General features: G+C 47.1%; 6 protein-coding genes, 9 long non-coding RNA genes and 1 pseudogene across 43 annotated transcripts in view; 6 read left to right on the forward strand and 10 right to left on the reverse strand.

Moving 5' to 3' along the window:
* Positions 1-3,323: 3,323 nt before the first annotated feature.
* On the reverse strand, positions 3,324-22,395 carry LOC147574407 (Golgi SNAP receptor complex member 2-like). 2 transcript variants are annotated; one of them, XM_086685523.1, is made up of 6 exons: positions 21,882-22,395; positions 15,510-15,574; positions 13,629-13,737; positions 12,675-12,807; positions 10,135-10,275; positions 3,324-6,695 (listed from the first exon to the last, which is right to left on the reverse strand). In XM_086685523.1, exons 1-6 carry the CDS (start codon positions 22,181-22,183, stop codon positions 6,534-6,536), a joined length of 912 nt encoding a protein of 303 aa, XP_086541649.1. In that variant the 5' UTR covers positions 22,184-22,395; the 3' UTR covers positions 3,324-6,533. The 2 variants fall into 2 exon arrangements, with proteins under 2 accessions (XP_086541649.1, XP_086541650.1); XM_086685524.1 differs by lacking the exon at positions 10,135-10,275.
* On the reverse strand, positions 22,233-56,288 carry LOC147574408 (pleckstrin homology domain-containing family M member 1-like). Its single transcript, XM_086685467.1, has 10 exons — positions 55,888-56,288; positions 55,399-55,487; positions 51,924-52,171; positions 49,562-50,188; positions 42,686-43,097; positions 33,101-33,371; positions 29,447-30,367; positions 27,000-27,145; positions 24,083-24,276; positions 22,233-22,515 (listed from the first exon to the last, which is right to left on the reverse strand). The coding sequence occupies exons 2-10, from the start codon at positions 55,444-55,446 to the stop codon at positions 22,233-22,235; spliced, it is 3,150 nt and encodes a 1,049-aa protein (XP_086541593.1). The 5' UTR covers positions 55,447-55,487; positions 55,888-56,288.
* A 3,687-nt stretch (positions 56,289-59,975) lies between these two features.
* On the forward strand, positions 59,976-70,867 carry LOC147574409 (uncharacterized). 10 transcript variants are annotated; one of them, XR_015243621.1, is made up of 7 exons: positions 61,213-61,466; positions 64,559-64,602; positions 64,939-65,071; positions 66,025-66,166; positions 66,264-66,617; positions 68,543-68,970; positions 69,082-69,556. It is a non-coding gene; the product is annotated as an uncharacterized LOC147574409 (long non-coding RNA). The 10 variants fall into 10 exon arrangements; XR_015243620.1 differs by lacking the exon at positions 61,213-61,466 and adding an exon at positions 59,976-60,317 and having other exon boundaries at positions 66,025-66,617; XR_015243625.1 differs by lacking the exon at positions 69,082-69,556 and adding an exon at positions 69,991-70,867 and having other exon boundaries at positions 61,211-61,466; positions 66,025-66,617.
* LOC147574410 (uncharacterized) lies at positions 62,640-66,028 on the reverse strand. The gene is made up of 2 exons (XR_015243658.1): positions 65,865-66,028; positions 62,640-63,020 (listed from the first exon to the last, which is right to left on the reverse strand). It is a non-coding gene; the product is annotated as an uncharacterized LOC147574410 (long non-coding RNA).
* A 3,957-nt stretch (positions 70,868-74,824) lies between the features above and the next one.
* Positions 74,825-146,267, reverse strand: LOC147574411 (pleckstrin homology domain-containing family M member 1-like; annotated as a pseudogene).
* On the reverse strand, positions 95,160-97,797 carry LOC147574412 (uncharacterized). Its single transcript, XR_015243666.1, has 2 exons — positions 96,045-97,797; positions 95,160-95,423 (listed from the first exon to the last, which is right to left on the reverse strand). It is a non-coding gene; the product is annotated as an uncharacterized LOC147574412 (long non-coding RNA).
* Positions 98,099-103,188, forward strand: LOC147574413 (uncharacterized). The gene is made up of 3 exons (XR_015243654.1): positions 98,099-98,270; positions 98,558-102,357; positions 103,053-103,188. It is a non-coding gene; the product is annotated as an uncharacterized LOC147574413 (long non-coding RNA).
* Positions 146,268-149,950: 3,683 nt separating the features above from the next.
* On the forward strand, positions 149,951-160,839 carry LOC147574414 (uncharacterized). Of its 11 annotated transcripts, none has more exons than XR_015243635.1 (7): positions 151,186-151,441; positions 154,531-154,574; positions 154,911-155,043; positions 155,997-156,589; positions 156,819-156,895; positions 158,515-158,942; positions 159,054-159,528. It is a non-coding gene; the product is annotated as an uncharacterized LOC147574414 (long non-coding RNA). The 11 variants fall into 11 exon arrangements; XR_015243631.1 differs by lacking the exon at positions 156,819-156,895 and having other exon boundaries at positions 151,188-151,441; positions 155,997-156,138; positions 156,236-156,589; XR_015243630.1 differs by lacking the exons at positions 151,186-151,441; positions 156,819-156,895 and adding an exon at positions 149,951-150,292.
* LOC147574415 (uncharacterized) lies at positions 152,615-156,000 on the reverse strand. Its single transcript, XR_015243657.1, has 2 exons — positions 155,837-156,000; positions 152,615-152,995 (listed from the first exon to the last, which is right to left on the reverse strand). It is a non-coding gene; the product is annotated as an uncharacterized LOC147574415 (long non-coding RNA).
* A 3,957-nt stretch (positions 160,840-164,796) lies between the features above and the next one.
* On the reverse strand, positions 164,797-184,687 carry LOC147574416 (leucine-rich repeat-containing protein 37A2-like). The gene is given in 9 exon segments (XM_086685468.1): positions 164,797-164,980; positions 165,082-165,224; positions 165,304-165,358; positions 166,897-166,946; positions 171,126-171,227; positions 171,610-171,914; positions 171,917-172,505; positions 172,508-172,920; positions 184,675-184,687. Coding segments are annotated over 8 exon segments (1,644 nt in total). The 3' UTR covers positions 164,797-164,980; positions 165,082-165,107.
* Positions 184,688-185,134: 447 nt separating this feature from the next.
* On the reverse strand, positions 185,135-187,772 carry LOC147574417 (uncharacterized). The gene is made up of 2 exons (XR_015243667.1): positions 186,020-187,772; positions 185,135-185,398 (listed from the first exon to the last, which is right to left on the reverse strand). It is a non-coding gene; the product is annotated as an uncharacterized LOC147574417 (long non-coding RNA).
* Positions 187,773-188,073: 301 nt separating this feature from the next.
* Positions 188,074-193,163, forward strand: LOC147574418 (uncharacterized). Its single transcript, XR_015243653.1, has 3 exons — positions 188,074-188,245; positions 188,533-192,332; positions 193,028-193,163. It is a non-coding gene; the product is annotated as an uncharacterized LOC147574418 (long non-coding RNA).
* Positions 193,164-201,468: 8,305 nt separating this feature from the next.
* LOC147574419 (pleckstrin homology domain-containing family M member 1-like) lies at positions 201,469-231,113 on the reverse strand. Its single transcript, XM_086685469.1, has 7 exons — positions 231,101-231,113; positions 229,991-230,411; positions 222,638-223,049; positions 211,822-212,092; positions 208,166-209,089; positions 205,899-206,044; positions 201,469-203,165 (listed from the first exon to the last, which is right to left on the reverse strand). Exons 1-7 carry the CDS (start codon positions 231,111-231,113, stop codon positions 203,097-203,099), a joined length of 2,256 nt encoding a protein of 751 aa, XP_086541595.1. The 3' UTR covers positions 201,469-203,096.
* Positions 231,114-231,274: 161 nt separating this feature from the next.
* LOC147574420 (uncharacterized) lies at positions 231,275-283,704 on the forward strand. 9 transcript variants are annotated; one of them, XM_086687585.1, is made up of 14 exons: positions 231,275-236,161; positions 238,662-238,733; positions 240,800-240,871; positions 255,727-255,798; positions 256,361-256,435; positions 264,498-264,616; positions 266,885-268,869; positions 269,251-269,355; positions 273,524-273,573; positions 275,104-275,158; positions 275,241-275,380; positions 275,482-275,563; positions 280,617-280,803; positions 281,669-283,704. In XM_086687585.1, exons 1-13 carry the CDS (start codon positions 231,336-231,338, stop codon positions 280,662-280,664), a joined length of 7,701 nt encoding a protein of 2,566 aa, XP_086543711.1. In that variant the 5' UTR covers positions 231,275-231,335; the 3' UTR covers positions 280,665-280,803; positions 281,669-283,704. The 9 variants fall into 9 exon arrangements, with proteins under 9 accessions (XP_086543711.1, XP_086543708.1, XP_086543710.1 ...); XM_086687582.1 differs by lacking the exons at positions 273,524-273,573; positions 275,104-275,158; positions 275,241-275,380; ... (1 more) ...; positions 280,617-280,803; positions 281,669-283,704 and adding exons at positions 244,732-244,803; positions 245,552-245,632; positions 270,776-271,451 and having other exon boundaries at positions 231,278-235,308; positions 235,678-236,161; XM_086687584.1 differs by lacking the exons at positions 273,524-273,573; positions 275,104-275,158; positions 275,241-275,380; ... (1 more) ...; positions 280,617-280,803; positions 281,669-283,704 and adding exons at positions 244,732-244,803; positions 245,552-245,632; positions 270,776-271,449 and having other exon boundaries at positions 231,279-234,425; positions 235,086-236,161.
* Positions 245,599-250,705, reverse strand: LOC147574421 (uncharacterized). Its single transcript, XR_015244213.1, has 3 exons — positions 250,407-250,705; positions 246,321-250,119; positions 245,599-245,630 (listed from the first exon to the last, which is right to left on the reverse strand). It is a non-coding gene; the product is annotated as an uncharacterized LOC147574421 (long non-coding RNA).
* Positions 283,705-285,010: 1,306 nt separating the features above from the next.
* LOC147574422 (integrin beta-3-like) overlaps positions 285,011-285,309 on the forward strand; it is a 4,316-nt gene continuing 4,017 nt past the window's right edge. The window contains exon 1 of the mRNA XM_086687586.1: positions 285,011-285,309. This exon is cut by the window's right edge and continues 493 nt beyond it. The gene's annotated coding sequence lies outside the window, so the exon portion shown is untranslated.

A 285,309-nucleotide genomic window follows, 5' to 3' on the forward strand; every position in this document is an offset into this window, starting at 1 on the left:
TCAGGGTTTTGCCTTTTGGTATTCACACGGATATGGAGAGGTCTGAGGGGCGGTGGTGATTCTTCTTCCCTCCTACAGAGGCCCAGCCCCCGGATACCCCTTCTCCGTCCCCGCACCACGCCCTGGGCACAAGACACTCTTAGTGGGGCATGCATGCCAAGAACAGGGTCAGAGGGTGGGTGGGCCCTGCCCCCGCGGTCCTGGGGGCAAAGAACGAGGAATCCACAGTCCTGGCTGGACAGGGAAGGGAGGGAGCGGGTGGCCTCCCGTCTGCACAGTGCACACCGTTCGTGTCTGATGACTTACTACCCACCAGCCATTCAGCCCCACCTCAGGCTTCCTGGGTCTGTGAGCAGCACTTTTGCTGGGAGCTGTGAGTCAAGCACACAAAGGCACGTCAGCCCCGTCAGCCCTCTCGGCACCTGAATGCTGGTCAGACTTCATTACCAGTGCCCTGCGTGGCCTCTCCAGCTCCTGAGGCCCCCACCTCACTCTCCCTGAAAGCAGCTCCTAGTTAGCCCACTGTGACAGGCTCTCTAGACTCTTGTCCCTTAACCTGGATTCTGCAGGTCACTTTGTCCTCTGGTTGCTTCCTGTGAATTCCCATCTTTCCGGTTAGATGGGAACAGCAACTAACCACACCTGGGAGGTGCTGGGAGCAGTGGTCTCAACCCTGGCAACACAGGAGACTCGCATGGAAAATTCACACAGACACTGAGACCCAGGCCACGCCCCAGGTCAAGCAGCTCAGAAGCTCTGGGGGCAAGATCCCCCAGACTGAGGAGCTGGGAGGGCCAGGTCAGCTCTCCAGGAGGCATCCCAGGAGACGGGGAGGGGGGCGGAGGAGCCCCCACTTGTGGAGTCTCTAGGTCAGAGGCCAGCCTCCAAGGTCCCAGTGCCCTATTCCTGGGTACTCTGCATTTGTCAGGACTGTCTTAGCCGCTGAGGGCACCCTTCGCTAGGATGGCCAACCATCCTCATTGACTCCAGCCTGAAGAGGAGTCAGAACTTCCAGCTTGTTTTAATTGCACGTGCGCGCGCGAGACAGAGCACGACTGTGCCAGCAGCGGAGGGGCAGAGAGAGGGAGAAAGAGAGAATCCCGAGCAGTCTCGCACTGCCAGCGCGAAGCCCAACACAAGGGTTTGATCCCATGAGCTGTGAGATCATGACCTGAGCCGAAATCAAGAGTTGGAAGCTCTACTGACTGAGCCACCCAGGGGCCCCAGGACTTCCAGTTTTAAGGCCAGGATGAACTAGTCACCCTACTAATCTCTCCCTAAACGGTCCTCGTTGGTGCATTTCTCCTCACGAAGTCCCATGTCTCTTCTCCTGTTACTTCAGCCATAGCACACGGCTAGTGGCATCAGTGGCCTTGAACCTTCTGGCTTCCTCCTAGCCTGGCCACAAAAGCTTTGCTGAACAATTGTACCCATTTCTCAGAAGTCTGTTACCTGCATGGGCTGGGCTCATCAAGTGCCCTCCTGCAGGCCATCGACCCCAATAGCTACCGAACGCCTGTCACGTGCACAGGATGCACGAAGTCCCTGTGTAGCGGAGACACACGTAAGCGACCATTGTTCCCCAGGGAATGCAACGCCAGAGGTATGGTGGGGGGGGGGGGGGAGGCAGGCTTCCTGGAGGTGACCTGGGTTATGGGGGTGTCTGTGGCACACCCCGGAGGAAACATCTTGTGCACAGGTGCAGATGTGTGCAAGAGTATGGGATGTTCTCAGGCCAGCAGTCCAAGGAGGATGAAGTGGGGAGGGGGGCGGGGGGAGGGCTGAGCGGTGCACCAGAGGTGGCGATGAGGCTGGCCTGTCACACTACAGTGCTTTATTCAGCAGACACAGAGGCATCAGTCAGTGGGGGTGTGTGTCTGCGCGTGTAGACTGGCCAGGAAGGATGTGGCCCCTCCCCCACCCACACGGGAGAATTAAGCTTCCACCCTCCCCAAGCCCATCCCAGCTGGTCAGGGCAGTGGTTCCCCTGGTGTGGCAGGGGACTTCAGGAAAGTTCGTGGGGAACAGCCTCACCTTGTGTAGAACGTTCGAGTGTTAGAATAGTCTTTCTCACCCTTGTCTACACATGACAATCGCTGGGACAACCCTTAAAACTCCTCATGCTCAGGGTGTGCCCCAGGCCAATGAAATCAGAATAGATCAGGGTAAAACCCACACGTGGGTATTTCTAAAAGCTCCGGAAGGAGTTCCAATGTAAAGCCAAGGTTGGAGGACCTGTTCAGAGGGGTCCTCCAGCAGGAAACTTACCAATTGCACTAGAGCCCCCCCCACCCCGCCCTGTCCACCTCCCTCCTCCTCCCCACTGTGCCATGTGAAATGAAAGGACACAAAAAGGGGAGTAGGAATGAACACACACTTTGAGAAACGTTTTCCATGCTTGTGTGTGATATGCCCACATGCAGAGGGAAAGACGAGGCAGAAGGGGAGTCTGAAAATCAGAACTAACAGGTTTCAGGTCAGGTTCAGTCTTTTCCTGAGAGCCTCAAGGAACAGCCCAGAGCCTGATTCACAGGCAATTCTGCATCTAAAAGGAACCCACCCAAGCCTGCAGTGGATTCCTCCACTTCCAAATCCGCCGGGCCTCAGGCACCGAGCGGTTTTCCTGCCCACCAGCCACAGATGGGGTTATGTCGCCCCCTAGTGGCAACGCTTGAGTCCAGCTCCCATCCTCCACCTCCAGAAGCTTCCCCCACAAATCTCTCTGTCTTTCAATTAGGAAAATAGTTGAGGACAGAGAACCTGCTGGGTGAGGCACAAGTGCCCTACAGCCTATACTCAATCCAGGCATACCGCCCTCCATCTCCTGCCCCTCATCCTGGGCACGGGAGGCACCTCAGTGCTATGGTTATGAGCTTGGGCTATGAAGCTAGACAGCAGGCTCCTCCAGGACTCCCAATGGGGCCTAGGGAAAGTCACTACAACTCGGCCACTTGTACCATGGGGATAACACAGAACCTGATTCAGAGGGTTTGTGAAGGGCAGAGGGACGGCCCAGGAGACTAATCATACCTGACTTCCATGAAGGGCCACAGACAAGCAAGAGGTATTAAGGGTTTTCCTCTGAGGAAAGGACACCCCCAATCCCCCAGTTAGACAGTAACAGACCATGTTTTTCTTTGCTTCAGCTGCTGGGGCTCAAAACTAAGCCCAGAACAGTTTTGAAAGGGTTTCATGACTTGCATTTGGGTTACTTTTTCTTGGTAATGACATTCTGCTCTGATTTGTTCTTGGTCCTTATTTCTCCCTATTTCACTGTTTTAGTTACTTCCTATAAGCCTCTTCAAATCTTTTCTGGAATCAGATAGGATATAAACAAATAAGACTTTATTTTGGACTTGATAAGTTTTGCTCTTACACATATATGCCCAGCTAGTTAAGCGTAGATTTTCAAATGATATCATCTTTAAGACAAAAGCCTTCTGTCGAAAAGACAAGAAAATACACACATCAGAATTACCTTAGAGACTCAAAAAAACACTAATTTAAAAGGTTTGGGGACACCTGGGTGGCTCAGTCAGTTAAGCGCCTGACTTTGGCTCAGGTCATGATCTCACCGTTTGTGAGTTCGAGCCCCGTGTCGGGCTCTGTGTTGACAGCTTGGAGCCTGCTTTAGATTCTGGGTCTCCCCTCTCTCTCTCTGCCCCCTGCCCCCTGCACTCATGCTCTCAAAAATGAATAAACGTTAAAAAAAAATAAAAAATAAAAAATTAGGTTTGGGATAGGCCCAGGAATCTAATTTTAAAAAAGTTTCCCAGCTGCTTCTAAGGCAGCCAGCCTAGCCCCTGGCCATGGAGCAGTGTTTGAGAATCTCTGGCCTGGACACAAAAAAACATTTGTTTTAGTTACAAAATAGAATTTCCTAAATAAAATAACTCTCAACTTTATTTAACTGATGTGTTTCCAAAACAATGGGTGTAAGTCCAAATCTGCAATTCACACCCACTTAAATTCATTAGGGCAAAAGACTGGTAAAAACCCAGCAGTGAAGCCTCCTATAAAATCAAGACTCCCCAACTTACTGGGGTCTTTTGAGTTTGGTCTTTCTTAAGGTGGTCATACCTGGAGGAAACTTCCATGGAATGAAGATATTCCCAAGTTCCTTGACAACCCACCTGTCTTCATCTGCAACAGGTGCACCCAAATCCTGCACAAGGTCACAGACGCTGTGCACCGGAGATTCTTGCACCAGCATGACCTAAGACTTCACCCCAGGTCCACTAGATGGTGCTCTTTCCTTGGCCTGGAACCCTTCCCTACACTCTGGGGGGGAGGGGGGAGGGAGGGCGTTGGTGCTGTAGAAACAGTAGAACCCTCGTTAGGCCGAGGTATGTTTCTCACAGGACACTGAAAGCCAGCTCAGGCCATCTCCAGACACACTGGCTGCTGTTCCCTAGCCCCAAGTGGTAAAGACCCACGAACTGCCTGCATAACTTTCATTACAAAGCAGGGAGAATGGCTCTGAGGGTACGGCAGGATGGAAAGCCTTCTCCTGGTTCATCAAGACCAGCAATCGCTATAAAGACAAGTGTGGAAATACACTGGTATATGCTACAAATAGATAGATCACATCAGCCAATGGAGGGTGGGGTGCTAGTTTCTGCCCCCTAGAGTTCAGGTCCACATGGCTTAGTTGCTCCATATATACCTTCCTCTGAAATACGATCTCTGGCAGGATCCTCAGATGCCCAGGGATAGGACAACGGGTCTGCGCAATTTAAAAATCCATGTTTTGGAACCCTTTTTATGGACTGCAGAGATCCCTGCGCTGACAGGGGTGCTGGGGGTGATGGAAATTTCACCTCCCCAAAGCCAGACCTAGGTCGGAAGACACCTTGACCCCTCTGTATACCCTTCAGTCCACCGTTCTCACTCTGGCAAGGCCCTCAATCCTTTCATGATGGAGTCATAGATTCCCCCTTCCTTGGAAAGCCACGGCCCCTGTTCAGCCCAGAGGGGAAGCAGCGACGGAAAGCCCACCAAGTGTGAAATCAGCACCCAAGAAACTCCCATTAAAAGATCTGCGACCATTAAGAAACGTTCACCAGAAGGTATGCCAGAAAAGACCAATATTGCTCCAGCAACAGGTGGGAAGTAACTAAGGGAGGTGGGATGGGACACACAGAAAAGGGAAAGAAGACCGAAGACAGTCCAAGTGACAAAAAATAAACACACGAAGTAGGCGGAGCACGACAATCACAGGTGGAGTTAATACTGACCAGGTTTCCAGTTCTTCTGGGAAATTCTGAGATTGTTTTGTCTTGCCATAAGGCCACTGAGCCTACGGCTGTAGGGCCTGTGACAGATGAAAACACATGCTAACCAAGTCTTTCTAGGATTCGCAGCGCTCGATCGCAACAGAGAGGCTGGCTTTACGATAAATTCCACAACGCACCAGGTCCTGGTACAGCCTTAATCTGGGGTTGGTCAGAGAAGGGAAAAGTGCCTGGTCCCTGAGATCAGAGACTCTCAGGACACCCGGGACGTCTCCAGGGTGGTGTCAGCCCACACCGGCTGGGTGGAATGGGGGCTTGGCTGGCAGCTGCTAATGGATTTCAGGGGAGGAAAGAGAGCAAAGAATCAGACACCAAAAGTAGAGGAGATGCCGTAATGGACACATCACGGCAACGTTCTCCGGGCCAAAGGCCCACCAGAGCCCGGGCAGGATGCCAGGCCAGTTCTAGAACCACAAAAGCCAATCATTCTGTTCACCACTGGGAAAAAAAATCAGTGATGGGGGTCTTCAGCCTCAAGACTGAACACTCTCAGGGAATAACACTGGCCTTGCTTTAGAAGGAGAAACACCCAACAGCCCTAATGTGGAAAATCTTACTCGCTGTCTGCAGTGGCATCGGTGCCTCTGCTTCCTCTAGGTAGTGGCTTCCAGGGAAGGGTGACAAGTACCAGCAATTAGTCATCTGCATGTCACTGGGGGGAGGGGGCACAAGAGCATGGAAATCCATCTGTTATAATGACGCAGGAAAGCAGGCCTCTCTCCCCTCCTTTTGGCTTCTGCGCTGGGTTATCCGCGAGGAGCCAGAGAGGCCAAATGATGCCAAAGTGCAATGATGTCCTATGTGCAAGGCTCGCTATTGAAAGCCTTCCCGGGGCGAGCATCAGCTACGTGGACAAGAACAGCAAAACCATTCTTTCCCTCCCTCTTCTTTCTTCACCCCTTACCCTTACATCACTTCCACCCCTAGTGAGGGCGAGAGAGGGCGAGAGAGGGCGAGACAGAGCGAGAGCGAGAGCGAGAGAGAGAGGAGATACTCTCATTTCCTTAGGACCATGCATCTTGGTAGCATTCGCTTCCCCTCCAAGGTGTTACAGGAAACAGAGCAGGTCTGAAGCTCCCGCTACGTTACAGATCACGATGACTCCCAGTGGTCTTCACAGTTAAGAAGGGCATACATTTAAGAAGGCAGCCTCTGGGCCCCCCTCTCTCTTTCACGCACACACACTCACACAGACTCTCGCACGGTGGGAACGACGCTCAGCCGCGGGGCAGGGCTGGCTCATGTCAGGTACTGCACCACGAGGAACATGACCACACAGGTGAGAAGCATGCCACCGATCATGAAGTACTTATCCTGGAAAGCCCGCTTCTCAGTGAGCCGCGTCACGGTGTTGGACAAGCCCAGCATGTTGGCAATGTCAAGGATCTTCTTCTGAGTCCCCTGGAGCGGACGAGAAAAGAAGGAAACACAAAGGTCAGCTCCGTTTGCCAAGGAATGGGACTTCTCCTAGAGACAGTCTCTTGGTCATACCTAAAAGCATAAGCAGCATCAATCCACTCTGTGGTCAAATGACTTTTGATCAAGGTACCGGAGCAAAGCAAGGAGGAAAGAAAAGCCTTTTCCACAAATGTGCAGGAATGATGGACCCTAGTACATATATATATCGTGGACATATATACATACATGTCTCATATGTACCATACACATGTCTGTAAGAAGATCCTCAGTTCCTATCATACACAAAAATTAATTTGAGATGGATCACAGAATTAAACATAAAGCTTCGAAAGGAAAACACAGCAGAATGAAACAACCCAGGTGTACATCCACCAGAGAATGGATAGACCACTTATAGTGTATCTGTACAATGGGATATACTACTTGGCAATAAAAAGGACCTAATTACCAACTTGCAACAGTATGAATGAGCCTGGAAAACATTCCTGAGAGGAAGAAGCCGCTCTTGGTAATACATTTATATGAAGTCCACTAACAGGCAAAGCTACTCTACAGTGAGATAAATCAGAACGGTGGTTGCCTGGAAGGAAGGCAGGCAGGCTGGCTGGGAAAGCATGAGGGATTGTCCGGGGGCAATGAAGATGGTCTACGTCTTGACAGCAGTGTGAGTCACAAAGGTATATGCATCTGTCAAAATTCAATGACCCCCATGAATTAGATCCGTACGCCTACTGTATGTACGTTACACCTCAAGAGAAAATTTTAAAATGAGAATGTTTTTCATATTTTTAAAAAAGGAAACCTCAGAAAACTTTTCCTCTGCTCCCTGACACCCAACTCCTGGCTATCGGCCCGTTCACTGTGTGGAACACAGTGGGATTCTGCTGCGTCTAACGTGTGGGTCAATGTCCATGTTCGCGAGAGGGTCTGAAGCGGGTGACGTGGAACGACCGTCACCAACACAATGACCCCTTGTATACGTGCCATCAAGACCAAAAGAGTATTTTACTCCTAAATCAACAGCCCACAGCACTCAGCCTGCCCTTCCTCTCTGCTTTCCAATTTTTGTTCTTAAGAACACTTGACTGCTCACGAAGTGGCAAGTATAAACAGATGCTGGGCAGACCCCAACTCGCTTCCACACACGTGGCCCATCAGGATGGACGGCATCTAACCTCATGCCCCACGTTCAGTTTTTAAATGAACAACACATTAACGAGCAAGACAGAAGAGGCAGAAGTGAAAACAGCATGAGGCATCACGGACAGGCACTCGAACCCTGGGTTCAGCCCAGTGACGAACAAGCCTCCCCGGAAGAGATCTTTCGGGTCAAACTTTACCGCTGCCAGCGGAGGCCAGAGACATGTTTTTGCAACGACAGTGATGGTGAAATTTAGGCTCTTGCTAAAGATTCTGGTTAGCTCTGGGGCGCCTGGGTGGCTCAATCAGTTAAGCGTCCGCCTCGTGATCTCGGCTCAGGTCACGATCTCACGGTTTGTGAGATCGAGCCCCACACCGGGCTCTGCGCTGACACCTCGGGGCCTGCTTGGGAGTCTGTCTCTCTCTGCTCCTCCCCCACTTGCACGCACACCCTAAGTAAATTATAAGTAAACTCTAAAAAAAAAAAAAAAAAAAGATTCTGCTTAGCTCTGAAGGCAGATTATTTCATCCCTGCATGTAATACAAGTACCCAGCTTCTAAAATCACCTGAAAATTAACATAAATTTCAAAAAATGTATTCCTTTCCAGCCACAAATTTCCACCAGCCACGGCCCAGCAACTTCGCTCCTTTTAATGGTTTAGGCAGGAGTGGGGTGGGAGGAGGATGGAGAGAATCAAGACCAAAAGGCGGGTAGGTAGCAGCGGGTGTACAGAGGAAACTGAATTAGAAACCTCACGTTCCGACCCCAACCGCCTCACTGGGCTGCCCTGCGCGTCCTTCTGGGGACAGCACAGGGGCAGATGCCGCTGAGACTCCGCAGTGATATCAGACTTTGATAGGAAGCGAACATTCGCTTTCGCAATAAGCTCTAACCCCCCACTGGGTCGACGTCAGTGCGACACGAGGAGGCTTGTCCTAAAAGGGTTTTACTGTTTTCCCGAGATATGGGCAATTTTCTAAAGAAAGGGCAGATTAATCATCACGTATCAGTTCAGATTACAGCAGGTGGCCGTTCAGAAAGAGGGGCACCCACGAAGCTGTTGGAGACACACTTCCAGACCACCAGAAGCACCACGGCCGGCAGCAGGGCGTGAGGGTCACTTGCGGGCTGCCTGATCTTCTCCCTGGTGACGGCGGCAGGGGCTGTGCGGCAATGTACTGAAGTCCCGCGGGGCTGACGGGCTCAACGCGGTCCAACAAAAACTAAGATAAATCTCACGCTTCCGAGTGACTGTTTCTCACAGCTCAGTGGCTGGGAGTGCTGCGTTCACAGGGGACCACACCCTGATAATAGGCACAGCCCACACCCCATTATCCATTAGAGCTGATACAGGAAAAGGGCTGAGGCTGAAACATCATGACTGACATCAGAATCTGTGTAATGTTTCTGTAAACCACTCCCAGGGGGTTTGAGCCTCGGCCAGTGGGGCGGGGCTTCTAGGAATACCTGGGACTACAGAGAGGGCAGCTGCTACGGGCCAGCCCAGATGCTCTAGAAGCCCTTCTGTGCCTGCGGCTAGTCAACCCAGGCAGCCCTCCGGCCCCGCCCACAGGGGCTCAGTTACAAGAGCACAAAAGGTCTCCGGGCGCCTGGGTGGCGCAGTCGGTTAAGCGTCCGACTTCAGCCAGGTCACGATCTCGCGGTCTGTGAGTTCGAGCCCCGCGTCAGGCTCTGGGCTGATGGCTCAGAGCCTGGAGCCTGTTTCCGATTCTGTGTCTCCCTCTCTCTCTGCCCCTCCCCCGTTCATGCTCTGTCTCTCTCTGTCCCAAAAATAAATAAACGTTGAAAAAAAAAATTTTTTTAAAGAGCACAAAAGGTCTCGGCTATCAGGTGGTCGGCCGGAGGGGCTCTCCGGGAAACCACGTGAGGGCGAGGGGCCACGTGTGGCCACGTGTGCCTTCTCAGAATCGTGCATTCTGTAATTTCGGCAGTTGTGGGATTTCTTGGTCTCAGTGGTGCCTATCGTAGCAGCCACTTTCATGGTAAGTTCAGTAAACGGAAAAAGACCCAGATACCAAGTGATGCCAAATTATGGTTCGTCGCAAGCACAAGTAGCAGCTGCGGGCGAAGGGAAGGTGGTCACTTGTGGACTCCTCATACTTCAGCTCCAAAAGAAAGGACCCCAGACTCAGGGCTCTGTCTCACCACCAAAGTAACAAAACGCGAGGATACGTAACCAAGACGTCAACGCGGGTACCCAACTGGTGGATGAGGCCAGAACGAAGGGCCTCCTCCCTGTCCCCCAGAAAAGCCCCCACCTTCAAGGTCAGTCTCTGGGCCCTCAGTCCGTCCAGCATACTGTGCCCGCCTCCGGTGAGGTCGTCCATGCCATGGTGAATTTTCTGGAGGGAGGAGTTGAAATGCAGCGAGCTATCCATTGGGATGGTCGTGTCGGAGTCCTGTGAAAGAGACGCAGGCACAGGATTAGCTCTGCCGCCTGGTCAGCTCCTGGGGTCCCAGCGGGTCTGACTGCTCCGCCTGTCGGCCAAGGCCAAGCCAGAGAGACAGCCAGATGCACACGGCCTGTGAATTCCTGCCTCTCCACCATGACCACCACTTAAGAAGGAACATCAGTCCTGCAAGGTCTTGCTGGGCTTCTCCTGAAGGCTTTCTCTGACTACTCCCCTATTAACTTAGCTTGTTCCAAATGTTCCTTTCCTTGGCTTTCCCTTAACACAGTATTACAGGTTTGCTTTTGTTCTGCAGCTGTTTTATCTACAGCTGTCGCTGCACTTAGACGGAGTCTGACTAAGGACAAAGGAGACGAAGGCCTAATGGGTAGTCGGGATGGGACAATTCTCCTCAGCGGTCCAGAAAGGGCTGTAAAGAAATGAAGGAAGAAAAAAACTGACACCGATCAAGTACTTTCCACCCTGATGCCCATTACCCTAAGCTCACTTAATCCTTATCCTAACGTTATAACACAGTTACTGTACTATCCCCATTTTAGAGGTGAAGAAACTGAAGCTCAGAGAGGTCTAAGATCACACAGAGCTGTTCAGTCCAGCGGGGCCTGTATCTCACTACTGAGTGCAGAGCCGGCCCTCTTAACCATCCTGTGGGAAGAAACACTGAGACTGGCCTCAGGGCTCTAAGTTTACACCAGAAGCGGACTGGATACAGAAGGCAGTCAGGACTGGCCATAGTTCCCTTCTTTCCCGCCTCCCGACAATCGCACATTCTTCTGCCATGCACGGTCATTCTCCCCTCTTTCAATCACCACGAAGAGGTTCAACCACCTCTTCCTTGCTGCATACGTTCAGAATCACTTTTCATGCACCTGCTCTCAGTGCCCCCTGCTAACACGGGAGCGTTTCGAGAAGCAGGCGGGGACCACAGCTTTTCACTTTTTCACAAGCTTTACTTTCACAAGCATCTTCAACAATGTTCTGCATACAGCTAATGCTCAGTGGGTCACAAGACTCCAGTGTTTGAACGAATCAAAGAGAGGCTTCTCTTCATTCGACAAGCGTTTATTGAGTGCCTTCTGTATACAAATCGTTCTTACCCTTCCGCCTGAAAGGGTAGACCTAATTGGGCATTATCACTCAGAAAAACATACCATAGTTCCAGCTCACAGAGTGACCGGCAAGAAGTTCATTTGGCAAAGTCAACTTTGATTAAGGGGCACTGCGTGCAGAGCACCGCACCGAGCTGATATGCAAACAAAAGAATTCTGAGCGACCATCCCTGACCTAAAAGAGGTCTGAGTACCCAATGCCATAGTGATCAAAAGCCCACACACCTTTTGGCATGTTGTAGAGTTCATTACACTTTTGAAAGGCAGCTATGAAAACTTGAAACTACCGAAAGGAAGGAAGGAAGGAAGGAAGGAAGGAAGGAAGGAAGACAGACAGCTGTGCCTACCACTATGCCTCCAACACGTCCTCATCACACTTCTGAACTGTTAATCAGTGTTACTTGACTGCTTACTCTAGAGAAGCAGAAACTACACAGGCACATTCTGAAACACTCGGGGAAATTTGCCGCAAGTGTGGACACAGCAGAGAGACTTAAGCATCTGTGAAACGTGGGCTGATTTGAATTCTGAGGGCAGGCTTAGAGAGCTAAGACCTCTTTAGAAAATGAACCTCTCTGTTAAAACAAAACAACCCAAAACCCACCTCACTTGGTGGAAATACATTATAAGGGACCTGAAAAAGGCCAGTGTGTCCTCTAGCCATCAACAGCTATGTGCAGGAATGGATCCTATTAAGACCGAGGGGCAGGGGCAAGGGTCTCCCAAAAACCAAACATGCACACCAACCAGGCCACTTTCGAACAGGCTCAAGTCAAGCAATCCATCCAAAACAAAAGACCTGTTAACAAATTCCTCCAAATTGCTGCTCAGATTTGGGGCAAAAACATTTTAAGGCATCTGACACGGGAACCACACACATACACAGCACGGTGGCAAGTGCCTGCAGGCAGCTTTGAAATGCTGCCCCTCGTGACAAATGGTTTCCGTTCTCATCATCTGTCTCTACCTGATCAGAAACCGTTTCCACCATGGGAACTTCCACCTCTCAGTCAAACCCAGGTCATTTTCACCCCTGCCCACTCCTTCACTTTAACTGCTTCCACTTCGGGTTTTCGTGTTAGAGAAGGAGGTTCCCTGTCTAGGTCTAGTGTCTGTGGCAAGGCACAAAGCCCACTGTTACTTCCAGTCGATCGGCTGCGGACACCCCCTACAAAGATGAAGCTCCAGGACCCGAGTTTCAGTGGCGACGAGCTGCCGAGTGCCTGTGGACACTGCCCCCCCACCCCCTCCCGCCCCCCAACCAGGAGCCTGGCTTACGTTAGTGGTGAAGGTTCGAGACAGAAGTTCCTCTCGCTGTCTCTCCTGCTGCTCCCTGGCGTATCGCCGATGCTGGAAGTTTCTGAGAGCAGTCTGCAGGTGCTGGACATCACACTTTAACTGGTCAACACGACTGGAATTGATGGAGACAGAGATTACATTCCAGAAACCCAGGGCCGCACATTCTGAGCGGCCAGCCTTCGTATTCAAGAAAGATGCTTCCTTACTTCTCCCTACACCACTGCATGCTGTCCCCACCAAAATGATCTGATTTTGATCACTGATGTTGAAAACAAAGAAGCGGCCTGTGGTTAAAGTACGGTTGTAGCACAAGAGATCCCAACAGCTTTACTTAAGCATCTGCTGGTCTCTGATTCTGGATGCATGACAGGGAACAGGTGACAGGAAGCAGGCTCAACGACCTCTCCCTGACCTGCCACGGATTATATCGCTTTTCAAGAAGGAGCCCAAGGGCACCTTTCGAGTAAAGCAACAACAAAGTTTCATAAGAACTTTTGGGAGCAGGGGCTGGGCTGGAGGTGGTGAGGGTTTTCATTTGAATTTCATGGCGGAGTATCAAATGTTAGATCAGTTATTTCATTATAAATCGGCTGACTGAAGTGATTAAGGGCAAGATTTCATCTCAATCCAAGAATGCAGCAGGAACCAGAGGGCAGTGCACACCTCCCTGGCTGCTGGAGGCTTCAAGTAAGGCCACGGGTCTGGCCAGAAAAACGGTATTGGAGGCAAAATTTCAAAATGACCCAATGTAAGGAGACACAGGCTTCTGAGCCCCTAACCTCACAGGCTTTTTATTTTCAGGAAATATCATTGAAACGAAACCGTGCCCTTTAGAGGGACTCCATCTTCACAGAGTCTCAGTTTTTCAATGTGTAAATGGATTTTCAGAATATCTGACAGCCTCCCCTGGACAAGAGGCGTCACAACACTCACAGTTTGGCATTCTGTCTTTTGTTCGGGGGCTCCTTGCTGGACAGAATCTCCAGACGTTCTAGATGGCTGAATATCTGGTCAATGCTTGCTTGGATTTCGTTTTCTACTACTGCACAAAAGAGAAAAAAAGAGTAATTGCTGGAAAAGAGACAGCTTAAATTAGAATGATACAATAAACATGTCTTTTTCCATATCCAATAAATTCAAAGAAACCCATTCGAAAAGGAGAAAAACGCATATCGTACTGAATAATGGAAAAAAATTCAAGTGATACGGATTCTGTAAATGTCGCTCTAAACACACACACGCATATATACATGTAGCTGTTAATGTCATAGCAATGCCAATTGTTTAAAAAGCTACAGATAAGTCTGTAGAAATACATTTCCTGCCTTTAGAAAATACAATGAATATTTGGGTTGTCCAAATAAAATATTTTAAGCAAAATGCAGTATCTTCTGAAACAGAATGAGGTCTCTTTTCCTTTGAGATTATTCTCAGATACGAGTTAGAAATATCTAGTAAGAAGGCTGCCAATTGAATTCCCTACAGTAATGAGGTTAAAAGAAAAAAAAGCACAAAGGGGAAGATTAGTGTGTGAAACACAGGGAAGAGCTCCCTTGAGGCTTTCCATAAGGACGGGCAGGCTGATGCTGGAATCCCCAAAATAGACTGAATATCACTAGGAAAGGCCCAGGAAAGAATCCACAGAGGTAAAGATATGATAAATACAGTCATTTTCCTTATCCCTCTTGATAAACAGTCAACATGGCCTCTTTTCCATTTCTAATCATGTGACAGTGAGACTGCTGGGAAGGCAAACAAAGCAGATGGATAGGAACTAAACCGCGTACAAAAAGGGCACCCAGGGGGGCGTCTGGGTGGCTCAGTCGGTTAAGCATCCGACTGTGCCCGACTGCTGATTGCAGCACAGGTTGCGGTCTCACGGTTCGTGGGATCGAGCCCCACACCAGGGTCTCTGACAGCTCAGAGCCTGTTTGGGATTCTCTCTCTCTCTCTCCCTCTCTCTCTGCCCCTCCCCTGCTTGTGTGCTCTCTCTCTCTCTCAAATAAATAAATAAATAAACAAACAAACAAACAAACAAACAAACAAACATTAACCAAAAAAAAAGGTACCCAGATTGCTTCTTGCCCAATAAAGACACGACAGTAAAGAAGCAATGTGACCCTCCTAGGCCAACCTGCAGCAGCTAACATATGCACTCTAGATTAGAACAGGGTGGGGCACAGAACCCAGAAAAGAGATGCTTTCGATGCTCCGAAAAGGAGGCATGAGCAAACAGAAAAGGGCATGAGGACAGCCAGGTGGGGAGGTGAACGGGTGGCTTCAGCAACGTGTGGGCAACCAGTGGCATCTGTTGTGGCCAGCTCAGAGAAAGGACCTTTTCTGGCCAACAGAAAACTGTAAAACAGAAAGCAGCACTCTTCTCAAACGAAACCACAGTGTGGGAACTACACTAATTAATGTTGCTATTCGTTTCTGAATAATCCTCCTAAAAAGCCACCGTTCTCAGCTCAGAAGAAATGACCAATTCCAGTTAAACATCTCTGAGTTTGTACGGAGTACATTCCTCCCAGGGCTCGGTAATTAGATTAAGACAGAGGAGAGGAGGTCCATTCCCACAGGGCCCTGTCAGGGTGAGTTGAGGGGTAATGGGGGATAAGGCCTGTGGGATTCCACGGGGCGCAATGAGAGAAGTCAGAGGCTTTGCCAGAGGGTTTTTCTGTCCACCCCTAACAACAGAACTCCTTCGGCATGGAATCATTAAGCCCCTGAGGCAGCAAGGCGGTCAGGAAACCCAGCCCATTAGCATCGTGTCATCGGGAGAAAGGACTCTGCTCTCCATAGTTAATTACTCACAGTGCAGAGACTGCGTGTCCGCGGTCTCCAGGCGTCCCACGTGAGACTGGATCTCGTGGACCTGCCTATCCAAGGAAGAGAGAGGAAATGAGTGAGACAGGAGTCATCGACAGTGCTTCGGTCAGGAAAGACAAACTTTCTGATGCCAACGTGTAACTGATTTAAATCGACAGCATCACTGAACTGTAAACTTTGTTAAGTGGCACTTGAGGCCACATGTTTTGGCCCGGTTTCTAATATTTTACCATGAATATTAATAAGAACACTAACTTACTTCGTAACACTAACAGGCGGCGCTTACTAAGTGCCTGCCACATCGGAGACATTCTGCAAAGTCAATAACCCTATGCGGAAAGGACCATTATCATCTCCGTTTTATAAATAAGACAACCGAAGCCCAGAAAGGTTATGTAACTTGTTCAAGGTCACACAGCAAGTGATAAACCTCAATCCGGACCCAGCCAATCCCACTCTCTGTTCTTTGACCCGATGTGCTGAGCGCTGGTCTGTACTAGGGAGAGTCAAAGGGCAAGAAAGATATAATCCTTGTCCTTGAGAAACAATGTAATTAGGAACGACAGGCCAGAGAGACATGACAAGTCCCAAGAAGATTTAGGGGAACATCACTACATGTAAGTGTAAACAAAAAGGAAGCCGAGGGGCTCCGCGCAGTGGCGTGGTGCCAAGGAAACGTAAGAAAATAAGAGTAAAAGCTGGCGGAACCCGGTGGCGTCAAGTGAGTTCTAAAGAGCACTCTGAAGACGGAAGCTTGACCTGATGAGGGAAGAGATGAAGAAAAGGATCGGCAAAAAGGCACGTGGATTACAAGCAGGTGGGCCTGCCCGGAAGTGAGTAGGGGTCGGAGGGGAGAAGGGATGAGGCGATCAGTGCGAGAAAACTATCAGAGGAAGGTCCTGAAAGACGGGGATGTCCCGTCCGGTAAAGGCCTTTCCCTGGCAATCCCAGGCGAGTGCCACCTCATTGGGAAATGCGACACCGTACCCTGGCTCGCCAGCGTGGTCTCAGGTGGCGGGCCCTAGCGTGCTCTCCGGAGGCTCCTCGGGGCTTGACCAAGGTCACCCCCAGAGCCCTTCCTAGCAGTCATCTGAGATCAGTTCTGGAATACTGCCTATGCTACCCCAACAACGGGCTCCTGGTGCTTCCGGTCTCTCACATCAGAGCCACAGGAAAGCAGTCTGCTGAGCAACTATATCACCTCCAACCCTTGAGGGAAAGGTCAGTAACCAGCCTCCACCATGAGCACCACAATCTGTGAACCCAAATTTACCAATGCAAGCCAGAAGCCCAAACTGGGTTTCAACTCTGTCTTGTCTTTTCCAGGGCTTTCCTGCGGACTCTAAACATGACCCACGGCACCAGAAGCAAGGCCAGCGCTCTACTGAGTCTGAGCGCACCTGGGTAAGACCCACGGCCCTGAAAGGAAACTAGAAATCACCACTAGAGATGGAGGGACCAGACTGCTCCTCCGGTAAGATAGGTCGTGATAGTGTAGAATGAGGGCACGTGGAGGTACGGAGGTAGATGGAGGAACACAGCTTGAGTTAACCAACATCTGGGTCAGGGTAACCACAGAGACAGCAAGAGGACTGCACGGCGACGCCAATGGGAAGACAATTCGGATTTTACCGAAGGCCTGCACGTAGGCCATGAGGTAAGTTGTCAATGGCAGCTTCATAGAGCAAATGTGAAAATTAGCAGTATTGACAGGAACGGGAACAGAAGAAAAAAGGGAGGGGGGCAGGGGGCAAAGAGTATCCAAGACAACTCTGAATCAAGTATGAGAGGGATGGCCTGGTCCACCTGCTATGAGGACTTATGACAAAGCCATAATAACAACACAAAACCAAACAAAACAACATCATTGCAGTGCGGAGACAGACAAACCCTAACCCTGACCCAGGAGCAAAGAATAGAGTCCAGACACAAAAAGAAACGCAAGATGGTTTAAAGCCCAAATGTAAAAGGCAAGGCTTCAAAATTTTCTGGAGAAAATACAGGAATGCATACTATGACTTCAGGTTGAAGAAGAATTTCCTAAACAAGGCAAAAAACAATACTGTCCCCCAAACCACACACACCACAAGACTCGTCAATTTGACTACATTAAAACAAAACACCTGTCTACACCAAAGACGCTCTAAAAAAATAAAAAGACAGGCAGAGACTGGAAGATACCCGCGGCAGATAAGAAAGGACTAATGTCTAGAGTATATTAAAAAATGCTGCAAATCAACAGGAAAAGTCAAAGCACTTTTGTAAAATGGGCAAAGAGCAAATGACAGAAAAGAAAACCCAAACATATCTGTATCTATATCTATATCCATATCTACATCTATATCTATATCTATTATTCCACTTGACTAGTAATCAGAAGAATGCAAAGTCAAAATAATGAGATAGTACATTTCTCCCATGGATTGACAAATACTTTAAACTTTAAGGACGAGGGCTTCATGGCAGGCTAAATAATGGTACCCAAGGGATGCTAGCAAAGATTTCCAGCATTCTACCACAGGACTGCCTTCAGCTCTACGTTTTGTTCAAGATTTTTTAACAAACCAACTTACGTTGATGACATTTGCACATCACTCTGTGCTAATGAGCCTAGGTTAGGATGTTGTACCACAAAACAAATAGTAATATTTTCATTTAGGCTAAAATAGTAAGATGAAATTTGTCAGGGATGAAAAGCATTCCCACTTAAGACTTTTTTAAAAAGTCCCCAATGTACAATATCAAGTGGCATTCCATCCTGGGAGCTGTCTGTTAAAGGCCCCTATTAAAGACTTCCCCTGATGGAAGATGGATGAAGAGGATGACCGGGAAAGAGTCTAGAAGTCAAGTCATGAAGAGGAATGGTCAAAAGAGCTAGTGATAATAAGCCTGTGAGAAGAAAAGAAAAGAAAAGAAAAGAAAAGAAAAGAAAAGAAAAGAGAAAAAAGAAAAAAGAAAAAAAAATTCCATTAAAATGGGGCAGCTGGTGCTTTTCAATTACGTAGAGCTGACATACAGGCAGAGGAATGGGCTCATTCTCCACTGCGGCTCCTGAAGGGAGAGCCAGAACCAAGAGCCCCATTCAAGAGGGTAGCTTTCAGCTCAACCTGCCCCTCCCCACAAAAACCCCAGAATAATTATGAACTCTCTCTCTTCAAGCAAAGGAAGAAGGGGGGCGCCTGGGTGGCTCAGTCAGTTGAGCGTCGACTCTTGGTAGGCTCAGGTCATGATCTCATGGTTCATGGGTTCGAGCCCCGTGTCGGGCGGGCTCTGCGCTGACAGCTGGGAGCCTGCTTGGGGTTCTCCCTCTCTCTGCGCGCCCCCCCAACTCGTGTTCATTCTCTCTCTAAACTTAAAAAAAAAGAAAAAAAGAAAAAAAGGAAGAAGAAAAAGAGCTCCTGCATGTTTACACACAGGGTACATGAACTGCTTCGGGTTTTATAAAGGGTCTTCCTGACTAAAGGGAGTTGGAATGGAAGATTTTGCCAGTCCCCTCCAATTTTTAAAGTCTATGAGGGCAGGGTGAGAGATGATGGCAACACTCACCCTATAAACACCCTTCTGGTGGCTTATACCGTTTTCTAAGCCAAAATGGACAAACTTTAAAGTTGCAGGGAAACAATACTGACTTCTCCCACCTAAGCTCCGAATGCTCTGAATGAACTAGAAGAGATACGGCCAAGAAAATGATTCCAATCTCTACATTTCATGCCTGGGAGGAAATCAAATGCAAAACAACAAAGCAAGCAGGCATGGCATAGGGGGGACTACTATGTGGCAAGTCTGTTTTAAACCGAACTGGGAATTCAAACAACACACTTGAAGCCAGTAAGGAACAGGTGATGCACAGGCAGGACTTGGGGCGGGCGGGGGAGGGGGGGGGCAGGTGGACACTAGAAACCAGAAGTCTTAGCCCTGTCCAACATGGGGTCCGTGGTGGGCTTAGGTAATGACATCACCAAGCAGAGAGACCTAATAGTAAGAAAACAAGGTCACTGTTGCTGACTAAAAACAAACAAACAAACAAACAAATCCAGTCTGTAGAAATGAAATTGCTTTTTTAAAGTCCATGGAACTACTCTCATCCTTTCATATACACCTATTTTGTATCCATGCTGCCTCTGACCCCTACGAGCAGGGAACAGTTTTAGAGTTAAAAGATACTGGTTGCAAGTTCTGGTCCCACTATGGACTGGCTGAGGAACCAGGAACAAGCCATTTAACTCCTTGGTGCCTCAGTCTCCGATAAAACAGGGTACACACATGAATCAATAATCACAACTATTTAAAGGCTCATAGATCCAAATGCAATATGAAATTGCTGTGTAACCTTTACGGCATCATACAAACATTTGTGGTTGTTTTTGCTTTACTTAAAAGTAGTGGGAACCATCTGGTCATTTTCACCTCACCCACCTTGCCACTTCTACATTTAGCCTCTCACCAGAAGGCAAAATCAAAAAAAGGAAAAACTGGTCTTCAGATAAGGTAACAGTTTTCACACCCAGCTGCTCACCAAAATCACTTGGAGAGCTTGTTAAAAATAGAGCTTCTTGTGCTCCAGACCTACTGAATCGGAAGCTCTAGGGATAGAGGGACCTAGGTGGCTTAGTCGGCTAAGTGTCCGGCTTCAGCTCAGGTCATGATCCCACGATTCGTGGGTTCGAGCCCCGCTTTGGGCTCTGTGCTGACAGCCTGGAGCCTAGAGCCTGCTTCGGACTCTGTAGCTCCCTCTCTCTCTCTCTCCCCCTCCCCCACTCACACTCTAATTCTCAAAAATAAATATTTTTTAAAAAATTAAAACCGCAAAGAATCTCTAGAGATAATAAGGTCCAGGGCACTGAGTGATCCTAGACTATACAGGGGACAAATATAGACACCTCTACAACCACTTGAATATCAAAAATAGAAGCCTGGCCACTTATTCATCTATAAAGTTCATCCTAATGCAGTATTACTTAAGCATAAAATGTTTATTCTGATTTTCACCTCCCCTCCCTCCCCCACTCATTGCTCAGGCAGTTAAGAAGGAGTTTTCAAGATACAGAACTTTCAAGTACTGATTTCATTCCAACGTACTGTCAGGGACATGGCCAGAGATAACCACAAAGTGGGTTCAAAGTTCCAGTAAAATTAAGATGCTCAGTTACTGTTGTGTCAATTCAGCCTCAATCATTAATTTCTGCAACTGCAAAAGTTAATTGCTGACGCTCGCAGGATTGTGTGTTTCCTTTTAAGACACTCAATCACCAGTATCATGAAGCTGAAAGGAGCCTCAAAGTTTATGAGCTCCAAACTAACATTTTATAGATCAGAAAAAGAAGTCTAGAACCAGAACTCCCAGGACTGGTTCAATACTTCAGGGGAAAGACACACTAAAAGATCTGTCCTTTCTTAGTAACACAAAAATAATTCTATTTCATTCCTTTTCCAATGGACTCACAGGTCTGATTATTTAAGTTCCATCATATATATAGATATAAATTTTTTTTTTCTAAAGTCGTCTCCACGCCCAGCTTGAAGCTTAACGCAGGGCTTGAACTCCCCACCCAGAGATCAAGCCGTGAGCTGAGATCAAGAGTCAGATGTCCAACCGACTGAGCCACACAGGCGACCCGTCCCTTCTTATACTTTTTATATGAGAATAGGGCTCCCTATTTTAAAGGGCTCCGTTTTAAAACTGTTACAAAGTAGGTTTTATATTTGCACTCAAACCAAACACTTCATCATTATGGTCTCTGGTATAAACCAAATCAAAAGAAAAGGGAAAAAAGTGTAGCAGCAACAACAGATTAGTGTCAATCAAGAGTTGGGGCCGACGTCATTTAGGAGCTGTGAGTTACAATGAAACTTATTCTGACGACCTTAGCTCAATGATGGCTCTTTCTAAACTAAAGAAGATTCCGTTTGTATTGTTCCTTTACACTCCATCCAATCCTGCCACACCTTAGATTTTTTTCGGACGTCCCTGGGCTCTCCAAGTGAATAGTAAACTAGGTGTAGGGGCCCTGACTCCCACCATCTCTACCAACCCAGAGCAGTGAGTTGGCAGGTGCTGGACAAACAATTTATCATCTGTAAGTGTGACTTTCCCTTCACCTAGTCTACTTAGCAGGTAGTCGCGGCCTCGAAGATCCCATGAGCCGTCCGGCCCAACGTCCCCACGCATCAGGCCGGACCCTCCATCCGCCGCCGACTTGGGCATCCCGCCAGAGACAGAACTTCCGAGCCGCCCCCGGCAGCGCCCCGGCGGAAGGACTCGGCCTCCACACTGGCGGGCGCCCGAGGCCCCAGCCAGGGGAGCCGGCCTCGCCCAGCCTGGCTGCGCCCCCGCCCGTGCCCCGACGCGGCCCTCACTTGTGCGTTTGCTGGTACAGCGGCTCCACGTCGCCGGCCCCGCCGGGTCCGGCCCTGGCTTCCCTGGAACACGTCCTCACGGCCCCCCCGTCCGGCTTCCGGCTACCGGCTCCCGGTCGCAGGACCCGCCCCCTCCTGCCGGCCAGGGCTGCCCCGGCGCGCGCCCTGCCGGTGGTGATGGAGACAGAAGAGGAGGGCGACGGAGAAGAGGCCCGGACAAAAAGGCTAAGGGTAGTCAGAGGCACTGCCGCAGATCGGGGACGAGGAAGCATAGTTGTGGGTAGGGGGGCGGGCTTCGGCATCGAGTCAGGCGTTGACAAGGGCAGTCGGAGAAGTAGGGACGTGAGGTCCTCAGAGCAAAGCTGCAGGAGAGCTGGTGGACACCTGCCATTCCCCAGCCGAGGCAGGCTGGGGGGCTGTTCTCGCTCTGCTTCCCAGTAAACTGCTCAGTTGTGGGTCTGGAGCTTGCGCTCCGCTGGGCTCTTGTGCGCAAGCATCTCCTATGTCAAATATGTGCGGTCCAACCCCCCTCCCCCCATTTATCCTTCCAATAAACTCCCAATGAATGAGTGGTAACCTTGTATCGTGTGCTGTGGGGAAACCGGTTCCTCTTGCCCTCAAGAGAGGTCGCGGTCTAGGAAAGGAAGTGAGATAAGGGTACAAATAAACAGCTGCTTTTTTTTTTTTTTTCAACGTTTTTTATTTATTTTGGGACAGAGAGAGACAGAGCATGAACGGGGGAGGGGCAGAGAGAGAGGGAGACACAGAATCGGAAACAGGCTCCAGGCTCCGAGCCATCAGCCCAAGGGGAGGCTGAGAAACGGAGCTCCTTGCGTCCCCGCCTCGAACCAGAAGGCTGTCACCCTCTCCGCGGGGACTAAAAGTTCCACACCCAGAAAACGGCGAGGGGTCACTGTCTCTCTGTGCAACCTCAGCGCACTAGCTGGCTCTCCCTACCAGTCCTGCATTCACTGGTGCTCTTATCCAGCAGGGCCCAGTGGGTGTGAATAACTCAGCTCTCAAGGCAAGAACGACGCCTCAGTGCATATTTGAAAAGCCAAATCAAGTACACCGGGCTCCGGGGCAGGCGTCGGACTTGGCCTCCCTCGGGCCCAGAAAGCCTTCCTTTCTCCAAACAGCCCCTGCCACCTGGCCTTCCCCGCCCCGCCCCCCGCCCCCACCTCTAGCCCAGCAAAGCCACAGGCTGACACTGCCTCCCAGCGCCCTGCTGGCCCAGCCTGGCTGGCTCTAGGCCACTCATCCGAGGAATTGAGACAGCGAGGTGGTCCCCCCTCAAAAAACCCTCAGTCCTTCCTCCTTTGGTCTCCCTTATTCCCCCCGCATCCTTTCCTACTCTGCCCTCCTGCTCCAACGTGGTTGGGGACCCTCAGTTCCAGTCCCCCCCGCAACCTCTGTTTGCTGGGTGTCGAGGGAGGGAAGGGCTGCCGGGCCCAGTGGAGAGGAGTGCGCGCGCGCGGGCACCGACTTCGGGGTGCGCGCCGCGTGCGCCTGCCTGGGGGGCCTCCACGTGGCCGAGCAGCGCGGGGTCCTGGCAGCCCCCCTCTTCCCTCCTTGCACGCCCCGGAGCTCTCTCTGTTCTTCCCTCGTATGGGGCCTTCATTCAGGGCCTGAGAGCACCGTTCCTTCCATCTGTAACACTCTTTCCTGAGTCTTCCCCTTTCTAACTCTGACTCATTCTCCAAGGCTCATCTTATATGTACATTCCTCCAGGAAGTCTTCCAGGCTCTGCCCTCCTCCACTCCGGATTAGAGGGCTCACCTCTGTACTTCCAGGCATCCTGCCTCCCTTCTAGCTCCCTCTAGGCTGTTGTAGCAGCTCTACAGGCTGTTGTAGCAGCTCTACAGGCTGTTGTAGCTCTAGGCTTACTCATCTGCCTTCCCTGTGAGAGGGTAGGACCGGGTCTACCTTGCTCAGTGTGGAGCTCACAAAGCTGGCTCAGTGCTGAGCACTTGGTATGTTCTCAGTAAATTACTGTTAGATGAACGAGTAAATGAATGAATACATGAACAAATAAAAACCACTCCCAAAGCTTGCGGTAATTTCCCCAACCTAGTGGGAAGGTGATTTCTGCTCGGCTCTGGCATTTTTCCTAAGGGGGCGTCTTGGGCGGGCACTAGCTGCATGCGTGTGTGTGTGTGTGTGTGTGTGTGTGTGTGTGTGTGTGTGTCTGGGACGCTCACCTCTTGCTCAGCTCCTTCAGGGCCCCACTTCGGCACAGGCCCAGGTAATCCCCCAGAAGCTTCAGCTGCTCCCGTCTCCTCCGGACGAGGCGCATCTGCTCCACATGCTCGTACAGCGAGGCATTCACCAGCTGCAGGTTGATGAGGGGCTGGGCCCGGATCTGCGTCAGGAACTTCAGAGCCTGCCGGCAGATCTGGGACACCACCAGACGGCAGACGGTGGCGGTTGGGGGGGGGGGGGGCGGGATAGAATGGCCGTTCGGTGAGCATCTCTGCGACAGGCACAGTATTACCCACCCACTCACCCGCCCTGCCACCACCGTCCAAGGGAAGCGGTGCCATCTTCATTATACAGATGAGGAAACGGAGGACCAGAGATGAAGTGACCGGGCCTAGGTCCACAGCTCATAAAAGTCAAGATCTGAACCCAGTTGCCCTAACTCCCAAACCTACTCTCCCTCCCAGGCACTAGCTGCGGTCCCTCCCCGGCCACGTTGGGTCAATGCCCCTCTCCCCCCGGGCCTACAGATCCTTCCCACTATTTCCTGTCTTCCCAGCCCCCGTTTTCCTGCCTAACAGAAACAGGCACTGCCCCAGCGCCGACCCAGGAACCAGGTGACTGAGTCAGGCTCCAGCCACAGGAAACTACAGATCAGACACAGCTTAACAAGGTTTCCCGAGCGCCCCCGCCCCAAGCTCTGGCCAGCAGCACCAACCAGGGCTCCCCCAAGTCCCCGTGTGGAGGGGAGCGATCAATCCCAGCCTCTCCCACTGACAGGGTGTTACAGGTTCTACCCTCGGCCCTGACCCTAATGCCAAAGCCGGTTACTGAGCGCCTACTATTTGCCCGACGGCGGGCTGCGGATCTCAACCATATCCTTTCTTCGGGCTGATGACAATTCAATGGGGGAGGTGTCACCACCCCCATTTTACAGATGAGTAAATGGAGGCTCAGAGAAGCTAAAGTGGCTTATCCAATCTACCTGCAGAAAGCAGAGCCCGGGTCTAAACTGAGGTGTTGTCTCTGCACACTTGGCTGCCTCATTAACTACCAAGAAGCTTCTCTCCCCTTCAGTCTCCTCCTTGGTGTAATAAGAAGGCCGGAGGATCTGAGATGGTCTCCACCATCAACTACCATGCAGTGGTTAGGAGTCAGGCTTTCAAGTCAGAATTGAATTCGAATCCTGGCTCTACCACTGCCTACCAGTAGGACCTTGTGACACTTATTTAACCTCTGTGACTCAGTTTCCTTGTCTATAAAGTGGGGAAAAGAAAAGCATCTCTTACGGAATTATTTTGAGTTTAGGTTAAAATAATAATAATAATAATAATAATAATAATAATAATAATAATGCAGGGGCGCCTGGGTGGCTCAGTCGGTGAAGCGTCCGACTTCGGCTCAGGTCATGATCTTACGGTTCACGGGTTTGAGCCCCATGTCGGGCTCTGTGCTGACAGCTCAGAGCCTAGAGCCTGCTTTGGATTCTGAGTCTTCCCCTCTCTCTGCTTCTCCCCCACTCGTGCTCTCTCTCTCTCTCTCTCTTTCTCTCAAAAATAAATAAATGCAAAAAATAAAAAATAAAAAAAAAAGTTGTCCGGATGTTGTAAATAGCGAGTGTGTTTTATAGCCAAAGAATTATTTGCATCTGTGGCGGTTCTGAGGTATAATATTCTATATGCAGTTAGTTAAATACTTACCACTGAGGGCAGGAGTGAGGACAAGGTAACCAACAAAAAGCCAAAGTGAAGCTAATGTCCTTGGGGTTCCGGTCCCCAGCAAGGTGGAGGCTGGGGTGGCACGGAATCTAAGAGTCACGTTCCCTGTGCTCTGACGACACATCCACACGTCAAGACTGCATGGCCAATAGGCCTGGGTCTTGAGAAACAAATAGCTTCTTCTTTGTGCTTCTGTGTCTGTCTTAAGCAGAAATCTGTGCCTTTGGGAGAAAGCCAAGTTTGTGCTCCTCCAGGCAGGCCCTGACCAAGTGAATGAGGGGCTGAAGGTGTGGCAGGCCTCAGGAGAAAGAAAGGGCACTGATGTAAGGCTCTAAGAGACTGGCGGGTGCCATCTCCTGTAATGTCCTCTGAGGCAGATACTTATTAATCCTTCTTTATAGATGAGGAAACTGAAGTTAAATAATTTGCTAATGGTAACATAGCTAGGTAGGTGGGTAAGCTCAGGTGGAGAAGAAGAAAAGAGAGATCTTAGAATACACCTTATTCAAAAGCATTTGGTGAACATAAAAAAGTACTCAAGACTAAATCACACTAAATGGTACCAAGTGGACAGAGCCTGTTATAAATCAGTACGAGTCCAGAATGATCCCAACTTTACAAATGTATGTAAACAAATATACAGAAAAGGCTGACTGCTCCAAGGGGAAGTACAGCCAGTTGGCCAGCCCACCCATCCATCCACCCGTCCATCGGTCCACATCCATCTACCCATCCCTCCATCCACATCCATTCACCCAACCATCTGTCTACATCCACCCGCCAACCCAGCCACCCATCTATCTATTCACAACTATCTACCCACCCATCCCCCATCCATCTAGAAATATAATCTATCCTAACTATCTTTCCTTATCTATTCTTCCTCTCCCTCTCTTTCTCTCTCTCTAGTTGCTGGTGCCTTAAACAGTTTTGTCCGTGGCCATGGGAGCTGCAGAGAACCACCCTCAGACCTCCACCTGAGGAACGAGGCAGGCACTGACAGAGTTCTGCCCAGGGGCTACAGACCAGCAGCACAGTTTTTTCTTGGTTGGCCCTCCCACCATCATGGGGCCTGAACCAGTGACCCTAAATTCCCTAGAGCCAAACTCCTCCACACAAAGAGCAGCAACAAAGGGGAGCGACCATTCCTTTGTCACTCCTCAGCCCTGTGTGGCCACGACTGGTTGGGCCCAAGGCTTACCGGGCGCTTGGTGAGGTCCCAGTTGTGGATGATCCTGGCCGGAATCACCGAGGCATCGTCCTGGTGGCAGATGTCGCAGTAATAGAGGCCAGAGAAGGCACAAAGCTTGGGTCGTACAAACGAGAAGCCAATCTGCCGGGAGCAGCCTGGGGAGAGGGACAGCAGGAGAGTGAGCAGTGGCGGGGCCAGAGTCTGGGGACAACGCAGAAGCTCCTAGGCAGAAGGACCTGCTATTTAAGGAAGGGGCAGACATAAAAGGAGGACACAAAGATCAAACAACCGTCACTCACATGCCCACCGCTGAGAAACAACCCCATTACTTAGTCTTTACGACAAAACACCATTAACAATTATTGCTGCCATTTTGCAGCCGAAGCAGTCGGTGCACAGAGAGGTCAGGAGACCTGCCCAGTCACAGGACGATTAAGTGGCAGAGCCGGTAATCGGATTTGGGTTGGGTTGGTGTTAGAGCCCACATCCTCTTCTACCTAGCTGCCTGTGTTCAATGTTCCCACTGCTTGCTCACCAATGCCAACCTCCCGTAGGCCCACCCCTCCACTGGGGCCCAGAAACGGAAGCAACCGAGTCAGCGCCTCAGCAAGCAGGGTAGGAGCTGGGGACATGGGGCCGGCCGACAGGGAGGGAGTAGGTGGGGAGGCCAACCGGAGGCAGGACCGTCTGGACACTGCCTGGTGCCAGCTTGGAGTCAGACAGGCCGGACATCTCAGGACAGTGGTGCAGGGTCCGGCTTCAGCTCCTCTGCTGGAGGTCCCTCCACAGCGGCGGGCGGTGAGAGTCAGAGTGGGGCTCAGATCCTGAGCACATGCCTGCCTCCCACAGGGCCAGGGGAAAGAGGCCCTCTGGCCTTGGGACGAGAAGGGCTGGCTCTTCTGCCTAATAGCTGCCTCATCCTAACCTTCGTCGAGGTTTTACAAGGTTCCATTTCAGTATCTATAAAACTCAGCTGCTCCTTGCTCTCCTGTGGGGGTGATGACCAAGTTTAAATGAGATGAGGCTTTGAAAGTGCCCTGTGAACCATGAAATACAGCCAGATGCCGGCGGTGGGCATCCACCCGGCCACAAAGCCATGCCTGCAGCAGGAAGGAAGCCCAAGCCCGCAGATTCAGTCTCGGCCTGAGGGCTGGCGGGTGAGAGGCACAGTGAGAGCCGCCCCCTGCCAGCATTCACACCCACTGGGGGACCCTCCTCACCAGCCCTGGGGGGCCTGGCCTCCTCCCCGAGCCCAACACCCACAGGCGGAAAGTTCAGAGCGTGAGTGTTAGGGGTTGGCGGGTGTGAGGAGGGAGTGAGCAGGGACTTGAAAATGTCTTCTGCAGGAAGAAAACCGCAGACCACTTCCTTCCGGATGCCCGAAGCAGACTTTCCCTCCGGTCCCACAGGCTCCAGCCAACAGGATGGTCCTCAAACCACCTGCAGCCGCGTCTCCTGCTAGGGCACCCTGCGGCAGGGCAAAATCCTCACAGTCCCCCTGGAGAACTGAAGGTGATGGAAACAGGGGTCTGGGTCGGGAAGAAGAGCTAAAAATGGAACGTGAGCCATGGAATATCTCACAGCCTTGAAAAGCAATGGGGTGGAGAGGCCCTACGGGGACACGGCCAGAGCGAGGCTCTAGGACCCTCAAGGTCCTCATCTGGCTTCACCACAGGACAGGTTATTGTTAGGACTAAATTAAATAATTCAAATAAAGCAGCTGGCCCAGTGGTCCCACACAGAAGAATCAGACTTGAGGACAGTAATGATACGGCAGATGTACTGACGTAGAATAATATCCATAATACATTCCTCAGTAGAACAAAACCAAGTTGCAGAACAATATATACAGCTGTGCTGGCCTGTACGGTGGCCACAAGCCACAGGCACCCATTTCAATTTAAATACCTTTAAGTTAAACTGAAAATTTGGTTCCTTAGTGACACTAGCCACATTTGAAGTCCTCAGGGGCCACAGATGGCTTGTAGTTACCATATTAGACAGCAGAGATCTAGGATATTTTCACCATCGGAGAATGTTCTATTGCACAGCATTCAGTAGGATGAGCCCATTTTTGTTAAGCGAAAAAGACTGTGTGCACTTGCAAAAGCATGCACAAGTATCTGGAAGGGTGCCGTGCCCCTGCTCCAAAAGAATCCAATGATAGGGTGATATAATAATGAAGGGGGCGGAGAGCACAGCTCCCTGGATGGAGCTCCCTGAGCAGAGACAGCAGCACCCGGCAGAGCTGTGCACCTACAGGTCCCAACCCTCGGCAGGGCTGCTGGCCTCGGTGGCAGCTGGGGAGGAGCAGAGGCTACGTCTGCTGCAACATCCCAGGGGTGGCATGGGGGCGCTCGTGGAGAGCCAGGAAAGGGCAGAGAGCTAAATCGGGAGCCCCACCCGAGGCAGAGTGAGGCGGGCAGGCTGGGGGTGGCGGGACAGCAAGGGGGCACCTGCACAGAAGCAGCCCTGGGAGTCGAGGCCTTTCTCCGTGGGGATGGCCACGAGGTACCGCAGCAGGAAGCCGTTCTCCCGCGTGGCGAACTTCAGCACCTCCTGACAGTTTTCGTCCAGACTCCCGCCCAGTGTCACCGCCTCCTCGGCCCTCTCCAAGTAGGACGCCAGGACCTTGCGCACCAGCTCCCTCCACAGGGCGGCCTCCTCAGCATTCCCGGCCTGCAGCTTCAGGACGGCCTTGGCCGTGATGATTTTGAAGAAGGATGGGCCCCCGAGGCTCGTGTCTGGCAGGATGTCTCGGATGGTCTCAACTCCGTGGCTGTCACTTAACATTTTCTCGTTGTTTCTCACTCGGAAGCACTTCAGAGACTCCAAGGATAGGGAAAAAATATAGGGCATCCAGGTCCTGTCCGTGTACAGGTACAGAAGGGATTCTTTAATAGCGTCTGGCTCGGGAACTTGGGCAGAGGACCAACAGAACTGTGTGCCCTGGAGAGTCTCGGGCTCAGTGGGTGGGTCCGGGTGGGAGGGGAGGCCACCCTGGGGGGCGTCTGGGGGGTCCTCGGGCTGCTCCGGGTACTGGATGTTCACCCACTCATCCTCCTGCTGGGGCCGGCACTTCTGTAGGGCCTCCCGCACCCGGTCCAGCCAGTCCTCGGCTTCGTCCTGGGAGGAGGCCCGCAGGGCCAGCTTCCTGCCAGAGAAGACCAGCTCGAAGCGGCCGTCGCCGTGGGCTGGCCCCACGGCCTCGCAGCGCAGCAGGGAGCAGTTCTCCACGCAAGTGCGTTCCTCGGTGTTCAGGTAGAGGCGGAACTCCAGAGGGGAGAGCTCGCAGAAGAGTTCCTTCCAGATGCCCATCGCCCCCCGCCGCTCCACGGTGCCCAGCTTCATGAGACCCCGGAATGGGTTGGACAGCCCTGGGGGCAGAAAGAGGCACTTTAGACGGCGGGCCAAGCCTCTACCTCCCGAGGCCCTGCAGCGGGTGGGGACAGGGGCTGCCGCGAGAACGCTTTAGGAGTGCCTTCGTCCCATCCGCACCCTCAGCTGTTGACCTTCTTCCTGAATTTTACTGAGAAAAAAAAAAAAAGGACTAAAAAATTACCTCCACAGAGCCCTCACTATGGCATCTGTACCCACAGTCAGACTTCCCCCTTGTCACCGGGGATGAACTTCCGGCTCAGTCTGAGGCCAACTCCTCCTTCTGCACAGGGGACCCCTCCCCACCGCCCACTCAAGGACAGGGACGTCTCTCCAGCAGCCCCCCCCCCCGCCCCCCACCGTGTCACTGCTTTCTCCCTTCCCTCCTGGCTCGTTCCCACCAGCACACAAACACGCTGTTATTTCTGCCATCTTTAAAAATAGCTTTCTTGATGGCACTCACATTTCTAATTACCACCCTGTTCCTCTGTCCCCTTTACAGAAAACCTCGAGGAGGTGTCACAACTGTCTCTGGTTCCCCTGCTCCCGTTCCATCTTGAATCTGCTCCAGTCAGGTTTTTGTCCCCTCCTTCCACTGAAACGGCACTTGGGAAGCCCCATGCCCTCCTTGTCACCAAATCCCAAGGCTAATCCTTGGTGCCAATCTGGCCTGACCCATCAGTATCTCAGGACACAGCTGAGACCCTCCTGCCCTCATGAGACACTTCCCTCACACGGCTGCTGAGGGGCCACTCTGGGTACTCCTCCGCCACGACGGGCCACTCTTCTGTCCCCCGGGCTCACTCCTCCGCCTCTCCCTGACATGTCAACATTGGAGCACCCCAGAGCTCAGTCCTGGGTCCCCTTCTCCATTGACACCCACCTCCTACCTGATCGTGCCTACGCTCAGGGCTTTATGCCAACAGCTCCCCAGCGTTTATCTCCAGCCTGAACCTCGCCCTTGAACTTCAGGTTCAGATCTCCACCTGTGCCATGTACGGCTGATATCTAATAGGCATCTCAAAATTGACATGCCCGAAAATCAATTCCTGCCCCTCCCACTGCAAACCAGCTTTTCTCCCAACATCCCTCATCTCATAAATGGCAAACTGCATCCTTCGAGCTGCTTGGGCTAAAAACCTTTCCTTTCTGTCACACACATACACACGCAGCCCATCAGCGAATCCTGCTGGCACATCCGGAACCCTCTGCTTCTCACCACCTCGACCGCTACCACACGGGCTCCGACGGCTGTCACCCCTGGCCTGGCTTGTGGCGAGAGCCTCCTGACTGTTCTCTCTCCCCTGAGGTCCTTCAACATACGAGCCAGGATGACTCCCCATTTAAAGGAAGTCAGATCACGTCCCTTTGCCCCAAACCCTGCAATGACTGCCATCTCCCTCAGAGGGAAAGCTAACGTCCCTTCTGTGGCCCGCGAGGCCCTCCGTCACTCCGCCCTCATCTCTAACCACCCCCTTCCCATCTCCTTGGTTTCCTGGGCACGTGCCCATGGCAGGATCTTTGCATCTGTTCCCCTGCTGGAGCCACACAGGTCGGCCCGTGCCTTCCTGCCTCTCTCCCTGCACATCTCCTCAAATGTCACCTTCTCTGTGAGGGCTTCCTTGGCCACCCATATGAAATAGTAAGCTCCCCCCCACCCGGCACTCCCCAAGTTCTCCACAGCAATTATTATCACCAGTCCATACTATACATTTACTTGTTAATTCCCTTCTTCCCTGCCTCTTGCACTAGGATATAAGAAGTCTGTGAAGACAGGGACGTTGCTTTGCTTCCTGCTGTGTCCCCAGCACCCAGAACAGCCTGGCACAGCACAGATACTTAATAAATACCCGCTGAATGAGCGTGTGCCTGGACACCACACACCCCTCTATGCTCCCTGGTTCCTAGGGCTCTGCCAGCAACTGGGGGGTCCAAAGGACGCACAATTCTCTCTTCCGCAGCAGCCTGAACTAGCCTTGGAGATTTCAGATAATTGTATAGGGTCTTCCTACCCTTCAGGGAACCTGACGGCCTAGGCATGAGGCACACTTTCTCTGGCATGGTTACACGGACTACAAGAAAAACCTAAAAGAAGCCAGTGTGGAGACCAGGGCTCTCCTGAGCTAGGAACCTGGCCGGAATCGTCTGCTGGGTCACGGCAAACAGAAAATGAAGTGAGAAAGAGACCGGCTCCAGGGCAGACTTTTCTGTTTGTGGGGGTTGTGGAGAAATTCGCTTATGGTTACTGAATGCTGTTTAGAATTGCACAGGGTGCGGAACTCGAGCTGGCCTCATTGTAAACAGCGCACAGAGGACGGCTAACAGATGGCAGAGCTGATACACCCCCACCAGAGCTGTTAAACAGACCATCGAAGACAGAGGTCTCGGGAAGGGGCACTGAAACGCCTTCCGGAGGCAGGGTTTGCTCTGAGCTACAGGCAGAACCCAGAGTCGTGCATAGTCACACGACCTCGGGGGGAAAGTTTCAGTATTTCAATATATGAAACAGGTTTGGGGGCATGATACTGTGGAGCTCTCACGACAAAATATAGCACTTTTCCTGAAATGCTTCCCTGAATTACTCAGCAAGGGTGTTCCTGATTACATTTTGGCAAGAGGTTTTGCTCGTGAGAATACACTACCCAACCGGTAATGGAAAAGAGGGCTCTGGCACTGCTCTCCGAAAGGCACTGTCCCCGCGGCAAGGTCACTGGAACCCTGCGGTCACCTACCCATCTGCCTGCGGTGCACCACCCTGAAGTTCTGGTGCTCCTGGGCCGCCGCTGCCCTGCTTGGCCGGCCTCCTGGGGAAGGCACGCAGGCTTGGTCTAAGGCCCCCGTGGAGTGGCTTTTCCTTGGCCCTTGAGAAAAGTGCCGGAGGAGCCCAGGCCTGGACTCCGGAGTCCCTCCGGAAGAAGCCACGGAGTGTTCTGAAGGGCTCTCTGCGGGCGGCTCCTGGGGAGGCCGGTAGAAGTCATCCTCTGAAATCCAGCTCCTGCTCTTCTAGTGGGAAGGGAGGGAAGACACAGGTGGTGGTTGAAGGTTTTTGTGTGTTTGTTTTGTTTTACAGACATCTTGATGGAGACACAATTCACCGATCATCAAAGGAACCCATTTAGAGCGCACGACTGAATAGTTTCAGTGTATTCACGGAGTTGTGCAACCAGCACCACGAACTTCAGAACATTTTCGTTCCTCCAGAAAGAAACCCCGTGCTTGGGAGCGGTCAGTTCCCATTTCCCCTCAACCGCTCCAGTTCTAGGCCACCACTAATCTACTTTCTGTTTCTAGAGATCTGTCCATTCTGTTTACATAAACAGAATCTTCATTTATGGTTTGTCTTTTTATTCATTTGTATGTATATTTATTTTGGGGTGTGTATGGGGGAGACAGCATGAGCAGGGGAGGGGGACAGACAGGCAGAGAAAGAGAGAGACAGAATCCTAAGCAGGCTCTACACTCAGTGTGGAGCCTGATGTGGGGCTCAGTCTCACGAACCTGGGATCACGACCGGAGCCAAAATCAAGAGTTGAACGCTCAACTGAGCCACCAAGGTGCCCCAATATAAAAGGAATCTTATAAATGTGGTCTTTATGTCTACCTTCTCTCTGAACATCAGGTTTTCTAGGTCCATCCATGTTGTAGCAGGCATCAGTATTTCTTTATTACTAACTAGTATTCCAAGGTATGGATGTAGCACATTTGGTCTGTCCGTTCATCAGCTGATGGGCATCTGGGTTGTCTCTGCTTTGGGGCAATTAAGAATAATGCTGCCACGAACATTCACGTAACCATTTCTGTATGGACGTATGTTTTCCGTTCCGTTGGGTACATGTCTATGAGTGCAACTGATGGGCCATTCGGTAACTATGTCTAACTTTCTGGGGAATTTCCAAACTCTTTCCCTAAGTGACTACACCATTTTACATTCCCACCACATATGGGGATTCCAATTTCTCCACATCCTTTCCAACGTTTTTATTATCTGTTTGATTATAGCCATCCTCACGTGTGTGAAATACCGTCTTGTGGTTTGGGTTTGCAATTTCCCCAGTGTCTAAGGACAATGACACCGAGCATCTTTTCACGTGCTCAGTGGACACCAGTAGATCTTCTTTGGAGAAATGTCTATTCGAATTCTTTGCCTATTAAAAAATTTTTTTAAATGTTTATTTATTTTTGAGAGAGACAGCGAGAGAGTGGGGGGGGGGGGGCAGAGAGAGAGAGGGAGACACAGAATCGGAAGCAGGCTCCGGGCTCTGAGCTGTCAGCACAGAGCCCGACGTGGGGCTCAAATTCACAAACCATGATCTGAACCGAAGTCGGAGGCTTCACCGACTGAGCCACCCCACCCAGGCTCCCCTAAGTCTCCAACTGATTTTGAGTTAATTCTTGTGTATGGTGTGAGGAAGGGGTCTACCTTTATTTTGTCGCAGGTGGACATCCCATCATCCCAGCACCAGTTATTGAAGGACTACAGTTTGTCAGCCCTGCTTATAGGGTTTGAGATGAGGGAGGCATGGGTGAGCAGGACCCAGGACCCCTTCTGTTGCTGAGACTGAAGCTGCTCACCAGTGGGAGAAGTGGGGTGGGTCTGGGGTCACAGAATTGTGGGAAGGGATTTTAGCTTCCCCCCTCCCCCATTTCAAGCACTCCCTGCCTTTCTGTGCCTAAGCATGGATGAGCAGAGTCAAGAAGAAAGCTGGCTGGACTGCCCTAAGTGGCTGTCTACACAGAGGAAGTGACTCACACGAGAGGTGGGTCCAGCCCAGCTATTTTGTTAAGTGTCACCAACCTCACCTTGAAGTTGCTATTTCCACCCCCTAAATGAGACTGCCCTCTCTGCTCCCGTAGACGCGGAAGGGGAGTAAGGCTTGGGCTGCCCTAGAGGGATTGGTTTGCACAGTTTAATCCATTCAGATGCTTTCTGGCACCTTAAGCCAAGAGTGGAGAACTCTGAGTCGGGAGTATCGGGGCCTCAGGGCTGGGCTCCAGGGCTCCCTCTGAAAACCCTCGGAATTAGCAGGTGCTTCCTTCAGTCAGTGACAGGACAATGTGTCAATCAGGGTGGCTACTTGGGAAACATTTGCAACACAAGATTCTGAACAAAGCCTGCCTGGGCCATAGAGACCCAGGGGAGCTCCCCGAGGAAAATGGGCAGGAGCCCCACAGAGCCTGGCACACACACCTGGGAAGTCCTGCGGCCTCCCAGCTCACTATTCCTTAAGACTCAGCTCAGGGGCCGTCCATCACCTCCTCTGGGAAGCTTTCCTGACTATTTCCCAGCCTACACTCCTCCCGCTGCCTAGCTGGGTCAGGGACTCCTCGGGGCTCCCACGGCATTCTTTGCCCACCCCACCCAGCACCTACCAAGCTGTATGCAATGGCCACTCTTCTTTCTGCCTGGCACAGAGTTATCACAGGTGAGGGAATAATTCTTGAGTATCAAACGTCTTTGGCATAAAATAACAAGGCTGGGGCAAGGGGACTGGAAGGAAGGAGACAAATGTGAATTGTGAGGTGATAGAAGTTCACTGGTGAGGGCTCCTCTCTCCAAGGAGGTGAGGGAGACGATCGGGAAGTGTTCAGACTCGGTCCAGCGGCCACAGGTCAGCCCCCAGGAAATGATACTCCAGGAAACATCTTTTGTTCTCTTAGACAACAGACAAAACCAGTGGGAACACTGGATCCTTGGAGCTACTGCACACAGGCCTGGACGGAGCTCTGTAGCTGTGCCCCAGCCAGGGCCCCCGGTCACCAAGCGGAGTGTGGGGGGAGCACCCCACTGTTCCCCCTCCCCCTTCCTACCACCTACCTTCCTACCTTCTGCTCATTCAAGCCCCCACATCTGGCCAGTTCCCTGCCGCTCTAACGGTGGAGGAAACCGCCACAGACCACGGGTCAAAGCCATGGCAGCACCTGCCACGAGGGGCCCGAGACAGAGGAATGCCACTTTCACTGGGTGAAGTCTTAGAATCCAGACTGTCCTCTGGAGTGCAACTGAGAAATCCGTTCACAGCCCCCCGGAGTCCACAAATAGAAGTCCCCTTAGCTCCCCCACTCCCGGCCCCTTTCCTTCCTGGCACTTGTCACCAGTGTAATTATGATGTGGGTAATGACTTGCCTGATCCAGTGTCTGTCCCCAAGGAGCAGGGCCCTTGTCCGTCCTGTTCCATCACCGTACCAAGTATGGTGCTTGGCCCAGAGCAGGGCCTCTGTGGTGAATGAATTTAAAATAATGGTTTTTGTTTCTTTTTTAAAGAAAGACTGAATGGCTCTCATGGTTATACGACTTGACAGTCAGAACCCTCTACTCACCCCCCCACCCCCACCCCACGCCACCAAAGTGTCAAATAAATGGCAGTGACTAAGTGACAGAAGCACAGGAAAATGAGACTCACAGGGGTGACACGCGGGGTGGAGCCGGGGGTCCACCAGGTGGGCTGCACGGGAGTGCCCAGCGACTATCTACTTAGGGGAGGGATGAGTGGGTCCTGTGGGCTCTCAGCCACCTGAGTCCCCTGAGGCCTGCGGGGAGGCGGAGCCCGCCCTGGTCAGACCCACCAGCCCAGCCCATGCACTTGGCGGCCTACTTCTCAGCGTAAACTCCCAAGCTGGCATCTCGAGAGTCTCTGAGAGTTCGAGAGCCGTTAATTACGCCTGCACTCACCCAGGTACGGTGTGCAGAGCTGACCTTACAGAAGGGAACAGACATGCTCTTCCGTATCACGGAGCCGATATTCGAGTCCAGAGGCAGGAAATCAAGTGAAGCAGGCAAATGGGAAAGGGAGTCACTGGGGACGGTGCTTTTGGGACAGGGTGCTGGGGGAAGGCGGAGACAAGGGTGAGGAAAAGGGGCGAGCTGGGAAAGGGTCCGGGCAGATGGAATGGCAAATGGAAACGCCTGGGGCTGAAAGGAGCCTGCGGTGGCAGAAGCTGCCGGAGGCCAGAGGAGCAACGCCCGGTGAGCCGAGGAGCTTGGGTGACAAGTTAAGCTGCCCTGTCCCATCAGCTCTGGGACCCTGGCAAGACAGGATGTCGGAGCTGAGACACAACACGAGTCAGGTCTTGGACGGGAGTGAACTCAGCTTGGTCAACGCCACTCTGTGGCATCCTACTAGGGCGCGCAGCCCCAGACCCTAGGGGTAGCCCCCTGCTTCCAGCTCAAGCCAGGGGCTGTGGAGTCGTTCTTCTTTACCCTTCAGGGTGTTGACAGTTGTCGGCTCAAAACCTTCAGAGTCCTCTGACATTCTGGGCCCTGAAGACTCTTCAGGATAGTAAAAAATGGAGACTGTGACCTCACTTATACAGCTACATGGCTTATACAGTCACATTCAGTCAGTGGTGCTAGTCGGTCCGATATCTGTATGGACAAAACGTGACTTTTGACTCTTACCTCACACCATACACAAAACTCAGTCCCAAGTGGATCATAAATCTAATTGCAAAAGGTAAAACAACAAAGCTTCTAGATGAAAATACAGGGGTCTTCACAGCTTTGGGTAGAGATCTTAAAAATAGACACAAAATACGTAAACCACAAACAGAGAGGCCAATAAATTGAAGAGCATTAAAACCAAGAATTTCTGCTCCACGAAAAATACCATTAAGAGATTTAAAACACAAGCCATAGGGGCACCTGGGTGGCTCAATCAGTTAAGCATCCAACTCTTGATTTCGGCTCAGGTCATGATCTCACAGTTTGTGAGTTCAAGCCCCAAGTCAGGCTTTGCACTGACAGTGTGGAGACTGCTTGGGATTCTCTCTCTTTCCCTCTCTTTTTCTTTTGTTTTTTTAATGTTTATTTATTTTTGAGAGAGAGACAGAGACAGAGTGCAAGTGGGCAAGGGGCAGAGAGAGAGAGATGGAGACACAGAATCCAAAGCAGGCTCCAGGCTCCAAGCTGTCAGCACAGAGCCCGGCGCACGGCTTGAACTCGTGAACCGCGAGATCATGACCTGAGCTTAGCCGACTGAGCCACCCAGGCATTCCTCTCTCCCTCTTTTTCTGCACGCGCATGAGCGTACACACTCTCTCTCAAAATAAATAAATAAACGTTAAAAAAACAGGCAAGCCATAGACTTGAAGAAACGTTTGCTATATGTATATGCGACATATTTTTTTCTCTAATAAAAGACATATCCATAATATGTAAAGAGCCTCTACCAATGAATCAGGAAATACACACAACTCAATTTAAGAATGAAGCAATGACTTAGAGACTTCCAACAGCCAATAAGCAAACGAAAAGGTATCAAGATCGTTAGTCATCAGGGAAATGCAAATTAAAACCACAGTGAGGTCCCACTGCACACCTATTAGAGTGGCCGAAATGAAAAAGACTGATGACCCACTGGCTAGGATAAAGAGCAATGAAAATGCTCACATATTGCCAATGTGAGTACAAGTCAATGCAAGCACTGTTAGAAAACTGCTTGGCAGTATGCACTAAAGGTAAACATACGCCTTCCCAATGACTGGGCGATTCCGCTCCTAGATATAAACCCCCAGAAAAGAGTGCAGAGGGGTTCACAGAAATACAAATGTAAGAACGTTCACATCAGCTTTCATCATAATAGCCCAAACCTGGAAACAACCCAAATGTCTGTTAGCAGGAGAATGGATAGATGCACTGTGATATACTCTTACAATGGAATGCTACAGAACAATGGAAAAGAACAAACTATAGCCTCATGCTATATGCACAGGTGAACCACACAGACATAATGCTCAGTGAAAGAAGCAAAAGAGTATGCATTGTACAGTTCCTTCCATACGAATGAAGTCGAACAATAGGAGAAATTAATCTACGGTGCTAGAAGTCAGAATAGAGGCTTCCTTTAGAGGGGAACAATGGGACAAGGCATGAGAGAGCCTTCTGGTGGGCTGGAAGTGTTCTATGTTTCCATCTGGAGGGTGGCCATAGAGGGTACATCGTATATAAGTACTCACTGAGATGTGTACTAAAGATCACTTTACAGCATTCCTCGAAAACGTTCTAAAGGGGGAAATAATAGTCTTTTTTTCTGGTAAATTTTTAAAAATCTTTATTTTTGAGAGAGAGAGAGAGAGCGCGCGCGCAGGGGAGGGGCAGACAGAAAGGGAGACACAAGAATCGGAAGCAGGCTCCAGGCTCTGAGCCGTCAGCACAGAGCCCGACGCGGGGCTCGAACTCACGAACCACAGATCACGACCTGAGCTGAAGTCGGACGCTTAACCGACTGAGCCACCCAGGCGCCCGGAAATAATAGTCTTTTGAACAAATGGTGCTGGTACCACTGTACATCAATATGCAAAAGAATCGAGCTGGGCCTCGTCCTTATACCACATACAAAAGTCAACTCAAAATGGATCATAGATCTCAATGTAAGAGCTAAAACTATAAAATTTTTAGAAGAACGCATCAATCTTTGTGACCTTGGGCTAGGAAACGGGTATACACGGGACACCAAAAGCACAAATGGCGAAAGAAAAAAATAGGTAGACTGGACTCTATCAACATTGAAAACGTTTATGCTGTAAATGTTACCACCAAGAAAGTGAAACGACAACTCACAGGATGGGAGGAAACAGTTGCTAATTATGTATTTAATAAGGGTATACAACCCAGAATATATAAAGAACTATTATAATTCAATAATAAAAAGACAAATAATCCCATTTTAAAATGGGCCAAGGGGTACCTGGGTAGCTCAGTGGGTTCAGCATCTGACTCTTGGTTTTGGCTCAGGTTGTGACCTCACGTTTCGTGAGTTCAAGCCCTGCATCGGGCTCTGTGCTAGCGGCAAGGAGCCTGCTTGGGACTCTCTCTCCTTCTCTCTCTGCCCCTCCCCTACTCATGCCCGCACTCCCACAAAATAAATAAGTGAAAAATAAACAAAATAAAATAAAAATGGGCCAAGGTTCTGAATAGACATTCCTCCAACGTAGATCTACAAATGGCCAAAAGTCACACAAACAAGATGATGCTTGACATCATTAGTCATTAAAGAAACGCAAATCAAAACCGTAAGTAGATACTGCTCCTGCCGCCTGCTAGCTATAATGACAATTTTTAAAAAGACAGTAAGAACTGTTGGTGAGGATGGAATACATTGCTGGTGGGAATATAAAATGGGGCCGCTGCTTAGGAAAACAGTTTGGTAGTTCCTCAGAAGGTTAAATATAGAGTTACCATGTGACCCAGAGATTTTGCTGCTGGGTATACATCCAAGACAATCAAAAATATACCCACACAAAAACTTGTACATGAATGTTCATGGCTGTGTTATTTATATTAGCCAAAAAAATGGGGGGAAAAAAACAAAAGTCTATCCACTGATGAAGGACAAAATAAAATGTGACGGGTTCATACAAAGGAATCTACAATGAATTATTACTCCCTGAAGCACAGATCAGGCTCCAACAACGATGAATCCTGAAAACAGTATGTTAATTGGAAGAAGCCAGTCACCAAAGGCTGCATATTACAGGATTCCATTTCTGTGAAATGTCCAGAATAGCAAATCTATAGACAAAGGAAATAAGTAGTTGCCAGGGGATGAGGGGAGTGAGGCGGGAGGAGGAGGATGGGACGTCACTGCTAATGGTAAGGGATTTCTTTTCTTTTCTTTCTAAATGTTTTTGTTTATTTTTTGAGAGAGAGATAGAGACAGAGCATCAGCAGGGGAGGAGCAGAGAGAGAGGGAGTCTGAAGCATGCTCCAGGCTCTGAGCTGTCAGCACAGAGCCCGACATGGGGCTCGAACTTGTGAACCACAGATCATGACCTGAGCTGAAGTCAGACCCTCAAACGACTGAGCCACCCAGGCATCCCAAGGGATTTCTTTTATGGGGGATGAAAATATTTTCAAATTCGATTGTAGTGATGGCTGCACAACCTTGTGAATATACGAAAAAAAATGGAATTATACACTTTAATTAGGTGAATTGTATGGTATATGAGTTATATCTCAATAAAGCTATTTAAAAGTGTGTGTGTGTGTGTGTGTGTGTGTGTGTGTGTGTGCGCGCGCGCGCGCGAGCGCGTGTCCTAATCTATTTCACGGCCTTGGCCCCATCCTGAGTTACAGGATCTGGAAGCTACCGGATGAGAGATATGCACGGATGGAGCTGAAAAAGCAAGACTATATCCTAACGTGACCCCAGACAACAGCTGGGATAAACCTGGGGTTCTGTATGTCTGCATGCACACGTGCATACAACTTCCTACCCTGGCTATTCATCCTAAAGGACAAATGTGAAATGGCAAAGAGCTCAGGTCCACAGCTTTGACAACCGCTTCACTGGGCCGATGGTTCTCAAGCCTCTGACCCATGGCTCTGTGCAGGAGATTCCCAGGGCTGGCTTCCCTCGGGGTTATCAACAAAGGAGACCGGCCCATTCTAGAGCTGCACTGCCCAACAGAAACAGAATTCCAGCCACATGTATCATTTTAAATGTTTTACTAGCCACGTTTTTAAAATGTAAAAAGAGGGGCGCCTGGGTGGCGCAGTCAGTTAGGTGTCCGACTTCAGCCAGGTCACGATCTCGCGGTCCGGGAGTTCGAGCCCCGCGTCGGGCTCTGGGCTGATGGCTCAGAGCCTGGAGCCTGTTTCCGATTCTGTGTCTCCCTCTCTCTCTGCCCCTCCCCCGTTCATGCTCTGTCTCTCTCTGTCCCAAAAATAAGTAAGTGTTGAAAAAAAATTAAAAAAAAAATGTAAAAAGAAACACGTGTAATTAACTTTTATATTTAACCCAACATCAAACATATTTTCATTGTAACACATAATCGATAAATGATTGAGTATTTCACCTTCTTTTTTTTTCAGACGAAGCCTTCAAGATCCAGTGTTTATTTCACAGAGCTTATCTCAGTTTGAGCTAACCACATTTTACACGCTCATTCAACAGCCACGTGTGGCTAGTGGTTACCATAGGGGATGGTGCAGTTCTAACCTGGCTCATATTGCAAGATGAGTATTCTCAAAGTCTGGTATTTTAGCAAATCTGAATTTAATAATAACAAGAGCTGAGGAGGAAACCAAGGCTCAGTGAGGCAAAGGGCCTCGCCCGAGGCCTTGAGCTGATAAGTGGCAGTGGTTATGCGCAGGGTCTATGATCAGATGAGAATTATCTTCTCTACGGGGTCAATGTGAGAGGACAAGAGAGACCCATGGGAAGGGACTGGCACCGTGCCTGGCTCACGTCCGCCGTGACAGATATGAGGGGCTAATGGAGACAAGGCAGAGACCACTCGGGGTGGCTAGCTGGGGAGACCCTGCACCAGCTCTGAGACATTTCCCCAAGACCTCTCCCCGAAAAGCTTGTATCACTCACCGGGCTGGTGGGTGAGGACACCCCAAGGCTCCGTGCAGCTCCGTCATCCTCCACAGACTTCTGCTGGCCGCTCCCCGGGCTGAATGCTCTGGCCGCCGCCTCTCCCACGGGACTGGAAGGCCTCTGGTCTAAAATGCTCACCGAGGGGACAGCTTTGGCAGTGCCCAACTGCAGCAAGCCCAGGGTGCCAGGTGCCTGGGGAGGCGGCTCCTGCTTGCGGTCCCCATCTTGAGTCCCAGAGGATGCTTGGGGCGGGAGGGGCTCTGCGGGCACATCAAAAGGGATGCTGGCCTCCAGGCCGGGGAGGGGGAGTGAGGCCCGCCCCGTGGGAATCTCCATTTCTCCACTCAGTCCGCTCAGTCCATTGGTTGGCACAGAGTTTACCTGGGCTTTGCTGAATTCCGACAATACCCTGGAAGTTTTTAAACAGAGAAACCTGTGTGACAAGCTGTCAGCTAGAATGCCCAAGGCTATTGGGACGGCGGTAAGAAGGCAAAACTGCTGTCTGGGGATTTCCAAAACAAAACATCCTCGTCATCCACCCACCGTGCTCCTCTGCTTACACACAAGCCTTCCTCTGACACGCCTCACAAAGTTTCTCCCCAGCTGGGACTGAGGTAGAGTGGGCGGCCAAGGGAACTGCGGGGCCCGGGATCTCCGGTGCAAGCGCTGGTCCACCAGAGCTGGGCCGTATGTGGGGTCCCAGATGCCTCCTGTTCCCAGGACCTGCTGCCGGAGATCAGTGTACACGGGGTGCAGGAGTGTGCACGCAAGTATACATGGGGTGTGCACCTGCTCACTCTTCCAATGGTACTGCCTCTTCCTGCCCTTCAGTGGTGCTTCAGGGACTACAGGGAGCCAGTGTTACTGTCTTTACATACACACACACACACACGCACGCACATGAAAACTACTCTGGGCCTTCTAAAATGTGCACTGGCTAGTGGCTGCTCCCCTTCTCCTGAGGCTTCTGAGAATCCACATTCTGTTTCTGAACTAGAACTATTTGCTGTCTCCTCCTTTGTTTATGAACCAATAGAGTATGTCACGGGTGAATACAGATTCCTACAACAACAAAGCTACCCGGGGCCCAAGAGATTGCCCATATCTGCCCTAATGGTTTACACTGGGTCAGAAGACGTGCCAAACTCCCCTTAATGTGGGCTCATTTCCATAAGGATTTTAGAACTCAAGTTTCTACCTTAATGTCTTCTGGCTGAGCTGTGTGCTCTTATCTACATCATAACCCCAAACAACATTTCAAGACATGCTAGTCAAACATTGGTGAACAACCCATACATTTATGGGCAACTGATCTGCAGCCCAAGACATTTCAGTGGGGAAAGAATAGTCTTTTCAACAAATGGTGCTGGGATAAGCGAACAGTCCCATGCAAAAGAAGAAAGTTGGACCCCTACCTCATACCATATAAACAATGAACTCAAAATGGATCAAAGACCTAAAAGTAAGAGCTAAAACTATAAAACTCTTAGAAGGAAACAGGTATACATCTTTGGATCAGGCAATGGTTTCTTATATGACAGCCAACAAATAAGTAAACAATAAAAAATAGGTACGCTGGACTTTATCAACACTAAAAGCTTTTGGGCTTCAAAAGGATACTATCAAGAAAGTAAAAAGATAACCCATAGAACAGGAAAAAAATCTGCATATCTTATATCCAAGGATTATCACATATCTGATAAGGGTCTAGTATCCAGAATATAGAGAGCTCTTACAATTCAATAATATTAGAACAAATAATCTGACTGAAAAATGGGCAAAGGTTTACAGAGACACTTCTCTAAAGGTATACAAATGGAAAGTACATGAAAAGATGCTCGATATCATTAGACGGGAGTGAAATACAAATCAAAACCGTAATAAGATACTACTTTATGCCTACCAAGATGCCTATAATAAAAAAGAGAGAGGGGCACCTGGGTGGTTCAATCAGTTAAGCATCCGACTTCGGCTCAGGTCATGATCTCACGGTTCGTGGGTTCGAGCCCTGTGTCGGGCTCTGTGCCGACAGCTTGGAGCCTGGAGACTGCTTCAGATTCTGTGTCTCCCTCTCTTTCTGCCTCTCCCCAACTCATGCTCTGTCTCTCTCTCTCTCTCTGTCTCTCTCTAAAATAAGAAACATTAAAAATTTTTTAAAAATTAAAAAGACAGAGAATAACAAGTGTTGGCAAAGGTGTAGAGAAAATGGAACTCCTACACGCTGCTGGCGGAAATGTGAAGTGGTGCAGCCTCTGTGGAGAACAGTTTGGTAGTTCCTTAAAAGTTAAACATAGAGTTACCATATGAGTCAGCAATTCAACTCATGGGTATATACCCAAGAGAATGAAAAGACAATGTCTGCACAAAAACCTGTACACGAGTGTTCACAGCAATATTATTCACAGTAGCCAAAAAGTAGGAATAGAACAAATGTCCACTAACTGAAAAGATAAAACAAATTGTGGTGTATTCACACAATGGAATATGATTCAGCCATGACCCATGCTACAACACGGATGAACCCTGAAAACCTACTAAGTGAAGGAAGGAGGTCACAAAAAGCCACATAGTGTATGATTCCGTTGGTATTAAATGTCCAGAATAGGTAAATCCATAGCTAGTGGGTAAGGGGTTTCCTTAAAGGGTGATGTTGGTTGGCTTTGGTTGGCACACTGCTGTGGCCCCACAATAGGTTCCTAAAGTTCACGGACTTCATTCCTTTACCCGTAAAACCGGCACGGTAACAGCACCCACCTATGACTGTGTTCAAGGCTGAATGAGATCATATAGGTAAAATGCTTATAGAGTGTCTGGCACAAAGTAAGTACTCAATAAACATTAACCTCAATTTGTCATTGGTTGTTCTTATCGCCACTGGCAAGACTGCTTAGCCTCTACACACATGGCTATAAAAATGTAAGGAAAGAGAATTACGGAAAGATTCACCAGCATTACCGAAATGGTTATCAATTATAAATGACCCCTCGTCTGTAAGACACATTTTAATGATGGAGTGGACTGGGTGTGGGAATAAAGAAACACCACCCGACAGCAAGAAGCTTGTGTGATAAATTAGAGTTTCCACCAAATCAACACCACGGTCAGGATGAAATCAAGTTCACAGGAGTCTCACCAGGATCAGAGCTGGTCGGCAGGACCCAGAGAGAATAAGAGACATGCACATCAAGTGGGAAAAAGTGCTAGAGATGAGGTTTTGAAGGAAAAGTGAAAGAAAGAGAATTTTCAAAACTTTTGAAGAAAATGCAACCAACATAGGGCTGAAACGGTGACACCGCTCCGGTCCTTCCACTTCTGTCCAGCTCAGGGCAGCGTTTTTCAAAAACTGCCTGTTGAAAAATTCTAGAAGTTTGTGCTTTCATTTAGAAGACAGTCTGGAAACATATACGTATTATACACATACGTATATTGCGCGTACACAGAGGCGTAGGTGTGGAATAAAAGCATGGGCTGGAGAATCGGCATGACCACCCCATAAAGTGCCCCCGCCAAGCGATTCTGAGCCTGCGCTTTTCCTGAGCGCGTGGACTAGCGCGTTGGGGTCCACGGCACCACCTGGCGGTCAGGGGTGCTCATGAAAGTACAGGAGGGGGCCGCATGTGCGAAGAATCATTTCCCCCAAGAGAAGGCCTCATGATAACGACCTCTGACAAATATCACCAAGCACAGATCTGCAGCCGTGTATACACAGACAAGTAGCGCGAGAACTGACATCACGGGGACCCCCAGTAGTAAAATGATGATGACACCGCCTATGGAGCACTCACCCTGTGATTGGCACTGCTCTAAGCGCTTTGCATACCTTAACTCACTTCCTAGCATTCTTATCCCCGTCTTGCAGATGAGGACATCAAGGTCAGAAAGGTTGAGTATCTTGCCCGGGGTCGCAAAGCTGGTTAATGGAAGACTCCAGCAGTCTGGCTCCTGAGTCCACACTCCTAACCACCGGCCCCTAGCTGTGCTTCTCAGCGATCACTGTAATTCAGACCCAACCAACACAAAAGAAGCTATTCAGGCCATCAATCCTCTATTCACAAAGCAAACTGCAGTTTGGTTTCCAGAAAACATTAAGTTAATACATTTCCTTGGAATGTTACATCTTTTGTACTTTATGTTTAACTTGTAGATGATTTTAAAAAACTTTTTTTAACATTTATTTTGATAGAACGCCTGTTCTCTCTCTCTCTCAAAATAAATCAACTTTAAAAAATCCACGTAAACAAATATTTAAGTAATATGACAAAAATAAGCGAACTCTTAACTGCTGATGTGACTCTTCACCCTCAGACACACCCTCTAAGAGCTGGTGTGTGTGGACGTGCGAAGATAACTTCAAGCCCAGCACTCAGAGTGACGGTGCTGGATGTGTGTTTGTGCATCTGTGTGCTCTGTGTTTGCTGGTTCCGCACGCCACTGCCCCGCGCTGGTCTGTACATCCTGACCCTCTTCCCTTGACTTCTCCCACAATGCCCAGGATGACGCTTCCCACACAGGGTGGACGGTCACTGATTCAACGGCCTTAAGCTGGAATTTTCCAATCACAAGACTCACGAAAGATAAAAGCAGGGCACATGACAGACAGAGGGCCGGCGGGCTGGCCTGTGGGAGGAGGAGACACAAGGAAGGGTTCAGACAGGTGAGTGAACTTAAGTCACGCCATGGGCCCAGCCGATAGAGCGGGGATTGCTCCCTTCCAGGATGTTCTACCTAAATTCTTGTTTGATGTTTGAAAGTTCTAGCTAATGTGCTCTGTTGCTCAGAAGCTGCTTCAGCCGTAATTCGCCCCCAGGCATCTGATCTGATTCTCAGCCAGAGAATCCCTATGAGGGAGCCTCCACTTTACAGATGAAGAAACAACCTCACAGAGCCAACGCTTGGCCTGCCGTTACTGGACTTGTGACTGGTAGAACAGGGCTTGAGGCCGGATCCTGCTACAAGCCAGTCCGTACCGGCACCCAATCTGGTGTTCTTCCCACAGCAGCTGGGAAACCTGTAAAGACTTGAATGAATCAAGAAGGTAGGGGCACACAGGAGTAGAAAAGAAGATCCTAGACACTGGCTGAGGGAACATGGGTCTGGCTGAAGGAAGCGCTTAATAAAAATTTACCATTTTCGGGGCGCCTGGGTGGCTCAGTCAGTTAAGCGTCCGACTCTTGATTTTGGCTCGGGTCATGATCTCACAGTTCCTGGGATCAAGCTCTGCATCACGCTCTGCACTGACAGCGAGGGGCCTGCTTGGGATTCTCTCTCTCCCCCTCTCTCTCCCTGCCCTTCCCCAACTCATGCTCGCTTGCTCTCTCTCTCTCTCTCTCTCTCAAAACAAATAAATAAACTTGAAAAAAAAGTTTATCATGTTCTACCTATTAGATGAGCAAATATCCAAAAGTTTGATAATACCTTCTGCCTACAAGGCCGAGAGGGCACAGGTACATTCCTGACAGAGTGTAAACAGGCGGTTATCTATGAAAATTGTAGATTCATTTATCCTTTGCCTCAGCAATTCTGTTTCTGGGACTTTACTGAACAGAGATAGTTGCATAGACTTAAAAGATCACATACACACGGTTATTTATAGAAAGAGTGAACTCCAGTGTCCAGTAAATACAGGGCTGGCCAAATAAACTAAGGTAGATTCATACAATGGAAACACATGTCACAGGGGAAAAAAAAAAAAAAACTGAAGAAACTGATATGAAGCTCCAAAACAAAAATTCTGATCTCTTCTGAGACAAGGTATCAAACAGTATATTTATAATAGCTTTGTGGGGATGGGGCAGAGATAAGAAATATAAAAGACATTTAAAAAGTCTTTTCATATCTGTTAGATGCATTTAGAAACATCAGAAAAAGACATGTAAAGGGGGTGCCTGGGTGGCTCGGTCAGTTAAATGTCTGACTTCAGCCTAGCTCATGATCTCACAGTTTGTGAGTTCGAGCCCCACGTTGGGCTCTCTGCTGTCAGCACAGAATCTGCTTCAGATCCTCCGTCCCCCTTTCTCACTGCCCCTCCCCTGCTCATTCTCTCAAAAATAAATAAACTTTAAAAAAAAGAAAAAGAAAGATGTAAGGAATTAATAATTATGGTTACAAAGGTGGAAAAGACGTTTCACTGTAGGTAGACTTTTTTTTCTTACCATAAAAATAAATCTATTAAAAAACGAATGTTTCAAAAGGGCCTGAACGAAGAAGGCTCTGCTGTGGTGAGCATGGTTAACATAGAGAGATGGTGACTCACTACGTTGTACACCTGAGACTAATATAACACCGTGCGTCAACAATACTCAAATAGAAAAAAGTTCTTTTAAAGAGATAGCTCTGCCCAGGGTCCCTTCTCTAGTCAAGTTCATTGCTCCCTGTGCTCTTCCTCCACTCACTTGCTTGGCCCCTTTTGTGCACCACCTCCTCCAGGCCTCATTCAGGGTCTGTGTCCTTCAGAGGCCTTCTGGGAGGTCGCAGCGGAGCACCCTGACGCGCTGGGCTTCACTGCGTCTTTTGGAAGTCGTACATCTAACTCCGAACCGTTAGTTTCCGCCCTAGAGGCAATAATATTTTACACGAAGCCTCAGACAAATTAGGTAACTTGTCGAAGATCAGCCAGGGGCAGAGCCGGAGCCTGATTCAGCTCTGAGCCCTCCCTGAATCCATTCTCCTCGCTGCCCCATGTTGCCTCCAGTTATAAGTCCCGGCAACTCCAGTCCCTGAGGAAGAGCCACGGTCCTCTTTTCCTTTATGCCCTTAGAGAGCTCAATGCTCAGTGACAGGCAATCACATGCCATAGGAAGGGAGAGAAAGAGGAAGAGGAGAAGGAAGGAAGGAAGGCAGGGGGAGGAGAAGGAGTGGGGGGAGGACACTCACTCTTGCAGAGACGGGTCTGAGTCATCGGCATTTGCTGTCCCCAGATCGGAGTCGTAGGACATGGGCTCCTCGGAACGATCTGGACTCTTGGAGCCATTCACTTGGAGTAGGCAGCTATCAGAGTTTAGGCTGCAAGACAGCTGGGATGAACTGGCGGTGTCCAGGCTGAGGGAGGAGGCCGTGAGCTTCCGGTTCCGTCGGATCTTATGGCCTGAGTGCTGGACTTCGATGTCCTCCGAGCCTGAGGAATGGGAAATTGAATCCAGAGACTCTTTCCGCTGTAGTTGTGTCCCAGAGGTGGTGAGGGGGTCGAGCTCAGAGAGCGGGCAAAGCCCAGAGAGAGCCAGTGGGGTAAGCGTCCACTCGTTTAAGATGGCGGACTTGTAGGAGAGCTCGAAGGATAAGGACGTCAGTCCCTGCAGGAAGCTGAGGAGGAACTGGCCCTCCTCGGCGTCTCGAAGCAGGGCTGCGGGCTGATAGTACTCGCACAGGCGGGCGGGCTCCTGGAGGAGCAGCTTCAGGTAGCACTCCATCAGGCCGTCATTGAGGGCCAGCCTCAGCCAGGCCCGGCAGCGGCCCACGTCCGTGCTGACAAAGATCAGGTGCTCCAATTCCGAGACGATGTGTCTGCGGGTGGAGAGGACAGGCTTGTTTCAAGAAATGATTTCAGATCACGGAGGATTGTTTTATCCACTGGTGAGCAGGAGCCAGTAATAATGACTGCAAGTATATACAGGCTTGGGAAAAAAATCTCAGATAGCAGTGTTCTACAAGGAATTGAGAAATATTTAGCTACAACACCCCACTTTTTCGAGGTTACTGTCATGCAGGATAATTGCCATTTTTGTTACAACTCCCCAGGCGCCCTTGACATCACCTGCTCATCCGGCATACATCTGATGAGCCCCTAAGTGCCAGGTCTTTGGAGCCGTGAAGATACAGGATACAGACATGGTCCTGCCCTCAGTCCAGGTTACTACCTTTCAAGGGCACACGGAGGTGAACCCTGTTGTCAGTAGAGCTGGGGTGGGGGGAAGGCAATCACTTCCAGGTTGCAGTAAGAACAATGCCTTAGGCAAGGCATTGAGGGATTAGGCATAGGGATTAGGGATAGGCAAGGCATTGAGCTGGGCCTTGAGGGATTTCAAGCGGCAAAGATGGAAGGGGAACCTTAGGCACCAAGGACTGACAGCAAAAAGGCACCAAGGGTAGGGAAGCAGCAGCTGTGTAACAGGAGTGGTGAGCACTCCCGTTACAGCACGGGGAGGAGGAGGAGCGGCTGATTGGGTTGCAAAGTCAGGTGATGCAGGGTCTCGAGCATCCAACCGGTGAGGCAAAGTGGGGCAAGGGTCCCCACACCTGGCTGTGCGTCAGAATCACCTGGGAACCTGGTCAGGATACAGATTCTGGGGCCCCAACGAAGTGAATGGGACTCCAGGCTAGCACTGGGGAGCCTGAGAGTTTTTACACCGGGAAATGACTCGACCGCAGTCACGCAGACTTCTGGGTGGGCTGCTCGGGATAAGATCAGGTACCAAACTCAGTTCCCGAACCCTTGGTCTGATGTAAATGCCCTTCCTCTGACCATCACAGTGCCCTGAGCACGTCTCGCCCATAGGAGTGCGTGCTCCACAGGGCTCAGGGAATGAGCTCGGGTTAGCTTAAGCTCAATAAATGTGGACCAGCTGCCTGACCTAAGGACAGACAGAATGAGATAAGGGGGACAATTAGAAAGCCACTGCCACCTGGGAATGAGGTAAGAACCTGAGATAGGGCGGTGGCAGTCAGCAGGAAAAGGAAGATACAGACCGACAAGGCACCTTCAGGCTGCAGGTGGCATTTAATAGCCCTTAGAGGCAACGTGCCAGCAGCTGCTTGCTCCAAAGCCCAGGCAGTTAGGGCCAGGGCCGCAGAGGCAAACGTCCCAGGGTGGATATTCAGATGATCTGGATTCCACTGCTTTAAAAAATGCCACAGCCTCTTAGGATATAATACTTAGCATAGAGATGTTCAAACATTCCAAGGCAGGGTCAGCAAACCTCTTCTGTCAAGGGCCACTTAGTAAAGATTTTAGGCTTTGCAGGCCACACATTCTCTGTTCCAACTACCTAACTTTGCCACGGTGTGGCAAAAAAGCGGCTCCTGCTAAAGGCGACCAGCCAGGGGCCTGAGCAGCCCCAGGCCATTGCCTGTGCGCTGAGGGGCTCTTGAGGCTTGGTCTAACAATAACCCCTATCTCACCCATCTCCATTCTAGAACACAGAGCATCTCTGCTGCCTTCCCATAGAGCTGTAGAGGGAGAGCCCAGGGTCACCCACACTGAAGCTCCTCCCCAAAGCAAAGCCTCCCCTGCTGATCTCACTTGTGGGTGACAGCTTTCAGGAGGGGCCAGAAGACAGGCTGAGGCAGAGGCTTCTGGTGGGCGCTCTTCTTCCTTTTCCCTCCGGCCTCGGCTCGGATGTGCTTGGCATGCAGTCCGTGGATAAATACAGCCTCCAGGGCACTGCACATGGTGCTGGCATCTCCGTCTTCGCTAGTGACCACTGTGTCCGAGGACACGTACTGCTTCTGCAACGCCTTCACAGATCCCACTAGCTTCTTCTTGATGACCTAGTCAGTGTCAGACATAACACAGGCCTTTAGAAGATCCTGCGGTGACCCCTGGAAGGGAAGTGCTTATCACCAAATACACGCACACCCACACACGCCTCACGTCTACCTGTGGGTGTGTATACAGCAAAACTAGCACAAGCTAATCATAGAAAACAAAGATGGGTGCCTGGGTGGCTCAGTCGGTTGAGCGTCCGACTTCGGCTCAGGTCCTGATCTCACGGTTCATGGGTTCGAGCCCCACGTCGGGCTCTGTGCTGCCAGCTCAGAGCCTGGAGCCTGCTTTGGATTCTGTGTCTCCCTCTCTCTCTGCCCCTCCCCCACTTGCACACGCACACACGCGCTCTCTCTCTTTCTCTCAAAAATAGATAAACGTTGGAAAAAAATTTTAAAAAAAGAAAGAAAGAAAACAGAGACAAAGCATAGAGGAGAAAAGGAAAATTATGTACTTATACCCCCCAGAGATAGTTATTTTTTTGCAAAGATAGTTGTATGTTTTTCTTTTGTTTTGCTTTTTAAACCGAACTTCAGTGATTTGATAGCCATAGAAATCTTGTGTTTAAATACCGGCTCCATCATAGTTACAGGTGTGGGAGCCTGGGTGATCCATCTAGGGCAGGGGTGAAGCTTTCCACCTTGTTTAGGGGTCTACGATTCCATGAAGAGGCTACAAGTGCCACTTTAGAACCATAAAAACACCAAGAAAACAGGAGCATGGTCCACATTACGAAAGATCCTAGGGGCACCTGGGTGGCTCAGTCAGTTAAGCATCTGACTCTTGATTTCAGCTCAGGTCGTGATCTCACGGTTTCTGAGTTTGAGCTCCGTATCTGGCTCTGTGCTGACAGTGTGGAGCCTGCTTGAGATTCTCTCTCTCTCTCTCTCTCTCTCTCTCTCTCTCTCTCTCTCTCTCTCTCTCTCTGCCCCTCCTCTGCCCCTCCTCTGCTCATGCTCACTCTCCCTTTCAAAATAAATAAAATAAACGTTATTTATTTAAAAATATCTTTTTAATGTTTATTTTTGAGAGAGAGAGACAGAGAGAGAGACAGACAAAGTATGAGGGGGGGAGGGGCAGAGAGAGAGGAAGACACAGAATCCGAAGCAGGCTCCAGGCTCTGAGCTGTCAGCACAGAGCCTGATGCAGGGCTCGAACCCACGAGCCGTGAGATCATGACCTGAGCCGAAACAGGACGCTTAACTGACTGAGCCACCCAGGCGCCCCTAAAATAAATAAATAAACTTTAAAAAGAAAGAAAGAAAAAAGGAAAGATCCTTGACCTGGCAGTCAGAGGCAGATGTTAGTCTCAGCTCTGTTGGTCAACAGCTGGGTCACTGCAGACATTTCACTTAACCTCACTGAGCTTAATTTCCTCATCTGTTAAACGGAACGAATACTTCCTGACCTACAGCACAGGAGTTGGGGGGTGGGGGGGGGATTACTCTGAGGGCAGGACTTGCTTTTTTTTTTCATTCTTGCATCCTCAACACTTGGCCTGGTTCCTGACACATGTAAGTATTCCGTTAAGGTCTGTTACATAAATCAATTATAAAATACATATATGTAAAATCCTTTGGAAAGATAAAGACAGTTCTGTCATAATATAAGCATGTCAAAATACCTATGTTTTGGAAAAGGATTGGGAGGGAATACAGAAAACCTGGTTTGAACTGTTAGCTGATAGGATTATGGATAAATATTTTACTGTTTTATTTTTATCTTAGCCCAAACAGTTCATGTTAATGTTCTTAGAAAACTTGAATGTTCTTTTTTTCTTTAAAAAAAAAATTTTTTTTAATGTTTATGTATTTTTGAGACAGAGAGAGACAGAGCATGAACGGGGGAGGGTCAGAGAGAGAGGGAGACACAGAACCCGAAGCAGGCTCCAGGCTCTGAGCTGTCAGCACAGAGCCCGACGCGGGGCTCGAACTCATGGACCGTGAGATCATGACCTGAGCCGAAGTCGGACGCTCAACCGACTGCGCCACCCAGGCGCCCCTGTTCCTTTTTTCTTTATAACAGCTTTAATGAGACACAATTTACATTGCATAAAATTCACTCATTTAAACTATTCAGTTCAGTGATTTTTGGTATATTCACAGAATAGTGAAACTACAGCCACTACCTAATTTTAGGACATTTTCATTCTCTCAAAAAGGAACACTGTGCCCATGAGCAGTCACTCCTCTCTAGTCCCCTCTCCCTCGACCCCTAGCAACTACTAATCTACTTTCTGTCTTTATGGATTTGCCAATTCTGGACATTTTGTGTAAATGAAGTCATACAGTATGCAGTCTTTTGATGTTAGACATCTTTTCATATGACTTATGGGTCATATACTTCTTTCATTGTTTGCTTATTTGACTTGAGAGAGAGAGAGAGAGAGAGAGAGGCAAAGAGAGAGGGGGACAGAGGATTCAAAGTGGGCTAGGTGGTGACAGCAAACTCCCAAATCGTGAGATCATGACCTGAGCCAAATGGACGCTCAACCGTCTGAGCCACCCAGGCCACCCTAATGCCTTCTTTTCTTTTCTTTTTTTTTAATGTTTATTTATTTTTGAGAGACAGAGAGAGACAGCATGAGAGGGAGAGGGCAGAGAGAGAGAGAGGGAGACCCAGAATATGAAGCAACCTCCAGGCACTGAGCTGGCAGCACAGAGCCCGATGCGGGGCTCCAACCCATGAGCCGTGAGATCATGACCTGAGCCGAAGTCGGATGCTCAACCGACTGAGCCACCCAGCTGCCCCTTCTTTTAATGTTTACTTATTTTTGAGAGAGAGAGAGAGAGAATGTGCATACGTGTATGTGCCTGTGGGGGAGGGGGCAGAGACAGAGCGGACCGAGGATCCAAAGCAGGCTCTGCTCTGACAGCAGAGCGCCCAATGCAGGGCTTGACCTCACAAACTGTAAGACCATGAGCCGCTTACGATCATGACGCTTAACCGTGTGAGCCACCCAGGCGCCCCATATGTATGACTTCCTTTGAGAAATCCTTGGTCTTTAGGCAGCCCGTATTAAAATCCGTCGTTTTTTATCAATTCCCATTCCATCACCAAGAAGATGTTCTAGAAAGGGCAGGATCTCCTCAGAGCCTGCTTCTGCTATAACTCTTTCTCAACCCGAGGCCTCGCTTTCCAGACAGTACTCATTCATTTCAAAGTGAGGAAAACCAACGACATGGCTGTCCCGTGCCCCCTTCCCCACCCTTGAGCCTCTCCGACTGCCTACCGGGATGGCAGCCCGGGGGTCCAGTCCATTCTCCACCACCGAGAGCATTTCCGCTCACACTGCAGCTCCCTCGGAGAATCACATGACACCTGCAGAGACAGACGGCGGCGGCCAGATGAGCAGGTTCCAGCTCCCCACCCGCAGCCAATTCTCCCCCTCCCCCAGCAGGCAGCGGGTCAGCCCATCTTCCTCAAACTGCAATGCAAAGGCCTCTGAATTCAAAAGTAAAAGCCAAGAGTGGATTTTAAGGAAGGAAACAAGGGAAGAGAAGAAATCTGAGGGCTCGGATCTCAGGAGGTGGGGAATCCTATGTGCCATGGGTGGGTCCACCCTAATCAGGGCATGGAAAGGCCTCTGTATGCCACACCACACGCTGGCACAAAAAAGCAGGGAATGAAGGGCTGATTTGGATACAGAACTAAGGGTGCGAGGGGGATGCTGCCGCTGGAGGTGCCAAGAGCCCACATGGACCAGGAAGCAGGGGCTCACAATTCACATTCGGAGCCTCTGACTCCTGTGCCAGCCCCATGTCTGCCAGCTCGGCGGGGACAAGCACAACCGAAGGAAGTTTCCAAAGGGAGGGCCTCTTGCTACATAGCTGCTTCCCCTCCAGGCACGAGGGTCCAGCTGGAGCAGCACAGGGACACGCCTAAGGGAAACAACACGGGTTCGAATCTCGATTTGCCACTAACCACTTAGGCATGCTAGGTGGGGCACCACGGCAGACGTCTCAAATGGAGGTTATGAATGTGGAAAATGCCCAGCACAGGGCCTGACGGTACTAAGGATAAATGGTGTCTATTACCCCGGTTGGATGTGGCCAAGCCTTACAGGCAAAGGCCACTGTCTGAATGAGTCCGCTCAACTACCTGAAGTCAGTACACAGGTAAATCCCTCAGGGCACTGGCTCCCCCCCACCCCCCGGGGGTGGCTTAGGTCGGGGGTGGGGGGGGCCTCAACCTGAGCCTCGGGGGGGGGGGCTGTTGGCTCGCCTGGACCGCCCCAGCCACTTGGACGGACCAGGATTGGGTAGGCACATTCCCATCTAAACAGATCTCTAGTGACCACACTGCCGAGCATGGAGGGACACCAAAAAACAGGTCATCGCTGTCTCTGTTCTCAAAAACCGATGGCCCAAAGAAGTTATCAAATGGAGGCATGCTGAATGGATTTTGTACTGTTTACACACATTGCTTCATTCATTCCTTGGAACCACCCTAGGCGAGCTCTTTTATTATCCAGATCTAACAGATACGAAATCAAAGCTGACCCAGGTCAAGGAACTTCCCAAGATCCCAGGGCTGATCAGTGGCGGGCTCTACCACCTTCGGCCAGGATGACATCCACCCTTCTGGAAGAGGCAGGTGTGAGCTAGGGCTAAGGGGTGGCTGGGGAGGGGGCAGGGGAGTCTTGGGAGGAGGGCTCTTCGGCCGGGGGCCCAGGTGGCGGGATGCAAGGGAGCATCGGGTTGAGTCTGGCAGGAAAGGTTTACAGGCGAACAGCGAGGCATGGAGAACGGCAGGGTGGCCCTAAATGATGAAAGACGCTCTGATTCACCCCTGGCCTCTGGATCCGGCAGAGGGTGAACAGGACCCAGCGCCGACCTTCCTAAGTAAGGACATGCAAAGGGAGACAGGTGTGTGGAGGACGGGCCCCACGAAACCAGCTCTGGTCAGCGCACAACAGACTGACAGGAGGAACACTAGCCCCTGGCCACAGCCCATCACACTGTCTCTCCCTCCACCACTTTCCCAGCTCCTACCCACCGGGAATCCTCAGGACCCTTTGCTGGAGACCAGCTCCATGCTCTGGCCACCAGGGCACCGGGAGAAGGGGACGTACTACAGAGTCGGTCCTGAAACCGTGCCTGATCCTAGAGGCTGGGTTTCTTCAAGGCTACCCTACGCAGCCCTGCAGGCCAAGTTCAGGCTCTCTGGCTTTGAGACCCTGGCATCCAATCCCCTTTGGTAATTCCGGGGGCCTGCCCTTCTAGACAGAGCCTCAAGCCCTAAAACTGCCCTTCCCTCAGCCGGCCTCAAGGCTTGGGCCTCAGCAATCTGAAGAGGAGGACCATTGAGGCCTCATCAACTAATTAACTGAAAATAATATTCACTGGAGGGAGGGAGGCTTATCATTAAGTGGGTGTCCTGGCCAAGTCAGGATCTGCTGAAAAAACAAAGTAAACTGACACTGAGGTCAGAGCAGGGCCAGACAAGAGACAACTGGGACCTAAAACAGTGTCAGGAACGTCACAAAAGGACAACCGTGCAGAGAAACCTAGAAGAATGGCCACTTGACAATTCACAAAACAGAACTGAGACGTGGGGGTCAGGCCAAAGTTCCGGGCACATCTTTCTTTGCAGGAAACCAAAGCTCCCTACATAGGCCTGTCGGTGCTAGAACGCCTCAGGAAGGCAGGCAATGGCTCAGAGGCAGGACCACGACCATCTACGATGTGAGATCTCTGGGCTCTGGGTCTCCTGACTGCTAGGTCAGCACTCCAGCAGGCTCCTTGGGTGGGCCAGACCCCCATCTACCATGCTATGGGACTGGTTTCACTTTCTATCCTCAGAACTGTCTTCACTGACACCAAGAAGCAAACAAAAGAGGGGTGGGTCTTCAGGAGACCCAGAATAAAGAGAGCAAGTAGAGAGTTCAAACATCCCTGATACAGTTGAGCAGAAAAGGTGAGTGCCGTGTGCCTTTAGGAAACTCCTAAGCCACCCTTCGTCTACCTCTGCCCCTCGGTATCGGTTCACTCTGGCACAGGATCTCATTCTCTATCCTCATTTAATTCTTAAAACAATCCTGTGAGAGAAGGATGATTATCCCTCATTCACAGAAGAGAAAACTGAGGCTCAGTAGAAACACGCCTCAGGTGAGGGACAGAATTTTCTCATTCCAAGCTCTGTGCCTTTCGCCAGTTCATACTGTCCCAGGTCCTTGGTTCAAAGAGTTTCAGGCAAACTTATTATTCACAGACTCTTCAGAAGCTCCACCTTATCAAAGAAGGCCTAACACTGACAAGAAACAATCTTGCCCATCAGATCTGTGGCCCCACCTAGCTGACCACAGGTCCTTTCCATGGCAGCCAGGTTTCCGAGCTGTCCCTCCTCAAACGTTCCAACACACAGGAAGGAATCGTTGTGGTTGATTCTCTTCGTGATACTGCCTGGCCTTCTATAAACATCCAATTTCACTTCCTCAGGAGACTAAGGAAGAACGAAAAGAGGAGAAGGACTCAGATGAGACTTACATTAAAAGAAGAAATGGATAACCTGGCTTCACCACTTTCGAAACACTCCGTTCATCAGTAAACAGCAACCTCCTCTTCTGAGAGACTTCCCCGCCATCCGCGACAGCCTCGTCTCTACGGCCTGACTCCGATCCTGCACCTGGCTATGCACGACAACAGGCCGGTGTTTAAGCCCTCCAGCTGCTCTACCAGGTGATGAGTCAGGGTTTTCAGTTGGAAACAAATGACAAAGTTATCTTCTGATTCAGAAAGACAGCGGATACTTCAGACATGTGAGTGCTGAGTAAACAGCACCTCCTTCTACCTGAAGAAAGTCGGATTTCTAGACAAGAGCCCTGTGGGGGGTGGGATGGGTGTGTGTGTGGGGGGGGGGGGGTAGGGCAGCAAAGCAACTGAATATCAGCTGGAGGGCAAGCAACTTCTAGCTCGTGATTCCCAGTCCAAAGGCTAGTGGGGGAGGCCAGAAATGTGAAGTCTAGGAACACTGGGTATCTTTCTTTCCTCCCTCCCTCCTTCCATCCAACAACACCCATCTCTCCCATATTCTTGTCCCAGGTCCCTTAAGATTCTGGCAAGGACCAAACTCTGAGTGAATGAAAGCAGGACCTTTGCCTGACTCATTCACCATTGTATTTCTAATGCTTCAAACAGTGCACGGCACAGGGTGGTGCTCAAGAAATACTTGCTGAATGAACAGATGAGTAAAATAAAAAGGCTCAGACCGTTGCAGACCGTAAGAGGTTGAGGTATACAACTTTTCAGTGGTGGGGTCACTGTGGAACTCCTTCCATTACACCAAGCTGCCAACAGGCTGAAACCCTTCAGAGATCACACCTTCACGGAAGGGGACATTGAAGGTCAAAGGCCATCCGATTCTCGAAGGCGTGAGACTACAAATGCAAGCAAAGACAATGGGTCTTCTTTGGGGTCCTTTACAATGGCTGTCAAATGGCCAATCCTTCGGAGTTTGGTCACCAGAACTTAGAGGGGAGGTGCACCCCCAAATCCCAGGAGATTATAAATGTTAACAATGGAGCCTGGGTGCCTCAAGAATGTCTAGCTACTCTGAGATAACTTGACTCTCTGTGTTCATGGGTAATCAAAATGGTCAAAACTCAATGCTCCAGCACCTGCCAAAAGAGGAAGCAATTCAACAGCCTCCACGGAGGCCTCGGCGTCCCCAGGATCCACTCATCTCTACTCTTCACAACATGTAACGTCACCTCTGGCACATTCGGTAGCGGGACTAATCTACAACCAGTTCTGGCCAGGAGGGGCACTGGGTGAGGGTCCTTTCTAAGCGGCAGGGCAATACACATGGACATGATTCTGTGACCACAGCCAACCCCACACAGTGGAACCCCTGGAGTTTCTCCAGATCATCACCCAAAAGGAAGTGATAAGCTCCCACTGCCCCAGCTGAATGAGTAGCTGTCCCTCACCTTCCAGGTATTTGGATGATACCTACCATTCCAGCAGCCAACGCGAGTGATGTAATATGGATGCCAGGAACACAATCCTTAAGGACAGCTACAGGGGACCTGACATCCAGGAAAAGCACTTGACCCACGGGAGAAGGATCTCTACTCCTCCACACTTACTTACCATCTGAGGCCCTGCATCAATTGAGGTGTTCGGCAAGTGCCTGGCTCTGAGAAAGCAGGTGGGGTCGGCAGGGGACTGCACTAGGTTCTCAGATCAAATGGGGACCACATCAAGGGAAGAATGGGCGCAGAGTTGGGATGAAGAGTTGAAACGGGGATAGGAAGACGTCAGTCTAACAAGATTGGGTAGGGGTGGTGGGAACTAGGGCAGCAAGAGTTGGGGGGTGGTTTAGCAAAGACTCAGGAATGAAGTGTCCTCAGGCTGGCTGGGGATGGAAAGAAAGTACGGGGTGGGCTTGGAAGTTAGGGGTTGAGTGGGCGAGGACAAGAAGATACATACAAGACTTGAGATAGGGCTGAGATCAGAGTTATCAAGAAGAGGGGGGTAAGCGCAATAGGGCATCTACTGTGGTGGTAGGTATTAAATGAGTGGGGGGAGGTGGGTGTTTTGGCTGAGCAGACCTTGGGGGGCTGAGCAGGGGGGCTGGGATAAGAAAGCTGAGCCTGAAAAGGGGTAAGCCAGAAAGACGGGGAGGGGGGAGGGGGGGTTCGAGGAGGTCTGCGTGGAGCACTGGGATCGCCAAAGGGGTTGAGGGGTGAGAATGAGATGCGTCAGAGGGAGGCGGAGGGAAGTGGCTGTCCTAGGGGTTGGAAGTGGGCTGCCGTGGGGTCGAGTGTGGCTGCACTTACGCAAGACCAGTGGTGAAGGGGTGAGGGTAAGGGCTGGGCTCGGGTCACGGGTGAAGAAGAGGAAGGGGACGGGTCAGCACTGGCTGTTTGGGCTGAAGGCTCGGGTCCGAGTGGGGTAGGGTGCGGGGCTCAGGCGGGGAAGGGAAAAGGCTCTGAAGCAGGACAGTTTCAAAGCAACCAAGGGTTTGCGATCACGGACAGGGCTGGTGACCCATCGCCCGTTCTCGTCTCGGCCCCGCCGTCCCTTCTCACCCTCCTCGCCCTCTGACCCCTAACTCACCAGAGGGAGCGGGGACGGGGCGCGGGGCACTCCTGGCCACGGCAGCCCCTAAGCCTCCGACCAGGCGCTGCGGCCTCCCGGCCAGCGACAACAGGAAACGGCGCTCGCGGCGCCGGACGCCATCACGTTGGTTCGGCGTCCGGCCCCGCCCCCGGACCGCGGAGCCAATCGCAGGGCCGGCGGAGCCTCGGGGCGGGGCCACCGCTCGGGAAAGCCCAAGTCACCAGCCCCGGAGCAGGTGAGTGATCTGGGAGGCTGGGGACTCTGCGACCCGAGATGCGCACGAAGAGGCGAGGCCACCGGGGTAGCCCACCAGTGTCGGGCGGAACGTGTCCTACTGCCCGCCCCCAGAAGTGTCTGCGTCTCACTAGATCCCGGCCGCCTTCTGGGTTCATGACCTTGCCTGGGCACAGCACTATCTACCATTGAGGCTGTCTGTTGGCCTCCTGCCCGGAAGGTTCCCACTTGTAAAATCGGACCAATAACGTCTACCCTAGTTTTGCCTCCCTGAGGGCATCAGTGCAGTAGGTGCTTCCCGCCTGGTGGTTCTCAGGAAAAGCATACAGGTTTTGATCACCGCTGTCACCAAGGGAGCACCTTTAGGTACCCGTCAGCCCCCAGGCATGAAGCTTAAGGTTCTGGTTATTCTCATCTAGCCAGCAAGTTGTTTGTTTCCTTTACTTGGTAGAGTTGATATTTCTCTTTCACATGGACTCGGAACAGAAGGTCAAGAGTGTGTGTTGGTGGGGGTGGGGAGAGATGTCTTGTGCTTTGGACACTTCATACCTGCAGGCTTAGGTCAAATGGGATCTTAGGGCCTGAGTGTGGGGTGAGTAGTGGGGTGGAGAGGTACTGCTATCTGCAGGTTCAGGGGGACTTTGGGGGTGTCTACAGGGCTGGTCTGGGAACGGGACAGTTCTTGGAAGAAAGCTCCACTGATCTGGGCCAGGCTCTCCATCAGCCTTTCTGGGAAGGGGAGAAGAAGGGGTCCCAGTGCCTGTTTCCATTTATAAAACCAGCTGTTGAAGATGTGGCACCTGAGTGTGTGCGGGTTGCCCCTTCAATAATTCTCTCTCTAGGAGCGAGAACCACCTCTCCTCGATTTTAGACTAGATGAATCTGAGTACATTTAGTATGGTTAACAGTTGAACAGAAAGTTAGAAATAAGGACACGGAGGGATGCCGGGGTGGCTCGGTCGGTTAAGTGTCTGACTTCGGCTCAGGTCACAATCTCACAGTTGTGAGTTCCAGCCCTGCATTGGGCTCTGCGCTGACCGTGCAGAGCCTGCTTGGGATTCTCTCTCTCTCTCTCTCTCTCTCTCTCTCTCTCTGCCCCTCCCTCGCATGTGCTCTCCCTCTCAAAAGTAAATAAACATTAAAAATAAATAAATAAGGACACAGAAGCAAAGCATTATCTTAGCATTAAACAACTTGGAAAGTAAGGAATTTACTAGGAAATCCAGCTTCCTGGGCAAAAGGATAGTGTTTCTGGTTATAATTATAGCACATCAAGAGCATCAGTGTCTTGATACAAGCATGCCCTCCCCCAGATGGAGCCAGCAACATTCCTCAGTTCTTCCAATGAATTTGTACGCAGCCGCTGTCTGCAAAAGCTGTGGGAACCCCGCATGGTAATCTCTTGTCTATCTTTTCAGGAGCCCCCGTCTCCTGGTCTTCTCTTACTTCTCAGGCCTCTCGGCCCCTCTGCAAAGTCGACGGGCTTGTCTTCCTCTCTCCATCTTACTCTGGCGCACGTTTCCACCATTCATGGGCCACGAGTCCACCAGGTAGTCTGAGGCCGGAAAAAAAAAAAAATCTCCCATTACCCTGTTATTTGAGCAATAATAAAGGTACATGCAAAGTGCCATGGTGCCAGAGAAGAGGCCTGGAAGGTTATCCTGGCGGAAGCACCTTTTATCTGAGCCTTCCGGGTGGACACAGGAAAGGGCGATGCCGATGCCGGCGAAGAGACTGGTAGAGAAACGGCTGGTGGGTAGGAATGCAGACTGAGCTCAGGGGAGGGTGCACGGAGAGGTGGAGAGGAAGCTAGGAAGTAAGGCCAGAGTAAGAGGAGGGGGATCAGAATGGAAGGGGGAGATAAAGACAGATTGGGCAATGGGGAAAGGGAGGAGGCACAGACAGAGCTGGAGGCCAGCGCAGGAAGGGCTCAGACGCTCACAAAGGCACTGGTCTGTCAGAGTCAAGCACTAGGCATAGTCATTCAAAGCCAGGCAGGAGAACTGCAGGCATCTGAACTTCTCGGGGGTCTAAGGTGTCGATTCCTGAACCCCGCCCCTGCCCTGGAGAGTCACTCTGGGATGAGGCCCAAGCATTTAGCCTTGGCCCAGACCTTTTCTGTCTCTTGCCCTCCCACCCGTGGATCTGAAGGGTGAGAAAATGTGAGGATCTCTCTTTAACCTAGGAGCTGAAGGGCAAGGGATTTAACAGGTGTGGAAAACAGAGGCTCCTAGTTGCCAGATAGGAATTTTGATTTATCCTTAGCAACCACCCTGAAGGTAAGCACCATTGTTATGCCCATGGCATAGATGATAAAACAGGCTTAAGAGAGGTTAAGGAACTTGGGGGCCCAAGGCCATACAACTCATAATTACTACGGGTGGGATCCTCACCCAGCTCTGATTCTAGCTGGAGAACTAGCATAATTCAGTGGCCGAGCAAGTGGGCTTTGGAGCCAGGAATGCTTAGGTTTGAATACCGGCTCTACCCCATACCGTTTTCTAGGCCTTCCCTAAGACAGCGCGGGGCCCAGCACAACCCAGCAAGTGTGGGCCTGAGACCACTGCCACAGTCAGTGGTTTTCATAGGCCCCTCGAGATGGCACCAGAGATAGAAACTTCTAAGTTTGATTGGTGGTTAGAAAAGAGAAGTAAATCACAACACTCTGAGGCCCCTTCGCCTCAGGCAGAGGGGCCAGAGTGTGTGACTTCCGGGAAGTTCCCCAAACTATCTGAGCCTCAGTTCCTCATCTGTAAATTGGGGAAAATATCAGTTGCCGTGAGGATTAAAGAAGATAATATCCTCAGGACGGTTTCTGGTCTGAAGTAAGCACTTGAGGATAACTAGCTATATTATTATTATTATTATTATTATTATTATTATTATTATTACAGTTTTGGCTAATTTGTACCTACCCAGTCCAGTCAGATCTCCGTTTTCTAACTGGTCTTTGAGCACTGGAGTGAGAGCCTCTCTTGTTGGAACCCCAGATGTATCCTTACTTGGTCTCTGACCGAAATCATCTAAGTAGGACTAATGCCACCATTTCTTTTGAAACCGGAATAGGTAATGTTCTCATGGCTTCTGTTGCAGGAAGCTGGTTCCTCCCACTCTACTTGAAGAAATGGATTTAAAGGGTTCGTAAAAATGATTTGTCAATTCTATCTCAATGAAGTTGGACACAAATACAGCTTTGAGGTGCAGTTGACAAAAGAATGGACTCTGTAAGCCTCCCAAATGTTATCACACGTAGTTTACAGTTCAAATAGTACGAAATGAAATGGTGAGGAAACAGAATGACCCGCAGCAGCCTCTTGCCTCGACCATCCCCACCCTCCTGGGCCAGCTCACCAGTCCTCGGTCCTCCTTACCTCTCGCTGGGTCTTCGGGTGCTTATCTCCACCTGTCTTGTGTTTCTAGCTCTTAATTCTTCCATTTAAAAGATTTAAAAAAAAAATTTTTTTTTTTGAAAGAGAGAGAAGGAGAGAGAGAATCCCAAGCAGGCTCTGCACCGTCAACACAAAGCCCGATGCGGGGCTCGAACCCAAGAACCGTGAAATCGTGACCTGAGCTGACGTCAGACGCTCAACCGACTGAGCCACCCAGGTGCTCTGATTCATGCATTTTAGACACTGTCTGTGGACGTCCTGGCAACACAGGCAAGGAGTTAGGTCTTTAACACCCCCCACCCATTCCATTCTTGGGGTTTACTTTTGTCACTCTTGCCCCACGAGTGACAGTGGTTGCAGAATTGTGACTAGGCAAGTATTGTTCACCGCAGAGCTTACTCATGTAGTCCGATGGCACTCGTTTCTGTCCCCCGACCCCCCGGGGTTTAATTTCTTCTCCTTCTCTTTCTGTGCTGCCCGCCACGATCACTCCTCCACTCCGCTCCAGTGCTCTGGCATGACAGTTAGTGCCATTCCCCTCGGCTACCTCCTTGACCTGTCCTACGCTGCTGTCCTGGAACCTTCCTTCGCTGCTTCCTGGGCTGGGCTTTTCCTGGCTCCCTTCTCTTCTTGCTTTCTTCACTCTCTCTCTTAATCTGCAGTTAAGAATCCCTTTCTAATATTAAAAAATAGAATGGTCTTTGGACCTGCTCGTGATCGTAGGTATCCTTTCGATATCTATTAATTGGGACAAAAAATACAGAAAGACCAAAAGTTACTATGAAGGCACTCCTGCTCTTAAGTGAATTTGTGTTTTACTCGCAATAGCATCTATGAACGTGTGAAAGCCTGTTCAAAGTTTAGGCTTAGGGTTAGTTCAATCTAGCCTCAATGTCTGGTCTTCCATTTGTCACCTCACCCCCTCAACTTGCCGTGAGACAACCCCTCTCTTGACTTTCTATTCAGTTCCTGTGCCCTAGCAGAGACTTAAGTACTGGTTTAAGGCCCACCTTGCAGGTGCACGTGGCCATGGCTGGCCAATCAGGGTCTCCTCCTACCAGATACAGGGTCCAAGCAGACCAATCAGAGGCTTTTTGAAGACTGGCTTTCCTTTATGAGGCTTGCTCAACCTCAGTGGAGAGTTGGAGTTACTAACGACTATCTTTGCAGTCTTGGGGCATGCATCCTGAAGCCTGAAGCCATCATGGAGGAAAGCACAACTGAGGGACAGCTGCGGAGAGAATGACGTTTGAGCGCTAGATGCGGCCAGCTTTAAGATCTTAGGCTTCCCGGTTATGTGAGCCGATACACTGTATGACATTTTTGGTTTAAGCATATTTTAGTTGGATTTCTTTCACTTGGAGCATAAAGAGCGGCGACTGATACATTGTCTTTGCGAACTTGGGCAGGTTATACAAGCGGTGTGTACAGACTTGGACCGTGACAACGCAGCTCCCATTAGGTCCCCTGTGGCTGCCCTGTTATCAGCCTGAGCCTGAGACAGCTTGACGTGGAATAGTCCGTTTTAGGGTCTGGAGGAAACGACTTACCATGAGTCACTGCCCTAAAATATACTTTCTACCCACATGCCCGGTGCCTGGAATTCTGTGGTGATGGTGGCATTCCTTAGCGTCAACCATGGCTCTCTTCAAGCGGTTCTCCTTTGGAGTGTGGAGTCTGCGATATTAAACTTGTAGAAGTCCTTTCTTCTGGAGGTCCCTCTGGGAGGCAGTGGATCCAGGATGCGGTGTAGACAGACCTAGGTACACATCTCAGTTCCCAATGGCACGGTCCCTTTGCAGCTTTGGGGGCAAACACATAGCACTGTGTGCTGACCTTTAGGAGGTCAGTCTGTATTACATAAGGAATCCTATGCAGAGAGTGAAGAAATGGTCTCAGATTCACCCAGTAATATCCCCGAGTCAGCCCTGAGGGCAGGGTCTGGCACTAGGCGTTGGGAAGAGGAAGGAGATGTGATTCTTGTCTTGTCAGGGCTCCTGACCTAACAGAGAACTGCGGTTGAGTCTTCACATGGACGGACGCTATCTTTCACTCCGCGCCATTCGTAGGTGACGCCTAGAAGAGCAGGGCCACCGTGTCGTAGCCTCTAACCCACGACTCTGTCACATTCTGGGAGAGAGAATTATGGGCCCTCCCCGCAACCCCGCTCCTGCTGTGTCTCCTCGTGGCCACAGTGTACTTTCCCATCCCTGGCTTGGGGCTTGGGGCTGGTTCCGTGCTTAGGCTCGAAGAGGCTCCGTGCTTAGGCTCGAAGAGAGCAAGAGTGCTTGCTCTCTTCCGCTTCTCTTGGGTAGCCGCTGCCTCTTCAGCCTGGGTCCCGGCAGCAACGCAGGGAGACAGGACCAGCAGCGAGAAGCCGCGCCGATCCAGCCAGCAGGGCATTAAAGTACAGCGGTAACGGCCAACCTGTGAGAATCGGTTTCCCAGCCTCCTGAGTTTTGAGGATGGTTTATTAGTTAGCACTGTTGTGGCAAAAGATAACAGATACATGGACTCCCTCCGTTATCAGGTTACGTACAGGTTCAGCTGCTGCAGTAGAGACCCGACACAACAGTGGGTTAAGTGAATTTTTTTTAATTCTTTTTTTTTTAATCCTTTTTTTCGGGGGGGGGGAGTGCAGGCGGGGGAGGGGCAGAGAGAGTGGGGCAGAGGATCCAAAGCGGGCTCTGCGCTGACAGGCTGACAGCACAGAACCCGACGTGGGACTCAAACTCACGAACCGCGAGATCATGACCTGAGCTGAAGTTGGATGCTTAACCGACTGAGCCACCCAGGCGCCCTTTAATTCTTTTTGGTTTTAAGTGTTTATTTCTTTTTGAGATAGAGACAGAGATTGAGTGGGGGAAGGGCAGAGAGAGAGGGAGACACAGAGTCCGAAGCGGGCTCCAGGCTCTGAGCTGTCAGCACAGAGCCCGATGTGGGGCTTGAACCCACAAACGGTGAGATCCTGACCTGAGCTGAAGTCGGACACCTAACCGACTGAGCCATCCAGGCGCCCCAACAGTGGGTTAAATTAAAAAACAGCTTGGGGCGCCTGGGTGGCGCAGTCGGTTAAGCGTCCGACTTCAGCCAGGTCACGATCTCGCGGTCCGTGAGTTCGAGCCCCGCGTCGGGCTCTGGGCTGATGGCTCAGAGCCTGGAGCCTGGAGCCTGTTTCCGATTCTGTGTCTCCCTCTCTCTCTGCCCCTCCCCCGTTCATGCTCTGTCTCTCTCTGTCCCAAAAATAAATAAACGTTGAAAAAAAAAAAAACAAAAAAAAAACAGCTTCTTGGGGGCACCCGGGTGGCTCAGTCGGTCAGGTGTCTGACTTCGGCTCAGGTCATGATCTTGCCGTTCATGGGTTCGAGCCCTGGGTCGGGCTGTGTGCGGACGGCTCGGAGCCTGGAGCCTGCTTCACATTCTGTGTCTCCCTCTCTCTCTGCCCCTCCCCCGCTCATGCTCTGTCTCTGTCTCTCAAAAATGAGTCAACATTGAAAAGAAATTTTTTTAAGAAGCAGCTTCTTGATCTCTCATATGATAATCCGGTTAAGTACTGGATCTGGGGCTGGTTCGGTGGCTCTTATGTCAGGGAGCCAGGCTCCTTCTGTTTTCCTGCTCTACCACCCTGGGGTGTAGCCCTCATCCAGATGAGGCCTTTGTACTGTTGAAATCTTCATTTCCTCCACAGGGTGGCGCCAGACCGCTCTCTGCCACTGCCCTGGAACACAGGCAGCCTAAGCACCATTCCTGCCTCTGCTTCGGGCCTCGGGACTTTTCTTCTTCTTGAATGAGTGTGCTCCCGCCCCCCAGCTGGTGCTCCACGCCATCCCCCAGGTCTCAACAACATACCCCCACCAGGACCACAGGAGCCAGAGCTGGTCGTGCCTGGTGCTCCTCAGGACTGAGAGGCCCTGACCTCCGTGGGGGCAGGAGCCCGCCAGCATGACCAGTCGGGACTCCCAGGTTAAGAATCCAGTGGAGCCTCCTGGTCATCCTCAATCTGCTCTGCCCTTCGTCTCCCGCTCGCAGATCCCTGCTGACCTCCAGCCCTGAAGAAGCCGGAGAACCTCTGCTTCCCCCACCTCCCCGTCCGCCTTGTCCTACTTCAGTAGTTTGGTGAGCATAAAAAGGCCTGTCGAAGTGGTCCCTCTGTTTGGGGGATGGGCTCAGGAGGGGTGGGCATGTGGGTTCGGAGGGTGACAGATTCTTTCTCCAAATGCTCGCCAGGCTCCTCCGAGCCCTCTTCTTGATTCAACCTTGCTTGGCCTGTGAAGACTTGAACAACCACGGGCATGGTTGCTGGCAGCTCGTGGCCGCATCCCTAGTAGGACTCTAGCCTCCCTTAAAGTGCCTGCCTGCAAAACTCCCGGCTGTCTAAAGGATTGGCTGCTTAGTCCAGCCGACGCCTGAAGATCGGGCCCCTGTCTCCCAGCTTCTGTGAGAGGGCAGGAGCTTAACTCTGAGAAGTGTCAGCAAAGCCAGATGGGTCTCCTATGGGCCAGCGTCCCTTCCTGCTTTTTGTCATCTTTCACTTCTGATTATAGAGCCCCCACTCATTCCCTTCCCTAGTCCCTCATTCTCCCTGTGAAATACCCCATCACCTCTGTAATACTCCCAGTTGGGTGCCTGCTCACGATGAACCCTTTCCCCTACGGCACTGCAATACTATGTTACTGACTGAACTCTGTCTGGATTACTTTAAGTAGTGTCTGCTTTTGTTTATCTTCATCAGGGGAGGTGTGCGGGATCAGCCTTTTAATTTTTTTTTTTTAATATTTTGTTTTGAGAGAGAGGCAGGGTGCAAGCAGGGGGGTGGGGGAGGGCCAGAGAGCGAGGAAGACACAGACTCCAAAGCGGGCTCCAGGCTCCGAGCTGTCAGCACAGAGCCCGACGTGGGGCTCAAACCCAAGAACCGTGAGATCATGACCTGAGCCGAAGTCGGTCGCTCAACTGACTGAACCAGCCAGGTGCCCCAACAGCCTTTGAAATTAAATTATTTTCAGGATCAGCTTTTTAAGTAAGCATCCCAGGGATGTTTGCGTATAGAGGTCCAAAGGCTATATTTTGAGAAATCATGTTTCCCTGTGGAGATCTTTTCTCTGGCAGCCCTTTTGAATGGGGGCTATGTTTTCTCAGATACCGCATTGCCAATAGTCCATCCAGCTTTAATTCCAGTGAGAACGTTCCAGAGATGAAACTAAGAATCAACTCCAGGCGCTTCTCCAGTCACCTCTGGGAATGAGTGTATGTCGTCAGCATCCAGCACCTCACCTGCTGCCCAGCTAGAATGACACCTTTCAGGGTTTCTGACTTAGAAACACGACCACCAGGTTACTCCATGTGGACACCACCCCCCTTTTACAAAGCCTTTGAACACCCACCCATCAGGAGGGGTTTGCTGGATAATGTTGGTTGGCTCTTGACACCCATTTCTAGCCCCTTCTTTGCAGGTCCTGGAAACCCACGAACCATAGTTCACAGATTCCCTCGGCAACAGAATTCTGCCAATAAAGCGTACCTGTGTGAGATTTAGAAGGCGGGAAGGAGGCGGAAGCCATGCTTTTCTCCTCTGCAGCAGCAGACATGCAGGCTGAATGTTGGAGTCCATACTCCCCACCAGTCAGGCTTGGGGCCATGGGGCTGTAGTGACCCCAGCAGTGGCTTCCCGAAGTTTCCTGACTGAGTGGCAGCAGCAACTTTGAATCTATGGAAAGCAACTGTGGTAAAGTAACCTGAGAGCTAGTGGTGCGATTCCCCCCTGGCCCTGACCTTCACCACCGCGAGCCCCACCAGTGGTGAGCACCAATTGCTTGTATAACCTTTGCGTGTGTGTGTGTTTGAAATATCTAGAATGGTTTGTTTTCCTGGCTATGGTAGTTTTAAAATATGTTCACAAAACTGAGGGTTGACGGGGGGTGGGAGGGAGGGGAGGGTGGGTGATGGGTATCGAGGAGGGCACCTTTTGGGATGAGCACTGGGTGTTGTATGGAAACCAATTTGACAATAAATTTCATATATTGAAAAAATATAAAGATCTACTGAATGAGTGCTGGAAAAAAATAAAAAATAAAATATGTTCACAAATTCTTTGACTCTTCTCTTTATTTTAATTTTTTTTTAACGTTTATTTATTTTTGAGACAGAGACAGAGCATGAACGGGGGAGGGGCAGAGAGAGAGGGAGACACAGAATCCGAAGCAGGCTCCAGGCTCTGAGCCATCAGCCCAGAGCCTGACGCGGGGCTCGAACTCATGGACCGCGAGATCGTGACCTGAGTTGAAGCCAGACGCTTAACCAACTGAGCCACCCAGGCACCCCGACTCTTCTCTCTTTAAAAGGTGGGGTCTAAATTCCCACCCCTTGAATGGGAACTGGATTTAGTGACTAAGTCACTGCTAAATGCTGCTCTGTGCCGTCTGAGGTGAGGTCATAGGAAGGCTACCTTCTGTCATTTCTGTCTCTCTTTCTCAGCTCACTCACTCTGGAGGTACCCAGCCATCATGCTGTGAGGACATTCAGTCAAACAGCATGTGGGCAGGCTCATATGGCAAGGATCTGAGGCCTCCCTCCAACCCCCTTGACAGCCATGTTAAGTGAGTGAACCACCTTGGAAGTGGACCCTTCCGACTCAGTCAAGCCTTCAGGTGACTGCAGCCCTGTGGTATCTTGAGAATCTCACCAAAGACCCAGGGGCAGAAGTGCCCAAGCTATTCCCAAAAATTTGACTCAAAACTTTTGAGGAATGGGGAGCCTGGGTGGCTCAGTTGGTTGAGCGTCTGTCTGACTTTGGCTCAGGTCATGGTCTCACCATTCATGGCTTCGGGCCCCGCATTGGGCTCTGTGCTGACAGCTCAGAGCCTGGAGCCTGCTTCAGATCCTATGTCTCCCTCTCTGCCCCTCCCCTGCTTGTACTCTCTCTCTTGTTCTCTCTTCAAAATAAACATTAAAAAAGATGTTTTTTGAGGAATAAATGCTTATTGTTGTTTTAAAAAAATTTTTTTAAATGTTTATTTTGGAGAGAGCAAGAGACAGAGACATAGAGTGCGAGTGGAGGAGTGGCAGAGAGGGTCATAATCTCGTGGTTCATGGGTTCGAGCCCCGCATCGGGCTCTGTGCTGACAGCTCAGAGCCTGGAGCCTGCTTCACATTCTGTGTCTCCCTCTCTCTCTGCCCGCACGCTCTCTCTCTCTTTCTCTCAAAAATAAACATTAAAAAAATTAAAAGAGGGGCGCCTGGGTGGCGCAGTCGGTTGGGCGTCCGACTTCAGCCAGGTCACGATCTCGTGGTCCGTGAGTTCGAGCCCTGCGTCGGGCTCTGGGCTGATGGCTCAGAGCCTGGAGTCTGTTTCCGATTCTGTGTCTCCCTCTCTCTGCCCCTCCCCCGTTCATGCTCTGTCTCTCTCTGTCCCAAAAATAAATAAACGTTGAAAAAAAAAATTAAAAAAAAAATTAAAAGAAATATGGCAGGGTGGCATTTGAGACTAATAAGTATTGTGCAAATTTGAGGTAGTGTTATAGAAACAACATTTTCTAAGCTTCACTCTATGAACCACATTTGCGCTAATGGAAATATTCCAAAATAGGAGAATGGAGTTGCCTGGAATCCCGGCCCACACTTTGGGAAGCCCAACTATGCACAGATGGGTCTTCTTGGTTTCTCGTCAGCTCTGTCTCTGTGTCCACCTCTCTTATTCAAAAAGTCACCACCAGCCCCCGCTCCACCCAGCTCATTAAGGAGTTTGGGCTGGCATGAGGAATTTCTGCCCTTGTGACCTAAGAGTGACTACAGGGCCTGGTACTGCGCCTGGCTCAAAGCAGGTGCTCAACAAACAGTAGCTGCCACCATCCTCATCGTTCTAATTATTGATTCTTTGATGGTAACCATGGCTTAGACGTCTCTGTACCCCTGCACCCTGCAGCAGGGCAGTATAACCGTCAGCAGGCTTTGGAGTTAACAGGCCTGGATTAAACCCCTACCTGGCAGTTTTGGATTTGCGGCTTTGGGCACCTGAACAGGTTACCTACATCCTTTAAGCCCTGTCCCCTTATCTGCCAGATGGGGATAATAAAGTATGTTTTCACGGACTGTTGGGCGAAATTAAGACTGCAACACGCCCAACCCAGGCCTTGACACCAAGTAAGCAAATAGTGAACTAGCTGCTGCCGCTGCTTCCGATTACTGTTACTCTCTAGTCTTGTGCTTTCAACACAGTTATTTGTTGGCTCACTGAAGTCACCACACCGAGACAGACACTTGGGGGCCATTCTCACTAAAACGCTGGGGGAACGGGAGCAGGCACCCGGAGAACAGGTGTCCTTGCCCAGCAGCAGCAAACTAATAGAGCCGAAGAGGCACTGATGGGCCAATCACTCCGCTTGGAACCGTTCCTACCAACCCTGCCAAATCTGCTGGGCTGTGCCCCAGTCCTACTGTCCCCTCGGGGGACTCTGTTGGTGGCCAGCGGTTGGTGCCATATTCCATCACCTATCGCTAAGCCACCAGCATTTATTTGGGGGCATGTAAAGAGATTGTCAGGGGCGCCTGGGTGGCTCAGTCGGTTAAGCATCCGACTCTTGATTTCAGCTCAGGCTGTGATCTCACGGTCGTAAGATCGAGTCCCTCGCATCGGGTTCCACACTGAGCACGGAGCCCGCTTGGGGCTCTTTCTCTCCCTCTCTCTCTGCCCCTCCCCCCTTGCTCTCTTTCAAAATAAACAGACATTAAGAAAAGAGATGATCAAACCTTGTTCGTTCAGGATTTCTTTTATTCACTACTGTATTTTGACTCTGACGTCCTTTTTCTAAAATCTGTCATTCATTTACTCAGAAAGTATAGATGACTTCATTATTTTTAATGTTTATCTATTTTTGAGAGACAGTGTGTGAGCTGGGGGGAGGGACAGAGAGAAAGGGAGACGGAGGATCTGAAGTGGGCTCTGTGCTGACAGCAGAGAGCCCAATGCAGGGCTCAAACTCCCACACCATGAGGTCATGACCTGAGCCAAAGTCGGATGCTCAACGGACGGAGCCACCCAGGCACCCCGACTCCTCCCAACATCCCAAATGTGACTGGTTAACGCCCTCCTCTGCAGAAGTGGAGGGATGTTTGCGTCTTCTGCACGTTGTGCTGCATTATCTCTTGGAATCGTGCAGCCCTGATCCGAGCTGGGTAGGAAAGCAGTGGTAGGTGCGGTGCTGGGCTGAACTGGAGAGAGCCCAGCCGCACGCATCCGACCCTCAGTGGGGTCAGCAGAGGCTAGTGTGGTACAGGTGAACAGGAAGTGCCCCCACCAATAAGTTTTCTGAAATAAAGGCCTGAGCAGGGCAGTCCTGGGTGATTACTGCTCTCACACATTCTTTACTCTAACCCTCCAGCATCTCCCTGCTAGCTCTCTGAGGGTGGGGACTTTTTTTTTTTTTAAAGAAAACAAACACAAAAACCCAATGGGAATTGTCTACTAGCTTGTAAGGTTGAGGAACACCCTACTTCCCGCTACACATTTTGTGTCTGAGTTTGAGCTCTTGGGAAGACAGACAGGCCTCAGCCCGACAGTGGAGGTAGGCTCAGCGATCCAAATACTCTGGCAACCCCAAAGACCTCACGGAGGGGCCAGAAAGAGATGATCCTCTACGGGCAGGGGGTCAAGCGCGTTGTGAGTAACTGGTATTTGGTGAGCCAGGGGAGAGAGCACCAGAATAAGCTGTGAATGAACTTAATAGTCTAAGCCCCTTGAAGATACGTTGTCCGGTTTCCAGAGACTGACTGTATCAGGGAAATGAGGGAAAGACGCCCCATTCACCCTACTTTGCCCATTTGTGTCTTGCGGAAATCCTGGCTACCACGAGGGACTCTGGCTTCAGTCCTGCTTCTCTCGCCCATGGCCCCTGTTGTCTGTAGATAAATTCTGAACTGTTTACGTTTTAGTTCCTTACCACGTGGCTAGAATTGGTTATGGATTTATACATTTCAATATGAGAAGAAAAAGTATTTTATAAGCAATGCTGAGAAGCGAGTATCGGAAAGTAAACTTTGTAGGTGGCCTGAGGCAGGACGGCGTTCACTCTGTGACAACCTCACATAGTGTCTCACTCTCGTCACCCAGCTCTTCAGTAGTGGAATCTGTGGCCTTCTCTGCTGTGGCTTTGCCAGGCTCCCTGGGAAAAGGAGAAGAATGCCAAGGCTTTGACTCTCGAAAGGAACAATTCAACTCTTCATAATTGCCTCATTTTAGAGAAAATCTTCCCCAATCACGTACCCTAGTTCCATGTGGAAAATCTCATCTTAATGAGAAGAATCCTTGTCGTGTAGCTTCTGTGCCATGTTTTTCTTGCGTGTGGCATTGAGAGGTCTGTACATGTCCCTAAGCCAAAGTGGCCGCCTTCTCCAGAAAAAGCCCTCCTAGAAAACAGAAAGGACAATGTTAGGTCCGTTTCCCCTGCCTTCTCCAGCCACGGTACTTTATCCTCCTCAGATTTACCTGACTGTCACTTTCCTTTGAGCATCTCTTACGCAGCAGAGATCCAAAGAAGCCCCTTGAAGGAAACACACACACAGACAATTAGTGATTCGTACCATTTTCCATGCCTCTCACAATGTATTTCTCCAGTCTTATTAGCAAGCAAAATCAACACAGACCTGGGATCTCAGAAATAATTCCATACATGCTGGGCTTTCAGAATTGTCCTGTGTCTGTCCATAATGGCCCCACAGTGTCCCTGGGAGACCTTTGCATGTAACTTGACATGAAGTATAGGCAGGATTTTCACCCTGCTCCCCTTCTGGCCCTTGGCCAAGTGCCCTTGTGCAGTCAACAAACTGGGTGACCACACGGCAGAAGCACCTAACTCTCTCCAGAAGCATTTTACATCCGTCCCCGCCAGGCTTAGCCTCCCAGGCATCATTTGCTGGCGGGTGGGGAGGTGTTTCCATTTTCCTAGCTGCTTTACCTTACGAGATGAATCGCACCGAGTGAATGCCTGAGTCCAACCAGCAGTTATCTAGCTCACTGACTGTCACACTGCAGGCAGATGAGGGAGTGGGTCGTGAAATCACCTTAAAACACACGGCTAGCGCTAAAACACAAAATACTCTTTTTGCATACAAACGGAATAGGGGGTACCTGGGTGGCTCAGTCAGGTGAGCAGCCCAAGTCTTGATTTTGCCTCAAGTGATGATCTCACAGATTGTGACATTGAGCCCTGTGTCTGGCTCTGTGCTGATAGTGTAGAACCTGCTTGGGATTCTCTCTCCCTCTCTCTCTCTCTCTCTCCCTCTCTCTGCTCCCCCCCCCCCAAATAAATAATAAACTCAAACAGAACAGAAAGAATCAGAGTGTATGGTAAGTTTGTTTTAGAAGGGACTTATGTCTATACGGTATGTGTGCACTGAGTTGTGACATAAAATGCAGTTCACAGCCCAAGAACAGTGTAGTCAGAGACATGCCCAACTGGAAAGGAACCATCTTCTTTCTGGTTCTAGTGGTACTAGTGATACAACCGTCCGGCAAGACATCTTCCTTTTCTCCTTCTCCATCTCATTATTATAAAAGGAAGAGATAAATGATTATCTAAGGTCTCTCCCAGTTCAAATTCTATTGGGTCTGGATAAAGGGAATGGAGAGCGGGGCCTCGAAAACCAGAAGGAGGAAGAAGGAAGTCTCCCCCCCACTCTATAGGACGGACTCATGTATTCCACCTTCCATCATGCTTGAAGACTAGCCCCTTCACCCCACGACTTTTGGCCCTCCCTATCCCTTCTCCAGAGCCTCTGAGAAGGTCTGTGGCCAGGCCCGATGCCCACCGCCAGCAGCAACGGGTCTGAACATTTCCACCCCCGTCCCCCCACGATCTTTCTTTAAAGGTCTAGTGAGCAGGTGCTCTGTGCCAGTCCCATTCTAACTCGGGTTTGGCTGGGCAGCTAACTTTGCTGGATCCAGGCAAAGCATTAGGCCAAATATGTATTCTTTCTGCCTTTGGTGATTTCCTGGCTGTAAAACAAGGGGATTGAAATAGATGAGTTTGAAAATCTAGTTCTAAAATTCTACTTTAACGATTGCCAGACTAATATTTACCTTGAGCTTCCTTCTTTACCTTCCTTGGCTGCTGCTCTATGAGAATGAATCTGTTTTGGAAGAGAACATGATCACAGTTACCCATCACAATAACCACTCCCTCCAAATCTTTATTCATTCCTTTGCATTTTAGGTCTTCTCTACCCAGTGAGAGGATAACTTTTCCTAGGACAGGAATTTGTTTAATAGTCCTTTGACTCTTCAATAACACCTAACTTGTGTGCAGCTGGTAATACGTTTTACTGACTGTCTCAGATAACATTCGACAGATAATTCCTAATAAAAATTCTTGGGAGGAGGAAAAGAAAAGTGTCTACCAGAAACCTAAACAGCAGCACTGTTTTAAAGTCAAGGACAAGAGTAGGATGTGTGTTATCACTGCTTCTATTCATTGGTGTTGAGGAGGTCCTAACTGATGCACTGGGAAAAAATGGAGTCGTGGAAAGGAAGAACTAAGACGTATTTGCATACGAAATTACAGACAAACTAAAAGGCCCAAGAGAATCAACTAAAATTTTATTGGAAGAAATATGAGAATTCAGTAAGATGGCTAGATATAAAATCAAGAGATCAACATGTAAACCTCAATGACTTTCCTATGTTCCATAAATAATTAATCAAAAAACGGAAGAATTATCCCATTTACAATGATCAATAAAAAGGCATAAAGTACCTAGGAATAAACTTAGCAAAGAATGGGTAAGACCTATGAGATGAAAACACTAAAGCTCTTCTGAAGGACATTAAGAAGAAACGAATACATGATGTGAGACACTATTTTCCCAGAATAGTGTAAAGATGTCAGTTCCCTTCAAATTAACCTACAAAGTCAAGGCAATCCCATTCAAATCCCAAGACAGTTTTTTAAACAAAAACTGGCCAGCTGACATTTGGTAGAGAAAATGTGCAAGCATAGCTACAAACTGTATGAAAAAGAAGATCACAGAGCAGACATTAAAATACATTCTTACGGAGCAACTGCAGTTAAGTATGTAGCGTGATACTGATACAGGAAAAGAAAACCAGATTGATAGAATAGAGTCCAGATAAAAATAGTATTTTAGATCCATGAAGAAAGAATGAACCATTCAATAAAAGATTTTAAAGTAACTGGATCTTTACGTAAGGGAAAAAAGTTAGATCCCCTACCTCGACCGTACCAAAACACCACACAGATTCCATACAGATTAAAAATAAATAAATCACAACAAATATTATAAGAGTACAGAAGAAAATATCAGAGACTGTTTTTATACCATGAGGCGAAAAGGCCTTGTTAACAAGACCCATGTCCCATAAGCCATGAGGCAGATATGGTGACGGACTGTCCACACCCTCCTGTTCATCGTAGTCCTTGCCCCCTTGATCCCCTGGATTGTTTGTCCTCTTCCTGTTGATTTATAAAACTCTCTTCATATGAGATATATTCATCCTTTCAAGGGCTTTCACTGAATTTCAATGTTTCAAATATTTGTCAGTGTTTTTATCGTGAAGGAGACGGAACCGTGGGATAGGAGACAGGCTGACTGCAGGCACAGCTGGGTTCTGCTTTGGGTTTTGCCACAGGGGCCTTAAGCTGATCCCCTTCTATGTATGAAAGAAGGATGGTGATATCATCCTCACAGGACTGTGGGGATTAAATCAGATGTCTGGTTTATTCCAAGCATAAATCAGACAAGACGATCAAATCTATCAAATGTTTCTGCATGTGGTATCAGGTCACAAAGCTTTTTCTCACCACAAGATCATAAAAGTATTGATTCTATTTTCTTCTAATACTTGGGCGGGTTCTTGTTTCTCTTTTTTTACATTGACTGAAATATGTTTTTTTAAGGTGAGAAATAGGGATCTGTTGTTATTTTCCTCCCAAATAATTAAGCAGTTGTTCTACTACCATTTATTTATTTTCGTCCACTGATTTGAATACTAAAAGGTAACATTTCAATGTTTATTTATTTTTGAGAGTGACAGAGAGAGAGAGTAAGAGTGAGAGAGGGGCAAAGAGAGAGAGAGACACACACAGAATCCAGAGCAGGCTCCAGGTTCTGAGCTGTCAGCACAGAGCCCAACACAGGGCTCGAACTCCTGAACCATGAAATTATGACCTGAGCCAAAGTAGGACGCTTAACCAACTGAGCCACCCAGGCGCCTCTAAAAGGTAACATTTCAAAAGTCCTAGTCACCCACGGATCTGTCTATTGCTGGACTCTGTAGGCTACTTCACATAAATATTAGGTTGCATTATTCCTCCTTGTGAAATTGACACAATGCCTCATCTCTTCCTTTGAACATCATTATTGTCCACTACAGGAAAAAAACTGCATGGTCTCTGACCTCAAAAAGTGTATCATCTAAGTAGGGAGAGGAAATAATGAAACCACATAAAAAAATATACACACAAGGTTAAACCACATAGGAATTTAAAACAGCAATAGGAGTTTATAGAACTTCCCCAAAAGCAAAAGGCTGCAGGCCACCTCAAGATGCAGAGTACTGACTGGACAATGGCCAATGATTTCTCTTCCCAGAGGTCATGGTAAGCTGACCCCACGCTAGTTCCTAGGCTCTTAGGCTGAGAAATCAGACCCTGATCTCATCAAGAGAGAACGCACTTCTTTCTACATGGAGGCAATATCACCTCACCAATGTCACAGGATTGATCAAAATCAGAATGTCAGGTCAAGACTTGACAATAAGGAAAACATCCGTTCCATAGATAGGGCATCTGTGTCTACATGATTGGGCATTACCTCCTGTGGAGACAGGCCTCTGTGGCACGCTGAAGTATAATCAGAAGGCTATTTGGTGAGAAGAGAAGTGGAAGAAAAGTAATTAGCTGAATCCAGTGTTTAATGGAAAGGACTGAGGTAGCTAGATCCATCCATCTGCCCCGCGGGCACAGCCCAGCTGGTGGGCCTGACTCTCATCTGCTGCCTGAGGTGCCATCTCTACTCTTAGGCAAGGCTAGGTGGGCACTGCCCATGTTGGTCTCTTCCTCACCATTTCTATGCCTTTACTACTGACCAACCCTCCAGAAGACAGACATGTTTCTCCTTAGCAGTTAATACATCCAGTCAGGCTTTACTCGAGTCTGAGAGACCAGGAAGCCTTACATATCTCTGCTCTGATCCATGACCTTGATATTTCTCTCTTGAGGAGCTGCCTTTTAACAAACTGTTTAGCATATTTTTGTTATCAGGGGAGGGGAATGCGTCACTGTAGACCCTAAGAAATGGTGACAATCTCACAGAAGGACTAGGTCCAGGAGTATTACAGTATTCGGGGAAGGCTTTGTGAAGAAAGATGAACTCGAGTTGGCTTTTGAAGGCTCATGGGACTTCCACCAGCAGAGTGAAATAAAGGAATTTCAAGTGGGCAAAGTCACCAACAAAAGTAGGAATGGGCATGGTCTGACTAGGGGATGGTGGGGGGCTGCTTTGGCTGAAATGGAGGGTTGCCATGACAGATGGCAATATATATATATGTATATATATATATATATATATATACATATATATATATACATATACATATATATATATAATAAGCATATGTATATTTGAATAAATATATTGAATATATATTCAATTCATACATAATTGAATAAAAGGTAAACAGGCAAGCTCCAGGAATAGGCAACTGTAATTATGACAAGCTTTGAGTAGCCTGATGCAGGATTTTAGCTGCAGGGTTTTAACTGAACCTGTCTACACAATGCCTTGCGAAGTGGAGGAGAGAGCTGTAGGTACATCTAATTAATCAACAAGATGACACTTTTATCTCTAAGCCATGCCCTTTCTTCCGAGATGACTGATAGCTCCATGAAGGTGAAGACTATTTCTCTCTCATCATTTTAGCCAACGAGGAAAGAAATCAGTGGTAGGAGGAGGATGACTGGTGAGTGCATCGAATCGACATAATTTTTTTGAGTTGAAGAAATTTTACTATCGTGTCAACTGTGGCCTTCTTAGACCTAATGTCTCAGAACAAGCTAATGGCTTGTTATCTTGGTTACAATCCACAGATGTCTCCCGGCAGTGGGGTTCCTTTTAAAATCCCTGGAATATACTTTGCAATGAAAGGACAAAGCCTATCTCCTTCCTCCAGACTGAAGAGGGATATCAGGTCGTGATAGGTGGGAAAGTGGCTTTGATTTTCAGTTTGTGGGTTCTGAATCTATTATAAAGAAGGAATATAGTCTGGGAATCTGAATTAATTGTTGTCCTTACCTCAATGAGACAGAAAACTATGATCAAAATCATCACTACTACAGTCACAGATATTGCCAAGATGAGTTTGTTGTTATAGCCATAGCCTGGAACTTTTGTGAGCTAAAAAAAAGGGAAAGAACAATGTTTTTAGAAAACAGAGATAGGATGAAAGTTAACTATTCTTTAACGACTCTAAAACCCCATTCTTTCCGATGAATCGCTTATAGGTTCTTAAGGAATATACCAAATCTAATGTGATATGTAATCTTAATCATTAGCATTTTCTTCAAGAATTTATGTATCTTGTATGTTAGGTCCTCTTTTTGTCTACTCTGGGAACAGCGGCACTGTTTCCTGAATGAGCAAAGTGGCAGATCATTGCCTTAGGCAAAATTATGTGGCCAAGACAAGACCCGGACTAGGAGCCCCTGGTCCTTGTGCTTGGGTCCATGTCCTAAACCACCTAAATGTCGAGACCCCACATTTTGGGATTTATCCTCACCTCCCTTGACTCCTGCCCTCTCTGTTCACTCTGGACTTCTGTGCTCTCACTGATATAGTTCTCATTTTCCCATTGGTCCGTATCCCACTCTGCCTTGGACACCTTTACTTCTTGCTGCTCGCTGAGAAGCTTCATCAGGAGGCCTGTTCTGGAGATGAGCTTGGCACAGGCCAGCTGCATGTGGGTCTCGGAGCAGTCCATTTTCAAAGTCCGGATAACATGAGAAATGAGGCTTCTCACGTCATTGTTGGGGATGAGGGACTGTAGCTGCTGGTTTAACGGAATTTCAAACAGATCACCTTTGACACAGTGAAGCCTGTGGCTTTTGGGGGCAAGCCAGTGCCCGCATTGTGGTATTCCCATTGTGTATCATTGGTTTGTTTAACGGTCGGCATAGAGTTGTCTGCAGTAACAGTAGAATTAGCAGTGGAAAGATTCTTACGGTTTGTGAATTCAGGGAGGGTTTGTGCTGGCACAGTAGTGTTTCCTGTAGAAATATTTTCGTCAGAAACATTTTGGGCAGTAGCGTTCTCTGCAGTAGTGTTTTCTCTGTAAGTTCCTGAAGGAGCAAATAATTCTGGAAAAGGATTTTTCTGAGGACTCAGTTCTCCCGGAGATGAAAAATCCTCTCGTGAAGGGGAATTTATGAGGCTCCTGACTGCAGAGGATGGAGGCCTCTTTGCAAGCAGCTGTCTATTACTGAGTGAACTTTCCTTTCTGGACTTTCGATTCAGTTTGGCCTAGGGTGTTCTGTGGACCACATGGGAGCGACTTTTATGAAAGCGGTGTGTTTTTCTGGGGTGTGAGGCTGGCCCGAAAGCCTTCATATTTCTAACTCTAGCATTTGCATCTTCTAAAACAAAAACGCTGTACATGAAGTCTTTTGATTTTTTTTTTTCACGTCAGGTGGGGATTTTGGAGCGGGGGTGGCAGAAGGCCTGCCCAAAGAGTATTGCTTCAGGAAAGAAGAGACCGCTGCCTTGTGCTCCTCTACGAACGAAGGCTCTGTATTGAAGGAGCTTCCCATTAATTTGCTGGGCCTGTGCGCCACGTGAAGCTCCCCTGGGGATGGTCTCCTGAGCCTTCTTTCCTTGGCCATGTTCTCCACAGACGGCTGGGCGTTCTGTTTCCTCTGGATGTTCTGACGTCTCAGTTCTTTTAAGTGCCTTTTCCGTATGCCCTTTGGGCCCTTGATGACCTTGTTCACTCTCAGGAACTTTTTCCCCACACTCTCAACCTCGTCTAGGCTCTTCTCCTGCGGTTGGGCAGTTTCCAATTTCTTTGGAAAGATTTGACATTTAAACTTGGGACCTAATCACTTAGATTCCACCTACACCTGCCTAAATAACCCAGAAAGCCGCCAGAGGATTAGCAGAACGGAGTCTCCGGAGCCAAGCGCAGATGAGAGGCCCACAGAAGAGGGGCCCCTCCTGAAGTGGATCACCTAAGGAGAAGCGAGCTAAGCCTGCCCCTCCTGCCCACCCCAGCTAATACGCCTACCCACCCCAGCTAATACGCCAGATCCCCAGCATCACAAGCCTGGCAGTGTGCAAGTAGCCCAGATGGGCCACGCCACCCTACAGTGAATCCCGCCCCTAGGAGAGGAGAAGAGAAGGCACACACCAGTCTGACTGTGGCCCCAGCGGTGGGCTGGGGGCAGACATCAGGTCGGACTGCGGCCCCGCCCACCAACTCCAGTTATACACCACAGCACAGGGGAAGCGCCCTGCAGGTCCTCACCACTCCAGGGACTACCCAAAATGACCAAGCGGAAGAATTCCCCTCAGAAGCATCTCCAGGAAATAACAACAGCTAATGAACTGATCAAAAAGGATTTAAATAATATAACAGAAAGTGAATTTAGAATAATAGTCATAAAATTAATCGCTGGGCTTGCAAACAGTATGGAGGACAGCAGAGAATCTCTTGCTACAGAGATCAAGGGACTAAGGAACAGTCACGAGGAGCTGAAAAGCGCTTTAAACGAAATGCAAAACAAAATGGAAACGACGACAGCTCGGATTGAAGAGGCAGAGGAGAGAATAGGTGAACTAGAGGATAAAGTTATGGAAAAAGAGGAAGCTGAGAGAAAGAGAGATAAAAAAATCCAGGAGTATGAGGGGAAAATTAGAGAACTGAGCGATACACTAAAAAGAAATAATATACGCATAATTGGTATCCCAGAGGAGGAAGAGAGAGGGAAAGGTGCTGAAGGGGTACTTGAAGAAATTATAACTGAGAACTTCCCTGAACTGGGGAAGGAAAAAGGCATTGAAATCCAAGAGGCACAGAGAACTCCCTTCAGACGTAACTTGAATCGATCTTCTGCACGACATATCATAGTGAAACTGGCAAAATACAAGGATAAAGAGAAAATTCTGAAAGCAGCAAGGGATAAACGTGCCCTCACATATAAAGGGAGACCTATAAGACTCGTGACTGATCTCTCTTTTGAAACTTGGCAGGCCAGAAAGAATTGGCACGAGATCTTCAGTGTGCTAAACAGAAAAAGTATGCAGCCGAGAATCCTTTATCCAGCAAGTCTGTCATTTAGAATAGAAGGAGAGATAAAGGTCTTCCCAAACAAACAAAAACTGAAGGAATTTGTCACCACTAAACCAGCCCTACAAGAGATCCTAAGGGGGACCCTGTGAGACAAAGTACCAGAGACATCGCTACAAGCATAAAACATACAGACATCACAATGACTCTAAACCCGTATCTTTCTATAATAACACTGAATGTAAATGGATTAAATGCGCCAACCAAAAGACATAGGGTATCAGAATGGATAAAAAAACAAGACCCATCTATTTGCTGTCTACAAGAGACTCATTTTAGACCTGAGGACACCTTTAGATTGAGAGTGAGGGGATGGAGAACTATTTATCATGCTACTGGAAGCCAAAAGAAAGCTGGAGTAGCCATACTTGTATCAGACAAACTAGACTTTAAATTAAAGGCTGTAACAAGAGATGAAGAAGGGCATTATATAATAATTACAGGGTCTATCCATCAGGAAGAGCTAACAATTATAAATGTCTATGCGCCGAATACCGGAGCCCCCAAATATATAAAACAATTACTCATAAACATAAGCAACCTTATTGATAAGAATGTGGTAATTGCAGGGAACTTTAACACTCCACTTACAGAAATGGATAGATCATCTAGACACATGGTCAATAAAGAAACAAGGGCCCTGAATGAGACATTGGATCAGATGGACTTGACAGATATATTTAGAACTCTGCATCCCAAAGCAACAGAATATACTTTCTTCTCGAGTGCACATGCAACATTCTCCAAGATAGATCATATACTGGGTCACAAAACAGCCCTTCATAAGTTTACAAGAATTGAAATTATACCATGCATACTTTCAGACCACAATGCTATGAAGCTTGAAATCAACCACAGGAAAAAGTCTGGAAAACCTCCAAAAGCATGGAGGTTAAAGAACACCCTACTAAAGAATGTGTGGGTCAGCCAGGCAATTAGAGAAGAAAGTAAAAAATATATGGAAACAAGCGAAAATGAAAATACAACAATCCAAACGCTTTGGGACGCAGCGAAGGCAGTCCTGAGAGGAAAATACATTGCAATCCAGGCCGATCTCAAGAAACAAGAAAAATCCCAAATACATAATCTAACAGCACACCTAAAGGAAATAGAAGCAGAACAGCGAAGGCAGCCTAAACCCAGCAGAAGAAGAGAAATAATAAAGATCAGAGCAGAAATAAACAATAGAGAGTCTAAAAAAACTGTAGAGCAGATCAACGAAACCAAGAGTTGGTTTTTTGAAAAAATAAACAAAATTGACAAACCTCTAGCCAGGCTTCTCAAAAAGAAAAGGGAGATGACCCAAATAGATAAAATCATGAATGAAAATGGAATTATTACAACCAATCCCTCAGAGATACAAACAATTATCAGGGAATACTATGAAAAATTATATGCCAACAAATTGGGCAACCTGGAAGAAATGGACAAATTCCTAAACACCCACACTCTTCCAAAACTCAATCAGGAGGAAATAGAAAGCTTGAACAGACCCATAACCAGCAAAGAAATTGAATCGGTTATCAAAAATCTCCCAACAAATAAGAGTCCAGGACCAGATGGCTTCCCAGGGGAGTTCTACCAGACGTTTAAAGCAGAGATAATACCTATCCTTCTCAAGCTATTCCAAAAAATAGAAGGGGAAGGAAAACTTCCAGACTCATTCTATGAAGCCAGTATTACTTTGATTCCTAAACCAGACAGAGACCCAGTAAAAAAAGAGAACTACAGGCCAATATCCCTGATGAATATGGATGCAAAAATTCTCAATAAGATACTGGCAAATCGAATTCAACGGCATATAAAAAGAATTATTCACCATGACCAAGTGGGATTCATTCCTGGGGTGCAGGGCTGGTTCAACACTCGCAAATCAATCAACGTGATACATCACATTAACAAAAAAAAAAAAAGAGAAGAACCATATGATCCTGTCAATCGATGCAGAAAAGGCCTTTGACAAAATCCAGCACCCTTTTTTAATAAAAACCCTTGAGACAGTCGGGATGGAAGGAACATACTTAAAGATCATAAAAGCCATTTATGAAAAGCCCACAGCTAACATCATCCTCAACGGGGAAAAACTAGAGCTTTTTCCCTGAGATCAGGAACACGACAGGGATGCCCACTCTCACCGCTGTTGTTTAACATAGTGCTGGAAGTTCTAGCATCAGCAATCAGACAACAAAAGGAAATCAAAGGCATCAAAATTGGCAAAGATGAAGTCAAGCTTTCGCTTTTTGCAGATGACATGATATTATACATGGAAAATCCGATAGACTCCACCAAAGTCTGCTAGAACTGATACATGAATTCAGCAAAGTTGCAGGATACAAAATCAATGTACAGAAATCAGTTGCATTCTTATACACTAACAATGAAGCAACAGAGAGACAAATAAAGAAACTGATCCCATTCACAATTGCAGCAAGAAGCATAAAATACCTAGGAATAAATCTAACCAAAGATGTAAAAGATCTGCATGCTGAAAACTATAGGAAACTTATGAAGGTAATTGAAGATTTAAAGAAATGGAAAGACATTCCCTGCTCATGGATTGGAAGAATAAATATTGTCAAAATGTCCATACTACCCAAAGCTATCTACACATTCAATGCAATCCCAATCAAAATTGCACCAGCATTCTTCTCGAAACTAGAACAAGCAATCCTAAAATTCATATGGAACCACAAAAGGCCCCGAATAGCCAAAGTAATTTTGAAGAAGAAGACCAAAGCAGGAGGCACCACAATCCCAGACTTTAGCCTCTACTACAAAGCTGTCATCATCAAGACAGCATGGTATTGGCACAAAAACAGACACATAGACCAATGGAATAGAATAGAAACCCCAGAACTAGACCCACAAACGTATGGCCAACTCATCTTTGACAAAGCAGGAAAGAACATCCAATGGAAAAAAGACAGTCTCTTTAACAAATGGTGCTGGGAGAACTGGACAGCAACATGCAGAAGAATGAAACTAGACCACTTTCTCACACCATTCACAAAAATAAACTTAAAATGGATAAAGGACCTGAATGGGAGACAGGAAACCATCAAAACCTTAGAGGAGAAAGCAGGAAAAGACCTCTCTGACCTCAGCCGTAGCAATCTCTTACTCGACACATCCCCAAAGGCAAGGGAATTAAAAGCAAAAGTGAATTACTGGGACCTTATGAAGATAAAACGCTTCTGCACAGCAAAGGAAACAACCAACAAAACTAAAAGGCAACCAACGGAATGGGAAAAGATATTTGCAAATGACATATCGGACAAAGGGCTAGTATCCAAAATCTATAAAGAGCTCACCAAACTCCACACCCGAAAAGCAAATAACCCAGTGAAGAAATGGGCAGAAAACATGAATAGACACTTCTCTAAAGAAGACATCCGGATGGCCAACAGGCACATGAAAAGATGTTCAACGTCGCTCCTTATCAGGGAAATACAAATCAAAACCACACTCAGATATCACCTCACGCCAGTCAGAGTGGCCAAAATGAACAAATCGGGAGACTGTAGATGCTGGAGAGGATGTGGAGAAACGGGAACCCTCTTGCACTGTTGGTGGGAATGCAAATTGGTGCAGCCGCTCTGGAAAGCAGTGTGGAGGTTCCTCAGAAAATTAAAAATAGACCTACCCTATGACCCAGCAATAGCACTGCTAGGAATTTATCCAAGGGACACAGGAGTACTGATGCATAGGGGCACTTGTACCCCAATGTTTATAGCAGCACTCTCAACAATAGCCAAATGATGGAAAGAGCCTAAATGTCCATCAACTGATGAATGGATAAAGAAATTGTGGTTTATATACACAATGGAATACTACGTGGCAATGAGAAAAAATGAAATATGGCCTTTTGTAGCAACGTGGATGGAACTGGAGAGTGTGATGCTAAGTGAAATAAGCCATACAGAGAAAGACAGATACCATATGATTTCACTCTTATGTGGATCCTGAGAAACTTAACAGAAACCCATGGGGGAGGGGAAGGAAAAAAAAAAAAAAAGAGGTTAGAGTGGGAGAGAGCCAAAGCATAAGAGACTGTTAAAAACTGAGAACAAACTGAGGGTTGATGGGGGGTGGGAGGGAGGGGAGGGTGGGTGATGGGTATTGAGGAGGGCACCTTTTGGGATGAGCACTGGGTGTTGTATGGAAACCAATTTGACAATAAATTTCATATATTAAAAAAATAAATAAATAAAAAATAAAATATAAAACAAGGTAAAAAATAAACAAAAAATAAACAAAAAACCAAATGAATGAATAAACAACAACAAAAAAGAGAAAACACTTGTAAATATGGAGAACAAACTAGGGATATGGACAAAATGAGTGAAAAGGGTTAAGAGGTACAAACTTGCAGTTATAAAATAAATAAGTCACCAGATGAAAAGTACAGCATAGGGAATATCGTCAATAATACTGTAATATACTTATTGTGGTGAGCATTTCATAATGTATATAAAAGATCACTGTGTTGTACACCTGAAACTAATTTAATATTACATGATCTATATATACTTCAATAAAAGAGATAATTGAGGGGCACCCAGGTGGCTCAGTCAGTTAAGCATCTGACTTCAGCTCAGGTCATGATCTCATAGTCTGTGATTTCAGGCCCCACATCAGGCTCTGTGTCTACAGCTCAGAGCCTGGAGCCTGCTTCAGATTCTGTGTCTCCCTCTCTCTCTGCCCCTCCCCCACTTGCACTCTGTCTCTCTCAAAAATAAAAAATAAAAAAAGATAATTGACTATTTAAACAAAAAAAATAATATGGTGTGCTAAAAGTAAAACGTATGAAAACAATAGCACAAAGGTCAGGAGGGGAACAATGGAAGTACACTATTTATTGTAAGGTTCTTATACTATTCATGAAATCATATCATATCATTTGAAGATAGACTGTGATAAGTTAAACATGAACACTACAAACCATTAAACAGCTACTAAAATAACAAAACCTGAGTTGTAACTATTTATCCCCCCACCAAAAAATAATAAAACGTACTAAATCAACCCAAGAGCAGGAAGAAAAAGAAAAAGAAAAGAAACAAAGAACAGATGGGATACATAGAAAGAGTAGACAGTAGCTTTAAATGTAATCCTATAAATAATTACATTAACTATAAATGGTGCAATCACCTAATTAAAAGATAGAGTTGTCATACTGGATAAAAAAGCAAAAGCCAACTATATGCTGTCTATAAGATTCATCTTCAATACAAAGATATAAGTAGGTTAAAAATATGGAAGAAATTATGCTTTGCTAACACTAATCAAACGAAACCTTGAGTGGCTATATTTACTATAGGACAAAGTCAATTTCAAAGCGAAGATATTACCAGGGATAAATGAGGTTATTCCATTGTGATAGAAATGTCAACTAATAGAAAAGACATAACTTAAAAATTTATGTATCTGATAATAGAACTTCCAAATATATTAAGGAGAATAGGAAAGAGAGACACAAAAGTACACAATTATAGTTGGAGATTTCAATATCCCTCTCTCAATAATTGACAGAAAAAATATATAGAAAATGAGTAATGATACATCAGACTTGAAAAATACTACCAACCTACTTGACCTAGTTGACATTTATAGAATACTCCACACCAAATCAGCAGACTACATATTTTTTTTCAAGTGGGCACATAATATTTATCAAAATAGACCATATTCTCATCTATTACCAGAATTCATTGGCTATAAAACAAGCCTCAATAAATTTAAAAGGATTTCAGTCATCCAACATATTGTTCTGTGACCACAATGGAATTAAATAACAAATTAACAGATCTGTAAAATCTCCAAATATTTAGAAACTAACCAACACACTCCTAAGGAACCCTATTGGTCAAATAAGTCAAAATGGATATTAAAAACGATTTTGTACCGACTGAAACTGAAAACACATGTCAACATGTGGGATGTTGCTCATATAGTATTCATCTTCCCCAGTGTCCACTTTTTTTTTTTAAGTTTTTTTTTTTTTTTTAACGTTTATTTATTATTTTTGGGACAGAGAGAGACAGAGCATGAACGGGGGAGGGGCAGAGAGAGAGGGAGACACAGAATCGGAAACAGGCTCCAGGCTCCGAGCCATCAGCGCAGAGCCCGACGCGGGGCTCAAACTCACGGACCGCGAGATCGTGACCTGGCTGAAGTCGGACGCTTAACCGACTGCGCCACCCAGGCGCCCCCCCCCCCCCCCAAGTGTCCACTTTGAAGAAACTAGAAAAAGAAAAGGAAATTCATCACTGACTAAGGAGAGAAAATGGAATGATGAAGATCAAAGCAGAAATTTTTAAAAAGGAAAACAAAAATAGAGAAGTCAGTGTAATGAAAAGGCACTTTTTAGAGAAGATAAGTAAAACTGATAAACTTCTGGCCAGATTTATCAAGAAAAGACAAGAGAAGACACAAATTATCAATATCAAAAATGAGAGGAATGACATCACTACAATTCTACAGATACTAAAAGGATAATAAGGGAACATTATAAAATACTTTATGTCAATAACTTCAAGATGAAATAGATTCCCTGAAAGACATGAACTACTCCAAAAAATAAGTATGTAATTTAAGTAGCACTATTACAAAAATAAAATCTGTAGTTTAACACTTTCTCACAAAGAAAGCTTCAAGCCCACATGGCTTCACTGGTGAATTCTAGCAAACATTTAAGGAAAACATAATGCCAATTCTGCACAAACTGTACTAGAGAATTGAAGAGAGGGGACTACTTCCCAACTCAATTTTAAGGCCAACATTCACCTTATGAAAAATAGATCAAGACATTAGAAGAAAGGATAGATAGAAGATCTCATATACTGCAGGCTGGAATGCAAAATGGTACATCCACTTTAGAAAACAGGTAAGCAGTTTCTTAAACAGTTAAATATACACTTAGCATATGATGTAGCAATCCTGCCATTAGGTATTTTACCCCCTCCCCCCCTCCCCCAATGAAAACATATGCTCATACGAAGACCTGCATGTAAGTGTTTTAAGCAACTTTATTCATAAAGGCCAAAAAGCTAGAAACAACTCAAATGCCCATTAACTGATGAACGCATAAACAAACTGGTATATCCTCACAACTGCAATACTACTCGGCAATAAAAAGGAAATGAACTACTGACATGTGCAAACACATGGATGAGTCTCTGGGGTGCCTGGGTGGCTCAGTCAGATAAGTGACCGACTTTGGCTCAGGCCATGATCTCATGTTCCGCAGGTTCATGCCCTGTATTGGGCTCTGCGCTGACAGAGCCTGGAGCCTGCTTCGGGTTCTGTGTGTGTCTGTCTCTCTCTCTCTCTCTCTCTCTCTCTCTCTCTCTCTCTCTCCCCCTCTCCTGCTTATGCTCTCTGTTTCTCAAAAATAAATAAACGTTAAAAAAGTTAAAAAAACACATGGATGAATCTCAAAAGGATTATGCTGAAAGGAACCAATCACAGAAGACTGCATACTGTATGATTTCATTTATTTATTTTTTTTAATGTTCATTTATTTTTGAGAGAGAGAGAGAGAGATGGAGGGCAAATGGGGAAGGGGTAGAGAGACAGGGAGACACAGAATCCGAAGCAGGCTCCAGGCTCTGAGCTGTCAGGACAGAGTCCGATGCAGGGCTTGAACTCACGAACCGCGAGATCATGACCTGAGCTGAAGTCGGACGCTTAACTGCCCGAGCCACCCAGGTGCCCCTTGTATGATTTCATTTATAAGACACTGTGGAGAAGGCAAAACTATAGGGACAAAAATTAGGTTGGTGGTTGCCAGGGCTGGTGGTGACAAAAGGGGATTGGCTGCAAAGGCACATAGGGGCCTTTTGGGGTGACAGAATGGTCTACGTCTCAAATGTGGTGGTGCTTACATAAGTACACGTTTGTCAAAACTCATCAAACTGTACGCTTAAAAAGAGTAAATTTTATACCTCAATAAATCTGACTTAGGAAGACAATAAAACAAATCTAAATCAACAACTAAGTGAAAATACACATAAGAAAAATCAACTTACAGTGTTTCCAAATTCAAGGGTCATCATGAGGATGCTCTCAACTGTTGTAAGTGACACCTGTGTTGATCCCATGTCTCTGAAGGAGAAAGCCCAAACATGCGTGATTTGAACCCAAGGATAAAAATTCTGTACCTAAAAAGATACTTAACAACATGTGGTTACTTCAATTCTGGCTTCTTTGTCAAGTCAGCTCAAGAGTTTTCTTGCTATGGACAATAATTTCAGAAAACTCCCAATGAAGACATTTTATGTGCATCATCAAATTAATCACCTTGGTGCTCAACAGTACAATCCTTTTTACTCTTATCCTCATTTTCATTCTCAATTGCATCCACCTCTCTTGATTAGTCTTTTTTTCTTTTAATATACACCTTACTCCACTTTCCACTTTGAGATAAATGGTATTTCTACCTACATCTGCAAGTCCCATGTCTCTTATGTGTTCTTCACTACTACGCCTTCCTCTGCAGGCTATCTTGCCCATATACGTTTTTTCTTTGCTAATAATGCTTATTTCAATAACCCAGTTAAAACTTAAATTAGGACTTTTTAACCAAAACGCAAAATACTTAATCTTTTGATGACAACAAAAAAGATCAGAAATCATCTCATGAGCCATGAGATTGTTGCAATACTTACAAATATTTTAATGCTGGCAACTTAAAAAGATAGGAATCTTCAACAGCTGACAGAGGGTTACGGCTGATAATTCTGAAAAATGCAATGGAATTAAAATGATCTGCATTTCCAGTAATGACTACCATGAAAGTTTATGTTCATTTTGGGGGTATGGAACTGGAAGGTTAAAACTAATCATTTTCTGCCTTTGCCTATAAATCACCCTTAGAATCTGTAAAGCACTCTTCCTTTGGGAACTACCCAGCTCTCTGGACGATAAAGTGGAGAACAGAAAGAGAAAAAAAATTTTTTTTTTTTTTTTTTTTTTTTTTACGTGGACAGCAAAGCAAAGATATGCCAAAGAACTTTTTGGGCTGAAAACCCTAGAAGTGACTATGCTGGTAGGAAGCCCAGGCTCTGTAGGAAATACTGTTTCTAGTGTCCTCTATAATTCTAGGTGCTTTTCCTTTATCTCTAGAAATGTAAAAAATTCCACAGTTTAAAACACCCGGTTAAAGACAAAAATAGGACCAATTCCTCAGTTTGGGGGCTAAAGACAAAGGGATTAATCTAAGAGGAAATGGTGAAAGCTATACCCCCACCATTTGTATTCATTCTCCTATGACAGCCTTTGTTAGGTGGCATATGATCCCGTTTCCTTATCCATCTGCTGGACTGCCAGCTCCCTGAGGGCAGGGACCATACTCTATTGTCATTTTTGTCCCTGTGCCTGACAGAGTGCTTGTTATTTACTAGTTACTTAGTGAAGGCTTGTTGAATAAATAACATTTTGTCACTGCTTGACACAAGTTTTTATTCCAAAATGCTGAGTAGATTTTCTTCTCAGTTCTTTACAGCAAAAATAAAGTGAAGGAAACAGGAAGAAAGAAAAGAAAATCTGCCTTTAGGTTGACTCTGCTCAAGAATCATCACTGTACTTTTGCAAAATTATAAGGATAATCATCACAACCGATACTATTGAGCTATGGGGCATCTGTGATCAGCATTTCACATTTAAACCTCACAATAACCTTATGTGATAGACACATCATTACCCCATTTTACAAGTGAGGAAACTGAAGTACAGAGAGGTTGTATAATTTGTCCCAGTTTGTCAAGCCAGTCAAGAAGCAGAGATGGAATCTGAACTCAGTTCTGACTCCAAAGCCTGTATTTAAATTGTATGAAAAAAAGGGGGTTTAAAATAGCCGTTACCTTAAACTTAACTTTGAGAGCATTAAATATAGAAACACTTTGCTGAACTTCATCTCTCCATCTGGGAGAGCTTCTCTAAGAATTACATTTTCTACTTTTATTCCTTTCCTCTAATCATCTCCCATGATTAAGTATTTAATTAGCCTGTGATCATTGAGACTTTAGAGATTTCATTTCTTATTTTTTTATTCTATTTTTTGAGAGAGAGAGTACAAGAGTATGAGTGCAGGAGAGGCAGAGGAAGAGAGAGAGAGAGAATCCCAAGCAGGCTCCATGCCCAGTGCAGAGCCTGACATGGGGCTTGATCCCATGACCGCAAGATCATGACCTGAGCCGAAATCAAGAGTCAGGCAGTTAACTGAGCCACCCAGGTGCCCTGAGACTTTAGAGATTTTAAAGCCCTGTTACAGGTGAATCAGTGAAAATGAGAAAGGAAGGACGTCTGAAAATTCATCCTTCCGTAAAAGCAACAACAACAACAACAACAACAACTAGCAAAAATGGTCAAAATCAACTTTCTCAGAACTTTGGAAATTTTAACCAATGGGCTTGCAGCAACCCGGAGAGCATGTATTAAAGAAAAAATTACTAATTTCTATAAGAACAGTGAGCTCTGTTGTTTTAACTTGTCCTCAACCTCTGCTCTCCATCCTGATGATAGCCTTAAAAATTGCCCGCATCCCAGGGGAACAAAATGGAGCTGAAGTTCCTTAAAGCCTCATTCCCAAAGAACAAACTGTCATTGTTTTACCTGTCTAGTGGGGTCCCTAAAAAACTTCACTTGAAAGCCTTGCCCTTGACCTCACTGAGAACTGCACAGTGCTAAAATAGCCTCTTCCCAAGGGGCATTTTTTTGAAAACAATTATAGATAAATGTTTTAATCTGGCAGCTATGTGAGGCAATTGATCACAAGACAAAAAATAGCCTAAACAAAAAGCCTAAAAGGGAAAAGCTGAGAAATGAGATGTCCATAGGGACTTTGAAATGCTCCAACATCTTCCTGGGTAACTAGAAGACCACAAGACATATTCCTGGGAATGTAGAAAAAAAACCTTAGCACTAATAAATGAGTTCAGCAAGGTTACAGGACACAAGATCGATATGTAAAAATTAGCTTTATTTCTATACATCAGCAATGACTATTCCAAAAATGAAATTAAGAAAACAATTCCATGTATAACAGTACTCAAAAGAATAAAATACTTAGGAAAACATTTAACCAAAGAAGTGCAAGAATCACACTAAAAACCACAAAACGTTGTTGAAAGAAATTAAAGAAGATTGAAATAAATGTAAAGATATGCCATGTTCACGGATCAGAGGAAAATATTGTTAAAATGGCACTATACCCCAGATTGAACTGTGGTTTCAGTATAATCCCTATCAAAACCCCAACTGACTTCTTTCCAAATATTGGCAAGCTAATTCTAAAATCTGTATGTCAATTCAAGGGACCGAGAATAGCCCAAAATGATCTTTAAAAAAAAAAAAAGTTTATCTATTCATTTTGAGAGACAGCGAGCATACACACCCGTGCAGAAGAGCAAACATGAGCGAGTGTGAGTGGGGAAAAGTGTGAGCAGGGGAGGGGCAGAGGGAGAAAGAGAGGGAGCATCCCAAGCAGGCTCCATGCTGTCAGTGCAGATGGCAACACGGGGTTCCATCTCACAAACCGTGAGGTCATGACCTGAGCTGAAATCAAGAGCCGGCCACTTAACCAACTGAGCTACCCAGGGGCTCCAAAACGATTTTGACAAAGAACAACCAAATGGGGAGACTCACACGCCCTGGTTTCAAAACCTACTTCAAAACTACAGTAATCACGGTGTGGTACTGGCATAAGAACAGACATGTAAGCTGATGGAACAGAACTGACAGTCCAGGAATAAATCCTCACATTTATGGCCCACTGATTTTCAACAAGGGTGCCAACACCATTCAATGTGGGAAGACTAGTGTTTTCAAATGATGCTGGGACAACCGTATATCCCCATACAAAATAATGGAGTTGGATTCCTACACTTCACACCATATATAAATATTAACTCAAAATGAGTCAAAGACCTAAATGGAAGAGCTCAAGCTATAAAACTCTCAGGAGAGAAATCTTTATGACCTTGGATTTAGGCAACAGTTTCTTAGACATGACACAAAAAGCACAACAAACCAAAGGAAAAATAGGTAAGCTGGACTTTATTTAAAAATAAAAAAACAACCCAAAACTATCATATGTCTGATACAAGTCTAGTATCCAGAATATCCAGAATATATAAAGAACTCTTAAAACTCAGGAAAAAGACAAATAATCTAATGTTTAAATGGGTAAAGGATTTGAAGAGACATTTCGCCAAAGAAAATACATGAATGGCCAATAAGCACATGAAAAGATGCTCAATGTCTTAGGTCATTAGGGAAATAGAAATCAAAGCTACAATGAGATACTACTCTACACTCACTAAGATGGCTATGATCGAACAGAGAGACAATGATAAGTGGTAGCAAGATTTGGGGAAACCAGAATCTTCATACATTGGTGGGAATGTAAGATGGTGCAGTCACTGTGGAAAACAGTTTGGCAGTTCCTCAAAAGGGTTAAATATAGAGTTACTACATGACCCAGCAATTCCACTCTTAGGTACGTACCCAAGAGAATTAAAAACATATGACCACACAAAAACTTGCACATGAATACTCATAGCAGCATTATTCATAAGAGCCAAAAAGTCAAAATAATCCAAATGTCCAATAACTCATGAATGGATGAACAAAATGTGATTGGAGCACCTGGGTGGCTCAGTCGGTTAAGCATCTGACTTTGGCTCAGGTCGTCATCTCACAGTTCATGAGTTCGAGCTCTACATCAGGCTCTGTGGTTTTGGATCCTCTGTCCCCCTCTCCCTCTGCCCCTTCCCCGCTTGTGTGGGCGCTCTCTTTCAAAAATAAATAAACATTAAAAAAAAGAATGAAGTACTGAAACATGCTACAACCGGATAAATCTTGAAGCCAACAAGCTATGTGAAAGAAACTAGACACACATTTCGATGAAATGTCCAGAATAGGCAAATCCATAGGGGCAGAAGGTAAATTAGTTGTTGCCAGGGGCCTGGGGGGAGGGGAGAATGGGGAGTAAAGGCTGATGGGTATGGTATTTCTTTTGAGGGGGGTGATGACAATGTTCTGGAATTAGCAGTGATTACTGTCTATCAAAGTATACCATTGCACTATATACTTTATAACGTTGCATATTCTATTATGCATATTCTATATCTCAATTTGAAAAAAAAAAAAAAAAAAAGAACCACGTTGTGATAAATAGAGAACCAGTTGCCAGAAGATAAACATGTTAGTAGGTGGAGAAAAGGGGAGCGAAGATTCAAACTCTTCCACAACGGAGGTCAGAGGGAGTTAGCGGTGCGGCTGGGAGCCATGCGTTTTTGTTCCTGCCTTGGAAACTCCCCTATTCTTCCTATTCCAGCCCATTCTTCTACGTTTTTTCAGGCCCATTAACATGTCGGGTTTGTGTAACACTAGTTAATATCCAGTCAGACAATGTTATGAAGAGAAAGAACGTGAGTGTCACATGTCTGGTTAAACACAGTTCCTCAACCTTGAGGCTCTGAATGTCCTTTGGCTTTGAAACAATAACAATGGCATTCATACCTACAAGCTTACTGGTGGGCTCTGTGCAAGTAAGCTCTTCCACGTGTGTGTCTTCCCCTGCCCACTGCTCCCCTCCCCCCTCCACCCCGCGCCCACCCCCGGCTCCCTATTAAGAAAGACTATGAAGAGTTATGCAGCCAAAACAATTTAGTAGTTCGTTATCCTTCCCCCCAACTATCTCAGTGCTCTACCCCCACTGTCCCCCCCTCTTTCCTGGTAGCTCACCCATGGCCTTATACCCATCGGCTCAGTGCTTCCTCTTACCCAGGCAGCCCTCCTGCTGAGATGAATGCCCCGTGTTTATCTGTAGTGAAAACAAAATACAGGCCACTCCAAATTATCCTATTTCCTCCTGTCTTTAGTGCTGCCTTTTCTTCATGGAGCTATTGTGCCTGAGCCAAGGGGAGAATGAGAACTGACCCGACAGGTTACCTCTGCTGGACCGACAGCAATTGTTTTTCCACAGACTGCGATACGAACGAACGGTGGACATTGCACTAGAGATCATCTCCATTTCCGTTCAATTCCCTCATCTTACAGATAAAAGGTGTGCTGACTCAGTCTATTGGCTTTTGGATATTCGTGGGCTTATCTTTATGGGAGTCAAACATAACAACAGTTATCCTCAAAGACTGTCTCATAATCAAAGTTGAAGAAATACTGTTCTAGATATTCTTTTGTTTTTTAAAAAACTGTATCTTATTTGAAGAGGAAAACTCAAGTATTTTTGCAAAAGCTTTCTGTTGCAGAGCAACGGGACAGACTAAAGGTAGCTCACAAAATAAGGGAACATTTCTTACGTGTTATTTTTTTTTTCTCCAAATTCTTCTACAGAGGTCCAGACAGATGGGCTACGTTTCCTTTCTATTAACTGAGGAGACAGAGAAGACTTGAGGACTGAAGCTTGTCACCACTGTCCTGAATGTACTGAAATCCTAACAGCTTTAGCTGAAAAAATGTCCAAAGCAGGCAGTGAAAATAAATTTCAAATAGGACAAACTCCAAACTCTCTACGCTGGAATCCCAAGGCATGGAGGGAAAACTGGCTCGTTGGAGGAAAGCAGTTGAAGAGATAAGTGGAGTGATCTAGACCCTATTCCAGTCTGTTTGAAGTACCTGGGGATAGAATAACCCCTTTCCTTTATTCATCTACATAGGTCCATGAGCCATGAGAACGTGACTCCCCATGGGAAGCTCCTCAATGCAAGACATCTAAGGGCATCACGTAAATCCTTTCTCAGGGGTTGGGCGGGGGGAGGGGCGAAGCCTAAAGAATCTGAAATGGTGAGCCTATGTTTTAATTAAAGTTCTGAGAATAGCCTTGAAGAGGAGTTTCTGGCAGTGAGGACCAGCCCAAGAAGCAAGGGCCCTGGAATCAGGCAGACCTAGGTCTGAATTCTGGCTGTCACTTCCTGGTGAAGGGACTTAAGTAACGAACGTCTCCGAGTCCTTTTAGCAGCATTTACCTCATAAGGCAACTTGAGGATTAAAGGAAAGAGCATGTGCAAAGCACCTAGCATAAGGCTGGGCACAGAGTGGGTGCCTAGCAGTGACGATGTGATAGTTGCACCAGGCGGTGAGCAGGAAGCCTGGGGATGCCCATAGGTGGCATGGCCAGGAACTCCAGAAGCATAGGGAAAAGGAGCTCCCTGCTCGAAAGGTCCTATTCCAGTGAGAAGCTGACTCCAAGGGACGACGCCCAAAAGGCCAGTTGTCATTCAGGTCCTACCTAGTGCCAGGGAATGCGGAATTGTATTACTCGCGAAGCTTCTGAAGTGGTTCTGTCACTTATTGACAGTGTGAACCTAGGCAAGTCACCCGATGTCTCTGAGTTTCAAGTTCCTCATCCCCAAAATGAGGATAATACTACCTGTGTCACAAGAGTTGCTGGAAAGACGAAAATGAAGTGCCGTGTGAGGGGCCACGTCCGGAGCACTTCCCACGTGCCAGGCTCTATTCTAAGAGTTTAAGACACATTGTCTTACTTGCAGCACAAGCGAAAGGTCTTAGCATAGTGCCGGAGCGCAGTAAATACCTAATAGAGGTCGGTATTAAAGAAATGATATGGGGCGGAGGAGCAACTACCATGCTTCCCAGAGAAAGAAGATGCCTTGGTATATACGTGGGAAGACTCAGATGCAGCTGGGAGAAGAAAAGTAATAGTTGGGTATGACTATGGCAAAGCTTTTGAACTACCACACACGGAAAATAATAAAAGTTACCCTAAATCACCCCAAAAGGACAGCCCTGAGTTGTTATCTTCATCCTTAACGTTTATGCCTTTCTGAATCTGAGAAGAAGCTGCCAGGATTTCCAGTACATACCAAAAAGCGATGACAATATCCTGAAGTGTGTCAACTTTTGTGGGCACACAGCTGTCTAAAAGGAAGCAGATGCCGGTTGACTGGGGGAGCGTTAGGGCGTGTCTGTGACTGGGGCTCGAGTTTGCCTTCAGAGGGTGGCCACACCTACCTCAATGATATTCTCAACAATAATTCAACAGGGGCAAGGCTTAGATTTTCCTTATTCTCCCTTAGAGCTTATGTTCTTGGCACAATACGGATGCGCCACAGACGAGCCAGCATGTGAATGTGCTCTATCCCGATAAGGTACAGCCTTTCTACATCGTAGAGTCCTTCAGCTTCTAAAATCATGGAGCTCGTACTGTTAGAACCAATGAAGTGAATTTTTTAAAATAAGCCACCAGTCTGGACCTGTGTAGGTGAATGAAGGAGAAGCACTTTAAAGTCAGGAAAAAAAAAAAAAACTATACTTAACATTTAGGATTATCAACCACTGTTGGTTTTCCATAATATATTTCATTCCTGATTTCATCTGAAAGAAACAGGATTATTACTACCATTCAAAAAGTGGTACCTTATTAATAAACTCTTGGCATGGCTTTGAGGTGGATTTCAGATTCAAAATAGACTTTACCACACCGCTAACGTGTTCACTCAGTGTTTATCAATAACTTAAGAGGCTTCATTCAAAAAACTTACTGAGATATAATTACCTGAAACCCAGGGGTGAATCAAGGCCTTGTAGGGTCTGAACCTCATCTACTTTGGGAAATCCTGCCTCATCAAAACATGCAAAATTATGCGTACAGGAATTGCGAGGGTCCCTCCCAAGACTTTGGAAGGGGCCTATGTAAGTGAGGAGACCTGAAGTTTAAGCTCCAGTCAGTTCAAGATAAATCCACCTCAGCTGGGGCCCAAAAGGTTTACAAACTTATTTAATGCTGGAGAAAATACTGTTTCAACTTATAAACACCCCAGTAATAAGTCACATAGGTAATAACGTGACTGAATTCACGGGATGGCATCTCCCCTGCGCACGCTCTCTTTCTCTCAGAATAAATAAATAAACGTTAAAAAGAAAAAAGAAAAGAAAAGTTTGGCCCCAAACAAGGAGCCCAACCTCCAATACACACTTACTGTACTGTGATAATGTTTTGGAAGTTAACTGTGAATTCGTTTTAGTAGTACAGCTCTATTCAAACCACATTGAAAGGGCGGGCCTACACCGGCCGACTCCATCTTGTTCTGTGTCCTTCACCTTGACCACACCTCCTCCCCTTGAGTAACCCCCCCCCCAACTGCCTAACAGGACTCTTCCCCAGGACCCTTCCCCAGCCAATCAGCTGAGGCCGCAGCCATTACCTCACCAACTGCCACTAGGCACCAGTAAAACCTTTGTCCTTTTGAAACTGGCTCTCTCTCCCGGGTATCTCACAGCTTCGACAGTGCAGGTAGGGGATTGAGCTCGAGCTAGCTCCAATAAAGGCTCTTTTGCTTTTACACCGGACTCGGCTCCCTGGCGGTATTTGGGGATCACGAATTCTGGGCATAACACACATGGCATGAGTATTAATTTATTCTCAATACCAGCTAGCTCTGGTTCTTTAATTACCTTTCTCTGTCATGTAAGATTGATGAGGGAGCATGGGGCAAGTTGAGGGCAAAATACAAATTAGCACATGCCCCCGCCCCAGGTGGGATATGTGTCATTCTGGCTGCTGGAGGACAAAGGAAAGGAAAGAAAACAAATGGTTAACTGATAGAGATCTCAGTCGGGCAAGACAGGGGTTTCCATCAGTTTACAAATATCTTAGTAAATTACAAGAAAAAGGCCATCTTTTTCTCCTTTTTCCAGTATGAAAGATTCTTGGGGACAGTCCCTGTATATTCTTTGTACCCCCGGTACTTAGTACATTGTCGACATAGAGTGCGCGTGGCACGGATTGTTTTTCAATGAATTCATTCATTGTTATCAACGGATTCCACCCTATTTTGTCCTGTATTGCCTACATAACTATGAAATTCAGATTCTTAGAAGAGACTCTTGGTGTTATAAGATGCTTAGTAGAGGTGGTGACTTTTAAGACATTATATTGACACCACTAAAACCTCTTGGTGGAGAAACTCAATGAGCCCGTTCTCTGGCATGCTGGCAAAACAAAAAACTGACCCTCAGTATTCTTTCCCCAAGTTAGGCATCAGCAAATTAATGAGAGAGGAGGCCCCTGCTCTTGGGCACCCGCAGGAACTTACTCCAGCTCCAGACACACCGTAAACACTTTCATCTAACGGAAGATAAGCTGTGAAATCGGATTTCTGAACCACAAGACAGTGAGCCAGTCTTTTCCAGCGTCTGCTTTAGTGGAGGGTCTTCAACCTTGAGTCTCAACATCCCCCTCAGGCCACTGAACATGCCCAGTATGATTTGCTTTTTGACAGAGAAATCACAGAATGTCCCTGCTGAAAGGGAGTCACACACTTCTTAACTGAAGAGTGGTCAGGAAAGAAAGCACATGGAGAGCAGTGCCCTGTGGCAGGTGTTCAGGAGTTCTTGCTGCTTTCCTGATGGCTGAGGAAGCACCCACACCTTTTGCTGCCTGGAGAACTCTGTGCTAAACTTAGTTCTTCGCAGTTCTCTTTTGCACAGGAAACTTGCACGTGAGCCAGAATCAAAGTTAAATTCAGAAGTGGATTTCAAGGACCACGCACACCTTGGGGAAGCATCACTGTCACGAATTCCCATGATAATACTGACTTGGGTGTTACTTGCTTGGGGCCTTCACTGCCCACACAAAGCTGGGTACGAGGGAGGGCAGAGAGTGCCATTTAGGAGTTAAGACAAGTCTCTTGGCCTCTTTGTACCTTAGTTTCCTCATTTGAAAAAAAAAATGGATTTTAAGACCTACTTTCCAGAATTCATACTGGGTTTATTAACACACACCTAACCAATCACTGTATGATATTTTTACATGTAGTTTTTTTTGGTTTTTTTTTTTACATGTATTCATTTTCTGTTTCACTTACAGCTTGTGTAAAAACTGCATTCCATGCCAGGCCTGAAATGTTCCAAAGTTCAGTTTGGTGAGTAAATTGCAACCAAGATTTCTACACACACCAAAAAAAAAAAAAAAAAAAAAAAAAAAAAACCAAAACAAAACAAAACAACAACAAAAAAAAACAAGACACAAACGAAGAAGAAAAACAAGATATTTTCAGAATATTTATCCTTTGGCAGTGATTCTAATTTATAGATAACGAAACATAACCACAATACAATCTCCATACACTAAAGAAATCTCACTATGAAAGATGCTTGCCTTTTAAAAAAAATATTTGCATGAAAGATTTATACTTTCATGTTTATACATGTGGTGCATTAGATACAAATCAGTAAATGCTCAATAAATACTTGTGTTAAGTAAGTATTTTTTTCTAGAGAAGTAAGTTTATTTCTCTAGAAAAATGTTTCACAACTTTAGCACTGTTGAGATTTATGGTTGGATAATCTTTGTTATGGGGGGGGGGTGCTGCCCTGTGAACTGTAGGGTGTGACAGCAGCCCTGGCCTCCACCCACTAGATGCCAGCAGCACATCTACAGTCTGACAATCAAAAATGTCTCTAGACACTACCAAGTGTCACCTGGACGCAAAAGCACCCTGGCAGAGAACTGCTGCTCTAGAACGATTCACTCTGATCTCTATAATAACTCTCACACCAAACTTTGCCACAGACAAAAAAGATTTGCTACATAATTTTAGTAGCTTTCGACTAATAAAGTTTCATTCATTCAAAATGAATAACAAAGAGGTTTACAATTAAGTTTAATAAAAATTCCAAATACAATGAAATTATATTTGTAACTTACATAAACTGCAAAAAAGGTAGGGATTCAAATATACGTCTTTCAATAGATTGTATTTTATTGCAGGATAAATCTCTAGGAAAAGGAAAAGGAAAATATTGCCTCAATTAGCTCTAAGCTATCTAATTAGTAGGATGATAGTATTGAATAAGTAGCTTTTGGCTAAACTCTGAGTATTAGGAATTGTTATTTGAACCTTCCAGAGCCCCTAACCCTGCCCTCACCTTTCTTAAGAGTCTCACCTTTGTGATCTTCATACATAAAACATACAACTATAGATCTTGATAGATCTTGGAAGTAATCTTTCCTGAGAGCAGAAGAATTGATTAAATGACTTTCTGTGGCCTCATCAATTTCTAAATTATGAGCTCAAAGTTGTGATCTCCACATATAATTTCTAATATTAAAAGGGATATTCTCACATTAGCACACCTTCCTGGTTTAGTTGTATTTCTCGACACCAAGTCAATACCAGAAGAGATAAAAGATACCTTTTCATTTAACTTGAAAAGAAGTTACTCCTCTAATCAATACCTAACTTTGAACGAACTCAGAATTATATTATCATATTAATAGAAATTTATTTTTGGTTGTACATTGCCTAAACGCTCTATGAATTTATCAACTGCTTCAGTTGCAAGTGGGGCCAACAAAAAAACAACATGGTACTGGATTTTTATTTGGAAACACCCATTCTTGATTATAGTTGACCCTCTTATTTCCATTGATTTCAGCCGAGTCCCTCACTTTCCACCTACATGGGTACCACCATCTTCTGACTGGCATTGTCATCTCTGGTCTCTCCCATTCTAATCTATACTGCACACAGTCACCAGATTAATTCTCCAGGAGTGGTTCTCAAATATCAGAGTCACTTGGGAACTTACTCAAGATGCAAATTCTCAGCTCTACTCCGGACTGAGTGAATCAGGAACTGTGGAGGTGGAACCTGTGTCCTGACAAGGCCTCCAAGTGACCCTGGTGCAGTCTAAAGTTTGTCCTAGAGCACTGCTGTGATAACACGGTAGCTTGGCATATTATCCAAGGCCTTCAAAATCCTAAATCTGGCTCTAGTTTCCTACTCTACAGATACCAAAGAAATTTCTCCTGCATTTTGCCTTTCACTCACTCTATTTTGCAAGCATATTCTTCCCAAGATGTCTATCCGATGACACGTCATAGCCATTCAAGGTTCTGTTCAAACAGCATTTCTCTAGTAACTTCCCTGATCCAACTTGAAGTCTTCCCCCCTCTTCTATGTTCCAAAAACAACTTATACTTCTCATTGCCCAAATCCATTTCTTCCCCTCCCCCTCTCCTCCTCCTCCTTCTTCTCCTTCTTTGAATTTTTTAAAGTAGACTCCACGCCCAACCTGGGGCTTGAACTCACGACCCTGAGATCAAGAGTCGCATGCTCTACTGACTCAGCCGGTCAGGTGCCCCAATTTCTTCTTAATATAGTTATTCTGGCATTCCATTTCCTCTGGGCATAAACTCCATGAAAGTATGGACTAGTCTTGCTCATCTGCGTTGTCTACTGTGTTTAAAACTGATGCATGGACAAAGAACAAACTCAAATATTTATAAAATAAATTAACAGCTGGGTAGTGAGTAGAAGGAGCAAAATGACTGAAAAGAAATGTGGTTTTATGACTTTGTGGCTCCCGCTTCTGCACTCTGTCAGTGCTTCATCATCCATTTAGTGCTTATGCGTTATGGTTTAAGCTTCTGTTTATTTTCCCTGTGAAATCATGAGTTCCTACAAGGGTGGGAAGCCTGTCTTAACCATCTGCGTGCCTATGGTACTGGGCATAGGGCCTGTCACATTCTTTTTTAGGTTTTGATTCACATTTTTTTTTGAATGAATGAATGAGAACACTTCACCTAACATGAAATAATTGGCTTACAAAGTACCTCATAGTAGAAATAATGAAAGGCCCAATCCATTGCGCAGTTTGTCTCTTTTGTTTTTCTCCAAACTGTGTTTGTAACGTTTGGAGCCCAGATGGCAGAGGTAGCCAAGAAGACCAATACAAAGTGGTTGTCCCCTAAGACTTGGAAGGTTTGATAATTTGAAGGACTATTTTTAGTGTCATATGAGATTCCTTTTACTCACTACCCTTAAGCCTTCTACATTTGCAAGAAGAATCTATTTTCTAAAGCACATCATTAATAAGGATTAATGAGGGGCGCCTGGATGGCTTAGTCGATTGAGCATCTGACTTCGTTCGGTTCAGGTCATGATCTCACTGTTCATGAATTCGAGCCCCGCATCGGGTTCTGGGCCAACAGCTCAGAGACTGAAGCCCGCTTCGGATTCTGTGTCTCCCTCTCTCTCTGAGCCTACCCTGCTCATACTCTGTCTCTCTCATACTCTGTCTCTCTCTCTCTCTCTCTCTCTCAAAAATAAATAAACATTAAAAAATTTTTAAAAAAAGGATTAATGAAATACACAGCTTTGGATGGCATGGGCAAAGAATAAACACTGAACCTCCATAGCAAAGAACATTAGTATCTCTGTATGTCTAATGTACAGAGATATATGCAAACATTTCTTCCTTGACAATGAGGCTGGAGAGATGTTTATTCTGTAATTAGCAAAGTTAGAGGCATTTCTGATGTTTGTTTAGTGTAAACATTTCTAACTATACCACTTAACCATCATTATATTTTTAAAGATTTCATTTTTTTTAAGTAATCTCTATACCTAACATGGGGCTCTAACCTACAACCTCGAGATCAAGAGTTGCAGACTCTAATGACTGAGACAGCCACGTGCCCTTTAGCCATCTTTTTTTTAATGTTTATTTATTTTTGAGAGAGACAGAGACAGAGCATGAGTGGGGGAGGGGCAGAGAGAGAGGGAGACAGAATCTGAAACAGGCTCCGGGCTCTGAGCTGTCAGCACAGAGCCCGACACGGGGCTCGAACCCACAAACTGTGAGATCACGACCTGAGTCAAAGTCAGACACCCAACCAACTGAGCCACCCAGGAGCCCCAACCCCTTAACCATCATTTTAAACATCTATTTTTATGGTGGCATAAGCATTTCCACACCGATCACAGGAATCTGCTCCTGAAGCCAAGAGCACACTGTATGTTAGCTAACTTAACAATAAATTACATAAAAAATAATAATAAAAAAATAAACTAATAAAATTTCCCACACTGAAATCCCTAATCTGTTCTCTTGATAATTTAATATGTACTTGGTAATACTGCTTACATAATTCACCTGCTTAAATATTTCATATTTAAATATTTCATTTAGATTAAATTATTTAAAAATTCTGGGTTAATGGCATTCAAATTAATGTAAGTGTTCTATATTTTCTTGTCTTGTAGGTGACAATTTGAGGTTAACTTCAATTCCTCTCATTTTACTAAGCCAACTTTTTCAAACCTTTTCTGTAAAGGCCACACAGTAAATATTTTAGGCTTTGCAGGCCATATACGGTCTCTGTCACATATTCTCTGTTTCTCTCTCTTCTTTTCTCTTTTACAGCCCTTTAAGAACATGAAAATCATTCTGAACTCATAGGTTGTATCAAGACAGACCATACACAGGATTTGATCCATGGGCCATAAATAATAAATATAAATAAAGGCAGATGGTATATGAACACTTACATAACAAGGTTCATATGGGTGTCCATAATTGCTCAGACCTCATTACCCCTTTTCCTCTACAACTGAAGGGCTTTTTCCTAGATCTTGTCTATAAAATTAAAAAGTTGAAAACGCATAGGAGGTATTTAATGCTAGAGATGGGCTGGGTCCCCACAGACTTACAGAGTTATACAATTTAATAGAGAGAGTTACAGAATTCTACTGTTAGAAGAAATTGTTGCAATTATCTAATTTGAACCCTGTATTTTTTAATAAATAATATAACTAAAAACTCATAATAAATGATGAACTGATTAACTTACAAATACTGGAGGGATAGCAGGCCTTCAAATGTGTCTTTACGTAATTCGGTCAGATAATTTTCACTGAGAATTCTGCAAAATGAAAAGGTCATTTCTGGGTCAAAATGCAAAATAACTACAACTATTTGCTACACAGGACCGCTAGATGTGAGAGAAACCTGGGTAATGGTGCCACCAAATACACTAATTCTTATTTAATGTAGGGATGGCGACCTCTGCTGTTTGATTCAAATATTTTCTTCTCACATACTCCTTTGTCTCTCTCTCTCTCTCTCTCTCTCTCTCTCTCTCACACACACACACACACACACACACACACACACACCCCTATCCACTCTTCACACCAAAATGTACATTTAATGCCTACTCTCTGGATCACAAAATCTCTGTTAGAATCCAGCCCTGAGTGGCAAAAACATGGACAGAACTGCCACTTCCTCCTCTCTTTTCCCAAATTTTATTGTGGAAGCCCTATTTATAACCATATCAGTGCTACGAGTAAAGCCATCTAATTTTTTTCCCCAACCAAAAAGTATCTGTGAGAACTAAAAATGTGCATAAAATGCACATAACATAAATGCTCAGTTTAATATGTATAGAGTAAATACCCGTGTAACGCTATTTGTTCTTTCTACTGTTGGTGGATACTAGATTTTTCTAATTTTTAGTTATTATAAACAGTGCTGCTTTGAACATTTTTCTGTTTATATCCTAGTACACATTTGCCTAAGTTTCTCCAGGATTTAACAGGGGTACAAAATTGCCTTCCTAAGAGGTTGTGCTATTTCAAGCTGGCAGATTGAAACATGCCAGGTCTCTACCAAACTCCAAACTCCACCAAAGTCCCTAAGAATGATTAGAAAAGATACAATTAGAAAATCCACAACCTTAGCTCAAAGCCAAGGGAGTAGCTCTACAAACACTCCCCACCAGAAATGCCTTGGAGCCACCTACAGGGTGATTAGCTGGGATACTGCAGTAGGACCAAGGACAGCACATCAACCCCACATCCTTCCTCCTGGGATCTGGCAGCAAAGGGTGTTTTCTTCCAGGCAGGAGCCATTGGTGTTAGAAGGGGGCAGGGTCCCAGAACCCTGGAGGAAGGGTCTACACTCTGACTAGCCATTAGAAGTCACCTCCCACCTCTTCTTTAACTCTCAGGGGGACCTGTCACCAATAACAAGCCCCGTGGTTCATTTCACCTCTTCCTTAGGACCAGAAAACAGAAGCAAGTCAAATCTCAACTACAAAGATAAATTGCACTCAGGAATGACCATGTGGAGTGAGAAAGCCAATTCCATTCAGGACAGAAAATAAAAAACAAATATAACAGCTTATAGTCAATGACACAGTTAACAGAGAAAACACAAAAGGATTTGAGAATACCAACATTAATGGGGCACCTGCGTGGCTCAGTCGGTTAAGCATCCGACTTCGGCTCAGGTTGCAGTCCATGGGTTCAAGCCCTGCACTGGGCTCTGTGCTGAAGCTCAGAGCCTGGAGCCTGCTTCAGATTCTGTATCTCCCTCTCTCTCTGCCCCTCCCCAACTTGCACTCTGTCTCTCACTCTCTCTCTCTCTCTCTCTCAAAAATAAACACTATAAAAAATTTAGAATAGCATCATTAATATATCCTCAGATAGAGGTAAACAGTACATCTAATAAAAAGAACCAACTCAAGATTATATGAATGAAAAGTATTATCATTAGTAAAAAACTCAGTCTATGAGCAGCAGAAATGGTCGTTGAATAAATTAGAAAACTTGAGGGGCGCCTGGGTGGCTCAGTCGGTTAAGCGGCCGACTTCAGCTCAGGTCATGATCTCGCGGTCCGTGAGTTCGAGCCCTGCGTCGGGCTCTGTGCCGACAGCTCAGAGCCTGGAGCCTGTTTCAGATTCTGTGTCTCCCTCTCTCTGACCCTCCCCCGTTCATGCTCTGTCTCTCTCTGTTTCAAAAATAAATAAACGTTAAAAAAAAATTAACACAGAATTGCAATCGGTAGAGGTTGAGTTGGGATATGGAAGGGGAAACACCTTTCCTCAGAGCTACTGACTTCAAAGTTCTGGACCAAGAAGGACCTTAGAATGCATATAGATATAAAATTTTTTTTTCTAAAGTCGTCTCCACGCCCAGCTTGAAGCTTAACGCAGGGCTTGAACTCCCCACCCAGAGATCAAGCCGTGAGCTGAGATCAAGAGTCAGATGTCCAACCGACTGAGCCACACAGGCGACCCGTCCCTTCTTATACTTTTTATATGAGAATAGGGCTCCCTATTTTAAAGGGCTCCGTTTTAAAACTGTTACAAAGTAGGTTTTATATTTGCACTCAAACCAAACACTTCATCATTATGGTCTCTGGTATAAACCAAATCAAAAGAAAAGGGAAAAAAGTGTAGCAGCAACAACAGATTAGTGTCAATCAAGAGTTGGGGCCGACGTCATTTAGGAGCTGTGAGTTACAATGAAACTTATTCTGACGACCTTAGCTCAATGATGGCTCTTTCTAAACTAAAGAAGACTCCGTTTGTATTGTTCCTTTACACTCCATCCAATCCTGCCACACCTTAGATTTTTTTCGGACGTCCCTGGGCTCTCCAAGTGAATAGTAAACTAGGTGTAGGGGCCCTGACTCCCACCATCTCTACCAACCCAGAGCAGTGAGTTGGCAGGTGCTGGACAAACAATTTATCATCTGTAAGTGTGACTTTCCCTTCACCTAGTCTACTTAGCAGGTAGTCGCGGCCTCGAAGATCCCATGAGCCGTCCGGCCCAACGTCCCCACGCATCAGGCCGGACCCTCCATCCGCCGCCGACTTGGGCATCCCGCCAGAGACAGAACTTCCGAGCCGCCCCCGGCAGCGCCCCGGCGGAAGGACTCGGCCTCCACACTGGCGGGCGCCCGAGGCCCCAGCCAGGGGAGCCGGCCTCGCCCAGCCTGGCTGCGCCCCCGCCCGTGCCCCGACGCGGCCCTCACTTGTGCGTTTGCTGGTACAGCGGCTCCACGTCGCCGGCCCCGCCGGGTCCGGCCCTGGCTTCCCTGGAACACGTCCTCACGGCCCCCCCCCCCCCCCCCCGTCCGGCTTCCGGCTTCCGGCTCCCGGTCGCAGGACCCGCCCCCTCCTGCCGGCCAGGGCTGCCCCGGCGCGCGCCCTGCCGGTGGTGATGGAGACAGAAGAGGAGGGCGACGGAGAAGAGGCCCGGACAAAAAGGCTAAGAGTAGTCAGAGGCACTGCCGCAGATCGGGGACGAGGAAGCATAGTTGTGGGTAGGGGGGCGGGCTTCGGCATCGAGTCAGGCGTTGACAAGGGCAGTCGGAGAAGTAGGGACGTGAGGTCCTCAGAGCAAAGCTGCAGGAGAGCTGGTGTACACCTGCCATTCCCCAGCGGAGGCAGGCTTGGGGGGGCTGTTCTCGCTCTGCTTCCCAGTAAGCTGCTCAGTTGTGGGTCTGGAGCTTGCGCTCCGCTGGGCTCTTGTGCGCAAGCATCTCCTATGTCAAATATGTCCGGTTACTACTCCCCCCCCCCCCCCCCATTTATCCTTCCAATAAACTCCCAATGAATGAGTGGTAACCGTGTCTTGTGTGCTGTGGGGAAACCGGTTCCTCTTGCCCTCAAGAGAGGTCGCGGTCTAGGAAAGGAAGTGAGATAAGGGTACAAATAAACAGCTGCTTTTTTTTTTTAATTGTTTTTTCAACGTTTTTTATTTATTTTGGGACAGAGAGAGACAGAGCATGAACGGGGGAGGGGCAGAGAGAGAGGGAGACACAGAATCGGAAACAGGCTCCAGGCTCCGAGCCATCAGCCCAAGGGGAGGCTGAGAAACGGAGCTCCTTGCGTCCCCGCCTGGAACCAGAAGGCTGTCACCCTCTCCTGCGCGGGGACTAAAAGTTCCACACCCAGAAAACGGCGAGGGGTCACTGTCTCTCTGTGCAACCTCAGCGCACTAGCTGGCTCTCCCTACCAGTCCTGCATTCACTGGTGCTCTTATCCAGCAGGGCCCAGTGGGTGTGAATAACTCAGCTCTCAAGGCAAGAACGACGCCTCAGTGCATATTTGAAAAGCCAAATCAAGTACACCGGGCTCCGGGGCAGGCGTCGGACTTGGCCTCCCTTGGGCCCAGAAAGCCTTCCTTTCTCCAAACAGCCCCTGCCACCTGGCCTTCCCCGCCCCGCCCCCGCCCCCACCTCTAGCCCAGCAAAGCCACAGGCTGACACTGCCTCCCAGCGCCCTGCTGGCCCAGCCTGGCTGGCTCTAGGCCACTCATCCGAGGAATTGAGACAGCGAGGTGGTCCCCCCTCAAAAAACCCTCAGTCCTTCCTCCTTTGGTCTCCCTTATTCCCCCCGCATCCTTTCCTACTCTGCCCTCCTGCTCCAACGTGGTTGGGGACCCTCAGTTCCAGTCCCCCCCGCAACCTCTGTTTGCTGGGTGTCGAGGGAGGGAAGGGCTGCCGGGCCCAGTGGAGAGGAGTGCGCGCGCGCGGGCACCGACTTCGGGGTGCGCGCCGCGTGCGCCTGCCTGGGGGGCCTCCACGTGGCCGAGCAGCGCGGGGTCCTGGCAGCGCCCCTCTTCCTTCCTTGCACGCCCAGGAGCTCTCTCTGTTCTTCCCTCGTATGGGGCCTTCATTCAGGGCCTGAGCGCACCGTTCCTTCCATCTGTAACACTCTTTCCTGAGTCTTCCCCTTTCTAACTCTGACTCATTCTCCAAGGCTCATCTTATATGTACATTCCTCCAGGAAGTCTTCCGGGCTCTGCCCTCCTCCACTCCGGATTAGAGGGCTCACCTCTGTACTTCCAGGCATCCTGCCTCCCTTCTAGCTCCCTCTAGGCTGTTGTAGCAGCTCTACAGGCTGTTGTAGCTCTAGGCTTACTCATCTGCCTTCCCTGTGAGAGGGTAGGACCGGGTCTACCTTGCTCAGTGTGGAGCTCACAAAGCTGGCTCAGTGCTGAGCACTTGGTATGTTCTCAGTAAATAACTGTTAGATGAACGAGTAAATGAATGAATACATGAACAAATAAAAACCACTCCCAAAGCTTGCGGTAATTTCCCCAACCTAGTGGGAAGGTGATTTCTGCTCGGCTCTGGCATTTTTCCTAAGGGGGCGTCTTGGGCGGGCACTAGCTGCATGCGTGTGTGTGTGTGTGTGTGTGTGTGTGTGTGTGTGTCCGGGACGCTCACCTCTTGCTCAGCTCCTTCAGGGCCCCACTTCGGCACAGGCCCAGGTAATCCCCCAGAAGCTTCAGCTGCTCCCGTCTCCTCCGGACGAGGCGCATCTGCTCCACATGCTCGTACAGCGAGGCATTCACCAGCTGCAGGTTGATGAGGGGTGGGCCCGGATCTGCGTCAGGAACTTCAGAGCCTGCCGGCAGATCTGGGACACCACCAGACGGCAGACGGTGGCGGTTGGGGGGGGGGGGCGGGACAGAATGGCCGTTCGGTGAGCATCTCTGCGACAGGCACAGTATTACCCACCCACTCACCCGCCCTGCCACCACCGTCCAAGGGAAGCGGTGCCATCTTCATTATACAGATGAGGAAATGGAGGACCAGAGATGATGTGACCGGGCCTAGGTCCACAGCTCATAAAAGTCAAGATCTGAACCCAGTTGCCCTAACTCCCAAACCTACTCTCCCTCCCAGGCACTAGCTGCGGTCCCTCCCCGGCCACGTTGGGTCAATGCCCCTCTCCCCCCGGGCCTACAGATCCTTCCCACTATTTCCTGTCTTCCCAGCCCCCATTTTCCTGCCTAACAGAAACAGGCACTGCCCCAGCGCCGACCCGGGAACCAGGTGACTGTCTGAGTCAGGCTCCAGCCACAGGAAACTACAGATCAGACACAGCTTAACAAGGTTTCCCGAGCGCCCCCACCCCAAGCTCTGGCCAGCAGCACCAACCAGGGCTCCCCCAAGTCCCCGTGTGGAGGGGAGCGATCAATCCCAGCCTCTCCCACTGACAGGGTGTTACAGGTTCTACCCTCGGCCCTGACCCTAATGCCAAAGCCGGTTACTGAGCGCCTACTATTTGCCCGACGGTGGGCTGCGGATCTCAACCATATCCTTTCTTCGGGCTGATGACAATTCAATGGGGGAGGTGTCACCACCCCCATTTTACAGATGAGTAAATGGAGGCTCAGAGAAGCTAAAGTGGCTTATCCAATCTACCTGCAGAAAGCAGAGCCCGGGTCTAAACTGAGGTGTTGTCTCTGCACACTTGGCTGCCTCATTAACTACCAAGAAGCTTCTCTCCCCTTCAGTCTCCTCCTTGGTGTAATAAGAAGGCCGGAGGATCTGAGATGGTCTCCACCATCAACTACCATGCAGTGGTTAGGAGTCAGGCTTTCAAGTCAGAATTGAATTCGAATCCTGGCTCTACCACTGCCTACCAGTAGGACCTTGTGACACTTATTTAACCTCTGTGACTCAGTTTCCTTGTCTATAAAGTGGGGAAAAGAAAAGCATCTCTTACGGAATTATTTTGAGTTTAGGTTAAAATAATGATAATAATAATAATAATAATAATAATAATAATAATGCAGGGGCGCCTGGGTGGCTCAGTCGGTTAAGCGTCCGACTTCGGCTCAGTTCATGATCTTACGGTTCACGGGTTTGAGCCCCATGTCGGGCTCTGTGCTGACAGCTCAGATCAGAGCCTAGAGCCTGCTTTGGATTCTGAGTCTTCCCCTCTCTCTGCTTCTCCCCCACTCGTGCTCTCTCTCTCTCTCTCTCTTTCTCTCAAAAATAAATAAATGCAAAAAATAAAAAATAAAAAAAAAAAAAGTTGTCCGGATGTTGTAAATAGCGAGTGTGTTTTATGGCCAAAGAATTATTTGCATCTGTGGCGGTTCTGAGGTTTAATATTCTATATGCAGTTAGTTAAATACTTACCACTGAGGGCAGGAGTGAGGACAAGGTAACCAACAAAAAGCCAAAGTGAAGCTAATGTCCTTGGGGTTCCGGTCCCCAGCAAGGTGGAGGCTGGGGTGGCACGGAATCTAAGAGTCACGTTCCCTGTGCTCTGACGACACATCCACACGTCAAGACTGCATGGCCAATAGGCCTGGGTCTTGAGAAACAAATAGCTTCTTCTTTGTGCTTCTGTGTCTGTCTTAAGCAGAAATCTGTGCCTTTGGGAGAAAGCCAAGTTTGTGCTCCTCCAGGCAGGCTCTGACTAAGTGAATGAGGGGCTGAAGGTGTGGCAGGCCTCAGGAGAAAGAAAGGGCACTGATGTAAGGCTCTAAGAGACTGGCGGGTGCCATCTCCTGTAATGTCCTCTGAGGCAGATACTTATTAATCCTTCTTTATAGATGAGGAAACTGAAGTTAAATAATTTGCTAATGGTAACATAGCTAGGTAGGTGGGTAAGCTCAGGTGGAGAAGAAGAAAAGAGAGATCTTAGAATACATCTTATTCAAAAGCATTTGGTGAACATAAAAAAGTACTCAAGACTAAATCACACTAAATGGTACCAAGTGGACAGAGCCTGTTATAAATCAGTATGAGTCCAGAACGATCCCAACTTTACAAATGTATGTAAACAAATATACAGAAAAGGCTGACTGCTCCAAGGGGAAGTACAGCCAGTTGGCCAGCCCACCCATCCATCCACCCGTCCATCAGTCCACATCCATCTACCCATCCCTCCATCCACATCCATTCACCCAACCATCTGTCTACATCCACCCGCCAACCCATCCACCCATCTATCTATTCACAACTATCTACCCACCCATCCCCCATCCATCTAGAAATATAATCTATCCTAACTATCTTTCCTTATCTATTCTTCCTCTCCCTCTCTTTCTCTCTCTCTAGTTGCTGGTGCCTTAAACAGTTTTCTCCATGGCCATGGGAGCTGCAGAGAACCACCCTCAGACCTCCACCTGAGGAACGAGGCAGGCACTGACAGAGTTCTGCCCAGGGGCTACAGACCAGCAGCACAGTTTTCTCTTGGTTGGCCCTCCCACCATCATGGGGCCTGAACCAGTGACCCTAAATTCCCTAGAGCCAAACTCCTCCACACAAAGAGCAGCAACAAAGGGGAGCGACCATTCCTTTGTCACTCCTCAGCCCTGTGTGGCCACGACTGGTTGGGCCCAAGGCTTACCGGGCGCTTGGTGAGGTCCCAGTTGTGGATGATCCTGGCCGGAATCACCGAGGCATCGTCCTGGTGGCAGATGTCGCAGTAATAGAGGCCAGAGAAGGCACAAAGCTTGGGTCGTACAAACGAGAAGCCAATCTGCCGGGAGCAGCCTGGGGAGAGGGACGGCAGGAGAGTGAGCAGTGGCGGGGCCAGAGTCTGGGGACAACGCAGAAGCTCCTAGGCAGAAGGACCTGCTATTTAAGGAAGGGGCAGACATACAAGGAGGACACAAAGATCAAACAACCGTCACTCACATGCCCACCGCTGAGAAACAACCCCATTACTTAGTCTTTACGACAAAACACCATTAACAATTATTGCTGCCATTTTGCAGCCGAAGCAGTCGGTGCACAGAGAGGTCAGGAGACCTGCCCAGTCACAGGACGATTAAGTGGCAGAGCCGGTAATCGGATTTGGGTTGGGTTGGTGTTAGAGCCCACATCCTCTTCTACCTAGCTGCCTGTGTTCAGTGTTCCCACTGCTTGCTCACCAATGCCAACCTCCCGTAGGCCCACCCCTCCACTGGGGCCCAGAAACGGAAGCAACCGAGTCAGCGCCTCAGCAAGCAGGGTAGGAGCTGGGGACATGGGGCCGGCCGACAGGCAGGGAGTAGGTGGGGAGGCCAACCGGAGGCAGGACCGTCTGGACACTGCCTGGTGCCAGCTTGGAGTCAGACAGGCCGGACATCTCTGGACAGTGGTGCAGGGTCCGGCTTCAGCTCCTCTGCTGGAGGTCCCTCCACAGCGGCGGGCGGTGGGAGTCAGAGTGGGGCTCAGATCCTGAGCACATGCCTGCCTCCCACAGGGCCAGGGGAAAGAGGCCCTCTGGCCTTGGGACGAGAAGGGCTGGCTCTTCTGCCTAATAGCTGCCTCATCCTAACCTTCGTCGAGGTTTTACGAGGTTCCATTTCAGTATCTATAAAACTCAGCTGCTCCTTGCTCTCCTGTGGGGGTGATGACCAAGTTTAAATGAGATGAGGCTTTGAAAGTGCCCTGTGAACCATGAAATACAGCCAGATGCCGGCGGTGGGCATCCACCCGGCCACAAAGCCATGCCTGCAGCAGGAAGGAAGCCCAAGCCCCCAGATTCAGTCTCGGCCTGAGGGCTGGCGGGTGAGAGGCACAGTGAGAGCCGCCCCCTGCCAGCATTCACACCCACTGGGGGACCCTCCTCACCAGCCCTGGGGGGCCTGGCCTCCTCCACGAGCCCAACACCCACAGGCGGAAAGTTCAGAGCGTGAGTGTTAGGGGTTGGCGGGTGTGAGGAGGGAGTGAGCAGGGACTTGAAAATGTCTTCTGCAGGAAGAAAACCGCAGACCACTTCCTTCCAGATGCCCGAAGCAGACTTTCCCTCCGGTCCCACAGGCTCCAGCCAACAGGATGGTCCTCAAACCACCTGCAGCTGCGTCTCCTGCTAGGGCACCCTGCGGCAGGGCAAAGTCCTCACAGTCCCCCTGGAGAACCGAAGGTGATGGAAACAGGGGTCTGGGTCGGGGAGAAGAGCTAAAAATGGAACGTGAGCCATGGAATATCTCACAGCCTTGAAAAGCAATGGGGTGGAGAGGCCCTGCGGGGACACGGCCAGAGCGAGCCTCTAGGACCGTCAAGGTCCTCATCTGGCTTCACCACAGGACAGGTTATTGTTAGGACTAAGTTAAATAATCCAAATAAAGCAGCTGGCCCGGTGGTCCCACACAGAAGGATCAGACTTGAGGACAGTAATGATACGGCAGATGTACTGACGTAGAATAATATCCATGATACATTCCTCAGTAGAACAAAACCAAGTTGCAGAACAATATATACAGCTGTGCTGGCCCGTACGGTGGCCACAAGCCACAGGCGCCCATTTCAATTTAAATACCTTTAAGTTAAACTGAAAATTTGGTTCCTTAGTCACACTAGCCACATTTGAAGTCCTCAGGGGCCACAGATGGCTTGTAGTTACCATATTAGACAGCACAGATCTAGGATATTTTCACCATCGGAGAATGTTCTATTGCACAGCACTCAGTAGGATGAGCTGTGCACCCACAGGTCCCAACCCTCGGCAGGGCTGCTGGCCTCGGTGGGTGCTGGGGAGGAGCAGAGGCTACGTCTGCTGCAACATCCCAGGGGTGGCATGGGGACGCTCGTGGAGAGCCAGGACAGGGCAGAGAGCCTAAATCGGGAGCCCCACCCGAGGCAGAGTGAGGCGGGCAGGCTGGGGGTGGCGGGACAGCAAGGGGGCACCTGCACAGAAGCAGCCCTGGGAGTCGAGGCCTTTCTCCGTGGGGATGGCCACGAGGTACCGCAGCAGGAAGCCGTTCTCCCGCGTGGCGAACTTCAGCACCTCCTGACAGTTTTCGTCCAGACTCCCGCCCAGTGTCACCGCCTCCTCGGCCCTCTCCAAGTAGGACGCCAGGACCTTGCGCACCAGCTCCCTCCACAGGGCGGCCTCCTCAGCATTCCCGGCCTGCAGCTTCAGGACGGCCTTGGCCGTGATGATTTTGAAGAAGGATGGGCCCCCGAGGCTCGTGTCTGGCAGGATGTCTCGGATGGTCTCAACTCCGTGGCTGTCACTTAACATTTTCTCGTTGTTTCTCACTCGGAAGCACTTCAGAGACTCCAAGGATAGGGAAAAAATATAGGGCATCCAGGTCCTGTCCGTGTACAGGTACAGAAGGGATTCTTTAATAGCGTCTGGCTCGGGAACTTGGGCAGAGGACCAACAGAACTGTGTGCCCTGGAGAGTCTCGGGCTCAGTGGGTGGGTCCGGGTGGGAGGGGAGGCCACCCTGGGGGGCGTCTGGGGGGTCCTCGGGCTGCTCCGGGTACTGGATGTTCACCCACTCATCCTCCTGCTGGGGCCGGCACTTCTGTAGGGCCTCCCGCACCCGGTCCAGCCAGTCCTCGGCTTCGTCCTGGGAGGAGGCCCGCAGGGCCAGCAGCTTCCTGCCAGAGAAGACCAGCTCGAAGCGGCCGTCGCCGTGGGCTGGCCCCACGGCCTCGCATCGCAGCAGGGAGCAGTTCTCCACGCAGGTGCGTTCCTCGGTGTTCAGGTAGAGGCGGAACTCCAGAGGGGAGAGCTCGCAGAAGAGTTCCTTCCAGATGCCCATCGCCCCCCGCCGCTCCACGGTGCCCAGCTTCATGAGACCCCGGAATGGGTTGGACAGCCCTGGGGGCAGAAAGAGGCACTTTAGACGGCGGGCCAAGCCTCTACCTCCCGAGGCCCTGCAGCGGGTGGGGACAGGGGCTGCCGCGAGAACGCTTTAGGAGTGCCTTCGTCCCATCCGCACCCTCAGCTGTTGACCTTGTTCCTGAATTTTACTGAGAAAAAAAAAAAAAAAAAAGGACTAAAAAAATTACCTCCACAGAGCCCTCACTATGGCATCTGTACCCACACTCAGACTTCCCCCTTGTCACCGGGGATGAACTTCCGGCTCAGTCTGAGGCCTACTCCTCCGTCTGCACAGGGGACCCCTCCCCACTGCCCACTCAAGGACAGGGACGTCTCTCCAGCAGCCCCCCCCCCCGCCCCCCACCGTGTCACTGCTTTGTCCCTTCCCTCCTGGCTCGTTCCCATCAGCACACAAACACGCTGTTATTTCTGCCATCTTTAAAAATAGCTTTCTTGATGGCACTCACATTTCTAATTACCACCCTGTTCCTCTGTCCCCTTTACAGAAAACCTCGAGGAGGTGTCACAACTGTCTCTGGTTCCCCTGCTCCCGTTCCATCTTGAATCTGCTCCAGTCAGGTTTTTGTCCCCTCCTTCCACTGAAACGGCACTTGGGAAGCCCCATGCCCTCCTTGTCACCAAATCCCAAGGCTAATCCTTGGTGCCAATCTGGCCTGACCCATCAGTATCTCAGGACACAGCTGAGACCCTCCTGCCCTCATGAGACACTTCCCTCACACGGCTGCTGAGGGGCCACTCTGGGTACTCCTCCGCCACGACGGGCCACTCTTCTGTCCCCCGGGCTCACTCCTCCGCCTCTCCCTGACATGTCAACATTGGAGCACCCCAGAGCTCAGTCCTGGGTCCCCTTCTCCATTGACACCCGCCTCCTACCTGATCGTGCCTACGCTCAGGGCTTTATGCCAACAGCTCCCCAGCGTTTATGTCCAGCCTGAACCTTGCCCTTGAACTTCAGGTTCAGATCTCCACCTGTGCCATGTATGGCTGATATCTAATAGGCATCTCAAAATTGACATGCCCGAAAATCAATTCCTGCCCCTCCCACTGCAAACTAGCTTTTCTCCCAACATCCCTCATCTCATAAATGGCAAACTGCATCCTTCGAGCTGCTTGGGCTAAAAACCTTTCCTTTCTGTCACACACATACACACGCAGCCCGTCAGCGAATTCTGCTGGCACATCCGGAACCCTCTGCTTCTCACCACCTCGACCGCTACCACACGGGCTCCGACGGCTGTCACCCCTGGCCTGGCTTGTGGCGAGAGCCTCCTGACTGGTCTCTCTCCCCTGAGGTCCTTCAACATACGAGCCAGGATGACTCCCCATTTAAAGGAAGTCAGATCACGTCCCTTTGCCCCAAACCCTGCAATGACTGCCATCTCCCTCGGAGGGAAAGCTAACGTCCCTTCTGTGGCCCGCGAGGCCCTCCGTCACTCCGCCCTCATCTCTAACTACCCCCTTCCCATCTCCTTGGTTTCCTGGGCACGTGCCCATGGCAGGATCTTTGCATCTGTTCCCCTGCTGGAGCCACACAGGTCGGCCCGTGCCTTCCTGCCTCTCTCCCTGCACATCTCCTCAAATGTCACCTTCTCTGTGAGGGCTTCCTTGGCCACCCATATGAAATAGTACGCTCCCCCCCGGCACTCCCCAAGTTCTCCACAGCAATTATTATCACCAGTCCATACTATACATTTACTTGTTAATTCCCTTCTTCCCTGCCTCTTGCACTAGGATATAAGAAGTCTGTGAAGACAGGGACGTTGCTTTGCTTCCTGCTGTGTCCCCAGCACCCAGAACAGCCTGGCACAGCACAGATACTTAATAAATACCCGCTGAATGAGCGTGTGCCTGGACACCACACACCCCTCTATGCTCCCTGGTTCCTAGGGCTCTGCCAGCAACTGGGGGGTCCAAAGGATGCACAGTTCTCTCTTCCGCAGCCTGAACTAGCCTTGGAGATTTCAGATAATTGTATAGGGTCTTCCTACCCTTCAGGGAACCTGACGGCCTAGGCATGAGGCACACTTTCTCTGGCATGGTTACACGGACTACAAGAAAAACCTAAAAGAAGCCAGTGTGGAGACCAGGGCTCTCCTGAGCTAGGAACCTGGCCGGAATCGTCTGCTGGGTCACGGCAAACAGAAAATGAAGTGAGAAAGAGACCGGCTCCAGGGCAGACTTTTCTGTTTGTGGGGGTTGTGGAGAAATTCGCTTATGGTTACTGAACGCTTTTTAGAATTGCACAGGGTGCGGAACTCGAGCTGGCCTCGTTGTAAACAGCGCACAGAGGACGGCTAACAGATGGCAGAGCTGATACACCCCCACCAGAGCTGTTAAACAAACCATCGAAGACAGAGGTCTCGGGAAGGGGCACTGAAACGCCTTCCGGAGGCAGGGTTTGCTCTGAGCTACAGGCAGAACCCAGAGTCGTGCATAGTCACACGACCTCGGGGGGCGGGGGGGGGGAAGTTTCAGTATTTCAATATATGAAACAGGTTTGGGGGCATGATACTGTGGAGCTCTCATGAGAAAATATAGCACTTTTCCTGAAATGCTTCCCTGAATTACTCAGCAAGGGTGTTCCTGATTACATTTTGGGAAGAGGTTTTGCTCGTGAGAATACACTACCCAACCAGTAATGGAAAAGAGGGCTCTGGCACTGCTCTCCGAAAGGCACTGTCCCCGCGGCAAGGTCACTGGAACCCTGCGGTCACCTACCCATCTGCCTGCGGTGCACCACCCTGAAGTTCTGGTGCTCCTGGGCCGCCGCTGCCCTGCTTGGCCGGCCTCCTGGGGAAGGCACGCAGGCTTGGTCTAAGGCCCCCGTGGAGTGGCTTTTCCTTGGCCCTTGAGAAAAGTGCCGGAGGAGCCCAGGCCTGGACTCCGGAGTCCCTCCGGAAGAAGCCACGGAGTGTTCTGAAGGGCTCTCTGTGGGCGGCTCCTGGGGAGGCCGGTAGAAGTCATCCTCTGAAATCCAGCTCCTGCTCTTCTAGTGGGAAGGGAGGGAAGACACAGGTGGTGGTTGAAGGTTTTTGTGTGTTTGTTTTGTTTTACAGACATCTTGATGGAGACACAATTCACCGATCATCAAAGGAACCATTTAGAGTGCACGACTGAATACTTTCAGTGTATTCACAGAGTTGTGCAACCAGCACCACGAAGTTCAGAACATTTTCATTCCTCCAGAAAGAAACCCCGTGCTCGGGAGCGGTCAGTTCCCATTTCCCCTCAACCGCTCCAGTTCTAGGCCACCACTAATCTACTTTCTGTTTCTAGAGATCTGTCCATTCTGTTTACATAAACAGAATCTTCATTTATGGTTTGTCTTTTTATTCATTTGTATGTATATTTATTTTGGGGTGTATGGGGGGGAGACAGCATGAGCAGGGGAGGGGGACAGACAGGCAGAGAAAGAGAGAGACAGAATCCTAAGCAGGCTCTACACTCAGTGTGGAGCCTGACGTGGGGCTCAGTCTCACGAACCTGGGATCACGACCGGAGCCAAAATCAAGAGTTGAACGCTCAACTGAGCCACCAAGGTGCCCCAATATAAAAGGAATCTTATAAATGTGGTCTTTGTGTCTGCCTTCTCTCTGAACATCAGGTTTTCTAGGTCCATCCATGTTGTGGCAGGCATCGGTATTTCTTTATTACTAACTAGTATTCCAAGGTATGGATGTAGCACATTTGGTCTGTCCGTTCATCAGCTGATGGGCATCTGGGTTGTCTCTGCTTTGGGGCAATTATGAATAATGCTGCCACGAACATTCACGTAACCATTTCTTTTTTTTTCTTTCTTTTTTTTTTTTTTTTGTTGGGCAGACTGGAGGGCCTTTTATTCGCGAGGATCGGGGGTGGGGTCCCAGGTGTGGAGAGACAATAAATACTGAGGAATGTCGGGGTCTCAGTGCATCCAAAACGTGGATTAGGGTGCTGGGGTCCTGGAACTTGGCGGGTCGGAGGACAGGTCAATAAATACCCAAACTGCCGAGGCGGGCGGAGCCTGCTGTGGCCCCCAGAGCTACATACGTGAGGAGGGCGCGCGAGTCCCCGAAAAAGCGGGGCTGGCGAAAGCAAAATGTTCTCGAGAAGGCGGGCGGGGCTCGCACTAGACGTTCGCCGCGGGAAGAGAACATTCCCGGGATAGTAGGGCCTCATGCACAGGGATTTGTGGTCTGCGAGCCGATAGGCGGGGGGCGCGTGGAGGGTGAAAAACTGATGGCCGAGCCCTGGCCCTGCTGTCTCCTCTAGATCGCAGTTTGCCCATCCACGGCGGGGCCTCAGCCAGGCCGGAGTTAGTAGGTGGTTGGTCTGCCATTCTCCCCAGCAGCAACTGCAGCATTCCTGGTTGCAAGCCTCCATGGAGCCCCCTGCTCCTCCCTCCCCGGCCGCCAGGGGGCGGGCCCGGATCGCAGGGCTGGAGCTCAGCCGGAGACCCACGCTGGGAGGCGGTGTGAACGGGGAGGCGGTAGGAATGGCTTCTGCGCCGTGCTCAGGTCACCCAACCCTCCAGCTTGGGGTCCTAGGGTTCAGGGGGCGAAGGCGGCTCCCGGGTGGCGCCAGACCGGGGCGAGATGGTGGGCGCAGGCCACCAACCCTGTGCAGCCCAAGGCGGCGGCAGCAGCCAGAGCAACGGCGAACAGGAGCAGGGAACGCGCCTCCGATAGGTCAGGCTGGCAGGGAGCAGCAGGTGGCGGCGGTGCATGGGGCCTGGCCCCACCAGCGGGCCTTGGCCCAGAGCCACGGCCGGGGGGCCATATGGGAAGGTGCATCCGTGGCCCGGGGACTGGGGACCCCCGTGACAGCTGCGTCTCCCCCGGCCTGCAGCAGCTCCATCCGCTCCTGCAGCTGCCGCACGCACGCCTCCACGTCTCGGTTCCGGGCCTCGGCCTCACGGAGCTGACCAACTTGACCATGGCCCTCCCCTCTTCTCCAGTCCCTGGGCGTCCTCAGGAGAAGGCCTGCCTCACCAAAAGGCCCTGTTTGGTTTGTCTCTGTCTCCACGTAACCATTTCTGTGTGGACCTATGTTTTCCGTTCCGTTGGGTACATGTCTATGAGTGCAACTGATGGGCCATTCGGTAACTATGTCTAACTTTCTGAGGAATTTCCAAACTCTTTCCCTAAGTGACTACACCATTTTACATTCCCACCACATATGGGGATTCCAATTTCTCCACATCCTTTCCAACGTTTTTATTATCTGTTTGATTATAGCCATCCTCACGTGTGTGAAGTACCGTCTTGTGGTTTGGGTTTGCAATTTCCCCAGTGTCTAAGGACAATGACACCGAGCATCTTTTCACGTGCTCAGTGGACACCAGTAGATCTTCTTTGGAGAAATGTCTATTCGAATTCTTTGCCTATTAAAAAAAATTTTTTAATGTTTATTTATTTTTGAGAGAGACAGCGGGGGGGGGGGCAGAGAGAGAGAGGGAGACACAGAATCGGAAGCAGGCTCCGGGCTCTAAGCCGTCAGCACAGAGCCCGACGTGGGGCTCGAATTCACGAACCATGATCTGAACCGAAGTCGGAGGCTTCACCGACTGAGCCACCCCACCCAGGCTCCCCTAAGTCTCCAACTGATTTTGAGTTAATTCTTGTGTATGGTGTGAGGAAGGGGTCTACCTTTATTTTGTCGCAGGTGGACATCCCATCATCCCAGCACCAGTCACTAGTGCCCAGCGACTACAGTTTGTCAGCCCTGCTTATAGGGTTTGAGATGAGGGAGGCATGGGTGAGCAGGACCCAGGACCCCTTCTGTTGCTGAGACTGAAGCTGCTCACCAGTGGGAGAAGTGGGGTGGGTCTGGGGTCACAGAATTGTGGGAAGGGATTTTAGCTTCCCCCCTCCCCCATTTCAAGCACTCCCTGCCTTTCTGTGCCTAAGCATGGATGAGCAGAGTCAAGAAGAAAGCTGGCTGGACTGCCCTAAGTGGCTGTCTACACAGAGGAAGTGACTCACACGAGAGGTGGGTCCAGCCCAGCTATTTTGTTAAGTGTCACCAGCCTCACCCTGAAGTTGCTATTTCCACCCCCTAAATGAGACTGCCCTCTCTGCTCCCGTAGACGCGGAAGGGGAGTAAGGCTTGGGCTGCCCTAGAGGGATTGGTTTGCACAGTTTAATCCATTCAGATGCTTTCTGGCACCTTAAGCCAAGAGTGGAGAACTCTGAGTCGGGAGTATCGGGGCCTCAGGGCTGGGCTCCAGGGCTCCCTCTGAAAACCCTCGGAATTAGCAGGTGCTTCCTTCAGTCAGTGACAGGACAATGTGTCAATCAGGGTGGCTACTTGGGAAGCATTTGCAACACAAGATTCTGAACAAAGCCTGCCTGGGCCATAGAGACCCAGGGGAGCTCCCCGAGGAAAATGGGCAGGAGCCCCACAGAGCCTGGCACACACACCTGGGAAGTCCTGCGGCCTCCCAGCTCACTATTCCTTAAGACTCAGCTCAGGGGCCGTCCATCACCTCCTCTGGGAAGCTTTCCTGACTATTTCCCAGCCTACACTCCTCCCGCTGCCTAGCTGGGTCAGGGACTCCTCGGGGCTCCCACGGCATTCTTTGCCCACCCCACCCAGCACCTACCAAGCTGTATGCAATGGCCACTCTTCTTTCTGCCTGGCACAGAGTTATCACAGGTGAGGGAATAATTCTTGAGTATCAAACGTCTTTGGCATAAAATAACAAGGCTGGGGCAAGGGGACTGGAAGGAAGGAGACAAATGTGAATTGTGAGGTGATAGAAGTTCACTGGTGAGGGCTCCTCTCTCCAAGGAGGTGAGGGAGACGATCGGGAAGTGTTCAGACTCGGTCCAGCGGCCACAGGTCAGCCCCCAGGAAATGATACTCCAGGAAACATCTTTTGTTCTCTTAGACAACAGACAAAACCAGTGGGAACACTGGGTCCTTGGAGCTACTGCACACAGGCCTGGACGGAGCTCTGTAGCTGTGCCCCAGCCAGGGCCCCCGGTCACCAAGCGGAGTGTGGGGGGAGCACCCCACTGTTCCCCCTCCCCCTTCCTACCACCTACCTTCCTACCTTCTGCTCATTCAAGCCCCCACATCTGGCCAGTTCCCTGCCGCTCTAACGGTGGAGGAAACCGCCACAGACCACGGGTCAAAGCCATGGCAGCACCTGCCACGAGGGGCCCGAGACAGAGGAATGCCACTTTCACTGGGTGAAGTCTTAGAATCCAGACTGTCCTCTGGAGTGCAACTGAGAAATCCGTTCACAGCCCCCCGGAGTCCACAAATAGAAGTCCCCTTAGCTCCCCCACTCCCGGCCCCTTTCCTCCCTGGCACTTGTCACCAGTGTAATTATGATGTGGGTAATGACTTGCCTGATCCAGTGTCTGTCCCCAAGGAGCAGGGCCCTTGTCCGTCCTGTTCCATCACCGTACCAAGTATGGTGCTTGGCCCAGAGCAGGGCCTCTGTGGTGAATGAATTTAAAATAATGGTTTTTGTTTCTTTTTTAAAGAAAGACTGAATGGCTCTCATGGTTATACGACTTGACAGTCAGAACCCTCTACTCACCCCCCCCACCCCCACCCCACGCCACCAAAGTGTCAAATAAATGGCAGTGACTAAGTGACAGAAGCACAGGAAAATGAGACTCACAGGGGTGACACGCGGGGTGGAGCCGGGGGTCCACCAGGTGGGCTGCACGGGAGTGCCCAGCGACTATCTACTTAGGGGAGGGATGAGTGGGTCCTGTGGGCTCTCAGCCACCTGAGTCCCCTGAGGCCTGCGGGGAGGCGGAGCCCGCCCTGGTCAGACCCACCAGCCCAGCCCATGCACTTGGCGGCCTACTTCTCAGCGTAAACTCCCAAGCTGGCATCTCGAGAGTCTCTGAGAGTTCGAGAGCCGTTAATTACGCCTGCACTCACCCAGGTACGGTGTGCAGAGCTGACCTTACAGAAGGGAACAGACATGCTCTTCCGTATCACGGAGCCGATATTCGAGTCCAGAGGCAGGAAATCAAGTGAAGCAGGCAAATGGGAAAGGGAGTCACTGGGGACGGTGCTTTTGGGACAGGGTGCTGGGGGAAGGCGGAGACAAGGGTGAGGAAAAGGGGCGAGCTGGGAAAGGGTCCGGGCAGATGGAATGGCAAATGGAAACGCCTGGGGCTGAAAGGAGCCTGCGGTGGCAGAAGCTGCCGGAGGCCAGAGGAGCAACGCCCGGTGAGCCGAGGAGCTTGGGTGACAAGTTAAGCTGCCCTGTCCCATCAGCTCTGGGACCCTGGCAAGACAGGATGTCGGAGCTGAGACACAACACGAGTCAGGTCTTGGACGGGAGTGAACTCAGCTTGGTCAACGCCACTCTGTGGCATCCTACTAGGGCGCGCAGCCCCAGACCCTAGGGGTAGCCCCCTGCTTCCAGCTCAAGCCAGGGGCTGTGGAGTCGTTCTTCTTTACCCTTCAGGGTGTTGACAGTTGTCGGCTCAAAACCTTCAGAGTCCTCTGACATTCTGGGCCCTGAAGACTCTTCAGGATAGTAAAAAATGGAGACTGTGACCTCACTTATACAGCTACATGGCTTATACAGTCACATTCAGTCAGTGGTGCTAGTCGGTCCGATATCTGTATGGACAAAACGTGACTTTTGACTCTTACCTCACACCATACACAAAACTCAGTCCCAAGTGGATCATAAATCTAATTGCAAAAGGTAAAACAACAAAGCTTCTAGATGAAAATACAGGGGTCTTCACAGCTTTGGGTAGAGATCTTAAAAATAGACACAAAATACGTAAACCACAAACAGAGAGGCCAATAAATTGAAGAGCATTAAAACCAAGAATTTCTGCTCCACGAAAAATACCATTAAGAGATTTAAAACACAAGCCATAGGGGCACCTGGGTGGCTCAATCAGTTAAGCATCCAACTCTTGATTTCGGCTCAGGTCATGATCTCACAGTTTGTGAGTTCAAGCCCCAAGTCAGGCTTTGCACTGACAGTGTGGAGACTGCTTGGGATTCTCTCTCTTTCCCTCTCTTTTTCTTTTGTTTTTTTAATGTTTATTTATTTTTGAGAGAGAGACAGAGACAGAGTGCAAGTGGGCAAGGGGCAGAGAGAGAGAGATGGAGACACAGAATCCAAAGCAGGCTCCAGGCTCCAAGCTGTCAGCACAGAGCCCGGCGCACGGCTTGAACTCGTGAACCGCGAGATCATGACCTGAGCTTAGCCGACTGAGCCACCCAGGCATTCCTCTCTCCCTCTTTTTCTGCACGCGCATGAGCGTACACACTCTCTCTCAAAATAAATAAATAAACGTTAAAAAAACAGGCAAGCCATAGACTTGAAGAAACGTTTGCTATATGTATATGCGACATATTTTTTTCTCTAATAAAAGACATATCCATAATATGTAAAGAGCCTCTACCAATGAATCAGGAAATACACACAACTCAATTTAAGAATGAAGCAATGACTTAGAGACTTCCAACAGCCAATAAGCAAACGAAAAGGTATCAAGATCGTTAGTCATCAGGGAAATGCAAATTAAAACCACAGTGAGGTCCCACTGCACACCTATTAGAGTGGCCGAAATGAAAAAGACTGATGACCCACTGGCTAGGATAAAGAGCAATGAAAATGCTCACATATTGCCAATGTGAGTACAAGTCAATGCAAGCACTGTTAGAAAACTGCTTGGCAGTATGCACTAAAGGTAAACATACGCCTTCCCAATGACTGGGCGATTCCGCTCCTAGATATAAACCCCCAGAAAAGAGTGCAGAGGGGTTCACAGAAATACAAATGTAAGAACGTTCACATCAGCTTTCATCATAATAGCCCAAACCTGGAAACAACCCAAATGTCTGTTAGCAGGAGAATGGATAGATGCACTGTGATATACTCTTACAATGGAATGCTACAGAACAATGGAAAAGAACAAACTATAGCCTCATGCTATATGCACAGGTGAACCACACAGACATAATGCTCAGTGAAAGAAGCAAAAGAGTATGCATTGTACAGTTCCTTCCATACGAATGAAGTCGAACAATAGGAGAAATTAATCTACGGTGCTAGAAGTCAGAATAGAGGCTTCCTTTAGAGGGGAACAATGGGACAAGGCATGAGAGAGCCTTCTGGTGGGCTGGAAGTGTTCTATGTTTCCATCTGGAGGGTGGCCATAGAGGGTACATCGTATATAAGTACTCACTGAGATGTGTACTAAAGATCACTTTACAGCATTCCTCGAAAACGTTCTAAAGGGGGAAATAATAGTCTTTTTTTCTGGTAAATTTTTAAAAATCTTTATTTTTGAGAGAGAGAGAGAGAGCGCGCGCGCAGGGGAGGGGCAGACAGAAAGGGAGACACAAGAATCGGAAGCAGGCTCCAGGCTCTGAGCCGTCAGCACAGAGCCCGACGCGGGGCTCGAACTCACGAACCACAGATCACGACCTGAGCTGAAGTCGGACGCTTAACCGACTGAGCCACCCAGGCGCCCGGAAATAATAGTCTTTTGAACAAATGGTGCTGGTACCACTGTACATCAATATGCAAAAGAATCGAGCTGGGCCTCGTCCTTATACCACATACAAAAGTCAACTCAAAATGGATCATAGATCTCAATGTAAGAGCTAAAACTATAAAATTTTTAGAAGAACGCATCAATCTTTGTGACCTTGGGCTAGGAAACGGGTATACACGGGACACCAAAAGCACAAATGGCGAAAGAAAAAAATAGGTAGACTGGACTCTATCAACATTGAAAACGTTTATGCTGTAAATGTTACCACCAAGAAAGTGAAACGACAACTCACAGGATGGGAGGAAACAGTTGCTAATTATGTATTTAATAAGGGTATACAACCCAGAATATATAAAGAACTATTATAATTCAATAATAAAAAGACAAATAATCCCATTTTAAAATGGGCCAAGGGGTACCTGGGTAGCTCAGTGGGTTCAGCATCTGACTCTTGGTTTTGGCTCAGGTTGTGACCTCACGTTTCGTGAGTTCAAGCCCTGCATCGGGCTCTGTGCTAGCGGCAAGGAGCCTGCTTGGGACTCTCTCTCCTTCTCTCTCTGCCCCTCCCCTACTCATGCCCGCACTCCCACAAAATAAATAAGTGAAAAATAAACAAAATAAAATAAAAATGGGCCAAGGTTCTGAATAGACATTCCTCCAACGTAGATCTACAAATGGCCAAAAGTCACACAAACAAGATGATGCTTGACATCATTAGTCATTAAAGAAACGCAAATCAAAACCGTAAGTAGATACTGCTCCTGCCGCCTGCTAGCTATAATGACAATTTTTAAAAAGACAGTAAGAACTGTTGGTGAGGATGGAATACATTGCTGGTGGGAATATAAAATGGGGCCGCTGCTTAGGAAAACAGTTTGGTAGTTCCTCAGAAGGTTAAATATAGAGTTACCATGTGACCCAGAGATTTTGCTGCTGGGTATACATCCAAGACAATCAAAAATATACCCACACAAAAACTTGTACATGAATGTTCATGGCTGTGTTATTTATATTAGCCAAAAAAATGGGGGGAAAAAAACAAAAGTCTATCCACTGATGAAGGACAAAATAAAATGTGACGGGTTCATACAAAGGAATCTACAATGAATTATTACTCCCTGAAGCACAGATCAGGCTCCAACAACGATGAATCCTGAAAACAGTATGTTAATTGGAAGAAGCCAGTCACCAAAGGCTGCATATTACAGGATTCCATTTCTGTGAAATGTCCAGAATAGCAAATCTATAGACAAAGGAAATAAGTAGTTGCCAGGGGATGAGGGGAGTGAGGCGGGAGGAGGAGGATGGGACGTCACTGCTAATGGTAAGGGATTTCTTTTCTTTTCTTTCTAAATGTTTTTGTTTATTTTTTGAGAGAGAGATAGAGACAGAGCATCAGCAGGGGAGGAGCAGAGAGAGAGGGAGTCTGAAGCATGCTCCAGGCTCTGAGCTGTCAGCACAGAGCCCGACATGGGGCTCGAACTTGTGAACCACAGATCATGACCTGAGCTGAAGTCAGACCCTCAAACGACTGAGCCACCCAGGCATCCCAAGGGATTTCTTTTATGGGGGATGAAAATATTTTCAAATTCGATTGTAGTGATGGCTGCACAACCTTGTGAATATACGAAAAAAAATGGAATTATACACTTTAATTAGGTGAATTGTATGGTATATGAGTTATATCTCAATAAAGCTATTTAAAAGTGTGTGTGTGTGTGTGTGTGTGTGTGCGCGCGCGCGCGAGCGCGTGTCCTAATCTATTTCACGGCCTTGGCCCCATCCTGAGTTACAGGATCTGGAAGCTACCGGATGAGAGATATGCACGGATGGAGCTGAAAAAGCAAGACTATATCCTAACGTGACCCCAGACAACAGCTGGGATAAACCTGGGGTTCTGTATGTCTGCATGCACACGTGCATACAACTTCCTACCCTGGCTATTCATCCTAAAGGACAAATGTGAAATGGCAAAGAGCTCAGGTCCACAGCTTTGACAACCGCTTCACTGGGCCGATGGTTCTCAAGCCTCTGACCCATGGCTCTGTGCAGGAGATTCCCAGGGCTGGCTTCCCTCGGGGTTATCAACAAAGGAGACCGGCCCATTCTAGAGCTGCACTGCCCAACAGAAACAGAATTCCAGCCACATGTATCATTTTAAATGTTTTACTAGCCACGTTTTTAAAATGTAAAAAGAGGGGCGCCTGGGTGGCGCAGTCAGTTAGGTGTCCGACTTCAGCCAGGTCACGATCTCGCGGTCCGGGAGTTCGAGCCCCGCGTCGGGCTCTGGGCTGATGGCTCAGAGCCTGGAGCCTGTTTCCGATTCTGTGTCTCCCTCTCTCTCTGCCCCTCCCCCGTTCATGCTCTGTCTCTCTCTGTCCCAAAAATAAGTAAGTGTTGAAAAAAAATTAAAAAAAAAATGTAAAAAGAAACACGTGTAATTAACTTTTATATTTAACCCAACATCAAACATATTTTCATTGTAACACATAATCGATAAATGATTGAGTATTTCACCTTCTTTTTTTTTCAGACGAAGCCTTCAAGATCCAGTGTTTATTTCACAGAGCTTATCTCAGTTTGAGCTAACCACATTTTACACGCTCATTCAACAGCCACGTGTGGCTAGTGGTTACCATAGGGGATGGTGCAGTTCTAACCTGGCTCATATTGCAAGATGAGTATTCTCAAAGTCTGGTATTTTAGCAAATCTGAATTTAATAATAACAAGAGCTGAGGAGGAAACCAAGGCTCAGTGAGGCAAAGGGCCTCGCCCGAGGCCTTGAGCTGATAAGTGGCAGTGGTTATGCGCAGGGTCTATGATCAGATGAGAATTATCTTCTCTACGGGGTCAATGTGAGAGGACAAGAGAGACCCATGGGAAGGGACTGGCACCGTGCCTGGCTCACGTCCGCCGTGACAGATATGAGGGGCTAATGGAGACAAGGCAGAGACCACTCGGGGTGGCTAGCTGGGGAGACCCTGCACCAGCTCTGAGACATTTCCCCAAGACCTCTCCCCGAAAAGCTTGTATCACTCACCGGGCTGGTGGGTGAGGACACCCCAAGGCTCCGTGCAGCTCCGTCATCCTCCACAGACTTCTGCTGGCCGCTCCCCGGGCTGAATGCTCTGGCCGCCGCCTCTCCCACGGGACTGGAAGGCCTCTGGTCTAAAATGCTCACCGAGGGGACAGCTTTGGCAGTGCCCAACTGCAGCAAGCCCAGGGTGCCAGGTGCCTGGGGAGGCGGCTCCTGCTTGCGGTCCCCATCTTGAGTCCCAGAGGATGCTTGGGGCGGGAGGGGCTCTGCGGGCACATCAAAAGGGATGCTGGCCTCCAGGCCGGGGAGGGGGAGTGAGGCCCGCCCCGTGGGAATCTCCATTTCTCCACTCAGTCCGCTCAGTCCATTGGTTGGCACAGAGTTTACCTGGGCTTTGCTGAATTCCGACAATACCCTGGAAGTTTTTAAACAGAGAAACCTGTGTGACAAGCTGTCAGCTAGAATGCCCAAGGCTATTGGGACGGCGGTAAGAAGGCAAAACTGCTGTCTGGGGATTTCCAAAACAAAACATCCTCGTCATCCACCCACCGTGCTCCTCTGCTTACACACAAGCCTTCCTCTGACACGCCTCACAAAGTTTCTCCCCAGCTGGGACTGAGGTAGAGTGGGCGGCCAAGGGAACTGCGGGGCCCGGGATCTCCGGTGCAAGCGCTGGTCCACCAGAGCTGGGCCGTATGTGGGGTCCCAGATGCCTCCTGTTCCCAGGACCTGCTGCCGGAGATCAGTGTACACGGGGTGCAGGAGTGTGCACGCAAGTATACATGGGGTGTGCACCTGCTCACTCTTCCAATGGTACTGCCTCTTCCTGCCCTTCAGTGGTGCTTCAGGGACTACAGGGAGCCAGTGTTACTGTCTTTACATACACACACACACACACGCACGCACATGAAAACTACTCTGGGCCTTCTAAAATGTGCACTGGCTAGTGGCTGCTCCCCTTCTCCTGAGGCTTCTGAGAATCCACATTCTGTTTCTGAACTAGAACTATTTGCTGTCTCCTCCTTTGTTTATGAACCAATAGAGTATGTCACGGGTGAATACAGATTCCTACAACAACAAAGCTACCCGGGGCCCAAGAGATTGCCCATATCTGCCCTAATGGTTTACACTGGGTCAGAAGACGTGCCAAACTCCCCTTAATGTGGGCTCATTTCCATAAGGATTTTAGAACTCAAGTTTCTACCTTAATGTCTTCTGGCTGAGCTGTGTGCTCTTATCTACATCATAACCCCAAACAACATTTCAAGACATGCTAGTCAAACATTGGTGAACAACCCATACATTTATGGGCAACTGATCTGCAGCCCAAGACATTTCAGTGGGGAAAGAATAGTCTTTTCAACAAATGGTGCTGGGATAAGCGAACAGTCCCATGCAAAAGAAGAAAGTTGGACCCCTACCTCATACCATATAAACAATGAACTCAAAATGGATCAAAGACCTAAAAGTAAGAGCTAAAACTATAAAACTCTTAGAAGGAAACAGGTATACATCTTTGGATCAGGCAATGGTTTCTTATATGACAGCCAACAAATAAGTAAACAATAAAAAATAGGTACGCTGGACTTTATCAACACTAAAAGCTTTTGGGCTTCAAAAGGATACTATCAAGAAAGTAAAAAGATAACCCATAGAACAGGAAAAAAATCTGCATATCTTATATCCAAGGATTATCACATATCTGATAAGGGTCTAGTATCCAGAATATAGAGAGCTCTTACAATTCAATAATATTAGAACAAATAATCTGACTGAAAAATGGGCAAAGGTTTACAGAGACACTTCTCTAAAGGTATACAAATGGAAAGTACATGAAAAGATGCTCGATATCATTAGACGGGAGTGAAATACAAATCAAAACCGTAATAAGATACTACTTTATGCCTACCAAGATGCCTATAATAAAAAAGAGAGAGGGGCACCTGGGTGGTTCAATCAGTTAAGCATCCGACTTCGGCTCAGGTCATGATCTCACGGTTCGTGGGTTCGAGCCCTGTGTCGGGCTCTGTGCCGACAGCTTGGAGCCTGGAGACTGCTTCAGATTCTGTGTCTCCCTCTCTTTCTGCCTCTCCCCAACTCATGCTCTGTCTCTCTCTCTCTCTCTGTCTCTCTCTAAAATAAGAAACATTAAAAATTTTTTAAAAATTAAAAAGACAGAGAATAACAAGTGTTGGCAAAGGTGTAGAGAAAATGGAACTCCTACACGCTGCTGGCGGAAATGTGAAGTGGTGCAGCCTCTGTGGAGAACAGTTTGGTAGTTCCTTAAAAGTTAAACATAGAGTTACCATATGAGTCAGCAATTCAACTCATGGGTATATACCCAAGAGAATGAAAAGACAATGTCTGCACAAAAACCTGTACACGAGTGTTCACAGCAATATTATTCACAGTAGCCAAAAAGTAGGAATAGAACAAATGTCCACTAACTGAAAAGATAAAACAAATTGTGGTGTATTCACACAATGGAATATGATTCAGCCATGACCCATGCTACAACACGGATGAACCCTGAAAACCTACTAAGTGAAGGAAGGAGGTCACAAAAAGCCACATAGTGTATGATTCCGTTGGTATTAAATGTCCAGAATAGGTAAATCCATAGCTAGTGGGTAAGGGGTTTCCTTAAAGGGTGATGTTGGTTGGCTTTGGTTGGCACACTGCTGTGGCCCCACAATAGGTTCCTAAAGTTCACGGACTTCATTCCTTTACCCGTAAAACCGGCACGGTAACAGCACCCACCTATGACTGTGTTCAAGGCTGAATGAGATCATATAGGTAAAATGCTTATAGAGTGTCTGGCACAAAGTAAGTACTCAATAAACATTAACCTCAATTTGTCATTGGTTGTTCTTATCGCCACTGGCAAGACTGCTTAGCCTCTACACACATGGCTATAAAAATGTAAGGAAAGAGAATTACGGAAAGATTCACCAGCATTACCGAAATGGTTATCAATTATAAATGACCCCTCGTCTGTAAGACACATTTTAATGATGGAGTGGACTGGGTGTGGGAATAAAGAAACACCACCCGACAGCAAGAAGCTTGTGTGATAAATTAGAGTTTCCACCAAATCAACACCACGGTCAGGATGAAATCAAGTTCACAGGAGTCTCACCAGGATCAGAGCTGGTCGGCAGGACCCAGAGAGAATAAGAGACATGCACATCAAGTGGGAAAAAGTGCTAGAGATGAGGTTTTGAAGGAAAAGTGAAAGAAAGAGAATTTTCAAAACTTTTGAAGAAAATGCAACCAACATAGGGCTGAAACGGTGACACCGCTCCGGTCCTTCCACTTCTGTCCAGCTCAGGGCAGCGTTTTTCAAAAACTGCCTGTTGAAAAATTCTAGAAGTTTGTGCTTTCATTTAGAAGACAGTCTGGAAACATATACGTATTATACACATACGTATATTGCGCGTACACAGAGGCGTAGGTGTGGAATAAAAGCATGGGCTGGAGAATCGGCATGACCACCCCATAAAGTGCCCCCGCCAAGCGATTCTGAGCCTGCGCTTTTCCTGAGCGCGTGGACTAGCGCGTTGGGGTCCACGGCACCACCTGGCGGTCAGGGGTGCTCATGAAAGTACAGGAGGGGGCCGCATGTGCGAAGAATCATTTCCCCCAAGAGAAGGCCTCATGATAACGACCTCTGACAAATATCACCAAGCACAGATCTGCAGCCGTGTATACACAGACAAGTAGCGCGAGAACTGACATCACGGGGACCCCCAGTAGTAAAATGATGATGACACCGCCTATGGAGCACTCACCCTGTGATTGGCACTGCTCTAAGCGCTTTGCATACCTTAACTCACTTCCTAGCATTCTTATCCCCGTCTTGCAGATGAGGACATCAAGGTCAGAAAGGTTGAGTATCTTGCCCGGGGTCGCAAAGCTGGTTAATGGAAGACTCCAGCAGTCTGGCTCCTGAGTCCACACTCCTAACCACCGGCCCCTAGCTGTGCTTCTCAGCGATCACTGTAATTCAGACCCAACCAACACAAAAGAAGCTATTCAGGCCATCAATCCTCTATTCACAAAGCAAACTGCAGTTTGGTTTCCAGAAAACATTAAGTTAATACATTTCCTTGGAATGTTACATCTTTTGTACTTTATGTTTAACTTGTAGATGATTTTAAAAAACTTTTTTTAACATTTATTTTGATAGAACGCCTGTTCTCTCTCTCTCTCAAAATAAATCAACTTTAAAAAATCCACGTAAACAAATATTTAAGTAATATGACAAAAATAAGCGAACTCTTAACTGCTGATGTGACTCTTCACCCTCAGACACACCCTCTAAGAGCTGGTGTGTGTGGACGTGCGAAGATAACTTCAAGCCCAGCACTCAGAGTGACGGTGCTGGATGTGTGTTTGTGCATCTGTGTGCTCTGTGTTTGCTGGTTCCGCACGCCACTGCCCCGCGCTGGTCTGTACATCCTGACCCTCTTCCCTTGACTTCTCCCACAATGCCCAGGATGACGCTTCCCACACAGGGTGGATGGTCACTGATTCAACGGCCTTAAGCTGGAATTTTCCAATCACAAGACTCACGAAAGATAAAAGCAGGGCACATGACAGACAGAGGGCCGGCGGGCTGGCCTGTGGGAGGAGGAGACACAAGGAAGGGTTCAGACAGGTGAGTGAACTTAAGTCACGCCATGGGCCCAGCCGATAGAGCGGGGATTGCTCCCTTCCAGGATGTTCTACCTAAATTCTTGTTTGATGTTTGAAAGTTCTAGCTAATGTGCTCTGTTGCTCAGAAGCTGCTTCAGCCGTAATTCGCCCCCAGGCATCTGATCTGATTCTCAGCCAGAGAATCCCTATGAGGGAGCCTCCACTTTACAGATGAAGAAACAACCTCACAGAGCCAACGCTTGGCCTGCCGTTACTGGACTTGTGACTGGTAGAACAGGGCTTGAGGCCGGATCCTGCTACAAGCCAGTCCGTACCGGCACCCAATCTGGTGTTCTTCCCACAGCAGCTGGGAAACCTGTAAAGACTTGAATGAACCAAGAAGGTAGGGGCACACAGGAGTAGAAAAGAAGATCCTAGACACTGGCTGAGGGAACATGGGTCTGGCTGAAGGAAGCGCTTAATAAAAATTTACCATTTTCGGGGCGCCTGGGTGGCTCAGTCAGTTAAGCGTCCGACTCTTGATTTTGGCTCGGGTCATGATCTCACAGTTCCTGGGATCAAGCTCTGCATCACGCTCTGCACTGACAGCGAGGGGCCTGCTTGGGATTCTCTCTCTCCCCCTCTCTCTCCCTGCCCTTCCCCAACTCATGCTCGCTTGCTCTCTCTCTCTCTCTCTCTCTCAAAACAAATAAATAAACTTGAAAAAAAAGTTTATCATGTTCTACCTATTAGATGAGCAAATATCCAAAAGTTTGATAATACCTTCTGCCTACAAGGCCGAGAGGGCACAGGTACATTCCTGACAGAGTGTAAACAGGCGGTTATCTATGAAAATTGTAGATTCATTTATCCTTTGCCTCAGCAATTCTGTTTCTGGGACTTTACTGAACAGAGATAGTTGCATAGACTTAAAAGATCACATACACACGGTTATTTATAGAAAGAGTGAACTCCAGTGTCCAGTAAATACAGGGCTGGCCAAATAAACTAAGGTAGATTCATACAATGGAAACACATGTCACAGGGGAAAAAAAAAAAAAAACTGAAGAAACTGATATGAAGCTCCAAAACAAAAATTCTGATCTCTTCTGAGACAAGGTATCAAACAGTATATTTATAATAGCTTTGTGGGGATGGGGCAGAGATAAGAAATATAAAAGACATTTAAAAAGTCTTTTCATATCTGTTAGATGCATTTAGAAACATCAGAAAAAGACATGTAAAGGGGGTGCCTGGGTGGCTCGGTCAGTTAAATGTCTGACTTCAGCCTAGCTCATGATCTCACAGTTTGTGAGTTCGAGCCCCACGTTGGGCTCTCTGCTGTCAGCACAGAATCTGCTTCAGATCCTCCGTCCCCCTTTCTCACTGCCCCTCCCCTGCTCATTCTCTCAAAAATAAATAAACTTTAAAAAAAAGAAAAAGAAAGATGTAAGGAATTAATAATTATGGTTACAAAGGTGGAAAAGACGTTTCACTGTAGGTAGACTTTTTTTTCTTACCATAAAAATAAATCTATTAAAAAACGAATGTTTCAAAAGGGCCTGAACGAAGAAGGCTCTGCTGTGGTGAGCATGGTTAACATAGAGAGATGGTGACTCACTACGTTGTACACCTGAGACTAATATAACACCGTGCGTCAACAATACTCAAATAGAAAAAAGTTCTTTTAAAGAGATAGCTCTGCCCAGGGTCCCTTCTCTAGTCAAGTTCATTGCTCCCTGTGCTCTTCCTCCACTCACTTGCTTGGCCCCTTTTGTGCACCACCTCCTCCAGGCCTCATTCAGGGTCTGTGTCCTTCAGAGGCCTTCTGGGAGGTCGCAGCGGAGCACCCTGACGCGCTGGGCTTCACTGCGTCTTTTGGAAGTCGTACATCTAACTCCGAACCGTTAGTTTCCGCCCTAGAGGCAATAATATTTTACACGAAGCCTCAGACAAATTAGGTAACTTGTCGAAGATCAGCCAGGGGCAGAGCCGGAGCCTGATTCAGCTCTGAGCCCTCCCTGAATCCATTCTCCTCGCTGCCCCATGTTGCCTCCAGTTATAAGTCCCGGCAACTCCAGTCCCTGAGGAAGAGCCACGGTCCTCTTTTCCTTTATGCCCTTAGAGAGCTCAATGCTCAGTGACAGGCAATCACATGCCATAGGAAGGGAGAGAAAGAGGAAGAGGAGAAGGAAGGAAGGAAGGCAGGGGGAGGAGAAGGAGTGGGGGGAGGACACTCACTCTTGCAGAGACGGGTCTGAGTCATCGGCATTTGCTGTCCCCAGATCGGAGTCGTAGGACATGGGCTCCTCGGAACGATCTGGACTCTTGGAGCCATTCACTTGGAGTGGGCAGCTATCAGAGTTTAGGCTGCAAGACAGCTGGGATGAACTGGCGGTGTCCAGGCTGAGGGAGGAGGCCGTGAGCTTCCGGTTCCGTCGGATCTTATGGCCTGAGTGCTGGACTTCGATGTCCTCCGAGCCTGAGGAATGGGAAATTGAATCCAGAGACTCTTTCCGCTGTAGTTGTGTCCCAGAGGTGGTGAGGGGGTCGAGCTCAGAGAGCGGGCAAAGCCCAGAGAGAGCCAGTGGGGTAAGCGTCCACTCGTTTAAGATGGCGGACTTGTAGGAGAGCTCGAAGGATAAGGACGTCAGTCCCTGCAGGAAGCTGAGGAGGAACTGGCCCTCCTCGGCGTCTCGAAGCAGGGCTGCGGGCTGATAGTACTCGCACAGGCGGGCGGGCTCCTGGAGGAGCAGCTTCAGGTAGCACTCCATCAGGCCGTCATTGAGGGCCAGCCTCAGCCAGGCCCGGCAGCGGCCCACGTCCGTGCTGACAAAGATCAGGTGCTCCAATTCCGAGACGATGTGTCTGCGGGTGGAGAGGACAGGCTTGTTTCAAGAAATGATTTCAGATCACGGAGGATTGTTTTATCCACTGGTGAGCAGGAGCCAGTAATAATGACTGCAAGTATATACAGGCTTGGGAAAAAAATCTCAGATAGCAGTGTTCTACAAGGAATTGAGAAATATTTAGCTACAACACCCCACTTTTTCGAGGTTACTGTCATGCAGGATAATTGCCATTTTTGTTACAACTCCCCAGGCGCCCTTGACATCACCTGCTCATCCGGCATACATCTGATGAGCCCCTAAGTGCCAGGTCTTTGGAGCCGTGAAGATACAGGATACAGACATGGTCCTGCCCTCAGTCCAGGTTACTACCTTTCAAGGGCACACGGAGGTGAACCCTGTTGTCAGTAGAGCTGGGGTGGGGGGAAGGCAATCACTTCCAGGTTGCAGTAAGAACAATGCCTTAGGCAAGGCATTGAGGGATTAGGCATAGGGATTAGGGATAGGCAAGGCATTGAGCTGGGCCTTGAGGGATTTCAAGCGGCAAAGATGGAAGGGGAACCTTAGGCACCAAGGACTGACAGCAAAAAGGCACCAAGGGTAGGGAAGCAGCAGCTGTGTAACAGGAGTGGTGAGCACTCCCGTTACAGCACGGGGAGGAGGAGGAGCGGCTGATTGGGTTGCAAAGTCAGGTGATGCAGGGTCTCGAGCATCCAACCGGTGAGGCAAAGTGGGGCAAGGGTCCCCACACCTGGCTGTGCGTCAGAATCACCTGGGAACCTGGTCAGGATACAGATTCTGGGGCCCCAACGAAGTGAATGGGACTCCAGGCTAGCACTGGGGAGCCTGAGAGTTTTTACACCGGGAAATGACTCGACCGCAGTCACGCAGACTTCTGGGTGGGCTGCTCGGGATAAGATCAGGTACCAAACTCAGTTCCCGAACCCTTGGTCTGATGTAAATGCCCTTCCTCTGACCATCACAGTGCCCTGAGCACGTCTCGCCCATAGGAGTGCGTGCTCCACAGGGCTCAGGGAATGAGCTCGGGTTAGCTTAAGCTCAATAAATGTGGACCAGCTGCCTGACCTAAGGACAGACAGAATGAGATAAGGGGGACAATTAGAAAGCCACTGCCACCTGGGAATGAGGTAAGAACCTGAGATAGGGCGGTGGCAGTCAGCAGGAAAAGGAAGATACAGACCGACAAGGCACCTTCAGGCTGCAGGTGGCATTTAATAGCCCTTAGAGGCAACGTGCCAGCAGCTGCTTGCTCCAAAGCCCAGGCAGTTAGGGCCAGGGCCGCAGAGGCAAACGTCCCAGGGTGGATATTCAGATGATCTGGATTCCACTGCTTTAAAAAATGCCACAGCCTCTTAGGATATAATACTTAGCATAGAGATGTTCAAACATTCCAAGGCAGGGTCAGCAAACCTCTTCTGTCAAGGGCCACTTAGTAAAGATTTTAGGCTTTGCAGGCCACACATTCTCTGTTCCAACTACCTAACTTTGCCACGGTGTGGCAAAAAAGCGGCTCCTGCTAAAGGCGACCAGCCAGGGGCCTGAGCAGCCCCAGGCCATTGCCTGTGCGCTGAGGGGCTCTTGAGGCTTGGTCTAACAATAACCCCTATCTCACCCATCTCCATTCTAGAACACAGAGCATCTCTGCTGCCTTCCCATAGAGCTGTAGAGGGAGAGCCCAGGGTCACCCACACTGAAGCTCCTCCCCAAAGCAAAGCCTCCCCTGCTGATCTCACTTGTGGGTGACAGCTTTCAGGAGGGGCCAGAAGACAGGCTGAGGCAGAGGCTTCTGGTGGGCGCTCTTCTTCCTTTTCCCTCCGGCCTCGGCTCGGATGTGCTTGGCATGCAGTCCGTGGATAAATACAGCCTCCAGGGCACTGCACATGGTGCTGGCATCTCCGTCTTCGCTAGTGACCACTGTGTCCGAGGACACGTACTGCTTCTGCAACGCCTTCACAGATCCCACTAGCTTCTTCTTGATGACCTAGTCAGTGTCAGACATAACACAGGCCTTTAGAAGATCCTGCGGTGACCCCTGGAAGGGAAGTGCTTATCACCAAATACACGCACACCCACACACGCCTCACGTCTACCTGTGGGTGTGTATACAGCAAAACTAGCACAAGCTAATCATAGAAAACAAAGATGGGTGCCTGGGTGGCTCAGTCGGTTGAGCGTCCGACTTCGGCTCAGGTCCTGATCTCACGGTTCATGGGTTCGAGCCCCACGTCGGGCTCTGTGCTGCCAGCTCAGAGCCTGGAGCCTGCTTTGGATTCTGTGTCTCCCTCTCTCTCTGCCCCTCCCCCACTTGCACACGCACACACGCGCTCTCTCTCTTTCTCTCAAAAATAGATAAACGTTGGAAAAAAATTTTAAAAAAAGAAAGAAAGAAAACAGAGACAAAGCATAGAGGAGAAAAGGAAAATTATGTACTTATACCCCCCAGAGATAGTTATTTTTTTGCAAAGATAGTTGTATGTTTTTCTTTTGTTTTGCTTTTTAAACCGAACTTCAGTGATTTGATAGCCATAGAAATCTTGTGTTTAAATACCGGCTCCATCATAGTTACAGGTGTGGGAGCCTGGGTGATCCATCTAGGGCAGGGGTGAAGCTTTCCACCTTGTTTAGGGGTCTACGATTCCATGAAGAGGCTACAAGTGCCACTTTAGAACCATAAAAACACCAAGAAAACAGGAGCATGGTCCACATTACGAAAGATCCTAGGGGCACCTGGGTGGCTCAGTCAGTTAAGCATCTGACTCTTGATTTCAGCTCAGGTCGTGATCTCACGGTTTCTGAGTTTGAGCTCCGTATCTGGCTCTGTGCTGACAGTGTGGAGCCTGCTTGAGATTCTCTCTCTCTCTCTCTCTCTCTCTCTCTCTCTCTCTCTCTCTCTCTCTCCCCCTCTCTGCCCCTCCTCTGCCCCTCCTCTGCTCATGCTCACTCTCCCTTTCAAAATAAATAAAATAAACGTTATTTATTTAAAAATATCTTTTTAATGTTTATTTTTGAGAGAGAGAGACAGAGAGAGAGACAGACAAAGTATGAGGGGGGGAGGGGCAGAGAGAGAGGAAGACACAGAATCCGAAGCAGGCTCCAGGCTCTGAGCTGTCAGCACAGAGCCTGATGCAGGGCTCGAACCCACGAGCCGTGAGATCATGACCTGAGCCGAAACAGGACGCTTAACTGACTGAGCCACCCAGGCGCCCCTAAAATAAATAAATAAACTTTAAAAAGAAAGAAAGAAAAAAGGAAAGATCCTTGACCTGGCAGTCAGAGGCAGATGTTAGTCTCAGCTCTGTTGGTCAACAGCTGGGTCACTGCAGACATTTCACTTAACCTCACTGAGCTTAATTTCCTCATCTGTTAAACGGAACGAATACTTCCTGACCTACAGCACAGGAGTTGGGGGGTGGGGGGGGGATTACTCTGAGGGCAGGACTTGCTTTTTTTTTTCATTCTTGCATCCTCAACACTTGGCCTGGTTCCTGACACATGTAAGTATTCCGTTAAGGTCTGTTACATAAATCAATTATAAAATACATATATGTAAAATCCTTTGGAAAGATAAAGACAGTTCTGTCATAATATAAGCATGTCAAAATACCTATGTTTTGGAAAAGGATTGGGAGGGAATACAGAAAACCTGGTTTGAACTGTTAGCTGATAGGATTATGGATAAATATTTTACTGTTTTATTTTTATCTTAGCCCAAACAGTTCATGTTAATGTTCTTAGAAAACTTGAATGTTCTTTTTTTCTTTAAAAAAAAAATTTTTTTTAATGTTTATGTATTTTTGAGACAGAGAGAGACAGAGCATGAACGGGGGAGGGTCAGAGAGAGAGGGAGACACAGAACCCGAAGCAGGCTCCAGGCTCTGAGCTGTCAGCACAGAGCCCGACGCGGGGCTCGAACTCATGGACCGTGAGATCATGACCTGAGCCGAAGTCGGACGCTCAACCGACTGCGCCACCCAGGCGCCCCTGTTCCTTTTTTCTTTATAACAGCTTTAATGAGACACAATTTACATTGCATAAAATTCACTCATTTAAACTATTCAGTTCAGTGATTTTTGGTATATTCACAGAATAGTGAAACTACAGCCACTACCTAATTTTAGGACATTTTCATTCTCTCAAAAAGGAACACTGTGCCCATGAGCAGTCACTCCTCTCTAGTCCCCTCTCCCTCGACCCCTAGCAACTACTAATCTACTTTCTGTCTTTATGGATTTGCCAATTCTGGACATTTTGTGTAAATGAAGTCATACAGTATGCAGTCTTTTGATGTTAGACATCTTTTCATATGACTTATGGGTCATATACTTCTTTCATTGTTTGCTTATTTGACTTGAGAGAGAGAGAGAGAGAGAGAGAGGCAAAGAGAGAGGGGGACAGAGGATTCAAAGTGGGCTAGGTGGTGACAGCAAACTCCCAAATCGTGAGATCATGACCTGAGCCAAATGGACGCTCAACCGTCTGAGCCACCCAGGCCACCCTAATGCCTTCTTTTCTTTTCTTTTTTTTTAATGTTTATTTATTTTTGAGAGACAGAGAGAGACAGCATGAGAGGGAGAGGGCAGAGAGAGAGAGAGGGAGACCCAGAATATGAAGCAACCTCCAGGCACTGAGCTGGCAGCACAGAGCCCGATGCGGGGCTCCAACCCATGAGCCGTGAGATCATGACCTGAGCCGAAGTCGGATGCTCAACCGACTGAGCCACCCAGCTGCCCCTTCTTTTAATGTTTACTTATTTTTGAGAGAGAGAGAGAGAGAATGTGCATACGTGTATGTGCCTGTGGGGGAGGGGGCAGAGACAGAGCGGACCGAGGATCCAAAGCAGGCTCTGCTCTGACAGCAGAGCGCCCAATGCAGGGCTTGACCTCACAAACTGTAAGACCATGAGCCGCTTACGATCATGACGCTTAACCGTGTGAGCCACCCAGGCGCCCCATATGTATGACTTCCTTTGAGAAATCCTTGGTCTTTAGGCAGCCCGTATTAAAATCCGTCGTTTTTTATCAATTCCCATTCCATCACCAAGAAGATGTTCTAGAAAGGGCAGGATCTCCTCAGAGCCTGCTTCTGCTATAACTCTTTCTCAACCCGAGGCCTCGCTTTCCAGACAGTACTCATTCATTTCAAAGTGAGGAAAACCAACGACATGGCTGTCCCGTGCCCCCTTCCCCACCCTTGAGCCTCTCCGACTGCCTACCGGGATGGCAGCCCGGGGGTCCAGTCCATTCTCCACCACCGAGAGCATTTCCGCTCACACTGCAGCTCCCTCGGAGAATCACATGACACCTGCAGAGACAGACGGCGGCGGCCAGATGAGCAGGTTCCAGCTCCCCACCCGCAGCCAATTCTCCCCCTCCCCCAGCAGGCAGCGGGTCAGCCCATCTTCCTCAAACTGCAATGCAAAGGCCTCTGAATTCAAAAGTAAAAGCCAAGAGTGGATTTTAAGGAAGGAAACAAGGGAAGAGAAGAAATCTGAGGGCTCGGATCTCAGGAGGTGGGGAATCCTATGTGCCATGGGTGGGTCCACCCTAATCAGGGCATGGAAAGGCCTCTGTATGCCACACCACACGCTGGCACAAAAAAGCAGGGAATGAAGGGCTGATTTGGATACAGAACTAAGGGTGCGAGGGGGATGCTGCCGCTGGAGGTGCCAAGAGCCCACATGGACCAGGAAGCAGGGGCTCACAATTCACATTCGGAGCCTCTGACTCCTGTGCCAGCCCCATGTCTGCCAGCTCGGCGGGGACAAGCACAACCGAAGGAAGTTTCCAAAGGGAGGGCCTCTTGCTACATAGCTGCTTCCCCTCCAGGCACGAGGGTCCAGCTGGAGCAGCACAGGGACACGCCTAAGGGAAACAACACGGGTTCGAATCTCGATTTGCCACTAACCACTTAGGCATGCTAGGTGGGGCACCACGGCAGACGTCTCAAATGGAGGTTATGAATGTGGAAAATGCCCAGCACAGGGCCTGACGGTACTAAGGATAAATGGTGTCTATTACCCCGGTTGGATGTGGCCAAGCCTTACAGGCAAAGGCCACTGTCTGAATGAGTCCGCTCAACTACCTGAAGTCAGTACACAGGTAAATCCCTCAGGGCACTGGCTCCCCCCCACCCCCCGGGGGTGGCTTAGGTCGGGGGTGGGGGGGGCCTCAACCTGAGCCTCGGGGGGGGGGGCTGTTGGCTCGCCTGGACCGCCCCAGCCACTTGGACGGACCAGGATTGGGTAGGCACATTCCCATCTAAACAGATCTCTAGTGACCACACTGCCGAGCATGGAGGGACACCAAAAAACAGGTCATCGCTGTCTCTGTTCTCAAAAACCGATGGCCCAAAGAAGTTATCAAATGGAGGCATGCTGAATGGATTTTGTACTGTTTACACACATTGCTTCATTCATTCCTTGGAACCACCCTAGGCGAGCTCTTTTATTATCCAGATCTAACAGATACGAAATCAAAGCTGACCCAGGTCAAGGAACTTCCCAAGATCCCAGGGCTGATCAGTGGCGGGCTCTACCACCTTCGGCCAGGATGACATCCACCCTTCTGGAAGAGGCAGGTGTGAGCTAGGGCTAAGGGGTGGCTGGGGAGGGGGCAGGGGAGTCTTGGGAGGAGGGCTCTTCGGCCGGGGGCCCAGGTGGCGGGATGCAAGGGAGCATCGGGTTGAGTCTGGCAGGAAAGGTTTACAGGCGAACAGCGAGGCATGGAGAACGGCAGGGTGGCCCTAAATGATGAAAGACGCTCTGATTCACCCCTGGCCTCTGGATCCGGCAGAGGGTGAACAGGACCCAGCGCCGACCTTCCTAAGTAAGGACATGCAAAGGGAGACAGGTGTGTGGAGGACGGGCCCCACGAAACCAGCTCTGGTCAGCGCACAACAGACTGACAGGAGGAACACTAGCCCCTGGCCACAGCCCATCACACTGTCTCTCCCTCCACCACTTTCCCAGCTCCTACCCACCGGGAATCCTCAGGACCCTTTGCTGGAGACCAGCTCCATGCTCTGGCCACCAGGGCACCGGGAGAAGGGGACGTACTACAGAGTCGGTCCTGAAACCGTGCCTGATCCTAGAGGCTGGGTTTCTTCAAGGCTACCCTACGCAGCCCTGCAGGCCAAGTTCAGGCTCTCTGGCTTTGAGACCCTGGCATCCAATCCCCTTTGGTAATTCCGGGGGCCTGCCCTTCTAGACAGAGCCTCAAGCCCTAAAACTGCCCTTCCCTCAGCCGGCCTCAAGGCTTGGGCCTCAGCAATCTGAAGAGGAGGACCATTGAGGCCTCATCAACTAATTAACTGAAAATAATATTCACTGGAGGGAGGGAGGCTTATCATTAAGTGGGTGTCCTGGCCAAGTCAGGATCTGCTGAAAAAACAAAGTAAACTGACACTGAGGTCAGAGCAGGGCCAGACAAGAGACAACTGGGACCTAAAACAGTGTCAGGAACGTCACAAAAGGACAACCGTGCAGAGAAACCTAGAAGAATGGCCACTTGACAATTCACAAAACAGAACTGAGACGTGGGGGTCAGGCCAAAGTTCCGGGCACATCTTTCTTTGCAGGAAACCAAAGCTCCCTACATAGGCCTGTCGGTGCTAGAACGCCTCAGGAAGGCAGGCAATGGCTCAGAGGCAGGACCACGACCATCTACGATGTGAGATCTCTGGGCTCTGGGTCTCCTGACTGCTAGGTCAGCACTCCAGCAGGCTCCTTGGGTGGGCCAGACCCCCATCTACCATGCTATGGGACTGGTTTCACTTTCTATCCTCAGAACTGTCTTCACTGACACCAAGAAGCAAACAAAAGAGGGGTGGGTCTTCAGGAGACCCAGAATAAAGAGAGCAAGTAGAGAGTTCAAACATCCCTGATACAGTTGAGCAGAAAAGGTGAGTGCCGTGTGCCTTTAGGAAACTCCTAAGCCACCCTTCGTCTACCTCTGCCCCTCGGTATCGGTTCACTCTGGCACAGGATCTCATTCTCTATCCTCATTTAATTCTTAAAACAATCCTGTGAGAGAAGGATGATTATCCCTCATTCACAGAAGAGAAAACTGAGGCTCAGTAGAAACACGCCTCAGGTGAGGGACAGAATTTTCTCATTCCAAGCTCTGTGCCTTTCGCCAGTTCATACTGTCCCAGGTCCTTGGTTCAAAGAGTTTCAGGCAAACTTATTATTCACAGACTCTTCAGAAGCTCCACCTTATCAAAGAAGGCCTAACACTGACAAGAAACAATCTTGCCCATCAGATCTGTGGCCCCACCTAGCTGACCACAGGTCCTTTCCATGGCAGCCAGGTTTCCGAGCTGTCCCTCCTCAAACGTTCCAACACACAGGAAGGAATCGTTGTGGTTGATTCTCTTCGTGATACTGCCTGGCCTTCTATAAACATCCAATTTCACTTCCTCAGGAGACTAAGGAAGAACGAAAAGAGGAGAAGGACTCAGATGAGACTTACATTAAAAGAAGAAATGGATAACCTGGCTTCACCACTTTCGAAACACTCCGTTCATCAGTAAACAGCAACCTCCTCTTCTGAGAGACTTCCCCGCCATCCGCGACAGCCTCGTCTCTACGGCCTGACTCCGATCCTGCACCTGGCTATGCACGACAACAGGCCGGTGTTTAAGCCCTCCAGCTGCTCTACCAGGTGATGAGTCAGGGTTTTCAGTTGGAAACAAATGACAAAGTTATCTTCTGATTCAGAAAGACAGCGGATACTTCAGACATGTGAGTGCTGAGTAAACAGCACCTCCTTCTACCTGAAGAAAGTCGGATTTCTAGACAAGAGCCCTGTGGGGGGTGGGATGGGTGTGTGTGTGGGGGGGGGGGGGTAGGGCAGCAAAGCAACTGAATATCAGCTGGAGGGCAAGCAACTTCTAGCTCGTGATTCCCAGTCCAAAGGCTAGTGGGGGAGGCCAGAAATGTGAAGTCTAGGAACACTGGGTATCTTTCTTTCCTCCCTCCCTCCTTCCATCCAACAACACCCATCTCTCCCATATTCTTGTCCCAGGTCCCTTAAGATTCTGGCAAGGACCAAACTCTGAGTGAATGAAAGCAGGACCTTTGCCTGACTCATTCACCATTGTATTTCTAATGCTTCAAACAGTGCACGGCACAGGGTGGTGCTCAAGAAATACTTGCTGAATGAACAGATGAGTAAAATAAAAAGGCTCAGACCGTTGCAGACCGTAAGAGGTTGAGGTATACAACTTTTCAGTGGTGGGGTCACTGTGGAACTCCTTCCATTACACCAAGCTGCCAACAGGCTGAAACCCTTCAGAGATCACACCTTCACGGAAGGGGACATTGAAGGTCAAAGGCCATCCGATTCTCGAAGGCGTGAGACTACAAATGCAAGCAAAGACAATGGGTCTTCTTTGGGGTCCTTTACAATGGCTGTCAAATGGCCAATCCTTCGGAGTTTGGTCACCAGAACTTAGAGGGGAGGTGCACCCCCAAATCCCAGGAGATTATAAATGTTAACAATGGAGCCTGGGTGCCTCAAGAATGTCTAGCTACTCTGAGATAACTTGACTCTCTGTGTTCATGGGTAATCAAAATGGTCAAAACTCAATGCTCCAGCACCTGCCAAAAGAGGAAGCAATTCAACAGCCTCCACGGAGGCCTCGGCGTCCCCAGGATCCACTCATCTCTACTCTTCACAACATGTAACGTCACCTCTGGCACATTCGGTAGCGGGACTAATCTACAACCAGTTCTGGCCAGGAGGGGCACTGGGTGAGGGTCCTTTCTAAGCGGCAGGGCAATACACATGGACATGATTCTGTGACCACAGCCAACCCCACACAGTGGAACCCCTGGAGTTTCTCCAGATCATCACCCAAAAGGAAGTGATAAGCTCCCACTGCCCCAGCTGAATGAGTAGCTGTCCCTCACCTTCCAGGTATTTGGATGATACCTACCATTCCAGCAGCCAACGCGAGTGATGTAATATGGATGCCAGGAACACAATCCTTAAGGACAGCTACAGGGGACCTGACATCCAGGAAAAGCACTTGACCCACGGGAGAAGGATCTCTACTCCTCCACACTTACTTACCATCTGAGGCCCTGCATCAATTGAGGTGTTCGGCAAGTGCCTGGCTCTGAGAAAGCAGGTGGGGTCGGCAGGGGACTGCACTAGGTTCTCAGATCAAATGGGGACCACATCAAGGGAAGAATGGGCGCAGAGTTGGGATGAAGAGTTGAAACGGGGATAGGAAGACGTCAGTCTAACAAGATTGGGTAGGGGTGGTGGGAACTAGGGCAGCAAGAGTTGGGGGGTGGTTTAGCAAAGACTCAGGAATGAAGTGTCCTCAGGCTGGCTGGGGATGGAAAGAAAGTACGGGGTGGGCTTGGAAGTTAGGGGTTGAGTGGGCGAGGACAAGAAGATACATACAAGACTTGAGATAGGGCTGAGATCAGAGTTATCAAGAAGAGGGGGGTAAGCGCAATAGGGCATCTACTGTGGTGGTAGGTATTAAATGAGTGGGGGGAGGTGGGTGTTTTGGCTGAGCAGACCTTGGGGGGCTGAGCAGGGGGGCTGGGATAAGAAAGCTGAGCCTGAAAAGGGGTAAGCCAGAAAGACGGGGAGGGGGGAGGGGGGGTTCGAGGAGGTCTGCGTGGAGCACTGGGATCGCCAAAGGGGTTGAGGGGTGAGAATGAGATGCGTCAGAGGGAGGCGGAGGGAAGTGGCTGTCCTAGGGGTTGGAAGTGGGCTGCCGTGGGGTCGAGTGTGGCTGCACTTACGCAAGACCAGTGGTGAAGGGGTGAGGGTAAGGGCTGGGCTCGGGTCACGGGTGAAGAAGAGGAAGGGGACGGGTCAGCACTGGCTGTTTGGGCTGAAGGCTCGGGTCCGAGTGGGGTAGGGTGCGGGGCTCAGGCGGGGAAGGGAAAAGGCTCTGAAGCAGGACAGTTTCAAAGCAACCAAGGGTTTGCGATCACGGACAGGGCTGGTGACCCATCGCCCGTTCTCGTCTCGGCCCCGCCGTCCCTTCTCACCCTCCTCGCCCTCTGACCCCTAACTCACCAGAGGGAGCGGGGACGGGGCGCGGGGCACTCCTGGCCACGGCAGCCCCTAAGCCTCCGACCAGGCGCTGCGGCCTCCCGGCCAGCGACAACAGGAAACGGCGCTCGCGGCGCCGGACGCCATCACGTTGGTTCGGCGTCCGGCCCCGCCCCCGGACCGCGGAGCCAATCGCAGGGCCGGCGGAGCCTCGGGGCGGGGCCACCGCTCGGGAAAGCCCAAGTCACCAGCCCCGGAGCAGGTGAGTGATCTGGGAGGCTGGGGACTCTGCGACCCGAGATGCGCACGAAGAGGCGAGGCCACCGGGGTAGCCCACCAGTGTCGGGCGGAACGTGTCCTACTGCCCGCCCCCAGAAGTGTCTGCGTCTCACTAGATCCCGGCCGCCTTCTGGGTTCATGACCTTGCCTGGGCACAGCACTATCTACCATTGAGGCTGTCTGTTGGCCTCCTGCCCGGAAGGTTCCCACTTGTAAAATCGGACCAATAACGTCTACCCTAGTTTTGCCTCCCTGAGGGCATCAGTGCAGTAGGTGCTTCCCGCCTGGTGGTTCTCAGGAAAAGCATACAGGTTTTGATCACCGCTGTCACCAAGGGAGCACCTTTAGGTACCCGTCAGCCCCCAGGCATGAAGCTTAAGGTTCTGGTTATTCTCATCTAGCCAGCAAGTTGTTTGTTTCCTTTACTTGGTAGAGTTGATATTTCTCTTTCACATGGACTCGGAACAGAAGGTCAAGAGTGTGTGTTGGTGGGGGTGGGGAGAGATGTCTTGTGCTTTGGACACTTCATACCTGCAGGCTTAGGTCAAATGGGATCTTAGGGCCTGAGTGTGGGGTGAGTAGTGGGGTGGAGAGGTACTGCTATCTGCAGGTTCAGGGGGACTTTGGGGGTGTCTACAGGGCTGGTCTGGGAACGGGACAGTTCTTGGAAGAAAGCTCCACTGATCTGGGCCAGGCTCTCCATCAGCCTTTCTGGGAAGGGGAGAAGAAGGGGTCCCAGTGCCTGTTTCCATTTATAAAACCAGCTGTTGAAGATGTGGCACCTGAGTGTGTGCGGGTTGCCCCTTCAATAATTCTCTCTCTAGGAGCGAGAACCACCTCTCCTCGATTTTAGACTAGATGAATCTGAGTACATTTAGTATGGTTAACAGTTGAACAGAAAGTTAGAAATAAGGACACGGAGGGATGCCGGGGTGGCTCGGTCGGTTAAGTGTCTGACTTCGGCTCAGGTCACAATCTCACAGTTGTGAGTTCCAGCCCTGCATTGGGCTCTGCGCTGACCGTGCAGAGCCTGCTTGGGATTCTCTCTCTCTCTCTCTCTCTCTCTCTCTCTCTCTGCCCCTCCCTCGCATGTGCTCTCCCTCTCAAAAGTAAATAAACATTAAAAATAAATAAATAAGGACACAGAAGCAAAGCATTATCTTAGCATTAAACAACTTGGAAAGTAAGGAATTTACTAGGAAATCCAGCTTCCTGGGCAAAAGGATAGTGTTTCTGGTTATAATTATAGCACATCAAGAGCATCAGTGTCTTGATACAAGCATGCCCTCCCCCAGATGGAGCCAGCAACATTCCTCAGTTCTTCCAATGAATTTGTACGCAGCCGCTGTCTGCAAAAGCTGTGGGAACCCCGCATGGTAATCTCTTGTCTATCTTTTCAGGAGCCCCCGTCTCCTGGTCTTCTCTTACTTCTCAGGCCTCTCGGCCCCTCTGCAAAGTCGACGGGCTTGTCTTCCTCTCTCCATCTTACTCTGGCGCACGTTTCCACCATTCATGGGCCACGAGTCCACCAGGTAGTCTGAGGCCGGAAAAAAAAAAAAATCTCCCATTACCCTGTTATTTGAGCAATAATAAAGGTACATGCAAAGTGCCATGGTGCCAGAGAAGAGGCCTGGAAGGTTATCCTGGCGGAAGCACCTTTTATCTGAGCCTTCCGGGTGGACACAGGAAAGGGCGATGCCGATGCCGGCGAAGAGACTGGTAGAGAAACGGCTGGTGGGTAGGAATGCAGACTGAGCTCAGGGGAGGGTGCACGGAGAGGTGGAGAGGAAGCTAGGAAGTAAGGCCAGAGTAAGAGGAGGGGGATCAGAATGGAAGGGGGAGATAAAGACAGATTGGGCAATGGGGAAAGGGAGGAGGCACAGACAGAGCTGGAGGCCAGCGCAGGAAGGGCTCAGACGCTCACAAAGGCACTGGTCTGTCAGAGTCAAGCACTAGGCATAGTCATTCAAAGCCAGGCAGGAGAACTGCAGGCATCTGAACTTCTCGGGGGTCTAAGGTGTCGATTCCTGAACCCCGCCCCTGCCCTGGAGAGTCACTCTGGGATGAGGCCCAAGCATTTAGCCTTGGCCCAGACCTTTTCTGTCTCTTGCCCTCCCACCCGTGGATCTGAAGGGTGAGAAAATGTGAGGATCTCTCTTTAACCTAGGAGCTGAAGGGCAAGGGATTTAACAGGTGTGGAAAACAGAGGCTCCTAGTTGCCAGATAGGAATTTTGATTTATCCTTAGCAACCACCCTGAAGGTAAGCACCATTGTTATGCCCATGGCATAGATGATAAAACAGGCTTAAGAGAGGTTAAGGAACTTGGGGGCCCAAGGCCATACAACTCATAATTACTACGGGTGGGATCCTCACCCAGCTCTGATTCTAGCTGGAGAACTAGCATAATTCAGTGGCCGAGCAAGTGGGCTTTGGAGCCAGGAATGCTTAGGTTTGAATACCGGCTCTACCCCATACCGTTTTCTAGGCCTTCCCTAAGACAGCGCGGGGCCCAGCACAACCCAGCAAGTGTGGGCCTGAGACCACTGCCACAGTCAGTGGTTTTCATAGGCCCCTCGAGATGGCACCAGAGATAGAAACTTCTAAGTTTGATTGGTGGTTAGAAAAGAGAAGTAAATCACAACACTCTGAGGCCCCTTCGCCTCAGGCAGAGGGGCCAGAGTGTGTGACTTCCGGGAAGTTCCCCAAACTATCTGAGCCTCAGTTCCTCATCTGTAAATTGGGGAAAATATCAGTTGCCGTGAGGATTAAAGAAGATAATATCCTCAGGACGGTTTCTGGTCTGAAGTAAGCACTTGAGGATAACTAGCTATATTATTATTATTATTATTATTATTATTATTATTATTACAGTTTTGGCTAATTTGTACCTACCCAGTCCAGTCAGATCTCCGTTTTCTAACTGGTCTTTGAGCACTGGAGTGAGAGCCTCTCTTGTTGGAACCCCAGATGTATCCTTACTTGGTCTCTGACCGAAATCATCTAAGTAGGACTAATGCCACCATTTCTTTTGAAACCGGAATAGGTAATGTTCTCATGGCTTCTGTTGCAGGAAGCTGGTTCCTCCCACTCTACTTGAAGAAATGGATTTAAAGGGTTCGTAAAAATGATTTGTCAATTCTATCTCAATGAAGTTGGACACAAATACAGCTTTGAGGTGCAGTTGACAAAAGAATGGACTCTGTAAGCCTCCCAAATGTTATCACACGTAGTTTACAGTTCAAATAGTACGAAATGAAATGGTGAGGAAACAGAATGACCCGCAGCAGCCTCTTGCCTCGACCATCCCCACCCTCCTGGGCCAGCTCACCAGTCCTCGGTCCTCCTTACCTCTCGCTGGGTCTTCGGGTGCTTATCTCCACCTGTCTTGTGTTTCTAGCTCTTAATTCTTCCATTTAAAAGATTTAAAAAAAAAATTTTTTTTTTTGAAAGAGAGAGAAGGAGAGAGAGAATCCCAAGCAGGCTCTGCACCGTCAACACAAAGCCCGATGCGGGGCTCGAACCCAAGAACCGTGAAATCGTGACCTGAGCTGACGTCAGACGCTCAACCGACTGAGCCACCCAGGTGCTCTGATTCATGCATTTTAGACACTGTCTGTGGACGTCCTGGCAACACAGGCAAGGAGTTAGGTCTTTAACACCCCCCACCCATTCCATTCTTGGGGTTTACTTTTGTCACTCTTGCCCCACGAGTGACAGTGGTTGCAGAATTGTGACTAGGCAAGTATTGTTCACCGCAGAGCTTACTCATGTAGTCCGATGGCACTCGTTTCTGTCCCCCGACCCCCCGGGGTTTAATTTCTTCTCCTTCTCTTTCTGTGCTGCCCGCCACGATCACTCCTCCACTCCGCTCCAGTGCTCTGGCATGACAGTTAGTGCCATTCCCCTCGGCTACCTCCTTGACCTGTCCTACGCTGCTGTCCTGGAACCTTCCTTCGCTGCTTCCTGGGCTGGGCTTTTCCTGGCTCCCTTCTCTTCTTGCTTTCTTCACTCTCTCTCTTAATCTGCAGTTAAGAATCCCTTTCTAATATTAAAAAATAGAATGGTCTTTGGACCTGCTCGTGATCGTAGGTATCCTTTCGATATCTATTAATTGGGACAAAAAATACAGAAAGACCAAAAGTTACTATGAAGGCACTCCTGCTCTTAAGTGAATTTGTGTTTTACTCGCAATAGCATCTATGAACGTGTGAAAGCCTGTTCAAAGTTTAGGCTTAGGGTTAGTTCAATCTAGCCTCAATGTCTGGTCTTCCATTTGTCACCTCACCCCCTCAACTTGCCGTGAGACAACCCCTCTCTTGACTTTCTATTCAGTTCCTGTGCCCTAGCAGAGACTTAAGTACTGGTTTAAGGCCCACCTTGCAGGTGCACGTGGCCATGGCTGGCCAATCAGGGTCTCCTCCTACCAGATACAGGGTCCAAGCAGACCAATCAGAGGCTTTTTGAAGACTGGCTTTCCTTTATGAGGCTTGCTCAACCTCAGTGGAGAGTTGGAGTTACTAACGACTATCTTTGCAGTCTTGGGGCATGCATCCTGAAGCCTGAAGCCATCATGGAGGAAAGCACAACTGAGGGACAGCTGCGGAGAGAATGACGTTTGAGCGCTAGATGCGGCCAGCTTTAAGATCTTAGGCTTCCCGGTTATGTGAGCCGATACACTGTATGACATTTTTGGTTTAAGCATATTTTAGTTGGATTTCTTTCACTTGGAGCATAAAGAGCGGCGACTGATACATTGTCTTTGCGAACTTGGGCAGGTTATACAAGCGGTGTGTACAGACTTGGACCGTGACAACGCAGCTCCCATTAGGTCCCCTGTGGCTGCCCTGTTATCAGCCTGAGCCTGAGACAGCTTGACGTGGAATAGTCCGTTTTAGGGTCTGGAGGAAACGACTTACCATGAGTCACTGCCCTAAAATATACTTTCTACCCACATGCCCGGTGCCTGGAATTCTGTGGTGATGGTGGCATTCCTTAGCGTCAACCATGGCTCTCTTCAAGCGGTTCTCCTTTGGAGTGTGGAGTCTGCGATATTAAACTTGTAGAAGTCCTTTCTTCTGGAGGTCCCTCTGGGAGGCAGTGGATCCAGGATGCGGTGTAGACAGACCTAGGTACACATCTCAGTTCCCAATGGCACGGTCCCTTTGCAGCTTTGGGGGCAAACACATAGCACTGTGTGCTGACCTTTAGGAGGTCAGTCTGTATTACATAAGGAATCCTATGCAGAGAGTGAAGAAATGGTCTCAGATTCACCCAGTAATATCCCCGAGTCAGCCCTGAGGGCAGGGTCTGGCACTAGGCGTTGGGAAGAGGAAGGAGATGTGATTCTTGTCTTGTCAGGGCTCCTGACCTAACAGAGAACTGCGGTTGAGTCTTCACATGGACGGACGCTATCTTTCACTCCGCGCCATTCGTAGGTGACGCCTAGAAGAGCAGGGCCACCGTGTCGTAGCCTCTAACCCACGACTCTGTCACATTCTGGGAGAGAGAATTATGGGCCCTCCCCGCAACCCCGCTCCTGCTGTGTCTCCTCGTGGCCACAGTGTACTTTCCCATCCCTGGCTTGGGGCTTGGGGCTGGTTCCGTGCTTAGGCTCGAAGAGGCTCCGTGCTTAGGCTCGAAGAGAGCAAGAGTGCTTGCTCTCTTCCGCTTCTCTTGGGTAGCCGCTGCCTCTTCAGCCTGGGTCCCGGCAGCAACGCAGGGAGACAGGACCAGCAGCGAGAAGCCGCGCCGATCCAGCCAGCAGGGCATTAAAGTACAGCGGTAACGGCCAACCTGTGAGAATCGGTTTCCCAGCCTCCTGAGTTTTGAGGATGGTTTATTAGTTAGCACTGTTGTGGCAAAAGATAACAGATACATGGACTCCCTCCGTTATCAGGTTACGTACAGGTTCAGCTGCTGCAGTTGAGACCCGACACAACAGTGGGTTAAGTGAATTTTTTTTAATTCTTTTTTTTTTAATCCTTTTTTTCGGGGGGGGGGAGTGCAGGCGGGGGAGGGGCAGAGAGAGTGGGGCAGAGGATCCAAAGCGGGCTCTGCGCTGACAGGCTGACAGCACAGAACCCGACGTGGGACTCAAACTCACGAACCGCGAGATCATGACCTGAGCTGAAGTTGGATGCTTAACCGACTGAGCCACCCAGGCGCCCTTTAATTCTTTTTGGTTTTAAGTGTTTATTTCTTTTTGAGATAGAGACAGAGATTGAGTGGGGGAAGGGCAGAGAGAGAGGGAGACACAGAGTCCGAAGCGGGCTCCAGGCTCTGAGCTGTCAGCACAGAGCCCGATGTGGGGCTTGAACCCACAAACGGTGAGATCCTGACCTGAGCTGAAGTCGGACACCTAACCGACTGAGCCATCCAGGCGCCCCAACAGTGGGTTAAATTAAAAAACAGCTTGGGGCGCCTGGGTGGCGCAGTCGGTTAAGCGTCCGACTTCAGCCAGGTCACGATCTCGCGGTCCGTGAGTTCGAGCCCCGCGTCGGGCTCTGGGCTGATGGCTCAGAGCCTGGAGCCTGGAGCCTGTTTCCGATTCTGTGTCTCCCTCTCTCTCTGCCCCTCCCCCGTTCATGCTCTGTCTCTCTCTGTCCCAAAAATAAATAAACGTTGAAAAAAAAAAAAACAAAAAAAAAACAGCTTCTTGGGGGCACCCGGGTGGCTCAGTCGGTCAGGTGTCTGACTTCGGCTCAGGTCATGATCTTGCCGTTCATGGGTTCGAGCCCTGGGTCGGGCTGTGTGCGGACGGCTCGGAGCCTGGAGCCTGCTTCACATTCTGTGTCTCCCTCTCTCTCTGCCCCTCCCCCGCTCATGCTCTGTCTCTGTCTCTCAAAAATGAGTCAACATTGAAAAGAAATTTTTTTAAGAAGCAGCTTCTTGATCTCTCATATGATAATCCGGTTAAGTACTGGATCTGGGGCTGGTTCGGTGGCTCTTATGTCAGGGAGCCAGGCTCCTTCTGTTTTCCTGCTCTACCACCCTGGGGTGTAGCCCTCATCCAGATGAGGCCTTTGTACTGTTGAAATCTTCATTTCCTCCACAGGGTGGCGCCAGACCGCTCTCTGCCACTGCCCTGGAACACAGGCAGCCTAAGCACCATTCCTGCCTCTGCTTCGGGCCTCGGGACTTTTCTTCTTCTTGAATGAGTGTGCTCCCGCCCCCCAGCTGGTGCTCCACGCCATCCCCCAGGTCTCAACAACATACCCCCACCAGGACCACAGGAGCCAGAGCTGGTCGTGCCTGGTGCTCCTCAGGACTGAGAGGCCCTGACCTCCGTGGGGGCAGGAGCCCGCCAGCATGACCAGTCGGGACTCCCAGGTTAAGAATCCAGTGGAGCCTCCTGGTCATCCTCAATCTGCTCTGCCCTTCGTCTCCCGCTCGCAGATCCCTGCTGACCTCCAGCCCTGAAGAAGCCGGAGAACCTCTGCTTCCCCCACCTCCCCGTCCGCCTTGTCCTACTTCAGTAGTTTGGTGAGCATAAAAAGGCCTGTCGAAGTGGTCCCTCTGTTTGGGGGATGGGCTCAGGAGGGGTGGGCATGTGGGTTCGGAGGGTGACAGATTCTTTCTCCAAATGCTCGCCAGGCTCCTCCGAGCCCTCTTCTTGATTCAACCTTGCTTGGCCTGTGAAGACTTGAACAACCACGGGCATGGTTGCTGGCAGCTCGTGGCCGCATCCCTAGTAGGACTCTAGCCTCCCTTAAAGTGCCTGCCTGCAAAACTCCCGGCTGTCTAAAGGATTGGCTGCTTAGTCCAGCCGACGCCTGAAGATCGGGCCCCTGTCTCCCAGCTTCTGTGAGAGGGCAGGAGCTTAACTCTGAGAAGTGTCAGCAAAGCCAGATGGGTCTCCTATGGGCCAGCGTCCCTTCCTGCTTTTTGTCATCTTTCACTTCTGATTATAGAGCCCCCACTCATTCCCTTCCCTAGTCCCTCATTCTCCCTGTGAAATACCCCATCACCTCTGTAATACTCCCAGTTGGGTGCCTGCTCACGATGAACCCTTTCCCCTACGGCACTGCAATACTATGTTACTGACTGAACTCTGTCTGGATTACTTTAAGTAGTGTCTGCTTTTGTTTATCTTCATCAGGGGAGGTGTGCGGGATCAGCCTTTTAATTTTTTTTTTTTAATATTTTGTTTTGAGAGAGAGGCAGGGTGCAAGCAGGGGGGTGGGGGAGGGCCAGAGAGCGAGGAAGACACAGACTCCAAAGCGGGCTCCAGGCTCCGAGCTGTCAGCACAGAGCCCGACGTGGGGCTCAAACCCAAGAACCGTGAGATCATGACCTGAGCCGAAGTCGGTCGCTCAACTGACTGAACCAGCCAGGTGCCCCAACAGCCTTTGAAATTAAATTATTTTCAGGATCAGCTTTTTAAGTAAGCATCCCAGGGATGTTTGCGTATAGAGGTCCAAAGGCTATATTTTGAGAAATCATGTTTCCCTGTGGAGATCTTTTCTCTGGCAGCCCTTTTGAATGGGGGCTATGTTTTCTCAGATACCGCATTGCCAATAGTCCATCCAGCTTTAATTCCAGTGAGAACGTTCCAGAGATGAAACTAAGAATCAACTCCAGGCGCTTCTCCAGTCACCTCTGGGAATGAGTGTATGTCGTCAGCATCCAGCACCTCACCTGCTGCCCAGCTAGAATGACACCTTTCAGGGTTTCTGACTTAGAAACACGACCACCAGGTTACTCCATGTGGACACCACCCCCCTTTTACAAAGCCTTTGAACACCCACCCATCAGGAGGGGTTTGCTGGATAATGTTGGTTGGCTCTTGACACCCATTTCTAGCCCCTTCTTTGCAGGTCCTGGAAACCCACGAACCATAGTTCACAGATTCCCTCGGCAACAGAATTCTGCCAATAAAGCGTACCTGTGTGAGATTTAGAAGGCGGGAAGGAGGCGGAAGCCATGCTTTTCTCCTCTGCAGCAGCAGACATGCAGGCTGAATGTTGGAGTCCATACTCCCCACCAGTCAGGCTTGGGGCCATGGGGCTGTAGTGACCCCAGCAGTGGCTTCCCGAAGTTTCCTGACTGAGTGGCAGCAGCAACTTTGAATCTATGGAAAGCAACTGTGGTAAAGTAACCTGAGAGCTAGTGGTGCGATTCCCCCCTGGCCCTGACCTTCACCACCGCGAGCCCCACCAGTGGTGAGCACCAATTGCTTGTATAACCTTTGCGTGTGTGTGTGTTTGAAATATCTAGAATGGTTTGTTTTCCTGGCTATGGTAGTTTTAAAATATGTTCACAAAACTGAGGGTTGACGGGGGGTGGGAGGGAGGGGAGGGTGGGTGATGGGTATCGAGGAGGGCACCTTTTGGGATGAGCACTGGGTGTTGTATGGAAACCAATTTGACAATAAATTTCATATATTGAAAAAATATAAAGATCTACTGAATGAGTGCTGGAAAAAAATAAAAAATAAAATATGTTCACAAATTCTTTGACTCTTCTCTTTATTTTAATTTTTTTTTAACGTTTATTTATTTTTGAGACAGAGACAGAGCATGAACGGGGGAGGGGCAGAGAGAGAGGGAGACACAGAATCCGAAGCAGGCTCCAGGCTCTGAGCCATCAGCCCAGAGCCTGACGCGGGGCTCGAACTCATGGACCGCGAGATCGTGACCTGAGTTGAAGCCAGACGCTTAACCAACTGAGCCACCCAGGCACCCCGACTCTTCTCTCTTTAAAAGGTGGGGTCTAAATTCCCACCCCTTGAATGGGAACTGGATTTAGTGACTAAGTCACTGCTAAATGCTGCTCTGTGCCGTCTGAGGTGAGGTCATAGGAAGGCTACCTTCTGTCATTTCTGTCTCTCTTTCTCAGCTCACTCACTCTGGAGGTACCCAGCCATCATGCTGTGAGGACATTCAGTCAAACAGCATGTGGGCAGGCTCATATGGCAAGGATCTGAGGCCTCCCTCCAACCCCCTTGACAGCCATGTTAAGTGAGTGAACCACCTTGGAAGTGGACCCTTCCGACTCAGTCAAGCCTTCAGGTGACTGCAGCCCTGTGGTATCTTGAGAATCTCACCAAAGACCCAGGGGCAGAAGTGCCCAAGCTATTCCCAAAAATTTGACTCAAAACTTTTGAGGAATGGGGAGCCTGGGTGGCTCAGTTGGTTGAGCGTCTGTCTGACTTTGGCTCAGGTCATGGTCTCACCATTCATGGCTTCGGGCCCCGCATTGGGCTCTGTGCTGACAGCTCAGAGCCTGGAGCCTGCTTCAGATCCTATGTCTCCCTCTCTGCCCCTCCCCTGCTTGTACTCTCTCTCTTGTTCTCTCTTCAAAATAAACATTAAAAAAGATGTTTTTTGAGGAATAAATGCTTATTGTTGTTTTAAAAAAATTTTTTTAAATGTTTATTTTGGAGAGAGCAAGAGACAGAGACATAGAGTGCGAGTGGAGGAGTGGCAGAGAGGGTCATAATCTCGTGGTTCATGGGTTCGAGCCCCGCATCGGGCTCTGTGCTGACAGCTCAGAGCCTGGAGCCTGCTTCACATTCTGTGTCTCCCTCTCTCTCTGCCCGCACGCTCTCTCTCTCTTTCTCTCAAAAATAAACATTAAAAAAATTAAAAGAGGGGCGCCTGGGTGGCGCAGTCGGTTGGGCGTCCGACTTCAGCCAGGTCACGATCTCGTGGTCCGTGAGTTCGAGCCCTGCGTCGGGCTCTGGGCTGATGGCTCAGAGCCTGGAGTCTGTTTCCGATTCTGTGTCTCCCTCTCTCTGCCCCTCCCCCGTTCATGCTCTGTCTCTCTCTGTCCCAAAAATAAATAAACGTTGAAAAAAAAAATTAAAAAAAAAATTAAAAGAAATATGGCAGGGTGGCATTTGAGACTAATAAGTATTGTGCAAATTTGAGGTAGTGTTATAGAAACAACATTTTCTAAGCTTCACTCTATGAACCACATTTGCGCTAATGGAAATATTCCAAAATAGGAGAATGGAGTTGCCTGGAATCCCGGCCCACACTTTGGGAAGCCCAACTATGCACAGATGGGTCTTCTTGGTTTCTCGTCAGCTCTGTCTCTGTGTCCACCTCTCTTATTCAAAAAGTCACCACCAGCCCCCGCTCCACCCAGCTCATTAAGGAGTTTGGGCTGGCATGAGGAATTTCTGCCCTTGTGACCTAAGAGTGACTACAGGGCCTGGTACTGCGCCTGGCTCAAAGCAGGTGCTCAACAAACAGTAGCTGCCACCATCCTCATCGTTCTAATTATTGATTCTTTGATGGTAACCATGGCTTAGACGTCTCTGTACCCCTGCACCCTGCAGCAGGGCAGTATAACCGTCAGCAGGCTTTGGAGTTAACAGGCCTGGATTAAACCCCTACCTGGCAGTTTTGGATTTGCGGCTTTGGGCACCTGAACAGGTTACCTACATCCTTTAAGCCCTGTCCCCTTATCTGCCAGATGGGGATAATAAAGTATGTTTTCACGGACTGTTGGGCGAAATTAAGACTGCAACACGCCCAACCCAGGCCTTGACACCAAGTAAGCAAATAGTGAACTAGCTGCTGCCGCTGCTTCCGATTACTGTTACTCTCTAGTCTTGTGCTTTCAACACAGTTATTTGTTGGCTCACTGAAGTCACCACACCGAGACAGACACTTGGGGGCCATTCTCACTAAAACGCTGGGGGAACGGGAGCAGGCACCCGGAGAACAGGTGTCCTTGCCCAGCAGCAGCAAACTAATAGAGCCGAAGAGGCACTGATGGGCCAATCACTCCGCTTGGAACCGTTCCTACCAACCCTGCCAAATCTGCTGGGCTGTGCCCCAGTCCTACTGTCCCCTCGGGGGACTCTGTTGGTGGCCAGCGGTTGGTGCCATATTCCATCACCTATCGCTAAGCCACCAGCATTTATTTGGGGGCATGTAAAGAGATTGTCAGGGGCGCCTGGGTGGCTCAGTCGGTTAAGCATCCGACTCTTGATTTCAGCTCAGGCTGTGATCTCACGGTCGTAAGATCGAGTCCCTCGCATCGGGTTCCACACTGAGCACGGAGCCCGCTTGGGGCTCTTTCTCTCCCTCTCTCTCTGCCCCTCCCCCCTTGCTCTCTTTCAAAATAAACAGACATTAAGAAAAGAGATGATCAAACCTTGTTCGTTCAGGATTTCTTTTATTCACTACTGTATTTTGACTCTGACGTCCTTTTTCTAAAATCTGTCATTCATTTACTCAGAAAGTATAGATGACTTCATTATTTTTAATGTTTATCTATTTTTGAGAGACAGTGTGTGAGCTGGGGGGAGGGACAGAGAGAAAGGGAGACGGAGGATCTGAAGTGGGCTCTGTGCTGACAGCAGAGAGCCCAATGCAGGGCTCAAACTCCCACACCATGAGGTCATGACCTGAGCCAAAGTCGGATGCTCAACGGACGGAGCCACCCAGGCACCCCGACTCCTCCCAACATCCCAAATGTGACTGGTTAACGCCCTCCTCTGCAGAAGTGGAGGGATGTTTGCGTCTTCTGCACGTTGTGCTGCATTATCTCTTGGAATCGTGCAGCCCTGATCCGAGCTGGGTAGGAAAGCAGTGGTAGGTGCGGTGCTGGGCTGAACTGGAGAGAGCCCAGCCGCACGCATCCGACCCTCAGTGGGGTCAGCAGAGGCTAGTGTGGTACAGGTGAACAGGAAGTGCCCCCACCAATAAGTTTTCTGAAATAAAGGCCTGAGCAGGGCAGTCCTGGGTGATTACTGCTCTCACACATTCTTTACTCTAACCCTCCAGCATCTCCCTGCTAGCTCTCTGAGGGTGGGGACTTTTTTTTTTTTTAAAGAAAACAAACACAAAAACCCAATGGGAATTGTCTACTAGCTTGTAAGGTTGAGGAACACCCTACTTCCCGCTACACATTTTGTGTCTGAGTTTGAGCTCTTGGGAAGACAGACAGGCCTCAGCCCGACAGTGGAGGTAGGCTCAGCGATCCAAATACTCTGGCAACCCCAAAGACCTCACGGAGGGGCCAGAAAGAGATGATCCTCTACGGGCAGGGGGTCAAGCGCGTTGTGAGTAACTGGTATTTGGTGAGCCAGGGGAGAGAGCACCAGAATAAGCTGTGAATGAACTTAATAGTCTAAGCCCCTTGAAGATACGTTGTCCGGTTTCCAGAGACTGACTGTATCAGGGAAATGAGGGAAAGACGCCCCATTCACCCTACTTTGCCCATTTGTGTCTTGCGGAAATCCTGGCTACCACGAGGGACTCTGGCTTCAGTCCTGCTTCTCTCGCCCGTGGCCCCTGTTGTCTGTAGATAAATTCTGAACTGTTTACGTTTTAGTTCCTTACCACGTGGCTAGAATTGGTTATGGATTTATACATTTCAATATGAGAAGAAAAAGTATTTTATAAGCAATGCTGAGAAGCGAGTATCGGAAAGTAAACTTTGTAGGTGGCCTGAGGCAGGACGGCGTTCACTCTGTGACAACCTCACATAGTGTCTCACTCTCGTCACCCAGCTCTTCAGTAGTGGAATCTGTGGCCTTCTCTGCTGTGGCTTTGCCAGGCTCCCTGGGAAAAGGAGAAGAATGCCAAGGCTTTGACTCTCGAAAGGAACAATTCAACTCTTCATAATTGCCTCATTTTAGAGAAAATCTTCCCCAATCACGTACCCTAGTTCCATGTGGAAAATCTCATCTTAATGAGAAGAATCCTTGTCGTGTAGCTTCTGTGCCATGTTTTTCTTGCGTGTGGCATTGAGAGGTCTGTACATGTCCCTAAGCCAAAGTGGCCGCCTTCTCCAGAAAAAGCCCTCCTAGAAAACAGAAAGGACAATGTTAGGTCCGTTTCCCCTGCCTTCTCCAGCCACGGTACTTTATCCTCCTCAGATTTACCTGACTGTCACTTTCCTTTGAGCATCTCTTACGCAGCAGAGATCCAAAGAAGCCCCTTGAAGGAAACACACACACAGACAATTAGTGATTCGTACCATTTTCCATGCCTCTCACAATGTATTTCTCCAGTCTTATTAGCAAGCAAAATCAACACAGACCTGGGATCTCAGAAATAATTCCATACATGCTGGGCTTTCAGAATTGTCCTGTGTCTGTCCATAATGGCCCCACAGTGTCCCTGGGAGACCTTTGCATGTAACTTGACATGAAGTATAGGCAGGATTTTCACCCTGCTCCCCTTCTGGCCCTTGGCCAAGTGCCCTTGTGCAGTCAACAAACTGGGTGACCACACGGCAGAAGCACCTAACTCTCTCCAGAAGCATTTTACATCCGTCCCCGCCAGGCTTAGCCTCCCAGGCATCATTTGCTGGCGGGTGGGGAGGTGTTTCCATTTTCCTAGCTGCTTTACCTTACGAGATGAATCGCACCGAGTGAATGCCTGAGTCCAACCAGCAGTTATCTAGCTCACTGACTGTCACACTGCAGGCAGATGAGGGAGTGGGTCGTGAAATCACCTTAAAACACACGGCTAGCGCTAAAACACAAAATACTCTTTTTGCATACAAACGGAATAGGGGGTACCTGGGTGGCTCAGTCAGGTGAGCAGCCCAAGTCTTGATTTTGCCTCAAGTGATGATCTCACAGATTGTGACATTGAGCCCTGTGTCTGGCTCTGTGCTGATAGTGTAGAACCTGCTTGGGATTCTCTCTCCCTCTCTCTCTCTCTCTCTCCCTCTCTCTGCTCCCCCCCCCCCAAATAAATAATAAACTCAAACAGAACAGAAAGAATCAGAGTGTATGGTAAGTTTGTTTTAGAAGGGACTTATGTCTATACGGTATGTGTGCACTGAGTTGTGACATAAAATGCAGTTCACAGCCCAAGAACAGTGTAGTCAGAGACATGCCCAACTGGAAAGGAACCATCTTCTTTCTGGTTCTAGTGGTACTAGTGATACAACCGTCCGGCAAGACATCTTCCTTTTCTCCTTCTCCATCTCATTATTATAAAAGGAAGAGATAAATGATTATCTAAGGTCTCTCCCAGTTCAAATTCTATTGGGTCTGGATAAAGGGAATGGAGAGCGGGGCCTCGAAAACCAGAAGGAGGAAGAAGGAAGTCTCCCCCCCACTCTATAGGACGGACTCATGTATTCCACCTTCCATCATGCTTGAAGACTAGCCCCTTCACCCCACGACTTTTGGCCCTCCCTATCCCTTCTCCAGAGCCTCTGAGAAGGTCTGTGGCCAGGCCCGATGCCCACCGCCAGCAGCAACGGGTCTGAACATTTCCACCCCCGTCCCCCCACGATCTTTCTTTAAAGGTCTAGTGAGCAGGTGCTCTGTGCCAGTCCCATTCTAACTCGGGTTTGGCTGGGCAGCTAACTTTGCTGGATCCAGGCAAAGCATTAGGCCAAATATGTATTCTTTCTGCCTTTGGTGATTTCCTGGCTGTAAAACAAGGGGATTGAAATAGATGAGTTTGAAAATCTAGTTCTAAAATTCTACTTTAACGATTGCCAGACTAATATTTACCTTGAGCTTCCTTCTTTACCTTCCTTGGCTGCTGCTCTATGAGAATGAATCTGTTTTGGAAGAGAACATGATCACAGTTACCCATCACAATAACCACTCCCTCCAAATCTTTATTCATTCCTTTGCATTTTAGGTCTTCTCTACCCAGTGAGAGGATAACTTTTCCTAGGACAGGAATTTGTTTAATAGTCCTTTGACTCTTCAATAACACCTAACTTGTGTGCAGCTGGTAATACGTTTTACTGACTGTCTCAGATAACATTCGACAGATAATTCCTAATAAAAATTCTTGGGAGGAGGAAAAGAAAAGTGTCTACCAGAAACCTAAACAGCAGCACTGTTTTAAAGTCAAGGACAAGAGTAGGATGTGTGTTATCACTGCTTCTATTCATTGGTGTTGAGGAGGTCCTAACTGATGCACTGGGAAAAAATGGAGTCGTGGAAAGGAAGAACTAAGACGTATTTGCATACGAAATTACAGACAAACTAAAAGGCCCAAGAGAATCAACTAAAATTTTATTGGAAGAAATATGAGAATTCAGTAAGATGGCTAGATATAAAATCAAGAGATCAACATGTAAACCTCAATGACTTTCCTATGTTCCATAAATAATTAATCAAAAAACGGAAGAATTATCCCATTTACAATGATCAATAAAAAGGCATAAAGTACCTAGGAATAAACTTAGCAAAGAATGGGTAAGACCTATGAGATGAAAACACTAAAGCTCTTCTGAAGGACATTAAGAAGAAACGAATACATGATGTGAGACACTATTTTCCCAGAATAGTGTAAAGATGTCAGTTCCCTTCAAATTAACCTACAAAGTCAAGGCAATCCCATTCAAATCCCAAGACAGTTTTTTAAACAAAAACTGGCCAGCTGACATTTGGTAGAGAAAATGTGCAAGCATAGCTACAAACTGTATGAAAAAGAAGATCACAGAGCAGACATTAAAATACATTCTTACGGAGCAACTGCAGTTAAGTATGTAGCGTGATACTGATACAGGAAAAGAAAACCAGATTGATAGAATAGAGTCCAGATAAAAATAGTATTTTAGATCCATGAAGAAAGAATGAACCATTCAATAAAAGATTTTAAAGTAACTGGATCTTTACGTAAGGGAAAAAAGTTAGATCCCCTACCTCGACCGTACCAAAACACCACACAGATTCCATACAGATTAAAAATAAATAAATCACAACAAATATTATAAGAGTACAGAAGAAAATATCAGAGACTGTTTTTATACCATGAGGCGAAAAGGCCTTGTTAACAAGACCCATGTCCCATAAGCCATGAGGCAGATATGGTGACGGACTGTCCACACCCTCCTGTTCATCGTAGTCCTTGCCCCCTTGATCCCCTGGATTGTTTGTCCTCTTCCTGTTGATTTATAAAACTCTCTTCATATGAGATATATTCATCCTTTCAAGGGCTTTCACTGAATTTCAATGTTTCAAATATTTGTCAGTGTTTTTATCGTGAAGGAGACGGAACCGTGGGATAGGAGACAGGCTGACTGCAGGCACAGCTGGGTTCTGCTTTGGGTTTTGCCACAGGGGCCTTAAGCTGATCCCCTTCTATGTATGAAAGAAGGATGGTGATATCATCCTCACAGGACTGTGGGGATTAAATCAGATGTCTGGTTTATTCCAAGCATAAATCAGACAAGACGATCAAATCTATCAAATGTTTCTGCATGTGGTATCAGGTCACAAAGCTTTTTCTCACCACAAGATCATAAAAGTATTGATTCTATTTTCTTCTAATACTTGGGCGGGTTCTTGTTTCTCTTTTTTTACATTGACTGAAATATGTTTTTTTAAGGTGAGAAATAGGGATCTGTTGTTATTTTCCTCCCAAATAATTAAGCAGTTGTTCTACTACCATTTATTTATTTTCGTCCACTGATTTGAATACTAAAAGGTAACATTTCAATGTTTATTTATTTTTGAGAGTGACAGAGAGAGAGAGTAAGAGTGAGAGAGGGGCAAAGAGAGAGAGAGACACACACAGAATCCAGAGCAGGCTCCAGGTTCTGAGCTGTCAGCACAGAGCCCAACACAGGGCTCGAACTCCTGAACCATGAAATTATGACCTGAGCCAAAGTAGGACGCTTAACCAACTGAGCCACCCAGGCGCCTCTAAAAGGTAACATTTCAAAAGTCCTAGTCACCCACGGATCTGTCTATTGCTGGACTCTGTAGGCTACTTCACATAAATATTAGGTTGCATTATTCCTCCTTGTGAAATTGACACAATGCCTCATTCATCTCTTCCTTTGAACATCATTATTGTCCACTACAGGAAAAAAACTGCATGGTCTCTGACCTCAAAAAGTGTATCATCTAAGTAGGGAGAGGAAATAATGAAACCACATAAAAAAATATACACACAAGGTTAAACCACATAGGAATTTAAAACAGCAATAGGAGTTTATAGAACTTCCCCAAAAGCAAAAGGCTGCAGGCCACCTCAAGATGCAGAGTACTGACTGGACAATGGCCAATGATTTCTCTTCCCAGAGGTCATGGTAAGCTGACCCCACGCTAGTTCCTAGGCTCTTAGGCTGAGAAATCAGACCCTGATCTCATCAAGAGAGAACGCACTTCTTTCTACATGGAGGCAATATCACCTCACCAATGTCACAGGATTGATCAAAATCAGAATGTCAGGTCAAGACTTGACAATAAGGAAAACATCCGTTCCATAGATAGGGCATCTGTGTCTACATGATTGGGCATTACCTCCTGTGGAGACAGGCCTCTGTGGCACGCTGAAGTATAATCAGAAGGCTATTTGGTGAGAAGAGAAGTGGAAGAAAAGTAATTAGCTGAATCCAGTGTTTAATGGAAAGGACTGAGGTAGCTAGATCCATCCATCTGCCCCGCGGGCACAGCCCAGCTGGTGGGCCTGACTCTCATCTGCTGCCTGAGGTGCCATCTCTACTCTTAGGCAAGGCTAGGTGGGCACTGCCCATGTTGGTCTCTTCCTCACCATTTCTATGCCTTTACTACTGACCAACCCTCCAGAAGACAGACATGTTTCTCCTTAGCAGTTAATACATCCAGTCAGGCTTTACTCGAGTCTGAGAGACCAGGAAGCCTTACATATCTCTGCTCTGATCCATGACCTTGATATTTCTCTCTTGAGGAGCTGCCTTTTAACAAACTGTTTAGCATATTTTTGTTATCAGGGGAGGGGAATGCGTCACTGTAGACCCTAAGAAATGGTGACAATCTCACAGAAGGACTAGGTCCAGGAGTATTACAGTATTCGGGGAAGGCTTTGTGAAGAAAGATGAACTCGAGTTGGCTTTTGAAGGCTCATGGGACTTCCACCAGCAGAGTGAAATAAAGGAATTTCAAGTGGGCAAAGTCACCAACAAAAGTAGGAATGGGCATGGTCTGACTAGGGGATGGTGGGGGGCTGCTTTGGCTGAAATGGAGGGTTGCCATGACAGATGGCAATATATATATATGTATATATATATATATATATACATATATATATATACATATACATATATATATATAATAAGCATATGTATATTTGAATAAATATATTGAATATATATTCAATTCATACATAATTGAATAAAAGGTAAACAGGCAAGCTCCAGGAATAGGCAACTGTAATTATGACAAGCTTTGAGTAGCCTGATGCAGGATTTTAGCTGCAGGGTTTTAACTGAACCTGTCTACACAATGCCTTGCGAAGTGGAGGAGAGAGCTGTAGGTACATCTAATTAATCAACAAGATGACACTTTTATCTCTAAGCCATGCCCTTTCTTCCGAGATGACTGATAGCTCCATGAAGGTGAAGACTATTTCTCTCTCATCATTTTAGCCAACGAGGAAAGAAATCAGTGGTAGGAGGAGGATGACTGGTGAGTGCATCGAATCGACATAATTTTTTTGAGTTGAAGAAATTTTACTATCGTGTCAACTGTGGCCTTCTTAGACCTAATGTCTCAGAACAAGCTAATGGCTTGTTATCTTGGTTACAATCCACAGATGTCTCCCGGCAGTGGGGTTCCTTTTAAAATCCCTGGAATATACTTTGCAATGAAAGGACAAAGCCTATCTCCTTCCTCCAGACTGAAGAGGGATATCAGGTCGTGATAGGTGGGAAAGTGGCTTTGATTTTCAGTTTGTGGGTTCTGAATCTATTATAAAGAAGGAATATAGTCTGGGAATCTGAATTAATTGTTGTCCTTACCTCAATGAGACAGAAAACTATGATCAAAATCATCACTACTACAGTCACAGATATTGCCAAGATGAGTTTGTTGTTATAGCCATAGCCTGGAACTTTTGTGAGCTAAAAAAAAGGGAAAGAACAATGTTTTTAGAAAACAGAGATAGGATGAAAGTTAACTATTCTTTAACGACTCTAAAACCCCATTCTTTCCGATGAATCGCTTATAGGTTCTTAAGGAATATACCAAATCTAATGTGATATGTAATCTTAATCATTAGCATTTTCTTCAAGAATTTATGTATCTTGTATGTTAGGTCCTCTTTTTGTCTACTCTGGGAACAGCGGCACTGTTTCCTGAATGAGCAAAGTGGCAGATCATTGCCTTAGGCAAAATTATGTGGCCAAGACAAGACCCGGACTAGGAGCCCCTGGTCCTTGTGCTTGGGTCCATGTCCTAAACCACCTAAATGTCGAGACCCCACATTTTGGGATTTATCCTCACCTCCCTTGACTCCTGCCCTCTCTGTTCACTCTGGACTTCTGTGCTCTCACTGATATAGTTCTCATTTTCCCATTGGTCCGTATCCCACTCTGCCTTGGACACCTTTACTTCTTGCTGCTCGCTGAGAAGCTTCATCAGGAGGCCTGTTCTGGAGATGAGCTTGGCACAGGCCAGCTGCATGTGGGTCTCGGAGCAGTCCATTTTCAAAGTCCGGATAACATGAGAAATGAGGCTTCTCACGTCATTGTTGGGGATGAGGGACTGTAGCTGCTGGTTTAACGGAATTTCAAACAGATCACCTTTGACACAGTGAAGCCTGTGGCTTTTGGGGGCAAGCCAGTGCCCGCATTGTGGTATTCCCATTGTGTATCATTGGTTTGTTTAACGGTCGGCATAGAGTTGTCTGCAGTAACAGTAGAATTAGCAGTGGAAAGATTCTTACGGTTTGTGAATTCAGGGAGGGTTTGTGCTGGCACAGTAGTGTTTCCTGTAGAAATATTTTCGTCAGAAACATTTTGGGCAGTAGCGTTCTCTGCAGTAGTGTTTTCTCTGTAAGTTCCTGAAGGAGCAAATAATTCTGGAAAAGGATTTTTCTGAGGACTCAGTTCTCCCGGAGATGAAAAATCCTCTCGTGAAGGGGAATTTATGAGGCTCCTGACTGCAGAGGATGGAGGCCTCTTTGCAAGCAGCTGTCTATTACTGAGTGAACTTTCCTTTCTGGACTTTCGATTCAGTTTGGCCTAGGGTGTTCTGTGGACCACATGGGAGCGACTTTTATGAAAGCGGTGTGTTTTTCTGGGGTGTGAGGCTGGCCCGAAAGCCTTCATATTTCTAACTCTAGCATTTGCATCTTCTAAAACAAAAACGCTGTACATGAAGTCTTTTGATTTTTTTTTTTCACGTCAGGTGGGGATTTTAGAGCGGGGGTGGCAGAAGGCCTGCCCAAAGAGTATTGCTTCAGGAAAGAAGAGACCGCTGCCTTGTGCTCCTCTACGAACGAAGGCTCTGTATTGAAGGAGCTTCCCATTAATTTGCTGGGCCTGTGCGCCACGTGAAGCTCCCCTGGGGATGGTCTCCTGAGCCTTCTTTCCTTGGCCATGTTCTCCACAGACGGCTGGGCGTTCTGTTTCCTCTGGATGTTCTGACGTCTCAGTTCTTTTAAGTGCCTTTTCCGTATGCCCTTTGGGCCCTTGATGACCTTGTTCACTCTCAGGAACTTTTTCCCCACACTCTCAACCTCGTCTAGGCTCTTCTCCTGCGGTTGGGCAGTTTCCAATTTCTTTGGAAAGATTTGACATTTAAACTTGGGACCTAATCACTTAGATTCCACCTACACCTGCCTAAATAACCCAGAAAGCCGCCAGAGGATTAGCAGAACGGAGTCTCCGGAGCCAAGCGCAGATGAGAGGCCCACAGAAGAGGGGCCCCTCCTGAAGTGGATCACCTAAGGAGAAGCGAGCTAAGCCTGCCCCTCCTGCCCACCCCAGCTAATACGCCTACCCACCCCAGCTAATACGCCAGATCCCCAGCATCACAAGCCTGGCAGTGTGCAAGTAGCCCAGATGGGCCACGCCACCCTACAGTGAATCCCGCCCCTAGGAGAGGAGAAGAGAAGGCACACACCAGTCTGACTGTGGCCCCAGCGGTGGGCTGGGGGCAGACATCAGGTCGGACTGCGGCCCCGCCCACCAACTCCAGTTATACACCACAGCACAGGGGAAGCGCCCTGCAGGTCCTCACCACTCCAGGGACTACCCAAAATGACCAAGCGGAAGAATTCCCCTCAGAAGCATCTCCAGGAAATAACAACAGCTAATGAACTGATCAAAAAGGATTTAAATAATATAACAGAAAGTGAATTTAGAATAATAGTCATAAAATTAATCGCTGGGCTTGCAAACAGTATGGAGGACAGCAGAGAATCTCTTGCTACAGAGATCAAGGGACTAAGGAACAGTCACGAGGAGCTGAAAAGCGCTTTAAACGAAATGCAAAACAAAATGGAAACGACGACAGCTCGGATTGAAGAGGCAGAGGAGAGAATAGGTGAACTAGAGGATAAAGTTATGGAAAAAGAGGAAGCTGAGAGAAAGAGAGATAAAAAAATCCAGGAGTATGAGGGGAAAATTAGAGAACTGAGCGATACACTAAAAAGAAATAATATACGCATAATTGGTATCCCAGAGGAGGAAGAGAGAGGGAAAGGTGCTGAAGGGGTACTTGAAGAAATTATAACTGAGAACTTCCCTGAACTGGGGAAGGAAAAAGGCATTGAAATCCAAGAGGCACAGAGAACTCCCTTCAGACGTAACTTGAATCGATCTTCTGCACGACATATCATAGTGAAACTGGCAAAATACAAGGATAAAGAGAAAATTCTGAAAGCAGCAAGGGATAAACGTGCCCTCACATATAAAGGGAGACCTATAAGACTCGTGACTGATCTCTCTTTTGAAACTTGGCAGGCCAGAAAGAATTGGCACGAGATCTTCAGTGTGCTAAACAGAAAAAGTATGCAGCCGAGAATCCTTTATCCAGCAAGTCTGTCATTTAGAATAGAAGGAGAGATAAAGGTCTTCCCAAACAAACAAAAACTGAAGGAATTTGTCACCACTAAACCAGCCCTACAAGAGATCCTAAGGGGGACCCTGTGAGACAAAGTACCAGAGACATCGCTACAAGCATAAAACATACAGACATCACAATGACTCTAAACCCGTATCTTTCTATAATAACACTGAATGTAAATGGATTAAATGCGCCAACCAAAAGACATAGGGTATCAGAATGGATAAAAAAACAAGACCCATCTATTTGCTGTCTACAAGAGACTCATTTTAGACCTGAGGACACCTTTAGATTGAGAGTGAGGGGATGGAGAACTATTTATCATGCTACTGGAAGCCAAAAGAAAGCTGGAGTAGCCATACTTGTATCAGACAAACTAGACTTTAAATTAAAGGCTGTAACAAGAGATGAAGAAGGGCATTATATAATAATTACAGGGTCTATCCATCAGGAAGAGCTAACAATTATAAATGTCTATGCGCCGAATACCGGAGCCCCCAAATATATAAAACAATTACTCATAAACATAAGCAACCTTATTGATAAGAATGTGGTAATTGCAGGGAACTTTAACACTCCACTTACAGAAATGGATAGATCATCTAGACACATGGTCAATAAAGAAACAAGGGCCCTGAATGAGACATTGGATCAGATGGACTTGACAGATATATTTAGAACTCTGCATCCCAAAGCAACAGAATATACTTTCTTCTCGAGTGCACATGCAACATTCTCCAAGATAGATCATATACTGGGTCACAAAACAGCCCTTCATAAGTTTACAAGAATTGAAATTATACCATGCATACTTTCAGACCACAATGCTATGAAGCTTGAAATCAACCACAGGAAAAAGTCTGGAAAACCTCCAAAAGCATGGAGGTTAAAGAACACCCTACTAAAGAATGTGTGGGTCAGCCAGGCAATTAGAGAAGAAAGTAAAAAATATATGGAAACAAGCGAAAATGAAAATACAACAATCCAAACGCTTTGGGACGCAGCGAAGGCAGTCCTGAGAGGAAAATACATTGCAATCCAGGCCGATCTCAAGAAACAAGAAAAATCCCAAATACATAATCTAACAGCACACCTAAAGGAAATAGAAGCAGAACAGCGAAGGCAGCCTAAACCCAGCAGAAGAAGAGAAATAATAAAGATCAGAGCAGAAATAAACAATAGAGAGTCTAAAAAAACTGTAGAGCAGATCAACGAAACCAAGAGTTGGTTTTTTGAAAAAATAAACAAAATTGACAAACCTCTAGCCAGGCTTCTCAAAAAGAAAAGGGAGATGACCCAAATAGATAAAATCATGAATGAAAATGGAATTATTACAACCAATCCCTCAGAGATACAAACAATTATCAGGGAATACTATGAAAAATTATATGCCAACAAATTGGGCAACCTGGAAGAAATGGACAAATTCCTAAACACCCACACTCTTCCAAAACTCAATCAGGAGGAAATAGAAAGCTTGAACAGACCCATAACCAGCAAAGAAATTGAATCGGTTATCAAAAATCTCCCAACAAATAAGAGTCCAGGACCAGATGGCTTCCCAGGGGAGTTCTACCAGACGTTTAAAGCAGAGATAATACCTATCCTTCTCAAGCTATTCCAAAAAATAGAAGGGGAAGGAAAACTTCCAGACTCATTCTATGAAGCCAGTATTACTTTGATTCCTAAACCAGACAGAGACCCAGTAAAAAAAGAGAACTACAGGCCAATATCCCTGATGAATATGGATGCAAAAATTCTCAATAAGATACTGGCAAATCGAATTCAACGGCATATAAAAAGAATTATTCACCATGACCAAGTGGGATTCATTCCTGGGGTGCAGGGCTGGTTCAACACTCGCAAATCAATCAACGTGATACATCACATTAACAAAAAAAAAAAAAGAGAAGAACCATATGATCCTGTCAATCGATGCAGAAAAGGCCTTTGACAAAATCCAGCACCCTTTTTTAATAAAAACCCTTGAGACAGTCGGGATGGAAGGAACATACTTAAAGATCATAAAAGCCATTTATGAAAAGCCCACAGCTAACATCATCCTCAACGGGGAAAAACTAGAGCTTTTTCCCTGAGATCAGGAACACGACAGGGATGCCCACTCTCACCGCTGTTGTTTAACATAGTGCTGGAAGTTCTAGCATCAGCAATCAGACAACAAAAGGAAATCAAAGGCATCAAAATTGGCAAAGATGAAGTCAAGCTTTCGCTTTTTGCAGATGACATGATATTATACATGGAAAATCCGATAGACTCCACCAAAGTCTGCTAGAACTGATACATGAATTCAGCAAAGTTGCAGGATACAAAATCAATGTACAGAAATCAGTTGCATTCTTATACACTAACAATGAAGCAACAGAGAGACAAATAAAGAAACTGATCCCATTCACAATTGCAGCAAGAAGCATAAAATACCTAGGAATAAATCTAACCAAAGATGTAAAAGATCTGCATGCTGAAAACTATAGGAAACTTATGAAGGTAATTGAAGATTTAAAGAAATGGAAAGACATTCCCTGCTCATGGATTGGAAGAATAAATATTGTCAAAATGTCCATACTACCCAAAGCTATCTACACATTCAATGCAATCCCAATCAAAATTGCACCAGCATTCTTCTCGAAACTAGAACAAGCAATCCTAAAATTCATATGGAACCACAAAAGGCCCCGAATAGCCAAAGTAATTTTGAAGAAGAAGACCAAAGCAGGAGGCACCACAATCCCAGACTTTAGCCTCTACTACAAAGCTGTCATCATCAAGACAGCATGGTATTGGCACAAAAACAGACACATAGACCAATGGAATAGAATAGAAACCCCAGAACTAGACCCACAAACGTATGGCCAACTCATCTTTGACAAAGCAGGAAAGAACATCCAATGGAAAAAAGACAGTCTCTTTAACAAATGGTGCTGGGAGAACTGGACAGCAACATGCAGAAGAATGAAACTAGACCACTTTCTCACACCATTCACAAAAATAAACTTAAAATGGATAAAGGACCTGAATGGGAGACAGGAAACCATCAAAACCTTAGAGGAGAAAGCAGGAAAAGACCTCTCTGACCTCAGCCGTAGCAATCTCTTACTCGACACATCCCCAAAGGCAAGGGAATTAAAAGCAAAAGTGAATTACTGGGACCTTATGAAGATAAAACGCTTCTGCACAGCAAAGGAAACAACCAACAAAACTAAAAGGCAACCAACGGAATGGGAAAAGATATTTGCAAATGACATATCGGACAAAGGGCTAGTATCCAAAATCTATAAAGAGCTCACCAAACTCCACACCCGAAAAGCAAATAACCCAGTGAAGAAATGGGCAGAAAACATGAATAGACACTTCTCTAAAGAAGACATCCGGATGGCCAACAGGCACATGAAAAGATGTTCAACGTCGCTCCTTATCAGGGAAATACAAATCAAAACCACACTCAGATATCACCTCACGCCAGTCAGAGTGGCCAAAATGAACAAATCGGGAGACTGTAGATGCTGGAGAGGATGTGGAGAAACGGGAACCCTCTTGCACTGTTGGTGGGAATGCAAATTGGTGCAGCCGCTCTGGAAAGCAGTGTGGAGGTTCCTCAGAAAATTAAAAATAGACCTACCCTATGACCCAGCAATAGCACTGCTAGGAATTTATCCAAGGGACACAGGAGTACTGATGCATAGGGGCACTTGTACCCCAATGTTTATAGCAGCACTCTCAACAATAGCCAAATGATGGAAAGAGCCTAAATGTCCATCAACTGATGAATGGATAAAGAAATTGTGGTTTATATACACAATGGAATACTACGTGGCAATGAGAAAAAATGAAATATGGCCTTTTGTAGCAACGTGGATGGAACTGGAGAGTGTGATGCTAAGTGAAATAAGCCATACAGAGAAAGACAGATACCATATGATTTCACTCTTATGTGGATCCTGAGAAACTTAACAGAAACCCATGGGGGAGGGGAAGGAAAAAAAAAAAAAAAGAGGTTAGAGTGGGAGAGAGCCAAAGCATAAGAGACTGTTAAAAACTGAGAACAAACTGAGGGTTGATGGGGGGTGGGAGGGAGGGGAGGGTGGGTGATGGGTATTGAGGAGGGCACCTTTTGGGATGAGCACTGGGTGTTGTATGGAAACCAATTTGACAATAAATTTCATATATTAAAAAAATAAATAAATAAAAAATAAAATATAAAACAAGGTAAAAAATAAACAAAAAATAAACAAAAAACCAAATGAATGAATAAACAACAACAAAAAAGAGAAAACACTTGTAAATATGGAGAACAAACTAGGGATATGGACAAAATGAGTGAAAAGGGTTAAGAGGTACAAACTTGCAGTTATAAAATAAATAAGTCACCAGATGAAAAGTACAGCATAGGGAATATCGTCAATAATACTGTAATATACTTATTGTGGTGAGCATTTCATAATGTATATAAAAGATCACTGTGTTGTACACCTGAAACTAATTTAATATTACATGATCTATATATACTTCAATAAAAGAGATAATTGAGGGGCACCCAGGTGGCTCAGTCAGTTAAGCATCTGACTTCAGCTCAGGTCATGATCTCATAGTCTGTGATTTCAGGCCCCACATCAGGCTCTGTGTCTACAGCTCAGAGCCTGGAGCCTGCTTCAGATTCTGTGTCTCCCTCTCTCTCTGCCCCTCCCCCACTTGCACTCTGTCTCTCTCAAAAATAAAAAATAAAAAAAGATAATTGACTATTTAAACAAAAAAAATAATATGGTGTGCTAAAAGTAAAACGTATGAAAACAATAGCACAAAGGTCAGGAGGGGAACAATGGAAGTACACTATTTATTGTAAGGTTCTTATACTATTCATGAAATCATATCATATCATTTGAAGATAGACTGTGATAAGTTAAACATGAACACTACAAACCATTAAACAGCTACTAAAATAACAAAACCTGAGTTGTAACTATTTATCCCCCCACCAAAAAATAATAAAACGTACTAAATCAACCGAAGAGCAGGAAGAAAAAGAAAAAGAAAAGAAACAAAGAACAGATGGGATACATAGAAAGAGTAGACAGTAGCTTTAAATGTAATCCTATAAATAATTACATTAACTATAAATGGTGCAATCACCTAATTAAAAGATAGAGTTGTCATACTGGATAAAAAAGCAAAAGCCAACTATATGCTGTCTATAAGATTCATCTTCAATACAAAGATATAAGTAGGTTAAAAATATGGAAGAAATTATGCTTTGCTAACACTAATCAAACGAAACCTTGAGTGGCTATATTTACTATAGGACAAAGTCAATTTCAAAGCGAAGATATTACCAGGGATAAATGAGGTTATTCCATTGTGATAGAAATGTCAACTAATAGAAAAGACATAACTTAAAAATTTATGTATCTGATAATAGAACTTCCAAATATATTAAGGAGAATAGGAAAGAGAGACACAAAAGTACACAATTATAGTTGGAGATTTCAATATCCCTCTCTCAATAATTGACAGAAAAAATATATAGAAAATGAGTAATGATACATCAGACTTGAAAAATACTACCAACCTACTTGACCTAGTTGACATTTATAGAATACTCCACACCAAATCAGCAGACTACATATTTTTTTTCAAGTGGGCACATAATATTTATCAAAATAGACCATATTCTCATCTATTACCAGAATTCATTGGCTATAAAACAAGCCTCAATAAATTTAAAAGGATTTCAGTCATCCAACATATTGTTCTGTGACCACAATGGAATTAAATAACAAATTAACAGATCTGTAAAATCTCCAAATATTTAGAAACTAACCAACACACTCCTAAGGAACCCTATTGGTCAAATAAGTCAAAATGGATATTAAAAACGATTTTGTACCGACTGAAACTGAAAACACATGTCAACATGTGGGATGTTGCTCATATAGTATTCATCTTCCCCAGTGTCCACTTTTTTTTTTTAAGTTTTTTTTTTTTTTTTTAACGTTTATTTATTATTTTTGGGACAGAGAGAGACAGAGCATGAACGGGGGAGGGGCAGAGAGAGAGGGAGACACAGAATCGGAAACAGGCTCCAGGCTCCGAGCCATCAGCGCAGAGCCCGACGCGGGGCTCAAACTCACGGACCGCGAGATCGTGACCTGGCTGAAGTCGGACGCTTAACCGACTGCGCCACCCAGGCGCCCCCCCCCCCCCCCCCCATTGTCCACTTTGAAGAAACTAGAAAAAGAAAAGGAAATTCATCACTGAGTAAGGAGAGAAAATGGAATGATGAAGATCAAAGCAGAAATTTTTAAAAAGGAAAACAAAAATAGAGAAGTCAGTGTAATGAAAAGGCACTTTTTAGAGAAGATAAGTAAAACTGATAAACTTCTGGCCAGATTTATCAAGAAAAGACAAGAGAAGACACAAATTATCAATATCAAAAATGAGAGGAATGACATCACTACAATTCTACAGATACTAAAAGGATAATAAGGGAACATTATAAAATACTTTATGTCAATAACTTCAAGATGAAATAGATTCCCTGAAAGACATGAACTACTCCAAAAAATAAGTATGTAATTTAAGTAGCACTATTACAAAAATAAAATCTGTAGTTTAACACTTTCTCACAAAGAAAGCTTCAAGCCCACATGGCTTCACTGGTGAATTCTAGCAAACATTTAAGGAAAACATAATGCCAATTCTGCACAAACTGTACTAGAGAATTGAAGAGAGGGGACTACTTCCCAACTCAATTTTAAGGCCAACATTCACCTTATGAAAAATAGATCAAGACATTAGAAGAAAGGATAGATAGAAGATCTCATATACTGCAGGCTGGAATGCAAAATGGTACATCCACTTTAGAAAACAGGTAAGCAGTTTCTTAAACAGTTAAATATACACTTAGCATATGATGTAGCAATCCTGCCATTAGGTATTTTACCCCCTCCCCCCCTCCCCCAATGAAAACATATGCTCATACGAAGACCTGCATGTAAGTGTTTTAAGCAACTTTATTCATAAAGGCCAAAAAGCTAGAAACAACTCAAATGCCCATTAACTGATGAACGCATAAACAAACTGGTATATCCTCACAACTGCAATACTACTCGGCAATAAAAAGGAAATGAACTACTGACATGTGCAAACACATGGATGAGTCTCTGGGGTGCCTGGGTGGCTCAGTCAGATAAGTGACCGACTTTGGCTCAGGCCATGATCTCATGTTCCGCAGGTTCATGCCCTGTATTGGGCTCTGCGCTGACAGAGCCTGGAGCCTGCTTCGGGTTCTGTGTGTGTCTGTCTCTCTCTCTCTCTCTCTCTCTCTCTCTCTCTCTCTCTCTCCCCCTCTCCTGCTTATGCTCTCTGTTTCTCAAAAATAAATAAACGTTAAAAAAGTTAAAAAAACACATGGATGAATCTCAAAAGGATTATGCTGAAAGGAACCAATCACAGAAGACTGCATACTGTATGATTTCATTTATTTATTTTTTTTAATGTTCATTTATTTTTGAGAGAGAGAGAGAGAGATGGAGGGCAAATGGGGAAGGGGTAGAGAGACAGGGAGACACAGAATCCGAAGCAGGCTCCAGGCTCTGAGCTGTCAGGACAGAGTCCGATGCAGGGCTTGAACTCACGAACCGCGAGATCATGACCTGAGCTGAAGTCGGACGCTTAACTGCCCGAGCCACCCAGGTGCCCCTTGTATGATTTCATTTATAAGACACTGTGGAGAAGGCAAAACTATAGGGACAAAAATTAGGTTGGTGGTTGCCAGGGCTGGTGGTGACAAAAGGGGATTGGCTGCAAAGGCACATAGGGGCCTTTTGGGGTGACAGAATGGTCTACGTCTCAAATGTGGTGGTGCTTACATAAGTACACGTTTGTCAAAACTCATCAAACTGTACGCTTAAAAAGAGTAAATTTTATACCTCAATAAATCTGACTTAGGAAGACAATAAAACAAATCTAAATCAACAACTAAGTGAAAATACACATAAGAAAAATCAACTTACAGTGTTTCCAAATTCAAGGGTCATCATGAGGATGCTCTCAACTGTTGTAAGTGACACCTGTGTTGATCCCATGTCTCTGAAGGAGAAAGCCCAAACATGCGTGATTTGAACCCAAGGATAAAAATTCTGTACCTAAAAAGATACTTAACAACATGTGGTTACTTCAATTCTGGCTTCTTTGTCAAGTCAGCTCAAGAGTTTTCTTGCTATGGACAATAATTTCAGAAAACTCCCAATGAAGACATTTTATGTGCATCATCAAATTAATCACCTTGGTGCTCAACAGTACAATCCTTTTTACTCTTATCCTCATTTTCATTCTCAATTGCATCCACCTCTCTTGATTAGTCTTTTTTTCTTTTAATATACACCTTACTCCACTTTCCACTTTGAGATAAATGGTATTTCTACCTACATCTGCAAGTCCCATGTCTCTTATGTGTTCTTCACTACTACGCCTTCCTCTGCAGGCTATCTTGCCCATATACGTTTTTTCTTTGCTAATAATGCTTATTTCAATAACCCAGTTAAAACTTAAATTAGGACTTTTTAACCAAAACGCAAAATACTTAATCTTTTGATGACAACAAAAAAGATCAGAAATCATCTCATGAGCCATGAGATTGTTGCAATACTTACAAATATTTTAATGCTGGCAACTTAAAAAGATAGGAATCTTCAACAGCTGACAGAGGGTTACGGCTGATAATTCTGAAAAATGCAATGGAATTAAAATGATCTGCATTTCCAGTAATGACTACCATGAAAGTTTATGTTCATTTTGGGGGTATGGAACTGGAAGGTTAAAACTAATCATTTTCTGCCTTTGCCTATAAATCACCCTTAGAATCTGTAAAGCACTCTTCCTTTGGGAACTACCCAGCTCTCTGGACGATAAAGTGGAGAACAGAAAGAGAAAAAAAATTTTTTTTTTTTTTTTTTTTTTTTTTACGTGGACAGCAAAGCAAAGATATGCCAAAGAACTTTTTGGGCTGAAAACCCTAGAAGTGACTATGCTGGTAGGAAGCCCAGGCTCTGTAGGAAATACTGTTTCTAGTGTCCTCTATAATTCTAGGTGCTTTTCCTTTATCTCTAGAAATGTAAAAAATTCCACAGTTTAAAACACCCGGTTAAAGACAAAAATAGGACCAATTCCTCAGTTTGGGGGCTAAAGACAAAGGGATTAATCTAAGAGGAAATGGTGAAAGCTATACCCCCACCATTTGTATTCATTCTCCTATGACAGCCTTTGTTAGGTGGCATATGATCCCGTTTCCTTATCCATCTGCTGGACTGCCAGCTCCCTGAGGGCAGGGACCATACTCTATTGTCATTTTTGTCCCTGTGCCTGACAGAGTGCTTGTTATTTACTAGTTACTTAGTGAAGGCTTGTTGAATAAATAACATTTTGTCACTGCTTGACACAAGTTTTTATTCCAAAATGCTGAGTAGATTTTCTTCTCAGTTCTTTACAGCAAAAATAAAGTGAAGGAAACAGGAAGAAAGAAAAGAAAATCTGCCTTTAGGTTGACTCTGCTCAAGAATCATCACTGTACTTTTGCAAAATTATAAGGATAATCATCACAACCGATACTATTGAGCTATGGGGCATCTGTGATCAGCATTTCACATTTAAACCTCACAATAACCTTATGTGATAGACACATCATTACCCCATTTTACAAGTGAGGAAACTGAAGTACAGAGAGGTTGTATAATTTGTCCCAGTTTGTCAAGCCAGTCAAGAAGCAGAGATGGAATCTGAACTCAGTTCTGACTCCAAAGCCTGTATTTAAATTGTATGAAAAAAAGGGGGTTTAAAATAGCCGTTACCTTAAACTTAACTTTGAGAGCATTAAATATAGAAACACTTTGCTGAACTTCATCTCTCCATCTGGGAGAGCTTCTCTAAGAATTACATTTTCTACTTTTATTCCTTTCCTCTAATCATCTCCCATGATTAAGTATTTAATTAGCCTGTGATCATTGAGACTTTAGAGATTTCATTTCTTATTTTTTTATTCTATTTTTTGAGAGAGAGAGTACAAGAGTATGAGTGCAGGAGAGGCAGAGGAAGAGAGAGAGAGAGAATCCCAAGCAGGCTCCATGCCCAGTGCAGAGCCTGACATGGGGCTTGATCCCATGACCGCAAGATCATGACCTGAGCCGAAATCAAGAGTCAGGCAGTTAACTGAGCCACCCAGGTGCCCTGAGACTTTAGAGATTTTAAAGCCCTGTTACAGGTGAATCAGTGAAAATGAGAAAGGAAGGACGTCTGAAAATTCATCCTTCCGTAAAAGCAACAACAACAACAACAACAACAACTAGCAAAAATGGTCAAAATCAACTTTCTCAGAACTTTGGAAATTTTAACCAATGGGCTTGCAGCAACCCGGAGAGCATGTATTAAAGAAAAAATTACTAATTTCTATAAGAACAGTGAGCTCTGTTGTTTTAACTTGTCCTCAACCTCTGCTCTCCATCCTGATGATAGCCTTAAAAATTGCCCGCATCCCAGGGGAACAAAATGGAGCTGAAGTTCCTTAAAGCCTCATTCCCAAAGAACAAACTGTCATTGTTTTACCTGTCTAGTGGGGTCCCTAAAAAACTTCACTTGAAAGCCTTGCCCTTGACCTCACTGAGAACTGCACAGTGCTAAAATAGCCTCTTCCCAAGGGGCATTTTTTTGAAAACAATTATAGATAAATGTTTTAATCTGGCAGCTATGTGAGGCAATTGATCACAAGACAAAAAATAGCCTAAACAAAAAGCCTAAAAGGGAAAAGCTGAGAAATGAGATGTCCATAGGGACTTTGAAATGCTCCAACATCTTCCTGGGTAACTAGAAGACCACAAGACATATTCCTGGGAATGTAGAAAAAAAACCTTAGCACTAATAAATGAGTTCAGCAAGGTTACAGGACACAAGATCGATATGTAAAAATTAGCTTTATTTCTATACATCAGCAATGACTATTCCAAAAATGAAATTAAGAAAACAATTCCATGTATAACAGTACTCAAAAGAATAAAATACTTAGGAAAACATTTAACCAAAGAAGTGCAAGAATCACACTAAAAACCACAAAACGTTGTTGAAAGAAATTAAAGAAGATTGAAATAAATGTAAAGATATGCCATGTTCACGGATCAGAGGAAAATATTGTTAAAATGGCACTATACCCCAGATTGAACTGTGGTTTCAGTATAATCCCTATCAAAACCCCAACTGACTTCTTTCCAAATATTGGCAAGCTAATTCTAAAATCTGTATGTCAATTCAAGGGACCGAGAATAGCCCAAAATGATCTTTAAAAAAAAAAAAAGTTTATCTATTCATTTTGAGAGACAGCGAGCATACACACCCGTGCAGAAGAGCAAACATGAGCGAGTGTGAGTGGGGAAAAGTGTGAGCAGGGGAGGGGCAGAGGGAGAAAGAGAGGGAGCATCCCAAGCAGGCTCCATGCTGTCAGTGCAGATGGCAACACGGGGTTCCATCTCACAAACCGTGAGGTCATGACCTGAGCTGAAATCAAGAGCCGGCCACTTAACCAACTGAGCTACCCAGGGGCTCCAAAACGATTTTGACAAAGAACAACCAAATGGGGAGACTCACACGCCCTGGTTTCAAAACCTACTTCAAAACTACAGTAATCACGGTGTGGTACTGGCATAAGAACAGACATGTAAGCTGATGGAACAGAACTGACAGTCCAGGAATAAATCCTCACATTTATGGCCCACTGATTTTCAACAAGGGTGCCAACACCATTCAATGTGGGAAGACTAGTGTTTTCAAATGATGCTGGGACAACCGTATATCCCCATACAAAATAATGGAGTTGGATTCCTACACTTCACACCATATATAAATATTAACTCAAAATGAGTCAAAGACCTAAATGGAAGAGCTCAAGCTATAAAACTCTCAGGAGAGAAATCTTTATGACCTTGGATTTAGGCAACAGTTTCTTAGACATGACACAAAAAGCACAACAAACCAAAGGAAAAATAGGTAAGCTGGACTTTATTTAAAAATAAAAAAACAACCCAAAACTATCATATGTCTGATACAAGTCTAGTATCCAGAATATCCAGAATATATAAAGAACTCTTAAAACTCAGGAAAAAGACAAATAATCTAATGTTTAAATGGGTAAAGGATTTGAAGAGACATTTCGCCAAAGAAAATACATGAATGGCCAATAAGCACATGAAAAGATGCTCAATGTCTTAGGTCATTAGGGAAATAGAAATCAAAGCTACAATGAGATACTACTCTACACTCACTAAGATGGCTATGATCGAACAGAGAGACAATGATAAGTGGTAGCAAGATTTGGGGAAACCAGAATCTTCATACATTGGTGGGAATGTAAGATGGTGCAGTCACTGTGGAAAACAGTTTGGCAGTTCCTCAAAAGGGTTAAATATAGAGTTACTACATGACCCAGCAATTCCACTCTTAGGTACGTACCCAAGAGAATTAAAAACATATGACCACACAAAAACTTGCACATGAATACTCATAGCAGCATTATTCATAAGAGCCAAAAAGTCAAAATAATCCAAATGTCCAATAACTCATGAATGGATGAACAAAATGTGATTGGAGCACCTGGGTGGCTCAGTCGGTTAAGCATCTGACTTTGGCTCAGGTCGTCATCTCACAGTTCATGAGTTCGAGCTCTACATCAGGCTCTGTGGTTTTGGATCCTCTGTCCCCCTCTCCCTCTGCCCCTTCCCCGCTTGTGTGGGCGCTCTCTTTCAAAAATAAATAAACATTAAAAAAAAGAATGAAGTACTGAAACATGCTACAACCGGATAAATCTTGAAGCCAACAAGCTATGTGAAAGAAACTAGACACACATTTCGATGAAATGTCCAGAATAGGCAAATCCATAGGGGCAGAAGGTAAATTAGTTGTTGCCAGGGGCCTGGGGGGAGGGGAGAATGGGGAGTAAAGGCTGATGGGTATGGTATTTCTTTTGAGGGGGGTGATGACAATGTTCTGGAATTAGCAGTGATTACTGTCTATCAAAGTATACCATTGCACTATATACTTTATAACGTTGCATATTCTATTATGCATATTCTATATCTCAATTTGAAAAAAAAAAAAAAAAAAAGAACCACGTTGTGATAAATAGAGAACCAGTTGCCAGAAGATAAACATGTTAGTAGGTGGAGAAAAGGGGAGCGAAGATTCAAACTCTTCCACAACGGAGGTCAGAGGGAGTTAGCGGTGCGGCTGGGAGCCATGCGTTTTTGTTCCTGCCTTGGAAACTCCCCTATTCTTCCTATTCCAGCCCATTCTTCTACGTTTTTTCAGGCCCATTAACATGTCGGGTTTGTGTAACACTAGTTAATATCCAGTCAGACAATGTTATGAAGAGAAAGAACGTGAGTGTCACATGTCTGGTTAAACACAGTTCCTCAACCTTGAGGCTCTGAATGTCCTTTGGCTTTGAAACAATAACAATGGCATTCATACCTACAAGCTTACTGGTGGGCTCTGTGCAAGTAAGCTCTTCCACGTGTGTGTCTTCCCCTGCCCACTGCTCCCCTCCCCCCTCCACCCCGCGCCCACCCCCGGCTCCCTATTAAGAAAGACTATGAAGAGTTATGCAGCCAAAACAATTTAGTAGTTCGTTATCCTTCCCCCCAACTATCTCAGTGCTCTACCCCCACTGTCCCCCCCTCTTTCCTGGTAGCTCACCCATGGCCTTATACCCATCGGCTCAGTGCTTCCTCTTACCCAGGCAGCCCTCCTGCTGAGATGAATGCCCCGTGTTTATCTGTAGTGAAAACAAAATACAGGCCACTCCAAATTATCCTATTTCCTCCTGTCTTTAGTGCTGCCTTTTCTTCATGGAGCTATTGTGCCTGAGCCAAGGGGAGAATGAGAACTGACCCGACAGGTTACCTCTGCTGGACCGACAGCAATTGTTTTTCCACAGACTGCGATACGAACGAACGGTGGACATTGCACTAGAGATCATCTCCATTTCCGTTCAATTCCCTCATCTTACAGATAAAAGGTGTGCTGACTCAGTCTATTGGCTTTTGGATATTCGTGGGCTTATCTTTATGGGAGTCAAACATAACAACAGTTATCCTCAAAGACTGTCTCATAATCAAAGTTGAAGAAATACTGTTCTAGATATTCTTTTGTTTTTTAAAAAACTGTATCTTATTTGAAGAGGAAAACTCAAGTATTTTTGCAAAAGCTTTCTGTTGCAGAGCAACGGGACAGACTAAAGGTAGCTCACAAAATAAGGGAACATTTCTTACGTGTTATTTTTTTTTTCTCCAAATTCTTCTACAGAGGTCCAGACAGATGGGCTACGTTTCCTTTCTATTAACTGAGGAGACAGAGAAGACTTGAGGACTGAAGCTTGTCACCACTGTCCTGAATGTACTGAAATCCTAACAGCTTTAGCTGAAAAAATGTCCAAAGCAGGCAGTGAAAATAAATTTCAAATAGGACAAACTCCAAACTCTCTACGCTGGAATCCCAAGGCATGGAGGGAAAACTGGCTCGTTGGAGGAAAGCAGTTGAAGAGATAAGTGGAGTGATCTAGACCCTATTCCAGTCTGTTTGAAGTACCTGGGGATAGAATAACCCCTTTCCTTTATTCATCTACATAGGTCCATGAGCCATGAGAACGTGACTCCCCATGGGAAGCTCCTCAATGCAAGACATCTAAGGGCATCACGTAAATCCTTTCTCAGGGGTTGGGCGGGGGGAGGGGCGAAGCCTAAAGAATCTGAAATGGTGAGCCTATGTTTTAATTAAAGTTCTGAGAATAGCCTTGAAGAGGAGTTTCTGGCAGTGAGGACCAGCCCAAGAAGCAAGGGCCCTGGAATCAGGCAGACCTAGGTCTGAATTCTGGCTGTCACTTCCTGGTGAAGGGACTTAAGTAACGAACGTCTCCGAGTCCTTTTAGCAGCATTTACCTCATAAGGCAACTTGAGGATTAAAGGAAAGAGCATGTGCAAAGCACCTAGCATAAGGCTGGGCACAGAGTGGGTGCCTAGCAGTGACGATGTGATAGTTGCACCAGGCGGTGAGCAGGAAGCCTGGGGATGCCCATAGGTGGCATGGCCAGGAACTCCAGAAGCATAGGGAAAAGGAGCTCCCTGCTCGAAAGGTCCTATTCCAGTGAGAAGCTGACTCCAAGGGACGACGCCCAAAAGGCCAGTTGTCATTCAGGTCCTACCTAGTGCCAGGGAATGCGGAATTGTATTACTCGCGAAGCTTCTGAAGTGGTTCTGTCACTTATTGACAGTGTGAACCTAGGCAAGTCACCCGATGTCTCTGAGTTTCAAGTTCCTCATCCCCAAAATGAGGATAATACTACCTGTGTCACAAGAGTTGCTGGAAAGACGAAAATGAAGTGCCGTGTGAGGGGCCACGTCCGGAGCACTTCCCACGTGCCAGGCTCTATTCTAAGAGTTTAAGACACATTGTCTTACTTGCAGCACAAGCGAAAGGTCTTAGCATAGTGCCGGAGCGCAGTAAATACCTAATAGAGGTCGGTATTAAAGAAATGATATGGGGCGGAGGAGCAACTACCATGCTTCCCAGAGAAAGAAGATGCCTTGGTATATACGTGGGAAGACTCAGATGCAGCTGGGAGAAGAAAAGTAATAGTTGGGTATGACTATGGCAAAGCTTTTGAACTACCACACACGGAAAATAATAAAAGTTACCCTAAATCACCCCAAAAGGACAGCCCTGAGTTGTTATCTTCATCCTTAACGTTTATGCCTTTCTGAATCTGAGAAGAAGCTGCCAGGATTTCCAGTACATACCAAAAAGCGATGACAATATCCTGAAGTGTGTCAACTTTTGTGGGCACACAGCTGTCTAAAAGGAAGCAGATGCCGGTTGACTGGGGGAGCGTTAGGGCGTGTCTGTGACTGGGGCTCGAGTTTGCCTTCAGAGGGTGGCCACACCTACCTCAATGATATTCTCAACAATAATTCAACAGGGGCAAGGCTTAGATTTTCCTTATTCTCCCTTAGAGCTTATGTTCTTGGCACAATACGGATGCGCCACAGACGAGCCAGCATGTGAATGTGCTCTATCCCGATAAGGTACAGCCTTTCTACATCGTAGAGTCCTTCAGCTTCTAAAATCATGGAGCTCGTACTGTTAGAACCAATGAAGTGAATTTTTTAAAATAAGCCACCAGTCTGGACCTGTGTAGGTGAATGAAGGAGAAGCACTTTAAAGTCAGGAAAAAAAAAAAAAACTATACTTAACATTTAGGATTATCAACCACTGTTGGTTTTCCATAATATATTTCATTCCTGATTTCATCTGAAAGAAACAGGATTATTACTACCATTCAAAAAGTGGTACCTTATTAATAAACTCTTGGCATGGCTTTGAGGTGGATTTCAGATTCAAAATAGACTTTACCACACCGCTAACGTGTTCACTCAGTGTTTATCAATAACTTAAGAGGCTTCATTCAAAAAACTTACTGAGATATAATTACCTGAAACCCAGGGGTGAATCAAGGCCTTGTAGGGTCTGAACCTCATCTACTTTGGGAAATCCTGCCTCATCAAAACATGCAAAATTATGCGTACAGGAATTGCGAGGGTCCCTCCCAAGACTTTGGAAGGGGCCTATGTAAGTGAGGAGACCTGAAGTTTAAGCTCCAGTCAGTTCAAGATAAATCCACCTCAGCTGGGGCCCAAAAGGTTTACAAACTTATTTAATGCTGGAGAAAATACTGTTTCAACTTATAAACACCCCAGTAATAAGTCACATAGGTAATAACGTGACTGAATTCACGGGATGGCATCTCCCCTGCGCACGCTCTCTTTCTCTCAGAATAAATAAATAAACGTTAAAAAGAAAAAAGAAAAGAAAAGTTTGGCCCCAAACAAGGAGCCCAACCTCCAATACACACTTACTGTACTGTGATAATGTTTTGGAAGTTAACTGTGAATTCGTTTTAGTAGTACAGCTCTATTCAAACCACATTGAAAGGGCGGGCCTACACCGGCCGACTCCATCTTGTTCTGTGTCCTTCACCTTGACCACACCTCCTCCCCTTGAGTAACCCCCCCCCCAACTGCCTAACAGGACTCTTCCCCAGGACCCTTCCCCAGCCAATCAGCTGAGGCCGCAGCCATTACCTCACCAACTGCCACTAGGCACCAGTAAAACCTTTGTCCTTTTGAAACTGGCTCTCTCTCCCGGGTATCTCACAGCTTCGACAGTGCAGGTAGGGGATTGAGCTCGAGCTAGCTCCAATAAAGGCTCTTTTGCTTTTACACCGGACTCGGCTCCCTGGCGGTATTTGGGGATCACGAATTCTGGGCATAACACACATGGCATGAGTATTAATTTATTCTCAATACCAGCTAGCTCTGGTTCTTTAATTACCTTTCTCTGTCATGTAAGATTGATGAGGGAGCATGGGGCAAGTTGAGGGCAAAATACAAATTAGCACATGCCCCCGCCCCAGGTGGGATATGTGTCATTCTGGCTGCTGGAGGACAAAGGAAAGGAAAGAAAACAAATGGTTAACTGATAGAGATCTCAGTCGGGCAAGACAGGGGTTTCCATCAGTTTACAAATATCTTAGTAAATTACAAGAAAAAGGCCATCTTTTTCTCCTTTTTCCAGTATGAAAGATTCTTGGGGACAGTCCCTGTATATTCTTTGTACCCCCGGTACTTAGTACATTGTCGACATAGAGTGCGCGTGGCACGGATTGTTTTTCAATGAATTCATTCATTGTTATCAACGGATTCCACCCTATTTTGTCCTGTATTGCCTACATAACTATGAAATTCAGATTCTTAGAAGAGACTCTTGGTGTTATAAGATGCTTAGTAGAGGTGGTGACTTTTAAGACATTATATTGACACCACTAAAACCTCTTGGTGGAGAAACTCAATGAGCCCGTTCTCTGGCATGCTGGCAAAACAAAAAACTGACCCTCAGTATTCTTTCCCCAAGTTAGGCATCAGCAAATTAATGAGAGAGGAGGCCCCTGCTCTTGGGCACCCGCAGGAACTTACTCCAGCTCCAGACACACCGTAAACACTTTCATCTAACGGAAGATAAGCTGTGAAATCGGATTTCTGAACCACAAGACAGTGAGCCAGTCTTTTCCAGCGTCTGCTTTAGTGGAGGGTCTTCAACCTTGAGTCTCAACATCCCCCTCAGGCCACTGAACATGCCCAGTATGATTTGCTTTTTGACAGAGAAATCACAGAATGTCCCTGCTGAAAGGGAGTCACACACTTCTTAACTGAAGAGTGGTCAGGAAAGAAAGCACATGGAGAGCAGTGCCCTGTGGCAGGTGTTCAGGAGTTCTTGCTGCTTTCCTGATGGCTGAGGAAGCACCCACACCTTTTGCTGCCTGGAGAACTCTGTGCTAAACTTAGTTCTTCGCAGTTCTCTTTTGCACAGGAAACTTGCACGTGAGCCAGAATCAAAGTTAAATTCAGAAGTGGATTTCAAGGACCACGCACACCTTGGGGAAGCATCACTGTCACGAATTCCCATGATAATACTGACTTGGGTGTTACTTGCTTGGGGCCTTCACTGCCCACACAAAGCTGGGTACGAGGGAGGGCAGAGAGTGCCATTTAGGAGTTAAGACAAGTCTCTTGGCCTCTTTGTACCTTAGTTTCCTCATTTGAAAAAAAAAATGGATTTTAAGACCTACTTTCCAGAATTCATACTGGGTTTATTAACACACACCTAACCAATCACTGTATGATATTTTTACATGTAGTTTTTTTTGGTTTTTTTTTTTACATGTATTCATTTTCTGTTTCACTTACAGCTTGTGTAAAAACTGCATTCCATGCCAGGCCTGAAATGTTCCAAAGTTCAGTTTGGTGAGTAAATTGCAACCAAGATTTCTACACACACCAAAAAAAAAAAAAAAAAAAAAAAAAAAAAACCAAAACAAAACAAAACAACAACAAAAAAAAACAAGACACAAACGAAGAAGAAAAACAAGATATTTTCAGAATATTTATCCTTTGGCAGTGATTCTAATTTATAGATAACGAAACATAACCACAATACAATCTCCATACACTAAAGAAATCTCACTATGAAAGATGCTTGCCTTTTAAAAAAAATATTTGCATGAAAGATTTATACTTTCATGTTTATACATGTGGTGCATTAGATACAAATCAGTAAATGCTCAATAAATACTTGTGTTAAGTAAGTATTTTTTTCTAGAGAAGTAAGTTTATTTCTCTAGAAAAATGTTTCACAACTTTAGCACTGTTGAGATTTATGGTTGGATAATCTTTGTTATGGGGGGGGGGTGCTGCCCTGTGAACTGTAGGGTGTGACAGCAGCCCTGGCCTCCACCCACTAGATGCCAGCAGCACATCTACAGTCTGACAATCAAAAATGTCTCTAGACACTACCAAGTGTCACCTGGACGCAAAAGCACCCTGGCAGAGAACTGCTGCTCTAGAACGATTCACTCTGATCTCTATAATAACTCTCACACCAAACTTTGCCACAGACAAAAAAGATTTGCTACATAATTTTAGTAGCTTTCGACTAATAAAGTTTCATTCATTCAAAATGAATAACAAAGAGGTTTACAATTAAGTTTAATAAAAATTCCAAATACAATGAAATTATATTTGTAACTTACATAAACTGCAAAAAAGGTAGGGATTCAAATATACGTCTTTCAATAGATTGTATTTTATTGCAGGATAAATCTCTAGGAAAAGGAAAAGGAAAATATTGCCTCAATTAGCTCTAAGCTATCTAATTAGTAGGATGATAGTATTGAATAAGTAGCTTTTGGCTAAACTCTGAGTATTAGGAATTGTTATTTGAACCTTCCAGAGCCCCTAACCCTGCCCTCACCTTTCTTAAGAGTCTCACCTTTGTGATCTTCATACATAAAACATACAACTATAGATCTTGATAGATCTTGGAAGTAATCTTTCCTGAGAGCAGAAGAATTGATTAAATGACTTTCTGTGGCCTCATCAATTTCTAAATTATGAGCTCAAAGTTGTGATCTCCACATATAATTTCTAATATTAAAAGGGATATTCTCACATTAGCACACCTTCCTGGTTTAGTTGTATTTCTCGACACCAAGTCAATACCAGAAGAGATAAAAGATACCTTTTCATTTAACTTGAAAAGAAGTTACTCCTCTAATCAATACCTAACTTTGAACGAACTCAGAATTATATTATCATATTAATAGAAATTTATTTTTGGTTGTACATTGCCTAAACGCTCTATGAATTTATCAACTGCTTCAGTTGCAAGTGGGGCCAACAAAAAAACAACATGGTACTGGATTTTTATTTGGAAACACCCATTCTTGATTATAGTTGACCCTCTTATTTCCATTGATTTCAGCCGAGTCCCTCACTTTCCACCTACATGGGTACCACCATCTTCTGACTGGCATTGTCATCTCTGGTCTCTCCCATTCTAATCTATACTGCACACAGTCACCAGATTAATTCTCCAGGAGTGGTTCTCAAATATCAGAGTCACTTGGGAACTTACTCAAGATGCAAATTCTCAGCTCTACTCCGGACTGAGTGAATCAGGAACTGTGGAGGTGGAACCTGTGTCCTGACAAGGCCTCCAAGTGACCCTGGTGCAGTCTAAAGTTTGTCCTAGAGCACTGCTGTGATAACACGGTAGCTTGGCATATTATCCAAGGCCTTCAAAATCCTAAATCTGGCTCTAGTTTCCTACTCTACAGATACCAAAGAAATTTCTCCTGCATTTTGCCTTTCACTCACTCTATTTTGCAAGCATATTCTTCCCAAGATGTCTATCCGATGACACGTCATAGCCATTCAAGGTTCTGTTCAAACAGCATTTCTCTAGTAACTTCCCTGATCCAACTTGAAGTCTTCCCCCCTCTTCTATGTTCCAAAAACAACTTATACTTCTCATTGCCCAAATCCATTTCTTCCCCTCCCCCTCTCCTCCTCCTCCTTCTTCTCCTTCTTTGAATTTTTTAAAGTAGACTCCACGCCCAACCTGGGGCTTGAACTCACGACCCTGAGATCAAGAGTCGCATGCTCTACTGACTCAGCCGGTCAGGTGCCCCAATTTCTTCTTAATATAGTTATTCTGGCATTCCATTTCCTCTGGGCATAAACTCCATGAAAGTATGGACTAGTCTTGCTCATCTGCGTTGTCTACTGTGTTTAAAACTGATGCATGGACAAAGAACAAACTCAAATATTTATAAAATAAATTAACAGCTGGGTAGTGAGTAGAAGGAGCAAAATGACTGAAAAGAAATGTGGTTTTATGACTTTGTGGCTCCCGCTTCTGCACTCTGTCAGTGCTTCATCATCCATTTAGTGCTTATGCGTTATGGTTTAAGCTTCTGTTTATTTTCCCTGTGAAATCATGAGTTCCTACAAGGGTGGGAAGCCTGTCTTAACCATCTGCGTGCCTATGGTACTGGGCATAGGGCCTGTCACATTCTTTTTTAGGTTTTGATTCACATTTTTTTTTGAATGAATGAATGAGAACACTTCACCTAACATGAAATAATTGGCTTACAAAGTACCTCATAGTAGAAATAATGAAAGGCCCAATCCATTGCGCAGTTTGTCTCTTTTGTTTTTCTCCAAACTGTGTTTGTAACGTTTGGAGCCCAGATGGCAGAGGTAGCCAAGAAGACCAATACAAAGTGGTTGTCCCCTAAGACTTGGAAGGTTTGATAATTTGAAGGACTATTTTTAGTGTCATATGAGATTCCTTTTACTCACTACCCTTAAGCCTTCTACATTTGCAAGAAGAATCTATTTTCTAAAGCACATCATTAATAAGGATTAGAGGGGCGCCTGGATGGCTTAGTCGATTGAGCATCTGACTTCGTTCGGTTCAGGTCATGATCTCACTGTTCATGAATTCGAGCCCCGCATCGGGTTCTGGGCCAACAGCTCAGAGACTGAAGCCCGCTTCGGATTCTGTGTCTCCCTCTCTCTCTGAGCCTACCCTGCTCATACTCTGTCTCTCTCATACTCTGTCTCTCTCTCTCTCTCTCTCTCTCAAAAATAAATAAACATTAAAAAATTTTTAAAAAAAGGATTAATGAAATACACAGCTTTGGATGGCATGGGCAAAGAATAAACACTGAACCTCCATAGCAAAGAACATTAGTATCTCTGTATGTCTAATGTACAGAGATATATGCAAACATTTCTTCCTTGACAATGAGGCTGGAGAGATGTTTATTCTGTAATTAGCAAAGTTAGAGGCATTTCTGATGTTTGTTTAGTGTAAACATTTCTAACTATACCACTTAACCATCATTATATTTTTAAAGATTTCATTTTTTTTAAGTAATCTCTATACCTAACATGGGGCTCTAACCTACAACCTCGAGATCAAGAGTTGCAGACTCTAATGACTGAGACAGCCACGTGCCCTTTAGCCATCTTTTTTTTAATGTTTATTTATTTTTGAGAGAGACAGAGACAGAGCATGAGTGGGGGAGGGGCAGAGAGAGAGGGAGACAGAATCTGAAACAGGCTCCGGGCTCTGAGCTGTCAGCACAGAGCCCGACACGGGGCTCGAACCCACAAACTGTGAGATCACGACCTGAGTCAAAGTCAGACACCCAACCAACTGAGCCACCCAGGAGCCCCAACCCCTTAACCATCATTTTAAACATCTATTTTTATGGTGGCATAAGCATTTCCACACCGATCACAGGAATCTGCTCCTGAAGCCAAGAGCACACTGTATGTTAGCTAACTTAACAATAAATTACATAAAAAATAATAATAAAAAAATAAACTAATAAAATTTCCCACACTGAAATCCCTAATCTGTTCTCTTGATAATTTAATATGTACTTGGTAATACTGCTTACATAATTCACCTGCTTAAATATTTCATATTTAAATATTTCATTTAGATTAAATTATTTAAAAATTCTGGGTTAATGGCATTCAAATTAATGTAAGTGTTCTATATTTTCTTGTCTTGTAGGTGACAATTTGAGGTTAACTTCAATTCCTCTCATTTTACTAAGCCAACTTTTTCAAACCTTTTCTGTAAAGGCCACACAGTAAATATTTTAGGCTTTGCAGGCCATATACGGTCTCTGTCACATATTCTCTGTTTCTCTCTCTTCTTTTCTCTTTTACAGCCCTTTAAGAACATGAAAATCATTCTGAACTCATAGGTTGTATCAAGACAGACCATACACAGGATTTGATCCATGGGCCATAAATAATAAATATAAATAAAGGCAGATGGTATATGAACACTTACATAACAAGGTTCATATGGGTGTCCATAATTGCTCAGACCTCATTACCCCTTTTCCTCTACAACTGAAGGGCTTTTTCCTAGATCTTGTCTATAAAATTAAAAAGTTGAAAACGCATAGGAGGTATTTAATGCTAGAGATGGGCTGGGTCCCCACAGACTTACAGAGTTATACAATTTAATAGAGAGAGTTACAGAATTCTACTGTTAGAAGAAATTGTTGCAATTATCTAATTTGAACCCTGTATTTTTTAATAAATAATATAACTAAAAACTCATAATAAATGATGAACTGATTAACTTACAAATACTGGAGGGATAGCAGGCCTTCAAATGTGTCTTTACGTAATTCGGTCAGATAATTTTCACTGAGAATTCTGCAAAATGAAAAGGTCATTTCTGGGTCAAAATGCAAAATAACTACAACTATTTGCTACACAGGACCGCTAGATGTGAGAGAAACCTGGGTAATGGTGCCACCAAATACACTAATTCTTATTTAATGTAGGGATGGCGACCTCTGCTGTTTGATTCAAATATTTTCTTCTCACATACTCCTTTGTCTCTCTCTCTCTCTCTCTCTCTCTCTCTCTCTCTCACACACACACACACACACACACACACACACACACACACCCCTATCCACTCTTCACACCAAAATGTACATTTAATGCCTACTCTCTGGATCACAAAATCTCTGTTAGAATCCAGCCCTGAGTGGCAAAAACATGGACAGAACTGCCACTTCCTCCTCTCTTTTCCCAAATTTTATTGTGGAAGCCCTATTTATAACCATATCAGTGCTACGAGTAAAGCCATCTAATTTTTTTCCCCAACCAAAAAGTATCTGTGAGAACTAAAAATGTGCATAAAATGCACATAACATAAATGCTCAGTTTAATATGTATAGAGTAAATACCCGTGTAACGCTATTTGTTCTTTCTACTGTTGGTGGATACTAGATTTTTCTAATTTTTAGTTATTATAAACAGTGCTGCTTTGAACATTTTTCTGTTTATATCCTAGTACACATTTGCCTAAGTTTCTCCAGGATTTAACAGGGGTACAAAATTGCCTTCCTAAGAGGTTGTGCTATTTCAAGCTGGCAGATTGAAACATGCCAGGTCTCTACCAAACTCCAAACTCCACCAAAGTCCCTAAGAATGATTAGAAAAGATACAATTAGAAAATCCACAACCTTAGCTCAAAGCCAAGGGAGTAGCTCTACAAACACTCCCCACCAGAAATGCCTTGGAGCCACCTACAGGGTGATTAGCTGGGATACTGCAGTAGGACCAAGGACAGCACATCAACCCCACATCCTTCCTCCTGGGATCTGGCAGCAAAGGGTGTTTTCTTCCAGGCAGGAGCCATTGGTGTTAGAAGGGGGCAGGGTCCCAGAACCCTGGAGGAAGGGTCTACACTCTGACTAGCCATTAGAAGTCACCTCCCACCTCTTCTTTAACTCTCAGGGGGACCTGTCACCAATAACAAGCCCCGTGGTTCATTTCACCTCTTCCTTAGGACCAGAAAACAGAAGCAAGTCAAATCTCAACTACAAAGATAAATTGCACTCAGGAATGACCATGTGGAGTGAGAAAGCCAATTCCATTCAGGACAGAAAATAAAAAACAAATATAACAGCTTATAGTCAATGACACAGTTAACAGAGAAAACACAAAAGGATTTGAGAATACCAACATTAATGGGGCACCTGCGTGGCTCAGTCGGTTAAGCATCCGACTTCGGCTCAGGTTGCAGTCCATGGGTTCAAGCCCTGCACTGGGCTCTGTGCTGAAGCTCAGAGCCTGGAGCCTGCTTCAGATTCTGTATCTCCCTCTCTCTCTGCCCCTCCCCAACTTGCACTCTGTCTCTCACTCTCTCTCTCTCTCTCTCTCAAAAATAAACACTATAAAAAATTTAGAATAGCATCATTAATATATCCTCAGATAGAGGTAAACAGTACATCTAATAAAAAGAACCAACTCAAGATTATATGAATGAAAAGTATTATCATTAGTAAAAAACTCAGTCTATGAGCAGCAGAAATGGTCGTTGAATAAATTAGAAAACTTGAGGGGCGCCTGGGTGGCTCAGTCGGTTAAGCGGCCGACTTCAGCTCAGGTCATGATCTCGCGGTCCGTGAGTTCGAGCCCTGCGTCGGGCTCTGTGCCGACAGCTCAGAGCCTGGAGCCTGTTTCAGATTCTGTGTCTCCCTCTCTCTGACCCTCCCCCGTTCATGCTCTGTCTCTCTCTGTTTCAAAAATAAATAAACGTTAAAAAAAAATTAACACAGAATTGCAATCGGTAGAGGTTGAGTTGGGATATGGAAGGGGAAACACCTTTCCTCAGAGCTACTGACTTCAAAGTTCTGGACCAAGAAGGACCTTAGAATGCATATAGATATAAAATTTTTTTTTCTAAAGTCGTCTCCACGCCCAGCTTGAAGCTTAACGCAGGGCTTGAACTCCCCACCCAGAGATCAAGCCGTGAGCTGAGATCAAGAGTCAGATGTCCAACCGACTGAGCCACACAGGCGACCCGTCCCTTCTTATACTTTTTATATGAGAATAGGGCTCCCTATTTTAAAGGGCTCCGTTTTAAAACTGTTACAAAGTAGGTTTTATATTTGCACTCAAACCAAACACTTCATCATTATGGTCTCTGGTATAAACCAAATCAAAAGAAAAGGGAAAAAAGTGTAGCAGCAACAACAGATTAGTGTCAATCAAGAGTTGGGGCCGACGTCATTTAGGAGCTGTGAGTTACAATGAAACTTATTCTGACGACCTTAGCTCAATGATGGCTCTTTCTAAACTAAAGAAGACTCCGTTTGTATTGTTCCTTTACACTCCATCCAATCCTGCCACACCTTAGATTTTTTTCGGACGTCCCTGGGCTCTCCAAGTGAATAGTAAACTAGGTGTAGGGGCCCTGACTCCCACCATCTCTACCAACCCAGAGCAGTGAGTTGGCAGGTGCTGGACAAACAATTTATCATCTGTAAGTGTGACTTTCCCTTCACCTAGTCTACTTAGCAGGTAGTCGCGGCCTCGAAGATCCCATGAGCCGTCCGGCCCAACGTCCCCACGCATCAGGCCGGACCCTCCATCCGCCGCCGACTTGGGCATCCCGCCAGAGACAGAACTTCCGAGCCGCCCCCGGCAGCGCCCCGGCGGAAGGACTCGGCCTCCACACTGGCGGGCGCCCGAGGCCCCAGCCAGGGGAGCCGGCCTCGCCCAGCCTGGCTGCGCCCCCGCCCGTGCCCCGACGCGGCCCTCACTTGTGCGTTTGCTGGTACAGCGGCTCCACGTCGCCGGCCCCGCCGGGTCCGGCCCTGGCTTCCCTGGAACACGTCCTCACGGCCCCCCCCCCCCCCCCGTCCGGCTTCCGGCTGCCGGCTCCCGGTCGCAGGACCCGCCCCCTCCTGCCGGCCAGGGCTGCCCCGGCGCGCGCCCTGCCGGTGGTGATGGAGACAGAAGAGGAGGGCGACGGAGAAGAGGCCCGGACAAAAAGGCTAAGAGTAGTCAGAGGCACTGCCGCAGATCGGGGACGAGGAAGCATAGTTGTGGGTAGGGGGGCGGGCTTCGGCATCGAGTCAGGCGTTGACAAGGGCAGTCGGAGAAGTAGGGACGTGAGGTCCTCAGAGCAAAGCTGCAGGAGAGCTGGTGGACACCTGCCATTCCCCAGCGGAGGCAGGCTTGGGGGGGCTGTTCTCGCTCTGCTTCCCAGTAAGCTGCTCAGTTGTGGGTCTGGAGCTTGCGCTCCGCTGGGCTCTTGTGCGCAAGCATCTCCTATGTCAAATATGTCCGGTTACTACTCCCCCCCCCCCCCCCATTTATCCTTCCAATAAACTCCCAATGAATGAGTGGTAACCGTGTCTTGTGTGCTGTGGGGAAACCGGTTCCTCTTGCCCTCAAGAGAGGTCGCGGTCTAGGAAAGGAAGTGAGATAAGGGTACAAATAAACAGCTGCTTTTTTTTTTTAATTGTTTTTTCAACGTTTTTTATTTATTTTGGGACAGAGAGAGACAGAGCATGAACGGGGGAGGGGCAGAGAGAGAGGGAGACACAGAATCGGAAACAGGCTCCAGGCTCCGAGCCATCAGCCCAAGGGGAGGCTGAGAAACGGAGCTCCTTGCGTCCCCGCCTGGAACCAGAAGGCTGTCACCCTCTCCTGCGCGGGGACTAAAAGTTCCACACCCAGAAAACGGCGAGGGGTCACTGTCTCTCTGTGCAACCTCAGCGCACTAGCTGGCTCTCCCTACCAGTCCTGCATTCACTGGTGCTCTTATCCAGCAGGGCCCAGTGGGTGTGAATAACTCAGCTCTCAAGGCAAGAACGACGCCTCAGTGCATATTTGAAAAGCCAAATCAAGTACACCGGGCTCCGGGGCAGGCGTCGGACTTGGCCTCCCTTGGGCCCAGAAAGCCTTCCTTTCTCCAAACAGCCCCTGCCACCTGGCCTTCCCCGCCCCGCCCCCGCCCCCACCTCTAGCCCAGCAAAGCCACAGGCTGACACTGCCTCCCAGCGCCCTGCTGGCCCAGCCTGGCTGGCTCTAGGCCACTCATCCGAGGAATTGAGACAGCGAGGTGGTCCCCCCTCAAAAAACCCTCAGTCCTTCCTCCTTTGGTCTCCCTTATTCCCCCCGCATCCTTTCCTACTCTGCCCTCCTGCTCCAACGTGGTTGGGGACCCTCAGTTCCAGTCCCCCCCGCAACCTCTGTTTGCTGGGTGTCGAGGGAGGGAAGGGCTGCCGGGCCCAGTGGAGAGGAGTGCGCGCGCGCGGGCACCGACTTCGGGGTGCGCGCCGCGTGCGCCTGCCTGGGGGGCCTCCACGTGGCCGAGCAGCGCGGGGTCCTGGCAGCGCCCCTCTTCCTTCCTTGCACGCCCAGGAGCTCTCTCTGTTCTTCCCTCGTATGGGGCCTTCATTCAGGGCCTGAGCGCACCGTTCCTTCCATCTGTAACACTCTTTCCTGAGTCTTCCCCTTTCTAACTCTGACTCATTCTCCAAGGCTCATCTTATATGTACATTCCTCCAGGAAGTCTTCCGGGCTCTGCCCTCCTCCACTCCGGATTAGAGGGCTCACCTCTGTACTTCCAGGCATCCTGCCTCCCTTCTAGCTCCCTCTAGGCTGTTGTAGCAGCTCTACAGGCTGTTGTAGCTCTAGGCTTACTCATCTGCCTTCCCTGTGAGAGGGTAGGACCGGGTCTACCTTGCTCAGTGTGGAGCTCACAAAGCTGGCTCAGTGCTGAGCACTTGGTATGTTCTCAGTAAATAACTGTTAGATGAACGAGTAAATGAATGAATACATGAACAAATAAAAACCACTCCCAAAGCTTGCGGTAATTTCCCCAACCTAGTGGGAAGGTGATTTCTGCTCGGCTCTGGCATTTTTCCTAAGGGGGCGTCTTGGGCGGGCACTAGCTGCATGCGTGTGTGTGTGTGTGTGTGTGTGTGTGTGTGTGTGTCCGGGACGCTCACCTCTTGCTCAGCTCCTTCAGGGCCCCACTTCGGCACAGGCCCAGGTAATCCCCCAGAAGCTTCAGCTGCTCCCGTCTCCTCCGGACGAGGCGCATCTGCTCCACATGCTCGTACAGCGAGGCATTCACCAGCTGCAGGTTGATGAGGGGTGGGCCCGGATCTGCGTCAGGAACTTCAGAGCCTGCCGGCAGATCTGGGACACCACCAGACGGCAGACGGTGGCGGTTGGGGGGGGGGGGCGGGACAGAATGGCCGTTCGGTGAGCATCTCTGCGACAGGCACAGTATTACCCACCCACTCACCCGCCCTGCCACCACCGTCCAAGGGAAGCGGTGCCATCTTCATTATACAGATGAGGAAATGGAGGACCAGAGATGATGTGACCGGGCCTAGGTCCACAGCTCATAAAAGTCAAGATCTGAACCCAGTTGCCCTAACTCCCAAACCTACTCTCCCTCCCAGGCACTAGCTGCGGTCCCTCCCCGGCCACGTTGGGTCAATGCCCCTCTCCCCCCGGGCCTACAGATCCTTCCCACTATTTCCTGTCTTCCCAGCCCCCATTTTCCTGCCTAACAGAAACAGGCACTGCCCCAGCGCCGACCCGGGAACCAGGTGACTGTCTGAGTCAGGCTCCAGCCACAGGAAACTACAGATCAGACACAGCTTAACAAGGTTTCCCGAGCGCCCCCACCCCAAGCTCTGGCCAGCAGCACCAACCAGGGCTCCCCCAAGTCCCCGTGTGGAGGGGAGCGATCAATCCCAGCCTCTCCCACTGACAGGGTGTTACAGGTTCTACCCTCGGCCCTGACCCTAATGCCAAAGCCGGTTACTGAGCGCCTACTATTTGCCCGACGGTGGGCTGCGGATCTCAACCATATCCTTTCTTCGGGCTGATGACAATTCAATGGGGGAGGTGTCACCACCCCCATTTTACAGATGAGTAAATGGAGGCTCAGAGAAGCTAAAGTGGCTTATCCAATCTACCTGCAGAAAGCAGAGCCCGGGTCTAAACTGAGGTGTTGTCTCTGCACACTTGGCTGCCTCATTAACTACCAAGAAGCTTCTCTCCCCTTCAGTCTCCTCCTTGGTGTAATAAGAAGGCCGGAGGATCTGAGATGGTCTCCACCATCAACTACCATGCAGTGGTTAGGAGTCAGGCTTTCAAGTCAGAATTGAATTCGAATCCTGGCTCTACCACTGCCTACCAGTAGGACCTTGTGACACTTATTTAACCTCTGTGACTCAGTTTCCTTGTCTATAAAGTGGGGAAAAGAAAAGCATCTCTTACGGAATTATTTTGAGTTTAGGTTAAAATAATGATAATAATAATAATAATAATAATAATAATAATAATGCAGGGGCGCCTGGGTGGCTCAGTCGGTTAAGCGTCCGACTTCGGCTCAGTTCATGATCTTACGGTTCACGGGTTTGAGCCCCATGTCGGGCTCTGTGCTGACAGCTCAGATCAGAGCCTAGAGCCTGCTTTGGATTCTGAGTCTTCCCCTCTCTCTGCTTCTCCCCCACTCGTGCTCTCTCTCTCTCTCTCTCTTTCTCTCAAAAATAAATAAATGCAAAAAATAAAAAATAAAAAAAAAAAAAGTTGTCCGGATGTTGTAAATAGCGAGTGTGTTTTATGGCCAAAGAATTATTTGCATCTGTGGCGGTTCTGAGGTTTAATATTCTATATGCAGTTAGTTAAATACTTACCACTGAGGGCAGGAGTGAGGACAAGGTAACCAACAAAAAGCCAAAGTGAAGCTAATGTCCTTGGGGTTCCGGTCCCCAGCAAGGTGGAGGCTGGGGTGGCACGGAATCTAAGAGTCACGTTCCCTGTGCTCTGACGACACATCCACACGTCAAGACTGCATGGCCAATAGGCCTGGGTCTTGAGAAACAAATAGCTTCTTCTTTGTGCTTCTGTGTCTGTCTTAAGCAGAAATCTGTGCCTTTGGGAGAAAGCCAAGTTTGTGCTCCTCCAGGCAGGCTCTGACTAAGTGAATGAGGGGCTGAAGGTGTGGCAGGCCTCAGGAGAAAGAAAGGGCACTGATGTAAGGCTCTAAGAGACTGGCGGGTGCCATCTCCTGTAATGTCCTCTGAGGCAGATACTTATTAATCCTTCTTTATAGATGAGGAAACTGAAGTTAAATAATTTGCTAATGGTAACATAGCTAGGTAGGTGGGTAAGCTCAGGTGGAGAAGAAGAAAAGAGAGATCTTAGAATACATCTTATTCAAAAGCATTTGGTGAACATAAAAAAGTACTCAAGACTAAATCACACTAAATGGTACCAAGTGGACAGAGCCTGTTATAAATCAGTATGAGTCCAGAACGATCCCAACTTTACAAATGTATGTAAACAAATATACAGAAAAGGCTGACTGCTCCAAGGGGAAGTACAGCCAGTTGGCCAGCCCACCCATCCATCCACCCGTCCATCAGTCCACATCCATCTACCCATCCCTCCATCCACATCCATTCACCCAACCATCTGTCTACATCCACCCGCCAACCCATCCACCCATCTATCTATTCACAACTATCTACCCACCCATCCCCCATCCATCTAGAAATATAATCTATCCTAACTATCTTTCCTTATCTATTCTTCCTCTCCCTCTCTTTCTCTCTCTCTAGTTGCTGGTGCCTTAAACAGTTTTCTCCATGGCCATGGGAGCTGCAGAGAACCACCCTCAGACCTCCACCTGAGGAACGAGGCAGGCACTGACAGAGTTCTGCCCAGGGGCTACAGACCAGCAGCACAGTTTTCTCTTGGTTGGCCCTCCCACCATCATGGGGCCTGAACCAGTGACCCTAAATTCCCTAGAGCCAAACTCCTCCACACAAAGAGCAGCAACAAAGGGGAGCGACCATTCCTTTGTCACTCCTCAGCCCTGTGTGGCCACGACTGGTTGGGCCCAAGGCTTACCGGGCGCTTGGTGAGGTCCCAGTTGTGGATGATCCTGGCCGGAATCACCGAGGCATCGTCCTGGTGGCAGATGTCGCAGTAATAGAGGCCAGAGAAGGCACAAAGCTTGGGTCGTACAAACGAGAAGCCAATCTGCCGGGAGCAGCCTGGGGAGAGGGACGGCAGGAGAGTGAGCAGTGGCGGGGCCAGAGTCTGGGGACAACGCAGAAGCTCCTAGGCAGAAGGACCTGCTATTTAAGGAAGGGGCAGACATACAAGGAGGACACAAAGATCAAACAACCGTCACTCACATGCCCACCGCTGAGAAACAACCCCATTACTTAGTCTTTACGACAAAACACCATTAACAATTATTGCTGCCATTTTGCAGCCGAAGCAGTCGGTGCACAGAGAGGTCAGGAGACCTGCCCAGTCACAGGACGATTAAGTGGCAGAGCCGGTAATCGGATTTGGGTTGGGTTGGTGTTAGAGCCCACATCCTCTTCTACCTAGCTGCCTGTGTTCAGTGTTCCCACTGCTTGCTCACCAATGCCAACCTCCCGTAGGCCCACCCCTCCACTGGGGCCCAGAAACGGAAGCAACCGAGTCAGCGCCTCAGCAAGCAGGGTAGGAGCTGGGGACATGGGGCCGGCCGACAGGCAGGGAGTAGGTGGGGAGGCCAACCGGAGGCAGGACCGTCTGGACACTGCCTGGTGCCAGCTTGGAGTCAGACAGGCCGGACATCTCTGGACAGTGGTGCAGGGTCCGGCTTCAGCTCCTCTGCTGGAGGTCCCTCCACAGCGGCGGGCGGTGGGAGTCAGAGTGGGGCTCAGATCCTGAGCACATGCCTGCCTCCCACAGGGCCAGGGGAAAGAGGCCCTCTGGCCTTGGGACGAGAAGGGCTGGCTCTTCTGCCTAATAGCTGCCTCATCCTAACCTTCGTCGAGGTTTTACGAGGTTCCATTTCAGTATCTATAAAACTCAGCTGCTCCTTGCTCTCCTGTGGGGGTGATGACCAAGTTTAAATGAGATGAGGCTTTGAAAGTGCCCTGTGAACCATGAAATACAGCCAGATGCCGGCGGTGGGCATCCACCCGGCCACAAAGCCATGCCTGCAGCAGGAAGGAAGCCCAAGCCCCCAGATTCAGTCTCGGCCTGAGGGCTGGCGGGTGAGAGGCACAGTGAGAGCCGCCCCCTGCCAGCATTCACACCCACTGGGGGACCCTCCTCACCAGCCCTGGGGGGCCTGGCCTCCTCCACGAGCCCAACACCCACAGGCGGAAAGTTCAGAGCGTGAGTGTTAGGGGTTGGCGGGTGTGAGGAGGGAGTGAGCAGGGACTTGAAAATGTCTTCTGCAGGAAGAAAACCGCAGACCACTTCCTTCCAGATGCCCGAAGCAGACTTTCCCTCCGGTCCCACAGGCTCCAGCCAACAGGATGGTCCTCAAACCACCTGCAGCTGCGTCTCCTGCTAGGGCACCCTGCGGCAGGGCAAAGTCCTCACAGTCCCCCTGGAGAACCGAAGGTGATGGAAACAGGGGTCTGGGTCGGGGAGAAGAGCTAAAAATGGAACGTGAGCCATGGAATATCTCACAGCCTTGAAAAGCAATGGGGTGGAGAGGCCCTGCGGGGACACGGCCAGAGCGAGCCTCTAGGACCGTCAAGGTCCTCATCTGGCTTCACCACAGGACAGGTTATTGTTAGGACTAAGTTAAATAATCCAAATAAAGCAGCTGGCCCGGTGGTCCCACACAGAAGGATCAGACTTGAGGACAGTAATGATACGGCAGATGTACTGACGTAGAATAATATCCATGATACATTCCTCAGTAGAACAAAACCAAGTTGCAGAACAATATATACAGCTGTGCTGGCCCGTACGGTGGCCACAAGCCACAGGCGCCCATTTCAATTTAAATACCTTTAAGTTAAACTGAAAATTTGGTTCCTTAGTCACACTAGCCACATTTGAAGTCCTCAGGGGCCACAGATGGCTTGTAGTTACCATATTAGACAGCACAGATCTAGGATATTTTCACCATCGGAGAATGTTCTATTGCACAGCACTCAGTAGGATGAGCTGTGCACCCACAGGTCCCAACCCTCGGCAGGGCTGCTGGCCTCGGTGGGTGCTGGGGAGGAGCAGAGGCTACGTCTGCTGCAACATCCCAGGGGTGGCATGGGGACGCTCGTGGAGAGCCAGGACAGGGCAGAGAGCCTAAATCGGGAGCCCCACCCGAGGCAGAGTGAGGCGGGCAGGCTGGGGGTGGCGGGACAGCAAGGGGGCACCTGCACAGAAGCAGCCCTGGGAGTCGAGGCCTTTCTCCGTGGGGATGGCCACGAGGTACCGCAGCAGGAAGCCGTTCTCCCGCGTGGCGAACTTCAGCACCTCCTGACAGTTTTCGTCCAGACTCCCGCCCAGTGTCACCGCCTCCTCGGCCCTCTCCAAGTAGGACGCCAGGACCTTGCGCACCAGCTCCCTCCACAGGGCGGCCTCCTCAGCATTCCCGGCCTGCAGCTTCAGGACGGCCTTGGCCGTGATGATTTTGAAGAAGGATGGGCCCCCGAGGCTCGTGTCTGGCAGGATGTCTCGGATGGTCTCAACTCCGTGGCTGTCACTTAACATTTTCTCGTTGTTTCTCACTCGGAAGCACTTCAGAGACTCCAAGGATAGGGAAAAAATATAGGGCATCCAGGTCCTGTCCGTGTACAGGTACAGAAGGGATTCTTTAATAGCGTCTGGCTCGGGAACTTGGGCAGAGGACCAACAGAACTGTGTGCCCTGGAGAGTCTCGGGCTCAGTGGGTGGGTCCGGGTGGGAGGGGAGGCCACCCTGGGGGGCGTCTGGGGGGTCCTCGGGCTGCTCCGGGTACTGGATGTTCACCCACTCATCCTCCTGCTGGGGCCGGCACTTCTGTAGGGCCTCCCGCACCCGGTCCAGCCAGTCCTCGGCTTCGTCCTGGGAGGAGGCCCGCAGGGCCAGCAGCTTCCTGCCAGAGAAGACCAGCTCGAAGCGGCCGTCGCCGTGGGCTGGCCCCACGGCCTCGCATCGCAGCAGGGAGCAGTTCTCCACGCAGGTGCGTTCCTCGGTGTTCAGGTAGAGGCGGAACTCCAGAGGGGAGAGCTCGCAGAAGAGTTCCTTCCAGATGCCCATCGCCCCCCGCCGCTCCACGGTGCCCAGCTTCATGAGACCCCGGAATGGGTTGGACAGCCCTGGGGGCAGAAAGAGGCACTTTAGACGGCGGGCCAAGCCTCTACCTCCCGAGGCCCTGCAGCGGGTGGGGACAGGGGCTGCCGCGAGAACGCTTTAGGAGTGCCTTCGTCCCATCCGCACCCTCAGCTGTTGACCTTGTTCCTGAATTTTACTGAGAAAAAAAAAAAAAAAAAAGGACTAAAAAAATTACCTCCACAGAGCCCTCACTATGGCATCTGTACCCACACTCAGACTTCCCCCTTGTCACCGGGGATGAACTTCCGGCTCAGTCTGAGGCCTACTCCTCCGTCTGCACAGGGGACCCCTCCCCACTGCCCACTCAAGGACAGGGACGTCTCTCCAGCAGCCCCCCCCCCCGCCCCCCACCGTGTCACTGCTTTGTCCCTTCCCTCCTGGCTCGTTCCCATCAGCACACAAACACGCTGTTATTTCTGCCATCTTTAAAAATAGCTTTCTTGATGGCACTCACATTTCTAATTACCACCCTGTTCCTCTGTCCCCTTTACAGAAAACCTCGAGGAGGTGTCACAACTGTCTCTGGTTCCCCTGCTCCCGTTCCATCTTGAATCTGCTCCAGTCAGGTTTTTGTCCCCTCCTTCCACTGAAACGGCACTTGGGAAGCCCCATGCCCTCCTTGTCACCAAATCCCAAGGCTAATCCTTGGTGCCAATCTGGCCTGACCCATCAGTATCTCAGGACACAGCTGAGACCCTCCTGCCCTCATGAGACACTTCCCTCACACGGCTGCTGAGGGGCCACTCTGGGTACTCCTCCGCCACGACGGGCCACTCTTCTGTCCCCCGGGCTCACTCCTCCGCCTCTCCCTGACATGTCAACATTGGAGCACCCCAGAGCTCAGTCCTGGGTCCCCTTCTCCATTGACACCCGCCTCCTACCTGATCGTGCCTACGCTCAGGGCTTTATGCCAACAGCTCCCCAGCGTTTATGTCCAGCCTGAACCTTGCCCTTGAACTTCAGGTTCAGATCTCCACCTGTGCCATGTATGGCTGATATCTAATAGGCATCTCAAAATTGACATGCCCGAAAATCAATTCCTGCCCCTCCCACTGCAAACTAGCTTTTCTCCCAACATCCCTCATCTCATAAATGGCAAACTGCATCCTTCGAGCTGCTTGGGCTAAAAACCTTTCCTTTCTGTCACACACATACACACGCAGCCCGTCAGCGAATTCTGCTGGCACATCCGGAACCCTCTGCTTCTCACCACCTCGACCGCTACCACACGGGCTCCGACGGCTGTCACCCCTGGCCTGGCTTGTGGCGAGAGCCTCCTGACTGGTCTCTCTCCCCTGAGGTCCTTCAACATACGAGCCAGGATGACTCCCCATTTAAAGGAAGTCAGATCACGTCCCTTTGCCCCAAACCCTGCAATGACTGCCATCTCCCTCGGAGGGAAAGCTAACGTCCCTTCTGTGGCCCGCGAGGCCCTCCGTCACTCCGCCCTCATCTCTAACTACCCCCTTCCCATCTCCTTGGTTTCCTGGGCACGTGCCCATGGCAGGATCTTTGCATCTGTTCCCCTGCTGGAGCCACACAGGTCGGCCCGTGCCTTCCTGCCTCTCTCCCTGCACATCTCCTCAAATGTCACCTTCTCTGTGAGGGCTTCCTTGGCCACCCATATGAAATAGTACGCTCCCCCCCGGCACTCCCCAAGTTCTCCACAGCAATTATTATCACCAGTCCATACTATACATTTACTTGTTAATTCCCTTCTTCCCTGCCTCTTGCACTAGGATATAAGAAGTCTGTGAAGACAGGGACGTTGCTTTGCTTCCTGCTGTGTCCCCAGCACCCAGAACAGCCTGGCACAGCACAGATACTTAATAAATACCCGCTGAATGAGCGTGTGCCTGGACACCACACACCCCTCTATGCTCCCTGGTTCCTAGGGCTCTGCCAGCAACTGGGGGGTCCAAAGGATGCACAGTTCTCTCTTCCGCAGCCTGAACTAGCCTTGGAGATTTCAGATAATTGTATAGGGTCTTCCTACCCTTCAGGGAACCTGACGGCCTAGGCATGAGGCACACTTTCTCTGGCATGGTTACACGGACTACAAGAAAAACCTAAAAGAAGCCAGTGTGGAGACCAGGGCTCTCCTGAGCTAGGAACCTGGCCGGAATCGTCTGCTGGGTCATGGCAAACAGAAAATGAAGTGAGAAAGAGACCGGCTCCAGGGCAGACTTTTCTGTTTGTGGGGGTTGTGGAGAAATTCGCTTATGGTTACTGAACGCTTTTTAGAATTGCACAGGGTGCGGAACTCGAGCTGGCCTCGTTGTAAACAGCGCACAGAGGACGGCTAACAGATGGCAGAGCTGATACACCCCCACCAGAGCTGTTAAACAAACCATCGAAGACAGAGGTCTCGGGAAGGGGCACTGAAACGCCTTCCGGAGGCAGGGTTTGCTCTGAGCTACAGGCAGAACCCAGAGTCGTGCATAGTCACACGACCTCGGGGGGGAAGTTTCAGTATTTCAATATATGAAACAGGTTTGGGGGCATGATACTGTGGAGCTCTCATGAGAAAATATAGCACTTTTCCTGAAATGCTTCCCTGAATTACTCAGCAAGGGTGTTCCTGATTACATTTTGGCAAGAGGTTTTGCTCGTGAGAATACACTACCCAACCGGTAATGGAAAAGAGGGCTCTGGCACTGCTCTCCGAAAGGCACTGTCCCCGCGGCAAGGTCACTGGAACCCTGCGGTCACCTACCCATCTGCCTGCGGTGCACCACCCTGAAGTTCTGGTGCTCCTGGGCCGCCGCTGCCCTGCTTGGCCGGCCTCCTGGGGAAGGCACGCAGGCTTGGTCTAAGGCCCCCGTGGAGTGGCTTTTCCTTGGCCCTTGAGAAAAGTGCCGGAGGAGCCCAGGCCTGGACTCCGGAGTCCCTCCGGAAGAAGCCACGGAGTGTTCTGAAGGGCTCTCTGTGGGCGGCTCCTGGGGAGGCCGGTAGAAGTCATCCTCTGAAATCCAGCTCCTGCTCTTCTAGTGGGAAGGGAGGGAAGACACAGGTGGTGATTGAAGGTTTTTGTGTGTTTGTTTTGTTTTACAGACATCTTGATGGAGACACAATTCACCGATCATCAAAGGAACCATTTAGAGTGCACGACTGAATACTTTCAGTGTATTCACAGAGTTGTGCAACCAGCACCACGAAGTTCAGAACATTTTCATTCCTCCAGAAAGAAACCCCGTGCTCGGGAGCGGTCAGTTCCCATTTCCCCTCAACCGCTCCAGTTCTAGGCCACCACTAATCTACTTTCTGTTTCTAGAGATCTGTCCATTCTGTTTACATAAACAGAATCTTCATTTATGGTTTGTCTTTTTATTCATTTGTATGTATATTTATTTTGGGGTGTATGGGGGGGAGACAGCATGAGCAGGGGAGGGGGACAGACAGGCAGAGAAAGAGAGAGACAGAATCCTAAGCAGGCTCTACACTCAGTGTGGAGCCTGACGTGGGGCTCAGTCTCACGAACCTGGGATCACGACCGGAGCCAAAATCAAGAGTTGAACGCTCAACTGAGCCACCAAGGTGCCCCAATATAAAAGGAATCTTATAAATGTGGTCTTTGTGTCTGCCTTCTCTCTGAACATCAGGTTTTCTAGGTCCATCCATGTTGTGGCAGGCATCGGTATTTCTTTATTACTAACTAGTATTCCAAGGTATGGATGTAGCACATTTGGTCTGTCCGTTCATCAGCTGATGGGCATCTGGGTTGTCTCTGCTTTGGGGCAATTATGAATAATGCTGCCACGAACATTCACGTAACCATTTCTTTTTTTTTCTTTCTTTTTTTTTTTTTTTTTGTTGGGCAGACTGGAGGGCCTTTTATTCGCGAGGATCGGGGGTGGGGTCCCAGGTGTGGAGAGACAATAAATACTGAGGAATGTCGGGGTCTCAGTGCATCCAAAACGTGGATTAGGGTGCTGGGGTCCTGGAACTTGGCGGGTCGGAGGACAGGTCAATAAATACCCAAACTGCCGAGGCGGGCGGAGCCTGCTGTGGCCCCCAGAGCTACATACGTGAGGAGGGCGCGCGAGTCCCCGAAAAAGCGGGGCTGGCGAAAGCAAAATGTTCTCGAGAAGGCGGGCGGGGCTCGCACTAGACGTTCGCCGCGGGAAGAGAACATTCCCGGGATAGTAGGGCCTCATGCACAGGGATTTGTGGTCTGCGAGCCGATAGGCGGGGGGCGCGTGGAGGGTGAAAAACTGATGGCCGAGCCCTGGCCCTGCTGTCTCCTCTAGATCGCAGTTTGCCCATCCACGGCGGGGCCTCAGCCAGGCCGGAGTTAGTAGGTGGTTGGTCTGCCATTCTCCCCAGCAGCAACTGCAGCATTCCTGGTTGCAAGCCTCCATGGAGCCCCCTGCTCCTCCCTCCCCGGCCGCCAGGGGGCGGGCCCGGATCGCAGGGCTGGAGCTCAGCCGGAGACCCACGCTGGGAGGCGGTGTGAACGGGGAGGCGGTAGGAATGGCTTCTGCGCCGTGCTCAGGTCACCCAACCCTCCAGCTTGGGGTCCTAGGGTTCAGGGGGCGAAGGCGGCTCCCGGGTGGCGCCAGACCGGGGCGAGACGGTGGGCGCAGGCCACCAACCCTGTGCAGCCCAAGGCGGCGGCAGCAGCCAGAGCAACGGCGAACAGGAGCAGGGAACGCGCCTCCGATAGGTCAGGCTGGCAGGGAGCAGCAGGTGGCGGCGGTGCATGGGGCCTGGCCCCACCAGCGGGCCTTGGCCCAGAGCCACGGCCGGGGGGCCATATGGGAAGGTGCATCCGTGGCCCGGGGACTGGGGACCCCCGTGACAGCTGCGTCTCCCCCGGCCTGCAGCAGCTCCATCCGCTCCTGCAGCTGCCGCACGCACGCCTCCACGTCTCGGTTCCGGGCCTCGGCCTCACGGAGCTGACCAACTTGACCATGGCCCTCCCCTCTTCTCCAGTCCCTGGGCGTCCTCAGGAGAAGGCCTGCCTCACCAAAAGGCCCTGTTTGGTTTGTCTCTGTCTCCACGTAACCATTTCTGTGTGGACCTATGTTTTCCGTTCCGTTGGGTACATGTCTATGAGTGCAACTGATGGGCCATTCGGTAACTATGTCTAACTTTCTGAGGAATTTCCAAACTCTTTCCCTAAGTGACTACACCATTTTACATTCCCACCACATATGGGGATTCCAATTTCTCCACATCCTTTCCAACGTTTTTATTATCTGTTTGATTATAGCCATCCTCACGTGTGTGAAGTACCGTCTTGTGGTTTGGGTTTGCAATTTCCCCAGTGTCTAAGGACAATGACACCGAGCATCTTTTCACGTGCTCAGTGGACACCAGTAGATCTTCTTTGGAGAAATGTCTATTCGAATTCTTTGCCTATTAAAAAAAATTTTTTAATGTTTATTTATTTTTGAGAGAGACAGCGGGGGGGGGGGGCAGAGAGAGAGAGGGAGACACAGAATCGGAAGCAGGCTCCGGGCTCTAAGCCGTTAGCACAGAGCCCGACGTGGGGCTCGAATTCACGAACCATGATCTGAACCGAAGTCGGAGGCTTCACCGACTGAGCCACCCCACCCAGGCTCCCCTAAGTCTCCAACTGATTTTGAGTTAATTCTTGTGTATGGTGTGAGGAAGGGGTCTACCTTTATTTTGTCGCAGGTGGACATCCCATCATCCCAGCACCAGTCACTAGTGCCCAGCGACTACAGTTTGTCAGCCCTGCTTATAGGGTTTGAGATGAGGGAGGCATGGGTGAGCAGGACCCAGGACCCCTTCTGTTGCTGAGACTGAAGCTGCTCACCAGTGGGAGAAGTGGGGTGGGTCTGGGGTCACAGAATTGTGGGAAGGGATTTTAGCTTCCCCCCTCCCCCATTTCAAGCACTCCCTGCCTTTCTGTGCCTAAGCATGGATGAGCAGAGTCAAGAAGAAAGCTGGCTGGACTGCCCTAAGTGGCTGTCTACACAGAGGAAGTGACTCACACGAGAGGTGGGTCCAGCCCAGCTATTTTGTTAAGTGTCACCAGCCTCACCCTGAAGTTGCTATTTCCACCCCCTAAATGAGACTGCCCTCTCTGCTCCCGTAGACGCGGAAGGGGAGTAAGGCTTGGGCTGCCCTAGAGGGATTGGTTTGCACAGTTTAATCCATTCAGATGCTTTCTGGCACCTTAAGCCAAGAGTGGAGAACTCTGAGTCGGGAGTATCGGGGCCTCAGGGCTGGGCTCCAGGGCTCCCTCTGAAAACCCTCGGAATTAGCAGGTGCTTCCTTCAGTCAGTGACAGGACAATGTGTCAATCAGGGTGGCTACTTGGGAAGCATTTGCAACACAAGATTCTGAACAAAGCCTGCCTGGGCCATAGAGACCCAGGGGAGCTCCCCGAGGAAAATGGGCAGGAGCCCCACAGAGCCTGGCACACACACCTGGGAAGTCCTGCGGCCTCCCAGCTCACTATTCCTTAAGACTCAGCTCAGGGGCCGTCCATCACCTCCTCTGGGAAGCTTTCCTGACTATTTCCCAGCCTACACTCCTCCCGCTGCCTAGCTGGGTCAGGGACTCCTCGGGGCTCCCACGGCATTCTTTGCCCACCCCACCCAGCACCTACCAAGCTGTATGCAATGGCCACTCTTCTTTCTGCCTGGCACAGAGTTATCACAGGTGAGGGAATAATTCTTGAGTATCAAACGTCTTTGGCATAAAATAACAAGGCTGGGGCAAGGGGACTGGAAGGAAGGAGACAAATGTGAATTGTGAGGTGATAGAAGTTCACTGGTGAGGGCTCCTCTCTCCAAGGAGGTGAGGGAGACGATCGGGAAGTGTTCAGACTCGGTCCAGCGGCCACAGGTCAGCCCCCAGGAAATGATACTCCAGGAAACATCTTTTGTTCTCTTAGACAACAGACAAAACCAGTGGGAACACTGGGTCCTTGGAGCTACTGCACACAGGCCTGGACGGAGCTCTGTAGCTGTGCCCCAGCCAGGGCCCCCGGTCACCAAGCGGAGTGTGGGGGGAGCACCCCACTGTTCCCCCTCCCCCTTCCTACCACCTACCTTCCTACCTTCTGCTCATTCAAGCCCCCACATCTGGCCAGTTCCCTGCCGCTCTAACGGTGGAGGAAACCGCCACAGACCACGGGTCAAAGCCATGGCAGCACCTGCCACGAGGGGCCCGAGACAGAGGAATGCCACTTTCACTGGGTGAAGTCTTAGAATCCAGACTGTCCTCTGGAGTGCAACTGAGAAATCCGTTCACAGCCCCCCGGAGTCCACAAATAGAAGTCCCCTTAGCTCCCCCACTCCCGGCCCCTTTCCTTCCTGGCACTTGTCACCAGTGTAATTATGATGTGGGTAATGACTTGCCTGATCCAGTGTCTGTCCCCAAGGAGCAGGGCCCTTGTCCGTCCTGTTCCATCACCGTACCAAGTATGGTGCTTGGCCCAGAGCAGGGCCTCTGTGGTGAATGAATTTAAAATAATGGTTTTTGTTTCTTTTTTAAAGAAAGACTGAATGGCTCTCATGGTTATACGACTTGACAGTCAGAACCCTCTACTCACCCCCCCACCCCCACCCCACGCCACCAAAGTGTCAAATAAATGGCAGTGACTAAGTGACAGAAGCACAGGAAAATGAGACTCACAGGGGTGACACGCGGGGTGGAGCCGGGGGTCCACCAGGTGGGCTGCACGGGAGTGCCCAGCGACTATCTACTTAGGGGAGGGATGAGTGGGTCCTGTGGGCTCTCAGCCACCTGAGTCCTCTGAGGCCTGCGGGGAGGCGGAGCCCGCCCTGGTCAGACCCACCAGCCCAGCCCATGCACTTGGCGGCCTACTTCTCAGCGTAAACTCCCAAGCTGGCATCTCGAGAGTCTCTGAGAGTTCGAGAGCCGTTAATTACGCCTGCACTCACCCAGGTACGGTGTGCAGAGCTGACCTTACAGAAGGGAACAGACATGCTCTTCCGTATCACGGAGCCGATATTCGAGTCCAGAGGCAGGAAATCAAGTGAAGCAGGCAAATGGGAAAGGGAGTCACTGGGGACGGTGCTTTTGGGACAGGGTGCTGGGGGAAGGCGGAGACAAGGGTGAGGAAAAGGGGCGAGCTGGGAAAGGGTCCGGGCAGATGGAATGGCAAATGGAAACGCCTGGGGCTGAAAGGAGCCTGCGGTGGCAGAAGCTGCCGGAGGCCAGAGGAGCAACGCCCGGTGAGCCGAGGAGCTTGGGTGACAAGTTAAGCTGCCCTGTCCCATCAGCTCTGGGACCCTGGCAAGACAGGATGTCGGAGCTGAGACACAACACGAGTCAGGTCTTGGACGGGAGTGAACTCAGCTTGGTCAACGCCACTCTGTGGCATCCTACTAGGGCGCGCAGCCCCAGACCCTAGGGGTAGCCCCCTGCTTCCAGCTCAAGCCAGGGGCTGTGGAGTCGTTCTTCTTTACCCTTCAGGGTGTTGACAGTTGTCGGCTCAAAACCTTCAGAGTCCTCTGACATTCTGGGCCCTGAAGACTCTTCAGGATAGTAAAAAATGGAGACTGTGACCTCACTTATACAGCTACATGGCTTATACAGTCACATTCAGTCAGTGGTGCTAGTCGGTCCGATATCTGTATGGACAAAACGTGACTTTTGACTCTTACCTCACACCATACACAAAACTCAGTCCCAAGTGGATCATAAATCTAATTGCAAAAGGTAAAACAACAAAGCTTCTAGATGAAAATACAGGGGTCTTCACAGCTTTGGGTAGAGATCTTAAAAATAGACACAAAATACGTAAACCACAAACAGAGAGGCCAATAAATTGCAGAGCATTAAAACCAAGAATTTCTGCTCCACGAAAAATACCATTAAGAGATTTAAAACACAAGCCATAGGGGCACCTGGGTGGCTCAATCAGTTAAGCATCCAACTCTTGATTTCGGCTCAGGTCATGATCTCACAGTTTGTGAGTTCAAGCCCCAAGTCAGGCTTTGCACTGACAGTGTGGAGACTGCTTGGGATTCTCTCTCTTTCCCTCTCTTTTTCTTTTGTTTTTTTAATGTTTATTTATTTTTGAGAGAGAGACAGAGACAGAGTGCAAGTGGGCAAGGGGCAGAGAGAGAGAGATGGAGACACAGAATCCAAAGCAGGCTCCAGGCTCCAAGCTGTCAGCACAGAGCCCGGCGCACGGCTTGAACTCGTGAACCGCGAGATCATGACCTGAGCTTAGCCGACTGAGCCACCCAGGCATTCCTCTCTCCCTCTTTTTCTGCACGCGCATGAGCGTACACACTCTCTCTCAAAATAAATAAATAAACGTTAAAAAAACAGGCAAGCCATAGACTTGAAGAAACGTTTGCTATATGTATATGCGACATATTTTTTTCTCTAATAAAAGACATATCCATAATATGTAAAGAGCCTCTACCAATGAATCAGGAAATACACACAACTCAATTTAAGAATGAAGCAATGACTTAGAGACTTCCAACAGCCAATAAGCAAACGAAAAGGTATCAAGATCGTTAGTCATCAGGGAAATGCAAATTAAAACCACAGTGAGGTCCCACTGCACACCTATTAGAGTGGCCGAAATGAAAAAGACTGATGACCCACTGGCTAGGATAAAGAGCAATGAAAATGCTCACATATTGCCAATGTGAGTACAAGTCAATGCAAGCACTGTTAGAAAACTGCTTGGCAGTATGCACTAAAGGTAAACATACGCCTTCCCAATGACTGGGCGATTCCGCTCCTAGATATAAACCCCCAGAAAAGAGTGCAGAGGGGTTCACAGAAATACAAATGTAAGAACGTTCACATCAGCTTTCATCATAATAGCCCAAACCTGGAAACAACCCAAATGTCTGTTAGCAGGAGAATGGATAGATGCACTGTGATATACTCTTACAATGGAATGCTACAGAACAATGGAAAAGAACAAACTATAGCCTCATGCTATATGCACAGGTGAACCACACAGACATAATGCTCAGTGAAAGAAGCAAAAGAGTATGCATTGTACAGTTCCTTCCATACGAATGAAGTCGAACAATAGGAGAAATTAATCTACGGTGCTAGAAGTCAGAATAGAGGCTTCCTTTAGAGGGGAACAATGGGACAAGGCATGAGAGAGCCTTCTGGTGGGCTGGAAGTGTTCTATGTTTCCATCTGGAGGGTGGCCATAGAGGGTACATCGTATATAAGTACTCACTGAGATGTGTACTAAAGATCACTTTACAGCATTCCTCGAAAACGTTCTAAAGGGGGAAATAATAGTCTTTTTTTCTGGTAAATTTTTAAAAATCTTTATTTTTGAGAGAGAGAGAGAGAGCGCGCGCGCAGGGGAGGGGCAGACAGAAAGGGAGACACAAGAATCGGAAGCAGGCTCCAGGCTCTGAGCCGTCAGCACAGAGCCCGACGCGGGGCTCGAACTCACGAACCACAGATCACGACCTGAGCTGAAGTCGGACGCTTAACCGACTGAGCCACCCAGGCGCCCGGAAATAATAGTCTTTTGAACAAATGGTGCTGGTACCACTGTACATCAATATGCAAAAGAATCGAGCTGGGCCTCGTCCTTATACCACATACAAAAGTCAACTCAAAATGGATCATAGATCTCAATGTAAGAGCTAAAACTATAAAATTTTTAGAAGAACGCATCAATCTTTGTGACCTTGGGCTAGGAAACGGGTATACACGGGACACCAAAAGCACAAATGGCGAAAGAAAAAAATAGGTAGACTGGACTCTATCAACATTGAAAACGTTTATGCTGTAAATGTTACCACCAAGAAAGTGAAACGACAACTCACAGGATGGGAGGAAACAGTTGCTAATTATGTATTTAATAAGGGTATACAACCCAGAATATATAAAGAACTATTATAATTCAATAATAAAAAGACAAATAATCCCATTTTAAAATGGGCCAAGGGGTACCTGGGTAGCTCAGTGGGTTCAGCATCTGACTCTTGGTTTTGGCTCAGGTTGTGACCTCACGTTTCGTGAGTTCAAGCCCTGCATCGGGCTCTGTGCTAGCGGCAAGGAGCCTGCTTGGGACTCTCTCTCCTTCTCTCTCTGCCCCTCCCCTACTCATGCCCGCACTCCCACAAAATAAATAAGTGAAAAATAAACAAAATAAAATAAAAATGGGCCAAGGTTCTGAATAGACATTCCTCCAACGTAGATCTACAAATGGCCAAAAGTCACACAAACAAGATGATGCTTGACATCATTAGTCATTAAAGAAACGCAAATCAAAACCGTAAGTAGATACTGCTCCTGCCGCCTGCTAGCTATAATGACAATTTTTAAAAAGACAGTAAGAACTGTTGGTGAGGATGGAATACATTGCTGGTGGGAATATAAAATGGGGCCGCTGCTTAGGAAAACAGTTTGGTAGTTCCTCAGAAGGTTAAATATAGAGTTACCATGTGACCCAGAGATTTTGCTGCTGGGTATACATCCAAGACAATCAAAAATATACCCACACAAAAACTTGTACATGAATGTTCATGGCTGTGTTATTTATATTAGCCAAAAAAATGGGGGGAAAAAAACAAAAGTCTATCCACTGATGAAGGACAAAATAAAATGTGACGGGTTCATACAAAGGAATCTACAATGAATTATTACTCCCTGAAGCACAGATCAGGCTCCAACAACGATGAATCCTGAAAACAGTATGTTAATTGGAAGAAGCCAGTCACCAAAGGCTGCATATTACAGGATTCCATTTCTGTGAAATGTCCAGAATAGCAAATCTATAGACAAAGGAAATAAGTAGTTGCCAGGGGATGAGGGGAGTGAGGCGGGAGGAGGAGGATGGGACGTCACTGCTAATGGTAAGGGATTTCTTTTCTTTTCTTTCTAAATGTTTTTGTTTATTTTTTGAGAGAGAGATAGAGACAGAGCATCAGCAGGGGAGGAGCAGAGAGAGAGGGAGTCTGAAGCATGCTCCAGGCTCTGAGCTGTCAGCACAGAGCCCGACATGGGGCTCGAACTTGTGAACCACAGATCATGACCTGAGCTGAAGTCAGACCCTCAAACGACTGAGCCACCCAGGCATCCCAAGGGATTTCTTTTATGGGGGATGAAAATATTTTCAAATTCGATTGTAGTGATGGCTGCACAACCTTGTGAATATACGAAAAAAAATGGAATTATACACTTTAATTAGGTGAATTGTATGGTATATGAGTTATATCTCAATAAAGCTATTTAAAAGTGTGTGTGTGTGTGTGTGTGTGTGTGTGTGTGTGTGCGCGCGCGCGCGCGCGAGCGCGTGTCCTAATCTATTTCACGGCCTTGGCCCCATCCTGAGTTACAGGATCTGGAAGCTACCGGATGAGAGATATGCACGGATGGAGCTGAAAAAGCAAGACTATATCCTAACGTGACCCCAGACAACAGCTGGGATAAACCTGGGGTTCTGTATGTCTGCATGCACACGTGCATACAACTTCCTACCCTGGCTATTCATCCTAAAGGACAAATGTGAAATGGCAAAGAGCTCAGGTCCACAGCTTTGACAACCGCTTCACTGGGCCGATGGTTCTCAAGCCTCTGACCCATGGCTCTGTGCAGGAGATTCCCAGGGCTGGCTTCCCTCGGGGTTATCAACAAAGGAGACCGGCCCATTCTAGAGCTGCACTGCCCAACAGAAACAGAATTCCAGCCACATGTATCATTTTAAATGTTTTACTAGCCACGTTTTTAAAATGTAAAAAGAGGGGCGCCTGGGTGGCGCAGTCAGTTAGGTGTCCGACTTCAGCCAGGTCACGATCTCGCGGTCCGGGAGTTCGAGCCCCGCGTCGGGCTCTGGGCTGATGGCTCAGAGCCTGGAGCCTGTTTCCGATTCTGTGTCTCCCTCTCTCTCTGCCCCTCCCCCGTTCATGCTCTGTCTCTCTCTGTCCCAAAAATAAGTAAGTGTTGAAAAAAAATTAAAAAAAAAATGTAAAAAGAAACACGTGTAATTAACTTTTATATTTAACCCAACATCAAACATATTTTCATTGTAACACATAATCGATAAATGATTGAGTATTTCACCTTCTTTTTTTTTCAGACGAAGCCTTCAAGATCCAGTGTTTATTTCACAGAGCTTATCTCAGTTTGAGCTAACCACATTTTACACGCTCATTCAACAGCCACGTGTGGCTAGTGGTTACCATAGGGGATGGTGCAGTTCTAACCTGGCTCATATTGCAAGATGAGTATTCTCAAAGTCTGGTATTTTAGCAAATCTGAATTTAATAATAACAAGAGCTGAGGAGGAAACCAAGGCTCAGTGAGGCAAAGGGCCTCGCCCGAGGCCTTGAGCTGATAAGTGGCAGTGGTTATGCGCAGGGTCTATGATCAGATGAGAATTATCTTCTCTACGGGGTCAATGTGAGAGGACAAGAGAGACCCATGGGAAGGGACTGGCACCGTGCCTGGCTCACGTCCGCCGTGACAGATATGAGGGGCTAATGGAGACAAGGCAGAGACCACTCGGGGTGGCTAGCTGGGGAGACCCTGCACCAGCTCTGAGACATTTCCCCAAGACCTCTCCCCGAAAAGCTTGTATCACTCACCGGGCTGGTGGGTGAGGACACCCCAAGGCTCCGTGCAGCTCCGTCATCCTCCACAGACTTCTGCTGGCCGCTCCCCGGGCTGAATGCTCTGGCCGCCGCCTCTCCCACGGGACTGGAAGGCCTCTGGTCTAAAATGCTCACCGAGGGGACAGCTTTGGCAGTGCCCAACTGCAGCAAGCCCAGGGTGCCAGGTGCCTGGGGAGGCGGCTCCTGCTTGCGGTCCCCATCTTGAGTCCCAGAGGATGCTTGGGGCGGGAGGGGCTCTGCGGGCACATCAAAAGGGATGCTGGCCTCCAGGCCGGGGAGGGGGAGTGAGGCCCGCCCCGTGGGAATCTCCATTTCTCCACTCAGTCCGCTCAGTCCATTGGTTGGCACAGAGTTTACCTGGGCTTTGCTGAATTCCGACAATACCCTGGAAGTTTTTAAACAGAGAAACCTGTGTGACAAGCTGTCAGCTAGAATGCCCAAGGCTATTGGGACGGCGGTAAGAAGGCAAAACTGCTGTCTGGGGATTTCCAAAACAAAACATCCTCGTCATCCACCCACCGTGCTCCTCTGCTTACACACAAGCCTTCCTCTGACACGCCTCACAAAGTTTCTCCCCAGCTGGGACTGAGGTAGAGTGGGCGGCCAAGGGAACTGCGGGGCCCGGGATCTCCGGTGCAAGCGCTGGTCCACCAGAGCTGGGCCGTATGTGGGGTCCCAGATGCCTCCTGTTCCCAGGACCTGCTGCCGGAGATCAGTGTACACGGGGTGCAGGAGTGTGCACGCAAGTATACATGGGGTGTGCACCTGCTCACTCTTCCAATGGTACTGCCTCTTCCTGCCCTTCAGTGGTGCTTCAGGGACTACAGGGAGCCAGTGTTACTGTCTTTACATACACACACACACACACGCACGCACATGAAAACTACTCTGGGCCTTCTAAAATGTGCACTGGCTAGTGGCTGCTCCCCTTCTCCTGAGGCTTCTGAGAATCCACATTCTGTTTCTGAACTAGAACTATTTGCTGTCTCCTCCTTTGTTTATGAACCAATAGAGTATGTCACGGGCGAATACAGATTCCTACAACAACAAAGCTACCCGGGGCCCAAGAGATTGCCCATATCTGCCCTAATGGTTTACACTGGGTCAGAAGACGTGCCAAACTCCCCTTAATGTGGGCTCATTTCCATAAGGATTTTAGAACTCAAGTTTCTACCTTAATGTCTTCTGGCTGAGCTGTGTGCTCTTATCTACATCATAACCCCAAACAACATTTCAAGACATGCTAGTCAAACATTGGTGAACAACCCATACATTTATGGGCAACTGATCTGCAGCCCAAGACATTTCAGTGGGGAAAGAATAGTCTTTTCAACAAATGGTGCTGGGATAAGCGAACAGTCCCATGCAAAAGAAGAAAGTTGGACCCCTACCTCATACCATATAAACAATGAACTCAAAATGGATCAAAGACCTAAAAGTAAGAGCTAAAACTATAAAACTCTTAGAAGGAAACAGGTATACATCTTTGGATCAGGCAATGGTTTCTTATATGACAGCCAACAAATAAGTAAACAATAAAAAATAGGTACGCTGGACTTTATCAACACTAAAAGCTTTTGGGCTTCAAAAGGATACTATCAAGAAAGTAAAAAGATAACCCATAGAACAGGAAAAAAATCTGCATATCTTATATCCAAGGATTATCACATATCTGATAAGGGTCTAGTATCCAGAATATAGAGAGCTCTTACAATTCAATAATATTAGAACAAATAATCTGACTGAAAAATGGGCAAAGGTTTACAGAGACACTTCTCTAAAGGTATACAAATGGAAAGTACATGAAAAGATGCTCGATATCATTAGACGGGAGTGAAATACAAATCAAAACCGTAATAAGATACTACTTTATGCCTACCAAGATGCCTATAATAAAAAAGAGAGAGGGGCACCTGGGTGGTTCAATCAGTTAAGCATCCGACTTCGGCTCAGGTCATGATCTCACGGTTCGTGGGTTCGAGCCCTGTGTCGGGCTCTGTGCCGACAGCTTGGAGCCTGGAGACTGCTTCAGATTCTGTGTCTCCCTCTCTTTCTGCCTCTCCCCAACTCATGCTCTGTCTCTCTCTCTCTCTCTGTCTCTCTCTAAAATAAGAAACATTAAAAATTTTTTAAAAATTAAAAAGACAGAGAATAACAAGTGTTGGCAAAGGTGTAGAGAAAATGGAACTCCTACACGCTGCTGGCGGAAATGTGAAGTGGTGCAGCCTCTGTGGAGAACAGTTTGGTAGTTCCTTAAAAGTTAAACATAGAGTTACCATATGAGTCAGCAATTCAACTCATGGGTATATACCCAAGAGAATGAAAAGACAATGTCTGCACAAAAACCTGTACACGAGTGTTCACAGCAATATTATTCACAGTAGCCAAAAAGTAGGAATAGAACAAATGTCCACTAACTGAAAAGATAAAACAAATTGTGGTGTATTCACACAATGGAATATGATTCAGCCATGACCCATGCTACAACACGGATGAACCCTGAAAACCTACTAAGTGAAGGAAGGAGGTCACAAAAAGCCACATAGTGTATGATTCCGTTGGTATTAAATGTCCAGAATAGGTAAATCCATAGCTAGTGGGTAAGGGGTTTCCTTAAAGGGTGATGTTGGTTGGCTTTGGTTGGCACACTGCTGTGGCCCCACAATAGGTTCCTAAAGTTCACGGACTTCATTCCTTTACCCGTAAAACCGGCACGGTAACAGCACCCACCTATGACTGTGTTCAAGGCTGAATGAGATCATATAGGTAAAATGCTTATAGAGTGTCTGGCACAAAGTAAGTACTCAATAAACATTAACCTCAATTTGTCATTGGTTGTTCTTATCGCCACTGGCAAGACTGCTTAGCCTCTACACACATGGCTATAAAAATGTAAGGAAAGAGAATTACGGAAAGATTCACCAGCATTACCGAAATGGTTATCAATTATAAATGACCCCTCGTCTGTAAGACACATTTTAATGATGGAGTGGACTGGGTGTGGGAATAAAGAAACACCACCCGACAGCAAGAAGCTTGTGTGATAAATTAGAGTTTCCACCAAATCAACACCACGGTCAGGATGAAATCAAGTTCACAGGAGTCTCACCAGGATCAGAGCTGGTCGGCAGGACCCAGAGAGAATAAGAGACATGCACATCAAGTGGGAAAAAGTGCTAGAGATGAGGTTTTGAAGGAAAAGTGAAAGAAAGAGAATTTTCAAAACTTTTGAAGAAAATGCAACCAACATAGGGCTGAAACGGTGACACCGCTCCGGTCCTTCCACTTCTGTCCAGCTCAGGGCAGCGTTTTTCAAAAACTGCCTGTTGAAAAATTCTAGAAGTTTGTGCTTTCATTTAGAAGACAGTCTGGAAACATATACGTATTATACACATACGTATATTGCGCGTACACAGAGGCGTAGGTGTGGAATAAAAGCATGGGCTGGAGAATCGGCATGACCACCCCATAAAGTGCCCCCGCCAAGCGATTCTGAGCCTGCGCTTTTCCTGAGCGCGTGGACTAGCGCGTTGGGGTCCACGGCACCACCTGGCGGTCAGGGGTGCTCATGAAAGTACAGGAGGGGGCCGCATGTGCGAAGAATCATTTCCCCCAAGAGAAGGCCTCATGATAACGACCTCTGACAAATATCACCAAGCACAGATCTGCAGCCGTGTATACACAGACAAGTAGCGCGAGAACTGACATCACGGGGACCCCCAGTAGTAAAATGATGATGACACCGCCTATGGAGCACTCACCCTGTGATTGGCACTGCTCTAAGCGCTTTGCATACCTTAACTCACTTCCTAGCATTCTTATCCCCGTCTTGCAGATGAGGACATCAAGGTCAGAAAGGTTGAGTATCTTGCCCGGGGTCGCAAAGCTGGTTAATGGAAGACTCCAGCAGTCTGGCTCCTGAGTCCACACTCCTAACCACCGGCCCCTAGCTGTGCTTCTCAGCGATCACTGTAATTCAGACCCAACCAACACAAAAGAAGCTATTCAGGCCATCAATCCTCTATTCACAAAGCAAACTGCAGTTTGGTTTCCAGAAAACATTAAGTTAATACATTTCCTTGGAATGTTACATCTTTTGTACTTTATGTTTAACTTGTAGATGATTTTAAAAAACTTTTTTTAACATTTATTTTGATAGAACGCCTGTTCTCTCTCTCTCTCAAAATAAATCAACTTTAAAAAATCCACGTAAACAAATATTTAAGTAATATGACAAAAATAAGCGAACTCTTAACTGCTGATGTGACTCTTCACCCTCAGACACACCCTCTAAGAGCTGGTGTGTGTGGACGTGCGAAGATAACTTCAAGCCCAGCACTCAGAGTGACGGTGCTGGATGTGTGTTTGTGCATCTGTGTGCTCTGTGTTTGCTGGTTCCGCACGCCACTGCCCCGCGCTGGTCTGTACATCCTGACCCTCTTCCCTTGACTTCTCCCACAATGCCCAGGATGACGCTTCCCACACAGGGTGGATGGTCACTGATTCAACGGCCTTAAGCTGGAATTTTCCAATCACAAGACTCACGAAAGATAAAAGCAGGGCACATGACAGACAGAGGGCCGGCGGGCTGGCCTGTGGGAGGAGGAGACACAAGGAAGGGTTCAGACAGGTGAGTGAACTTAAGTCACGCCATGGGCCCAGCCGATAGAGCGGGGATTGCTCCCTTCCAGGATGTTCTACCTAAATTCTTGTTTGATGTTTGAAAGTTCTAGCTAATGTGCTCTGTTGCTCAGAAGCTGCTTCAGCCGTAATTCGCCCCCAGGCATCTGATCTGATTCTCAGCCAGAGAATCCCTATGAGGGAGCCTCCACTTTACAGATGAAGAAACAACCTCACAGAGCCAACGCTTGGCCTGCCGTTACTGGACTTGTGACTGGTAGAACAGGGCTTGAGGCCGGATCCTGCTACAAGCCAGTCCGTACCGGCACCCAATCTGGTGTTCTTCCCACAGCAGCTGGGAAACCTGTAAAGACTTGAATGAACCAAGAAGGTAGGGGCACACAGGAGTAGAAAAGAAGATCCTAGACACTGGCTGAGGGAACATGGGTCTGGCTGAAGGAAGCGCTTAATAAAAGTTTACCATTTTCGGGGCGCCTGGGTGGCTCAGTCAGTTAAGCGTCCGACTCTTGATTTTGGCTCGGGTCATGATCTCATAGTTCCTGGGATCAAGCTCTGCATCACGCTCTGCACTGACAGCAAGGGGCCTGCTTGGGATTCTCTCTCTCCCCCTCTCTCTCCCTGCCCTTCCCCAACTCATGCTCGCTTGCTCTCTCTCTCTCTCTCTCTCTCTCAAAACAAATAAATAAACTTGAAAAAAAAGTTTATCATGTTCTACCTATTAGATGAGCAAATATCCAAAAGTTTGATAATACCTTCTGCCTACAAGGCCGAGAGGGCACAGGTACATTCCTGACAGAGTGTAAACAGGCGGTTATCTATGAAAATTGTAGATTCATTTATCCTTTGCCTCAGCAATTCTGTTTCTGGGACTTTACTGAACAGAGATAGTTGCATAGAATTAGAATATCACATACACACGGTTATTTATAGAAAGAGTGAACTCCAGTGTCCAGTAAATACAGGGCTGGTCAAATAAACTAAGGTACATTCATACAATGGAAACACATGCCACGGGGAAAAAAAAAAAAAAACTGAAGAAACTGATATGAAGCTCCAAAACAAAAATTCTGATCTCTTCTGAGACAAGGTATCAAACAGTATATTTATAATAGCTTTGTGGGGATGAGGCAGAGATAAGAAATATAAAAGACATTTAAAAAGTCTATCTATTCATATCTGTTAGGTGCATTTAGAAACATCAGAAAAAGACATGTAAAGGGGGTGCCTGGGTGGCTCGGTCAGTTAAATGTCTGACTTCAGCCTAGCTCATGATCTCACGGTTCGTGAGTTCGAGCCCCACGTTGGGCTCTCTGCTGTCAGCACAGAATCTGCTTCAGATCCTCCGTCCCCCTTTCTCACTGCCCCTCCCCTGCTCATTCTCTCAAAAATAAATAAATAAACTTTAAAAAAAAGAAAAAGAGGGGCGTCTGGGTGGCTCAGTCGGTTAAGCGGCCGACTTCGGCTCAGGTCATGATCTCACGGTCCGCTCTGTGCTGACAGCTCAGAGCCTGGAGCCTGTTTCAGATTCTGTGTCTCCCTCTCTCTCTGCCCCTCCCCCGTTCATGCTCTGTCTCTCTCTGTCTCAAAAATAAATAAATGTTAAAAAAAAAATTTAAAAAAAAAACAAAAAAAGAAAAAGAAAAAGAAAGATGTAAGGAATTAACAATTATGGTTACAAAGGTGGAAAAGACGTTTCACTGTAGGTAGACTTTTTTTTCTTACCATAAAAATAAATCTATTAAAAAATGAATGTTTCTTTTTTTTTTTTAATTTTTTTTTCCCAACGTTTATTTATTTTTAGGACAGAGAGAGACAGAGAATGAACGGGGGAGGGACAGAGAGAGAGGGAGACAGAATCGGAAACAGGCTCCAGGCTCTGAGCCATCAGCCCAGGGCCTGACGCGGGGCTCGAACTCCCGGACCGCGAGATCGTGACCAGGCTGAAGTCGGACGCTTAACCGACTGCGCCACCCAGGCGCCCCAAAAAATGAATGTTTCAAAAGGGCCTGAACGAAGAAGGCTCTGCTGTGGTGAGCATGGTTAACATAGAGAGATGGTGACTCACTACGTTGTACACCTGAGACTAATATAACACTGTGCGTCAACAATACTCAAATAGAAAAAAGTTCTTTTAAAGAGATAGCTCTGCCCAGGGTCCCTTCTCTAGTCAAGTTCATTGCTCCCTGTGCTCTTCCTCCACTCACTTGCTTGGCCCCTTTTGTGCACCACCTCCTCCAGGCCTCATTCAGGGTCTGTGTCCTTCAGAGGCCTTCTGGGAGGTCGCAGCGTAGCACCCTGACGCGCTGGGCTTCACTGCGTCTTTTGGAAGTCGTACATCTAACTCCGAACCGTTAGTTTCCGCCCTAGAGGCAATAATATTTTACACGAAGCCTCAGACAAATTAGGTAACTTGTCGAAGATCAGCCAGGGGCAGAGCCGGAGCCTGATTCAGCTCTGAGCCCTCCCTGAATCCATTCTCCTCGCTGCCCCATGTTGCCTCCAGTTATAAGTCCCGGCAACTCCAGTCCCTGAGGAAGAGCCACGGTCCTCTTTTCCTTTATGCTCTTAGAGAGGTCAATGCTCAGTGACAGGCAATCACATGCCATAGGAAGGGAGAGAAAGAGGAAGAGGAGAAGGAAGGAAGGAAGGCAGGGGGAGGAGAAGGAGTGGGGGGAGGACACTCACTCTTGCAGAGACGGGTCTGAGTCATCGGCATTTGCTGTCCCCAGATCGGAGTCGTAGGACATGGGCTCCTCGGAACGGTCTGGACTCTTGGAGCCATTCACTTGGAGTGGGCAGCTATCAGAGTTTAGGCTGCAAGACAGCTGGGATGAACTGGCGGTGTCCAGGCTGAGGGAGGAGGCCGTGAGCTTCCGGTTCCGTCGGATCTTATGGCCTGAGTGCTGGACTTCGATGTCCTCCGAGCCTGAGGAATGGGAAACTGAATCCAGAGACTCTTTCCGCTGTAGTTCTGTCCCAGAGGTGGTGAGGGGGTCGAGCTCAGAGAGCGGGCAAAGCCCAGAGAGAGCCAGTGGGGTAAGCGTCCACTCGTTTAAGATGGCGGACTTGTAGGAGAGCTGGAAGGATAAGGACGTCAGTCCCTGCACTTTTGAGAGTGAGAAAGAGCGTGAGCTGGGGAGGGGCAGAGAGAGAGGGAGACGCAGAATCTGAAGCAGGCTCCAGGCTCGGAGCTGTCAGCACAGAGCCCGATGCGGGGCTCCAACCCATGAACCACGAGATTATGACCCTCTCTGCCACTCCTCCACTCGCACTCTATGTCTCTGTCTCTTGCTCTCTCCAAAATAAACATTAAAAAAATTTTTTTTAAAACAACAATAAGCGGGGCGCCTGGGTGGCGCAGTCGGTTAAGCGTCCGACTTCAGCCAGGTCACGATCTCGCGGTCCGTGAGTTCGAGCCCCGCATCAGACTCTGGGCTGATGGCTCAGAGCCTGGAGCCTGTTTCCGATTCTGTGTCTCCTTCTCTCTCTGCTCCTCCCCCGTTCATGCTCTGTCTCTCTCTGTCCCAAAAATAAATAAACGTTGAAAAAAAAATTAAAAAAAAAAAAAAACAACAATAAGCATTTATTCCTCAAAAAACATATTTTTTAATGTTTATTTTGAAGAGAGAACAAGAGAGAGAGAGTACAAGCAGGGGAGGGGCAGAGAGGGAGACATAGGATCTGAAGCAGGCTCCAGGCTCTGAGCTGTCAGCACAGAGCCCAATGCGGGGCCGAAGCCATGAATGGTGAGACCATGACCTGAGCCAAAGTCAGCCGCTCAACCAACTGAGCCACCTGGGCGCCCCATTCCTCCAAAGGGACTGGGGGAGTGGTGGCCTTTGCAGGGTGGAGGGAGGCCTGGGCCCCAAGTGATTCTGGGAATAGGGCCCGCTCTGGTGGTGCAGAGCCCATCTCCAGGGGCTAATAAAGGTGGCCTCAATAAAGACGTCAATAAATAAAGGGTGGGGCTTAGGCGGGGGAGGGGCGCGCACTTGCTAACAGTGCACGCGCGCATCACGGGGCTGCCATAATGGTTTGGCTCCCGCTCAGTTCCCAGCGCCAGTACCCCACTCGCCTGGGTCGCTGCGCCCCGGAGCCTCCGCAAGTCATGTCCCGGCTGCGCCTGTTGGCCCCACTGCTTGTCCTTATGTGGCAACCGTTGTGGCTGCTGGTCCAGGCAGCTCAGCCTCCAGAGTGGGCCCTGGACCCTGCCCAGCTGACCTCCGACCCCCTGGAGGCGGCTGAGCCCTGGTCGTCGCGCTCCTCTGATCCCCCACCCGAATCGCCCCAGGCGCTTACACCCCCAGCTGGGCTGGGGGGCTTTAATTACCTGGGGTCCTCTGCTCCAGCCCAGATGTTGGCCCCGCCTAAGGAGTTGACGGAGACTTTGGTTCCATTCCTGGACACGGATTCCGTTGGAGAACTACCCCCAGGGCCAGATGAGGATCTGAATGACCAGCTAACCCAGCATCAAAGGCTCCCAGAGGTGGTTCCAATGCCAGGTTGGGATTATTTAATGTTTCCCAGGGTTACAGGTAAGCCTTTAGATGTGGAACTTACCACAACTCCAGGGCCTGAGAAAGGTGTTGCACCTTCTATAGCCCAGCAAGAGGCCCCACCTCAGCCTCTTGAACATACTGAGGAAGCAGAACTTTCTCTAACCCAGCAAGAGACCTCGGGTAAGCCTCCAGAGGAGGTTGAGCCTTCAAGTGAGCGGGAGACCCCAGGTCAGCATTCCGAGCCTCCTGGGGTGATTGATCCTTCTCTAAGGCAGCAGGAGACCCCAGCTCAGCCTTCAGTGCCTCGTGAGGAAGCTAAGCCTTCTCTAAGCAAACAGGAACCCCCAGCTCAGCTTCCAGACCCTTTTGGAGAAGCTGAACTTTCTCCAACCCAGGAGGAGGTCTCAGCTCAGCTTGCAGAGCTCCTTAATGAGGCAGAATCTTCAACCCAGCAGGAGACTCCAGCTCAGTCTCCAGAGGAGATAGAATCTTCTGCAACCCTGCAAGAGCAACCAGCTCAGCCTCCAGAGCTGCCTTCCAGGGAGGTGGAACCTTCTCCAACCCAGCAGGAGCACCCAGCTCAACCTCTATGGCATCATAAGATGACAGTTTCACCTCCAGGTCACTACCGTGATCAACATTTAAACCTGCCCAATGTCAGTTTGAAACCTCCAGATGTGCAGCTTACCATGACTGCAGAACCCACTACAGAGGTGGGACCTTCTGCAGTTCAGCACGAGACTAGAGCTCAGCCCTCAGTGCCTCTTAATGTGGAACCTTTTGAAACCCAGCATGAAGCCCCAACTCTGCCTCCACAGTCCCCTGAGGTTGAATCTTTGCCAGTTCAACAGGAGACTCCAACGCAATCTCCAGAATCTACCACACAGGAGAAACTTCCAACACAGCAGGAGACCCCAGTTCAGTATCCAGAATATCCTGGCGAAGTTGAACCTTCTCCAACCCAGCAGGAGGTCCCACATCAGCATCCAGCGCCCCCTGAAAATGTTGTATCTTCTCCAGTCCAGCACGAAGTCCCAACTCCACCCGAAGATTTTCCTGAGGAAATTGAACTTTCTCCAAGCCAGCAGGAGAGCTCAGCTCTGCCTCAAGTGCCTGTTGCAAGTAGAGAACCTTCTCCAATCCAGCAAGAGGTCCCAGCTCAGCAACCAAAGCCCAATGAGGGGGTCGAGTCTTTTCCAGTTCAGTATGAGCATCCAGCTCAGCCTCCAGGGTCCTCTACAGATGTTGTAGCTCAGTCTCCAGTACAGCATGAGGTGACATTCTCACCTCCAGGTCCAGGTGAAGCTCAGCATCCAGTGTTGCCTAATATCACAGTTAAACCTGTGGATCTGAGGATTTTCATAAGTCCCCAGGCAACTAAGGAGGTTGAACATCTTCCAGTGCAGCAGGATGTCCCTGCTCAATCTCCTATTCCCCCTGAGCAAGTTGAATTTTCTCCAGCTCAGTCCAAGCGTCTTTCCCAGTCTCCAGAGTCCCCTGAAGATGAGTCTTCTCCAGGCCAACAAGAGGTCCTAGCTCAGACTCCAGACCCCCGTAAGGCTGTGGAACCTGCTTCAGGCCAACAGGAGGCCCCAGCTCAGTCTGTAGTCCCCCAGCTGGCCCCAGCTGTATCTCCTGAGCCCCCTAAGGAGGTAGAACCTTCTCCCACACCACAGGAGGCCCCAGCTCAGCTTTCAGAGCCTCCTGAGAAGGTAGAACCATCTCCAGTTCAGCAGGAAGTCCCAGCTCAGCCTTCAGAGCCCCCTAATGAGGCAGAATCTTCTCCAACCCCGCAGGAGGCCCTGGTTCAGTCTCCTGTCCCCCAGCAGGCCCCAGCTGTATCTCCTGAGCCCCCTAAGGAGGTAGAACCTTCTCCCACACTGCAGGAGGCCCCAGCTCAGCCTTCAGAGCCCCCTAATGAGGCAGAGTCTCCAACCCAGCAGGTGGCCCCAGCTCAGTTTCCAGTCCTCCAGGAGTCCCCAGCTATATCCCCTGAGCCCCCTAAGGAGGTGGAACCTTCTCCCACACCTCAGGAGGCCCCAGTTCAGCCTTCAGAGCCCGGTAATGAGGCAGAATCTTTTCCAACTCAGCAGGAAGCCCCAGTTGTATCCCCTGAGCCCCCTAAGGAGGTAGAACCTTCCACACAGCAGGAGGCCCCACCTCAGCCTTCAGAGCCTCCTGAGAAGGTGGAACCATCTCCAGTCCAGCAGGAAACCCTATCTCTACCTCTCGAGCCACTTAAGGAGATAGAACCTTCTCTAACACAACAGGAGGTACAAGCTCAGCCTTCAGAGGCCCCTGAGAAGGTAGAACCATCTCCAATTCTTCAGCAGTCTCCAACTCAACCTCCGGAGCCCTCTAAGGAGGCAGAAACTCCTCCAGCCCAGCAGGAGGCCCCCGTTCAGCCTCCAGAGCCACCCGAGGAGGTTGTAGCACAACCTCCAGTCCGTAATGAGGTGACAGTTCCACCTCTAGGACAAGAGCAAGCTCAGCATCCAAACTTGCCCAATGTTACTATTCAGCCTGCTGACCTGGAGCTTACTGCAACTCCAGAACCTACTGTGGAGGCTGAGCATTCTACAATCATGCAGCAGACTATAGCTCCTCCAGAGGACACTGCGGTGACACCTCCACATCCAGAGCAGGTCCAGGCTCAGCATCCAAATTTGACTGAAGCCAGAGTTCAGCCTTTAGACCCGGAACTGACCATAACTCCAGAACCCACTACAGAGGTTGAAACTTCAACCACGCAAGAGATCCCAGGTCACCCTTCAGGGCCACCTAAGAAGGTTGTAGTTCAGCCTCCACTGTTTCGGGAGGTGACAGTTCCAACTCCAGGTCTGGATCGATCTCGTCATCCATTGTCACCTAATGTAACAGTTCAGCCTTTGGACCTAGAGCTTACCATAACTCCAGAACCCACTATGGAGGTTAAAGCTTCTACAGCCCTGAAGAAAACTACAGCTCCTCCAAAGGACCTTGAGGTAACATTTGCACATCTAGAGCAGGTTCAGGTTCAGCCTTCAACCTTGAATAAGGCCAAAACTCAACAGACCCCAGACCAGCCTCCAGAGCCGCCTAAGGAACTTGTAGCTCAACCTCCAGTATATCAAGAGGCAGCAGTTCCAACACCAGATCAGGATCAAGCTCAGCGTCTGTGGTTGCCGAATGTAACAGTTCAGCCTTTGGACTTGGTGCTTACCGTAACTACAGAACCCACTACGGATGTTAAACATCCCTCAGCCCTGCAGCAGACTACCGCTCCTCCAGAGGACCTTGAGGTGACATTTCCACATTCAGAGCACATTCAGCATCCAACCTTAACTAAAGTCACAGTTAAACCTTTGGACCCAGGGCTTCCCATAACTCCAGAATCCACTACGGAGACTGAACCTTCTCTAACCATGCAAGAGACCCCAACCCAGCCTCCAGAGCCACCTAAGGAGGTTGTTCCGTATCCATCCCAACAGGAAGTGACAGTTCCTACTCCAAGTAAGGATCAAGGTCAGCAACCAACATTGCCCAGTGTCACAGCTCATCATGTGGACTTGGGGCTTACCATAACTCCAGAACCTACTACAGAGGCTGAACATTCTACACCCATGAAGGAGACTACAGCTCCTCCTCCAAAGGACCGTGAGGTGACACTAGCACATCCAGAGCAGGTTCAGAGTCAGCATCCAAACCTGACTGAAGTCACAGTTCCACCTATGGACCTGGAACTTACTGTAACTGCAGGATCCAGTGTGGAGACTGAACCTTCTCCAACCATGCGAGACACCCCAACTCAGCCTCCAGAGCCACCTAAGGAGGTTGTAGTTCAATATCCATTCGAGCAGGAAGTGACAGTTCCAACTCCAAGTAAGGATCAAGGTCAGCATCCAGCATCACCCATCATCCCATTTCGTCATGTGGAGCTTACTATAACTCCAGAACCTATTACAGAGGCTGAACATTTGACAACCCTGAAGAAGACTACAGCTCCTCCCCCAAAGGACCTTGAGGTGACACTTGCACATCCAGAACAGGTTCAGAGTCAACATCGAAACCTGACTGAAGTCACGGTTCCACCTATGGACCTAGAAATTCCTGTAAGTCAGCAACCAGAGTCATTTGAGACAGGTTTTCCTCCAACAACTCAACATTCTGTGGTGCATTTTGTAAACTATACCTCAGAAAAGGCATACACAACTTTAACTTGGCAACCAGAACAGAATGCCACCACAGACCTCAAAATATGTGAGCGCTGTACCTGCAAAGATGAGACACTGTCGTGTGTTGGTCTCAGCCTACAGCAGAGGCTCCGCAGAGTGCCCGAGCCGGAGCCCGACACCTACAACGGCACCTTCACCATCTTGTAAGAATCGCCTTTACTTGTTCGTTCTCTGCCTCCTGCTTGACATGGCCGTCTCTTCCTCAATGTCGTCCTGGGCCTTCCTCATCTCCCCAACCACGTTGACTGACTTTCTGTTTTTACCTTTTCTTTGTCAACTATCCCTTATCTTCATTTTCCTTTTTACTACTGTTCGCCCTTCTCCAATCTTTTACTTGTAATTGTCCTTATTCTTTTTCCTTATCCAATTTTTAGCCCCATTATTTCATTCCTTAACCTCTACTCTCCCATTTTTGCTCCATCCTCTATAATAGGATACAACAGAGTAGTGAAGAGTAGAGATTCTGGAACTAGATTGCCTGCGTTTGGGCCGAGGTCTGTCATCTATTAGCTTTGTGACTCAGTTTCCTTTTCTGTGAAATGGAAATTATGATAGCTACCATCTCATGGGATTATTGTGAGATCTAGATGAGGTAATACATATGAAGCACTTGGATCAGTGCCTGGCAAAATATGAGTGTTAGCTGTTATTATTTTGATTCCCCAGACCTCATCTTTGACCCCCGGCCTTCCACATACAGTACTCGGTTTGGGCCCAACCCAAGAGTAAGTACGATGGGCGCCACACTAGGATGAAATCGTCTTCAGAACATGAAATGACAGGTGGGAAGAAAGGAAATGGTCATAAAAAGGGAGGTGGCATGTAATTAAGTACTAAAAGAGGTACCATGGGTGTTGGAATTCAGCAGACTCTGTACTCAGTGGAGTATGGAGGTCAGGGAGAGCTGCATGGATAAGCTAACACTTTAGCTGAGACTTAAAGAGTGGCTCTGATGTGTTAAATAGAGAAAAAAATGGGTATAAGTCTAGGCAAAGGCATGGCTGCAGGAATGATCAGGAATTAAGAATTAGGTTAGGGGCGCCTGGGTGGCTCAGTCGGTTGAGCGTCCGACTTCAGCCCAGGTCACGATCTCACAGTTCGTGAGTTCGAGCCCCACGTCAGGCTCTGGGCTGACGGCTCAGAGCCTGGAGCCTGCTTCCGATTCTGTGTCTCCCTCTCTCTCTGCCCCTCCCCCATTCATGCTCTGTCTCTGTCTGTCTCAAAAATAAACAAACATTAAAAAAAAAAAAAAGAATTAGGTTAAGCAGTTAAAGATCCAATTACGAGAAACCTTGACTATCAGCTAGAGAGGTTTGAACGTTACATTCTGAGTTACAGAGGGCCATTGAAAGTTTTCAAGCATGAGATACAGACCATTGAAACGAGGATTATTTTCAGTTCCCCATATAGGGCGATCTGGAGAGGAGAGCTTGATCCAGCGAGACCAGATAGAATGTTCTAACAAAACCTAGGGGTAAAGTAACAAGGGGCCGAATCAGAGTTGCTGAAAAGAGTAGAAAGAAAAGCCTTGAGAGCACTGCAAAGGAGGAAGTGACAAGATAGACTAACTGATGACAGTCGCGGGTGGGGTGTGCACGGGAAAGAGAAAACTCAGATATTACTCTGAAACTTCTGTCCCAGAAAAGGAGAATGATGGAAGTTGAGGCATCTTTTACCAGGGAACATAGGAGCAACCAGAAGGCTTCAGGTTGACTGGAAATGTCCACCAGGCACAGGGGCAGATGGGTATCTGTTTTGAATTTATTCCTGACTCCCCTGAAAAAAATGTGTATATAAACTGACCAGGTAAGCTGTTGTTGAGGGAAGAGGACAAAACTACAGGTAAAGGTTCAAAGTCATACGCAGGGTTAGCGGTTGAAACTGAACCTCAGGCATTTAATAGCTTCTTTTAAACATGTGTAATTCATGGATACATGAGTTATCATGGATACTTTTTTTTGTTTTTAATGTCACAGGTATAGAGGATAAAACGTGAAAATCCCACCCCACCCTCCCTACCACTCATAAGATAACTCCTGTCACCTTTTTGGTGTGTGTCCTTCCTTCCCATCTCTTTCCTTTGCATTTTTTCCTAATTTCCTAATGAGGGGATACTTTTTAATTCCTTGCCCAGTGATTTGTTGCTTTTCCCTATGCAATATGTCTAAGAAATCTTTCCGTGTTAGTTATTCTAATTTCTAACTTCCCTTATCCTTCTAACACCTAGAGAGGTTTCAGTAGAGGGCTTCTTTACATTTGTTTGCTGATAATGGTAAATTTTTTACCATTTTTTTCGTTGAATTATTATTTTCTCATTGATTTGTGGAAGGAACCATTTTAGACACATAAGTGATTTGGGGGAAAAAAATACTTACCTCCAGAGTAATGAACAGGCGTTATCTACCCAAGGAATGGAACAAATAGGACGTTCAGGTTCTAAGGAGCTGCCTTGTTTGTGCCAGTGGCCCCACGCTAGCTCTTTATTAATTGCACCACCTGGGATGCTGATAGCTGCGGAAAGTAGAAAGTTGGCATTTACTGCATTGGAATATTCCCCACAGGGTTGCCAGTGATTCTCTTATTTATTCCGTTCATTCCCTTCCTACCTATTCAAGGATCTGAACTGTGTTTGTTTCTTCACAGAAATTTCCAAGGAAACTCTATTTCTTACATTGATAAAAATGTATGGAAGGGATACCGTTGGGCTGAGAAACTGTGAGTATATTCTCTCCAAATATGAATACAAAAAAAAAAAAACAAAAAAAAAAACTAACTGCATTCTAAGGTCCTTCTTGGTCCAGAACTTTGAAGTCAGTAGCTCTGAGGAAAGGTGTTTCCCCTTCCATATCCCAACTCAACCTCTACCGATTGCAATTCTGTGTTAATTTTTTTTTAACGTTTGTTTATTTTTGAAACAGAGAGAGACAGAGCATGAACGGGGGAGGGTCAGAGAGAGGGAGACACAGAATCTGAAACAGGCTCCAGGCTCTGAGCTGTCGGCACAGAGCCCGACGCAGGGCTCGAACTCACGGACCGCGAGATCATGACCTGAGCTGAAGTCGGCCGCTTAACCGACTGAGCCACCCAGGCGCCCCTCAAGTTTTCTAATTTATTCAACGACCATTTCTGCTGCTCATAGACTGAGTTTTTTACTAATGATAATACTTTTCATTCATATAATCTTGAGTTGGTTCTTTTTATTAGATGTACTGTTTACCTCTATCTGAGGATATATTAATGATGCTATTCTAAATTTTTTATAGTGTTTATTTTTGAGAGAGAGAGAGAGAGAGTGAGAGACAGAGTGCAAGTTGGGGAGGGGCAGAGAGAGAGGGAGATACAGAATCTGAAGCAGGCTCCAGGCTCTGAGCTTCAGCACAGAGCCCAGTGCAGGGCTTGAACCCATGGACTGCAACCTGAGCCGAACTCGGATGCTTAACCGACTGAGCCACGCAGGTGCCCCATTAATGTTGGTATTCTCAAATCCTTTTGTGTTTTCTCTGTTAACTGTGTCATTGACTATAAGCTGTTATATTTGTTTTTTATTTTCTGTCCTGAATGGAATTGGCTTTCTCACTCCACATGGTCATTCCTGAGTGCAATTTATCTTTGTAGTTGAGATTTGACTTGCTTCTGTTTTCTGGTCCTAAGGAAGAGGTGAAATGAACCACGGGGCTTGTTATTGGTGACAGGTCCCCCTGAGAGTTAAAGAAGAGGTGGGAGGTGACTTCTAATGGCTAGTCAGAGTGTAGACCCTTCCTCCAGGGTTCTGGGACCCTGCCCCCTTCTAACACCAATGGCTCCTGCCTGGAAGAAAACACCCTTTGCTGCCAGATCCCAGGAGGAAGGATGTGGGGTTGATGTGCTGTCCTTGGTCCTACTGCAGTATCCCAGCTAATCACCCTGTAGGTGGCTCCAAGGCATTTCTGGTGGGGAGTGTTTGTAGAGCTACTCCCTTGGCTTTGAGCTAAGGTTGTGGATTTTCTAATTGTATCTTTTCTAATCATTCTTAGGGACTTTGGTGGAGTTTGGAGTTTGGTAGAGACCTGGCATGTTTCAATCTGCCAGCTTGAAATAGCACAACCTCTTAGGAAGGCAATTTTGTACCCCTGTTAAATCCTGGAGAAACTTAGGCAAATGTGTACTAGGATATAAACAGAAAAATGTTCAAAGCAGCACTGTTTATAATAACTAAAAATTAGAAAAATCTAGTATCCACCAACAGTAGAAAGAACAAATAGCGTTACACGGGTATTTACTCTATACATATTAAACTGAGCATTTATGTTATGTGCATTTTATGCACATTTTTAGTTCTCACAGATACTTTTTGGTTGGGGAAAAAAATTAGATGGCTTTACTCGTAGCACTGATATGGTTATAAATAGGGCTTCCACAATAAAATTTGGGAAAAGAGAGGAGGAAGTGGCAGTTCTGTCCATGTTTTTGCCACTCAGGGCTGGATTCTAACAGAGATTTTGTGATCCAGAGAGTAGGCATTAAATGTACATTTTGGTGTGAAGAGTGGATAGGGGTGTGTGTGTGTGTGTGTGTGTGTGTGTGTGTGTGTGAGAGAGAGAGAGAGAGAGAGAGAGACAAAGGAGTATGTGAGAAGAAAATATTTGAATCAAACAGCAGAGGTCGCCATCCCTACATTAAATAAGAATTAGTGTATTTGGTGGCACCATTACCCAGGTTTCTCTCACATCTATCGGTCCTGTGTAGCAAATAGTTGTAGTTATTTTGCATTTTGACCCAGAAATGACCTTTTCATTTTGCAGAATTCTCAGTGAAAATCATCTGACCGAATTACGTAAGGACACATTTGAAGGCCTGCTATCCCTCCAGTATTTGTAAGTTAATCAGTTCATCATTTATTATGAGTTTTTAGTTATATTATTTATTAAAAAATACAGGGTTCAAATTAGATAATTGCAACAATTTCTTCTAACAGTAGAATTCTGTAACTCTCTCTATTAAATTGTATAACTCTGTAAGTCTGTGGGGACCCAGCCCATCTCTAGCATTAAATACCTCCTATGCGTTTTCAACTTTTTAATTTTATAGACAAGATCTAGGAAAAAGCCCTTCAGTTGTAGAGGAAAAGGGGTAATGAGGTCTGAGCAATTATGGACACCCATATGAACCTTGTTATGTAAGTGTTCATATACCATCTGCCTTTATTTATATTTATTATTTATGGCCCATGGATCAAATCCTGTGTATGGTCTGTCTTGATACAACCTATGAGTTCAGAATGATTTTCATGTTCTTAAAGGGCTGTAAAAGAGAAAAGAAGAGAGAGAAACAGAGAATATGTGACAGAGACCGTATATGGCCTGCAAAGCCTAAAATATTTACTGTGTGGCCTTTACAGAAAAGGTTTGAAAAAGTTGGCTTAGTAAAATGAGAGGAATTGAAGTTAACCTCAAATTGTCACCTACAAGACAAGAAAATATAGAACACTTACATTAATTTGAATGCCATTAACCCAGAATTTTTAAATAATTTAATCTAAATGAAATATTTAAATATGAAATATTTAAGCAGGTGAATTATGTAAGCAGTATTACCAAGTACATATTAAATTATCAAGAGAACAGATTAGGGATTTCAGTGTGGGAAATTTTATTAGTTTATTTTTTTATTATTATTTTTTATGTAATTTATTGTTAAGTTAGCTAACATACAGTGTGCTCTTGGCTTCAGGAGCAGATTCCTGTGATCGGTGTGGAAATGCTTATGCCACCATAAAAATAGATGTTTAAAATGATGGTTAAGGGGTTGGGGCTCCTGGGTGGCTCAGTTGGTTGGGTGTCTGACTTTGACTCAGGTCGTGATCTCACAGTTTGTGGGTTCGAGCCCCGTGTCGGGCTCTGTGCTGACAGCTCAGAGCCCGGAGCCTGTTTCAGATTCTGTCTCCCTCTCTCTCTGCCCCTCCCCCACTCATGCTCTGTCTCTGTCTCTCTCAAAAATAAATAAACATTAAAAAAAAGATGGCTAAAGGGCACGTGGCTGTCTCAGTCATTAGAGTCTGCAACTCTTGATCTCGAGGTTGTAGGTTAGAGCCCCATGTTAGGTATAGAGATTACTTAAAAAAAATGAAATCTTTAAAAATATAATGATGGTTAAGTGGTATAGTTAGAAATGTTTACACTAAACAAACATCAGAAATGCCTCTAACTTCGCTAATTACAGAATAAACATCTCTCCAGCCTCATTGTCAAGGAAGAAATGTTTGCATATATCTCTGTACATTAGACATACAGAGATACTAATGTTCTTTGCTATGGAGGTTCAGTGTTTATTCTTTGCCCATGCCATCCAAAGCTGTGTATTTCATTAATCCTTTTTTTAAAAATTTTTTAATGTTTATTTATTTTTGAGAGAGAGAGAGAGAGAGAGAGAGACAGAGTATGAGAGAGACAGAGTATGAGCAGGGTAGGCTCAGAGAGAGAGGGAGACACAGAATCCGAAGCGGGCTTCAGTCTCTGAGCTGTTGGCCCAGAACCCGATGCGGGGCTCGAATTCATGAACAGTGAGATCATGACCTGAACCGAACGAAGTCAGATGCTCAATCGACTAAGCCATCCAGGCGCCCCTCATTAATCCTTATTAATGATGTGCTTTAGAAAATAGATTCTTCTTGCAAATGTAGAAGGCTTAAGGGTAGTGAGTAAAAGGAATCTCATATGACACTAAAAATAGTCCTTCAAATTATCAAACCTTCCAAGTCTTAGGGGACAACCACTTTGTATTGGTCTTCTTGGCTACCTCTGCCATCTGGGCTCCAAACGTTACAAACACAGTTTGGAGAAAAACAAAAGAGACAAACTGCGCAATGGATTGGGCCTTTCATTATTTCTACTATGAGGTACTTTGTAAGCCAATTATTTCATGTTAGGTGAAGTGTTCTCATTCATTCATTCAAAAAAAAATGTGAATCAAAACCTAAAAAAGAATGTGACAGGCCCTATGCCCAGTACCATAGGCACGCAGATGGTTAAGACAGGCTTCCCACCCTTGTAGGAACTCATGATTTCACAGGGAAAATAAACAGAAGCTTAAACCATAACGCATAAGCACTAAATGGATGATGAAGCACTGACAGAGTGCAGAAGCGGGAGCCACAAAGTCATAAAACCACATTTCTTTTCAGTCATTTTGCTCCTTCTACTCACTACCCAGCTGTTAATTTATTTTATAAATATTTGAGTTTGTTCTTTGTCCATGCATCAGTTTTAAACACAGTAGACAACGCAGATGAGCAAGACTAGTCCATACTTTCATGGAGTTTATGCCCAGAGGAAATGGAATGCCAGAATAACTATATTAAGAAGAAATTGGGGCACCTGACCGGCTGAGTCAGTAGAGCATGCGACTCTTGATCTCAGGGTCGTGAGTTCAAGCCCCAGGTTGGGCGTGGAGTCTACTTTAAAAAATTCAAAGAAGGAGAAGAAGGAGGAGGAGGAGAGGGGGAGGGGAAGAAATGGATTTGGGCAATGAGAAGTATAAGTTGTTTTTGGAACATAGAAGAGGGGGGAAGACTTCAAGTTGGATCAGGGAAGTTACTAGAGAAATGCTGTTTGAACAGAACCTTGAATGGCTATGACGTGTCATCGGATAGACATCTTGGGAAGAATATGCTTGCAAAATAGAGTGAGTGAAAGGCAAAATGCAGGAGAAATTTCTTTGGTATCTGTAGAGTAGGAAACTAGAGCCAGATTTAGGATTTTGAAGGCCTTGGATAATATGCCAAGCTACCGTGTTATCACAGCAGTGCTCTAGGACAAACTTTAGACTGCACCAGGGTCACTTGGAGGCCTTGTCAGAACACAGGTTCCACCTCCACAGTTCCTGATTCACTCAGTCCGGAGTAGAGCTGAGAATTTGCATCTTGAGTAAGTTCCCAAGTGACTCTGATATTTGAGAACCACTCCTGGAGAATTAATCTGGTGACTGTGTGCAGTATAGATTAGAATGGGAGAGACCAGAGATGACAATGCCAGTCAGAAGATGGTGGTACCCATGTAGGTGGAAAGTGAGGGACTCGGCTGAAATCAATGGAAATAAGAGGGTCAACTATAATCAAGAATGGGTGTTTCCAAATAAAAATCCAGTACCATGTTGTTTTTTTGTTGGCCCCACTTGCAACTGAAGCAGTTGATAAATTCATAGAGCGTTTAGGCAATGTACAACCAAAAATAAATTTCTATTAATATGATAATATAATTCTGAGTTCGTTCAAAGTTAGGTATTGATTAGAGGAGTAACTTCTTTTCAAGTTAAATGAAAAGGTATCTTTTATCTCTTCTGGTATTGACTTGGTGTCGAGAAATACAACTAAACCAGGAAGGTGTGCTAATGTGAGAATATCCCTTTTAATATTAGAAATTATATGTGGAGATCACAACTTTGAGCTCATAATTTAGAAATTGATGAGGCCACAGAAAGTCATTTAATCAATTCTTCTGCTCTCAGGAAAGATTACTTCCAAGATCTATCAAGATCTATAGTTGTATGTTTTATGTATGAAGATCACAAAGGTGAGACTCTTAAGAAAGGTGAGGGCAGGGTTAGGGGCTCTGGAAGGTTCAAATAACAATTCCTAATTCTCAGAGTTTAGCCAAAAGCTACTTATTCAATACTATCATCCTACTAATTAGATATCTTATAGCTAATTGAGGCAATATTTTCCTTTTCCTTTTCCTAGAGATTTATCCTGCAATAAAATACAATATATTGAAAGACGTGCATTTGAATCACTACCTTTTTTGCAGTTTATGTAAGTTACAAATATAATTTCATTATATTTGGAATTTTTATTAAACTTAATTGTAAACCTCTTTGTTATTCACTTTGAATGAATGAAACTTTATTAGTCGAAAGCTACTAAAATTATGTAGCAAATCTTTTTTGTCTGTGGCAAAGTTTGGTGTGAGAGTTATTATAGAGGTCAGAGTGAATCGTTCTAGAGCAGCAGTTCTCTGCCAGGGTGCTTTTGCATCCAGGTGACACTTAGTAGTGTCTAGAGACATTTGTGATTGTCAGACTGTAGATGTGCTGCTGGCATCTAGTGGGTGGAGGCCAGGGCTGCTGTCACACCCTACAGTTCACAGGGCAGCACCCCCCCCCCCCATAACAAAGATTATCCAACCATAAATCTCAACAGTGCTAAAGTTGTGAAACATTTTTCTAGAGAAATAAACTTACTTCTCTAGAAAAAAATACTTACTTAACACAAGTATTTATTGAGCATTTACTGATTTGTATCTAATGCACCACATGTATAAACATGAAAGTATAAATCTTTCATGCAAATATTTTTTTAAAAAGGCAAGCATCTTTCATAGTGAGATTTCTTTAGTGTATGGAGAGAGTATTGTGGTTATGTTTCATTATCTATAAATTAGAATCACTGCCAAAGGATAAATATTCTGAAAATATCTTGTTTTTCTTCTTCATTTGTGTCTTGTTTTTTTGTTGTTGTTGTTGTTTTTTTGTTTTTTTGTTTTTTTTTTTGGTGTGTGTAGAAATCTTCGTTGCAATTTACTCACCAAACTGAGCTTTGGATCATTTCAGGCCTGGCATGGAATGCAGTTTTTACACAAGCTGTAAGTGAAACAGAAAATGAATACATGTAAAAAACCAAAAAAAACTACATGTAAAAATATCATACAGTGATTGGTTAGGTGTGTGTTAATAAACCCAGTATGAATTCTGGAAAGTAGGTCTTAAAATCCATTTTTTTTTTCAAATGAGGAAACTAAGGTACAAAGAGGCCAAGAGACTTGTCTTAACTCCTAAATGGCACTCTCTGCCCTCCCTCGTACCCAGCTTTGTGTGGGCAGTGAAGGCCCCAAGCAAGTAACACCCAAGTCAGTATTATCATGGGAATTCGTGACAGTGATGCTTCCCCAAGGTGTGCGTGGTCCTTGAAATCCACTTCTGAATTTAACTTTGATTCTGGCTCACGTGCAAGTTTCCTGTGCAAAAGAGAACTGCGAAGAACTAAGTTTAGCACAGAGTTCTCCAGGCAGCAAAAGGTGTGGGTGCTTCCTCAGCCATCAGGAAAGCAGCAAGAACTCCTGAACACCTGCCACAGGGCACTGCTCTCCATGTGCTTTCTTTCCTGACCACTCTTCAGTTAAGAAGTGTGTGACTCCCTTTCAGCAGGGACATTCTGTGATTTCTCTGTCAAAAAGCAAATCATACTGGGCATGTTCAGTGGCCTGAGGGGGATGTTGAGACTCAAGGTTGAAGACCCTCCACTAAAGCAGACGCTGGAAAAGACTGGCTCACTGTCTTGTGGTTCAGAAATCCGATTTCACAGCTTATCTTCCGTTAGATGAAAGTGTTTACGGTGTGTCTGGAGCTGGAGTAAGTTCCTGCGGGTGCCCAAGAGCAGGGGCCTCCTCTCTCATTAATTTGCTGATGCCTAACTTGGGGAAAGAATACTGAGGGTCAGTTTTTTGTTTTGCCAGCATGCCAGAGAACGGGCTCATTGAGTTTCTCCACCAAGAGGTTTTAGTGGTGTCAATATAATGTCTTAAAAGTCACCACCTCTACTAAGCATCTTATAACACCAAGAGTCTCTTCTAAGAATCTGAATTTCATAGTTATGTAGGCAATACAGGACAAAATAGGGTGGAATCCGTTGATAACAATGAATGAATTCATTGAAAAACAATCCGTGCCACGCGCACTCTATGTCGACAATGTACTAAGTACCGGGGGTACAAAGAATATACAGGGACTGTCCCCAAGAATCTTTCATACTGGAAAAAGGAGAAAAAGATGGCCTTTTTCTTGTAATTTACTAAGATATTTGTAAACTGATGGAAACCCCTGTCTTGCCCGACTGAGATCTCTATCAGTTAACCATTTGTTTTCTTTCCTTTCCTTTGTCCTCCAGCAGCCAGAATGACACATATCCCACCTGGGGCGGGGGCATGTGCTAATTTGTATTTTGCCCTCAACTTGCCCCATGCTCCCTCATCAATCTTACATGACAGAGAAAGGTAATTAAAGAACCAGAGCTAGCTGGTATTGAGAATAAATTAATACTCATGCCATGTGTGTTATGCCCAGAATTCGTGATCCCCAAATACCGCCAGGGAGCCGAGTCCGGTGTAAAAGCAAAAGAGCCTTTATTGGAGCTAGCTCGAGCTCAATCCCCTACCTGCACTGTCGAAGCTGTGAGATACCCGGGAGAGAGAGCCAGTTTCAAAAGGACAAAGGTTTTACTGGTGCCTAGTGGCAGTTGGTGAGGTAATGGCTGCGGCCTCAGCTGATTGGCTGGGGAAGGGTCCTGGGGAAGAGTCCTGTTAGGCAGTTGGGGGGGGGGTTACTCAAGGGGAGGAGGTGTGGTCAAGGTGAAGGACACAGAACAAGATGGAGTCGGCCGGTGTAGGCCCGCCCTTTCAATGTGGTTTGAATAGAGCTGTACTACTAAAACGAATTCACAGTTAACTTCCAAAACATTATCACAGTACAGTAAGTGTGTATTGGAGGTTGGGCTCCTTGTTTGGGGCCAAACTTTTCTTTTCTTTTTTCTTTTTAACGTTTATTTATTTATTCTGAGAGAAAGAGAGCGTGCGCAGGGGAGATGCCATCCCGTGAATTCAGTCACGTTATTACCTATGTGACTTATTACTGGGGTGTTTATAAGTTGAAACAGTATTTTCTCCAGCATTAAATAAGTTTGTAAACCTTTTGGGCCCCAGCTGAGGTGGATTTATCTTGAACTGACTGGAGCTTAAACTTCAGGTCTCCTCACTTACATAGGCCCCTTCCAAAGTCTTGGGAGGGACCCTCGCAATTCCTGTACGCATAATTTTGCATGTTTTGATGAGGCAGGATTTCCCAAAGTAGATGAGGTTCAGACCCTACAAGGCCTTGATTCACCCCTGGGTTTCAGGTAATTATATCTCAGTAAGTTTTTTGAATGAAGCCTCTTAAGTTATTGATAAACACTGAGTGAACACGTTAGCGGTGTGGTAAAGTCTATTTTGAATCTGAAATCCACCTCAAAGCCATGCCAAGAGTTTATTAATAAGGTACCACTTTTTGAATGGTAGTAATAATCCTGTTTCTTTCAGATGAAATCAGGAATGAAATATATTATGGAAAACCAACAGTGGTTGATAATCCTAAATGTTAAGTATAGTTTTTTTTTTTTTCCTGACTTTAAAGTGCTTCTCCTTCATTCACCTACACAGGTCCAGACTGGTGGCTTATTTTAAAAAATTCACTTCATTGGTTCTAACAGTACGAGCTCCATGATTTTAGAAGCTGAAGGACTCTACGATGTAGAAAGGCTGTACCTTATCGGGATAGAGCACATTCACATGCTGGCTCGTCTGTGGCGCATCCGTATTGTGCCAAGAACATAAGCTCTAAGGGAGAATAAGGAAAATCTAAGCCTTGCCCCTGTTGAATTATTGTTGAGAATATCATTGAGGTAGGTGTGGCCACCCTCTGAAGGCAAACTCGAGCCCCAGTCACAGACACGCCCTAACGCTCCCCCAGTCAACCGGCATCTGCTTCCTTTTAGACAGCTGTGTGCCCACAAAAGTTGACACACTTCAGGATATTGTCATCGCTTTTTGGTATGTACTGGAAATCCTGGCAGCTTCTTCTCAGATTCAGAAAGGCATAAACGTTAAGGATGAAGATAACAACTCAGGGCTGTCCTTTTGGGGTGATTTAGGGTAACTTTTATTATTTTCCGTGTGTGGTAGTTCAAAAGCTTTGCCATAGTCATACCCAACTATTACTTTTCTTCTCCCAGCTGCATCTGAGTCTTCCCACGTATATACCAAGGCATCTTCTTTCTCTGGGAAGCATGGTAGTTGCTCCTCCGCCCCATATCATTTCTTTAATACCGACCTCTATTAGGTATTTACTGCGCTCCGGCACTATGCTAAGACCTTTCGCTTGTGCTGCAAGTAAGACAATGTGTCTTAAACTCTTAGAATAGAGCCTGGCACGTGGGAAGTGCTCCGGACGTGGCCCCTCACACGGCACTTCATTTTCGTTTTTCCAGCAACTCTTGTGACACAGGTAGTATTATCCTCATTTTGGGGATGAGGAAGTTGAAACTCAGAGACATCGGGTGACTTGCCTAGGTTCACACTGTCAATAAGTGACAGAACCACTTCAGAAGCTTCGCGAGTAATACAATTCCGCATTCCCTGGCACTAGGTAGGACCTGAATGACAACTGGCCTTTTGGGCGTCGTCCCTTGGAGTCAGCTTCTCACTGGAATAGGACCTTTCGAGCAGGGAGCTCCTTTTCCCTATGCTTCTGGAGTTCCTGGCCATGCCACCTATGGGCATCCCCAGGCTTCCTGCTCACCGCCTGGTGCAACTATCACATCGTCACTGCTAGGCACCCACTCTGTGCCCAGCCTTATGCTAGGTGCTTTGCACATGCTCTTTCCTTTAATCCTCAAGTTGCCTTATGAGGTAAATGCTGCTAAAAGGACTCGGAGACGTTCGTTACTTAAGTCCCTTCACCAGGAAGTGACAGCCAGAATTCAGACCTAGGTCTGCCTGATTCCAGGGCCCTTGCTTCTTGGGCTGGTCCTCACTGCCAGAAACTCCTCTTCAAGGCTATTCTCAGAACTTTAATTAAAACATAGGCTCACCATTTCAGATTCTTTAGGCTTCGCCCCTCCCCCCGCCCAACCCCTGAGAAAGGATTTACGTGATGCCCTTAGATGTCTTGCATTGAGGAGCTTCCCATGGGGAGTCACGTTCTCATGGCTCATGGACCTATGTAGATGAATAAAGGAAAGGGGTTATTCTATCCCCAGGTACTTCAAACAGACTGGAATAGGGTCTAGATCACTCCACTTATCTCTTCAACTGCTTTCCTCCAACGAGCCAGTTTTCCCTCCATGCCTTGGGATTCCAGCGTAGAGAGTTTGGAGTTTGTCCTATTTGAAATTTATTTTCACTGCCTGCTTTGGACATTTTTTCAGCTAAAGCTGTTAGGATTTCAGTACATTCAGGACAGTGGTGACAAGCTTCAGTCCTCAAGTCTTCTCTGTCTCCTCAGTTAATAGAAAGGAAACGTAGCCCATCTGTCTGGACCTCTGTAGAAGAATTTGGAGAAAAAAAAAATAACACGTAAGAAATGTTCCCTTATTTTGTGAGCTACCTTTAGTCTGTCCCGTTGCTCTGCAACAGAAAGCTTTTGCAAAAATACTTGAGTTTTCCTCTTCAAATAAGATACAGTTTTTTAAAAAACAAAAGAATACCTAGAACAGTATTTCTTCAACTTTGATTATGAGACAGTCTTTGAGGATAACTGTTGTTATGTTTGACTCCCATAAAGATAAGCCCACGAATATCCAAAAGCCAATAGACTGAGTCAGCACACCTTTTATCTGTAAGATGAGGGAATTGAACGGAAATGGAGATGATCTCTAGTGCAATGTCCACCGTTCGTTCGTATCGCAGTCTGTGGAAAAACAATTGCTGTCGGTCCAGCAGAGGTAACCTGTCGGGTCAGTTCTCATTCTCCCCTTGGCTCAGGCACAATAGCTCCATGAAGAAAAGGCGGCACTAAAGACAGGAGGAAATAGGATAATTTGGAGTGGCCTGTATTTTGTTTTCACTACAGATAAACACGGGGCATTCATCTCAGCAGGAGGGCTGCCTGGGTAAGAGGAAGCACTGAGCCGATGGGTATAAGGCCATGGGTGAGCTACCAGGAAAGAGGGGGGGACAGTGGGGGTAGAGCACTGAGATAGTTGGGGGGAAGGATAACGAACTACTAAATTGTTTTGGCTGCATAACTCTTCATAGTCTTTCTTAATAGGGAGCCGGGGGTGGGCGCGGGGTGGAGGGGGGAGGGGAGCAGTGGGCAGGGGAAGACACACACGTGGAAGAGCTTACTTGCACAGAGCCCACCAGTAAGCTTGTAGGTATGAATGCCATTGTTATTGTTTCAAAGCCAAAGGACATTCAGAGCCTCAAGGTTGAGGAACTGTGTTTAACCAGACATGTGACACTCACGTTCTTTCTCTTCATAACATTGTCTGACTGGATATTAACTAGTGTTACACAAACCCGACATGTTAATGGGCCTGAAAAAACGTAGAAGAATGGGCTGGAATAGGAAGAATAGGGGAGTTTCCAAGGCAGGAACAAAAACGCATGGCTCCCAGCCGCACCGCTAACTCCCTCTGACCTCCGTTGTGGAAGAGTTTGAATCTTCGCTCCCCTTTTCTCCACCTACTAACATGTTTATCTTCTGGCAACTGGTTCTCTATTTATCACAACGTGGTTCTTTTTTTTTTTTTTTTTTTTCAAATTGAGATATAGAATATGCATAATAGAATATGCAACGTTATAAAGTATATAGTGCAATGGTATACTTTGATAGACAGTAATCACTGCTAATTCCAGAACATTGTCATCACCCCCCTCAAAAGAAATACCATACCCATCAGCCTTTACTCCCCATTCTCCCCTCCCCCCAGGCCCCTGGCAACAACTAATTTACCTTCTGCCCCTATGGATTTGCCTATTCTGGACATTTCATCGAAATGTGTGTCTAGTTTCTTTCACATAGCTTGTTGGCTTCAAGATTTATCCGGTTGTAGCATGTTTCAGTACTTCATTCTTTTTTTAATGTTTATTTATTTTTGAAAGAGAGCGCACACACAAGCGGGGAAGGGGCAGCGGGAGAGGGGGACAGAGGATCCAAAACCACAGAGCCTGATGTAGAGCTCGAACTCATGAACTGTGAGATGACGACCTGAGCCAAAGTCAGATGCTTAACCGACTGAGCCACCCAGGTGCTCCAATCACATTTTGTTCATCCATTCGTGAGTTATTGGACATTTGGATTATTTTGACCCTTTGGCTCTTATGAATAATGCTGCTATGAGTATTCATGTACAAGTTTTTGTGTGGTCATATGTTTTTAATTCTCTTGGGTACGTACCTAAGAGTGGAATTGCTGGGTCATGTAGTAACTCTATATTTAACCCTTTTGAGGAACTGCCAAACTGTTTTCCACAGTGACTACACCATCTTACATTCCCACCAATGTATGAAGATTCTGGTTTCCCCAAATCTTGCTACCACTTATCATTGTCTCTCTGTTCGATCATAGCCATCTTAGTGAGTGTAGAGTAGTATCTCATTGTAGCTTTGATTTCTATTTCCCTAATGACCTAAGACATTGAGCATCTTTTCATGTGCTTATTGGCCATTCATGTATTTTCTTTGGTGAAATGTCTCTTCAAATCCTTTACCCATTTAAACATTTGATTATTTGTCTTTTTCTGAGTTTTAAGAGTTCTTTATATATTCTGGATATTCTGGATACTAGACTTGTATCAGACATATGATAGTTTTGGGTTGTTTTTTTATTTTTAAATAAAGTCCAGCTTACCTATTTTTCCTTTGGTTTGTTGTGCTTTTTGTGTCATGTCTAAGAAACTGTTGCCTAAATCCAAGGTCATAAAGATTTCTCTCCTGAGAGTTTTATAGCTTGAGCTCTTCCATTTAGGTCTTTGACTCATTTTGAGTTAATATTTATATATGGTGTGAAGTGTAGGAATCCAACTCCATTATTTTGTATGGGGATATACGGTTGTCCCAGCATCATTTGAAAACACTAGTCTTCCCACATTGAATGGTGTTGGCACCCTTGTTGAAAATCAGTGGGCCATAAATGTGAGGATTTATTCCTGGACTGTCAGTTCTGTTCCATCAGCTTACATGTCTGTTCTTATGCCAGTACCACACCGTGATTACTGTAGTTTTGAAGTAGGTTTTGAAACCAGGGCGTGTGAGTCTCCCCATTTGGTTGTTCTTTGTCAAAATCGTTTTGGAGCCCCTGGGTAGCTCAGTTGGTTAAGTGGCCGGCTCTTGATTTCAGCTCAGGTCATGACCTCACAGTTTGTGAGATGGAACCCCGTGTTGCCATCTGCACTAACAGCATGGAGCCTGCTTGGGATGCTCCCTCTCCTTCTCCCTCTGCCCCTCCCCTGCTCACACTTTTCCCCACTCACACTCGCTCATGTTTGCTCTTCTGCACGGGTGTGTATGCTCGCTGTCTCTCAAAATGAATAAACTTTTTTTTTTTTTTAAAGATCATTTTGGGCTATTCTCGGTCCCTTGAATTGACATACAGATTTTAGAATTAGCTTGCCAATATTTGGAAAGAAGTCAGTTGGGGTTTTGATAGGGATTATACTGAAACCACAGTTCAATCTGGGGTATAGTGCCATTTTAACAATATTTTCTTCTGATCCGTGAACATGGCATATCTTTACGTTTATTTCAATCTTCTTTAATTTCTTTCAACAACGTTTTGTAGTTTTTAGTGTGATTCTTGCACTTCTTTGGTTAAATGTTTTCCTAAGTATTTTATTCTTTTGAGTACTGTTATACATGGAATTGTTTTCTTAATTTCATTTTTGGAATAGTCATTGCTGATGTATAGAAATAAAGCTAATTTTTACATATCGATCTTGTGTCCTGTAACCTTGCTGAACTCATTTATTAGTGCTAAGGTTTTTTTTCTACATTCCCAGGAATATGTCTTGTGGTCTTCTAGTTACCCAGGAAGATGTTGGAGCATTTCAAAGTCCCTATGGACATCTCATTTCTCAGCTTTTCCCTTTTAGGCTTTTTGTTTAGGCTATTTTTTGTCTTGTGATCAATTGCCTCACATAGCTGCCAGATTAAAACATTTATCTATAATTGTTTTCAAAAAAATGCCCCTTGGGAAGAGGCTATTTTAGCACTGTGCAGTTCTCAGTGAGGTCAAGGGCAAGGCTTTCAAGTGAAGTTTTTTAGGGACCCCACTAGACAGGTAAAACAATGACAGTTTGTTCTTTGGGAATGAGGCTTTAAGGAACTTCAGCTCCATTTTGTTCCCCTGGGATGTGGGCAATTTTTAAGGTTATCATCAGGATGGAGAGCAGAGGTTGAGGACAAGTTAAAACAACAGAGCTCACTGTTCTTATAGAAATTAGTAATTTTTTCTTTAATACATGCTCTCCGGGTTGCTGCAAGCCCATTGGTTAAAATTTCCAAAGTTCTGAGAAAGTTGATTTTGACCATTTTTGCTAGTTGTTGTTGTTGTTGCTTTTACGGAAGGATGAATTTTCAGACGTCCTTCCTCTCTCATTTTCACTGATTCACCTGTAACAGGGCTTTAAAATCTCTAAAGTCTCAGGGCACCTGGGTGGCTCAGTTAACTGCCTGACTCTTGATTTCGGCTCAGGTCATGATCTTGCGGTCATGGGATCAAGCCCCATGTCAGGCTCTGCACGGGGCATGGAGCCTGCTTGGGATTCTCTCTCTCTCTCTTCCTCTGCCTCCCTTCACTCATACTCTTGTACTCTCTCTCTCAAAAAATAGAATAAAAAAATAAGAAATGAAATCTGTAAAGTCTCAATGATCACAGGCTAATTAAATACTTAATCATGGGAGATGATTAGAGGAAAGGAATAAAAATAGAAAATGTAATTCTTAGAGAAGCTCTCCCAGATGGAGAGATGAAGTTCAGCAAAGTGTTTCTATATTTAATGCTCTCAAAGTTAAGTTTAAGGTAACGGCTATTTTAAACCCCCTTTTTTCCATACAATTTAAATACAGGCTTTGGAGTCAGAACTGAGTTCAGATTCCATCTCTGCTTCTTGACTGGCTGGACAAACTGGGACAAATTATACAACCTCTCTGTACTTCAGTTTCCTCACTTGTAAAATGGGGTAATGATGTATCTATCACATAAGGTTATTGTGAGGTTTAAATGTGAAATGCTGATCACAGATGCCCCATAGCTCAATAGTATCGGTTGTGATGATTATCCTTATAATTTTGCAAAAGTACAGTGATGATTCTTGAGCAGAGTCAACCTAAAGGCAGATTTTCTTTTCTTTCTTCCTGTTTCCTTCACTTTATTTTTGCTGTAAAGAACTGAGAAGAAAATCTACTCAGCATTTTGGAATAAAAACTTGTGTCAAGCAGTGACAAAATGTTATTTATTCAACAAGCCTTCACTAAGTAACTAGTAAATAACAAGCACTCTGTCAGGCACAGGGACAAAAATGACAATAGAGTATGGTCCCTGCCCTCAGGGAGCTGGCAGTCCAGGAGATGGATAAGGAAACGGGATCATATGCCACCTAACAAAGGCTGTCATAGGAGAATACACATGGTGGGGGTATAGCTTTCACCATTTCCTCTTAGATTAATCCCTTTGTCTTTGGCCCCCAAACTGAGGAATTGGTCCTATTTTTGTCTTTAACCGGGTGTTTTAAACTGTGGAATTTTTTACATTTCTAGAGATAAAGGAAAAGCACCTAGAATTATAGAGGACACTAGAAACAGTATTTCCTACAGAGCCTGGGCTTCCTACCAGCATAGTCACTTCTAGGGTTTTCAGCCCAAAAAGTTCTTTGGCATATCTTGGCTTTGCTGTCCATGTAAAAAAAAAAAAAAAAAAAAAAAAAAAAAAAAATTTTTTTTTCTCTTTCTGTTCTCCACTTTATCGTCCAGAGAGCTGGGTAGTTCCCAAAGGAAGAGTGCTTTACAGAATGTAAGGGTGATTTATAGGCAAAGGCAGAAAATGATTAGTTTTAACCTTCCAGTTCCATACCCCCAAAATGAACATAAACTTTCGTGGTAGTCATTACTGGAAATGCAGATCATTTTAATTCCATTGCATTTTTCAGAATTATCAGTCGTAACCCTCTGTCAGCTGTTGAAGATTCCTATCTTTTTAAGTTGCCAGCATTAAAATATTTGTAAGTATTGCAACAATCTCATGGCTCATGAGATGATTTCTGATCTTTTTTGTTGTCATCAAAAGATTAAGTATTTTGCGTTTTGGGAAAAAGTCCTAATTTAAGTTTTAACTCGGTTATTGAAATAAGCATTATTAGCAAAGAAAAAACGTATATGGGCAAGATAGCCTGCAGAGGAAGGAATAGTATTGAAGAACACATAAGAGACATGGGACTTGCAGATGTAGGTAGAAATACCATTTATCTCAAAGTGGAAAGTGGAGTAAGGTGTATATTAAAAGAAAAAAAGACTAATCAAGAGAGGTGGATGCAATTGAGAATGAAAATGAGGATAAGAGTAAAAAGGATTGTACTGTTGAGCACCAAGGTGATTAATTTGATGATGCACATAAAATGTCTTCATTGGGAGTTTTCTGAAATTATTGTCCATAGCAAGAAAACTCTTGAGCTGACTTGACAAAGAAGCCAGAATTGAAGTAATCACATGTTGTTAAGTATCTTTTTAGGTACAGAATTTTTATCCTTGGGTTCAAATCACGCATGTTTGGGCTTTCTCCTTCAGAGACATGGGATCAACACAGGTGTCACTTACAACAGTTGAGAGCATCCTCATGATGACCCTTGAATTGGAAACACTGTAAGTTGATTTTTCTTATGTGTATTTTCACTTAGTTGTTGATTTAGATTTGTTTTATTGTTTTCTTAAGTCAGATTTATTGAGGTATAAAATTTACTCTTTTTTTTTTTTTAAAAATTTTTTTTTTTTTTGCAACGTTTATTTATTTTTGGGACAGAGAGAGACAGAGCATGAACGGGGGAGGGGCAGAGAGAGAGGGAGACACAGAATCGGAAACAGGCTCCAGGCTCCGAGCCATCAGCCCAGAGCCTGACGTGGGGCTCGAACTCACGGACCGCGAGATCGTGACCTGGCTGAAGTCGGACGCTTAACCGACTGCGCCACCCAGGCGCCCCTAAAATTTACTCTTTTTAAGCATACAGTTTGATGAGTTTTGACAAACGTGTAGTTATGTAAGCACCACCACATTTGAGACGTAGACCATTTCTGTCACCCCAAAAGGCCCCTATGTGCCTTTGCAGCCAATCCCCTTTTGTCACCACCAGCCCTGGCAACCACCAACCTAATTTTTGTCCCTATAGTTTTGCCTTTTCCACAGTGTCTTATAAATGAAATCATACAAGGGGCACCTGGGTGGCTCAGGCAGTTAAGCGTCCGACTTCAGCTCAGGTCATGATCTCGCGGTTCGTGAGTTCAAGTCCTGCATCGGACTCTGTCCTGACAGCTCAGAGCCTGGAGCCTGCTTCGGATTCTGTGTCTCCCTGTCTCTCTACCCCTTCCCCATTTGCCCTCCATCTCTCTCTCTCTCTCAAAAATAAATGAACATTTAAAAAAATAAATAAATGAAATCATACAGTATGCAGTCTTCTGTGATTGGTTCCTTTCAGCATAATCCTTTTGAGATTCATCCATGTGTTTTTTTAACTTTTTAACGTTTATTTATTTTTGAGAAACAGAGAGCATAAGCAGGAGAGGGGCAGAGAGAGAGAGAGAGAGAGAGAGAGAGAGAGAGAGAGACACAGAACCCGAAGCAGGCTCCAGGCTCTGTCAGCGTAGAGCCCAATATAGGGCATGAACCTGCGGAACATGAGATCACGGCCTGAGCCAAAGTCGGTCACTTATCTGACTGAGCCACCCAGGCACCCCAGAGACTCATCCATGTGTTTGCACATGTCAGTAGTTCATTTCCTTTTTATTGCCGAGTAGTATTGCAGTTGTGAGGATATACCAGTTTGTTTATGCGTTCATCAGTTAATGGGCATTTGAGTTGTTTCTAGCTTTTTGGCCTTTATGAATAAAGTTGCTTAAAACACTTACATGCAGGTCTTCGTATGAGCATATGTTTTCATTGGGGGAGGGGGGGAGGTGGTAAAATACCTAATGGCAGGATTGCTACATCATATGCTAAGTGTATATTTAACTGTTTAAGAAACTGCTTACCTGTTTTCTAAAGTGGATGTACCATTTTGCATTCCAGCCAGCAGTATATGAGATCTTCTATCTATCCTTTCTTCTAATGTCTTGATCTATTTTTCATAAGGTGAATGTTGGCCTTAAAATTGAGTTGGGAAGTAGTCCCCTCTCTTCAATTCTCTAGTACAGTTTGTGCAGAATTGGCATTGTGTTTTCCTTAAATGTTTGCTAGAATTCACCAGTGAAGCCATGTGGGCTTGAAGCTTTCTTTGTGAGAAAGTGTTAAACTACAGATTTTATTTTTGTAATAGTGCTACTTAAATTACATACTTATTTTTTGGAGTAGTTCATGTCTTTCGGGGAATCTATTTCATCTTGCAGTTGTTGACATAAAGTATTTTATAATGTTCCCTTATTATCCTTTTAGTATCTGTAGAATTGTAGTGATGTCATTCCTCTCATTTTTGATATTGATAACTTGTGTCTTCTCTTGTCTTTTCTTGATAAATCTGGCCAGAAGTTTATCAGTTTTACTTATCTTCTCTAAAAAGTGCCTTTTCATTACACTGACTTCTCTATTTTTGTTTTCCTTTTTAAAAATTTCTGCTTTGATCTTTATCATTCCATTTTCTCTCCTTACTCAGTGATGAATTTCCTTTTCTTTTTCTAGTTTCTTAAAAGTGGACACTGGGGAAGATGAATACTATATGAGCAACATCCCACATGTTGACATGTGTTTTCAGTTTCAGTCGGTACAAAATAGTTTTTAATATCCATTTTGACTTATTTGACCAATAGGGTTCCTTAGGAGTGTATTGGTTAGTTTCTAAATATTTGGAGATTTTACAGATCTGTTAATTTGTTATTTAATTCCATTGTGGTCACAGAACAATATGTTGGATGACTGAAATCCTTTTAAATTTATTGAGGCTTGTTTTATAGCCAATGAATTCTGGTAATAGATGAGAATATGGTCTATTTTGATAAATATTATGTGCCCACTTGAAAAAAATATGTAGTCTGCTGATTTGGTGTGGAGTATTCTATAAATGTCAACTAGGTCAAGTAGGTTGGTAGTATTTTTCAAGCCTGATGTATCATTACTCATTTTCTATATATTTTTTCTGTCAATTATTGAGAGAGGGGATATTGAAATCTCCAACTATAATTGTGTACTTATGTGTCCCTCTTTCCTATTCTCCTTAATATATTTGGAAGTTCTATTATCAGATACATAAATTTTTAAGTTATGTCTTTTCTATTAGTTGACATTTCTATCACAATGGAATAACCTCATTTATCCCTGGTAATATCTTCGCTTTGAAATTGACTTTGTCCTATAGTAAATATAGCCACTCAAGGTTTCATTTCATTAGTGTTAGCAAAGCATAATTTCTTCCATATTTTTAACCTACTTATATCTTTGTATTGAAGATGAATCTTATAGACAGCATATAGTTGGCTTTTGCTTTTTTATCCAGTATGACAACTCTATCTTTTAATTAGGTGATTGCACCATTTATAGTTAATGTAATTATTTATAGGATTACATTTAAAGCTACTGTCTACTCTTTTCTATGTATCCCATCTGTTCTTTGTTTCTTTTTCTTTTTCTTTTTCTTCCTGCTCTTGGGTTGATTTAGTACGTTTTATTATTTTTTGGTGGGGGGATAAATAGTTACAACTCAGGTTTTGTTATTTTAGTAGCTGTTTAATGGTTTGTAGTGTTCATGTTTAACTTATCACAGTCTATCTTCAAATGATATGATATGATTTCATGAATAGTATAAGAACCTTATAATAAATAGTGTACTTCCATTGTTCCCCTCCTGACCTTTGTGCTGTTGTTTTCATACATTTTACTTTTAGCACACCATATTATTTTTTTTGTTTAAATAGTCAATTATCTTTTTTTATTTTTTTATTTTTGAGAGAGACAGAGTGCAAGTGGGGGAGGGGCAGAGAGAGAGGGAGACACAGAATCTGAAGCAGACTCCAGGCTCTGAACTGTAGACACAGAGCCTGATGTGGGGCCTGAAATCACAGACTATGAGATCATGACCTGAGCTGAAGTCAGATGCTTAACTGACTGAGCCACCCGGGTGCCCCTCAATTATCTCTTTTATTGAAGTATATATAGATCATGTAATATTAAATTAGTTTCAGGTGTACAACACAGTGATCTTTTATATACATTATGAAATGCTCACAACACAGTGATCCATTATATACATTATGAAATGCTCACCACAATAAGTATATTACAGTATTATTGACTATATTCCCTATGCTGTACTTTTCATCTGGTGACTTATTTATTTTATAACTGCAAGTTTGTACCTCTTAACCCTTTTCACTCATTTTGTCCATATCCCCAGTTTGTTCTCCATATTTACAAGTGTTTTCTCTTTTTTGTTGTTGTTTATTCATTCATTTGGTTTTTTGTTTATTTTTTGTTTATTTTTTACCTTGTTTTATTTTTATTTTTTAAAATTTACATCCAAATTAGTTAGCATATAGTGCAACAATGATTTCAGGAGTAGATTCCTTAGTGACCCTTACCCATTTAGCCCATCCCCCCTCCCACAACCCCTCCAGTAACCCAGTTTGTTTTCCATATTTATGAGTCTCTTCTGTTTTGTCCCCCTCCCTGTTTTTAGATTATTTTTGTTTCCCTTCCCTATGTTCATCTGTTTTGTCTCTGAAAGTCCTCATATGAGTGAAGTGATGTGATTTTTGTCTTTCACTGACTAATTTCACTTAGCATAATACCCTCCAGTTCCATCCATGTAGTTGCAAACGGCAAGATTTCATTCTTTTTGATTGCCAAGTAATACTCCATTGTATATATATACCACATCTTTCATCCATTCATCCATCAATGGACATTTGGGCTCTTTCCATACTTTGGCTATTGTTGATAGCGCTGCTATAAACATTGGGTGCATGTGCCCCTTCAAATCAGCATTTTTGTATCCTTTGGTTAAATGCCTAGTAGTACAATTGCTAGGTTGTAGGGTAGTTCTATTTTTAACTTTTTAAAAACCTCCATACTGTTTTCCAGAGTGGCTACAGCAGTTTGCATTCCCACCAGCAGTGCAGAAGGGTTCCCCTTTCTCCACATCTGTTGTTTCCTGAGTTATTAATTTTAGCCATTCTGACACATGTGAAGTGGTATATCATTGTGATTTTGATTTGTATTTCCTTGATGATGAGTGCTATTGAGCATCTTTTCATGTGTCTGTTAGCCTTCTGGATGTCTTCTTTGAAAAACTATCTATTCATGTCTTCTGCCCTTTTCTTAACTGGATTATGTATTTGATTTTTTTGGGTGTTGAGTCCTTTATATATTTTGGATACTAGCCCTTTATCAGATTATGTCATTTGCAAATATGTTCTCCCATTTCATCAGTTGCCTTTTAATTTTGTTGATTGTTTCCTTTGCTGTACAGCTTTTTATCTTTTTTTAACGGATGTTTATTTTTGAGAGAGAGAGCACAAGAGTGGGGTAGGGGCAGAGAGTGAGGGAGACAGAGGATCTGAGTAGGCTCCGCACTGTCAACAGAGAGTCAATGCGGAGCTCGAACTCACAAACCGCGAGATTATGACCTGAGCTGAAGTCAGAAGCTTAACCGACTGAGACACCCAGGTGCCCCAGAAGGTTTTTATCTTGATGAGGTCCCAATAATTCATTTAAAAAAATGTTTGTTTGTTTGTTTGTTTATGTTTATTTTTGAGAGAGAGAGACAGAGTGCAAGCAGGGGAGGGGCAGAGAGAGAGAGGGAGACACAGCATCTGAAACAGGCTCCAGGCTCCAAGCTGTCAGCACAGAGCCTGACACGGGGCTCAAACTCACGAACTGTAAGATCATGATCTGAGCCAAGTCAGATACTTAACCAACTGAGCCACCCAGGTGCCCCTATTAATTAATTAATTAATTCAGAACATGGACACACACATACATGTATGCATGGGGGGGAGCAGAGAGAGAGGGAGAGAGAGAATCTCAAGTGGAGAGAGAATCCTGATGCGGGGTTCAATCCACGACCCTGAGATCACGACCTGAGCCAACACCAAGAGTCAGGCATTCAACCCGCTAAGCCACCCAGGCACTCCTCAGTAGTTCATTTGTACTTCTGTTTCCCTTGCCTCTGGAGACATGTCTAGTAAGAAGTTGCTTTAGCTGAGATCAAAGAGGTTTCTGCCTGTGTTCTCCTCTAGGATTTGGATGGTTTCCTGTCTCACATTTAGATCTTTCATCCATTTTGAATTTATTTTTGTGTATGGTGTAAAAAAGTGGTTTAGTTTCATTCTTCTGCATGTTACGGTCCAGTTTTCCCAACACCATTTATTGCGAAGACTATCTTTTTTCCATTGGATATTCTGCTTTATCGAAGATTAGCTGACCATATATTTGTGGCTCCATTTCTCGGTTCTCTATTCTATTCTATTGATCTATGTGTCTGTTTTTGTGCAGTACCATACTGTCTTGATGAGTACAGCTTTGTAATACAGTTTGAAGTCCAGAATCAAGATGCCTCCAGCTTTGTTTGTTTTACCCCAACATTATAATTCGGGTTCTTTTCTTGTTCCATCCAAATTTTAGAATTGTTTGTTCTAGCTCTGTGAAAAATACTGGTGTTTGATAGGGATTGAATTGAATGTGTAGTTTGCTTTGAGTAGTATAGACATTTTAACAATATTTGTTCTTCCAATCCTTGAGCATGGGATGTTTTTCCATTTCTTTCTGTCTTCTTCAATTTATTTTCATAAGCGTTCTATTGTTTTCAGCATACAGATCTTTTACCTCTGATTAGGTTTATTCCTAGGTATCTTATGGGTTTTGGTGTATTTTTTTTTAAATTTTAGAGACAGAGTGTAGAAGTTGGGGAGAGAGTGAGAGGAGAGAGAGAGAGAGAGAGAGAGAGAGAGAGAGAGAGAGAGAGTCTTAAGAGAATCTTAATCTAATCCATGCTGAGCGTGGAGCCTGACACAGGGCTCGATCTCACGACCCTGAGATCCTGAGCCGAAATCAAGAGTAGGATGCTTCATTGACTTAGCCCATCCAGGCACCCCTTGTTTGTTTGTTTTTTTCTGAGATTCTACATATAAGTGAAATCATATAGTGAAATGATATACATACATATAGTGAAGTGAAATCATAACCTATATAGTTACCAGTTCTAATGTTCTTCATTCCTTTGTGTGGATCCACATTTCCGTCTGCTATCCTTTTCCTTCTGCTTAAAAATACTTTCTTTAGGGGCACCTGGGTGGCTCAGTCAGTTAAGCATCCAACTCTTGATTGTGGCTCAGGTCATAGTCTCACAGTTTGTGAGCTCAAGTCCCGCGTTGGGCTTTGCTTGGGATTCTCTGTCTCCTCAGTGCTCTTTCCCCCTTGCACACGCATACTGCACGTGCCCTCTCTCTCTGTCTCTCAAATAAACATTTAAAAAAATACTTCCTTTGGCATTTCTATAGTGTAAGCCTGCTAATGATGAATTCTTCCAGCTCTTGTATGTCTCAGATAGTCTTTATCTTGCTTTTATTTTTGAAAGCTTTGGGTATAGAATTCTAGCTTGATAGCTATTTGGTCCCCCTCTCCTTTTCACTGCTTGAAAGATGCTGCCCCACCGAGTTCTGGCTTACATTATTTCCAACAAGAAATATGTTGTCATTGTTATATCTTTGTTGCTCTGTATGTCGTGTGTGGTTTTGTTCCTTTGGCTGCTTTTAAGATTTGCTCTTTATCGCTGGCTTTGACCAGTTCGATTATGATGTGCCGTGGTGTAGTTTTATCCGTGTTTAATGGATTAAACTAAACATGTAGTTTAATCCATGCTGTGCTCAGAGTTCATTGACCTTCCTGGATTTGTGAGTTTATAGGGTTTACTTATTTGGAAATGTGGGGGCTATTATTTTTTCAAATTTTTTTTATATCTCCTCTCCTTCGTGGACTCTAAGTATACATATATTAGGCCACTTGAAGTTGTTGCACAATTCATTGAGTTAAGTAGAGGCATGGGGTTTTTTCCACATGTGAAATACTGTTATAATAACTTTTTTAAATGTCCTTGTCTGCTAATTGTAGCATTTGTGTAGATTATGGATTAGTTTTTGATTGATTGCTTTAAAAAAAAAATTTAACATTTATTTATTTTTAAGACACAGAGAGTGATCAGGGAAGGGGTAGAGAGAGAGGAAGATAAATCTGAAGCAGGTTCCAGACTCCGAGCTCTCAGCACAGAGCCTGATGTGGGGCTCAAACCCATGAACCACGAGATTATGACCTGAGCCAAAGCTGATTGCTTTTTATCCTCAGTATGGGCCATATTTCAGATTTATTCAAACTCTTAGAAGTCTACCCTCTTTCTGTGTGCTCTCCACCCAAAGTGAGACTTTGGCTTGGAAGCAGTTACCTGTGTATTAAACTACCGATCCGTGTCACCCAGTTCTAATCTCTATCTCATTCTAAGGATACCATACCCCATACCATCCTTACCTTTCTGTTGGGCACCTCTGTCCTTCTATCTGGGTATTTATAATATTCAAGAGCAGCAGTTGGCCAACTGGTCCCTACCCAACCATCCAGGCCATGTGCCTCAAGAATTCCTTTTTGCACAGCCCTGTGATGACTTTGGCCCGCCTCTTCTACCTACTCAAGTAACTCCTTTACCACTAATTTAATTCTCTGTGTTTCCATTTATAGGATATTACCTAGCCGTATGGCCTGCTGTCTCTGCCAATTTAAAAATACTATTGACGTTGTCTGTAAGACAGTCAAGCTACATTGTGACAGTGCATGTCTGACAAATGGCACACGTTGTGGTAAGTCCTAATTGCCTGATGATAAATTTGTAAATTTTTATTTTATTTGTGGTTTAACTTTTATTTTTAATCAACAATGATAATTTTTTTTAATATTTATTCATTCTTGAGAGAGAGAGCCTTCACGTGCGTGAGCTGGGAGGGGGCAGAGAGTGAGTGAGGGGGACAGAGAATCCGAAGCAGGCTCTACACTGACAGCAGCAAGCCCCATGCGGGGCTGAACTGTGATATCATGACCTGAGCCAAAGTCGGATGCTTAACTGACTGGGCCACCCAGGCACCCTAACAATGGTAAATTTTTAAACTAATGATGTCATTGCATTATTTTTACTCATTCGGAGTTCAGATCCCTAAATTTCTAAGAACTATTCCTTTGTTAAAAGTCAGATTCTCAGTTACATTATTAAGTCAACTACCCCAAAATGAAAACCTGTTCACATAGTGCATCACAGTTTATAAGCTGATTTTACGTGCGTTAGGTCTCAGGTGCCCTTTGTCTTATAGGACAGGTGGAGATACCTTTTTGTTTATTTTGTTGTTTTTAACAAGTGTGTAAGAGTACCAGTGATGCTGATTTCTGAAAAAGTTTTATTTGGAGCCTCTGTGTTTCTGTTCCCTAACCAGAAGCTGCTACCCAACCGTTCTAACGGATGAGAGGGCTCTTCTATTCTTGGGCTGTCCAACTCTTGTTCTGAATCTTAAGCTTTTCTATCCCAAACACAGGTGCTTTTAGGTATTTTTCTGTTCTTAGGTTTTATTGGCACTAACTTGGTGACTTCCAAAATGTGCTTTTGCACCTGGATAGCTTGAATATGGGTCCCTGTCAATGGTCTAGGGCACAGCATAAATTACACTTTGCTACTTCTTTTTTTTTTTTTTCAACGTTTTTTATTTATTTTTGGGACAGAGAGAGACAGAGCATGAACAGGGGAGGGGCAGAGAGAGAGGGAGACACAGAATCGGAAACAGGCTCCAGGCTCTGAGCCATCAGCCCAGAGCCCGACGCGGGGCTCGAACTCACGGACCGCGAGATCGTGACCTGGCTGAAGTCGGACGCTTAACCGACTGCGCCACCCAGGCGCCCCACACTTTGCTACTTCTATAAGCAGTGTTGCTTATTTTCCAAAACAATGTTTTGCCAATTATCTTACTCCCTTCTCCCTTAGAGGTGGGCAGAATAGGCATTTTTTTTTTTTTTAATCTCCTTTGACAGGCGAGGAAAAATGAGATCAGAGGTGCCTTAGCCTAGCACTCAAGTCTCCTCTCCCGTTTTGGGCGCTCCGCCAGCCCGCTGCTCCTCCTCTCTCGTGACCTTTATAACCTCCTCCTCTGACTCTCACCAGCACCGCTAAAAATACGTTTAATTCTTCTGGAAAACCCCAGCTGCACAGTGCTGTTCAGTGTACACAAGCTGTACGCTTGACCTTCATGTAGTTGGAAGCTCTGGATGGTTCTCTCAGTAAAGCTAGAAATCTGGAAATGAAAGGAAATGAAAGCAAAGTAGGCATTTGACCAAAGTTTCTTTATCCCTTCTGCATTTTAAAACCTCAAGTATCATTCCGTTGATTTTTTTGAACGCCCCACAGTGGCATCTCTCTCATACCTGGAAAATCTCTTAACCTATACCCCACATCTCTGCCCAAGTTTAAGCAAAGAACCAGGGTGGACTTAGCGGGTCTCGTTTTTAGTTTTTTCTCTCTAGAGCTTATGTTACGGGAGGTGCGATATAGGGGAGCAGGGACCAAACAAAGGAATTGGTGGGTGGGCGGAGAGGGCGTGTCCAGATGAGGACCTGCTAGTGACGGGTGTTGTCCCGTGCCTATGTGATGGTAGCAAGAACTCAAGCCCACTGAAGACATAGAAGGAGAAAGACTCGTGCTCCCTCTGCCCCCGAAGCAGGACAGGGTGGGGTATGTGAATGCCAGGAGTCGCACTAGAGCTGCACACAGTTTAGCCGAGTATCTTCCAGCCTTGGCTTTTCTTGAGGCCTGGGCAATCGGCCCTTAGGGACCAATGGAATAACTCTAAATATAGTTATTCACACTATGGAATGTTCTGAGGAAATAGCTACTTTTTCAAAAAGCATCTTTTTCTCCTTTCGTTGTTGCCAATCGTAGGTCCAAGTTTGAGTTCGTCTCCTCTCTAAATGGCGCTCAAGTATTTGCCGATTCTTAATTTGCTTGACTGGGATGTATGACTGTGCATTGACAAAGAGCTGTGCTATCAGTCGTTCATTATCAAAACTCATCTCTTCTTCTTCTTCGACAGATCAGGAAGTATACCTAAGGAATGCAGAAGGATCATTCATGAAGGTATTGAAAGCTCGAAAGAAGAGTGCCAGCACGGAGCTGACTATTGAGCCAGAGAAGGCATCCTCAGACATAGATCGTGTCAGTTTGTCAGCCTTTATGAATGAGCAGCTAGACTTCAATGACAAAAGTGATGTCATCAGTGCACTGAATTACATATCGCCTTATTTCTCGGAGGGCAATCTAGAAGACGTAGAATCGACGCTGTTACCGTTCATTAAATTTCTGTTTTCAAATGTGCAAGAGGGAGACAAGCCCGTGGGTCACTCGATGAACGACACAGGGGACCCTTCTCTTAAACCTGGATCCAACAACTCAACTTACAAGAATAAACTGAGAAAACTCTACTTTCTGGAAAATTTGTTAGATGCAGAAATTCAGGAAAAAATTGATGAGGTGAAAAAGAAAGAAAAAACAGCCATGCTTATACATTCCAGCCTTTTAGGTCCCAAGTTTAAACGTCAAATCTTTCCAAAGAAATTGGAAACTGCCCAACCGCAGGAGAAGAGCCTAGACAAGGTTGAGAGTGTGGGGAAAAAGTTCCTGAGAGTGAACAAGGTCATCAAGGGCCCAAAGGGCATACGGAAAAGGCACTTAAAAGAACTGAGACGTCAGAACATCCAGAGGAAACAGAACGCCCAGCCATCTGTGGAGAACATGGCCAAAGAAACAAGACTCAGGAGACCATCCCCAGGGGAGCTTCACGTGGCGCACAGGCCCAGCAAATTAGTGGGAAGCTCCTTCAATACAGAGCCTTCGTTCATAGATGAGCACAAGGCAGCGGTCTCTTCTTTCGTGAAGCAATACATTTTGGACAGGCCTTCTGCCACCCCCGCTCCCAAGGAGAGAAGCCTCAGGAGAGCATCCCCAGCGGAGCTTCACGTGGCGCACAGGCCCAGCAAATTAGTGGGAAGCTCCTTCAACACAGAGCCTTCGTTCATAGATGAGCACAAGGCAGTGGTCTCTTCTTTCCTGAAGCAATACTCTTTGGGCAGGCCTTCTGCCACCCCCGCTCCAAAATCCCCACCTGACGTGAAAAAAAAATCAAAAGACTTCATGTACAGCATTTTTCTTTTAGAAGATGCAAATGCTAGAGTTAGAAATATGAAGGCTTTTGGGCCAGCCTCACACCCCAGAAAAACACACCGCTTTCATAAAAGTCGCTCCAATGTGATCCACAGAACACCCAAGGCCAAACTGAATCGAAAGTCCAGAAAGGAAAGTTCACTCAGTAATAGACAGCTGCTTGCAAAGAGGCCTCCATCCTCTGCAGTCAGGAGCCTCATAAATTCCCCTTCACGAGAGGATTTTTCATCTCCGGGAGAACTGAGTCCTCAGAAAAATCCTTTTCCAGAATTATTTGCTCCTTCAGGAACTTACAGAGAAAACACTACTGTGGAGAACACTACTGCCCAAAATGTTTCTGAAGAAAATATTTCTACAGGAAACACTACTGTGCCAGAACAAACCCTCCCTGAATTCACAAACCGTAAGAATCTTTCCACTGCTAATTCTACTGTTACTGCAGACAACTCTACGCCGACCGTTAAACAAACCAATGATACACAATGGGAATACCACAATGCGGGCACTGGCTTGCCCCCAAAAGCCACAGGCTTCACTGTGTCAAAGCTCTCGTCCTCAGGTGATCTGTTTGAAATTCAGTTAAACCAGCAGCTACAGTCCCTCATCCCCAACAATGACGTGAGAAGCCTCATTTCTCATGTTATCCGGACTTTGAAAATGGACTGCTCCGAGACCCACATGCAGCTGGCCTGTGCCAAGCTCATCTCCAGAACAGGCCTCCTGATGAAGCTTCTCAGCGAGCAGCAAGAAGTAAAGGTGTCCAAGGCAGAGTGGGATACGGACCAATGGGAAAATGAGAACTATATCAGTGAGAGCACAGAAGTCCAGAGTGAACAGAGAGGGCAGGAGTCAAGGGAGGTGAGGATAAATCCCAAAATGTGGGGTCTCGACATTTAGGTGGTTTAGGACATGGACCCAAGCACAAGGACCAGGGGCTCCTAGTCCGGGTCTTGTCTTGGCCACATAATTTTGCCTAAGGCAATGATCTGCCACTTTGCTCATTCAGGAAACAGTGCCGCTGTTCCCAGAGTAGACAAAAAGAGGACCTAACATACAAGATACATAAATTCTTGAAGAAAATCCTAATGATTAAGATTACATATCACATTAGATTTGGTATATTCCTTAAGAACCTATAAGCGATTCATCGGAAAGAATGGGGTTTTAGAGTCGTTAAAGAATAGTTAACTTTCATCCTATCTCTGTTTTCTAAAAACATTGTTCTTTCCCTTTTTTTAGCTCACAAAAGAAGTTCCAGGCTATGGCTATAACAACAAACTCATCTTGGCAATATCTGTGACTGTAGTAGTGATGATTTTGATCATAGTTTTCTGTCTCATTGAGGTAAGGACAACAATTAATTCAGATTCCCAGACTATATTCCTTCTTTATAATAGATTCAGAACCCACAAACTGAAAATCAAAGCCACTTTCCCACCTATCACGACCTGATATCCCTCTTCAGTCTGGAGGAAGGAGATAGGCTTTGTCCTTTCATTGCAAAGTATATTCCAGGGATTTTAAAAGGAACCCCACTGCCGGGAGACATCTGTGGATTGTAACCAAGATAACAAGCCATTAGCTTGTTCTGAGACATTAGGTCTAAGAAGGCCACAGTTGACACGATAGTAAAATTTCTTCAACTCAAAAAAATTATGTCGATTCGATGCACTCACCAGTCATCCTCCTCCTACCACTGATTTCTTTCCTCGTTGGCTAAAATGGTGAGAGAGAAATAGTCTTCACCTTCATGGAGCTATCAGTCATCTCGGAAGAAAGGGCATGGCTTAGAGATAAAAGTGTCATCTTGTTGATTAATTAGATGTACCTACAGCTCTCTCCTCCACTTCGCAAGGCATTGTGTAGACAGGTTCAGTTAAAACCCTGCAGCTAAAATCCTGCATCAGGCTACTCAAAGCTTGTCATAATTACAGTTGCCTATTCCTGGAGCTTGCCTGTTTACCTTTTATTCAATTATGTATGAATTGAATATATATTCAATATATTTATTCAAATATACATATGCTTATTATATATATATGTATATATATATATATATATATATATATATATATATATATATATATATATTGCCATCTGTCATGGCAACCCTCCATTTCAGCCAAAGCAGCCCCCCACCATCCCCTAGTCAGACCATGCCCATTCCTACTTTTGTTGGTGACTTTGCCCACTTGAAATTCCTTTATTTCACTCTGCTGGTGGAAGTCCCATGAGCCTTCAAAAGCCAACTCGAGTTCATCTTTCTTCACAAAGCCTTCCCCGAATACTGTAATACTCCTGGACCTAGTCCTTCTGTGAGATTGTCACCATTTCTTAGGGTCTACAGTGACGCATTCCCCTCCCCTGATAACAAAAATATGCTAAACAGTTTGTTAAAAGGCAGCTCCTCAAGAGAGAAATATCAAGGTCATGGATCAGAGCAGAGATATGTAAGGCTTCCTGGTCTCTCAGACTCGAGTAAAACCTGACTGGATGTATTAACTGCTAAGGAGAAACATGTCTGTCTTCTGGAGGGTTGGTCAGTAGTAAAGGCATAGAAATGGTGGGAAGAGACCAACATGGGCAGTGCCCACCTAGCCTTGCCTAAGAGTAGAGATGGCACCTCAGGCAGCAGATGAGAGTCAGGCCCACCAGCCGGGCTGTGCCCGCGGGGCAGATGGATGGATCTAGCTACCTCAGTCCTTTCCATTAAACACTGGATTCAGCTAATTACTTTTCTTCCACTTCTCTTCTCACCAAATAGCCTTCTGATTATACTTCAGCGTGCCACAGAGGCCTGTCTCCACAGGAGGTAATGCCCAATCATGTAGACACAGATGCCCTATCTATGGAACGGATGTTTTCCTTATTGTCAAGTCTTGACCTGACATTCTGATTTTGATCAATCCTGTGACATTGGTGAGGTGATATTGCCTCCATGTAGAAAGAAGTGCGTTCTCTCTTGATGAGATCAGAGTCTGATTTCTCAGCCTAAGAGCCTAGGAACTAGCGTGGGGTCAGCTTACCATGACCTCTGGGAAGAGAAATCATTGGCCATTGTCCAGTCAGTACTCTGCATCTTGAGGTGGCCTGCAGCCTTTTGCTTTTGGGGAAGTTCTATAAACTCCTATTGCTGTTTTAAATTCCTATGTGGTTTAACCTTGTGTGTATATTTTTTTATGTGGTTTCATTATTTCCTCTCCCTACTTAGATGATACACTTTTTGAGGTCAGAGACCATGCAGTTTTTTTCCTGTAGTGGACAATAATGATGTTCAAAGGAAGAGATGAGGCATTGTGTCAATTTCACAAGGAGGAATAATGCAACCTAATATTTATGTGAAGTAGCCTACAGAGTCCAGCAATAGACAGATCCGTGGGTGACTAGGACTTTTGAAATGTTACCTTTTAGAGGCGCCTGGGTGGCTCAGTTGGTTAAGCGTCCTACTTTGGCTCAGGTCATAATTTCATGGTTCAGGAGTTCGAGCCCTGTGTTGGGCTCTGTGCTGACAGCTCAGAACCTGGAGCCTGCTCTGGATTCTGTGTGTGTCTCTCTCTCTCTTTGCCCCTCTCTCACTCTTACTCTCTCTCTCTGTCACTCTCAAAAATAAATAAACATTGAAATGTTACCTTTTAGTATTCAAATCAGTGGACGAAAATAAATAAATGGTAGTAGAACAACTGCTTAATTATTTGGGAGGAAAATAACAACAGATCCCTATTTCTCACCTTAAAAAAACATATTTCAGTCAATGTAAAAAAAGAGAAACAAGAACCCGCCCAAGTATTAGAAGAAAATAGAATCAATACTTTTATGATCTTGTGGTGAGAAAAAGCTTTGTGACCTGATACCACATGCAGAAACATTTGATAGATTTGATCGTCTTGTCTGATTTATGCTTGGAATAAACCAGACATCTGATTTAATCCCCACAGTCCTGTGAGGATGATATCACCATCCTTCTTTCATACATAGAAGGGGATCAGCTTAAGGCCCCTGTGGAAAAACCCAAAGCAGAACCCAGCTGTGCCTGCAGTCAGCCTGTCTCCTATCCCACGGTTCCGTCTCCTTCACGATAAAAACACTGACAAATATTTGAAACATTGAAATTCAGTGAAAGCCCTTGAAAGGATGAATATATCTCATATGAAGAGAGTTTTATAAATCAACAGGAAGAGGACAAACAATCCAGGGGATCAAGGGGGCAAGGACTACGATGAACAGGAGGGTGTGGACAGTCCGTCACCATATCTACCTCATGGCTTATGGGACATGGGTCTTGTTAACAAGGCCTTTTCGCCTCATGGTATAAAAACAGTCTCTGATATTTTCTTCTGTACTCTTATAATATTTGTTGTGATTTATTTATTTTTAATCTGTATGGAATCTGTGTGGTGTTTTGGTACGGTCGAGGTAGGGGATCTAACTTTTTTCCCTTACGTAAAGATCCAGTTACTTTAAAATCTTTTATTGAATGGTTCATTCTTTCTTCATGGATCTAAAATACTATTTTTATCTGGACTCTATTCTATCAATCTGGTTTTCTTTTCCTGTATCAGTATCACGCTACATACTTAACTGCAGTTGCTCCGTAAGAACGTATTTTAATGTCTGCTCTGTGATCTTCTTTTTCATACAGTTTGTAGCTATGCTTGCACATTTTCTCTACCAAATGTCAGCTGGCCAGTTTTTGTTTAAAAAACTGTCTTGGGATTTGAATGGGATTGCCTTGACTTTGTAGGTTAATTTGAAGGGAACTGACATCTTTACACTATTCTGGGAAAATAGTGTCTCACATCATGTATTCCTTTCTTCTTAATGTCCTTCAGAAGAGCTTTAGTGTTTTCATCTCATAGGTCTTACCCATTCTTTGCTAAGTTTATTCCTAGGTACTTTATGCCTTTTTATTGATCATTGTAAATGGGATAATTCTTCCGTTTTTTGATTAATTATTTATGGAACATAGGAAAGTCATTGAGGTTTACATGTTGATCTCTTGATTTTATATCTAGCCATCTTACTGAATTCTCATATTTCTTCCAATAAAATTTTAGTTGATTCTCTTGGGCCTTTCAGTTTGTCTGTAATTTCGTATGCAAATACGTCTTAGTTCTTCCTTTCCACGACTCCATTTTTTCCCAGTGCATCAGTTAGGACCTCCTCAACACCAATGAATAGAAGCAGTGATAACACACATCCTACTCTTGTCCTTGACTTTAAAACAGTGCTGCTGTTTAGGTTTCTGGTAGACACTTTTCTTTTCCTCCTCCCAAGAATTTTTATTAGGAATTATCTGTCGAATGTTATCTGAGACAGTCAGTAAAACGTATTACCAGCTGCACACAAGTTAGGTGTTATTGAAGAGTCAAAGGACTATTAAACAAATTCCTGTCCTAGGAAAAGTTATCATCTCACTGGGTAGAGAAGACCTAAAATGCAAAGGAATGAATAAAGATTTGGAGGGAGTGGTTATTGTGATGGGTAACTGTGATCATGTTTTCTTCCAAAACAGATTTGTTATCATAGAGCAGCAGCCAAGGAAGGTAAAGAAGGAAGCTCAAGGTAAATATTAGTCTGGCAATCGTTACAGTAGAATTTTAGAACTAGATTTTCAAACTCATCTATTTCAATCCCCTTGTTTTACAGCCAGGAAATCACCAAAGGCAGAAAGAATACATATTTGGCCTAATGCTTTACCTGGATCCAGCAAAGTTAGCTGCCCAGCCAAACCCGAGTTAGAATGGGACTGGCACAGAGCACCTGCTCACTAGACCTTTAAAGAAAGATCGTGGGGGGACGGGGGTGGAAATGTTCAGACCCGTTGCTGCTGGCGGTGGGCATCGGGCCTGGCCCCAGACCTTCTCAGAGGCTCTGGAGAAGGGATAGGGAGGGCCAAAAGTCGTGGGGTGAAGGGGCTAGTCTTCAAGCATGATGGAAGGTGGAATACATGAGTCCGTCCAATAGAGTGGGGGGGGGACTTCCTTCTTCCTCCTTCTGGTTTTCGAGGCCCCGCTCTCCATTCCCTTTATCCAGACCCAATAGAATTTGAACTGGGAGAGACCTTAGATAATCATTTATCTCTTCCTTTTATAATAATGAGATGGAGAAGGAGAAAAGGAAGATGTCTTGCCGGACGGTTGTATCACTAGTACCACTAGAACCAGAAAGAAGATGGTTCCTTTCCAGTTGGGCACGTCTCTGACTACACTGTTCTTGGGCTGTGAACTGCATTTTATGTCACAACTCAGTGCACACATACCGTATAGACATAAGTCCCTTCTAAAACAAACTTACCATACACTCTGATTCTTTCTGTTCTGTTTTTTTTAAGTTTATTATTTATTTGGTGGGGGGGTGGTGGAGCAGAGAGAGAGAGAGAGAGAATCCCAAGCAGGTTCTACACTATCAGCACAGAGCCAGACACAGGGCTCAATGTCACAATCTGTGAGATCATCACTTGAGGCAAAATCAAGACTTGGGCTGCTCACCTGACTGAGCCACCCAGGTACCCCCTATTCCGTTTGTATGCAAAAAGAGTATTTTGTGTTTTAGCGCTAGCCGTGTGTTTTAAGGTGATTTCACGACCCACTCCCTCATCTGCCTGCAGTGTGACAGTCAGTGAGCTAGATAACTGCTGGTTGGACTCAGGCATTCACTCGGTGCGATTCATCTCGTAAGGTAAAGCAGCTAGGAAAATGGAAACACCTCCCCACCCGCCAGCAAATGATGCCTGGGAGGCTAAGCCTGGCGGGGACGGATGTAAAATGCTTCTGGAGAGAGTTAGGTGCTTCTGCCGTGTGGTCACCCAGTTTGTTGACTGCACAAGGGCACTTGGCCAAGGGCCAGAAGGGGAGCAGGGTGAAAATCCTGCCTATACTTCATGTCAAGTTACATACAAAGGTCTCCCAGGGACACTGTGGGGCCATTATGGACAGACACAGGACAATTCTGAGAGCCCAGCATGTATGGAATTATTTCTGAGATCCCAGGTCTGTGTTGATTTTGCTTGCTAATAAGACTGGAGAAATACATTGTGAGAGGCATGGAAAATGGTACGAATCACTAATTGTCTGTGTGTGTGTTTCCTTCAAGGGGCTTCTTTGGATCTCTGCTGTGTAAGAGCTGTTCAAAGGAAAGTGACAGTCAGGTAAATCTGAGGAGGATAAAGTACCGTGGCTGGAGAAGGCAGGGGAAACGGACCTAACATTGTCCTTTCTGTTTTCTAGGAGGGCTTTTTCTGTAGAAGGCGGCCACTTTGGCTTAGGGACTTGTACAGACCTCTCAATGCCACACGCAAGAAAAACATGGCACAGAAGCTATACGACAAGGATTATTCTTATAAGGATGAGGTTTTCCATATGGAACTAGGGTACGTGATTGGGGAAGATTTTCTCTAAAATGGGGAAATTATGAAGAGTCGAATTGTTCCTTTCGAGAGTCAAAGCCTTGGCATTCTTCTCCTTTTCCCAGGGAGGCTGGCAAAGCCACAGCAGAGAAGGCCACAGATTCCACTACTGAAGAGCTGGGTGACGAGAGTGAGACACTATGTGAGGTTGTCACAGAGTGAACGCCGTCCTGCCTCAGGCCACCTACAAAGTTTACTTTCCGATACTCGCTTCTCAGCATTGCTTATAAAATACTTTTTCTTCTCATATTGAAATGTATAAATCCATAACCAATTCTAGCCACGTGGTAAGGAACTAAAACGTAAACAGTTCAGAATTTATCTACAGACAACAGGGGCCACGGGCGAGAGAAGCAGGACTGAAGCCAGAGTCCCTCGTGGTAGCCAGGATTTCCGCAAGACACAAATGGGCAAAGTAGGGTGAATGGGGCGTCTTTCCCTCATTTCCCTGATACAGTCAGTCTCTGGAAACCGGACAACGTATCTTTAAGGGGCTTAGACTATTAAGTTCATTCACAGCTTATTCTGGTGCTCTCTCCCCTGGCTCACCAAATACCAGTTACTCACAACGCGCTTGACCCCCTGCCTGTAGAGGATCATCTCTTTCTGGCCCCTCCGTGAGGTCTTTGGGGTTGCCAGAGTATTTGGATCGCTGAGCCTACCTCCACTGTCGGGCTGAGGCCTGTCTGTCTTCCCAAGAGCTCAAACTCAGACACAAAATGTGTAGCGGGAAGCAGGGTGTTCCTCAACCTTACAAGCTAGTAGACAATTCCCATTGGGTTTTTGTGTTTGTTTTCTTTAAAAAAAAAAAGTCCCCACCCTCAGAGAGCTAGCAGGGAGATGCTGGAGGGTTAGAGTAAAGAATGTGTGAGAGCAGTAATCACCCAGGACTGCCCTGCTCAGGCCTTTATTTCAGAAAACTTATTGGTGGGGGCACTTCCTGTTCACCTGTACCACACTAGCCTCTGCTGACCCCACTGAGGGTCGGATGCGTGCGGCTGGGCTCTCTCCAGTTCAGCCCAGCACCGCACCTACCACTGCTTTCCTACCCAGCTCGGATCAGGGCTGCACGATTCCAAGAGATAATGCAGCACAACGTGCAGAAGCCGCAAACATCCCTCCACTTCTGCAGAGGAGGGCGTTAACCAGTCACATTTGGGATGTTGGGAGGAGTCGGGGTGCCTGGGTGGCTCCGTCCGTTGAGCATCCGACTTTGGCTCAGGTCATGACCTCATGGTGTGGGAGTTTGAGCCCTGCATTGGGCTCTCTGCTGTCAGCACAGAGCCCACTTCAGATCCTCCGTCTCCCTTTCTCTCTGTCCCTCCCCCCAGCTCACACACTGTCTCTCAAAAATAGATAAACATTAAAAATAATGAAGTCATCTATACTTTCTGAGTAAATGAATGACAGATTTTAGAAAAAGGACGTCAGAGTCAAAATACAGTAGTGAATAAAAGAAATCCTGAATGAACAAGGTTTGATCATCTCTTTTCTTAATGTCTGTTTATTTTGAAAGAGAGCAAGGGGGGAGGGGCAGAGAGAGAGGGAGAGAAAGAGCCCCAAGCGGGCTCCGTGCTCAGTGTGGAACCCGATGCGAGGGACTCGATCTTACGACCGTGAGATCACAGCCTGAGCTGAAATCAAGAGTCGGATGCTTAACCGACTGAGCCACCCAGGCGCCCCTGACAATCTCTTTACATGCCCCCAAATAAATGCTGGTGGCTTAGCGATAGGTGATGGAATATGGCACCAACCGCTGGCCACCAACAGAGTCCCCCGAGGGGACAGTAGGACTGGGGCACAGCCCAGCAGATTTGGCAGGGTTGGTAGGAACGGTTCCAAGCGGAGTGATTGGCCCATCAGTGCCTCTTCGGCTCTATTAGTTTGCTGCTGCTGGGCAAGGACACCTGTTCTCCGGGTGCCTGCTCCCGTTCCCCCAGCGTTTTAGTGAGAATGGCCCCCAAGTGTCTGTCTCGGTGTGGTGACTTCAGTGAGCCAACAAATAACTGTGTTGAAAGCACAAGACTAGAGAGTAACAGTAATCGGAAGCAGCGGCAGCAGCTAGTTCACTATTTGCTTACTTGGTGTCAAGGCCTGGGTTGGGCGTGTTGCAGTCTTAATTTCGCCCAACAGTCCGTGAAAACATACTTTATTATCCCCATCTGGCAGATAAGGGGACAGGGCTTAAAGGATGTAGGTAACCTGTTCAGGTGCCCAAAGCCGCAAATCCAAAACTGCCAGGTAGGGGTTTAATCCAGGCCTGTTAACTCCAAAGCCTGCTGACGGTTATACTGCCCTGCTGCAGGGTGCAGGGGTACAGAGACGTCTAAGCCATGGTTACCATCAAAGAATCAATAATTAGAACGATGAGGATGGTGGCAGCTACTGTTTGTTGAGCACCTGCTTTGAGCCAGGCGCAGTACCAGGCCCTGTAGTCACTCTTAGGTCACAAGGGCAGAAACTCCTCATGCCAGCCCAAACTCCTTAATGAGCTGGGTGGAGCGGGGGCTGGTGGTGACTTTTTGAATAAGAGAGGTGGACACAGAGACAGAGCTGACGAGAAACCAAGAAGACCCATCTGTGCATAGTTGGGCTTCCCAAAGTGTGGGCCGGGATTCCAGGCAACTCCATTCTCCTGTTTTGGAATATTTCCATTAGCGCAAATGTGGTTCATAGAGTGAAGCTTAGAAAATGTTGTTTCTATAACACTACCTCAAATTTGCACAATACTTATTAGTCTCAAATGCTACCCTGCCATATTTCTTTTAATTTTTTTTTTTAATTTTTTTTTTCAACGTTTATTTATTTTTGGGACAGAGAGAGACAGAGCATGAACGGGGGAGGGGCAGAGAGAGGGAGACACAGAATCGGAAACAGGCTCCAGGCTCTGAGCCATCAGCCCAGAGCCCGACGCGGGGCTCGAACTCACGGACCGCGAGATCGTGACCTGGCTGAAGTCGGACGCCCAACCGACTGCGCCACCCAGGCGCCCCTCTTTTAATTTTTTTAATGTTTATTTTTGAGAGAGAGAGAGAGCGTGCGGGCAGAGAGAGAGGGAGACACAGAATGTGAAGCAGGCTCCAGGCTCTGAGCTGTCAGCACAGAGCCCGACGCGGGGCTCGAACCCATGAACCACGAGATTATGACCCTCTCTGCCACTCCTCCACTCGCACTCTATGTCTCTGTCTCTTGCTCTCTCCAAAATAAACATTTAAAAAAATTTTTTTAAAACAACAATAAGCATTTATTCCTCAAAAAACATCTTTTTTAATGTTTATTTTGAAGAGAGAACAAGAGAGAGAGTACAAGCAGGGGAGGGGCAGAGAGGGAGACATAGGATCTGAAGCAGGCTCCAGGCTCTGAGCTGTCAGCACAGAGCCCAATGCGGGGCCCGAAGCCATGAATGGTGAGACCATGACCTGAGCCAAAGTCAGACAGACGCTCAACCAACTGAGCCACCCAGGCTCCCCATTCCTCAAAAGTTTTGAGTCAAAATTTCGGGAATAGCTTGGGCACTTCTGCCTCTGGGTCTTTGGTGAGATTCTCAAGATACCACAGGGCTGCAGTCATCTGAAGGCTTGACTGAGTCGGAAGGGTCCACTTCCAAGGTGGTTCACTCACTTAACATGGCTGTCAAGGGGGTTGGAGGGAGGCCTCAGATCCTTGCCATATGAGCCTGCCCACATGCTGTTTGACTGAATGTCCTCACAGCATGATGGCTGGGTACCTCCAGAGTGAGTGAGCTGAGAAAGAGAGACAGAAATGACAGAAGGTAGCCTTCCTATGACCTCACCTCAGACGGCACAGAGCAGCATTTAGCAGTGACTTAGTCACTAAATCCAGTTCCCATTCAAGGGGTGGGAATTTAGACCCCACCTTTTAAAGAGAGGAGTCGGGGTGCCTGGGTGGCTCAGTTGGTTAAGCGTCTGGCTTCAACTCAGGTCACCATCTCGCGGTCCATGAGTTCGAGCCCTGCGTCAGGCTCTGGGCTGATGGCTCAGAGCCTGGAGCCTGCTTCGGATTCTGTGTCGCCCTCTCTCTCTGCCCCTCCCCCATTCATGTTCTGTCTCTGTCTCAAAAATAAATAAACGTTAAAAAAAAATAAAAATAAAGAGAGAAGAGTCAAAGAATTTGTGAACATATTTTATTTTTTATTTTTTTCCAGCACTCATTCAGTAGATCTTTTTTTTTTTCAATATATGAAATTTATTGTCAAATTGGTTTCCATACAACACCCAGTGCTCATCCCAAAAGGTGCCCTCCTCGATACCCATCACCCACCCTCCCCTCCCTCCCATTCCTCTTCTGCTCCTGGTCACCCCCTATGTGGCCATCTTTCCATCATTCATCTTTCGAAGCCAAGTTCAAACAGCAGCCCTCCCCGAGAAGCCCCTCCCAACATTCTATATTCCTTCCACAATTATTAACTGAGCACTTACTATGTACCGGGAACTGTTTTAGGGGCTGGGGACAGAGACATCAACAAAGCCCCTTCCTTCACAGTGTTCGCATTCTAGGGGGAGAGGCGAGTCCCAAACACACACACAAACATATGAAGCACTTCCTGGTGGTGATAAATGTTATGCAGCAGAATAAAGCCAGGGGAGTGAGAGGTAACCTTGTCCTTGAAGGGGAAGTCAAGGAATACCTCTCTGAGGCGGTGACATTGAGCAGCACTGAATGAGGCAAAGGACCGGGTCACCCAAATGTCCGGGGAAGAGCATTCCAGGCAGAGGGAGCAGGCAGTGCAAAGGCTTCGTCCTCCTCCATGGTGGGGCTAGCTTCCTTCTGCCCAGATTTTGCACACACCTGTCTTGTGCTGTCCTTCTCGTTTTATCTTGTCTTACGGTCCTTTAAGGTGTGCGTCTTCATTCTTGTACTATAGGCCCTCTGAAGGCACCAGCTGCCTTTGACCCAGCTAAATGTCCCTCACTGGGTTTTGCACGGGTCACGGCACACAGCAGGCGATCATCAAGTGCAGGAGACGCGGATGGACAGCGGGATGATGAGCGGTTGTACTGAGGGCCAGGTGGATGGACCGAAGGGCGAGGGGAGAAGCTAATGGGTGCTTCCAGCCAGCTTGCCCCATCTAGCCTCTTAGGCCTTGTTCCTTTCTTCTGCTTCCCCGTCTCCCTTTCTCCTCCGTATCCTTTGTCCCTCAGTTCAGAGCCCTCTAAAAACTTCTTCTCCCTGTTCTAAGGGCTGTGCCTGGCTTTTGTGGAGAGCAACTGCAACCTATCAAAGGTAAATGAAAATGCAGACGGCAGCTTCGACTATGGCATCTTCCAGATCAACAGCCACTACTGGCGCAGTGACTACAAGAGTCACTCGGAAAACATGTGCCACGAGGACTGCAAAGGTCTGGCCGGGGTCTCAGGGTGGGAGAGGTGAGAGGATGAGTGGGGTCTACTCTCAGGACTTCTCTTCCCACTCCAAGCCTGGGAATGCACCCAGAGGGATGGCCCGAGGAGTCCAGGAATGCCTTTGCTGAGCAGAGGATTAGACTAGTGGCTACGATGCCCCTCCGGTTAGGAGATTCTCCGGGGTGCAGGCTCCAGAAAGGCTCTGCACACCCAGTAGCAGAGGACAGCAGCGGCCAAACTTTATCGAGAGTGTGTTCTATACTAAGCACTTCCCATGCCAGCTTCTCACGCGGTGGAAACTATTATGATCCCCGCTTCACAGACGAGCAAACTGAGGCTCATAGAACCAGTGCTGAATGCCAGACTGGTGGCCCTGAAGGCTCAGCTCTAACCATCAAGTGCTGACTTTGTTTGGTTAAAGGCCTGGTTGATTGGAGGCCAAGGACAAACTCCCCACCTCAGAGCCACTCCTGGAGGCTCCACAGGTCCATGACTTTGCCCCTTACTCCCTCTTTGGTACTCTGATCGACATCCCTGCACTCTTCACCTGAAGAGCCTCTCTCATTAGGCAAGGTTTACCTTGGCCTCTGTGCTGCCTGTTTTGACATTTCCTTTCCCTAGAAACCCTCAAACGTGGCGTGAACCAGCATGTACCCTAGCTAGGATGTGTGGTAGTAAACATACATTTACTCCTGCCCCTCCTGCCCCCACCCCTAGCCACTCTTGACCTCTAGCAGCCATTGTAGGGATATCTCAGTGGGCCTCTGGGAGGGAGCCCTTGCCTAATCTGGAAGGACTCAGCCCCTGGGGGGCAGGGAGAGCCAGTGTCTGCCTCAGTCTCTGGGACTGTCCTCTGTGTTCTCACGGGTATTCTCTGTCTCCCCTTCAGAACTGCTGAGCCCCGATCTTCTCTCAACCATCAACTGTGTGAAAAAGATTGTGTCTGGACCAGGGGGAATGAAGAACTGGTGAGGAGGTCACTGTGGGACTAAGTTAGCAGGCAGAGCCCCAAGAAGGATGTAGTGACAGGAGGGGACAGGAGGCAAGGACTCGACCCCTTCTAACCATCTAGAAAAACGTGGGAGAGCGGCGGGGCTCGGAAATGGGACTTATAAGACTTGGGATCTGGGTCTTTCTCTGATGTTGTATTAAAACCGTTTTGGACACAGTAGCAAAGCAACTTGAGTTAGCTGAGCGAGATGGCTTCGGAGGGGACAAGGTGTCTCACCGAGCTTACCCAAGGGGTCTCTTCTCGGGAAGAGAACGGAGGCGGAGCTGGGAACTGTCAGTGTGGCTTTCCTGACAAGTTTCTGCCTCCTCGTGTATTTCCTTCACTACTTTCTTTGTAGAGCAGTATATTCTGCTCCACATTCCAGAGGACAGATCGTGGCTGCCCCCAAGCTAACGGGCTAATGTTCTGAGCAGTCAGGGAGGCTGGCTAGTCTCAGCCCCGGAGTCCAAGGGGCTGGGATAGAGAATCTGATTGGCTCAGCTTGGACCCATCATCCCCGAGTGGTTCAATGAGCTGTAAGTGTGGGAGCAGTTAAGCAGTACCATCATGCTGGCCACGGGTGGGGGATGGGGCTGGCCCTCTCCATAATTCGCAGCAACATTTTCTATAAAAGGTGCGTAGCTCCTCAGCTGAGCAAATACCCCCAAAGCTGTCAGCTTCCCAATGGTAGACAGTGCAATGGTTGCTTCACTTTTCTGAGCTTCAGATTGGAGATAGATGATAGATAGATAGATAGATAGATAGATAGATAAGTTGCCTCTACAGGTGCCTGTGAGGATGGAGGGGGTTAAGTGCCTTGTCTACTCTAGGAACACCATGCGGAAGAGACGCTGACGGCTATTAGGGATGACCCTCTCTGGAGGGAGAGTCGATAGTTGCCCCTGAGATTGACGGATTGGTTATGTATGTACGTATGTATGTATGTATGTATGTATGTATTTATCTTTCTGTGTGTTTAGTGACTCTCAGCCTTGTAAAATGGTGCGCTCCCCCTTCGGGGCCAGAGGAGGATTTGAAAACATGGGAGCATACTGGACGGGGGGAGGAGCCAAACACCACAGAGAAGAGAAATTTAAAGGAAGGCTCAGAGGGGCCACAGGGGGACAGACCAGAGAGCGAACAATGAAGGGGGTTCTGTGCATTGCCGTGCTGTGCTGTGCTGTGCGTTCACTAAGTGCTGGGTCATGGATGTGGAGAAGGAGCTACTAAGTAGGAAGCAAGAACCCAGCCTTCTTCTCTCCACAGGGTGGCATGGAGGTTGCACTGTGCGGGCAGGCCACTCTCCTACTGGATGACGGGGTGTCACAAGGAATGAGACAGGCGTGGAGCCATTCCAGCGTTCCTCTTCTCGCCTGGGGATCCTTCATGCCTTCTTCCTCTTGCCTCCACTTCACGTTATTTTCTTTCCTTCCCATGTTCAAAAAGGACTGACCAGAGCCCCAGGAATAAATGGTTTTCTAGGGCTTTCTCCTTGTACCCATCCAGGCCCAGGCCCCTGGTTCCTGACTGTCATTCGCAAACCAAGAGAGGACCACAGTGAAGAAGTTGTTATATCTGGGGAATTGTTAAAGCATTCCTTGTGCAAAGAATGTGTTGATTTATTCATTTTTAATTCCAGATATCTTCGAGTACCTAGTATGGCAGGAGGGTGGTAGGTACTAGAAGAAGCAAGGTAAATCATAACTATTGTTCTTGAGGTGTTCACCATCTGCCTGGAGAGGCAGAGACATACACGAATACTGGCTACAGCGAATGAGTGGATACATACAATGAATACATGGTGCTGATGTGGAGTTGAACCTGCAAAATGACAACGCAAAGACAGAAAAGGGGCAGTTGGAGGAATGTTCTACCCATGGCTACAATCGGAACTGCCTGAATAAACTGTCCCACCTGGGCCACTGCTGTCCCTACTTCTGAGCCTTAACTACTTCAGCTCTGAAGTGAGAGATTTGACATTTGAGTGGTTCCCAGACTTTTGGATTTCACAGACCTTTCTCAAAGGTTACTTTGTTTGGCCTCACAAAGGAAACACTATGGGACAAGGGTTTCTGAGGAGGCAGAGGCCTCCGGGTGCTGCCAGACCTCTGTGGCGTCTGCCTTTCCCTGTTCGGGAGCCACCACTGAAAGCTGCTTGTAGTAGACACTGTGGGGCCCCTCCAGCTGCTGTTAGGGCTGCTGATAATGGCTCACAGCTGCCCCTTCCTTGGAATTATCTTCAGCTGACAGGAGCCGTCTTGCCCTCAGACCTTGGCCAATGACTGGTGGACAAAGGTTACACAAGACCATTCCCTTTGCCTCCGGGTGGAGCGGGCTCTACTCTCCAGATATTTGGAGCTGGGGCAGCTGACCTTATGTTTACCATCCAGAAAGAAGCAGACATCTCTTTCCAAGGCAGCGAAGGTGTGTCTGAGTCTTGAATACCAGTGTATTCAAGTATAATCCAAGTATAATTCAAGTGTATTACTAGAGGATGGTGCTAGGATCACTGGCAGAGAGACTCATTGACCAAGGGCCGCTAGTCAGACCCACTGGGGTCCCTGGGGAGCAGAAGATGCCAGCTAGTGTCTGTTTGAGCCTATGCACCTCGCTCTCCTCCACCATCTTGGGGCCCATCCGCTCACACAGTGACATGATTTTCAGACCCGTTGAGGTTACTTCCCCTTGGCTCCCTGCCTTTCCTCTGATTAACAGTCAGATTTTTATTATTCATCCACTTCTTCCCGATTTGGAATCCTTGAGAATGAGTCACCTTTTCTTCTGAGTTTGGGAGAGCCAAGTTTTCAAGCCTTGTTAAGTGATTAGGGGGATGTAGCACTGAGAGTTAACACCTGCATTTAACCAATCTACCCCCCACCCCGATCTCTCTCTCCCATTCCTACATTCATGCAGTAAAGTGAGTAGGTCTTTCCTACTAGGGCTGATGGCTCTCTGCAGTACTGTGATAATACAACACAGGGCACATGCTGGTGAATGTGTGTGTGGTTCCCAGGATTTTTTGTTCTTTTTTAATGTTTATTTACTTATTTTGTGTGTGTGAGAGAGAGAGAGGGAGAGAGAGAATCCCAAGCAGGCTCCAGGCTGTCAGCCCAGAGCCTGACGCAGGGCTTGACCTCACTAACCAAACCGTGAGATCATGACCTGAGCTGAAATCAAGAGTCAGATGCTCAACCAACTGAGCCACCAGGCACCCTACCCAGGAACTTAACTAGGACATAAGCTCCATGGTAATAGGGACCTTTCCTGTCTCATTCACTGCCGAATCTCCAGTGCCCAGCGTGAGCTCAATAAATATTTGTTGCATAAATGGATAAAGAAACATTAATTGCATGCCTACTGTATTTCAGACGTTACGCTAATCCCTACCGACGGACAAATTGGTATGTCCTCTCTCACTGTGGAGCTCAAAATCTAGAAAGAGAAACAGATAGGCAAGCAAATGGGCTGGTCATGAGGGTTAAGATAGAGGTATATGTAAGTGCTGAGAGAACACGTAGTAGACAGTTAATTTGCTCTGG

Source organism: Puma concolor, chromosome E1 (genome assembly GCF_028749965.1).
Source record: "Puma concolor isolate L17-30 chromosome E1, mPumCon1.1.hap2, whole genome shotgun sequence".
Taxonomy (NCBI): domain Eukaryota; kingdom Metazoa; phylum Chordata; class Mammalia; order Carnivora; family Felidae; genus Puma; species Puma concolor.

Excerpts from the sequence above, each read along its gene's own strand:
- LOC147574408 (XM_086685467.1), bottom strand. The coding sequence starts at position 55,446 with ATGCTCTCGGTGGTGGAGAATGGACTGGACCCCCGGGCTGCCATCCCG. Across the intron at positions 27,146-29,446 it reads CCAGGGCTGCTTCTGTGCAG|GCTGCTCCCGGCAGATTGGC; the intron begins GTGCCCCCTTGC and ends CCCTCTCCCCAG. Across the intron at positions 22,516-24,082 it reads CTGAAGGAGCTGAGCAAGAG|ACCGCGACCTCTCTTGAGGG; the intron begins GTGAGCGTCCCA and ends TTCCTTTCCTAG.
- LOC147574407 (XM_086685523.1), bottom strand. The coding sequence starts at position 22,183 with ATGCCGAAGCCCGCCCCCCTACCCACAACTATGCTTCCTCGTCCCCGA. Across the intron at positions 15,575-21,881 it reads CTGTACCAGCAAACGCACAA|GCAGGTCCACGAGATCCAGT; the intron begins GTGAGGGCCGCG and ends TTCCTTGGATAG. Across the intron at positions 6,696-10,134 it reads CCCAGAGACTGACCTTGAAG|GGGACTCAGAAGAAGATCCT; the intron begins GTGGGGGCTTTT and ends CGTCCGCTCCAG.
- LOC147574419 (XM_086685469.1), bottom strand. Across the intron at positions 212,093-222,637 it reads TGTCCTCACCCACCAGCCCG|AAGAGCAGGAGCTGGATTTC; the intron begins GTGAGTGATACA and ends CCTTCCCACTAG. Across the intron at positions 203,166-205,898 it reads GGGACCTCACCAAGCGCCCG|ATCTGCCGGCAGGCTCTGAA; the intron begins GTAAGCCTTGGG and ends GTGGTGTCCCAG.
- LOC147574420 (XM_086687585.1), top strand. The coding sequence starts at position 231,336 with ATGGTTTGGCTCCCGCTCAGTTCCCAGCGCCAGTACCCCACTCGCCTG. Across the intron at positions 240,872-255,726 it reads CTGCTATCCCTCCAGTATTT|AATTATCAGTCGTAACCCTC; the intron begins GTAAGTTAATCA and ends TGCATTTTTCAG. Across the intron at positions 255,799-256,360 it reads TTGCCAGCATTAAAATATTT|AGACATGGGATCAACACAGG; the intron begins GTAAGTATTGCA and ends TTTCTCCTTCAG.